The sequence below is a fragment of the Equus przewalskii genome, chromosome 17 (genome assembly GCF_037783145.1).
Source record: "Equus przewalskii isolate Varuska chromosome 17, EquPr2, whole genome shotgun sequence".
Lineage (NCBI taxonomy): Eukaryota > Metazoa > Chordata > Mammalia > Perissodactyla > Equidae > Equus > Equus przewalskii.
In genome coordinates, this window is record NC_091847.1 from 76366746 (window position 1) to 76610538 (window position 243793).

General features: G+C 37.0%; 1 protein-coding gene across 1 annotated transcript; it reads left to right on the forward strand.

The window, feature by feature from the left end:
- Positions 1-25665: 25665 nt before the first annotated feature.
- On the forward strand, positions 25666-232308 carry BMPR2 (bone morphogenetic protein receptor type 2). The gene is made up of 13 exons (XM_070580764.1): positions 25666-26824; positions 140418-140588; positions 141719-141889; positions 187623-187733; positions 188489-188580; positions 190455-190685; positions 191446-191560; positions 195556-195716; positions 196431-196578; positions 202153-202289; positions 219759-219931; positions 222151-223427; positions 224750-232308. The coding sequence occupies exons 1-13, from the start codon at positions 26749-26751 to the stop codon at positions 224998-225000; spliced, it is 3114 nt and encodes a 1037-aa protein (XP_070436865.1). The 5' UTR covers positions 25666-26748; the 3' UTR covers positions 225001-232308.
- Positions 232309-243793: the final 11485 nt, after the last annotated feature.

Consider the following 243793-nt stretch of genomic DNA (forward strand, 5'->3'; position numbering starts at 1 on the left):
AGGAAAATCTAGAAAGTTTTCGCTAGGAAGGCTGCAGGTAACTGGGATTTGAAGGATGGATAGAATTTTGCCAGTTAAACACAAAGAGAAGATTTTTCCAGGTGGAGAGAACAGCATGCACTTTAATTATAAGACACTTCTTTTGAAATAGAAATGCACCACTAGGGACGACACTAACACCTTAATGTAAGTTCGTCTGCTGGTTCATTTTACTGACTGTCTGAAGGTTTCAAGGTAGCATAAGAATTCCGGGTCCCTGGAAAAATGGGAAGGAAGATTAGAGGTGGGAGTGCCAATGAGAACTCTGCTTACTTATCTCAGGTAGATCTGGCTTCAAGCTCAGGAAATGTCTGGTACTTGTCAATACTGATAATCGTGGAACTGACATCGATACTAATCTTAAGAGCAAAAAGGGCACCATGCAATCCAGACTGATTTAATAATGCTGGTTTCAAAGTCAAAGCAGAATGATAGTATTTGACCTTTCTAGAGCATCTTAGAATGTTCCAAGCATGTTTGCATTCATTAATTTATTCCACCCTGACTGAGGTAGTGAAGAATAGGGACACAAAGGCTCGGAGCGAGGTCCAAGGATGACTCCACTACCTACACAGCTGGACTAGAATCCAGGCATCATCACTAGGTCTGGTATTCTTTTCACGGCACTTCTGGAACAAATAACATGACCCTCAGGCTGACATGATGGGAGACTCTTGAAAGAATCCCCAGGAAGGGCTCTATCCAATAATAGAAAGTTCAAGGCAAAGAGTGCTAAAGATTACAGTGTTCTGAACGCAAAGGCCCAAACTGCGTAATGTCGGATGATTGTTTTTGAATTCCCTTGATGCCCCATCAAGCTGGGTCCTGCCCAGACATTCAGGTTCACTCCTTGTTTATTTCTTGGCTTGAGTCACGAAAGTCAGTTGCTCACACGGCTACAGCTAGCAGCCCAGACACCCGAGGGCTGATTTCTTCCCACCTCCGCTTCATGATGAACACGTCTCCAGTGAGTAGGTGTTATTTGCCAAGAAGGAGCTTCACTTAAAAATGCCTCATAGGGAGCAAGGAGTCCTAGTTTCTTTTTCTCAAGAAACATTTGAGTAAATAAGTAGGGAAATTTGGTTGAATTTTTTTTTTTTAAGATTTTATTTTTCCTTTTTCTCCCCAAATCCCTCTAGTACATAGTTGTATATTTTAGTTGTGGGTCCTTCTAGTTGTGGCATGTGGGATGCTGCCTCAGCATGGCCTGATGAGCGGTGCCATGTCTGTGCCCAGGATCTGAACCAGCAAAACCCTGGGCCGCTGAAGCAGAGCGCACGAACTTAACCACTCAGCCATGGGGACGGCCCCTGAATTTTTTTTTGTTATAACTCATTTGGGTTAAATTCGGTATAATTTGATCATTGTTTTTACTTCCTTTGATTTTATCATAGCTTTTCCTATTCAAGAGTTCTTTCAATTAAATCATTTGGAGTTCAGCTAGAGTACTTCTCTGAGTAATATTGTTCTACGAAGTATACATAGATAGTATATTTTCTGGGTCTTTGAAAGAACGAAGAATGTATGAGAATACTTTCTGTGGTGCTGCATATGAACAATAGCTCAGCTGGATATAGGATTCTTGACTCATAGTAATTTTCCCTCAAATTTTGTGGATGTTTCCTCGCGGTCTTCAGGCACTTGGTGTTGAAGAGGAGAAGCATGACGATGTTTGATTCCTTTTCTCTGAGGTAGCCTTTGTAACAAAATGTCTCAATATTTGTCAGATTTCTTTTTCTATCCTTAAAATTTTTTAAAGTTCAGATTAAAAAAGTAAGATTGGAGATTACAGGAAATTTGGAAAGTACAGAAAATTTACAGAAAATTAAAAACAACCAATGAAACTACTACCTCACGATAACTATTGTTAATATTTTTTGGTGTGTTCCCTTTCACATACTTTAAAAATACACTATTTATACTATAACATACTATAAATACACTATTAAAAATACAGTAAAAATAAAGGTAATAATATCATTATAATTTTATGCACAGCAAAGAAACTTTTAAAATTATCTGAATTTGTAAACAATTCTAAGATATTTAACTGAAAGATAGTGGTTCTTAAAACTGGCAGCTGTGGAGCCTCATTGAGAATGGGATAAAATCTGAGCCCTCCAGAAAAGGCAGTATACACAAACGTCCAAAATTCTGCACACAATTTCAAAGAGTTCATGAAATCACTCTACATAGTCCAAATTAAGAAGCCTTGATAATAATGACTAACATCTATTGAGTAATCTCTATGTGCTAGGCACTCTTCTAAGGGTTGTATATGTATTAACTAATTTAAGCTTTATCATAACCCCATGAGGAAGGTAATATTATTATCCACATTTTTCATATCAGGAACTTAAGGCATTGAGAGGTTAATTTACTAAAGGTCATGCAATTAGAAAGTGGCAGAGCTGAGATTTTAATCCAGGTGATTGGACTTCAGAGCCCACACCGTTAACCATTAATCTGTTCTTAATCTGTGTTGCCTCAATTGAGTTTTTGTGAAGTCTCAGTTGAAACAATTTTTACCCTCTGTTGAGAAAGTTGAACTCCGTGCTGCCGTGTCTTGACTGACCAGGACGTGTAGGGATCCAGACTTGACAGTGACCACCAGTTTGGAGACCATTCTTCTGTACTGTGCCACCAATAAAGGGCTTAAGTAAAAGGCTTTGTGGCAGCTATGTGTATAAAGATGCCAAGTGTTGGTGATTTTAAACCAGCATTCAATTTTTTTGAAACACCTTCCATTGAGTGGTTGAGTCTAAATGTTTCTCTCCTTGAAAATGGACAAATGGATCAGAAGGCCAGAACGTGAAAATGGAAGGCAACTAACACTACTGCTTGGTTGGTAAGGCTTTCCTCTGTCCCTTTGGTCATGTGTCAGCCTTTTGTCTCACTGCCAGGTTCCTGTTGGATCTATTTCTGAAATTTGAAGATGTTCATTCATGTTGAGTTTCTGGCTGGTGAGAAGTTTATGGCTTGGGAGACAAAGTACAATGAAATATAAGATTGTATTAACTTTTATTTTTAAATTATTGATTAGAAAGTTACGTCATTAATGGTAATTGGAAAGACTTACACTAATAGAGCAAATAAACATATGTGGTAGAGCAGTTTGCAAAGAAAAGGAAATGTTTGTCACAAAAATGTACTGTCAAAAAATGTATTGTCAGCTAACCCCAACAAATGAGTATCTGAATGCTAATTTCATTAATTTTGACTAAGACCCTAAGGTTGTACTTATATAATGTGTCATACAGGGTCTAATAAAGTATGCTAAAATTAACCCTACATGCGTGGTCTGCATTTGGTATAGATGATATAGTAGAGAGTAATTCTCTGACTTATAATTTTGGCCAGGGGAGTCAGAGTTAAGTCAAATCGATCATAAATTTATTTTTGTATTGCATTGAGATGTTTTACAAAATAAAATATAGAATTTTCTTATTAACCAAAATGTCTTGCTTTCCAACTTTATGCCATACCATCAGGCATATGTGAGCAGGGTGCTAATAGGCACGAATGAAAGTCTCAGTCGTTTGGCACATGGACATAAAATGGCAGGAAAGCTTTTAAGGTGGCGATGGCAAACCAAGTGCTTACAACTGATTCACAATCTGGTTTCTGGACATGGGCACAGCACCAAGCTACATTTATGTGTGCAACTAATGATTCCCTCTAGGTAGTAATCAAATATTGTGTGGTTTGGCATCTTTTATGCCTAACTGGACAGAGAAGGCAAGTATTTAGAGGGCCGGAAAATTCTGTGTCTTTTCACATCCTGTTTCTAGATCACAAGGCTGAAATCAGTAACGTGCATTTGTGAGGGATTTGTTGAGAAAACAGGCATGGCAAAAGTCCTAAAAGAAATCATCAGTAAATATATTGATAAAATTTGAATGACAGCAATCCAAGATGCTGCTTTTATGCAGAAATTGACAAGCTGATCCTAAATTTCATATGGAAATGAAAGGGACACAGTAAAGCCAGAACAATCTTGAAAAAGAAGAACAAAGTGGCAGGATCCACACTTCTTGATTTCGAAATTTCCTGTGAAGTGATAGTGAATCAACACTGTGTGGTACTGGCATAAGCATAGACATCAAGATCAATTAGAATTGAGAGTTCTGAAATAAACCCATATGTGAAGGATCAATTGATTTTTGACAATGATGCTAGAACAATTCAATGGGAAAAGAACAGTCTTTTCAACTAACGGTGCTGGGGCAAATGGATATCCACATGCAAAAGAAAGAAGTTGGGGGGCCGGCCCTGTGGCCCAGTGGTTAAGTTTGTTTTCTCCACCTCAGTGGCCCAGGGTGTTGTCCATTTGGATCCTGGGTGCAGACCTAGCACTGCTGGTCAGGCCATGCTGAGGCAGCATCCCACATAGCACAACCAGAGGCACTCACAGCTAGAATATACAACTATGTACTGGGGGGCTTTGGGGAGAAGAAGGGAAAAAAAAAAAAGAAAGAAAGAAGATTGGCAACAGATGTTAGCTCAGGTACCAATCTTTAAAAAAAAAAGAAAAAGAAAGAAGTTGGACCTCTACCTCACATTATATACAGAAATTAACTCAAAATGGGCCAAAGACTTAAAAGTAAGAGTTAAAGGGGCCAGCCCAGTGACCTAGTGGTTAAGTTCAGCATGCTCTACTTTGGCAGCCCAGGCTCACGTGTTTGGATCCTGGGCATGGACCTACACCACTCATTGGCAGCCATGCTGTGGCAGCAACCCACGTATAAAGTGGAGGAAGATTGGCACAGATGATGTTAGCTCAGGGCTAATCTTCCTCAGCAAAAAAAAAAGTAAGAGTTAAAACTATGCAACTCTTAGGAGAAAACATGAGAATAAATATTGATGACCTTGGATTAGGCAATAGTTTCTTAGGTATGACACCAAGAACACATGCAACAAAAGAAAACATAGATAAATTGGATTTCATCAAAATTTAAAAGTTTTGTACTTCAAAGGACAGTACAAAGAAAGAGAAAAGACAACCTACATAATGAGAAAAAATATTTACAAATCATGTATATCTGATTAGGCTCTAGTATCCAGAATATATAAAGAACTCAATCCAACAACAACAACAGCAAACCCAATTAACAAAAGAGCAAAGGATCTGAATAGACATTTCTCCAAAGAAAATATACAAATGGCCAATAAGCATGTGAAAAGATAATTTGACATTATTAGCCATTAGGGAAATGTAAATCAAAACCACAATGAGATACCACTTCACACCTACTAGGATGGCTAAAATAAAAATGACAGACAATAACAAGTGTTAACAAGGATGTAGAGAAATTGGAAACTTCGTACATTACTGGTGGGATTGTAAAATGGCACAGCTGCTTAGGAAAACAGGAAGTTTCTCAAAATGTCAAACATAGAGTTACCAGATGACTCAGCAATTCCACATCTAGGTATATATCCAAAACAATGGAAAACAGGTGTTCAAACAAAAACGTGTACATGAATGTTTACAGTAGCATTATTCATAGTAGCCAAAAAGTGAAAACAATCCAAAGGTCCATCAGTTGATATATGTGTAAACAATATTCAGCCATGCAAAGGAAGTAAACACCGACACACGCCACAACATGGATGAAACTTGAAAACGTTGTGCTAAGTGCAAGAAGCCAAGCACAAAAGGCCACGTATTGCATGACTCCATTTATTTGAAATGTCCAGAATAGACTGATCTATAGAGAGAGAAGTAGGTTATCGGTTGTGAGAGGCTGGAAGGAAAGGGCCATGAGGAGTGATTGCTGATAGGCGTGAGTTTCTTTTTGCAGTAATGAAATCTTCCAAAATTAGATAGTGGTGATAGTTGCTCAACTTTGGATTATACTAAAAACCACTGAACTGTCTGCTTTAAAAGGACGAATTTCATGGTGTATGAATTATATCTCAATAAGGCTCTTGCAAAAAATATTTTGAATGAGAAAGGGTGCCCTGAACATGTAGCGTTATCCGGAAGCCATAAAGGAAAGACCCACATGTTAGACTCCACAAAAATAACAGAACTTCAAAGAATAAAACAAAACAAACCAAAAACGATGACTGAGCACCATCAGAAGACAAAATGACACGACACAATCTGGGAAAAAGTACTTCAAAATATATTTATAAAAAAGACTAGAATCCCTAATATACAAAGATCTCATAAAACTTCAGGAAAAAACTGGGAAATGTTGGGAAAGTTGTCAAACAGCAAGAAGAGGCAATTCTCAAAAGAAGTAATACAAATGGTTGATTACAAGAAAGGAATGCCCAGCATCATTTTAAGAAATGCAAATTAAAACCAAAACAAGTTACTATTTTTGTGTATCCAACCGTCTAAGCTTTTAAAAATTCATAGCATCCAGTGTTGGTCAGAGTGTTCGGGACTAGGCACTTTTGATGGGAGTGTAAATTAGCACAAATATTTTTGAGGGCAAAATGCCTTTGGTTATTAAAAAAAAAGTCAAGTGCACACGAGACTTCGACCCGGTTGTTCTCTTTCAGAAATTCAACACAGATAAATTTGAACACAAGCAGGCACAGAGGTCTATACCAAGGATGCTCACCGGGAAATTAGAAACAAATGTCCTTCATAAGGTGATTGGGTAGGGAAAACTATGCAGCCACTGAAAAGAGAGAGTTGTCTGTGGAGAGACATTCAAGATAAATTAACCGGGAAAAACAAAAAGCAAGTTGCAGCAGGGCCTGGTACGAGGCGAGGCTAGCCCTGGATTTAGGGCAGGATGCTTCAGGAAGCACTCACTGTTAGGGTGGTGGGAGCGCAGGAGCGGCCCCTGAGGGCGAGTGCCTCGTTGCATTTTACATCCTAGGCTCTCTCTTCTCTTGCTTCCTTCTAGTCTCTGCCCTGCAGTACAGTATGCATGATATAATCCTGTATCTGTAAATAATAATTATATATCAACAAACATATATAATATGGGTGAATTGGTGCAAACTTTTTGGAAGGCATATACATATGTGCATGTGTGTATATGTGTAATATATTCATATGTGTATCTATATGTTAATTATGTAATATATATGTTATTACATATGTGTGCGTGCGTGTGTGTATTACTAGTTAAAGGAAAAAGTGGAAGAATATATATCAAACTATTAGCAGTGGATTTTCTGCGGCATAGAATTATGGGGGATTTTCACTTTCTCAGTCATACAATTCTGAAATCTTGTGTTAGAAAACAATGAACAATTGCGTACTTTTGGCTACAAAGCAAGAAAGATTTTAAAAAATATCTCAAACACACAAAAGAGTTCCACATGCTGTATGTGTTTGAATACTGAACTGAACACTTTGTATATCTGTGGTTGGTATCATATAACTACTATGTAAAGAATGAAATAATGAAAAAATAAATGATTATTATATGCTTTCGAGACATGCCTTTAAAAAATTGTATGACAGCATTCCCTCTGCTAAATTACATTCTTGCCAAGTAGCAATTCAAGTTACACAAGCAAGAGCCAATTTTAGCTTCTACGTGAGCAATGTCTTCCCATACACACCTTACCCACCTCTCCTAGATAAAGACCAGGTTAGGTGTCCTTCATATGGGAATTTCAAAGCAGTTTAAAAATATTAATTAGTTCTCACAACAACTTTGAAGTAGGTACATGTATCACATCTATTTTCCATATGAGAAGACTGGTAGGCTAAATGATTTCCCAGTATTTCACACCTCCTTATGGTTAGTGAAACTAAGAATGCCATTACCCCACTGGCCTTTTGTTGTTCTTCCTGAAAAGAGAGAAAGTAATTTTGGGGTGGAGAAGCCAAACTAAAATAACTATTCATGTGTCAATTTTTTTAAAAAACACAAGTATTTTTATTTTGTATAGTTTCTAAACAATCTGGAGTATTTTTAATTTACCCTATACCTCAATAGTTGTTTGGGATAATGTTTTCTAAATTAAAATTTATATTTTAAAATATATAGTTAGAGGTAAAGCTCTGTTGTAGCTTTAAGTATTTTGTCAATTACAAAAAAAAAAGAGATACTTACAGATAAAATAATGTGGTTTAGTGACTAGGAGACCCATTTTTAAAGATCCTGACCTGGCACACTGAAGGATACAATAAATTCCTGGAAAAGGCAGGGTTAAAATACCCTTCACTTGTGCCACTGCTACACTAACCACTTTCCGTGCATTATCTCATTTAATCCACAACGTGATGAAGTACTTCCTGTCATTATACTTCTCACATTGCAGATAAAGAGAGGGCCTGAGAGTGAGACTTACTTAACGTGACATGTTGAATAAGGTAAGAAGGCAATCAGGATTCTCCAGATCGAGTCAGCAATGCCAATTTGATCCTTCCATTTCCTCCTCCTTGTTTTTCGGCCCTCTCTTCCACTTGAATTAGAGCATGATTTTAGGCTGTCATTTTTTATTTGTAAATATATCCATTTAACAATAATTATAAGCAATTTATTTATTTATTTATTTTGAAAGATTGGCTAATCTTTAAGAGATAACAACTCTTGCCAATCTTCTTTTTTTTTTTCCTCTTTTTTTCTCCCCAAATCCCCCCAGTACATAGTTGTATATTTTTAATTGTGGGTCCTTCTGGTTGTGGCATGTGAGACGCTGCCTCAGCATGGCTTGATGAGTGGTGCCATGTCCATGTCCTGGATCCAAACCAGAGAAACCCTGGGCTGCCGAAGCGGAGTGCATGAACTTAACCACTTGGCCACGGGGCCAGCCCCTCCAACTTTTTTCTATTCTCATTTTTATTTTACTGTAATGATTATGCTCAGGACCAACTTTTTCCATGCACATTTGACAATGAGATTCCCTTCAGTCCATCAGGTTTTTATCTTTATCAAACTCTGTCAATTTTAACTACTGCTATGGTGAGTTTCTTTCACAGCTGTTCTTTCCATGAAATTTCATTTTTCCCTGTGACCCAGTCAAAAGTTCATTGGGTTAAAGTGGTGGGGTCAAAACAACACTTTTTGCCTGGGATTCAAGAAGTCAATATAGGTCATTTCTGATGATAGTGACAATGAGACAATACCTGCTCCAGCCTCCTCACGGGAGGGAGGCTCAGATGCAAAACAGATGTGACAGTGATTTGTAGTGTGTAAAAGTTAGGTGAACGGCACTTTATTGATTGTTAAACAAATGATATAAATGCATCCTCCTGGAACTGCTCGAGAAGGCAAGGACCTTCCCGTTCCTGCTGTGATGGTATTTGCAAAAATGCTTGCAGACCTCAGCTGATTTTCTAAGTATCTCCAGTGTGCTAGTGACTTCACTCACTGTTCCCTTGTCATTTGTTTTCCATTCTGACCTCATTAACTGTTCCTTCTCTAGCCCTTGTACTGAAATCCTCCGTGATGGGGAGACCAGCCTTGGCACTGTAAGCGATTCGGACCGTTGTTTATCAATGTCATCATCCCGGTTGCTGTAATTGTTGCGTGGGATTAAATGATAGTATTACTGGCTGGCAGTTCTCTGAGAAAAATTAAAACAAGTCTGTCACCAAAAAGATGATATCTCAGCAGGGGTGCTGGTGCGCTGTTGTTATAAGAAATTCTCCTCTTATCACAGCTCTATCTCTCGCTTAATACACCTCTTGCTTGTGCAAGAGTTTTGAAGGAAGTGGAAAAGCCACTGGTAATCCAAGCAACGCTTGCAAATTCTAGTATTTACCTCAAGACCTAAAGTTTACAGGTTAAAAGATTTTTTTCCCTTCATATATCCTAAAACAGCTTAAGATCTCAGGCAGTGTTTTCAACAAACCAAATTATTTATAAATATGCCGATAGTATCAGGTAAAGGCCCAGGGGAAAGAAGTGATCCAGTTTCATCATCTTGATTTTGTCCTGCTCCTGAGGTTAATATGAGGACTAAGAAATTTTTCCTTTAAGAATCCACTGCATTCCTCAAATATGGTTGTGTTCTTAAAAAGTATCCTGCAAAAGAAGGGAAAGTTTGAGAATTAACAACGTAATTGTTACTGGCAAAATGCCTTTCAGTTTCCTTTTTTTTTTAAACAGCATTATTGAGATATAATTCACATAGAATACAATTTATCCATTTAAAATGCACACTTCAATAGTTTTTAGTGTATTCATAGAGCTGTGCAACCATCACCACATCAGTTTTAGAACAGTTTCATCGCCCCAAAAAGAGATCCCTTACCCAGTTCTGATCATTCCCCATCTATTCCCAGCTCTCCTCTCCTTCCCACCCTCAGCAACCACTCACCTACTTTCTGTCTCTAGATTTGCCTGTTCTGGACATTTCATATAATTTGTGGTCTTTCACTCAACATAACATTGTCAATGTTCACACATGTCATAGCATGTATCAGTAGTTCATTCCTTTTTACAGCTAAATAATATTCCATTGCATAGATATGCCACATATATTCACCCATTGATGGACATTTGAGTTGTTTCTTCTTTATGGTCATCATGAATGGTGCTGCTCTGAGCATTTGTGCAGGTGTGTTTTCATTTCTCTTGGGTATATACCCAGGATTGGAATTGCTGGGTCATATGGTAACTCCATGCTTAACTTTTTCAGAGAAAGATTTACCCTGAGCTAACATCTGCTACCAATCTTCTCCTCCCTCTTTTTTTTCCCTCCCCAAAGCCCCAGTGCGTGGTTGTATATCATAGTCATAAGTCCTTCTAGTTCTCTTATGTGAGCCACCCCCACAGCATGGCTACTGATAGACAAGTGGTATGGTTCTGTGACAAGGCTGCTGAAGTGGTGAGAGTGCCAAACTTTAACCACTAGGCCATCATGGGTGGCTCTATGCTTAATTTTTTGTGTGTGTATGAGGAAGATTGGCCCTGCACTAACATCTGTTGCCAACCTCCATCTTTTTGCTTGAGGAAGATTGTCACTAAGCTAACATCTGTGCCAGTCTTCCTCTTTTTTTTAAATTCTTAATTTTTTTTTTAATTCTTAATTTTTTTTTTAATTTTATTTTTTTTCCTTTTTTTCTCCCCAAAGCCCCCCAGTACATAGTTGTATGTTCTTAGTTGTGGGTCCTTCTAGTTGTGGCATGTGGGATGCTGCCTCAGCGTGGTCCAATGAGCAGTGCCATGTCTGTGCCCAGGATTCAAACTGACGAAACACTGGGCCGCCTGCAGCGGAGCGCGTGAACTTAACCACTCGGCCATGGGGCCGGCCCTCTTCCTCTGTTTTATGTGGGATACCACCACAGCAAGGCTTGATGAGTGGTGCTACGTCTGCACCTGGGATCTGAACCTACAAGCCCCAGGACGCCAAAGCCAGAGCACTCAAACTTAACCACAATGCCACCAGGCTGGCCCCTATGCTAACTTTTGAAGAACTGTCAAACTGCTTTCTAAAGCAGCTGCACCATTTTACATTCCCACCAGCAATGTAACAGGGTTCCAATTTCTCCACATTTTTGTCAACACTTTTATCTGTCTTTTTTATTTTAGCCACCTTAGTGGATGTGAAGTGTACCTCACTGTGGTTTTTCTTTTTTTTTTTTAAGATTGGCACCTGAGCTAACATCTGTTGCCAATCCTTATTTTTCCCTTTCTTCTTCTTCTTCTCCCCAAGGCCCCCCAGCACACAGTTGTGTATTCTACTTGTGAGTGCCTCTGGTTGTGCTATATGGGGCGCCACCTCAGCATGGCCTGATGAGCGGTACCCAGGATCCAAACCTGCAAAAACCTGAGCTGCTGAAATGGAGTGCAAGACCTTAACCACTTGTCCATGGGCTGGCCCCCTCATTGTGGTTTTGATTTGGATTTCCCTAAGGGCTAGTGATGTTGAGCATCTTTTCACATTTTTATTGGTCATTTGTATATCTTCTTTGGAGAAATGTCTATTTAGATTCTTTGCCCGTTTTTAAATTGGATTTTCACTTTTAGTTCAGGAAATTCATTTCATATCTTAAATTCATTTTAAAATCTCTCTTGATGCTTCTCTGCTCCTTAGAAGGTATGCTTTGGGCCAGCCCCCTTGGCCTAGTGGTTAAGTTCACTGTAGCCTGGGTGTGGACCTACCCTACGTCTGTTAGTGGCCTTGCTGTGGCAGCAGCCCACATAAAAAGGAAGATTGGCAACAGATGTTAGCTCAGGGTGAATCTTCCTCAGCAAAAAAAAAAAAGAGATATGCTTTATGTTCATTCATTTATTTATTCAAATAAGTACTGCATTTATTGAGGACCTAATATGAACCAGATTTATGCTAAACCCTGAGGCTAAAATCCTAGCCCTTAAAGAATTCACCATCTCCTGGTTGCCTAAGGAGGTAATTTGCAATACAATGCTGTAAATGCTATTGTAGACCTCACAGTGGGAGGTTAAAATGGCTCCACAGTAAAATCCTTGCAGGGATATAGACAAGAAGGTTTGCACTAATGTTACCAAGGAAATACAATGGAGCCCACGTTTTTGTGCAAGGTGGAAAAAATCAGTGTACTAATTTCACCTCTCATTGGTCAACGTAGCACAGGAGATGCTGATCGCGTCGGCATGGAGACAGCTGAGTGAGAGACACTGAAGCAGAGCAGAGCCCGCTGGGCAGAGCACTGGCCAAGCCTCCTCCACAATGCAACTGATAGAGTCTCCGTTTGAAGGATCCCTCAGAAATTACAGGTTTAGAAAATATCGTTGCTTTTACAAATAATCAGAAAGGCACTGATTTCAGAAGCCACCATACATCTCAGCCAGATGTGCATGGTCTAAGAACAGAACACACAGGAGAAAATCAGCGTTGGACTACACAAGAAGACAAACTAAAACAGAAAACACAACTTAGCCGTTTGCAGCTAAGGGTTTCACTGCTTCTATAATGAAGAGGAGATGCAAATAAATATCAGAACCTTGCGCATATCATTTATGGTTTGTTGCCTATAGACATGCTCGTGCTGACCGCATAGGGGAGCTGTTTTATCCTGTGGGTTTCAGCCACTTGGTTAGTGGTTTTTCTCTCTTCATGACGTCTTGCCCTAAGGAAACACTCCCGTTCCAGCTAAACATGTGGATCTGGTGGAACCCACCGGGGACATTTAAAATTCCAGCGGCCAAATGGCTTATTTACAAAGGGCTTGAGGAGGCTTACATGAATGATATAATAAAATAAAATAGAAAAACATAAAAATGAAAGACAGAATCACAAATGTAACCAGTAATAAACCAGAGTATTAAATACAGCATTAACACATCCTGAAGAGTTTAGTAAATATTAGGATATAGTGCTGATGATAAAGCACCATGTGTGAAATAATTTGTTTTTTGGTAATATGCAGAGAGTTCGCTTAATTTTTTTGCATTTCCTTACCTTGAGTATAATTTTTGCTCTGGATACCAAAGACTACTTTTTTTATCTTTGTCCTAAACCACTACTTTGAAATTATATTTATTTTTTGTAATTAAGAAATAATACATTTTAGGAAGTCAAAATATATAGAAAAGTATAAAGAAGAAAATAAAATTAAAAATCACCCACGTCCCCTCCTTTCCCAAATCAAACAGGAAGAATAAGAGTAGAAGAGGACTGCTGCACTCCTCCAGAGTGTGGCCAGAGCTTTCGGGAACGCAGAGGACACGGCAGGGAATGCTGCTCTGGAAACTGCAGAGCGCTTAACCTGGGAGGCGACAGTTGTACTGGGTTTTGAAAAAAGAGCAGGAGATTGCCTGGAGAAGGGGCAGGGAGAGGCACTGAAGGCAGAAGCAGTAATCTGTACAAAACGATAAAGGCCCCCAATACCACCCCTTCGTTTAATTAGAAAGAAGGTAAAATTTGAAAAAGTGCCTGGTACGTTCGGTGAACTGTAAGAGGTTCAGTGGGTCTGGACAACAAGGATTAAAAAAGGGATAAGGATAGAAAATCCGTGAAGACCTTTGATCCTAAAGCTAAGAAGTGAGGTTTTATCCTATAGTATTGTCCTGAGTTATGCAGAGATAGGTGAGGTAATAGATAACTAGCAATGCGATGTTGATCATTAACCTTTTAACTAGAAAATTGTTACTGAGCTTAATCACCTCACCAGATTTTCCTCTCTTTCTCCATTTTTCTATTTCTAGAGTTTTGTGGCCAAGGGAAAAAAGTCCTTATAGGGAGATGTAGGAAGGCGAGACAATGGCAAATAAGATTTCTTACAGATGTTCTACATAAAAACTTGGCAAACAGAATGCCTATGAGCAATCCTTAGCAGTGAATACCACTCTAGTAATAGTTTGTCTTTGGTGCATTTTCCTAAAGCCATTTATTTTTGGTATATGGAAAGATTATTCTGTAATACATGAAAGAGGAAAAAAGCCCCACAAGTCAGTCTGGTAGTTCCATTTTTTTATTCTGTACTTTAAGAAGACTAAATGCATAGAGTCTATTTCTGAATAGTAGCAGATATACACTGAAAAAATTGATTAATATGAGAACTATATAAAGGAAAACAGTCTCCCAAAAGCAATGAGTTAGCTAGTGGAAAGCAGTGATGGTTCTGATGCAGAAGAACATTTAAGATGCCAGAGATACTGTGAGCCTCTCACTGATAAAATAGGACGTGCCCTGAGATGAGCAGCCCATGATCAGCCTTCTTTTTGTTTTTTTCCTGCTTTTTCTCCCCGAATCCCCCCGGTACACAGTTGCATATTTTTTAGTTGTGGGTCCTTCTAGTTGTGGTATGGGAGACGCCACCTTAGCATGGCCTAATGAACGGTGTCATGTGCGTGCCCAGGAACTGAAGTGGCGAAACCTCGGGCTGCCAAGAGGAGTGCGTGAACTTAACTACTTGGCCACGGGGCCGGCCCCAGTGATCAGCCTTCTTTTAAATTATTTTTATAACTGAAAGTTGGATTTCTCTCCACAAAAAAGAGTGGATGGTCATCTAGCTTTTTGAACATCTTTGAGACCAAGTTTAGACAAAGATTTTTATCCTAAATTTCTTGTATGATTTGATTTCCTATCACAAAAGAGGTTTTAAAATTGGTCTTTTAGTTGAAGGGAAAAGGAATATATTCAAGTGGAAGAGGTGATTAGTTTGTGTATGGAAAATAAAAAACATCACATTTTAGCTCTAAATATCTAATCAATTTTAAGTAGGGAAATTCTAGATTAAGAAAGAAGAAAGTAAATTTTTGATGTGGATATTTCTGTGTTTCAGGGGCCTCTAAAAAGGGTGAATACATCCTTATCGCAACAGGGCAAAGGTCGTGAGGATGGGTATGACAGTAGTTTCAGCTGCTCTTAAAATTATTTGTGTAATTTGTGCAAGCAGATAGTCCAGTGCAGTTATTTGGAGGTCATCAGGAAAGGCCAGATAAATATTTATCAAAAGCCAGAAACAAGGCCGTCAGACAGTCTTGTTTTCTAACTTCAGCGCATTTCAAATGCTTATGCAACAGCCTCAGCAGCTAAGTGAGGACAATGTTGACGTGCTTAATAACTAGAAGAAGTATTGAAAAATATCAAACATTCACAGAATGTGCCGTAAGAAAAAGTATTCATTATGATTTTTTTTTTTTTAGGAAGATTAGCCCTGAGCTAACATCTGCCACCAATCCTCCTCTTTTTGCTGAGGAAGACTGGCCCTGAGCTAACATCTGTGCCCACCATCCTCCACTTTATATGTGGGACGCCTGCCACAGCATGGCTTGCTGAGCGGTGCCATGTCCACAGCCGGGATTCAAACCAGCGAACCCCGGGCCTCTGAAGCGGAATGTGCAAACTTAACCACTGCGCCACCAGGCCAGCCCCTCATTATGACTTTTTTCTAATCCTCAAGATACAAATAAGCCTATGCAGGATCAAATATTTTTGCCTTGTTTTGTGGCCTCACTTGGCTGGCTTTTCACTTCATGACTATTTATTGAATGTTTTCTGGGTGTGTAGCAGCATATGATTTAGTCACTGCTCTCCAATAGTATAAATCTTTCTAGCGAAATAAGATTTTCACACATTAAATAATTGTACAAGAAATAATTAGAGAGAAATATCTTATGCTTTTATCACTTCTTTGATAACATTAGATAACTGTTATTCTCACCATACTGAAATAGAGAGCTTTTAAAAATTAATACTGATATAGCACTAATACAGAAGTATACACCCAAATGGGATTCAATAAATGCTTGTTGATTGCTTAGTAACTTTCATAAGTCAGACTATTTCCGAATAAGTTGTAAGGAGTGATTCAGACCTTTCTGGGGGTCATAAAAGGCAAATGGTATATCTGATCACATATTAGGATATCAGTGGAAAAATATCTTGCTTCCATGCTCTGCCTATGAACAGTGGGAATCACGACACATTAAGAAGAAAAATGTGAGGCTGGCCCAGTGGCACAGTGGTTAAGTTCACACACTCTGCTTTGGCAGCCCGGGGTTTGCAGGCTCAGATCCCTGGCGCACACCTACACACTGCTCAACCAGCCAAGCTGTGGTGGCATCCCACACACAAAGTAGAGGAAGATTGGCACAGATGTTAGCTCAGCAACAATCTTCATCAAGCAAAAAGAGGAAGATTGGCAAGGGATGTTAGTTCAGGGCTAATCTTCCTCACCAAAAGAAAAAAAGAAAACGATGAAGAAGAAGAAATGTAAAAAACGATTTCTTCCCTATAAAACTGTATGACTCAGGACTCAAAATTATACAAATAACTCCAACTATTTCATAAAATAATTTTAAATAAAGAATTACTACCTTTCCACTAATACAAAGTAATATACTGTAAGAAGGCTTTTTCTCAAATATTTCTGTTTTCAACTTATGTCCTTTAGGGTAAAAATGAAACCTGTCATTATATATAATTTTCTTAATGTTGGCAAGTTACTGATGTAAATAAATAATAGAGTTTATTTTTTCCTTTTTCTCCCAAAGGCCCCCGGTACATAGTTGTGTATTTTTCAGTTGTGAGTCCTTCTAGTTGTGGCATGTGGGACACCGCCTCAGTGTGGCCTGATGAGTGGTGCCATGTCCGCACCCAGGATCCAAACCAGCGAAAGGCTGGGCCTGGAAATGGGGCCAGCAAACTCAACCACTCGGCCACGGGGCAGCCCCAGGTCCAAACTTGTTTTACAGATGAGGAATTGAGCCCTAGAAAAGTGAAAAGATTTGCTCAAAGTCACAGAATCAGTAGTGAAGCTGTTACTAAAACTTTTGTTTAATATTTTTTCCCCACCGTTACACGTAATTCTTTCCTATAATCACAAATGGGAGGGATTTAGATATTCTATGGATGCTGAATTTTGCTATTCTGCTTTGGCTTAAAAAAAATAAATGGTACTCCTTGAATTGATCCAGTAACTTGATAACTTGATACGATTCTCTTACTATGTAAATAACCAAATCCTAAAACTGCAAAAATACTCAAAAATTTCATATTCAAATTCTTCCATTGCCCACTTTGACTCTTTCAACCACTATAGTTTTAGATAATTTTCTTCCAGTGGTCAGTCTTTGTGACCTGCCTTGTGTCTCCTGTACCCACGGTGCCCACGACTAAGGTCAGGTGCTGCCGACCCTTATGCTGATCCTCATGGAATCCTTGCTAAATAGATGGAATTTAACTAAACAGTTAGCTATTCTCCTTTGTAATTCTCATTTGTGAATCATGGCCCCGTTTTGTAAAAACGTGCTGACGTAATAGTAGTCTTACACTGATGTTGCCTGATATTTGGGTACTTCATCTGTTGAAGGTAACATGTTACGTTACCCTACATAGGCTAGATTATGCTCAATAACTATCCTGTAATCTCTGCAGCTCAGTATAAAAGTTTATTTTTCACTCAAGATACATGTCTAGTGTAGGTTAAGGAGGGGTTCTGCTCAGTTATCAGGGGCCCAGACTAAAGGAGGCTGCACCGCCTTGTAGCTGTACTGCCTGGAGTACCTCGCCTTCCCAGTTGCTGTGGCAGGGAAAAGAGAACTGGAGCGTAATGCTGGCTCTTCTGTGTTTTGGTTCGAAGTGACACACATTACTTCTACTACCGCTTCACAAGGAGCTGGAAGTATTGGGGAGCAGATGATATGTTTGTGGAGCACCAACGTCTCTGCCACAATGTCACAGTAGCCAAACTTCTGACGGGACCGTTGCCTGTTGTCCAGACTGCATCCTTCTCCTGTCAGTCTACCTGGGTCCCAGCCGCAAGCCTAGGCCCACCTTCTCCCACGATCACAGTCAGGAAGGGGTTGTGCAATGACAGCTCTGGGGTTTAGCATTTTAATCTTCGGGTTAAAACTCACTCTGGTTTTAGGTTTCTGTCTCTTTCTGAAAGTACAGCAGCCCACCTTATGCCCTGTTTCATCCCTATTTTATCCCTTGTGCCTTAGTTCCAGTTGTAACCAATAATTTTGAGATTTGTTACCTGTGAGATTGATGCAAAGAACTAGTCTAAAGTAGAACTATAGTATCTCTGAAAGCGTTACTTGTTACTAATGAGTAGCTATGGCTATGAGGTACTGGTTCTATTATTAACTTCTAGGTACATAGTTCCCCTGGTATAAGGGATTCCTATTCTGACACAAAGGCCTTCTCTTCTGCTAAGTGAGGTGGCCTCCCAGCTGATCTCTTGATCCACTCATTCTAAACCAAACTCCATCTAGCAGTCTGGATGATTTGTGCAAAATACATATTTGGTCATGCTCCTTTTCTGCTTCACATCCTTCAACGGCTGCCCAGTGCTGGTAGGATAAAGACCGAATGCTTATCATAGTCCACCAACGATCTCTTTTGCCAGCATCCTCCCAGCCCTCAAGAACTGGTCACGTAGGCTTTATGGTTCTTCCAGAGGCCAGTTTCTTCCAATCTTTGCCCAAATTTAACTTTCTCAACAAGTCTGACCCTGACTATCATATTTTGTGCTATTACCTGATTGGCCTCCCTACCCCAAATTCAATCACTCTTAACCTATCTTCCTTTTCTTTTTCCATGGTACTCGGTACCTTCTATATACTAGATACTTTACTTATTTTTCACGTCTTTTGCTTATTGTCTGCCTCCCTTTGCTGGAATGAAGTTCCAAGAGGACAGAGATCTTTGTGTTGTATTCACTGATGGGCACACAATAGGTGCTTAATAAATATTGTGTGAATACATGAGTAGGTAACACTTTTAGTACAGAATTGAAAGTAATGGACATTGTAATTCTGACAAGAGTTGATCAATAATAAAGTTGAATAAAAAGAGATAACAGTATTGAGGATATGAACCCTGGACTGAGCTAGGAAGTCTGAGTTCAATGTTTCACTCTGATTCTCCTTTGGTATATACACTTGAGTAATTGGCATTTTGGAAATGTATGTGTTTCATTTTTCAAAATAAAATAAGGATAGTCTATAATGCCTTAGCCACAGACATGGCTAGCCCAGGCAAATTTAGGAAGTAATCAAGCTCCTCTGTGCTTCCATCCTATTTCATTTCAAGATCTATTTTCCTTTTGGACAACTCCCAAACCCAAATAATCAATACCCTCAATCTTCCTTCTCCCTCCTAACAGATGTTTTCTAGGTTAACTGTTAGAAAGTATATTATCAAGAAATTCATACCAAAGGTATAAATGACTGATTATGCATTAATATGGGGTGGGTGGAGGTACCTAAAATTTAATAAAGAAAAATGCCTCTATTGAAGAAAACAGAAAGCCTGTCTAATTTTGGAATTCAGGCACCATATAGGCATCTTACATAACTAATCTTTTAAAAACAACAAACTAGGGCTGGCCCAGTGGTGCAGGGGTTAAGTGCGCACGTTCCGCTTCAGCGGCCTGTGGTTCCACGGTTCGGATCCCGGGTGCGGACATGGCACCGCTTGGCAAGCCATGCTGTGGGAGGCGTCCCACATATAAAGTAGAGGAGGATGGGCCAGGCTTCCTCAGAAGGAATTCCAAGGTCTCAGCACCATCCCTATTCACCCCATTATAAGGGCAGTCCTAAACAATTTCAATTCAATTGATTTCAGTAGTCTTTATTGAGGGCCTATTATGTGCTAGTTACTGTTCTTACTGTTGTGGATACAATGATCAATAAGAGATCATGCTTCTTTTTAAGTTGCTCACAATTCTGTAGGGGAGAAAACGAAAGCAAGTTATCAAAAACACAGCCTGACAAGCGCAACATTAGAAGTTTATAAAAGGTATAGACGTAACCCAAAGAATGATTAATGAATTCTGTTTGGAGTTTGGGGTCAGGGGAATCTTCTTAGAGGTAGTATTGTCTGAGCTGGGTGTTGTATGGTGAACAAAATTAATGAGATAATTGGGGGGGGAGGGCATTCTTGGCAGATCTAACAGCAAGTGCAAAGGTTCAAAGACACGTGTGTTTGAGGAACTGGAAATTCTTTGCTATCATACGGCCTATTAGCCTTGTATGATGTGGCACGTGCCTACCCCTCTAACTTCATCTCCTATACTACAATAAACTGGCCTCATTTTCACTCCTCAGATGTAGCAAGATTATCCTAACTAGTTCAGGGCCTTTGCTTGTTTCCTAAGCCAGGAAGGCTCTTCTACCAGATCTCTCCCCATCAGAGATCCCTTTGCTAGGATCCTTCTCCTCAGTCAAGTCTCAAGTCAAGTGACACTTCTTCAAACAGGTCTTCCCTGTTAAGTCCTTTTAAGGGAGAACAGCTGTCCCCCTCATATTGTCTCTCCTTGCTAAAAGGTAATATGGTGAACATAACCTAAGGTGACCCTCAGTCATCCATATCCTTGTAAAATCCCTTCCGTTCCAGTGTAGGTGGAATCTGTGACTTGCTTCTAATCAACAGAATATGGCAAAGGTGATAGGCTGCCACTCCCATGATTGTGTTGTGTTATATAAGACTCCGTCTTAGCCGACTGGAGCAAGAGAGACTCTCCCAGTTGGCTTTGAATAAGTAAGCTCTATGTTTGAGAACATCTATGGAGAAAGCCACATGACAAGGAAATGCAGTGGCCTCCAGCCCCTGGCAGACAGCCAACACCTGAAAGAGCCCAAAAGGAGGTTCTTCCTCAGTCAAGCCTCCAGATAACACAGTCTGGCTGACACCTTGATTGCAACCTTGTGAGACCCTGGGCAGAGGACCCAGCTAAATCATGCCTGGACTCCTGATGTGTGGAAACCATGAGAAAATAAATGCATGTTGTTTTGAGCTGCTAAGTTTGTGGTAATTTGCTAAAAGCGATAGAAAACAAATACAGGTAAGTACTGTGAGAGGATGGGAGGAAGGAACTTGGCTCCCTTGTCCCTTGCTGTATCATTATGTCTGGAATAGTGACTGGCACAGAATTCAATAAAGATTTGTTGGTTACATAAATGAATGAGTGAAAGGATGGGTGGATGGACCAATGGATTTCATCTGGATGGTGGGAGAGGATGGAACTGGATCCTAGGGACATGGTTAGTGGCCACAGGCTGAGGAATACTACTTTCAAAGATAGGGGATCCACAGGCGGGAAATGTGTGGTTCAAGGACTTCAGGGAACAGTGATATCTGATATCCTGTTTTAAGATTTCCTTTACTATGTCGTAGTTCTTTTTTAAAAAAATTCTAAGCCTTAGTAAAATGTTTAACCATTTTCTTGCAGTAGTTTGGAGAATAAATGAAGGTTCCTATACCTACTCTTTGGAGGAAAGCAGAGCTCAGGGTCTGGCATTACCCAGGAAAAGCTCTTACTAGATGTCAGTAGAGAAGTCCAGAGCAAATCAGGTAAATTTGTGGAAAATGTAAGTCCTCTTTCGGGCTCTTTCAATGCCTGGGGAGAAACTGGATTCTCCTGCTGGCAGTCACTCTGGATGGGAGGCTCAGATAACTTTATTGTGTTTTTAAAGGGAAAGGTGACTCCAGAAGCTAGGCTAACCAAAATTAGGTAAAAAGAAAGGAAAGAGATGGGACAATAGATTCAGGTTCCAAAAGCAAAGCTTCCTTTTCTTTTGAGGAAAACTGGCCCTGAGCTAACATCTGTCCCTATCTTCCTCTACTCTTTATGTGGGACGCCTGCCACCGCATGGCTTGATGAGAAGTGTGTAGGTCCATGTTCGGGATCCCAACTGGTGAATCCTGGGCCACCGAAGTGGAGTGTGCAAACTTAACCACTATGCCACCAGGCCAGCCCCAAAGCTTTTTTTTTCTTCTTTTTTTTAAAGCTTTGCTTGTTTTAGAGAGAGATTTAAGGTTGCTCTTAGGTCCAGAGGATGTCAAGGGGGGGTCAATCTCCAATCTCATTTTTCTTGCACTTCACAACTGGGTTTACAACTATACCTTACTCTTCCAAAAAGAGATTGTGCCATGTCCCATTCCTCAGTTTAATCCTAAAGATTAAACGTTAGTTTCTAAGGAGGTTTAAATTGCCTTTTGTTACTCTAACCCTGAAGGGTGTCCCAGTGCTTACTTCTGGGCATCTGTATTATTTTTCTTCTAGAGTTAAGAGTTTTTCTTTGCTACCACCCCTTTATGATGATAAAATTTGTTCTGAGAAGTATTCAGTATCTCTGAACCCAGGTAATGCTATTTGTCCTCATTCATATAACAGGGATTCTGCCTTGGTCCTTATTCCAATCCTTGACTAACAATCTGCTTAATCTCCCTAGTCCCCTCCTGAAACCAGGGCCTTGCTTTGCTTTTGCAAGTCTTCCGCCTCAGAGAAAAGATATAATCCATGAGGGACCATAATCCATCAGTCTTGGATTGCTGTGTGGCTCCCCTCATTTCCCAGTTCCTTACCGCAGAGTTTTCCCCATAGGTTAGAAGACCCTCTTATTCTACTAACAAGTTTTTGGTGATTAGAGTGCTGGGGATTATTTTCCCCTTGGACACCATGGTAGTCATTAGGGTTGTTCACAAATTTTCACGTTCTCCTCCTTCTAGTAACATGATATAGAATTACATTTCCCTTCTCTTTTGAAGTCAGGTTTGGTCATGTGACTTCTTTGGCCAATAAAATGTGAATGGAAGTAAAGCACATTGCTTCTGGGTGGAAGCATTTTAATGGCTAGAGCAAGACACTGCAGCACTAGCAATTAAATTTTATGATCCCTGCTGTGGCAGTCTTGAAGGCATGTATCTCAGTGAAGCCTCCATCAGTCTGGGACCTCAGTGACTACAATGAGCAGAGTCCACGTAGTGGATGTTGCCCTTAGCTCCCCGGATCCATCCTGTAGGACTAAAGCACAACCTCTCCCAACTGCTGGAAATGTTGGTGGCTGACACCTCTCAGCTGAGCCCCTCTCTGGAAGTTGCTCTTGGCTAAAGAGAGCACTGTCAACCGAGGAACTTTCCCTGAGTGCAGCCCATATCCAATGCCTGGTTGATGTGAGGGTATAAAGACCTAGCTCCATACCTCAATTTAGGACAACACCCAAGGGCCATCCCAGCTCCAGAGCTCCCTGCAGAACTGGTTGAAGCCTCAGTTGCAACTGAGTTGCAGTTCAACTTCTATCTATGCAGATCTTGTGACCCTCACTCTCCAGAGATTGTTTTTGAGAACACCACCAAATAAACTCCTGCATGCAGATCTCAGAGTTTCAGGATCTGTTTCCCAGTGAACCCCACTTTCCATAGGCTTTCTGATGATTTGTATCAAACATGCCACGTGTGAGAAATAAACCCTTGTTGCAAAAAAACTGCTAAGATGTTTGTTACAACCTAGCCTATCCTAACTAGTAGAGATACCAAACCTTGTCTGCCCTGCCAATCCTTTGTTCTCACCTGAGCTTGACTTGCATTGTCTGTCTGTCACTCTGAGTGGACAGACTGATTGCCAGATTCTAGCTCTTCTCTGATGTCCTTTCTCATAGTGAGTGAACAGCCATGTCTCAAGCGAGGTATTACAAGGAGCAACAGAAAAGGGAAGAGAGTTTCCTATTTAGTTGTCTACTAATTATTCCTACCAAGTCAGTGGCCTATTTTTTTATGTGAGTTCCCTAGGACCCTTTCTTCTTTTCAATATAATTCATCACACATTTATAATATGTATAGGCTACTTATTGTTTCTTAGGAAAACTCTGATGTAAATAAAAATAGAATAATCCAGTACTTGATCCCAATTTGAGAAAGAAAAACAGCACACTACCAACTACTACACTTTCTGCACCTCTAACATACGAAAATCCTATTTCTCTGAGTGCTAGATTGGATTTTCTTGAAAGTCAGTGGTAAAACAATACCAATTTCTTATTTAGGCCTTTTGGGTAAAACAAAATATAGTAATAAAGCTAACGAATCAAAGCATATCTTCCTTCTAATTTTCTTTCCTTTTTAAGGGATTTTACTACACAGAAAAATTTCCCTCTGCCTGAAGGGTAAACAGTATAAAAATATTTCCACTAAAAAGAGTCTGAGAATCCTGGGCTGGTATTACCACAATCTCTAATTATAGAAGATATTTAGTATGATAAAAGCAACCAGTTTAAGGAATGTGGAGATTTATTTACATTAAGTTCAGATAAAGAGATAAAAAGGGACTTGAATAAACCAGCAAAGAGTTTGACTTCACAAGTGTATCCTCGGGACTGCCCTTACCCACGAGAACTACCAGCACGACCAGGGGAGGCTGGACCCCACCTCTCGGATCGCCGTCACCCAACCCCCGCGAATTTTCCACCTCGCAGGCAGCAGTCAAACCCAGACTTCCGATCATGGCGCCTCGCACGCCCCCGCCCCCTTCCCCCGGCAAAATCCCACCCACGTCGACCTGACCCCCAGGGCTGTGTGAGCGCTGCGGGGGGCGGGAGAAGTCCCTTCCCCTCTCCGGGTTGCTCGGGTTTTTGCAATTCAACGAAACCCACTAACAGTATCCTTTCCCGATCCAGGGCGGCTGCGGCGCCCACAGGACCTTCTCCCTCGCCTGGGTGCGAAGACGCGGCCCCGCCCTTCGCGCCGGGGCAGCAGCCCCCCAGCGCGAGTTCCCTGTCACCGGCCCGAAGAAGCCCCCCAGGGCCCCGGCCCCCGGGAGCGAAGGGCCACCGCGAGGTGGGGGCCGCGCCGCAGGGACAGCCGTGCACACAGCCCGGCAGTGCACGGAATTGTGAAAGAAGGAGTTTTCTTCCTGGCTTTGCATCCTTTCACATATTCCACCTTCCGGTCCCCTCAGACGGGCTACGGGAAGGCGGGCCTGAGGGAAGCAGGACATCGATAAGGGCAAAAACACCCGCTCAGGGGGGTCTCTCCCATTCCGGCTTTTGTTCGGGTAGTGCGCCGAGCCGAGGAGCCCCAGGCTCCGGTGCTGGGAAAGGCGGGTCCGTCCGGATTCTTCGGGCGGCGGAGAGGCCAGCCCGGGCCGGAGACACCGCGGGGCCGCCCTGCCCTCCGGGCTGTGCTCCAGGGCAGCGCCTCAGAAAGGGGCTAAGCCGCCGAGCTCGGAGGCGCTCCCAAAGGCCAGACAAAAGATGTGGCCGCCCTCGCTTACACTCGCACACACATGCCAAGCGTGCACGTAGGAAAGGTGTGTGCGTGTGTGTGCACAGACGCCACGGCCGCGCCCCCAGCCCGCCGGCCCCACCCTGCCCTCGGCGGCTCGGGAGCCGCGTCGCGCGGGGGCCGTGGAGCCCGCCTCGGCAGGCTGCGGGGCGAGGGGCGGGGCCGGGCGGGGCCGCGGGCGCGCAGGCGCAGTGCGGGCCTCGTCGCGCCGCGGCCGCCGCCGCCGCCGCCGCCGCCCGCGCTGCACCACAGGCCCGAGACAGACAGGCCGGGAAGAGCCGGAGACTGAGGAGGAGGCGGAGGCGGCGGCGGAGGCGGGGCGACTCCGGTGACCGGGAGCGCCGCAGACTGGCAGCTGCGGCGACTCCCCCCTTTGTGTCTGGTCTGCTCGGAGCCACTGGAAGTGCTTCCCGGAGGGGCGCGGGCTGTCTCGCCGCCTCGCCGCCCACCCCCCTCCCCAGCGCCTACATCCGCCCTCCCGCCGCCCCCCGCCCTCGGCCCGCGACGCCCGAGCTCCGCCCGGAGCCCAGAGCTGCGGGAGAACGAGGCGGCGGCGGCGGCGGCGGCTTCCTCGGGGGGGGTTGGATTCGCTCACAGGAGCCATTGACTGGAGAAGACGAGGCTTCCACGGTGGACTTTACCTCAGACGAGACCGAGCGGCGGCAATAAAAAGGAGCGAGCGAGGCGCGCACCCGGCACCACCCCGCCGCCCCCTCCGCGCCGGCCCGCGGGACCCTCGGCGCTCCGCCCGGCGTGCGGGCTGCGGGCTTGTCCATGGAGGCAGGCTCCTTTTTCGCTGCGGTCGAGGAAGAGGATTTGTTGTTCCCGAAATCGGAGTGAAGGAAGCGCCGAAGCGAAACTTAAAGGAATCCTGCCCTCCCGGAGCCCCGGGGATGCGCCTCGGGCCGCCGGGCGCCGCCGCCGCCCGCCCGGCTTCGCCCTGCCCGGCCGCCGGCACCCGGTGCTGATCGCCGCCCCGCTCCCGCCCTCCGGCCTCGGCGCCCGGCTATGCTCTCGCCCCGACCCGGCTCGCTCTCCGCTCTGGTGAAACTCCGCGGGGAATAACTGCGGGCCTTCCCCGCGCTCCCGCGCCTCCCCCCGGACATGCCCCCAGCCTGGGGGGCCGAGGCAGCCCGGCCCCGGCGCGCGACGCCCCGCCGCCGCGGCGGAGAGCACTGAGGGCTCGGCCGCTCGCCCGCGCGCCTGCCGCCTGCCCTCCCACCCCGCCTCGCGACTCGGGCCGCGGCCGTCGGACGAGGGAGGACACCGGCCCGGCCGCCCGCTCCGCCCGCGGGGCCCTCCGCGTTTCTCGGCTCGGCGCGCCCGCCCCCCGGCCGGCCCGGGATGCCGCCCCCGCCGCGGCGGCCCTGGCGGGGGCCCGCGCTGCTCTGCGGCGTCCTGCTGGTCAGCGCGGCGGCCGGTGAGTAGCGGGGCGCGGGCGGGGCGGCGAGGCCGAGGCCTGCGAGCGCGGGGCGGGCGGCGGGCGGGCGGCGGGCGGGCGGGGGCCGCGTGCTGCGCGCCGCCGGCCCCGGGGACCCCGACCCCGCGGGAGCGGGCCGTGCTGGGCGTGGTGTCTCGCCGTTTTTAGCCGTGAGGTAATGCGGGGATGAAAATAATATTTTAATCGCCGGTGACAGTGTCTGTTACGAGGTCTTTGGAAGCAGAGCGGTGAATTATTTTGCTGAATATAAAGCGGATTTGGCTTAAAGAGAGCGTCAACTGGAGAACACGCGCTGGGAGCGTGTTTTTAGATTTAAATCACTCTTGGGGAATCCATGTTACTTTCATTATTCAGAGGTGGTGCCGAAGGAGCTGAGTCAACGTGGAGGAAGCCAGCCTGGGAGTTTCTCACTGTTCATTGTGAGGGTGGTTCTGCTCCGGAGCCTTTCAGGAATTATGTTACCCTCTTCTCAGTCTGGACGCGCGTGCTTTGTATGCGTTTGGAATTACTGTTGGTTCAGGAGTGTCTTCGATAACTTTGCCTTTAGTCCTCGGGCATCCGGTGGCTCTCGTGTCATTGCGACAGCTTTGACCTCACACTTCGAGGAGATCCGAGTCCTGAAAGTTCTTTGACGTTTTGCTGAGGCTTAAAGGGAAGTGGTAGTCATTCTTTCCCTAGGATATTTTGTTTTAATTCTCAGACCCCTTAGGAAGAGCCTCGTGTTCCCTTTGCAGTTATTTCTCAAGCAGTCTTCTGGTGATAGGGTTTTAGAAATTTTGGGGAGTGAGTTGTGCATATAATTCTTAAATTTCGTTTAGAGTGGTCAGATAGATTATGCATTTGAAAATGAGTAAAGAACGACATAACAGTTTTCCAGTTACTTTTTTATTTTGATTAGTGTGTACTTTTCGCATTCAGTAAGTTTCTCAGTGCTGTGTTAGACACAGGTTGCTTGCTTATTTCCATCTTTAAAGTCTGCATTGGGAAAATACTGAAAGGAGATTTGAAGTTTCCTTTTGTGCTTTTGATATTGTTGACTGATGTCTGTTATGTTTGTGATAAATGTATATGATTGTGTTAAAATAATTGGAACTTCGAATTGCATGTATTTTGAAACTGATATTTTAGTATTCTTAATCATCACAATTCCTTTTAGGGTAAAAATAAACATTTTTTCCCTAGATTTGTTTATACTGTGTTAGCTATTTAAATTCCATAGCCATAAGCCATGTGGCTACTGGAAAATATGGAGAGAGAAAAAAGGCCTTAAGGTTAAGCAGTCATTCTAAGAGCAGAAATCTCAGAGCATAGACTTTTCAATGTTCTTTGTTATTCTTAACCCTTTTTAGAGTGTAGATTCTCATTTACAGTTGACAGGCTTATCGTTTTGTGGTCAGAACTGATAAAAGTAACAGAACATTGATTTAAAAATAAGCTTAAATTTTCTATTTGATAAGTAAAATGTTAGAATAACATCCCGTAGAAGGGGTGGATTAAAAGAAGCACTGGTTAAAAGTGCTTTTAGTCTTTTTTTGTTACTGTTACGTAGCACCAGATGCCAAAATTTGTGAAGCTGGATTTCAGAACTATAACAATAATAATAGCTGGTGTTCACTGAGTCCTTGCTGTGTGCCAGCGACTATTCTAATAGCTTTGCATGTATTTTCTCATTTGATCCTCATGACAATTCTATACTCCAGGTTTAATTAGGCTTCTTGCACAGAAAAGGCGAGTGAAGTACACAGAATTTAAATAACTTACCACACAGTCAGTCAGTTGTGGAACCAGGATTATAGCCTGCACCGTTACTTGTAATGATAACAACAACTTCTCACTCTAATTGGGAACATGAGATAGAGTAGTGCCTTCATCAGATCAGCCTTTGAAAAGAAGCAGAGACACTGGATCTTGGTACAGCGCTGGTTATGCAGATCTCAAGGTTCTAAGTGTGTAAAACTTTGCCTAATATTGGAGTGACTAGTGCAGTTTCATTAAGTGCAGAGTGACTAGAGAAGGCCTGTGTGGCTCTGGGATACACAGATGCAGTGATGTAACCAGACAGGTGCAAATAGTGCAGCTGAACAGGAAAAAAATACTGGAACACTGACTGATATCACATCCCTCTTTGGGGTCATGGATAGATCCTCATTTCTTTTGAATCCCTCTTTCCTGCTTACTCTAGCTAGTTCTTGGATTCCTTGATTCTAAGAACAGTTGATATACAAAAAAATAGAATTTATAAAAAATGTGTGTGTTTGGTTTATAAATGAATTCTTAATTTTAATCAAAGGATACAATCCAGTGCAGTACTTACTTAAGGGTCCGCTTCTGTAAAAAAGAATTTTTTTTTGAAAAAAACAGTTACCAAGCTTTATTGAGGTTGTGATGGTTACAGGTTATATTATCTGACCCTATGTAGCCCCCTCAGCAGGCTTGGCCACCCTTTTCCTCCAGTCTTACTTCTTGTCCTCCTCCTTTTTGTCCTTGCCATCCTTGGTGGCCTCGGAGGCCACGTAGCCCATGGCATTTCAGATGGCCTCATTGTTGGGATTCACGCCTGGAAGGTTCTCTGGGACACTGAAGGAACTTGGGGTCCTGTATCTCATTATAATCCGCCTCCTCTTTGGCTGGCTCAGATGTGTTCACGGCTGAACTGGCATCAATGTCAGCTGCTTCTGCCTGGTCAATGTCAGCTGCCGCTTCTTACATTTGAAATAATTCACTTGACTAGATTTCAATTTTACATACATCTCTTTAGGAGTACATACTTTGTCAAAAGCAAGATTCACCTATTTAGTTATAGTGTTTCTGAGCAGTTAATAAACATTGTTGAGGAACAGGAAATTTAGTACTGTTTATTTTAATGTTTCTCAAGATGAGGGCACTGCAACAGGATCACCTGTGGTTCTTGATAAAATGGATATTTCTGGCCCTACAGTTTAGATGTACTGAATGGATCTCTCTGGGACTTACATGTTTTTTTAGAACTTAAAACCCAAAAGATTATTACTCAGGGAAGTTTGAGAACCACTGCTTTATATAATCAATCTTGATTGTTTGGATTTTCTGTATATTGTGATTCAGCTTTTGCTGCATAATAATTGGCAACCACAAATCATAGTGGCAAACAGCAATAAGCATTTATTCTGTTCCACTTGTTACATTCTGGTGCCCAGGCTGGAGGGAAGGTAACATCGCTCTGGGGGAAGCTTGTCCCATGGCAGTGGCAGAAGTGCAAGAAGACACGCCCAATCCCGCCAGCCCCTTCAGACTCTGCTACTCTAACATCCCGTGGGACAAGCCCGAAGACAAGGGACAGCAGTACAACTTTGCCTATAATGAGGCCGTGGTAACATATGGATGTATAATACTGTTGCTGGGGGGTGAAGAATTGGCACCTTCAGTCTACCACATACCATCAGGGAGATAGTCCAGGAAAGGGCCCTTCTCTTAGCATTTGAACAGGGCCAAACTGTTAATTTGGCCTTTGCATAAAAATTACACCACTTTTATTCTCTACAAAAGCTATCCTGGCATGTGGGGTGATGTGGTGTTAGTAGTATTGGTGTTGGTGTGTGTATGAAATGTGCAGAGAGAGATTTATTTATTCCACACAAGGACAACAGCTTTCCTTCATTAAAGGCCAGCTTTCTTAACAGTGAAAGAGAAGAAATTGAATATTGATCTCTGTTGGGTAAATTCTAACTGTAAAAGGTACAGAGTGAAGTCAGTATAAATCAGTTAATTTTGTCACTGACCATACCACTTATTTTGGCACTTACTAATATATTATATTATCCTTGCTGTTGAATACCAGTTTTATGTATTTGCCTTGTCCTTCCAACTGATAATTGCTTCTAGAGGACAGGGTTCATATCTTAAATTATTTTGTAATCTACTATATTGCTATGCACATAGAAGATGTTTAAGATATACTAAATGGGGGCCGGCCCGGTGGCACAGCGGTTAAGTACACAGGTTCCGCTTCGGAAGCCTGGGGTTCTCCAGTTCGGGTGCTGGATACTGACCTAGGCACCACTTGGCAAACCATGCTGTGGCAGGCGTCCCACATATAAAGTAGAGGAAGATGGGCACGCATGTTAGGTGAGGGCCAGTCTTCCTCAGCAAAAAGAGGAGGATTGGCAACAGATGTTAGCTCAAGGCTAATCTTCCTCAAAACAAAACAAAACAACAAAAAAAGAAATACTAAATGACCGACTTACACACGTTGGAGAGACTCTCTTATTACCAAGCTGTTTCCCTCTTCTAGTTAAGTGGTCTAGTCTTTGAATCTTTTCCAGAAGCAATGATGATAACTTTGGTGGAATTTTGAGTGCAATAGACTAGATTTGTTTTTTTTGGCTTTGTTTTTTTAAACCACTTTCTTCTTTGTCTGTGAGATGGACATGACAGCTAAGACTACTGGATTACAAGAATGCATATAATTTATGTATTGTCTATGTGAGGTTAGAAATAAGCCTGTAACTAAGTGATATGAACCTTTTAGAATACATTGCCTTATCAGAACTATTAGAATACAACATTTATTGCTTGCTCTTAGTTACACTCAATACTGTAAGTGTTTGACCAGAAGTATTATAGATCCAGTTTTTATTCCGTTATGCACCCATGGGAGCAGCTAGAAGAGTAGGGGGGCATTAATAGAATAGATAACATATGGAAGGAGAACTAAAATGTCCAGTCAACAAACATTTATTAATGTTTCCTTTGTGCAATTTCTTTTTTAAGTGTTGGTGGATACAAAGAAAAACAAGAAGGGCTGCCCGTCCTCCCCCATGTCTCATACCATAGCCTGTATCACTTTCTGAAAGAGCATTAGATCTCAAGCTATTTGAAGCAAGGGTAGGCATTTTGCAAACCCTTAGCATTGTATTATTTCTTCTCTCTGCCTATCTTTCAGGATAAGAAATTCCTGTAGGTATTCTGCAACACAAGAAAAGGGACTATGTTCCCGTATGTCTTCTAAATGATCTCTACCCTCCTTTTATGTCTTTATTCTCTCCCATCCTTCTTGAAAGAGCAGTGAACGCTTCTTGACTTGTGTATCCTCAACCCTCAGCTCTTTACTTGCCCACCTCACCCCGTGATGTATGTTAGGTCAGCAGTGACTTCCTAATTGCTAAATCCAGTCACTTTTCAATCTTGTTCCAGTTGACTTTTCTACTTAGTTTGTTTTGGTCACCCCTTCCTTGAAACTCGCCTCTTCTGACTTTAGTGATTTTGCATTTTTCTGGTTCTATATCTTTTCCATCCTGTCTTCTTAAATTTTTTTTTAATCTCCCTTAGATTGTCTTAAGTGTACTTTTCTCTTGCTGCTACTGCTCTCCCAGGCTTTAATTACCCCTGAAAGTAGGTGATTTCTAAGTCAAACAGGCAAACTAGAATTGGAAGCTAGAAAGATTTGGATTCCTTCCTAGTGGTACCATTAGCCATTTACTTTGGGCATTTACTCTTTTGGTTCACTATCCTCATTTGTAAAGTAAGGAGTTTCGTCTGCATGATGCTTATAGTACTTATAGCACTTTTCTTATGGCATGAGAATAGCCAGTGGTAGACCTAGTTGCTAGTAAGTGTGTAGCACTTTGAATGATACGTTTGGTTATTACTGAGTATGTAGTATTTTGAGTTTAGCTTAGGTTGGGGGAAACTATGGGATATTCTGAAATTTTGTAAAAGCACTACTTTGAAAGAAATGTAACTTAATTTTTTGCAAGTACATTTTATATCTTGATTTTCTATGTTGAATTAGGACTACAAAAGTGTTGTAAGGAAAGGCTTTTTAGGTATATGCTTTAATGAAAGTAGAAGAAGAATCTATAACTAAATATAAAGGATGCTTTAAAAATAGCTGGAATCCTAGAATTTTAAAGTGGGAAAGGACCTTAGAGTAGACTTCAAATAGTTAGAAGTTTAGTTAAGAAGGTTAAACCTCTCTAAATCTTGTCAAACCTCTCTAAATCTTGTCTTTCATTTCAATTTAAAAATAAATAACGCGAGAGTCAGTTTCAGCTCAACCTTTGACCCAGTTATCGTACATTCTAAATCAGTGCGATCTAATTAATGCCATTTTAACTTTAGATTAGTAAATTTTTTTCCCTCAAAGATTGGCGTCTGAGCTAACATCTATTGCCAATCTTCTTTTTTTCCTTCTTCTTCTCCCCAAAGCCCCCCAGTACATAGTTGTATAATCTAGCTGTGAGTGCCTCTTCTGGTTGTGGTATGTGGGATGCTGCCTCAGCATGGCCTGATGAGTGTCTGCACCCAGGATCCGAACCAGAGAAATCCCGAGCCACTGAAGCAGAGTGCATGAACTTAACCATCAGGCCGGCCCCAATTAGTAAATTTTTAAAATCAACTTTATTTAGATATAATTCTCATACCATACAATTCATCCATTTGAAGTGTCCAAGTAACTGGTTTTTGGTATATTACATTATTAACTTTAAAAAATTATGGTAAAACATATATAAGAAAATTTGCCATTTTAACCACTTGCAAGTGTACAATTCAGTGGCATTAATTACATCACAATGTGGTGCAACCATCACCAAAACATTTTCATCACCCCAAACAGAAACTCTGTAACGATTAAGCAACAACCAATTCCCCTTTTCTCCCAGCCGCTGATAGCCTCTAATCTACTTTCTGTCTCTATCTCATCTAAGTGGAATCCTACCATATTTGTCCTTTGGTTATTGACTTATTTTGCTTAGCATAATGTTTTCAAGGTTTATCCATGTTGTAGCATGTATCAGAATTTCATTGCTTTTTAAAGCTGAGTAATATTCCATTGTACGTATATATCACACTTTATCCATTCATCTGTTGATGGACGCTTGAGTTGTTTCCAATAATTAAAAAATTATTATTTTGCTCTTATACTTAGGTCATTGATTCATTTTGAGTTAATTTTTGTATATGATGTGAGGTAGGGATTCAATGTTATTCTTCTGCATGTGGAAATCCAGTTGTGCCAGCACCATTTGTTGAAGAGACTGTTCTTTCCCCATTGAATGGAATTGGCACTCTTGGAGTTGGCCACAGATGTGTAGATTTATTTCTGGACTCTTAATCCTATTCTTTTGGTCTATATATCTATCTTATGCCAGGATCTTACTGTTTTGATTATTATAGCTTTGTAGTAAGTTTTAAAACTTCCTACAAAAACTTCAAGTGTTTAAGTAAAAAAAAACTTGTGTTACAACTTACTAACACTACAGGTTAACTTAACCTACAAGAATAACATAAAGATTTTTGTTAGTAGGCGTTTTATTTCTTCCTCAGTGAGATAAACTGAAAATAACTTGTTTTGACACACAGGAAATAAAATAATTTTTATCAATAAACCAGCCCTAAATAAACCATTGGAAATATTTTGGGGATTTCTGTTGTGCTCTTATAGATATGGTGTTTAGATAGATCTTGGCATGTAGTAATCCCTGTTTGGTAAATCATGAATTTATTTTCTATGTTTTATTTCTTGTTTCACAGTTGTACTAGTTGACCGAATTTAGCAATTGTGATTTTCCCCCCTCTAATTAAAAAAGATTTAAAACATACAAGAAATAATTCTGTTATGAATTCTTATCATAACACTGTTTTGTAGAGCATTTTTGGTTAGAGATCAGTTTCTAAAAATGAAGAGAAATTTACTGTCCTTTAAATTTTGATAATTACATTAATTTTCCTTATGTTGGAAAGGAACTTGCTTTTGTGAATTCATTTTTTAAATGCTTTTTGTTTTTAAAAAGATTGGCACCTGAGCTAACAACTGTTGCGAATCTTCTATCTCTTTTTTATTCTTCTCCCCAAAGCCCCCCAGTACATAATTGTATGTTCTAGTGCCTCTGGTTGTGCTATGTGGGATGCCACCTCAGCATGGCTTGACGAGTGGTGCCATGTCCACGCCTGGGATCCGAACCAGCGAAACCCCAGGCCACTGAGGTGGAGCATGCAAACTTAACCACTTGGCCACGGGGCTGGCCCCTGTGAATTCATTGTTTTTTTTTTCACTATCACTTTTAGAAAAAAAATTTTTTTATTAAGATTTTGATAGTTAACAACCTTGTGAAATTACAGTTGTACATCATTATTAGTCACGTTGTAGGCACACCACTTCACCCCTAGTGCCCTCCCCCACCCCCCCTTTCCCCTGGTAACCACCAATCAGTTCTCTTTGTCTATATGTTGACTACCACCTATGAGTGGAGTCATACAGAGTTTGTCTTTCTCTGTCTGGCGTATTTCACTCAACATAATACCCTCAAGGTCTATCCATGTTGTTGTGAGTGGGACGACTTTGTTCTTTTTTATGGCTGAGTAGTATTCCATTGTACACACACACACCCCCCCCCCCCCACCCCCCCACCCCCCCCCCCACCCCATATCTTCTTTATCCAATCATCAGTTGCTGGGCACTTAGGTTGGTTCCATGACTTGGCTATTGTGAATAATGCTGCGATGAACATAGGGGTGCATGGGACTTTTGGAATTGCTGATTTCAGGTTCTTAGGATAGACACTCAGTAGTGGGATGGCTGGGTCATGGTCATAAGGTATTTCTATTTTTAACTTTTTGAGAAATCTCCACACTGTTTTCCATAGCGGCTGCACCAGTTTGCATTCCCACCAACAGTGTATGAGGGTTCCGTTTTCTCCACAGCCTTTCCAACATTTGTCACTGTTGGTTTTGGATATTTTTGCCATTCTAACAGGTGTAAGGTGATATCTTAGTGTAGTTTTGATTTGCATTTCCCAGATGCTTTGTGATGATGAGCATCTTTTCATGTGTCATTTTTGAATTAGTTTACTGACATTTTGTTATGGGTGTTGCTTTTTCCTCTTGTGTTTTTAGATTTGTTTTTGGTGGTTTCATTTTTCTTTTACTTCTCTATTCTTTTAGAAGTAGTTACCATAAATACACATTCACTTTAAAACATGCAGGATGTTTTTTGAGCGATGTAGCTAATGGACCCAAAAGGAATTTCATTAACTAAAGACTTAGAGGGTGTTGCCAAGGGATTTCGCAGTCGTTATCAGTGAAGAATAATATCATCTTGAAAGATATGAGGTAAAGATGTGGTTATTCTGCATTGTTTTTGAAAGACGTGATAATTTAACATCTTTTCATATTTAGCACTATATCAGCACAGTGATTATGCTTCTGAGGGTGACAAATGTAACCTAAGTAGAAGTAGAAAAAAGTAAATTTTCTTTGTTCCAATATGTTAAAACGTGAAGCATATATAAAGGAGGTGAAGGGTCATCTATAGAGTTTTCTGAAGTAATTTTCTGTCTCGAGGCAGTTGTCAGTGTCTCTGGGGTCTTTGTGATGACCATCTAAGTTCTGTAGTGCTACTTTTTTTTAAATTGAAATATAATTAACATACAATATCCTGTTAGTTTCAGGTGTACATCATAGTGGTTCCTTATTTATATACATTGTGATCACCATGATAAGTCTAGTTACCATCTGTCACCATATAAAGTTATTATAATATTATTGACTATATTCCCTATGCTGTACATTACATCACTTTGACTTATTTATTTTATAGGTGGAAGTTTGTACCTCTTAATCCCCTTTACCTATTTAGCCTGCGCCCCTAACCCTTCCTCCCTTTATAGTTTGTTTCCTATATCTATGAATCTGTTTCGTTTGTTCTTTTATTTTGTTTTTTAGGTTCTACATAAAGTGAAATCATAAGTTGTCTTTCTCTGTTGACTTATTTCACTTTGCGTAATACCTTCTAGGTCCATTCACATTGTTGCAGATGGCAAGATTTCATTGTTTTTTATAGCTGAGTAATTTTCCATTATAGTCACACACACATGTATGCACGCATTCACCTCACATCTTCTTTGTCCATTCATCTATCGATGGACACTTAAGTTGCTTCCCTATCTTGGCTATTGTAAATAATGCTGCAGTGAACATAGGGGTGCCTATATCTCTTCCAGTTAGTGTTGTTGTAAATAAATACCCAGAAGTGGAATTACTAGATCATATGGTAGTTCTACTTTTAATTTTTTGAGGAACCTCCATACTGTTTACCATAGTGGTTACACCAATTTACATTCCCACCGGCAGTGCGTGAGGGTTTCCTTTACTTCACGTCTTTTTTTTTCTTAAAGATTGGCACCTGAGCTAACATGTATTGCCAATCTTCTTTTTTCTTCTTTCTCCCCAAAGTCCCCTGGTACACAGTTGTATATTCTAGTTGTAGGTGCTTCTAGTTGTGCTGTGTGGGATGCCGCCTCAGCATGGCCTGATGAGTGGTGCTAGGTCTGTGCCCACGGTCTGAACCAGCGAAACCCTGGGCCGCTGAAGCGGAGTGTGTGAACTTCACCACTTGCCCATGAGGGCCAGCCCAACTTCACAACTTTGCCAACACTTGTTATTTGCTGTCTTTTTGATAATAGCCATTCTGACAGGTGTGAGGTGCTATCTCATTTTTGTTTTGATTTGCATTTCCCTTACAATTAGTGATGTTGAGCATCTTTTATGTGCCCTTTGGCCATCTATATATCTTCTTTGAAAAAACGTCTGTTCAAGTCTTCTGCACATTTTTTAGTTGGGTTGTCTTTTTTTCATGTTAAGTTGTATAAGCTCTTTATATATTTTGGATATTAACTCCTTATCAGATGTATGATTTGCAGATATCTTTTCTTATTCATTAGGTTACCTTTTCATTTTGTTGATAGTTTCCTTCACCGGACAGTGAAGCTTTCTAATTTGATGTAATCCCATTTGTTTATTTTTGCTTTTGTTGTCTTTGTCTGAGGAGACTGGTCCAAAAAAATATTGCTAAGACTGATGTCCAAGAGCTGATTGCCTATGTTTTCTCCTAGGAGTATTTGTTTCAGGTCTTACATTCAAGTCTTTAATCCATTTTGAATTTATTTTGTATATGGTGTAAGATAGTGGTCCAGTTTCATTCTTTTCATGTAGCTGTCCAGTTTTCTCAACACCATTTATTGAAGAGACTTTCTTTTACCCATTGTATGTTCTTACCTCCTTTATCATAGATTAATTGACCATATATATGTTGGTTTATTTCTGGACTCTCTGTTTTATTCCGTTGATCAGTGCATCTGTTTTTCTGCTAGTACCATACAGTTTTGATTACTGTAGCTTCGTAGTATAGTTTGAAAACAGGGAGTATGATACCTCCAGCTTCATTCTTCTTTCTCAAGATTGCTTTGGCTGATTGAGGTGTTTTGTGGTTCCATACAGATTTTAGGATTATTTGTTCTAGTTCTGTGAAAAATGCCAGTGGTATTTTGACAGGGATTGCATTGAATCTGTACATTGCTTTGGGTAGTATAGACATTTTAACAATGTTAATTTTCCAGTCCATGAGCACAGTATGTCTTTCCATTTATTTGTGTTGTCTTCACTTTCTTTCATCAGTGTCTTATAGTTTTTAGAATATAGATTTTTCACCATCTTGGTTAAATTTATTCCTAGGTATTTTATTCTTTCTGATGCAATTGTTACTGGGACTGTTTTCATAATTTCTCCTTCTGGTAGCTCATTATTTGTGTATAGAAACAACTGATTTCTGTACATTAATTTTGTATCTTGCAACTTTACTGGATTCATTTATTAGCTCTAATAGTTTTTTGGTGGAGTCTTTAGGGTTTTGTATATATGGTATCATGTCATCTGCAAATAGTGACAGTTTTACTTCTTTTCTGATTTGGGTGCTTTTTCTTTCTTTTTCTTGCCTGATTACTATGGCCAGGACTTCCAATACTATGTTGCATATAAGTGGCAAGAGTGGGCGTTCTTGTCCTGTTTCTCATCTCAGAGGAGAAGCTTTCAACTTTTTTTTTTTTAAAGATTTTATTTTTTCCTTTATCTCCCCAAGGTCCCCTGATACATAGTTGTATATTCTTCATTGTGGGTCCTTGTAGTTGTGGCATGTGGGACGCCACCCCAGCGTGGCTTGATGAGCAGTGCCATGTCCGCGCCCAGGATTCGAACCAATGAAACACTGGGCCACCTGCCCCAGAGCACATGAACCTAACCACTCGGCCACGGGGCCAGCCCCAAAGCTTTCAACTTTTTACCATTGAGTATGATGTTAGCTGTGGGTTTGTCATATATGGCCTTTATCATATTGAGGTATGTTCCTTCTGTACCCACTTTGCTGAGAGTTTTTATCATAAATGGGTGTTGAATTTTATCACATGCTTTTTCTGCATCTATTGAGATGGCTGTATGATTTTTATCCTTCATTTTGTTAATGTGGTATATCACATTGATTGATTTGCAGATATTGAACCGTCCTTGCATCCTTGGAATAAATCCCACTTGATTATGGTATATGATCCTTTTAATGTATTGTTGAATTTAGTTTGTTAATATTTTGTTGAGGATTTTTGCCTCTGTACATCAGGGATATTGGCCTGTAATTTTCTTCTTTTGTGGTGTCTTTGTCTTGTTTAGTATCAGTATAGTGCTGGCCGTGTAAAATGAGTTTGAAGCTTTCCTTCCTCTTCAACTTTTTGAAATAAATTCAGAAGGATAGATATTTTCTTTGTTTTTTTGAGGAACGTTAGCCCTGAGCTAACATCCACTGCCAATCCTCCTCTCTTTTTGCTGAGGAAGATTGGCCCTGAGCTGACATCTATGCCTATCTTCCTTTCCTTTATATGTGGGACGACTGCCACAGCATGGCTTGATAAGTGGTGTGTAAGTCTGTGCCCAGGATCTGAACTGGTGAACCCCAAGCCACCAAGGCGGAGTGTGTGAACTTAACCACTGCACCGCTGGGTTGGCCCCTAACTCTTCTTTAAATATTAGTAGAATTCACCTGTGAAGCCATCTGGTCCTGGACTTTTGTTTTTTGGGAGTTTTTAAATTACTGATTCAGTTTCATTGCTTGTAATTGTTGATTCAGAGTCTCTGTTTCAACATGGTTCAGTCTTGGAAGACTGTGTTTCTAGGAATTTATCCATTTCTTCTAGGTTTTCCACTTTGTTGGTGTGTAATTGTTTGTAGTAGTCTCACGATCCTTTGTATTTCTATGATGTCAGTTGTAACTACTTCCTTGCATTTCTGACTATTTATTTGTGCCCCCTTTTTTTATTAGTCTACCTAACGGTTTATCAATTCTTTTTTTTAATCTTTTCAAAGAACCAGCTTTTAGTTTCACGATCTCTATTTTTTTTTGTCTCTATTTCATTTATTTCTGCTCTGATCTTTATTATTTCTTTTCTTCTACTAACTTTGGGCTTTGTTCTTTTTCTAGTTCTTTTAGGTATAGAATTAGGTTGTTTGAGATTTTTCTTGTTTGTTGAGGTAGGTGTATACTGCTATGAACTTCCCTCTTAGAACTGCTTTTGCTGCATCCCACAGATTTTGGAAAGTTGTGTTTCCATTTTCATTTGTCTCAAGGCATTTTTTGATTTTCTTCATTGACCCATTGGTTGTTTAGAGATATGTTGTTTAGTCTACACGTGTTTGTATTTCTTCCAGTTTTCTTCTTATAATTGATGTTTAGTTTTATGCTGTTGTTGTTGGAAAAGATGTGTGATATGATTTCAGTCTTCTTAAATTTATTGAGACTTGTTTTGTACCTTAATATGTGATCTGTCCTGGAGAATGTTGCATGTGCACTTGAAAAGAGAGTGTATTCTGCAGTTTTTGGATGGGATGTTCTATATATATTAAGTCCATCTTGTCTAATGTGTTATTTTAAGGCAAATGTTTCCATATTGATTTTTTGTCTGGATGATCTCTCCATTGGTATAAGTGGGGTATTAAAGTTCCCTGTTATTATTGTATTACCATCAACTTTTCCCATTGTGCCTCCTAATATTTGCTTTATGTATTTAAGTGCTCCTATGTGGGGTGCATAAATATTTATGAATGTCATATCTTTTGGGTTGACCATTTTATCATTATGTAATGCCCTTTTTTGTCTTTTGTGATAGTCTTTGTTTTAAACTGATATGAGTATTGCTACCCCAGTTTTTTTTCTTTTGTTTCCATTTGCATGGAATATCTTTTTCCATCCCTTCACTTTCAGTCTATGTGTGTCTTTAGATCTGAAGTGAGTCTCTTGTTTTCCTACATATAGATGTCTTGTTTTTTGTTTTTTATCCATTCAGCCAACCTATGTCCATTAATTGGAGCATTTAGTCCATTTACATTTAAAGAAATTATTGATAGTTATGTACTTGTTGCCATTTTGTTAGTTGTTTTCTGATTGTTTTTCTAGTTCTTCTCTGTTCCTTTCTTCTCTTGGTCTCTTTCCTTGTGGTTTGATGGTTTTCTTTAGTGTTATGTTTGGGTTTCTTTCTCTTTACTTTTTGTGTATCTGTTGTAGGTTTTTGGTTTGTGGTTACCATGAGGTTCTAGTATATCAACCTACATATATATATCAGTCTGTTTGCTTAAGTTTGAAGATACTCTAAAAGCATGTAGTGCTACGTTTGAATGCCTCTCTCCCTTCCCTCCTTCCTATCAAGTAATCTGTATTAGATAAGGTGAAGTACCGCAATGAGTCTTTTCTGATTTATTTTCTTGGTTTTACATGAGTAAGCATTTTCTTTAATTAGTCATGATACTGATAAGGCCTGTCTTTGACATAGTCTTCTATATTAGTTTTTTGCCATTATACATTTTAGTCGTATGTAAGTTTATTTGGAGTTTTCATTATTTGGCAGATTAGAATGGAAGTATGTATGAAAAATGAGTAGAATGTTTCTTTTCCTTTCAATCAGCTTGTGATTATATGTGAAGATAAAGCAAATAAAAGGCATAGATATGTACAGAGATGTAGTGGATATAGAAAAATATAGCAAACGAAAGATATAGTGAACTGTATGTGTAATAATATAAATATTATTGATGCCCAAGCAAGTAAAAGTCCTATCGTAGCAAACAAACATTTAAGAAATGTTTGTTACAAAGAGGTAAATGATAGCAAAAGAAGTTTTATTAATACTTATTTAAATATGTCAGCTTTCTTGTGTGAGCTATTTTAATTAGCTCTTTCATGTATGTAAAACTGTTTTAGAATATTTTCTCACATAGGAACATCAACCAAGTCACAACTCTGTTTTTACATTCTTCGTTGAGTTTTCCCTAAGTCCCTAATACTGTTCTTTCATTAAATTTTGGAGGAATTTAACGCCATACTACTCATTTAGTACTTGGTGTATCCCTGGAAGAGTTGTTTTTTTAATCTGTTTTATTTCCCCAGTCATATTTATAAACATTTGAAAGAAGGCAGTTTATATAGACCCTCTTCTTAGCAGAGGTCAAGGGAGTGTGCTATATTCCAGTGGTTCTCAAACTTTTATGATGCATCAGAATCACCTGGAGGGCTTGTTGAAACACAAATTGCTGGCCCCACCCATTGAATTTCTGAGTAGGTCTAGGGCGGAGCTTGAAAATTTGCATTTAAATTTCCAGGAGTTGCTGATAATGCTGGTTTGAATTCTACACTTTTGAGACCACAGCCATAATAAATGTCTGTTGAATGATATTGGTTGAACCAACATATTGGTCATGGAAGCTATTCTTGGAAACAGCTTTCATAACTCTGGGGATTTTATGAAAGTTTTTGAAAAGTACTGGTTTATTTGGTATTGGCCAGTAATGTGCAAAGGGTGGTCCCTGGATTAGCGGCAGTATCACCTTGGAAATTGTTAGAAATGCAAATTATTGGGCCCCACTCCAGGCCTTTGAAACAAAACCTCTGGGAGTGGGACCCAGCAACGAGTGTTTTAACAAGTCCTCTAGGTATTGTCTCTTTGTTTTTCCTGAGGGGGACCAGCCCTGAGCTAACATCCGCTGCCAGTCCTCCTCTTTTTGCTGAGGAAGACTGACCCTGAGCTAACATCTGTGCCCATCTTCCTCTGCGTTACATGTGGGATGCCTACCAAAGCATGGCTTGTCAGGAGGTGCCATGTCCACACCCGGGATCCGAACTGGCAAACCCTGGTCCGCCGAAGCGGAACATGCACACTTAACCACTGCGCCACCAGGCTGGCCCCGATAATATTATTGATATGATATGAGGGAATGACACTTCACCTCTGTGGTTTTCCTCTGCAAAACACACAACCCTAGTCTGACTAATCAGGAGAAGAACATCAGACAGTCTCAAAATGAGAAACATTCTACAAAATACCTGACCAGTATTCCTCAAAACTGTCAAGGTTATCAGAGACAAGGAAAGTCTGAGAAACTGTCATATCCCAAAGAAGCCTAAAGGGACATGGTGACTAAATATATTCTAGATGGGATCCTGGAACAGAAAAATGACATTAGGGGAAAACTAGTGAAATCTGAATAAAGCGTGGAGTTTGGTTAATAGCAATGTTCCAATGTTGGTTCCTTAGTTGTAACAAATGTACCATAGTAATGTAAGATGTTAATAATAGGGAAAACTGGTGAGGGTTATACAGGAAACCATCTGTACTAGCTTTGCAGTTTTTCTGTAAAACAAAAACTGTTTTAAAGTAAAAGTTTATGAAAAAATGCACATGCTTATTTCCTAAAAGTATAAACAAGAAGGATAATAAAAAAATCATCATGCTTATCTGATTATAGGGACCTTTTAATACCTTGATTTTCTTTTAAACACCTTTTCATGCACACTTTTTAATTTTTTTGTGAGGAAGATTGGCCCTGAGCTAGTATCTGTGCCAGTCTTCCTCTATTTTTTGTCTGTGGGATGCCGCCACAGCATGGCTTGATGAGTGATGTGTCGGTCCATGCCTGGGATCTGAATCTGCAAATCCCAGGCCACTGAAGCAGAGCCTGCAAACTTAACCACTATGCTACTGGACCGGCCCCATGCACACATTTTAAAGTGATTCTATATATATATATACACATATATGTACATATATATACATGTACATGTGTGTAACTCTGTAACCTGCTTTTTTTAATGCTGATATATTGTAACCAGAACTACATTTTAAAGTGTATATGTTTTTTGGGCTGGCCTGGTAGCACAGCAGTTAAGTGCGCACATTCTGCTTTGGTGACCCCAGGTTCTCTGGTTCGGATCCCGGGTGCAGACATGGCACTGCTTGGCAAGCCATGCTGTGGCACGCGTCCCACATATAAAGTAGAGGAAAATGGGCACAGATGTTAGCTCAGGGCCAGTCTTCCTCAGCAAAAAGAGGAGGACTGGCAGCGGATGTTAGCTCAGGGCTAATCTTCCTCAAAAGAAAAAAGGTATATATTTTTATAGGGAGGAAAAAAGGTTTGAATATGTTTTAAAACTTGAATATATTCTCATTGACTCTTCGTATATATTTTTCTCAGGATATATTCAAAGTATATTTTTATATGCATTGTATTTATGCAAAAGGAAGTCCTTCATCTCCTTCAAATTGTGGGTCTGTTATCTTGTTTCTTTGAACTATGGCATCTAATAAAGAAATTCTTTTTTTCCCTTATTGTATATAAGGAACCAGTAGATTTAAGGTACAGTTTGTCTACTATGGCTAGTGCCTTTAAGAGTCTATATTGTATGACACATTACATTGCAATAAGATGTAAGGAGAATTATTTCCAAAAGAACTAATGTAAAAGTTTATATATGTGCCTAGAGTCCCAGTTTGCAACACTATCCATTGACCTTGCCTTGAGCACATTAAGTAAAGCTAAAATTCTTTACTCAGGTTATCAAGATATAATACAAAATTTGTATAATCATTCTCACCTTCAATGTGTTCACTGTGGACTTGACAGAAGAATTATGGAACATGAGAACGTATTGTGCCAGAGGTATTGGCCATAATAGTTTTAGATGGAGTTGGGTGTTTAGGGGAGTAGAAAGATCCTGTACACACATATCTATTTTCTCAGTTCCACGTCTGTATTTGGAAGGTTAGATGCAGATGGAGGGTGAGAAATTTCTGTTTGTTAAAGCCAGAAGGTCTTCCTGTTTATCTTTCAAGAAAGTAGTTTTCCCTTATCTCAGTGTCAAAAGTGTGCGTGATAATATTCCTTCATTTGTTCTCAGCAATTTAAGTGCAAAATAGGGTGATTTAGAGCAAAATGTGACCTAATAAATGACATGAGTGTGAAGGGATATGCATATCCCCATACTAATAATATATTTCTGACCAATAATGTAAACTCTCTAGTTCTTTTCTTTCATTTAAATGAAGAAATACTTGCATTTTTTTTACATTAGAGAAAAAATATTAATAATCCCATGACTCCAACACTATAGTTTGTTTTGGTGTTATTTTGTAATTTTTAAAAAAAGGTTTATATATTTTTGTATGGATGTGATTATACAATATCTATTCTATCTCAAGTTTTTTTTTCTTTTGGTTAGGAAAATTTGCCCTGAGCTAACATCCATTGCCAGTCTTCCTCTTTTTTTTTTTTTCTTGAGGAAGATTAGCCCTCTGCTAACATCTGTGCCAGTCTTCCTCTACTTTCTATGTGGTATGCCTCTACAGCATGGCTGGTGAGTGGAGTATGTCCGTACCTGGGATCTGAACCTGTGAACCTGGGCTGCCAAAGCAGAGCAGGTGGGCACCCCACCTTTTTCTTTTTGCTGAGGAAGGTTTGCCGTGAGCTAACATCTATTGCCAATCTTATCTTCCTCTTTTATTGCTTGAGGAAGATTAGCCCTGAGCTAACATCTCTGCCAGTCTTCTGTTTTGTATATGGGTCATTGCCACAGCATGGCTGACAAGTGGTGTAGGTTTGCGCCTGGGATCTGAACCAGCAAACCTGGGCCCCTGAAGTGGAACACACCGAAGTTAACCACTATGCCATGGGGCTGGCCCCTGTTTCAAACTTTTTAACATGGAATAATATGTCCTAAGCAGTAGCTGTGTAATATTCCATTGAGTGTTGTTTGTTATTAATTTTTGTTGGGAGTTGTTTAGCTTGTTTCAGTTTTCTTCTCTTAATAAAAACAGTGCCATATTGAATACTTGTGTGCATATGTCCTTGTGTTTGGGTTTATTTCTGAGTTCTCATCTTGACTATTAGTAGCATGACCAAATTTGATCATTTTTTCCTCCTTGAAACACATTCTTCATTTATCTTCTCAGATGCCACACTCTTGGTTTTCCTCCTACCTCCTTATCTCCTTTGATAGTTCTTCGTTATGTCCCTCACCTCTAAATGGTATGCTGTCCCAGGACTCAGTTCTTGGACCTTTTCTTTTCTCTGTCTACTCTCCCTCCTTTGGTGATCTCATCCAATCTCATGGCTTTAAAAATAGCAACTAGGTGCTGACAAGTTTCAAATTTATTTCCATCCCAAACGTCTTTCCTTGAAATTCCGTTGTGTGTAGCTGTGTATTCAGCGTCTCTACTTAGATGTCTGATAGTCATCTCAAACTTAATGTGCCCAAAACTAAACTCCTGAACTTCTGTAGTCCTGCTCCTCCCATAGTCTTACCCAACACAGCAAAAATGGCAATTCTATTATTCCAGTTGTTCAGGCCAAAAATTGAAGATAGCTTTGTCTCTTTTCTTTCTTTTTTTCACACTTGCATCCAGTCTGATAGCAAAAACTCTTGGCTGTACCTTCAAAATACATGTATTTAGAGTTTGACTACTTCTTATCACCTCTGCGCTGCCACATTAATCTAAAAGCTACCATCTTCTCTCACTTGTAATTTTTCAGTAGCCTCTGTTTTCTCTAACACCTTTGCCCTATTACAGTCACTTGTCAATATAGTATCCTGCGTCACCCTTTTCACACGTAAGTCAGATAATGACATTTCTCGGCTTAAAACTCTTCTGTGCCTCTCCATCTCAATCAGAATAAAAGTCATAATCATTTAAAATATCCTACACAATCTGTCCCCTACTGCTTATGACTGCATCTGCTGATCTCTGTCTTGCTCAACTTTCATTGTGCTTTTATTTATTTATTTTTATTTATTATTATTATTATTATTATTATTATTTTTTAAATTTGGGTGAGTTTATTCTGAGCTGAATTCTGAGGACCATGGCCCGGGGCCTTTCTTCCCAAAGGAAGAAAGGGCACCGAAGAATTGGGGTGCACATAGTGGTTATATACCCCCAAACAGGGTGTTTCACATATGATTGAAAAGTCCCTCCCCCAATAGTCACAAGATTGCCCTGTCGCCACAGCACTTGATGGACACAGCAGGTAGTGGGGTCTGCTATCTTGATGGGCGTAGCAGGAGGCAAGTCTATTGTCTCGAGCTGGTCGGTCACAGGTGAGTGCAGCAATCAGTTCCTAGCCTAAGGAAAGATGCTTAATCCTTAAGGAGATGCCAACGTTGGGAGGGGCAGGGAAGTTGCCCCTTTACCTCAAGGGCCTTTGTTCTTGCCATAGGGAAAATCTAAAGCAGATATACAATGCGTGCTCAACAGCCACAGTCAGGCCCTTTTGGAAAGACAAGGTCAGGCTGAATTAGGTTTATACCAAATGGCTTCCTCATATTCTCCAATATATCCTATTGCTTGCCATTTTTATTTGTCACTATATTGCTATGAAATAACCATACTCACAAAGAGTTTCCAAATTCTGGAGGGATCAGGTAGGGAGAAAAAGATAAATGTTTCAGTTTGTTCACAAAGGTATAATTTCACCAAATTGCTAAGTCATAGTTAGCACAAGAACAAGAGAAAAAGATTTCCTTGAATCTGAGAAAAGAAAACATCAAAAATCAGCAATATTTCAAATAAAAGTCATAAAAATTATAATCATCCTCAGTTCATTCAGTCCTGTATAATCAGTTCTTGATCTTAATCTTCTGTTAGCAGTTTTATGAGGTCATCAGTTTCTCCATTAGATTTCTGTAATTTCTTACCCAGAGTTCAGTTCTACGATCTGAAAGTTTATCAGAAAACTGTATTCCAGAGTAAGCGTCAGAGTCCTTTTTATGAATCTCTCTTGAACTGGAGTCCCGATTGGGACTTTCCCGCAGTTCAGAGAGTGGTCAGGTGCCAGAGGAAGGGATCCCAATCCAGCCACTCTTGCTTCCATTGGAGCCTGCAGGCAGAGATCCAGGAGACTGACGTGGTAATAACTCTTACCTCTTGCCGGCTCTTGTCAGGGGTCCAGGATCTCTCCGCTGCAGCAGTCCAGGAGCAAGCAGTGTCCAGCCAGTGAAATTTCATCCTGCCGACTATGCCAAAACTGTAGGGGAGGAAGAGATTTCCTCTTCCCAAATGTGGGTTCGTCTGGCCGGAGAAAGAATTAAATTCACATGAGACAGAATAGCAAGAGAAAATTAAACAAAGCTTTATGAGGAACCATGGCCTGGGGCCTTTCTTCCCGAAGGAAGAAAGGGCACCGAAGAAGTGGGGTGCACATAGTGGTTATATTTATTTATTATTTTTTTAAAGATTTTATTTTTCCTTTTGCTCTCCAAAGCCCCCTAGTACATAGTTGTATATTTTTGGTTGTGGGTCCTTCTAGTTGTCACATGTCGATGCCATCTCAGCATGGCTTGATGAGAGGTGCCATGTCCGTGCCCAGGATTCGAACTGGCAAAACCCTGGGCCACTGAAGCAGAGTGTGTGAACTTCACCACTCAGCCATGGGGCTGGCGCCTTTTTTTTTTTTAAAGATTGGCACCTGAGCTAACACCTGTTGCCAATCTTCTTTTTTTTTTTTTCTGCTTTTTCTCCCTGAATCCCCCCAGTACATAGTTGTATATTTTAGTTGTGGGTCCTTCTAGTTGTGGCATGTGGCATGCTGCCTCAGCGTGGCCTGATATCCACGCCCAGGATCCGAACCAGCAAAACCCTGGGCCGCTGAAGTGGAGCACAGGAACTTAACCATTTGGCCACGGGGCCGGCCCTCATTGTGCTTTTAACTTAACAAAGGTAAAAATTCAGAAAATCACAAGTTTTAGAAGAGGTTAGATTTAAGATACTTAATATAATTTGACAATGGCTATAATTAGTAAATCTATGTATTGGGGTGATAAAGGAGGAGACACAGGAAAATTTCTTGAGCCTGGAATATATCTAAGTGCCTTACATGTTTACTGTGTTCTCTAAATATCCTCTGAACAGACTGATCAGTACTATTATTTTTCCTTATATTACAGATGTGTAAATGAGTAAGTGGGAGACCTGGGATTCAAGTTCAGGCCTCTGTAAGTCCAAAGCAAAGCATTAGTATAATATATACAATGTTAGCCTGAAGGTATAAAGTACTTGGAATATTTTAGGCATCTGAAAATCTTACTAGCATTCTAATCATTCAGGAATAATTGCCCAGACTGAACTATATCTTAGTTATAGTCTCTTACTTTGCTGTAAATGACAACAGATGTTTTAGGTTTTGGTTTTATGTATAACATTCAAATGTCAATGGATAATAAAAATTTTCATTGAAGAGTCAAAGCTTCAGTTTTGTAAATGAGCCACTGTTAGATCAGAAGAGTGATGATGATGTATTTCATTGGGGATAAGTTTTTAATGTTTTCATCTGTTGTTAGTGATTAGAACCCCTTGAGGCCAGTGTAGTGTGAAGAGTAACTTTTTATATTTAGATACTACACAAAGGGCCATATTGTGGTTATGAGGAGGGCAAGATTAAAAGTAGTCAAATGATATCAAGAGATGAATTTATCATGTTAGTTATTGAAACAAAATTTTTTGTGGGAGATAGCTTTTCTGGAATATTTAATTATGTTTTTCCTTTGGCTTAACCAGCGTGTTAGCTTGATGAAATGTTATCAAGAATGTTAATCTGTGAATGTAGTTTAGCCTTTAGCACCAACGTTTTCCATTTATCCAGCTCTTCTCTAGGAATCATTGTTTTGTTCCTTTTCTTAGATTTATGAGAAATTCGGTTTGATCCTTGCTACTAATTTGTCTTTTAAGAGCAAGACAGTAGTCTTAGATTTGTCCTAAGTCAGCTTAGATTTATTTGCTAAACAGCTAATAGGCTTTATTTTCACAACACCTTGTTAATGAAAATAGATTAAATTCATTAACTGAAAATAGGTTAAATTCTAATTGTTTTCAATTAAAAGCCAGTGTGTTAAGGCATGATTTATGGAAGTGTGTCATATATATGATTTACGGATAGGCTAGGTTATTCTAAAATAGCAGTGGTTATTTCTTGCTCATACTGTATGTCCATTGTAGACTGGCAGCGGTACTCTGCTCATCATTCAGGAATCTGGTTGATGGAGTGCCACCATATTGAAAGTTGCTGGTTGCTGTGCTAGAGGCAAAAGAAAGTATAAGAAGATATTTCATGGCAGTTATATGCTCTGCCTGGGAGAGATTCCACATCGCTTCCACTTACAACTCTCTGTTTAGTCTCATGGTTTCCCCAACCTCTAGGGAATTTGATCTTTCTAAGTATCTAGAAAAGGAATTTGGGAAACAGGACCAATGATGACTGTGGGAAGTATTAAGATAAACTTGTATTGACTTTGCTTTGTATTTAAAAAGATTTAAAGTTTTTGCTTTAGACTTTGATTTTATTTCTTTAAAAAATCTACTTTTTAGAATCCTAGGGTTGTAATACAAGATCATTGTAAAAAAGATTTTAAAATGATAATGAAGTATAGAAAATAAAAAGACCCATTCCCTCTACTTTTTCTCTAATCCCATTCCCTAGATGTAACCACTGTTAACAGTTTGGTGCATAATCTTTCATAAATAAACATCTGTGATGAGTAGAGTTTGTTTTTTAAACAGAGATGCAATCATGTCTATCATAGACAAATTTTGTGATTTTTTTCATGCACGATAGTTCTAGAAGTAAAATCATTTGATCAGAGTTTGCACATTTAAAGTTTTGATCGGAACTTCCAAATTTGCCCCCTGAAAGATTGTATCAGTTTCCGTTTTCACCAATAGTAGATCAGAATTTCCATTTTCTTATACAAATACAGTATAATCTCAACCATTTCAATTTTTGCCAAGCAAAATTGTGTTATTTTGCTTCATTTGCAGTGCTTTAATTATTAGTGATGCTGAGCTTTTTTTTGTATGTTTATTGGCCAGTTGTATTTCTCTGAATTAGCTGTTATATCAGATTAATTTTTCTAATGGTTTCTTTTTTCTTATTGATTTGAAGGTGATATTTATATAATATAAATGATCTTATGCAAGTGGAATTGCTTATCTTTTCCTGTATGACATCTGGGTTTTCTGCTATCTTAGAAAAGCCTTCACCATGTCCACAATTACCAAAAATTCTATCTCATAATAGGTATGTCTATAGTTGTTTTTTGTGTGTCAGGAAGATCAACCCTGAGCTAACATCTGTTGCCAATCCTCCTTTTTTTCTTTTCTTTTCTTTTTTTTTTTTATTGTGGTCATAATGGTTTACAAAATTGTGAAATTTCAGTTGTACATTATTCTTTGTCCATCACTCTGTAAGTGCTCCCCTTCACTTTTTGTGCACCTCCCACCCCTTCTCCCTGGTAAGCACTGAACTGTTCTCTTTGTCTGTGTGTTTATCTTCCACATATGAGTGAAATCATCTGATGGTTGTCTTTCTTTGTCTGGCTTATTTCACTTAACATAGTACCCTCAAGTTCCATCCATGTTGCGAACGGGACGATTTTGTCTTTTTTATGGCTGAATAGTATTCCATTGTATATATATACATCATCTTTATCTAGTCATCAGTTGATGGGCACTTAGGTTGCTTCCAGGTCTTGGATATTGTGAATACTGCTGCAGTGAACATAGGGGTGCATAAGTCTCCTTCAGTTGTTGATTTCAGGGTCTTTAGATAAATACCCAGTAGTGGGATAGCTGGGTCATATGGTATTTCTATTTTTGATTTTTTGAGAAATCTCCATACTGTTTTCCATACTGGCTGCACCAGTTTCCATTCCCATCAGCAGTCTATGAGGGTTCTGTTTTATTCATAGCCTCTCCAGCATTTATTATTTTTTGTCTTGGTGATTATAGCCATTTTAATGGATGTTAGGTGATATCTCAGTGTAATTTTGATTTGCATTTCCCTGATGATTAGTGATGTAGAGCAACTTTTCATGTGCCTGTTGGCCATCTGTATATCTTCTTTGGAGAAATGTCTGTTAATATTCCTCTGCCCATTTTTTGATCGGGTGGTTTTTTTGTTGTTCTGTTGTGTGAGTTCTTTATACGTTATGGAGATTAACCCCTTGTCAGATATATGATTTGGAAATATTTTCTCCTAATTAGTGGGTTGTCTTTTTGTTTTGATCCTGGTTTCCTTTGTCTTGCAGAAGCTCTTTAGTCTGATGAAGTGCCACTTGTTAATTTTTTTCTTTTCTTTCCCTTGTCCGAGTAGACATAGTATACAAAAAGATCCTTTTAAGACTGATGTCAAAGAGTGTACTACCTATATTTTCTTCCAGAAGTTTTATGGTTTCAGGGCTTAACTTCAAGTCTTTGATGATCCATTTTGAGTTTATTTTTGCGTATAGTGAAAGATACTGGTCTACTTTCATTCTTTGGCATGTAGCTGTCCGGTTTTCCCAGTACCATTTATTAAAGAGACTTTCCTTTGTCCATTGTTTGTTCTTAGCACCTTTATTGAAGATTAGCTGTCCATAGATGTGTGGTTTTATTTCTGGGCTTTCAAATTCTATTCCATTGATCTGTGTGCCTGTTTTTGTACCAGTACCATGCTATTTTGATTACTATAGCTTTGTAGCCATGCTGTTTCGATTACTATAGTGTTGTAGTATATTTTGAAGTCAGGGGTTGTGATGCTTCCAGCTTCATTTTTTTTTCTCAGGATTTCTTTAGTTATTCAGGGTCTTTGATTGCCCCGTATGAGTTTTAGAATGCTTTGTTGTATTTCTGTGAAGAATGTCATTGGGATTCTGAAGGGGATTGCATTGAATCTGTAGATTGCTTTGGGTAGTGTGGACATTTTAACTGTGTTTATTCTTCCAATCCATGTGCATGGAATATCTTTCCATTTCTTTATGTCATCGTCGATTTTTTTCAGTAATGTCTTATAGTTTTTATTGTATAGATCTTTCACCTCCTTGGTTAAATTTATTCCTAGATACTTTATTCTTTTTGTTGCAATTGTAAATGGGATTGTATTCTTGAATACTTTCTGTTAGTTTGTTATTGGAGTGTAGAAATGCAACTGATTTTTGGAAGTTGATTTTGTATCCTGCAACTTTACTGTAGTTGTTGATTATTTCTAATAGTTTTCCAATGGATTCTTTAGGGTTTTCTATATATAAAATCATGATGCCTGCAAATAACAAGAGTTTCACTTCTTCATTTCCTATTTGGATTCCTTTTATTCCCTTTTCTTGCCTAATTGCTCTGGCCAAAACCTCCAGTACTATGTTGAATAAGAGTGGTGAGAGTGGCCACCCTTGTTTTGTTCTTGTTCTCAGAGGGATGACTTCCACTTTTTCCCCATTGAGTATCATGTTGGCTGTGGGTTTGTCATATATGGTTTTTATTATGTTGAACTATTTTCCTTCTATCCCCATTTTTTTTCTTTTCTTTCTTTTTTATTTTTAGGAAGATTAGCGCTGAGCTAACATCTGCCGCGAATCCTCCTCTTTTTGCTGAGGAGGACTGGCCCTGACCTAACATCTGTGCCCATCTTCCTCTACTTTCTGTGTGGGACACCTGCCACAGCATGGCTTGCCAAGTGGTGCCATGTCTGCACCCAGGATCCAAACTGGTGAACCCCAGCCGTCGAAGTGGAATGTACAAACTTAACTGCTGCACCACCGGGCTGGCCCCATCCCCATTTTGTTACGAGTTTTTATCATAAATGGATGTTGGATCCTGTCAGATGCTTTCTCTGAGTCTGTTGAGATTATCATGTGGTTTTTATTCCTTGTTTTGTTAATGTGATGTATCACATTGATTGATTTGCTGGTGTTGAACCATTCCTGTCCCTGGTGTAAATTTGACTTGATTATGATGTATGATCTTTTTGATGTATTGCTGTATTTGGGTTGCCAGTATTTTGTTGAGGATTTTTGCATCTGTGTTCATCAGTGATATTGGCCTGTAGTTTTCCGTTTTTCTGTTGTCCTTGTCAGGCTTTGGTATGAGGGTGGTGTTGGCCTCATAGAATGTGTTAGGAAGTATACTGTCTTCTCTAATTTTTTGGAATAGTTTGAGAAGGATAGGTATTAAATCTTCTTTGAATGTTTAGTAGAATTCACCAGGGAAGCTGTCTAGCCCCGGACTTTTATTTTTTGGGAGGTTTTTGAGTACTGTTTCAATCTCGTTCCTTGTGATTGGTCTATTCAGATTATCTATTTCTTATTGATTCAACGTTGGGAGGTTGTAAGAGTCCAAGAATTTATCCTTTTCTTCTAGATTGTCCAGTTCGTTGGCATTTAGTTTTTCATGGTATTCTCTTATAATCATTTGTATTTTTGTGGTATCCATTGTAATTTCTCCTCTCTCTCATTTCTAATTCTATGTATTTCAGCTCTCTCTCTTTTTTTCCTTGTAAGTCTGGCTAAGGGTTTGTCAATTTTGTTTGTCTTCTCAAAGATTCAGCTCTGTGTTTCATTGATCCTTTCTACTGTCTTTTTTGTTTCAATTGCATTTATTTCTCTCTAATTTTTATTACTTTGCTGCTCCTGCTGACTTTGGGCTTTGTTCTTCTTTTTTCTAATTCTGTTAGGTATAGTTTGAGATTGCTTATTTGTGATTTTTCTTGTTTGTTAAGGTGAGCCTGTATTGTGATGAATTCCCTTTTACGACTGCTTTTGCTGCCTACAATATGAGTTAGTATGGTTTGTTTTCATTTTCATTTGTCTCCAGATATTTTTTGATTTCTCTCTTAATTTCTTCAGTGATCCATTGGTTGTTCAGTAGTATGTTGTTTAGTCTCCATATCGTTGTCCCTTTCTCAGCTTTTTTCTTGTGGTTAATTTCTAGTTTCATAGCATTTCGTTGGAAAAGGTGCTTGCTGTTATTTCTGTCTTCTTAAATTTATTGAGGTTTGCCTTCTTTCCCAACATATGGTCTATCCTTGAGAATGTTCCATGCGCACTTGAGAAGAATGTGTAATCTGCTGTTTTTGGATGGAGTGTTCTATATATATCTGTTAAGTCCTTCTGGTCTAGTTTTTCATTTAATTCCACTGTTTCCTTGTTGAGTTTCTGTCTGAATCATCTATCCACTGATGTGAGTAGAGTGTTGAGGGTCTCCCTACTATTGTTGTGTTGTTGGTAATATCTCCTTTGAGGTTTGTTAATAGTTGCTTTATGTTCTTTTGAGCTCCTGTGTTGATTGCAAGGATATTTAGAAGTGTTATGTCTTAGTGGAGTGTCCCTTTTATCATTATATACTGCCCTTCTTTGTCTTTATTTGCCCGTCTTATCTTGAAGTCTACTTTGATGTAAGTATGGCAACACCTGCTTTATTTTGTTTGCCGTTAGCTTGGAGTATCACCTTCCATCCCTTCACTCTGAGCCTGTGTTTGTCATTGGAGCTGAGATTTGTTTTCTGGAGGCAGCATATTGTTGGGTCTTGTTTTTTAATCCATCCCGCCCCTCTGTGTCTTTTTATTGGAGAATTCAGCATTTACATGTAGAGTGATTGTTGGTATATGAGGGCTTAATCCTGCCTTTGTATTGCTTGTTTTCCAGTTCTGCATTTCCCTTGTTTCTCGTCATGTGTATTTTGGACTTCCAATTTGGTTGAGTAGTTTTCAGTGCTGGTCTTCTGAGTTTTCTCCTTGTAGATGAGATAGTCCATTTTCTGATAACCTCTTAATTCCTTAGACTAAGCCAGTTCCATCCCTTTCCTCTTCCTATCCCAAGTTGTGTTTGTCATATCTTAACCCATGTTGTGTTGTGAGTTTGTGGTTCAGATGACAAGATTATATTTATTTTTGATGTTTTCCTTCCCTATATCTTTAATATTATACTTGAGTGTTTGCTAACCTGTTCTGATTGATAGCTACAATTTTCTGATTTTGTCTACCTGTTTGCCTACTTTCCCAGTACTTTGTGACCCCTTTCTTTCTTTCTTTTTTTCAGGTATGAGGGCCTTCTTGAGGATTTCTCATAGGGTGATATTGTGATCATGAACTCCCTTAGCTTTTGTTTGTCTGGGAGAGGTTTTATTTCTGCATCATATCTCAAGGTTATTTTTGCTTGGTAAGAATATTCTTGGCTGAAAATTTTTGTCTTTCAGAGATTTGAATCTATCGTTCCACTTTCTCCTAGCCTGTAAAGTTTCTGCTGAGAAATCTGCTAAAAGCTCGATAGGGGTTCCTTTGTAAGTTATTTTCTTCTGCTTTGCTATCCTTAGTATTCTTTCTTTGTCATTGTTTTTTGCCAGCTTCACTACTATATCCCTTGCAGTAAGTATTTTTACATTGATATCATTAGGCAATCTCTTGACTTCTTTCACCTACATTTCCAGCTCCTTCCCCAGGTTTGGGAAGTTCTCTGCTGTTATTTGTTTGAACAAGCTTTCTGCGCCATTCTCCTCCTCTTCTCCCTCTGGAATACCCATTTTCCTCATGTTGCATTTCCTAATTGAGTTGGATATTTCTTGGAGAATTTCTTCATTTCTTTTTAGTTTCAGTTCTCTCTCCTCCTCCATCTGAAGCATTTCTGTATTTCTGTCCTCAAATATTGCCGATTTGTTCCTCCATATTATGAGCTCTATTGTTCAGGGAATCTGTGTTCTTCTTTATCTCATCCATTGCGTTTTCATCTCCAGGAGTTTTGATTGGTTCTTCTTTATAGTTTCAATCTCTGTTGTCAAGTAGATCCTGAATTTATTTAGTCTATCTGCATTTCCTTGTAACTCATTGAGTTGTTTTATGAGAGCTATTTTGAACTTTCTCTCATTTGGAGTATAGATTTCTGTGCCTTCAGGGTTGATTTCTGGGTACTTGTCATTTTCCTTCTGGTCTGCAGATTTAATATATTTTTTCACACTGCTAGACAGCGTGGATTTGTTCTTCCTCGTTGTGGTGTTATTTGATTCCTACTTCTACCTGCCACCACTGCATGGGTAGTCAAGAGCTTCCTATTCTGAGCCCATGTGATCCGTGGCTCAGCTTCATGTTGCTGAACCTGGTGTGAGGGGCAGGGTAGAGGGGTGCTTTCTTTCTCCTGCACGATCTTGGGAGCTTCCCCCTCTGCCCGCTCTATCTGCTCTCCTGGGGTGTTAGCTTGATGAATACTCTCCTGTGACAGCTAGTTGCCTCTATGTGGTGCCTGTGAGGCTCCATGGAGACCGATAGTGTTCCTGCGAGGGCTGCCCCCATCCTCCTTTCCTCTTGGATCCACGCACAGTCCCTGGGTCACTGCAGTTCAGGAGGAAAACATTTCTTTTACCTCGTTCCACTTCCTCAGGGAGATGCTCCCACACCTCCACCTTCCAGTGTTTGGCTGTTTGGTTCTCTCAGATGTCTTTTGTGTTATGTGGATGTCCTCGGTTGGAATGTGAATGTCCTTATTGTTGTATCTTAGAGGGGAGAGTTTGTAGGAAGAGCTTACTCTGCCACGATGCTGATGTCACTCTGCCAGTCCTCCTCTTTTTCTTGAGGAATAATTTTGCTGAGCTAACGTCTGTGCCAATCTTCCTCTGTTTTATTTGGGATGCCTCCACAGTGTAGCTTGACAAGTGTTGCTAGGTCCACTCCTGGTATCCGAACCTGTGAACCCTGTTCCCCAAAAATGGAGCATGCGAACTTAACCACTACGCCAGTGGGCCAGCCCCATGTCTATAGTCTTTTGGATCTTTAGATAATTTAATCCACCTGGAATTATTCTTAGTGTTATCCATATGTTAACTCATAATAATAGTATGAGGGAGATCCTGTTGTTATTCACATTTATAGGTGAGGAATTTTAGGCACAGAGAAATGAAGAAACTTGCTGTAGGCAACAAAATAGTAATTGACAGAGCTAGAATATAGACACAGGCAGCCCATGCTCTTAACTGCTGCACTGTACTGCTGCAAGTTGTCTTTTAATTACAGAATTCCAAGTAGAGAAAGTGTCCTATTTGGATAGTGAAAAGCATCATTTTTGGCAGTTAATTTCAAATACATAAAATGTAGTTTTGCTCATGTATCATAATAGATTTTTTTGCTTGTCATGGTAAATAGGTAACTAATATCACTTGCTTAAAAGGCCTGAGCATTGGAACATAGACATTTTTAGCTCTCATTTAGAGCCCTACCCATTATCTTAACTTAAAAATTTCTAAGAACCTTGTTCGGGTTTCTAGCTTATAAAAGTTGAGGCAGGATCAAATAAGTAAATATATGATTAATATCAATGGCATAAAATGACTGAGCACGTACATTCATTTAATGTGTTCAGAACAAGTTTGAGTTAGAACCTATTCTCTGCGGTTGGTGTATGAAGATACATAGCATTAACTGGAGTACTTTTGTCATCATAGTTGTCCATTCTAGTGGTCATATTTCACAGTTTGTGGTACAGATGTAGCAATGAATAATAGTAGCAAAACGTAAAGGGACAGAGTTGGGGAAAGTCTGAGGGAAGAGGGAAAAAATAATTCATTTAATTTCATCTTTATTGTCTATCACTTTCCAGCCAAATGGTCCCAGCTTGTTGCCCTTGAGTTTGATCTCTGTACTGCTGGAGCCTCCAAAGAAGCATACCATTCTTTGTGTAAGCTCCTGTAGGTTTGTGAATTCAGACATTTTTAAACAGTACCTTTGACATTGGAAAGTTTTGGGGCTATTACTTAAAGCAAAGAATTATATTTGAAAAGAGAACTCTGAACAACTAAATAAATGACAATGTCACAAGGAAGTTAATACAGTCAGGAGTACTAAAATTACTGTGGGTTGCATTTATCATCCTGTCACTTAGCTGAGCTGATTCTTGAAATCTTTTCAGCCCATTTTACTTATTTAGGTCACTAATTATAGAATTTGTTGTTTAGAAAATGGCGTCTAGTTAAGGTGTTTGTAGAGAGATTCCTGTGAGATTCAACTGAGTCATGTCCTCAGTAATTATCTTGAGAATTGTGTTGAAGAAGCAGTGGATTTCTTCAGCTAATGAATATTTCATTGTTGTTTAAAGGAAGCTGTTGTATAAAAGATTGCCAAAAAACATGTGACATTAATAAAGTAACACTTGATTATAGAGAACTATATTAGATGCTACTGAGAGTAACATAGTGAAATAGCCCCTGTTTAATAACAGTAACATTCCTCTTTATGAAGGCCTACTCTGTGTCAAGCTCAATGCAGAGTGTTTTTACATACATTTTCCTCTAACCAGAATAGCTAAAAGATAGGTATTTTTCATATTTTAGAATTAGGGAAGCAGACTAATGGAGATTAAGTACTTCATCTAATGGTAGCCACTTCTTTTTTGTGTGTGTGAGGAAAATCGGCCCTGATCTAACATCAGTTGCCAGTCTTTCTGTTTTTGCTTGAGGAAGGTTGTCCCTGAGCTAACATCTGTGCCAGTCATCCTCTATGTTGTATGTGGGATGCTGCCACAGCATGGCTTGATGAGCAATATGTAGGCCTGTGCCTGGGATCCGAGCCGGTGAACCCTGGGCCACCAAAGTGAAGGATGAGATCTTAACCAGTATGCCACCATGCTGGCCCAGGTATCCACCTCTAGTAATCACTGCTTGTTGAATTGTTATTGAATACCGCCTTGCGAAGGCATTATGCTAAATTTTTTGCTTTATTTCATATGATCCTAATAGCAGTTTTGCTGAAATGGATATTATTTTTTTCATAGATGAGGAAACTGAGGTGCACAGAGGTTGACTATATCACCCAAATCCATACTCCTAGAAAGTGGCAGAACTGGAATTCAAACCAAGGTCGTCTTGATTTCTGACAGTCTCTACTCTTTTCTTTTCTTCTTTTCCCCAAAGTCACCCAGTGCATAGTTGTATATTCTAGTTGTAGGTCCTTCTGGCTCTGCTATATGGAACGCCGCCCCAGCATGGCTTGTTGAGCAGTACTAGGTCCGCATCCAGGATCCGAACTGGCGAAAGCCTGGGCTACTGAAGCCGAGTGTGTGAACTCAACCACTCGGCCATGGGGCCGGCTCCTGAAAGTCTCTACTCTTAACCATATTACCTCTCAAGACTTTTCCATGTTCTAAGGGAGAAATGATCATATTGAGGTGCCTTTCAACCTTGAAATTTTGTGAATTGTTTTCTGTAAAGTAATAGGGTAAATTAATATGTTCACACCAGTCGTGTAATAAGAGTATTTGATTCATTAGCAGAAAGACTACTACTGCATGATCAATTCTGTTTCTAAGTTAGCACTGAAGGTAAATACCCTAACTGTGTTAGAGTATGGAAGAAGTATGAATCATGGTCCCAATATTTGACAAACTTATCCTATAATGGGACGGGAGCATAAATACAATAATTTATGCTCAACTGATGGCTGGGTTAGGAAATTCAAATTTGGAATAAGATATACAGAATGCGTATAGGCATTAAGAAAAAAAGATAGTAATTAATTTTGGCAATGGATAAGTCATTGTGGCTGGACAAGCATGGAGTAGAGTTCACAGTTCCTTTGAGGTTAGGCTAAGGGAAATGGCCTGCTTATAGAGGTATTTTTTAGAAGAGAAGCCAGGTGGCCAAGGTACAGTGACCAAATGTGTGATAAACCTAGGTGTGAGCTGACCCTAAGGAGCAGGGACAGAGGCTGAGAGGGCTAGACAAGTGCGCTAGACTGTCTGTACGAAGAAAGAAGAGGTAAAACATTCAGCAACCTGAGTAATCCTCTGTCGTTCCTATGTCCCCTGAGTTTTAGGTCTGATTGACAGTCATCCTACTGAGCGCATAGATGAGCTGGGGGTGATGATGAAGGCTGAGGTTATTTTGAGTGTATATGTTGTGATTTAAGAAGGGTGGCTCAACTGCTATACTCAGCTCCAAAGACTTGAGATCTGGCTAGTGGCATATCATCCTTTGTGGAGAAAGGGTTGTGAGGGGAGTATAGATGGTTAAGGAGGTAGCAATAAAAGTAGCAGTCCAGAAAAGAGATAGGCATGTAAGAACTCACTGATAGTGTTTACAGTTGCATTCACCAGCCACATCCATCTCACTACTTTTATTCTTTTTTTTCTTTTGCAAGGAAGACTGTCCTTGAGCTAATATCTGTTGCCAATCTCCCTTTTTCTGCTTGAGGAAGATTGTTACTGAGTTAATATGTGTGCCAGTCTTCCTCTATTTGTGTATGTGGGACACCGCCTCAGCATGCCTTGATGAGCTGTGTGTAGGTCCACATCCAGGATCCGAACCCTAGGCTGCTGAAGCGGAGTGCATGAAATTAACCACCACGCCTCCGGGCCAGCCCCTGCTTTTATTCTTGATAGTTGGAGTTTTCAGGATATCTAGCCATATCTGCTTTGTTTGACTGCAAAATTTAAATCAGGAAAGAGAAAACACCTGAAAAGAAAACAATAAAAGAAGGCAAAGGATATCATAAAGAGATGTAGGAAAAGAAGCCCTATTTTAATTATTAGGTAGTGTATTATATGATATGTTATGTGTTAAATGGTTCGTCAGAGATAACGTATGCTTGAATTCTTGGAGTTTTACAGATCCAGCAACAATATATTTCCTTCATTTGAGTGTCTTATAGTTTTCTTGAGCAGGTAACTTTATTGATATCTTAAATCTTTAGTATACTAAGGTTGGGAGCAGGGTCAATAAGGAACTTTTCCCCTAAGAAAATACCATATTTCATTAAACCTAAGATCTTTTGATCTATAACTTACATTAAGCAGATCACAGTAATAAGAGAAAATGATTCTCTGATTTCAGTGTTTTATGACTACATTTCTGTAGAGAAAAGTGTAGATAATTTGAATTAAAAATACTTCTTCATATTGTTGTCTTTTTTTTTTTTTTAGTGAGGAAGGTTGGCCCTGAGCTAACACCCGTGCCAATCTTCCTTTATTTTGTATGTGGGATGCCACTGCAGCATGGCTTAATGAGTGATGTGTAGGTCTGTGCCTGGGATCCAAACCCATTAACCCCAGGCTGCCAAGGCGGAGCGCGTGAACTTAACCACTATCCCACTGGGCTGGCCCTTATATTGTTATCTTTAGAGATTTTCTTTTGCAGTGTTTTTGGGGAAATTTCTCATTCAGCTCTTTTCTAATTACATGTAAAAAAAACTGGCTATTAAAAAAAGCTGTATGTGGGGGCTGGCCCCGTGGCCGAGTGGTTGAGTTCGCGCGCTCCGCTGCAGGCGGCCCAGTGTTTCGTTGGTTCGAATCCTGGGTGCGGACATGGCACTGCTCGTCAGACCATGCTGAGGCAGCGTCCCACATGCCACAACTAGAAGAACCCACAACGAAGAATGCACAACTGTGTACCGGGGGGCTTTGGGGAGAAAAAGGAAAAAAATAAAATCTTTAAAAAAAAAAAAAAAAGCTGTATGTGGGGGCTGGCCCCATGGCCGAGTGGTTAAGTTCGCGCGCTCTGCTGCAGGTGGCCCAGTGTTTCGTTGGTTCAAATCCTGGGCATAGACATGGCACTGCTCATCAAACCACGCTGAGGCAGCGTCCCACATGCCACAACTAGAAGGACCCACAACGAAGAGTATACAACTATGCCCCGGGGGGCTTTGGGGAGAAAAAGGAAAAAGTAAAATCTTAAAAAAAAAAAAAAAGCTGTATGTGAAGCAAATTATATGCTCTAATGCATTTAATGTTGCCAAGTACACTTAACAAAGGAGGCAGGGAGACCGTTTAGCCATCCAGGGAGCCTAGTGCTGTTCTATAGGGAAGCAGTTAAAATAAGTTTGAAGAAATGATAAATTTAAGAAGACAAGTTTGTAACACTCCTGAAATGGACTAAAATACTCACTTGCTGATTTTTGAATATTTTGTGGTTTTCTTATGCTTTCTGGCATTTGAACACTGTGTTTAATAGTGTTGTAAGCAGATATTGAGCAAAATAGGTATGAGCTGTTACGTTCTATAATCTAGCTTTTACATGTTTTATTTATGAAGATTAGGTTAGATTAAAAGAATATTGTTGTAGTATTTTGTAGCCATGAACAGGCATCTGGATCTCTCCCTCCCGTGGCACTTAGATACATGTTGAGAAGACAGATCATAAGTAAGTAGTAAATACATAAATGCACACTGTAAGTAGAGATCATGATAAATGCCACAGGGCTATAGTAGAGGGTAATTGGGGAAGACCACTTTAGTTAAGGTGGTCAGTGAAGCCATTCTTATGAGGTGATGTCTGAAGGATTAAAATGAGCCAGATATGTGAATAATTGCAAAAAGAGCATTCCAGGTGGAGGAACAGAAAGTACAAAGGCTGGGTGGTGGGAAAGAGCTTGTTGGTATTTTACAGGATCAGAAAGGAGACTGGTGTGGCTAGAGTGTAGTGAGCTCAGGAGAGAGTTACCTGACAGACGGTTAGATAGGCAGGCAGGAGCCAGATCTTGTGGGGCCTTTTAGGCCATGGTAGAAAGATGAAGAGTTTGAATTTTATTCTCAGAAAATGGGAAATGCTGCTGAAAGATTTTAAGCAGGGTAATTTCATGATCTAATTTTCGTTTTTCAAAGATCAGTTTGGCTTGTAGGTGGAGAAGAATTAGAGAGGAGCTGTAAGAGACACAGGAAGACTGGCTAGACACTTGCAGTAGTCAAGATGGACAAGGGTGGTGGCAGGTTGAATTTTCCCCGCTAGTACTGTCAAGTAACATTTTGATATCTTACACTCCTGTCATATACTGTTTTTTAAGTAGCAGACTATTTCTTGGATTTAGAATGTATAGTTGAATTAATTTAAAAAACCTGTTTCCCTCAAATGTTTATTTTAGAGATCTATGTTATTTAAAATTGCCAGTAAGTACTATAAATATTTATTAGTGTTATCTGTACTTTTTTATTTATTGGAAAAATGTAAACATGGGAAGTATTTTGCCTCAAGTCATAATTCAAAGAATAGGGGTAGAGTCCATCTCCCTGGATTCCCTTTATGATGCAGAGAATACAGACTACCAGAATAATTCCTAGTCATATGGCTTTTTGTAGATGAGGACTTTCCTGTTTTTCCTGTTCTTAAAAGGCTTATTATTGCAATATTTGCAGACTTGGGTCATGTCTCATTTGTATTCTCTTTTTGAAGACTTGGGTCATGTCTCATTTATATTCTCTTTTAAAGCATGTGTAATCGTTTTTTTCCCACGTAGGCACATATTCAGTGTATCACTTTGAGATTTTTGTTGTTTTTTGTTGATAGTATTCTTTTACCCCCCATATCACAAAGAAGTGCTCATTCATATATTGCTAGTAGTTTTTCATTAGTGCAGGTTTTTCCTCATCCTTAGCTACTTTCAGGTAATATTGGAGGCTGCTAGTTTTCATACTTGCACTCTGGAAAAAAGTTGGCATGACTGCAGTCCTAATGTCTCCTCAAAAAAATTCTTCTAACTAGACCTTAAATTATGAGCGATAACAGAGTTTGACCAATGAAGTTCTCTTAAAGTAGAGAGAAAGCTCCATAAGGCAATGGAATAATTAGGGGCAGAATTAGGGTGGAACTTAAATGAAATAAAGATTTTATGGCTAACTGCCAGAAGACCCGACATAGCTTACAGAGAATCTGTCTTCCTAATCTCATACCTCAGCCGCAGAAGTTTACACGGTTTCCTGTTTTAATTTGTCGATATCTAAACATTCACAGAAGATGTCGCTTTAGTGGCTTTGCTTTTTTCTGTTATTTAAAAACTGGTAGATGTATAGAGAATATACATTTAAAGAAAGGTTTTCCATCAGTTTTCCTTTTTAGGCTCTCAGAAGCTTTTCTAGCCTATAAATCTCAATATATTAAAATTCTTTTCTTCATTGTTTTCTCTACAGGAAATTTTCATATCCTTTTAAAAATTATCCTGATTTAAGAAAATTATTTATAAATTAATACTTTTTTGGGGGAAGTGGCATTATTATTCATTTCTCAGACCTTTAATTTTGAAAAATAAAGGTTATTTTACATATTAAAGATTATAGACTCATAAAGAAAAACAGTTAAGTCCAAACAAATTGGAGATTAGCTTTTAAGAGCCAATTCTATCCGTATTTGACTTTTTAAGGTATATAGTAAATGCGTGAACTCTAAGTACACAGTGTGGTGAGTTTTCACAAAGTAGTTTTCACAGAGTAAAAACACGCCTATAACCAACATCCTGTACATTAACAGAATTCCATTACCCCCTATTGTGCCTTTTTTGTGTGTCACCACCTGACTTGCAATACCATAGATAGGTATTGAATATAGGCTGAATGTTAATTATTAAATATGATATTCATCATATGGGCTGTACTTACTGAAGTATTACTGTGTAGGTTTTCTACTAATTTAGTCTAGTAATTAAAATCCTATGTGGATTTTTCTTAATAGAGAAAAACAATTACTTAACTTTTTCCCCATACTTTTAGGGTAGTATTGACTGGATATCCAACATTTTTTTCCTTATTTTTCCATTAGTCCAGCAATTACTGTAGTTATTACTGTGCCTGCTTAAAGGTTGAACATATCATTTAGCCATCCTCCTGGGGATGAGGGACATAAATTACGATTGTGCAGAAGTTTTACTGAAAGAAAACTAAATGGGCAGAATCAACTATTTGATGTTTTTGAAGGTATGAAGCAAAACCTGAAGGTTAGTAGGTAATATCAGATAGAACCAAGTAGATAGAAGGAAAAAGCCTATTTCTTAAATTTCCCATAGCTTCACTGTTCCGAGAGATCCATGCTTGGGAGACTTCATCAGAGGGAAATGAAGGAGTAAGAGTGAAGAAGGCACCCAAGTATGCAGTTGTTACTTCCACAATAGCAGCATTTTCACATATTCCAGCAGGTATAAAATCTGTCAATTTTGCCAGTGATTGAAGCTTATATTTTCCTTCAGCTTATATTTTCTGTTTAAAATTTTTTACTTTAGTCAGACAACTTTTCCCTAATTCTCAGTTTTAAAACAACCTCAGAACTCCATGGTGCAGTAATTATTTCCAGTCTCAAAATGATATTTCATCATGGTTTATGTAGCTTATTAAGTCACTGCCTACTTATACTGCTTGCCAAACGACCTTTGGATTTCAGTCAGCAGGGTTCACTAAAGTGTAATTGCTGAAAAAGCCACACACTATTATTGACAGTCCTCTGGAGAAACATATTTGGTATATTTTATATGCAAGTTGGTTTATAATAAGTTACCAAAAGCTTGATATATTTTATAAAGGACTGAAATGCTTGTCAAGTTGAGAGGATTTGCTATAAATTACCATTTTTATCTGTCAGCAAGAGATATGGAATTATTACCATGCCTGTATCAGACCAAGACATCTGCATAATGTGCATAAAGTCTTTGAAAAGTTAATTGGTGCATCAAACTCATCTTATTTTTTCATAACCACCTTCACTCTGATGTATACTCTTTTCAACTGCTTATTCTTCTATTGGTCATTTTTTTTTTTGTAATTTTTTAAAATTTATATATCCAGTCAGACCTTTTGAAGATGAAGGAACTAGCCAGGACTTTTTTTTTATGTTTAAAGATTGGCACCTGAGCTAACAACTGTTGCCAGTCTTCTGGGTTTTTTTGCTGCTGCTGCTTCTCCTCCCCAAAGCCCCCAGTACAAAGTTGTATATTTTTAGTTGTGGGTCCTTCTGGTTGTGGTATGTGGGACGCCACCTCAGCATGGCCTGATGAGTGGTGCGATGTCCGCGCCCAGGATCCAAACTGGCGAAACCCTGGGCCGCCGAAATGGAGCACATGAACTTAACCACTCGGCCATGGAGCCAGCCCCATTGGTCATCTTGAATTAGTATATACTTCTGTCCTCCTCCCCCTGTTATCTTGCTTACCAACAGAATCACAACCAGATCTCCCTATCCTTAAAGACAAAAAAGCAAGGAAATGAAATAGACCACACATACACACACACGCACACTCTCACTAACCTTGTTGCCCCTTGTTTTATCTTCATTTTCACTGGTAGATTTCTTAACCCTTTGCATTTACCCCTATAATTTTGTTAAGACAGAATTTCTAGAAATTAAAAATTCAATAGTCTTTGCCTAGTCTCTCTCGTTTTTTTTTGCTGAGGAAGATTCGCCCTGAGTTAACGTCTGTTGCCAATCTTCCTCTTTTTGCTTGAGGAAGATTTGCCCCAAGCCCACATTTGTGCCAGTCTTCCTCTGTTTTATATGTGGGTCACTGCCACAGCGTAGCCACTGCTGAGTGGTGTAGGTCCATGCCTGGGAACCAAACCCCTGATTGCTGAAGCAGAGCACACTGAGCTTAACCACAGGGCCCTGGAGCTGGCCACTGCGCAGTCTTTTTTGAACCTTTCTCTTTTTGAACCAATTTGTATTACAATAATAGTATTTATGTTGAAAGGTGGATTTAATTTAAATCTTCCACAAAAGTGTATTCATGTACATAACCTTGGTATAAAATATTTACAACTAAGATGGAGAGGACAGTTAAAGTGATAGAAAGTAAATCTTTATCAGGGTTAATCTTGGATATTTTAAATTTATTTTTACCAGGGTAATATTAGAGGAAATAGACATCGCTTAAAACAAATACTTAAATTTAAAAGAAGATTTTTGATGAATAGTAGCTATGTATCCTTTAAAATAAAACAAACCTTGGTACTGGCGCCATGGCATAGTGGTGAAGTTCAGTGCACTCTACTTTGGTGGCCTGGGTTCGCGGGTTTGGATCCCAGGTGTGGACCTACACCATTTGTCAAACCATGCTGTGGTGGCAACCCACATATAAATTGGAGGAAGATCAGCACAGGTATCACCTCAGGGCTAACCTTCCTCAAGCAAAAAAAAAGAAAAAGAGGAAGATTGGCAACAGATGTTAGCTCAGGGCTAATCTTCCTCTGCAATAAGTAAGTAAGTAAGTAAGTAAATAATAAAAATAAAACCTCTGTATCTTTCAGTTTTAAGTTATTTTTGTAGTAGATGTGGATTTAAAATTCAGTGACCACTCTTAAACCACCTTAGCCAGATTAGCATAAGAAGTTTGAAATCTTGGGCCATGCCATCAGTTTAATTTTTGTTTTCCTTTTCTTTTTTAGACTTTTCTAGTTATTTTAATTAAAATTACCTATATGAAAGGGGAAAAGCTCTTTTTTCCTACATACATTATAAATGTTAAATGTTAGATATGAAAAATAACATACTGATTATAATTTTTTGACTAATTATGTGTGAGGCATTGTGCTAATTTTGTTACCTTCTTTAATCTTTTCAACCTCTATGAAGTACAGAATTTGTTAAGAAACTACATGCTTAGAATCTCCATGTAATTTAGCTGGTGATGGTGCTGGGATTTGAATTCAGGTAGTCTGTGATTCTTGAGTTCATCCTGTCATTGACAGTATGTAAGTTTTCTTCTTTGTGCTTATCAAGAGTCTAAGGGTCTAAGTTGGAAGGACCCAGTACTTGGCTTTGGTGGCTCAATAGTACTGTCTTATGGTCAAGAACTGGCAATAACAATTTCCTCTTTCTTCCAGTAGATTATCTTTGGCAGAAAAGATGTAAATGAGTTGGATCTGTTTTCTAGAGAACAGCAGAGTCATATAAAAAATCTTTTAAAGGGCCAGCCCATTGGCATAGTGGTTAAGTTTGCTTGCTCTGCTTCAGTGGCCTGGGGTTCACAGGTTCGGATCCCAGGTGTGGATTTAGCACCACTCATCAAGCCACGCTATGGTGGCATCCCACATAAAATAGAGGAAGATTGGCACAGATGTTAGCTCAGGGCCAATCTTCCTCACCAAAATAGAAATAAATAAAAATAAAATGACCAGCTATTTAAAAAAAAGTCTTTTAAGGGGCCGGCTCTATGGCCGAGTGGTTAAGTTCGTGTGCTCCACTGCAGCGGCTCAGGGTTCACATCCTGGGCGTGGACATGGCACCGCTCGTCAGGCCATGTTGAGGCGGCAACCCACATCCCACAACTAGAAGGACATGCAACTAAGATATACAACTGTGTAAAGGGGGGGTTTGGGGAGATAAAAGCAGAACAACAACAACAACAACAAAAGATTGGCATCAGTTGTTAGCCCAGGTGCCAATCTTTAAAAAAAAAAATGTCTTTTAAAATATATTTATGATGCCCAGGATAATTTAAAAATTAAAAGGTAGTATCCATGGGGCTGGCCGGTGGTGTAGCAATTAAATTCACACACTCGCTTTGGCGGCCTGGGGTTTGGTGGTCGCATCCCGGCCCAGACCTATGCACTGCTTATCAAGCCATGCTATGGCAGGCATCCCGCATATAAAGTAGAGGAAGATGGGCACAGATGTTAGCTCAGCAACAATGTTCCTTAGCAAAAAGAGGAGGATTGATGGTGGATGTTAGCTCAGGGCTAATCTTCCTAAAAAAAAAAGATAGTATCCAGACTGCCCAAGAATGTAGCATTAATAAAATATATCAAATAGAGGGCCAGCCCAGTGGCCCAGTGTTTAAGTTTGTGTGCTCTGCTTCGGTGGCCCAGGCAGGGTTTTGCTGGTTCAGATCCTGGGCACAGACGTGGCACCGCTGGTTAGGCCACATTGAGGTGGGATCCCACATGCCACAACTAGAAGGACCCACAACTAAAAGTATACAACTATGTCCTGGAGGGATTTGGGGAGAAAAAGCAGGAAAAAAAAATCAAGTAATTCAGTGAAACACATCTCTGCTGTAGTTTTTATGAAAGGAAATATTAATTTTTTAATGAAAAATTCACTTCACAAATGAGACTTAGAATTGGATTGTAGTAGTTTTAATTTCTTAAGCTTATTTTTGTTGTTTTTAAAATGGAGACAGTAAAGATTGTGTTTAATTTTCAGATATTAAAATTGCTTAAATGTGGACTTATAAGAAATACTTCAAGATGTTTTCTCTAAAGTGACTTCTTTTTCTGTATGTTTGCAAATTATGTAGTTAAAAATTTAGTAATTTAAAAGTCACTGAGGATGCTCTTTGGGAAATGCTTAATTCTTTTTTCTCTTAATGTTATTCTCTCTGTTGATGGAGTTTCCCAGTTGTCCTTTGGCTAAAAAGGAAATAAGTGGTTTAGAATGCTTAGGTTTTTCCACAGTATCTTTGAAGGTCTATAGTGATATTGCTAATTGTAGAAAAAAATGGAATAATTGAATAAAAAGGCATTTTTTTAGCTCGTAAAATTTTCAGATTTTCCAGGCCATAGGCCATGTTTTTGTTAGTCCAGAATATTTTAGTTGCTGAGTAAGTAGTGACATTCAAATTTTGGCTATTTGTCTTAATTATTGGCGTCTATAATAACAGAAATTAAAAGTCGTTACTGGATCCGATGTACTCATTTTAGGATTCCTTGATATTAAGTATTGATATGTTAGGAAATGTTGATATTTGAAAGAAAATCACGCACACAATTGTAATACAAAAGAAGTGTCTTTGGGATTCTGTGAGTTTTGTGGAATGTCAGATAATTTGTGTATCTAATTCATTTGTTTCCATAGTAGTGAATCTGAAACTTAAGGGCATTTTAGTTCAAGTATTATTTTATTTCTTATTTGCTACAAAGCAAATGTTGTGTAAGAGTTAACTGTTTGAATGATAATAAATAAATGGAAAGTAGAAAGGAAAAGAATGGTTTGTTTATTCTCCTTCATTTTCTTTATGTTAGTTGGTTAATTATTGCCCGCAAAATTTAGTACTATGTCGGATCTTCTTTTCTTTACAGTTAGCATTAACTTGCTTTCTTCCTTTCTTTTGATACTTTAACTTTCTAAATGAAACAGTACTCTTTTCTGGAGTTAGGCTATTAGCATTACAGTAGTTTTCAGAAAAATGTGTCAGAAAAGAGTACTTGGTTTTTCTTCAAATTTCTCGATTTGATTATTCCTGACAGGCATGCATACCTGAATAGACAATTTCTACAATTAGCATGAAGTATTGTTAGGACAGTTTGATTAAGTATAAGCTAGTTGTTCTCTGAGTTCATTTCTCCCGTTTAGATTTGAAATGGTCTCTCAAGAAAGCAGGCCACACCCCACATGCACACTCACACCCACACACTCATTTAAACTGGTGAGTTTAAAGTCAAAAATCAAAAAATTTTTTTTTGAGGAAGATTAGTCCCGAGCTAACATCCGCTGCCAATCCTCCTCTTTTTTCTGAGGAAGATTGGCCCTGAGCTCACATCTGTGCCCATCTTCCTCTACTTTATATGTGTGATACCTGCCACAGCATGACTTGACAAGCGGTGGGTAGGTCCATACCCTGTATCCAAACCGGTGAACCTCGGGCGCCAAAGTGGAACTTGCGAACTTAACCGCTGTGCCATTGAGCTGGTCCCAAAATGAAATTTAAAGTCAAGATCAAAATGAATTGTTTATTTTGTAGGGCGGAGAGAGACACAGGGGAAACTCTCTCATCTCTTGGCCTAACGTCAAAGAATGGTAGACTCACAAGCCTAGGGTTAAACAAGTCTACATGTTAAGCTCCTTCAACTGTCAAATTTCTTTTCTACGAATCCTAACAAAGATACTTTAACAACATTTAGGTTAAATTTCTTCATTTTAAAGATGAAGAGATAGGTCCAGAAAGGTTAAGTGTCTTACTCAAGCAAAGTCACACAGCTGATTAGTATCACAGATGGCATTAGAACCCGTGTTGTATGACTACAGTGCTTTGTCTGCCTGTCTTAGAAAGTCATAATAGCTATCTCTTGACTTCTTAGCATTTAACAGTAAAAGCACAAATAAGAAGCCTTGACATTTCAAGTATATCCTTAAATTATCAAATTAAGTTATCTCTCATTTATTGATTTTCAATTAAAACAACCTTCCCCCACAACCACTGCTCTCAGATGTCCATGGTGGCCACACCCAGGAGTTACCGTGGAAGGACAAGCACTGGCTGAGGTTAAAGGGGGAGAATTCAGTTACAGTAGCAACTATATTGGGACCCATTTAGTAATTGTTGCATTTCTTTTGTAATTAACTTTTTATTAAGTATCCTTTATTGAAGTATAACATAAATATGAAAAAGTGCACAAATCCTGGGGCTGGCCCTGTGGCCGAGTGGTTAAGTTCGCGCGCTCCGCTGCAGGCGGCCCAGTGTTTCATTGGTTCGAGTCCTGGGCGCGGACATGGCACTGCTCATCAAGCCACGCTGAGGCGGCGTCCCACATACCACAACTAGAAGAATCCACAGCGAATAATATACAACTATGTACCGGGGGGCTTTGGAGAGAAAAAGGAAATAATAAAATCTTTAAAAAAAAAAAAAAGTGCACAAATCCTAACTTATAGCTCAATGAATTTCCATAAAGTGGTTAATTATGGTTTTTAAATAATCCTTAGAAAGTAGTTAAGTAGTTTTTTCCCCAATTCATTCATTTATTTTTTATTGAGGTATAATTAACATATAATGTTGTTTTCCCTGTGGTAAAATACATGTAAAATTTACCAGCTTAACCATTTTTAAGTGTACAGATCAGGTCTATTAAATATATTCACAATGTTGTACAACCATCACCACCATTTATCTCCATAACTCTTTTCGTCGTATAAAGCTGAAACCAGCTGAAACTGCACTCTATACTCATTAAACAGTAAATCCCCTTCACCCCTCTCCTCAGCCCCTGGCAACCACCGTTCTACTTTCTGTCTCTATGGTTTTGACTACTCTAAGTACCTCGTATAAGTGCAATCATACAGTATTTGCCCCTTTGTGGCTGGCTTATTTCATTTAGCATAATTTCCTCAAGGTTTGTCTATGTTGTAGCATATGTGAGAATTTCCTTCTCTTCTAAGGTTTAAGTAGTTTTTTTGATCCTGAAAATAATACACAAAACTCAGAGTTCTTAGTCTTATTTGCCATGTGCCCTCCTCATATATTCCAGAAGAGTAATAGTTTATCTGTGTCTTCCTTTAGGAGGGCACAGAACCTCCATTTAGGAACTTTTGGCCTGATGACATTAAATGCTTGTCCATTTGGTTCGGTAACTACTAGTGGTGAGATGCTCCCAGACAGTTTGATAAGTTTGTGTTTTGACTTGACTTAAAGTTTGAAGATGATATCATACACCATGGTCACTGTACGCTCAGCATCTAGATGGAGAGAGCTGCAGAGTCCAGTACAAGATGCCAGACTCTTTCTGAATTCTGAACAGAAAGGCTTTCAACTATAATTGTTTGCCATATCCTTGCTGTTTGGAACTCTCTTTTGCAACTTACTATTTGTCCAGCTAAACTTCTGTGTTCAGTAAAAGCTATTGCATTTCCAGTTGCCACCAAGCCAGTCCTTTTTATTTTGCTCATAGTTCCCATAGTCCATAACCACTGCAGAATTTGAAATGTTACTTGAAAGTGTCCATAAATATCCTGCACCCTCATCAGTCATACTCTCCCATGTACTCTTCTTCTTTTTTTAAATTTTATTTATTTATTATTTTTTTATTGAGTTAATGACAGGTTACAATCTTGTGAAATTTCAGTTGAACATTATTGTCTGTCAGTCATGTTGTAGGTGCACCCCTTCACCCTTTGTGCCCACCCCCCACCCCACCTTTCCCCTGGTAGCCACTAATCTGTTCTCTTTGTCCATGTGTTTAAATTCCTTATATGAGTGGAGTCATACAGAGATTGTCCTTCTCTATCTGGCTTATTTCACGTAACATAATTCCCTCAAGGTCCATCCATGTTGCTGCAAATGGGACGATTTTGTTCTTTTTTTATGGCTGAGTAGTATTCCATTGTGTGTGTGTGTGTGTGTGTGTGTGTGTGTGTGTGTGTATACACACACACCATATCTTCTTTATCCAGTGATCAGTTGATGGGCATTTAGGTTGCTTCCACGTCTTGGCTATTGTAAATAATGCTGCAATGAACATAGAGGTGCATGGGACTTTTGCAATTGCTGATTTCAGGTTCTTTGGATAGATACCCAGTAGTAGGATAGCTGGATCATGTGGTAGTTCTGTTTTTAATTTTTTGAGGAATCTCCATAGTGGCTGCATCAGTTTGTATTCCCACCAGCAGTGTATGAGGGTTCCTTTTTCTCCACAACCTCTCCAACATTTGTTACTATTTGTTTTAGTTATTTTTGTCATTCTAATGGGTGTAAGGTGATATCTTAGTGTAGTTTTTTTATTAAGATTATGATAGTTAACAACCTTGTGAAATTACAGTTGTACATCATTATTAGTCATGTTGTAGGTACACCACTTCACCCCTAGTGCCCTCCCCCCACCCCCCCTTTCCCCTGGTAACCACCAATCAGTTCTCTTTGTCTATATGTTAACTACCACCTATGAGTGGAGTCATACAGAGTTCGTCTTTCTTTGTGTGGCTTATTTCACTCAACATAATACCCTCAAGGTCTATCCATGTTGTTGTGAATGGGACGACTTTGTCCTTTTTTATGGCTGAGTAGTATTCCATTGTATATACATATCGTATCTTCTTTATCCAATCATCAGTTGCTGGGCACTTAGGTTGGTTCCATGACTTGGCTATTGTGAATAATGCTGCGATGAACATAGGGGTGCATGGGACTTTTGGAATTGCTGATTTCAGGTTCTTAGGATAGATACCCAATAGTGGGATGGCTGGGTCATAAGGTATTTCTATTTTTAACTTTTTGAGAAATCTCCACACTGTTTTCCATAGCGGCTGCACCAGTTTGCATTCCCACCAACAGTCTATGAGGGTTCCTTTTTCTCCACAGCCTCTCCAACATTTGTCATTGTTGGTTTTGGATATTTTTGCCATTCTAACAGGTGTAAGGTGATATCTTAGTGTAGTTTTGATTTGCATTTCCCTGATGATTAGTGATGATGAACATCTTTTCATGTGTCTATTGGCCATCTGTATATCTTCTTTGGAGAAATGTCTGTTCATGTCCCCTGCCCATTTTGTGATTGGGTTGTTAGATTTTTTGTTCTTGAGCTGTGTGAGTTCTTTATACATTATGGAGATTAACCGTTTGTCAGATAAATAACTTGTGAATATTTTTTCCCAATTAATGGGCTGTTTTTTTGTTTCAATCCTGTTTTCCCTTGCCTTGAAGAAGCTGTTTAGTCTGATGAAGTCCCATTTGTTTATTCTTTCTATTGTTTCCCTCATCTGAGGGGTTATGGTGTCCGAAAAGATTCTTTTGAAACTGATGTCAAAGAGTGTACTGCCTATATTCTCTTTTAGAAGACTTATTGTTTCAGGCCTAATCTTTAGGTCTTTGGTCCATTTTGAGTTTATTTTAGTGAATGGTGAAAAAGAATGGTCGATTTTCATTCTTTTACATGTAGCTGTCCAGTTTTCCCAGCACCATTTGTTGAAGAGACTTTCTTTTCTCCATTGTAGGCCCTCTGCTCCTTTATCGAAGATTAGTTGTCCATAGATGTGTGGCTTTATTTCTGGGTTTTCAATTCTGTTCCATTGATCTGTGCACCTGTTTTTGTACCAGTACCATGCTGTTTTGATTACTGTGGCTTTGTAGTATGTTTTGAAGTCAGGGATTGTGATGCCTCCAGCTGTGTTCTTTTTTCTCAGGGTTGCTTTAGCAATTCGGGCTCTTTTGTTGCCCTGTATGAATTTTAGGATTCTTTGTTCAATTTCTGTAAAGAATGTCATTGGGATTCTGATTGGGATAGCGTTGAATCTGTAGATTGCTTTAGGTAGAATGGACATTTTAACTATGTTTATTCTTCCAATCCATGTATGTGGAATGTCTTTCCATCTCTTTATGTCGTCATCCATTTCTTTCAGAAAAGCCTTGTAATTTTCGTTGTATAAGTCTTTCACTTCCTTAGTTAAATTCACACCGAGGTATTTTATTCTTTTTGTAGCAATTGTGAATGGTATTGTGTTCTTGAATTCTTTTTCTGTTAGTTCGTTATTAGACTATAGAAGTGCTACTGATTTATGTAAATTGATTTTATACCCTGCAACTTTGCTGTAGTTGTTGATTAGTTCTAAAAGTTTTCCAATGGATTCTTTGGGATTTTCTATATATAAGATCATGTCGTCTGCAAACAGCGAGAGTTTCGTTTCTTCCCTCTCTATTTGGATTCCTTTTGTTCCTTTTTCTTGCCTATTGCTCTGGCCAAAACCTCCAGTACTATGTTAAATAAGAGTGGTGATAGAGGGCATCCTTGTCTCGTTCCTGTTTTCAGGGGGATGGTGCTCAGTTTTTGCCCATTGAGTGTGATGTTGGCTGTGGGTTTGTCACATATGGCCTTTATTATGTTGAGGTAGTTCCATGTGCTCTTCTTCTTTAGCTTACCGTGAACTAGTTCCTTGGATGCTCTCTACTCGTGGAGTCTTTCTGGACTAATGAGCCTCACTGCACTGGTAGAGGGGATGGTACTTCTAGGTCTAGCTATTAGTGATGTTGTTGCCAATACTTTTTTTATTATTATTTTGAAATTATCTCAGACTTATAAAAAGTTGTAATAACAATACAAAGAATTTCTGTACTGTATGTATGGGGAAGAATTCTTGGCTTCCCCAAATGTTAGCATTTTACTACATTGGCTTTATCATTTTCTCTGTATGTTTGTGTTGTCTTTTTCTGAAACATTTGGCAGTAAATTGAAGACATGATGTCCATTTACCCCTGAATATATCAGTGTATTTCCTAAAAAACAAAGACATTTTCCTTCTATAACCACAATGCAATTATCAAAATCAGGAAATTAACATTGATAACAATACATTTTTCTAATCAAGAGGCCTTCAAATATCTCTTACTGTTCTAATAATGTCCTTTATAGCCAAAGGGAAAAAAATTTCGGGTCCAAGAGGCCAATCCAGGATCATGTATTACATTTGGTTGTTACGTCTATTTATGCTCTTTAATCTGTGACCGTTCCTCAGTCTTTGTCTTTCATGAGACCTTGACATTTTTGAAGAGTACATATAAGTTATTTTGTAGAATGTCCTTCAGTTTGAATTTTTCTGATCTGTCCTCATGATTAGAGTCAGGTAATGTGTTTTTAGTAGAAATACCACAGAAGTAAATGTTGCGTTCTTCTCAGTGCATCATATCAGGGGGTACATGATGTCAGTTTGCCTCATTCTTGTTGATGTTAACTTTTATCTCTTGGGTAAGGTCATATCTGCCAGATAAAGTTACTGTTTTTCCCTTTGTAATTAAAAAGCAACTTACGAAGAAATTCTTGAGACCATGTGAATATCCTGTTTCTCATCAGACTGGTTTCAGCATTCATTGATTCTTGCCAAACTGTGGTTTTTCTCTAAACCTATTTCTTCTACATTTGTTAGTTGTCATTATATCATAAGGAAGAACTTTTCTTTTTCTCCTTTTACTTTAATCATTTATTTATGCCAGTGTGCACTAGTGGGTTTTTCTTTTATTCAGTGGATCTAGTTATGCATTTCTTAAGTGCAAGAGGAGACCTACTTTTTTAGGTTCTTATTAAATGTGTGTGATGTTCCCTTAACTCTGTTAAACCCCCAGTTTCTAAGGTGTTAAATAATGATTAAATGTAATTAGAGATGTGAAAATGCCAGTTGAATGTTAGTTATTATAGGTTTACCATCTCATGAAATTTAACATTGAGTATCAAAAGTGTTTTCTTAGCTTGCAACATACTCATTTGGTGGCAAAACCAATTTGAACCCTAGACAAGTTATTTACAGTTTTTATCTGTTTGTGAATATTCATACTTTTTGCTGAAGAGATATTAGTAGGTTTCATTACTGGAAACTTCCCCAGACTCTGCTGGGAATGTTGTGTAATACATGGCATATGCACATGATACTTTCCTAAAGTAAAATCAGAATTTAAAACACCTTTGGTTATAAGGGTTTCATATAAAGGCTTGAGGACCCATAGTACTATATACACGTCCTGTTTATTTATAAGTATATTTTGAAATTACCAACTATCATTAGTTGGTAAAATTGATGCTAATAGTTATGATGCTTTTAACCACGACTACCACACATTTAAGAATAGTTCCGTCAGCATTTGTATAAAGAGCAAAGAAGGAGAAACCCCAGCACTTTCTTTGCTATCAGGTACTTTCTGGTGCTATTTTAAATACAATTAGGGAGATCAGATTCCCTTGTGATTTTTCCCCCCCTGTTACTGCTGAGCCTGCTGCTCTTCGTAATGTATAGCGTCTTTCTACTCTCTGCCCACTTAGGCAGGTTGCAAGAATACTTTAATGCAGCCTTTCCTCAACTGCCCAGTGGCTTTAGCTAATGTTTAATCTAGTATTCTTTGACTGCAGAATTGGATTCAAATTGAATGATACAAAGACAGATTTTTAACTATGCCTTCACTGAGAAGTAAGTTCTTTAATTTAGAGTACTAACAGAGGAAGTGGTCTTACATTTTAGTAGAATACAATAATAGCAAATATTGTTGTCTTTTGCAGGGTTAGTGAACATAATGGTTACACTTTATCTAATGAGAGTTTTTAAATTTATGTTTTTATTCTTACATGGTGATTTTCATAACAAACGATACTTATGCTCAGGTCTCAAAATAAATTAGCTAAATAGTGCATAGTTTTAAAACCTGTAACTTTATCACTAGAAATTCTCTTAATTTTTAATTTAGCTACTAATTGTGAAACATTTTTGATTAGCTTTTTGTTTTATGTAAATCAATTGAAACTTTCTCTTATTTACATTAATTCTACTTCTACAATCTGTAATTCTATTACCGAATTTTGAACTCTCCCCTAAATTATGCTTGATTTAGATAAAATAGTTTTAAACTAGTCACTTAAAAAAACACAACTAGTTTAGGGCCTGGCCCTGTGCCCAAGCCGTTAAGTTTGTGCACTCCACTTCGGCGGCCCAGGGTTTCTCCAGTTCGGATCCTGGGTGCGGACGTGGCACCGCTTATCAAGCCATGCTGAGGTGGCGTCCCACATGCCACAACTAGAAGGACCCACAACTGAAAATATGCAACTCTGTACTGGGGGGCTTTGGGGAGGAAAAGGAAACATGACATCTTATAAAAAAAATCTTAAAATAAAATACAACTAATTTAAAATAATACATGTACATAACCAAAAAAATTCAAATGGTATGCAAGGGCATACAATGAAATGAACATTTTGTAACATTCTTATTATCTAAGTCAGGCAAAGATTGGCAGCTTTCTTTCAGTTAGATGTCACTCAGCCTATGGAGCATGCAAATATCGTTTGTTTGCTTGCCACCCAACTGAGCAGTGGTGAGTGAGGGGGAACTAACTGGTAAGCTTGCGGACACTAAGTACCTCAGATCACAGCTACCCCCTTATGTAATCATAAAGTTGGATGGCATGTCGCTGCAATATCTCAAAGGACCATGGCTCTAAAAGTTAATTGAAGTTTTTTTTAATCAGTTGTAGATGTTTTCTACTGTAGTGGGTGCAAATTTTTCTGGTAGCTGATACAGTTAGAATGTATTAAGAACTTTGCTGTAGCATTTCAAGGGAAAGGTATTTTGAAGTGAGAATAGATACAAGTCATTTAGCAAAACTAATGAATTTTGGAGACATCTTTCAGTAAGACCAAGTTTTGCATGCTACTAAAATGGCTTCATCTTCTATATAGGTTGCTAATCCTTAATATATATATTATATGTATTTAATCAGTGTTTTCTTTGGTGTAAGTCAATAAGATGATAAATCTTCAGTATGTAACATTTTAAGTTGATATAAATGAGCAGTGTTTTTAGAGTTTTATTTTTAAAGCAAAAAGGTGAGCCAAAATGTTAATCTTTAACATATATAGTGTACACAAATTTGTTAAGGGGTCACGTAGCAGCAACCAAGGAGTCTCAACATATTAACCCAACTTCTTAAAAAATGAAGTAATTTAATGTTTGTTGCTGAATGATCTCAAGATTATCTGCATTTTCCTTTTAGGATTGTTCTATAATTATGATGCAGTAAAATATTGGAAATCACAGTGGTTGCTTACAATGAACACACAGCAAAAAGGATTCAAGAGTGCTTTTTGTAAAGAGCTCTATTGGTAGCACAATTTTGCCTGAGGTTCCTCTCTTTTAGGGGAAGGCTGTAATGCCTAAAAGTTGCCAGGACTTCATTAAACTAATATTGGATTATAGCCAGACATTCAGCTGGTCTAGATCCCAGCCCTCTCTGAGACCCAAGAGGAGCACGTGCAAAAGGGAGTGAGGTGGGAATAGAGTAGACTTTTACACAGTAACTTATGTATTTATTGTGTCAAATGGATTTAGTAGACTTTTAGAATTAATTTAAGTCTTTAAAGCCCTCCAAATTTTTTCTACAGTAGCATTCCTACTATTGGCCCTTCCAGTTTTTCAGTTAATGAGAAACAGTATTGATAGCAAGACTTACATTTTTTTTCTTGTATAGTTTTGAACAAGGTAATACTTATTTTTTTAAGTTAAATTAGAAATCTGACTAGAAATGATACCTCTAGAAAGTTAATGGTTGACATTTTAAGAAGGCAAGATTATATAACAGGGTCATCTTATTTGTTCAGATTCTTTAGATTTTATATTTTTGTTTTTAAAAAACTTTTCAGCCTACTGCTCATTTAACTCGTTCTACATTTGTCTGGCTGTATACTCACTTAAGAGTGAGATATTAGGGGCCTTTACTTTCTGATTTTTACATTTTTTGGTACTTGAATTTCTTTTGCCAAATTTGTAAGTCTTATAATTATTGTGATTAGAAATACAATTTTAGGGGCTGACCCTGTGACTGAGTGGTTAAGTTTGTGCACTCTGCTTCGGTGGCCCAGGGTTTCTCCGGTTCACATCCTGGGTGCAGACGTGGCACTGCTCATCGGGCCATGCTGGGGCAGCGCCCCGCATGCCACAACTAGAAGGACCCACAACTAAAATATACAACTAGGTACTGGGGGGATTTGGGGAGAAAAAAAGCAGGAGGAAAAAAAAAAGATTGGCAACAGTTGTTAGCTCAGGTGCCAAGCCTTAAAAAAAAAAAAAAGAAATACAATTTTAAAACCTAGTAAAATGACTCATTCAAAATCATTTCAGAGCTAAAATTTTGTCTTTTACCAGATATGTGGATTTATAAGTGAGTATCCAGTAGAGATGACCATTGTTTATTTAACATATGAATAGTTAATGAATACCAGATATTGATGATATAGTGGTAAGTAAATAAATATATTCCTTTTTAGGTTTATAGTTCAGAGGATCAGGGATTTTAATTGTTTTTTAAAAAAAAATATTTGTGCATGTAAGACTGTTTCACTTAAATGCATGTGTTAGAAAACGCTTGAACTTTTTGATTTTTACATCTTCAGAAGTAGATATGAATAGTTTGAGTAAAGTTGCAAAGAAGAAGACATTCTCTCAGGTGTTTTCGTATATACTATACATTTACTTCACTAATGTTTTTTCATTAAAAAACTGTGTGTGTGTGTGTCTAAGTATGTAGATGAGTGCTTGAACAAGGGAGAGAGACTTCATATAGATAGTAGTATCTGCACTATAGTACTGAGTAATACCTCAGTTCAGTGGCTTTCAAAGTGTGTTTTGTGGGCCCCTGGGAAGTCCTAAGACCCTTTCAGAGAATCTGTGAGGTTAAACATATTTTCATAATAGTTCTAAGATGTTATTTGCTGTTTTCACTGTGTTGATATTTGCAGTGGTGGGTAAAACTGCTGCCTCCTTAGCACAAGTCAAGGTGGTGGCACCAAACTGTACTAGTTTCATTGTGATCTTCACTAAGAACTTGCAGTCAAAAATAAATAAAGCCAATTTCACTTAAGAATACCCTTAGTTGAAGCAATAAAAACTATTAATTTTGTTAAATCTGGTCCTTTGAGTAATTGTCTTTTTAATAGTTTCTGTGGCAAAATGGCAAAAAAAGGTATTTCAGCATACCAAAATATGATGGTTGTCTTGAACAAAAGTACTTGTGTGATTGAATTGAGAGCAGAACCAGCTGCTTTTTCATGGAACATCATTTTAACTTTAAAGAACAATTGAAAGACAAACTATGGTTATTCAGATTTTGGCATACATTTTCTTGAAAATGAATGAAGTGATCTTGTCGTTTCAGGCAAATCAACTGACAGAATTTATTATCAGTGATAAAATTTGTGCTTTCAAAGTGAAACATTAGAATTTTGGGAAACTTGTATCCCTCATCAGGAGGTTGATATTTAAAGACTTTCCTAATTAGACCAGTGGTGATATTAACAAGTGCGATTTTTTTTTTTAAAGATTGGCACCTGAGCTCTCTTGCCAATCTTCTTCTTCTTCTTCTTCTTCCTTTTTTTTTCCCCCTTCCTTCTTCTTCTCCCCAAAGCCCCCAAGTACGTAGTTGTGTATTTTAGTTTTAGGTCCTTCTGGTTGTGCTATGTGGGATGCCGCCTCAGCATGGCATGATGAGCGGTGCCATGTCCGCACCCGGGATCCAAACTGACGAAACCCTGGGCCGCCAAAGCGGAACATGCGAACTTAACCACCCGGCCACGGGCCAGCCCCAACACATGTGATTTTTAAAAAATTTTTTGTAATGTTTAATGACATGTCAGCTTTGGGAGAGCTGTATAAATCAGTGAACCATTACTTTCCAAATGGCCAATGAGTGATGTTATAAAATTCTGCATGAGTAAAAGGTCCTTTCAAAGGGCAAGATAGATCAATGGATTTGACAAGAGTATAAAAAGTTCATCGATATGTTTTCTGATTCCACTTTGCAACTATTAAGAAATAGCTACTGGTTGGGGCTGGCCCGGTGGCCCAGTGGTTAAGTTTGCACGTTCCCCTTCGCGGCGGCTTGGGGTTGGACAGTTCAGATCCCAGATGCGGATATGGCACCCACCGCTTGACAAACGCCATGCTGTGGTAGGCATCCCACATATAAAGTAGAGGAAGATGGGCATGGATATTACCTCCGGGCTCGTCTTCCTCAGCAAAGAGGAGGATTGGTAGTAGTTAGCTCAGGGCTCACTACTCAACTAACTTCCTCAAAAAAAAAAAAAAGAAAAGAAATAGCTACTTGTCAGGTTTTGGTGTAGTATCAAAAAAAATCATATGCTGAGGTTGCTAAGATCTGTGATAACTTTTATTACAGCATTTTGTTATAATTGTTCTATTTTATTATTATTATTATTTTTAATAATGTATAGCGAATGCACTTTTTTTTTTAGAGATTGGCACCTGGGCTAACAACTGATGCCAGTCTTTTTTTTTTTTCTGCTTTATCTCCCCAAACGCCCCCTGTACACAGTTGTATATCTTAGTTGCAGATCCTTCTAGTTGTGGGATGTGGGACGCCTCCTCAACGTGGCCTGAAGAGCGGTGCCGTGTCTGCACCCAGGATCCGAACCGTGGGCCACTGCAGCGGAGCGCGCAAACTTAACCACTCAGCCACGGAGCCGGCCCTATTTTATTATTATTTATTGTTATTAATCTCTTACTCTGCCTAATTTATAAATTAAACGTTATCATTGGTATGTATGTAAGGAAAAAAACATAACATATATATAGGACTCGGTACTATTCGTGGTTTCAGGCATCCAGTGGGGTTCTTGGAACATATCCCCTGTAGGTTAGGGGGGACTGCTGTCTTCTTGCAAGAATCTGATAAAATCTACATACGCTCTCTCAGCATGACCCACATATGTGTACTCACTCACATAGTCACATAAGCACACACTCACTCAAAGTTGTAAATAATTTAAGAGTTCATGATTGCTCTCCTAGAGTGTATTCATGGATTTCTGGTTAAAACTCTGTTATGGGTTAAATTTTGCCCCCCACAAATTTATATGTTGAATTCCTAACCCCCTTTACCTCAGAATGTGACCTTATTTGGAAATAGGGTAGATGCAGGAGTAATTAGTTAAGATGAGGTCATACTACGGTAAGGTGAGCTCCTAATCCAATATGACTGGTGTTCTTATAAAAAAAGGGGAAATTTGGACACAGACAGGCACTCAGGGAGAATACCATGTGAAGATGAAAGTTGAGACTTGTAAGTCAAGGAATGCGAAAGACTGCTAAGAAGTCACCAGAAGCTAAGACATGGAACAGATTTCCCCTCATAGTCCTCAGAAGGAACCAATCCTGCTGACACCTTGATCTCAGATTTCCAGCCTCCAGAACTGGGAGACAATAAATTTCTGTTGTTTAAGCCACTCAATTGGTGGTACTTTTTTTTAAATTTATTATTATTATTTTTTATTTTTTTATTTTTTTATTTTTTTCCTTTTTCTCCCCAAAGCCCCCCGGTACATAGTTGCGTATTCTTCGTTGTGGGTTCTTCTAGTTGTGGCATGTGGGATGCTGCCTCAGCGTGGTCTGATGAGCAGTGCCATGTCCGCGCCCAGGATTCGAACTAACAAAACACTGGGCCGCCTGCAGCGGAGCACGCGAACGTAACCACTCGGCCATGGGGCCAGCCCCTCAGTTGGTGGTACTTTTGTTTCAGCAACCCTAGCAAACTAGTACAGACCTCCTGACCTGTTTTGTAGTTTGACACTGCCTTTTGAACACTGGCCAGGGTAGTTTCCGTAGGGAACTATGCCCTAGCTCTAGGATATCTTATAGTGTACTTTCTTGATACTTTTTCAATATCAGAAAATTCAAAACAACTTTCTGCTTTTGGAAGATTAAAAGTGGAATATAAAATAGTGATTTAATTTGTTTTAACAAACCTGCAAACTGTTTTCAATTAATTCATTATGGTGTATTGGGCAAATGAGGACATTGGAGCCAAAAGGTCAGGACTTGCATTCTTACTGTGTGGACTTGGTAAAGCATTTAACTTTTTTAGACCTCAATTTTCTTCTTTTAAAATGAGAAGTTGAACTTGAAGGTCTTTTCTAACTCGAAAAGATACTGACTTCTAACTGACTTGATAAATTATTTGGCTAGTGTTTTAATTTAGGAATTGACTTGATATGTTTTAACGTTTCTGTTATTGCATGGTTAGGCATATATTTCATAGAACTGCTTGTAGGAATACATTTCATAGAACCTGACTTTTAGTCAAAATTTTTACTGTAATAGTATTAATAAAGTAGAATAAGACTATTATGATTCAAGCTGTGTCAAAGGCTGTCACCTTCCTTCCCTGGCTACCTTTATTATGTCAGACTATGTCTGGATACTTACTGAACTCCATTTAGAGCATTGTTCCCAGCTTTTTCTTGTTATACCATAAATTGGACACTAATGAAGTTTTGTGTTCCTGAAGCCTGAAGAGAAAATCAGATACAGTAGTTAGAACTGTGTAACTGTTCTGTCATTTGTAACTGTTCTGTCATTTCCTCCGCTATCATGTTTTTATTCATTCATTAGAAGTCCAGACATGGAAAGCTTGAGTGTTGACAGGATGCTACATAATTTGTGGGACCTAGGGCAAAATGAAAATGTGGGCCCCTTTGTTCAAAAAGCAGGAAAAAAGTGCTGTTAAAGTTACTAAAATGTACAGATTTTTCCTATCTTCTGCAGTCTCTCCTTTGACTTGTGATAGAGTTTTTTTATTTATCGTTTAATGTCATTCTAAGTAAAGAAAAATTAAAAATTTAAATCCTTAACATGAATTTTACCATTCATTTTTATATTGTGCCAATTTAAAATGCAAATATAGGAATCTTTAACTCATTTGTGGAATCACTGAAATTATGCAGTTATATTTTGTAGCTTGTACTTGCATGTGTAGTTTGTTTTTACCAGAACAGTAGAAACATTGTACAAAACTAAGCTGTTTTTATTTTACTTCTTGATACATGCATATTCTGCCAGCTTTCTACCTTTGGCTTACTGATGAATAAGGAAGGACTGAAAGGAAAAGGAATTATAGGTTGCCGGATCTTTACCTTTCCTTCTGTGTCATAAAATTCAGCGTAAGTTGTTGCCTAAAACTAAAAGGCAAGTAGTAGGAGTAAGAAAGGATATGATAGGATTCTTTAGTTTATGTTTCATAGAACACCATTGCTTTATGTGTTTCAAGCAGGTTGTGGCCTCTTGGGTCTACCAGCACTCTCCTCCCCAGATAAGAATTAATATAATTTTCTTTGTACTCTGTGGCTGGGGAGGAGATTGTTATTTTTCTGAGGATCCTTGCTAGTCCTTTTGTAGATTGTCGGTAGAAGGACTCCAGGTTGTAACCAATGAGTTAAGGAAATCGATTGTGTGCTATTAACCATTTGCACAGAATTAAAGTTAAGTTTAATAGGAATTTAAGAACCAGGCCAGAACACGAGTCTTACTGTTCTGTTTTCTTCTACATGAACATAGTTCATAAATGTGGAATATTTTTAGCAAACTAAAATTGCTTTCTAGGTACAGCTAACTAATCCATTATGGTTTGACCCCCATTTTAAGGGGAAACCATACAAAGTTGAGGATAAATGAATAAATAAACCTCTGTGCTAGAAATAGGCAGACTTTTTGGGTTGTGGTATCATTCCAACCTAGAGTTAGGCACATGTTAGAAGTTGTGACTTGGTAATTCAGGTGTTTCACTATATTACTCCTGTGCCTAGCTCCTATGCAGGGACAGCAAGAATGGTCTGATAAACTTAAAGTTGTGGTGATGCTATGTTGAGAATAGTAGTGGCCGAGGTCTGGGTTGGTGTACCTGAACAGTCCTGTTTAGGCATCATTCTCCATGTTTATATTTGTTCTGTCCATTTGGGGCACCTTGTTGGTTATTGTAAATATTGGTGAGATCCATCTAGTTCAGGTACTTCTCCTTAATAATACTGTATTCACATTGTATTCTGCATAAACATTATACTCAGGAGTTGCACAAATGGTTTTTTTGAAAAGGTTCTTTTTTTTCTTTGCTGAGGAAGATTTGCTCTGGGCTAACATCTCTTGCCACTCTTCCTCTTTTTGCTTGAGGAAGTTTTGCCCTGAGCTAACATCTGTGCCAGTCTTCCTCTGTTTTGTATGTGGGTTGCTGCCACAGCATGGCCACCAATGAGTGCTATAGGTCCGCGCCGGGGAACCAAACCTGGGCTGCCGAAGTGGAGCACCAAACTTAACACTAGGCCACAGGGCTGGCCCCTGAAGAGGTTCTTTTAACTCAGGATTTCATAAAGAAAAGAGAGGATTGATTGAGAAAAATTAAATCTATTTGTTGTATAAAAATAATGTACAATTCTTGACTATAGTTATATCTGGGATGATGAATAAACTGCTAAAAGATCTAAAGGCTAGGTCTTTTTTTTTTAAAAGATTTTATTTTTCCTTTTTCTCCCAAAGCCCCCCGGTACATAGTTGTATATTTAATTGTGGCATGTGGGACGCCGCCTCAGTGTGGCTTGATGAGCGGTGCCATGTCTGCCCCCAGGATCCGAACCAGCAAAACCCTGGGCCGCTGAAGCAGAGCACACGAACCTAACCACTCGGCCACGGGGCCAGCCCCTAATGGCTAGGTCTCGATACCAAAAGTTTGTGGATTATCTTATATAAAATTCCTTCTATGAAGTACGTTTTAAAAGCTTTACAGTTTTAGGTGGCAAAATAATTCCATATGCTCATTTCCTTACAGAAACCATGTATCTATTGTTTCATCTTAGCTCTATCAAATATCCACTCATCTGCATCAGTAGGTTAAATTGCTTCTCATAAAAGATTGGTCTTGACCAGTTTTTACTGTTAGCTTTTAATTATCACCAGATGTTGATTGTACGGCACAATAGTGTATAAAATCTAGGGAAGAAACAGATCAGTGTGAAGCATAGCAGAGTTAATGGATCTTCCCGAAAGCTCTCATTTAGTTAGATAAATGTATGTAAAGCACCTAGCACTGTGCCTGGCACAGAGGATGCATGCAACAAGTTGTTTTTAAAATAAATAAAAATTTAGATTCTTGTGAGCATTAGTATTAATCATATTAAGGATTTTCAGCCACTGTAATCAGACTTCTATCTTTGAGATTTGAAAGAAGCAGGAAATAGGGCGTAGGACCTACAAGGAAACAGGAAGTCTACCCATGTTTTTATTTCACATTCCACTTGTACTATCTTGGAAACACAGGGTAAAGCATCAAACAATGGTTGTATAAGTACTTTTTTGGTGGTTGTTTCTTTTTCTCTATCTCTTATCTACTTTGTGTTATATTTTTATTTTAGGATACTGGGGATGGAGTGTCCTATGTCTGGACATGTCTGGAATGTCTTGAATTGATTCATTAATGTCAGGAACATTGTGACTGTTTCTTTGTAAAGGAGATGATGAATTTTCTTTCCATTCCCATTTATTAGTCAAAGAAACAAAGTAGTCTCCTTAAATGTTCATTAAAATAGGTATGTAATTCCAAAAATAAATAAATCATTAGGATTAAACAGGATGTAGAAAGAACTCAAAAAAGGTGTATAAATAATAGCAAATGAACCTAATGTATTATAAATGAATAATATAATCACACTGAAGGGGGTAGAGAAGAAAAGAATTAGCCTATTACTTTGAAAAACCATAAAGCTAAAGACAAAAAACATTATTCACACATAGTATACTCTAGTTAGTAAGTTTCTTTCTCACAGATGCATAGGTTAGCATTTCTGAATTGCTTTTAGCAATTCTACTTTAAATGTATGCTTGTATTGAACATATAAGTAAAAATATTGTGGATAATGAGAGCTAGATTCTTAACTCTCCTCTGAGAGGACCTAGAAGTAATGACACCACAGTACCAGTGGATATAGTGCTGCCCAGATCTTGGTTTCTAAACAGCATTCTCCAATAAAAGGAACCCTGGAGAAGTTACTGATTCCAGGGCTGGGGCAGGGAAAGCAAGACGAACTTGGAACATTTAGTGGTATCAGAGGGTAAGGAGTGCTCAAAAAATGATGAGGGTATGTTGGAAGGATACAGCCACCTGGAAGGCACTTTTACTGGCCAAAGCTGGGATAAAATAAATAATGAGAGTGTTGGGTCAGAATCCATAGAATAAAATAAATATGAGCCCATGCTATCATAAACAAATGAGGGAGAAGGGACAGCACTTTTTATTTTACTTTTTAATTAATATACTTTATATTTTAGAGCAGTTTCAGGTTCACAGCAATGTTGAGGGACAGTTCTTTTTTATGTTAGAATTCCTGTTAATAAGTGAAGAATGAATGATGGAAATAAAAAGTCATCATTACGCAAACACTGTACAGGTTCTTGTTGCAGGCAAGAACCAATCAATGGATACTAAATTAGTGGGTAAAAGTATGATGAGAAACATGATATTTACATGGTCTCGAAGTATCTTCCCTAGAAGAAATTTTTTAATTACAAAGAGAAACCTTAATTACAGTAGAGAAACCTGCAGACACCTCCCTAAGTAAGTAACATATTAACATCTCATGTGCTTCCTGATATAATTCACTGAGAAGGACACAGCATCACCTCTATAGTATTCTTGCCAGAAAAGCTTAATCTGAATCTAATCATGAGAAAACAGTGACAAATCCAAATTGAGGATCATTCTAAAAATTAATGTACCATTTCTTTAAAAAAGTCTCAAGGTCATGAAAAACAAAACTGAGGAACTATCACATAATTGGAGGAGACTAAGGAAACATCACAGTTTGTGGAATTCTGTATTGAATCCTGAACCAGAAAAAAGACATTAGTGGGAAAATTGATGAAATTTGAGTAAAGTTGGTAGATTAGTTAATTGTATTGGTATCAGCGTTAATTTCCTGGTTTCCATAATTGTACTGTAGTTATATAAGATGTTAATATTAGAGGAAGCTGGATTAAGGTTATATACTTATAAACTGTACTAATTTTGTAAATTTTCTGGAAGTTTGAGGTATTTTCAAAATATGACATTGAAAAGACAGATATGTGTCCCTTATGGTTCTAAAAATATTTAAGGTGGTAGGAGGAGTTCTTGAGATAAAACGATGAAGTCACCAAAACTTATGACTAAAGTTGAATTAATCCTTTAGGCAGATTCATTCATCCTTGACAAATTTTACTTTAAAATTGTCATGAAAGGTGTCCTTTTCTCTAAGTATTTTGTTCATGTAATCATGATTTTTAACATTTCTGCCCCGTAAGAATTAGGAAATAAAATCTTTAAATCTAAAACAAAGAACTCCCTAACCTGAGAAAAACCTTAGACATAAGAAAAGAAAGATAAATCAGCTTTAGATTGAGCCTTTACATTTGAGTCAAAAACCAAAACAAAACCCTCTGTCCAAAATCATTGTGGAGTGAGGGTATTTTCATCCTAGAAAGGAAAGGTGATATATTTGAGTACAGAAAGCAGATAGTTGTGAAGAAAGAAGATCTGGATGTTTGAGCCCTGTAAATGAAAGAGATGAAATTAGTGACTAGGATCTATAGGTAGAATGGTGTGAGGTTGTGGGGAAAAATTGGGGGCATTTAACTTGGTGGTGTAGATGTTGCAGGATGATAAAAAGGAGAGTCAGTTCACTGTTAGGAAGGCTTTTTTTCCTTCTCCTCAAAGCCCCCAGTACATAGTTGTATATTCTAGTTGTAGGTCCTTCTGGTTGTGCTGTGTGGGACGCCGCTTCAGCGTGGCTTGATGAGCGGTGCTAGGTCTGCACCCAGGATCTGAACCAGCGAAACCCTGGCTGTTGAAGCGGAAGCCTGTGAACTTAACCACTCCGCTCTAGGGCTGGCCTCAGAAAGTTTTAAAATAAGGCAGGGAGTGAAGAGAGCAAGCTTGAGGGAACTTCTGTGGCATGTGTTGATCAAGATGGAAAGGTTAGCTTAGAGAAGCTGAGTATACACATCTGTATTCTCTGAATATAATACAGGCTAGTCAAGAAATTTCTAGGGGAATTGTCTGCATCAGAAGTTTTTGAAATGGAGGTTTTGATTTTTGAGCTTGAGTAGACTTTGTTCTCTGTGAATCCTAAAATCCTTTTTCAGCCCTCAAGTTTATAGACATAATAAAACTCTTCTGAGTTTTTACATGGCTTCCTTTGTACTTGAACACACTTACAGGTGTTTTTGTGCTGCCTCTGTCATTTTAGGATGACTAAAATAAAAGCTTCTAAAGAACTTTGTGGTTTGATATGGTATCTGTGCACAGCAGGAGTGATCTTCCCTGTATAGTTAGGATTTTAAAAGACTCCCTTTTGTTGCTAATTCTCACAAATCTTAGTGTCCCCAAATATTACTGATTTAACGGTTTCTAACGTTGTTTGGTACAAGAATCATTATGGATATTGAATTCTCAGTTTACTTCATTTTCTGATTTGTCATCATTTACATAGGCTTATTTCCAGTTTGACTTGAAATCTTAGATTGAGGTTCAGACTGTCACATGTTGCAAACATAGAATAATATTGTAGGGAGGGAAAAATCTTTTCCTTTTACCCTTCTAAGTTTTCAGCTGGGACTCTATAACAAAAGATAGATTAACGAGAAAAGCATAGAAATTGGTTTAATGTAAGTTTTACATGACTCAGAAGCCTTAATAAGGAAATGAAGACTCAAAGAAGCAGATAAGCCTGAGCGTTTTTATTTTTTTACTAGGCTTGATGAAGAGTGGAAAGTTGTGGGAAAATGTGATAGGACAAAAGGATATGAGCTAAAGGTAATAAACTGGGGGAAACGTAGCAAGGCCTGTTCATTTGTATTCCTCTTGCTGTCCCTCTGTCTTTGGAGATAAGGATGCACCTTTTCTCCAGGTGGAAGGAACGCATCTCTCACATGGGTCTTAAGACTTACTTTGGGAGAGACAGGGGAGGTCAGAGAATCCTTGCTGCACCTGCTATTTCTCAGATTCTTTCAGCTTAAAATATTCAGTCTGCCAAGATGCCATATTTGGAGTGGTGTGTCCTGAACCCCATCAGTATCACAGATGACAATTTCTGTTTATGGTCCAGTAACTTAGAAGTCTATTCTTCACCTTAGAGTATTGATCCAAAAGTCATTAGAGTGTAACTATTATCCCACAATTTAGTATCACTAATTTAGTATTATATGCACTAAAATTGCTGTGTTGGCACCTTACTGTCTGATACCTTTGGCTCCTGCTTTAAGAAGTTGAATTTTGTTGGAGCCTGCCTAGCTATGCAAATGATAGTTTTCTGAATATTCTCCATAGTGGGCCAACATATTTTGTTGCTAAAATGTTATTTAAGTGTCTGTGGAAATGTACTACAGCATATTTCAGGCTCCCCCATTACCCACTAACCTCACTGAAATGTCTTATTTATAATAATGCTACTGTCTTACTGACTTTGTGCCAAATGGAATGAGTTTTCTTCTATTTAGCCTAGGATTTATGTCTTGAGTTTTTACTATTTTAGTTGAAGTCATATAAAGAAAATATCTATTATATTCTAGGGAACTTTGCCACAATTAAAGATTATCACTTTGAAATTTAGTAGTATTTTATAGTATTCAAAGTGTTCTCACATGTATTTTCTCATTTGTTAGAGGTTATATCAATATTTTTCCTATGGTAGGAATAGTAGCCCAGTCTATCATCATTTATCAAGTTATGCTCTGTCATACTTTTAAGATATAACTTATATTTGGCACATATAATTATCACTAAAAATACAGGCAAGAGTTGTTTTGTAAACTTTATAATCAGGAGATAATAAATCTTGAAGGAAAACTAGAGTATATGTAATTATTAACCACGCTATTTAAAATCTTTTTGTGCATGCAAACTTATTTTCCTATGTTTTTACCTATGGTAGGTCCAGTGTTTTCAGTAATTATTATTTCATAGGTAGTTCTAAGACTATGTAATTAAAATAGGAGGAGGAAAAATTTTTGTGTGTGTGTACTATATGCCATAGTTGCATATATGTGTATATATACATACATAGAGTTGATCCTCATTATTTGTGGATTCTGTATTTGCTAACTTTCCTACTAACTAAAATTTGTTGTAACCCCAGAATTGATACCTGTGGCACTTTTGTGGTCATTTGTGGACATATGGAGAGCTGTGAAAAATTTGAGTCAATGTAATATGCATGTTCCCAGTTGAGGTCAAACAAGGCGATGCTCTGCCCTCTTGTTTCAGTTCTCATACTATAAACAAGTGTCCTTTTCGTAGTCTATTTATTGCCACGTTTTTCTCATTTTTGTGCTTTTTGTTGGTGATTTCACTATTTAAAATAGCCCACAGACGTAGTGCTTAAGTGTTGTCTCGTGTTCCTAAGTGCGAGAAGGCTTTTTCTGCTTATGGAAAAAATAACCGTGTTAGATAAGCTTCATTCATGTATGAGTTATAGTGCTGTTGGCTGTGACTTCAGTGTTAATGATTCAAGAGTGTATGTTAAATAAGGTGTCTTTAAACAGAGATACACATAGAACAATGTTATGTATTGATTGGTTGATGAAAATGTGACCAGAGGCTGTTAATTGATTTGTCCAATATAGTAGCCAAAATTCAGGGTCTGGCTCCAAAGTCTGTACTTTTTTTAGATTACACTATCTGCTTTGCCTAAGAAATATTATATAAAAGCACATGTAAATGTATTTTGACATTCAATTAAATTGCAGGAATAGTAAGTTTTTCCCTCACATCTTTCTATTTGAAAATTAAATTGTCTTCATTTTAAAGTAAAATTCAACATTATGTACTTTCTTGTTTTAACAGTTTAAATACTTTTTTCTTCAGTGAACGATTTATTTAAAATGACATATAATAGTTAGGATAACTTTTTCTAGATAGTTTTTTTTATTTCTCTTTTGGGTTTTACGTTTAAGTAGTCTTGACTGGGAAATGTGAAATGGCAGTTTCAGTTTCCTTAAGTAAGATCTTACATGTTTAGAGTGTCTGATGTCTCTAGAAGAAAACAGTGTCTGTTGATTCTTAAGCTTTTCACTCCTTTTTTTCCCAGAAAAGTACATGGAGAAATTAGAAAAAAACTTTATTTAAAAAATAAAAGAATAGAATGATACACATTTGCTTCAAAAGGAATCATGAGATTTCCTTAACAGCGCTTACTTATCCTCTCCATTTTTCTCCTAGAGGTAGAATTGCATAATTGCCTAATGCTGCTTATTGCTTATAGTAAACAGAAGAATTAGGCTGTATCTAACAAAAAATGAAAATAGGAGACTGAGAAAAAAATAAAAAAGACTAACCCTTGACAATAATCAAAAAGTCTAACGTCTATTCAAAATACGTATATCCAAAGAAATGTTGAGCAGTTGCAAAATTAAGCTTGAAGGGAATATCTTTTAAATGGGATTGCACAATTAAATAAATTAATTTATACACAGAAACTGAGTGAATTTTATTGCTTTGTCTTACATATCCAGACTCTTTTCAAACATGGCTTCCCACTAAGGCTTCTGGGTTTAAATTGGAGGATGAGGCCTGCTGGCATTTCTGAATATGCATTTGTAACTCTATATATCCTGCCTGAAGTATGAAAACATCTGTAGAAGGGTGATGAGTTTTTAAGGCAATGTTCGATAATTGTGTTTTTACATGTGAGGTCCAGTTTAGGAGAAAAAGATTATACCAAGCTTCATTTAAAAAAAGAGAAGTTGTGTTTTTCTTTCAAAACCAGGCAATGATATATTTACAGACAGTTACCTATCACTGAAGGTTTTCCCCCTAGAATCTTAAGTCTATGTATCTAGTACTCTTTTAGCATTTTCAACAGTATTTGCTAGTAAAGCTACCCCTTTATAACAAGTTTTTTGTGGTTTAAGATTGAGAGGTGCTTAGAGGAGAGGAATTTTAGGAATTTGGAGGTAGTGAGGTGAGTAGCATCAGAGTTCAGGTACAGATAAGAAACTTCTCTGTCCTTGGCCCCTCTCTCCTGGGCGGCCTACCGCCCAAAAGACAGTTCCACTAAGATCCATAGATGTTGGGAAAGCAGGAGTAGGGGTAACTGTTGATTTTTTTGCATGTGGAATAGACGAGAACTCAAGAATTTGAAAGGTAAGTGCACCATAAGACACATGTATTCTCATTTTAAAGTTCATTAAATATTTTTCTTAAGCTCACTTCAAAAAGCAGAAAACGCTTCCAAAGAAACTTGTGAGTAACAGTTGCTATTTATCTTATCCTGTAGCTAATTTGAAGTACTTATTACAGAGTTCTTCAAGTTGCCATTTCCAGTATCTGATCATCAATGAAATGTGTATATTGTTATAAAATAATAAAGATAAGGAGCTAGATATTAGCAGCAAGGTAGCAACAAAGATATGAGGACCAGATGATGACTCAGGGATTTTTAGCAAAGATGTCTCTAACTTCATGCTTTGATATGTGACCTCTGTTCCAAAAACAGCATTGACAGGTGTAATATTAAAAGATAACATACCTAAGCTCAAAAACAAGTTTAACATCTCTTTGGAATAGAAAAGCAAAGTGTATTGTGCATAACGTAACTCTAGGGCCAGAAGTTGGCAATGATGAGCACAAACTAGGTTCCTGTGGGGTTAAGAGGGTCCGAAAGTATCTCGTGAGATCAGAACCAGGCTCCCCTGCTTGAAGCCAGGGGTTCTCTTTCCTTGAAAGGAGACCACAAAAAGACCGTCTTGCTTCTTGGGGCTAAGAATTTTTTCATAAACTGTAGACCTAAGGAATATGAGAATGAAGACACCCTTATGACCAGGACTTAGCTAAGGTCATTTGCTCTATGACGAGATCTGCAACATCCCCAATATCTTTGCAGAGTTAGAGTTTCAAAATACTATCATAAAACCTAGTTCTGGACTAAGAGCGAGAGATAGATATCAAGGGGAAAATACCTGAAAATATGCTGGAGAAGAGGTGGTGAGTTTGAATTGGGGAGAGAGAGAACACACAAAAAAATCTGAGCCTGCAAACTCAAGTTTCAAAACATATGGAAAAAAAAATCTAATACTGAGGAAGGTCATTAGAAATGATCCAAAAATGGATCATTATACTTAAGACCCTTATATGTGGGGAAAAACACCTATAGGTGAAAAATTTGAAGAAAATGTATTGTCTTTGTGACCTTGGTATAGAAAAGGATTTCTTTAAAAAGGTAGAAAAACCCTGAAATAATAAAATCAGTAAACTTAATTACATTAAATTAAAAAATTCTTTTCAACAGGAGACACCTCAAAATGAAAAAAAGAGCTACAGATTGAGAAAGACATTTGTAACATATATAATCAAGTAAGGATTGTTATCCAAAATATGAAAAACACGTTTATAAAAACTTAATTCAAATAGAAAATGGGAAAGGATTTGAATAGGCAAGTCACGTAATAGGAAACCTGGATGGTTAATAACATCTGAAATGATGCATCATTAGTGGAGGAAATGCCAGAAAGAGGATAAAAAAACTCTCGAGGGTCTGACGTTAGCAATTAAATGCTGTGGCTGGAAGCAACACATCACTTATGCTCTGAGTTATCTGGATGAGCAGAGCTTGCCTGTTGACCGGTAGCACATGGAGCAAGAGAAGAAATAAACCTTTGTTGTTGGAAACCACTGAGATTTTGTGATTGTTACTGCACCTAATCTAGTTAAATTTTGACAGCAAGGAAGTAAGTGGCTTCAGGATTAGGATGAAGGGGAGAATTTTAAGTATATGTCCTGATACACCTTTAAAATAATATATGCATGTACCACTTATTTTAAAAAGTAAAATGACTCTCCTTACTGTATACAGACTGGATAGTGAGAGGATGTGGAGAAACCAGTAAGGAGGCTATCAAAGTTGTTTAGGCAAGAGAGGATGGTAGAACTGGGATGGTGCATTGGATAGAGATTAATATGTATAGTTGGAATATAGAGATATTTTGGAGGTAAAATTTACTGCATTTGGTGATTAATTGGATATTATGTATTTCTGCAATGAAATTTTTATAATGAGCATGCAATACTTTTGTAGGCCCAAAATAAAGTAAGTAAAAAATAAAGAAGTAGGACTGTAACAAGGTTTCATTATCCTCTGAGTCTTAAAACCTTTTCATTCCTATATTATCATTTCTCTGAAGTAGTTTGATTTCTTCTCTTCACTTGCGCCTTTATTTCCATTCTCATAGCACTTCTCTAGTTAAGAATTTTATTATGCTTCCACTGCATCATTATAAGAAATACCTTTTATTGTTTCACCCACCTCCTGTCTATTCCTAATACAGTTCTTCCATATTTTGAGCAGTCTAATCTTCCCCAGGTATAATTGCAGTGTCATTTTTACATGCTCTAGGAAGAATTGTAGCAGTCTCCTGTCTGCAGACCAAAGTTTATAGGACAGCGTATAACATTCTACCTTACTAATCTTACCTTTTCCTGTTACTCCTTCCCTAACACACACATATACATACATACATACATACGTATGCGAATGCTCATCCTCTGTAGTTCTTCAGAATTTATGGTTCCTGTCTGTTCCTATGGTTCTGTTCATATTGTACTTGAATGTCTTTGTACCTCTTTATATCTTAATTGGATTTTTTTGGTCCATTACAAATCTTCTATCTTTCCTCATGCCTCTAGCTACAAGCTTTTGCATGTGCCCATAGCATTTTATTTACTTCTCTCATGGCACTTTTCCTTCCAAAACTGTTCTTTTGTTTTCTGGCTAAGTTACTGACATTACTATTTACCCTGTTGCCTAGGGCACAAGTAAAGGGGTGATCTTTCGTTCTTGATTATTCTTTTTAACTTCCATGCTTTTTTCCACAAGAGCATCCAACTAGACATCAAGGTAATCCTATCATTTCTAAGGAAATTATCTAACATTATCTGGAAACAACTATAGCATATATGGGATACAGAAATTATTTTCTTTTTTTTTCTTAAAGATTGCCACTTGAGCTAACAACTGTTGCCATTCTTTTTTTTTCCCCTCCTTTCTGCTTTTTCTCCACAAATCCCCCCAGTATATAGTTGTATATTTTAGTTGTAGGTCCTTCTAGTTGTAGTATGTGGGACGCCGCCTCAATGTGGTCTGATGAGCGGTGCCACATCCGCACCCAGGATTCAAACCAGAGAAACCCTGGGCCACTGTAGTGGAGCGTGTGAACTCAACCACTCGGCCATGGGGCCGGCCCCCAGAAATTATTTTCTCAACTCTTATAATAACCTTGAGGAATTTTTCTTATTCCCATTATACAGATGAGGGAACTAAAGTTGAACGAGGCTAAGTAACTTGTACAAGGTTACATGTTAAAATTTTGTGTGACTTCAAGGCCTTTGCTAGTTCTATTTCTAATATTCCATAAATATTTCTCTAATTCATTCCCTTCTCCTTATTTCTCTCTGGATTATTGCAGTAGCTTTCTAACTGGTACAATGCCTCTCTTCTCTCCCTGCCCCAATCTCTTTTTCATACTCTGCCAGAGTACTTTTCTAAAATACAAATCTGTTCATTTTATTCCCCTGCTTAAAATTCTTCAGTGGTTCCCTGTGGCCCACAAAATGAAGTTTAAATTCCTTATCATGGCGCATCCACCATCTGGTTCCTGCTTACATTTTCAGCATCATTTCCTACTACTCTCCCTGCCCCACTCTGCATTCCAGCAACTCTGAACTATTTATGGTTACTGGAACTTAACACGTTCTCTCCAAACTTTTGCTTTTGGAATTTTCCCCTTGCTTGGAATTTCCTTCTCTCCTGGTCTGCCTTGTGATTTCTTACTTATCTATCACAATTCAGCTCAAGCTACATTTCTGTGATGTGGACATTGAAAGATATTCTTTGACATTCTATAGCGGGATGAGGCAATGTTAGGCTTGTCTAAGTCCTCTTTTTTTTTTTGCTTCCGTTAGAGCATTTACCACATTGTACTTTGTTTCTCTCATCTATTAGACAGTGAGTGGGGTCCTTGAGGGCAGAATTTTTTTCTTGAACTCAAGATGAGTATCTTTTGAACTCTAGTCTCCAGTTTAGTGTCTGGCATAGTAGGTACTTGTATTAATCTGCTTGGGCTGCCATAACAGAATATCATGGACGGAGTGGCTTAAACAACAGAAATTCATTTTCTCATAGTTCTGGGGGGTTACAAGTCTGAGACAGGGTGCCAGCATGATTGGGTTCTGGCGAAGGTTCTCTTCCTGATTTGTAGATAGCCGCCTTCTCACTGTATGCACCCATGGCCTTTCCTTGGTATGTGGATATGGAGAGAGAAAAATCTCTCTTCCTCTTCTTATAAGGCCATCAGTGCTACTGGGTTAGGACCCACCCTTAGGACCTCATTTAACATTAATTACCTCCTAAAAGCCTCGTCTCCAAGTACAGTCATATTGGGGGTTGCAGTGAATTTTGGGGAATACAGTGAATTTATGGGGAACACACCCGAGTCCATAGCAATATTCAATGGTTGTTGAAAGAATTGTTAAATTCTTTTTATTTATGATTCGCTGTTTACGTGATTGTCTTTGCCATTAGGTTATATATTTCTTGAGAGTAAGGACTGTTCCTAGTTTTGTATTCCTCAGACTGTGAATATGTGGATTTTCAATAGTTGTTGAATGAGCTAAGGTAATTTGCACTATAACATGAGATGGATGACGAGTTATTTAAGTCATCACTCCTGAGTGCCCAAGGAGGGCTTCTGGACTCCTAATTTTGACTGACTTTTTTCCACTGCAGATCTCTTATTCTTTGTCTTTGTATTTCAAGGCAAACATTCTTACCAGCATCTGATACCCTTTCAGAAGTAGTCTGCTTATATATAAGTACTATATATATTTATTATTATTATTGGGTTTTTGTCATTAAAGATAATAAATTATATAAAATATCTAGCATGATATAATACAAGATAGTAGATTTTTTTTTTTAAGATTTTATTTTTTTTTCCTGTTTCTTCCCAAAGCCCCCCAGTACATAGTTGTATATTCTTCGTTGTGGGTCCTTCTAATTGTGGCATGTGGAACGCTGCCTCAGTGTGGTTTGATGAGCACTGCCATTTCTGTGCCCAGGCTTTGAACTGATGAAACACTGGGCCCCCTGCAGCAGAGCTCGCAAACTTAACCATTCGGCCACCGGGCCAGCCCCAGGATAGTAGATTTTAAATCACAGATAGTAGTTTCCTTCCCCTTCCTTTCAGGAAGAAGTGGCTTCCTAAGGGCTCATGCAGTCAGAAAATTCCTATATAATTTGTTTTCACTTTATAGTTTAAAATATTGTTAATTTTCAGATCACAAAGGTTCCCCATATTCACCTATAAGTAGAAAAGTAATATCTAACATCATGTAATGAATTATTTCTTACCAGTTATTTGAGGTTATTGTATATCATGATGTTTCATTCCATTAGCACAGTGGTGCTAAACCAGGGGTGATTTTGCACCCCAGGACATTTGGCAATGTCTGGAGACATTTTTGTTTTAACAGCTAGAGAATGCTACTAACATTTACTAGATAGAAGCCATGGATACTCCTAAACATCCTACAATGCACAGGACAGCCCCCACATCAAAGAATTCTCTGGCCCAAAATGCCGGTAGTGCTGAGATTGAAAAACCTTGCATTAGCATAAATAATGAATTGAGCATAAATCATGGCCTCTCTCATTCTTTCTGTAATTATAGTCTATGTTGATTCTTCATTTTCTGATTTTATAATTTTAAATCTAAAGTAATCCTAGATTAGATGTTACCTAATGTGCAACAGATGTGTACATCTTTTCTGTTTCTCAGATTCTAATCTTAAGATATTTAAAGTCATTTTATCATATAGTGTTGGCACTTGCTTTGCAAGTTTTCACCTTAATTAAAAACATACCAAAGGCAGCAGCAGGTCTGTTTTTCTTAAACTAAAATGATAAAGTGATTCTTAACTGTTCAGTATACTTTGCTGCTTTGAAGTTTAACTTGACCCTATTCCATAGCCCGCTGAGGCTGAAATTATATAGCCATCTGCCAGCTGGTAAAGTAGCAGCTGTTTAGGATGTTCAAGAGTTACTTTGCCAGATTGGAGGCAAGCAAGACCTATGTCTAAATTTCATCTTTACTGGACCTCCAGGCTCTTTAGGGCTATTAGTAATAGAATTTTTCTTTGGAAATTGGCAGTTAGATGATGAAGGTGGTTCCTGGTGGAAGTGAAGTCATGAAAAGTAGGTGACATGAACATCTCTGTATTGAGTGATTAAGTTTCAAGAAGATGAGAATTTTAGGGGGAAGACAAGAGAATAGACAGAGGTAGAGTCTAGTGATATCGTATTATAATATTTGGCTTAACTTTTCATTTTAGAAACCCACACTGCTAAAACTACAGGGTAACACAACTAGTAGCTGGGAGATCAAGATTTGACTCCATCCAATCTGGCTCCAGTCTATGCTCTTAACCTTCACATTGTACTGCCTCTCAACTGCCATCCTCCCTTTCCCTTCCCACAGCCCTCCTCACCCTCCATCTACAAGAGGAGGAACAGGTTAGAAAACGGAGAGAGAGGGGAAATGATGCATTCATTTTGGGAAATTCTGAGTGTGAGATGGTTGTGAATTACCAAGTTAAAATGTCTGGAAGATTATTTGATGTACTAATCTGGAGCTCAGGAAAAAGATTTAAGTTTGAGATTTGTAAATCATTAGTCAACAGCTGATATTTAAAGCTAGTGAGTTGTTCAAGGGATGAAGTGTAGAGTGAAGAGGAAAGGGAATAGAACCCTGGAGATTACCAACATTTAGGGAGCCCATAGAGGTGGAGGGGCTTGCAAAATAGACTAAGAAGTGACCAGAGAGATAAGAAAATCAAGATTAAAAATTCAGATTAGGGGCTGGCCCCGTGGCCGAGTAGTTAAGTTTGCACTCCGCTGCAGGCAGCCCAGTGTTTCATCAGTTCAAAGCCTGGGCGCGGACATGGCACTGCTCATCAAACCACGCTGAGGCAGCGTCCCACATGGCACAACTAGAAGGACCCACAACTAAGAATATACAACTATGTACTGGGGAGCTTTGGGGAGAAAAAGGAAAAAATAAAATCTTAAAAAAAGCAAAATTCAGATTAAAAGCCAAGGAGAAATGTATGGTGATTAATGTCAAATGTCTTAGGGGCCATTAATGGAAGTTAGGGCTAAAAAAGTGTCCATTGAATTGGATTAGAAAGTCACTCTTTTAAGAAGTTTTGTTGGAATACGGTTTGTTTACATAAAGATGTATACATGAGCTTCCACTTAGAAATAGATTAGTCGCTCGTAAAATATTCATTAATTCAGGAACCTTTTAGAAAATAGGGTAATCTTTCCTGTTTCATTCTGATAACCATCTTATAAAGGAATCATTAATGAGCTAGGATTAGGGACAGTGATCTCTTCATACAGCAGTGTACAATCTTATGTGGTAATTCTGGTAGGAAAACAGGCATGTAAACATCTAACTACATATAGAAATAAACTTGTGGATGACCATTTTAGTAGATAAAGTCATTGTTGTGGGTTGAGTTGTCTTCCCCAAAAAGGCACGTTGAAGTCTTAACCTCTAATGCCTGTGAATACGACCTTATTTGGAAATAGGGTCTTTCCTGATGTCATCAAGTTAAGATGAAGTCATACTGAATTAGGATGGGCCCTAACCCAACATGACTGATGTCCTTATAAGAAGAGGTAAAGACAGAGACACACGGGGGAGTCCACTGTGACAGCGGAGATTGGAGTGATGCCATCTACAAGCCAAGGAACACCCAAAGATTACTTCACTTCCACCAGGAACCACCTTCATCATCTAACTGCCAATTTCCAAAGAAAAATTATATTACTAATAGCCCTAAAGAGCCTGGAGGTCCAGGAAACTTAGAAGAGCGTAGGCATGATTCTCCTCTATAGGTTTCAGAGGGAGCACGGCCTTGCTGACACCTTGATTTTGAACTTCTAGCCTCCAGGACTGTGAGACAATAAATTTCTGTTTTTAAGCCACTCACTTTGTAGTACTTTGTTACTTGAGCCCTAGGAAAGTAATACAGTCATCCATCATTATCTTGAATGACAGTAAAGAAATTCAATGGGATTGAAGGTAACTCTGAGTTTTTAAAAAAATTAATCGTTTGAATAAAGCCTAAAGGTGTTGCTGAAATCCATTAATGTCTCTGGGCTCACCTGAATTCCTGACAAGAGAGAGACTGGTCTTTCCAATAGCAATGGTATTGTAAGTCAGACGAGTTGCCTGTTAGCTGGTGCATCCAGTAGTGATCTGGAACATGAACAATATTTTTGTATTTTAGATTATAGGCATACCCCGTTTTATTGTGCTTCGCAGATAGTGCTTTTTTTTTTTTTTTTAACGAAGATTAGCCCTGAGCTAACATCTGCCGCCAATTCTCCTCTTTCTGCTGAGGATGACTGGCCCTGAGCCAACATCTGCGCCCATTCTCCTCTGCTTTATAATAAGCGGTGCCAGGTCTGCGCCTGGGATCCGAACTGGCGAACCCCCGGCCGGCCGAACCGGAATGCATGAACTCAACGACGTGCCACCAGTCCGGCCCACAATGGTGCATTTTTAACAAGACTCCCACCAGCAAAAATAGTACGACTTGCTGAAGGCTCAGATTGATGGTTAGCATTTTTTAGCAATAAAGCATTTTTTAATTAAGGTATGTACATTGTTTTTTAAGACATAATGCTGTTGCATACTTAATAGACTACAGATAGTGTAAATATAACTTTTATATGTATTGGGAAACCAAAAAATTTTTGTGATTCACTTTATTGCAATGGTCTAGAACTGAACCAGCAGTATGTCCAAGTTATGCCTCTAATTGTCTATAGCCTGAATTGATGCTTCTGTTTTCTTTGTTTCATAATGAATTTTGTTGATATTATATCATCTACCTAATAAATGTTCTTTGGGAAACTTGCAGTGGTTTTAATTGGATTAAAGCAATAGTTCTTTTCCTTGAAGAAGTGATGTAGTTGCGGGACAGCAGATAGCTCTGCTAGACAACGGAGGGATATTTGTTAGGTTTCCTTGCTTACAATGTCTGCTATGCCTCCAGATTTTCTCCTGTAAGATGAAAACTATGGGTATTTCCCATAAAAAATGCACATATCCACCTGTACTAAATTTCACAGCCTCTAGATTTAGAACCCCTGGAACAGAGATTAAGACTAAAGTTCAGTTCATAAGAGGCAGTGTCTATAGTGGTTGTGGTCGAGCAGAGGATAGTGAGCAACTCTTGGAGGGAAGAGCAAAGATGCTCTTTGTGGTAACATTCTCCTGACTAGGACCATGGCCTAGGTCCTAAAGTTTTCTACTCTAGGGCCTGGGCCTACCCTAAATTGATGTCTGGGCATTTTTCAATTGTTGATTTTAATTAATATTTTTTTTCCTGTTAGATCATTGAATTTTTAGCAAAGGCTGAAATTTGTTATTTTCTGAGGAAAAGTATTATAGAGATAGAGATAATGTATTACAAATAAGGAGAAAGAATATAACTTAAGGGAAATTGTTTACAAGTGAACTTGTGTTTTCCAAACTGATAACTGGTTGTATTCATTCTCAGGAACATTTGTAGATGTGGTTACATGGAGTTTATGGCTATGATCATAGACATCAGATATGTACAAATTAATCAAAAGAAGTATCAATTCTAGGAAGTGTCCACCCATCTATTCTCTGTGATGAGCATATGTGTCAGTACTGTATGTGTGTAGGGAATGGAAGATCACCCTCCACATCCTCACTTGTCCCACCAAGTTCTTTAATTTAATAATGAGCGTGGGGATGGGAGTCAACTCTAATTTGATTAAAAATACAGCCACCTGGCAAAAGAGAGTAAGTGCAAACTCAGTTGCAATTAACCTAGCCAATGGGTTATAAGCAGTAAGACTCCATGTTAACTACTGTGTTTTCATTCAAAAAGATATAATTTGTACTGAGCATTCACCCATTATGGTTTGGGAGAGTTTTGTCACCTGATCTTCTGAGTTGATCTATGGGCTGTGACTAACATTAAAAAAAAGAAGAAATATTGGTATATTAGTATATTGCACATAGTAGGAAAAAATATTGTTTCATGAAGTTTTTATTTCACTTACAGGTATATGTATGTGTGTATTAGCCTGCCCTAGTGGTCTAGTGGTTAAGATTTGGCAGTCTCACTGCTGTGGCCCAGGTTTGTTTTCCAGTCTGTCAGTTGTCATACTGTGGCGATTGTGTGTTGCTGTGATGCTCAAAAGCTATCCCACCAGCGGGATCACACATGGTGGACGCGTTTCAGCAAAGCTTCCAGACTCAGAAAGACTAGGAAGAAGGACCTGGCCACCCACTTCCGAAAAAATTGTCCATGAAAATCCTATGAATGGCAGTGGAGCATTGTGGAGTATGTCTGATATAGTGCCAGAAAGTAAGAGGATAGTGGGGGAAAAAAAGGGCAGGGTTCCTCTCTGCCATACACAGAGTCGCTTGGAGTCAGAACTGACTCTTTGGAACTAACAAATGTGTGTACTGTGTCATGACAAAAAAGCATTTCTTACACTTTTTGTAAATTAACTATAAAATGGCACATTATTGGTAGCACATCTTTGGTAATAGTGATAATAAATTGGCCTTTTTCATGAAAAATATATTTTATCTTGAAAAAGAGATCTCATTGAGTTCTTGGCCTTGTGATTTGCAACACTGCATGGTCTATCTTTTGAATTTGTGAGTTCCTGAAAACACAGATCATCTATCAGAGATGCTACATGTGAGATGAATTCCTGCTTTTTTATGGAAAATTTGACTTCTCTGGTTCTTTCCAAGTAGTATTTTGTAATTCTAACTTATTTATGGTCCTATTCCTAGAAAATGATGTATTCTTTTTGTACAGTTTCTCCAGTTATACTGAAAATAACCTCAGCTTGAATTGGTTTTGTCGAACTTGGCAGTTTTGCAAGAACCATGACTATAGAATTCTTTATTGGGTCATTGCAAAATATTTTGTCTTGCAGTAGGAATTGTGCTTCACTCAGCTTGCTTTTTCTTAATTTCCATGCTTTCCCTTATTTTCCAAAGGGAAAATTCTTCTTTTTAGTAAGTTAGCATCTCTTTTGGGGCTTCCTTCAAAAGCCTTAAATTTACCTCTTAGTAATTTCAACTGATTGTTTGTATCTTTTCCTCTTCTATTTTTAGTTGTTGCAAATTTTAACCTGTTAGGTATTGTTTTGTAAAAGTGGTTTTTATTCATGTGTGATATTCTTTTCTACAACAGCTTTATGAGAAAAAATTTACCTACCATATAATTCACCCATCTAAAATGCAGAATTCAGTGGTTTTTAGCATATCTACAGAGTTGTTCAAGTGTCACCACAGTCGATTTTAGAACGTTTTTATCACCCCCAAAAGAAATCCCATACCCATTAGCAGTAATTCTTCATTCACTCCTTCCTCCAGCCCCTGGCACCCAGTAATCTACTTTCTGTCTCTAAGAATTTGCCTATTCTGGGCATTTCATATAAATGGAATCATAGAATATGTGACCTTTTGTGTCTGGTTTCTTTCAGTTAGCATAATGTTTTCAAGGTTCATCCATGTTGTAGCATGTATCAGTAATTAATTTGTTTTTATTGCCTAATATTCCATTATGAATAGACCACATTTTGTTTATCCATTCATCAATTGATGGACGTTTAGGTTGTTTACACTTTTTAACTATTATGAGTAATGTGGTTATGAATATTCATATACAAGTTTTTGTATGAACATACGTTTTTATATCTCTTGGATATATACCTAGGATTGGAATTGCTGGATCATATTGGTTGAGCTGTAAAACTTTTTATATTCTGGATACTAGTCTTTTTTGAGCTATATAATTTGCAAATCTTTTTCTCATTCTGTGAATTGTCTTTTTTACTTTCTGCCTGTCATATTTTGAAGCATAAAAGTTTTTAATTTTCATGAAATCCAAACAATGTATTTTTCGTTTTGTTATTGTGCTTTTTTGGTGTTATATCTAAGAAATCTAAGGTCATAAAGAGATCTGCATATGTTTTCTTCTGAGAGTTTTGTATCTTTAGCTTTTACGTTTAGAGTCTATGATCCATTTTGAGTTAATTTTTTTTAAGATTTTATTTTTTTCCTTTTTCTCCCCAAAGCCCCTCAGAACACAGTTGTGTATTCTTCGTTGTGGGTCTTTCTAGTTGTGGCATGTGGGACACTGCCTCAGCGTGGTTTGATGAGCAGTGTCATGTCCGCACCCAGGATTCGAACCAATGAAACACTGGGCTGCCTGCAGCAGAGCGTGCGAACTTAACCACTCGGCCACGGGGCCAGCCGCTGAGTTAATTTTTTTATATGGTGTGAATTGGGAGATCCAACTTCATTCATTTGAATGTGGATATCCAGTTCTGCATGGATATCTAGTTCAGCCACTTGTTGGAAAGGCTGACTTTTTTCTCCTTTGAGTTGTCCTGGCACCTTTTTCAAAAATCAATTGACTATATACATGTAAGAGTTTACTTTTGAACTGTTAATTCATTTCATTGATATATATGCCTGTCTTTATGCCAGTACCACACTGGCTTGATTACTGTTGCTTTGTAGTAAGTTTTGAAATCAAGGAATGTGAGTCCTCCAATTTTGTTCTTTTTCAAGATTATTTTGGCTATTCGGAGTCCCCTGCATTTCCATGTCAATTCTGCAAGAAAGCAGCTGATATTTGATAGGGATTGCATTGAATATGTGCATCAGTTTGAGGAATATTGCCATTTTAGCAATATTAAGCCTTCCAATCCATTAACATGGATGTCTTTCTATTTATGTAGTTCTCCTTCAGTGTCTTTCAGTGATATTTTGGCCTTTTTAGTGTCTCTTTTGCTATATTCCTAACGTATTCTTTTTGATGCTGTCGTAAATGGAATTATTTTCTTAATTTCACTTTTGGATTGTTCATTCTAGTGTATAGAAATTCGGTTGATTTTTGTATATTGATCTTATATTCTGCAAGCTTGCTGAACTCATTTATTAGCTCTAACAGTTTTTTTGTGATTCCTTTGTATTTTCTATCTACAAGACCATGTCACTTGCAAATAGATACAGTTTTACTTCTTCCTTTCTAATCTGGGTGCCTTTTCTTTCTTTCTTTCCTTCTTTTCTTTTTTTGGGCTAGAATCTCCAGTACAATGTTCAGTGGAAGTAGAGGAGCCGACATCTTTGTTTTGTTCCTAACCTCGGAGGGAACTTTTTCAGTTTTTCACCGTTAAGTATGCTGTTAGTTGTGGGTTTTTCATAGATGCCCTTTATCAGGTTAAGGGAGTCCCCTTCTATTTCTAGTTTGTTGAGTGTTTTAATCGTGAAGAGATGTATATTTCTTAAGATGTTAAATAAACATTGAGGGCTGACCTGGTGGCGCAGTGGTTAAGTTCACGTACTCTACTTCAGTGGCCTGGGGTTAGCCGGTTTGGATCCCAGGCATGGACCTTGGCGCTGCTGCTCAAGCTTTGCTGTGGCAGGCATCCCACATATAAAGCAGAGCGAGATGGGCATGGATGTTAGTTCAGGACCAATCTTCCTCAGCAAAAAGAGGAGGATTGGCAGTGAATGTTAGCTCAGGGCTAATCTTCCTCAAAACAAGCAAACCAACAAACAAAAAACACATTGAGTTAGTATTTATGTATTTTCCCGCATATAAAATAATCATAATATTAGTCATTTAAACTTTTCTCTGTTTTCTTTCTTTCTTTGAAAGAAAAGCAGAGATGACAACAGGAGAGTTATTTGCAATAAGTATCTTTTTGAAATTAAAAACTATTGATTACTGTGGAATAGTCATTAATTTACTTCATTTGAAAATTACAAAATATATTGAAAGTGGGATAATGGAAATGTTTTCTTGAGAGAGTCACACACAACTTATCTGGGTCAACCTCTCGTTAAGAAAGGGGATTACTATAAGTGAACTTCAAAATTATTATTTTCTTCAAATTTCAATGATTCTGTGATTTTACAGCTCAGATGTATTATATAGCTCCCTCAACATGAAACCCTGTATCCATTAGAAGTTAATCTCTGTTCCCTTATCCCAGCCATCGGCATCTACCAGTTTACTTTCTGTCTCTATATCTTCACCCATTCTGAAGGTTTTTTTTTTTTTTTTTTAAAGATTTTATTTTTTCCTTTTTCTCTCCAAAGCCCCCCAGTACATAGTTGTGTATTCTTCGTTGTGGGTTCTTCTAGTTGTGGCATGTGGGACGCTGCCTCAGCGTGGTCTGATGAGCAGTGCCATGTCCGCGCCCAGGATTCGAACTGACGAAACACTGGGCCGCCTGCAGCGGAGCGCGCGAACTTAACCACTCGGCCACGGGGCCAGTCCCCTCTGAAGGTTTTTTATAAAGGGAACCATATTAATTTGTGGTCTTTTATGACTGACCTCATGGTTCATCCATGTTATAGCATATATCAATACTTACTTTTTTTTTATTGTGGGAAAAAACACATAGCATAAAATTCTCCCTCCCAACAATTTGCAAGTGTGCAACGACATGCACATTGTAGTGCAACAGGTCCCCAGAGCTCCCCTATCCTGCATGACTGAAACTCTAAACCCACAAAACAACACCTTCCCACCTCCCTCTAGGCCCTGGCAATCACCATTCTACTTTCCATTTCTATGAGTTTGGCTGCTTTAGACTCTTCATATAAGTCGAATCATACAATATTTGTGTTTTTGTAACTGCTTTATTACTTTTAGCATAATGTCCTCAAGGCTCATCCATGTGATAGTATATGACTGGATCTCCTTCCTGTTTTAAGACTGCATAATATTCCATTGTATGTATATACCACATTTTCTTTATCCACTCATCTATTGATGAACATTTAGATTGCCTCTACCGCTTGGCAATTATGAATAATGCTGCAAGGAACGTGAATGCTATGGACTGAATTGTGTCCCCTCAAAATGTATATGTTGGAGCCCTAACCCCCAGTGTGACTGCATTTGGAGACAGGGCTGGTGAGGAAGTCATAACGGTTAGTGTGGGACTCTACTCTGATAGGGTGGTGTCCTTAGAAAAAGAATAGATACAAGAGCTCGCTCGCTCTCTGCCATGTGTGGACACAATGAGAAGATGGCTGTCTCAAGCCAGGAAGAGAGCCCTCACTAGAGAACCGAATCTGCTGGCTCTTTGAGCTTGGACTTCCAGCCTCCAGAACTGTGAGGAATAAGTTTCTGTTGTTTGAGTCATCCAGTCACTGGTATTTTGTTACAGCAGCCCGAGCTGACTAATATACTGGGTGTGCAGATATCACTTTGAGATTCTGCTTTCAATTCTTATATACCCAGAAGTGGGATTGGTGGGTCATACAGTAGTTCTATTTTAAATTTTTTGAGGAACCTTCATACTGTTTTCCATAGCAGCTGTACCATTTTACATTCCCACCAACAGTGCCCAAGAATTCCAGTTTCTCCAAATTCTTGGCAACACATTGTTTTCTGTTTTGTTTGTTTGTTTTGTTTTTTTATAGTGGCCATCCTAATAGGTATGAGGTGATATCTTGTGGTTTTGATTTGCGTTTCCTGATGATTAGTGATACTGAGCATCTTTTCCTATGCTTTTTGGCTACTTGTGTATCTTCTTTAGAGAAATGTCTATTCAAATCTTTTTCCCATTTTTAAATTGGGTTATTTCGTTTTAGTTATTCAGTTGTAGGAGTTCTTATCATATTCTCGATATTAACCTCTTATCAGATATATGATTTGCAAATATTTTCTCCCATTTTGTAGGTTACCTTTTCATTGTTGATGATTTCCTTTGCTTGGCAGAAGTTTTGAAGTTTGATGTAGTCCCATTTGTCTATATATACTTTTGTTGCCTATTCTTTTTTGTGTTGTATCCATGAAATCATTGACAAATCCGATATCATGAAGCTATTCTCCTATGTTTTCTTCTAGGAGTTTTATAGTTTCAGGTCTTACATTTAGGTTTTCAATCCATTTTGAATTAATGTTTGTATGTGGTGTAATATAAGGAAGGGTCCCACTTCTTTCTTTTGCATTTGGATATCCAGTTTTCCCAGCACCATTTATCGAAAAGACTGTTCTTTCCCCATTGTGTAGTCTTGGCATGCTTGTTGAAGATCATTTGACCATACGTGTGAGGGTTTATATCTGGGCTTTCTATTCTGTCTTATTGGTCTATGTATTTGTCTTTATGCTGGTACCATACTGATTGGATTATTGTGGCTTTGTAATGTTTTGTAATCAGAAAGTGTGAGGCTTTGTTCTTCTTTCTCAGAAGTGTTTTGGTTGTTTGGGGTCCTTTGAGATTCCATATGAGTACTTCACTTTTTTTTTATTATCCAAAAATCCATTGTATGGCTATATCACATTTTATTTATCCATTCATCGGTTGATAAAGACTTGGGTTGTTTTCAAGTTTTTTCTCTTATGACTAATGCTGCTATGAACATTTGTGTACGAGTTTTTTGTGGATGTGTGTTTTCAATTCTCTTGGGTACAAATCTCGGAGAATAATTGCTGGGTCGCATGGTAACTCTATGTTTAACCTTTTGAAGATCTGCCAGACTGTTTCTCAAAGCGATTGCACCATTTTATATTCCCACTAGCAATATATGATGATTCCAGTTTCTCTACGTCCTTGCCAACACTTTTTATTGTCATTTTCATTATAGCCATCCTAGTGGGTGCCATTGTAATTTCCTGAATGTATCACATAAAAAGATTTTTCAAGATTGTTGCAAGAAAGAATGTGCCTTTCTGTTTACTTATATTTCCAAATAGGGGATATTTCTACTGTTGATACATCTGTGCCTACTATCTCAGAAGATATACTGCATTGTAATACCCTTAGAGCAGGGTTTTTCTACCTTGGCATTATTGACATCTTGTGCCAGATAATTTTTTTGTGTGGGGAATTGTAAAATTTTTAGCTGCATCACTAGCTTCTACTCACAGATGCCAGTGGCACCAGTACCCGCAGTTGTGACCAAATTGTCTCCAAACATTGCCAGATATCCTCTGGCGGGTAAAATTGCTCCTGGTTGAGAACTTCACTGCCTTAGAAAAAGATAGTATTTTTCTTTGTTCATATCCTTTTTATCAGTCTAGATTTTGCTGTTTTGTGATTCACAATAATATTTAACTTTGCTCAGCAAAATTTTACAAAATTTAAATTTTTCAAAAAGGACAAATGGGTTTTTGCTTTATAATCTTGCTTAAAAATTCTCAGGGCAGTTTTTCCTTAATGAGTTTGAACTTAGATTCAGAGAATAGAAATAAAGTATCTTCATTTTATATTTTTTCTTTAGAAACTTTATTTTTGAAATAAAGATTTTTGGGCATATGTGCCTGTGAAGAAATTTTTAGAATTATATAACCCTAGAAGTTGAGTTAGATAGGACCTTAAAGAAAGTTTAATGTAACATTTTTTGATTGTTTAGAATGAAACCTGGAGAAATTATGTAATTTGTTTCAGGTGATTTTGTAACCTAATTGGTGACAGAGATAGTACCACAAGACCTATGATGTGTTGTTTCTTGGGGGAGGAGTTTTGTTTCTTTCTTTCTTTTGCTGAGGAATATTTGCCCTGACCTAACATCTATGCCGATCTTCCTCTATTTTGTGTGTGGGTCACCACCACAACATGGCTGCCATTGAGTGGTATAGATCTGCACCTGGGAACCCAACTCGGGCCACCAAAGCAGAGCGTGCTGAACTTAACCACTAGGCCATGGGGCTGGCCCCTGTTTGTTTGTCTTTTAGTGATAAAATTAAGTTTATTTAATATATGGAAATGGAAAGATTACTTTACTTTTGGGTAAAAGTTGATTTATAGTCTCACTTCATATTATATATACAAATAAATGATGGATTAAAGTGATATACAGTAAAAAAATAGTAGAAAAAAACAGTTGGACAATGAGAAAAGAAAAGTCATTATTTTAGGGGAGTGAAAATACTCTGTATGATCCTATAATGCTGGATACATGTCATTATATATCTGTCCAAACCTGTAGAATGTACAACACCAAGAGTAAACCTAAGGTAACTGCAGACTTTGGGTGATTGTGATGTGTCAATGTAGGTTCATCAGTTGTAATAAATGTACCACTTTGCTGGGGGATGTTGGTCATGAGGGAGGCTGTGCATGGGTGGGCTCAGAGGGTATATGGGAAATCTCCGTACCTTCCTCTCAATTTTACTGTCAACTAAAACTGTTCTAAAAAATAAAATCTTAAAAAAAACCCAGGAGGAATTAATCAAACTTTTTTTAAAAAAATAGAGGTGCACACATCAAATCTCTGGAAGGAAAAGGCCTTTCTGTATTTAGTGTGATGGGAGAATTAAAAAGAAAATGTTGATAGATTGACAATGTAAAAGTTCAGCCTTTGCTTTTTTTTTTTGTTTTTTTGGAAGATTATTCCTGAGCTAACATCTGCTGCCAATCCTCCTCTTTTTGCTGAGGAAGACTGGCCCTGAGCTCACATCTGTGCCCATCTTCCTCCACTTTATATATGGGATGCCTACCACAGCATGGTTTGCCAAGTGGTGCCATGTCTGCACCTTGGATCCGAACCGGTGAATCCCGGGTCGCCAAAGCGGAACGTGTGCACTTAACCACTGCACTACTGGGCTGGCCTCAAGCCTTTGCTTTTTAACAAAATAAAACTTCTGTGTTCCATTACATCATTAGGAAGACTTGTTCTTTTGATTCCTAGTTCAGTGCTTTCTCCATTACACCATGTTTTATTCAAGCAATAAGCTCTTCCTACCCAATTTAATTTGTTGTGTTCTTTCAGGAACAGATCATATTGTGAAATATATAGTTGTCTATATAATTAAGTAGTTTGGTAGGAATTTATATATGAATGAACAGCTGAGTTCAATAAAAGCCTAGGGGTTGCTTGTAAGAATTTATATTCCTAGATATCTAGGAGTGTGGAGATATATATACTGTATATTGATGTGGATATACTTATTAAAATGACCTTTGAGCAAATAGCATGTATATTTTACTTAGGACTTTGGGAGATGTTTAGTGGGGTTTGTTTTAGCTGGGTAATAGATGGTAGGTTATGGCTGCGTTGTCTTTTTTTTTTCCCCATGTAGATTATTAAAGTTTAATTTACTTAAAAATAAAACTCACCCTTTTAAGTATTCAACTTGTTAAATTTTGGCAAGTGAATACCATTGTGTAACTACCACCACGATCAATAAGAACATTTTCATCATCCTCAAAATTTTCTGTCTTGCCTGTTTACCTTTGCTTCCTACTCTCATGCCTTGCTCCAGACTACCATTGACGTGTTTTCTGTCTATGATTTTATCTTTAGTATTTCGTGTATGTGAAATTAATTTATTATTATAATAAATTAACTAATGTAGAATTAACTGTTCGTTTAGAAATATATCTTATGCTTCTTCCTCTTTAAACTAAATGACTTTCATAGTGAATTAGACATTTTTGTATTTGTCTCTAGTATTTCATACAGAAATCATACAGTGTGCATTCTTTGGTGTCTGACTTATTTCATTAGCATATGTTTTTTAGATTTACCTATGTTGCATGTATTTGTAGTTCATTCATTTTTGTTGCTGAGTAGTAGTCTTTAGGCTAATGTGAGTAATGCTGCTGTGAATGAATATCATATATACTGGTCTTTGTGTGAGCATATGTTTTCATTTCCTAGAATACTTATGAGGGAAATTCCTGAGTGGCATGGTAAGCTTTTATTTACGTTTATAAAAAAACTGCCCCAAACTTTCCCAAAGTGGCCATATTGTTTTGCATTTTCACCAGCAATTTATGAGAGTTCCAAACGCCTCACATGCTTGCCTAGGTTGTTTTTTGTGTTTATGTTTATTTTTTTAATTTTTTTTTTATTTAAAGTTTTTTTTTTTTAAAGATTTTTTATTTTTATTTTTTTTCCTTTTTCTCCCCAAAGCCTCCTGGTACGTAGTTGTATGTTCTTCGTTGTGGGTCCTTCTAGTTGTGGCATGTGGGACGCTACCTCAGCGTGGTTTGACGAGCAGTGCCATGTCTGCGGCCAGGATTCGAACCAACGAAACACTGGGCCGCCTGCAGCGGAGCGCACGAACTTAACCACTCGGCCACGAGGCCAGCCCCTGTGTTTATGTTTTATATATGTAATTATATCATGATTTTTGAAGGCTTTAGAAGGCTGTATGTGAAACTCTTTTGGGTAGAAATGTTTTTATAGAGGTTGCCAGTGTTTCTTTTAGAGCACTAGAAATGTGTTCAATATAACTTTGGATCAAATAATCCACTCTTTTATTTAACCCTCTTTACCCCTAGAATTACCTGTTTACCCCTAGAGTTAACTTTCTACTTGGAATAAGAGCTTATGAGTTTTAAACTTTAGAAACCAAAACCAAATAACTTTCTTAGCGAGTTAAACGTTTTTTTTCTTTCTTTTTTTTTTTTTTGAGGAAGATTAACCCTGAGCTAACATCTGTCACCAATCCTCCTCTCTTTGCTGAGGAAGACTGGCCCTGAGCCAACATCCGTGCCCATCCTCATGTACCCTTTGTGGGACACCTGCCACAGCATGGCCTGACAAGTGGTGTGCAAGTCCGCGCCCGGGATCAAAATCAGCGAACTCTGGGCTGCTGAAGCAGAATGTGCAAACCCAACTGCTGTGCCACTGGGCTGGCCCCTGTGAATTAGACATTTTTAAAACAGTAGTAAATATATGACATCCTTGCTACATTCCATCACCAGATACTTCAAGATTGTGTCTCAATCCTTTTATTATAGGTATCCTTCAAGATACACAAACAATTTTATATAAAGAATTTTAAATTTGAGAAAAATAATACACTAGTGAGAGAATTCTATATGATTCACTATGCACAATAATTTTTAATTTCTAGAATTTTGCATTAGCTTCTGTTTTTGCTAGTCAATAGTCTAGCAAATAGATAAACCATAATGATGGGCCTATTAGGCTTTCAGTTTTGATATCATTTTATTTTAATATAATAAAGAGTGTATTAACAATACCAACTCATAATCCCACCACATTTTGGAATATATCCTTCTAGACCTTTTTTACGCAAACATGCACACACACACTTACACGTTAATTTTAAAAATGGGATTATGTCGTTCCAATGTTTAATATGGTCTTTTCCATTTAAAAATATATTGTACTTATTTTTTTTCCCATCTCAGCAAATCAAATCTAAACAGTTTTTCATGGGTGCATAGTATTTTATTTTTGAATATACGGTGATTTTGATAACCTAAATGTTTATTGGTAGAGAACTGATTATTCCCAATTTTTACTATTATAAATAATATTTCAATAAGCATGCTTATACATATTTATATATTTGTTCTTTATTTCCTTAGAAATTTGAAAGAGAATTTGGGGGCTTAAGAGCATCCACATTTAAAATTTTTATATAAAGCACCAAGTTGCTCTCCAGGAAAGCTGTGGCAAATTATGTAAAGAATATTTTTAAGATATTCTGAAATTTACTCTCTTTGTGAGAGTAGCTACTGAGAATGACCACTGAATACAATATGGGAGGAAAAACTGAGTCGTCCAAAGCCTTACTGTGAAGTTCTTATATATTCGTTTGTTTATGATTTTATGATGTCTATTTCCATCACTTAGAATATAAGCAACTTGAGAGTAGAGGCACTATTATGTAACATATATATGCTATATATTGTTCCCACCACATCTCCAGATTTAGAACAGTGCCTGGCATATAACAGGCACTTAATAAATATTTGACTAACTCTTTAATGAATGATTGTTATACAGGCCCCAGGATATATAAACCTCTTAGAGGCTTGAGCCTGGCTTAGCAGGTTTCCTACCATTTACTGTTGTTGTGAATTAGGAGAGAACAATGTATCTCATTGCTGTTTAGGGGAAGTTTGGATTACCTGACACATTTTCTCAGCTCAGAGTTGTTGTTGAGTGTGTATGTTTGTTTGTGTTTTAATTAGCTTTTGGTTGCCTTTCTCTTAAGGCATCTATGCAGAAAAAGAGTTAACATAGCAAGTTTGCTATCCTTAGATCGGCTTACAAGATTGTCCTTTGGCTGGCATGTTTGAAACTGGATTTAGGGAGTGTTCCTACCATTTCATAACTGATAAGAGTGGATTACTATTCCTAAACTGTTTGTACAAACAATATGGTTTATGTTGAGCACCTCCTTTTCTTTTGGAAGTCTGGAGTTTTGGTATATGCCATGCAGAGGATGCCGACGTGACCAGCCCTCCAATAAAAACTTTAGACACCGAGTCTCTAATGAGCTTCCTTGGTTAGACAACATTTCACATGTGTTGTCACAATTCATTGCTGGAGGAATTAAGTGCATCCTATATGACTCCATGGGGAGAAGAAATCTCTTGGAAGCTTGTACCTCGTTTCTTCTGGACATCATCTCATATCGCTTTTCCTTTCGCTGATTTTGGTTTCTACTATTTTGCTGTAATAAACTATAGCTGTGAGTATGAGGATGCACTGAGTCCTGGGAATCCTCCTAGTGAATCACCAAACCCTCGGGTGGTTTCAGGGACTCCAATGTAGCATCAAATTCAGGAACATCCTAAGGAGGCACCTTATGAAGACTATAATCTTCTTCCCTCTCTGCTCTCTCTTTGACATTAGGGGAATGCTCAGCAGAATGACTGTTTACTCTGTTGCAATCTGGATGTTGAAATAGATAAATTAAGGGATAATTATTTCATTTTTGAAAGGATTGGAAAAATAAGAAACTTCCTTGATTTATTATTTATATTTAATATTTATAATATATTGATATATTATTTATTATGATTGAATTTAGAAATTTGAGTTTACGCAAAATTTTAGAGATTTCTGTTAGCTTAAGGCAGTCTGTTCTTCATATATTTCATAATAGAATTGTAGTGATATTCTGAAATCCCAATTGTGTTTGTCCTGAGAAGTTTGTGTTCTAGGAAAGGGATACTGTTGCTTCAGTTATTCAGTTATTTGCCCCATTACTGCAAGGTTCCTGTGTTGTTTATTTTAAATAGTTCATTTTGACACTTAGATAAGCAGAAGCCAAACACACAAGCATACCCAGAATTAGTCCCTGAACTTTGTTCCAGGGTAAAGATAAGGCATTTAGACTTCTCCAGTACAGATAAATATATTACAGCTACTGAAAAATGGATGTTATGTGATTCTTGGATTTAGATAGACAGTGAAAGTCTTAAAAAAAATTCCTGCCAAAAAAACTTAGGGAAAATTTATATTCCTCCATACAACCTGCTTTTAAGAGCATTATAGATTAGGCATAAGAGTCTTTGACTCAGTAAAACATCTCTATATATCATTTGTTCACAACATGGATGAAAAATGCCTCTGAACTATGTTGTCCTGTTCTGGTACAGCTTTATATTGTGTTCCTGCCTTTTTAAAAATGGACTTAGTTGCAGTATAAACTGCATGTGTGGGGTTGGCCTGGTGGCACAGCGGTTAAGTTTGCATGTTCCGCTTCAATGGCCTGGGGTTTGCCGGTTTGGATCCCGGGTGCGAACATGGCACCACTTGGCAAGCCATGCTGTGGTAGGCCTCCCACGTATAAACTGGAGGAAGATGGGCATGGATGTTAGCTCAGGGCCAGTCTTCCTCAGCAAAAAGAGGAGGATTGGCAGCAGATGTTAACTCAGGGATAACCTTCCTCAAACAAAACCAAACAAACTGCATGTGTTTAAACCGTACAATTTGATGAATTTTTGTAATTGTATATATTCCTGAAAACCCACCATCACAATCAGCATACCAAACATTTTCATAATCCTATTAAGATTACTTGTACCCATTTGTAGTCTGTTTTTCCCTCTTCCCCTAGCACCAGGCAACCACTTATCTGCTTTAGATTACTTTTTTTCCCTACAATTTCATATATGTGGAATCATATGGTATGTTCTCATGTGTAGTATCTTTCACTCAGCACAATGGAGATGAGATTCATCCATATTGTTGCATATATCAGTAGTTTACTCATTTTATTGCTCAGTAGTAGTATATGAATAGATTACATTTTGTTGACCCATTCACCAATTTACGAACACTTGGATTGTTACCATTTTGGGGTTATTGTAAAGAAAGCTGCCTTTGTACTGGTTTTTGCATGGACATAGGGTTTCATTTTGCTGATGTGCCCTACCTTTTGTTGTTTAAAACAAATTGGTTCTAGTAATACTTCTTATCTTTGGCAAAAAATAGGGGAAGGAAACATATCATTCACTTATTCCATAAACATATATTGAATGCTGGTATAGTACCACATGCTGAAGACACAGTGATGAACAAAAACTCAGTCCCTGCTCTCATAAGCCAGGCACATTACTAGTAATAACAAGGATGGAGACTGTGAATTATAGAATGCTATGGAGTGTATGATAGGGGTTCCCCCCTCACTGGTCTATGGTGAGTAGGGAAAGATTTTTTGAAGAACAAATATTAAGATGAATATGAGTTGAATAAATGCGACCTTCTGGGTAAAGGGAATAGAATGCATGAAGGCTTTTAGGTGAGAAAGAGAAAACTACTCTATGGCTGCTACCTGGATGAAGCTGGAAAGGTTTGCAGTTGCTAGATCATGTAGGTCCTTATATACCCTCTTAAGGATTTTGGAAATGAAAGTCAAACAAGGAAGTGTCGTGGCCAAATTGTGTAAGTAAGTACTTTATAGTCTTTTCAGTTCCGGAAATTATACCTGACATCTTTAATTATGTTGATTAGTTTTACTCATAAGTTTTGCTAAGGAATGCTGTTAGGATGATGAGCAGAGTGTTAGAATAAGACTGAAACCACTACCCATTTTATTTTCCTATTTATTTCTGATTAAGTAGTATGTAAATATCAAGATACTACTGGAATACTAATGTTTTAAAGTTCTGTTTGTATAAGAAAAGGCTATTTGCAGGAAATAAATTTGGCGAGAGGCCTGGTTATATAATGCTTGGTTACAGTCTGATAATCTTTGGTAACCTAGTAACTTGTAAGGTACCAAGCACTCTTTTATAGTACTTACTCTTAGGCTAGGAAAAGGAAGTCTTTTTATGCGAGTAGGGTTGTCATAACAGTCTACAATTGTGCTTTAAAGAATAAAAGCAAAAAGTGAGTATAATCTCAAACTATTTTTGTTTATATATAGTGCTTGGTATATTTCTGTAACCTGCTGGAGCTGCACTATCTAATATGTCACTAGCCACATATGGCCTATATTAGTCACCTTGAGCTACCATAACAAAATACCATAGACCCAGTGGCTTAAACAATGTGAATTTATTTCTCACAGTTCTGGAGGCAGGAAAGTTCAAGTTCAAGGTGCCGGGTCATTCAGTTCCCCAGTAAGGGCTCTATTCCTGGTTTGTAGACAGCAAACCTTCTGGCTATGTCCTCACGTGGCAGAGGGAGGTGGAAGAGAGAGGAAGCAAGCTATCTGGTTTCTCTTTTCATAAGGGCACTGATCCCACCATGAAGGCCTCATCCTCATGACCTCAACTAAACCTAATTACCTCCCAAAGGCCACATCTCTAAATACTATCAAAGTGGAGGTTAGGGCTTCAGCATTTGAATTTTGGAGGGGGGGACACAGTTCAGTCCATGGCAGTGGCTATTTAAATTTACGTTTAAATTAATTAAACAAAATAAAAAATTGAGTTCTTCCGTTGCATTACCCATATTTAAATTGCTTAATAGCTGTATACAGTTATGCACTACTTAACGATGGGGATACAGTCTGAGAAATGTGTCATTAGGTGATTTGATCATTGTGCAAACATCATAGGGTGTACTAAAGGGAAACAAAATTTGCCGCTCCAGAATGTCTCTCTTTAACATGAGGATTGTTTTAGGCTGATTATTTTTAAGAAACAAGACTCAGTTTTTCTTGTTACCTCCTCCTTAACTGCCTAAAAGAATGCAGATGAAAAAATCTGTCTCAGGAAGCAAGCTATCCGCTTAGCATAACATGAATGAGGTGGTAGACAGGGAAGAGCTTAGAAAAGCCTATTTGTTGGGCTCCCCTCTGTGTTCTTCTGTTTCTTGTGGCCAACATTTGCTCTCCAGACATTTGCTCCTTTTCACCTACCTGTGAATTACGTTCCTTCCCTTTGAAGTCCTTGACTCTCCCCACCCCCAACATCTTTTGTCTTTAGTTGAGAATGGTATTTACGGTGAGGGCCTCATGATTTTGGCAAGTCAGTTTTCCCAGGTTTCTCCTATGCATACATGTTATGAAACTTTTGTCTGTTTGTCTCCTGTTAATTTGTCTCATGTCATGTTAATTTATCTCATTGTCTCCATGTTTGGAGGCCTTTCAGGATCATTATGGAGTATGTGAAAGAGGTTAATCCTGTTTTGGGTAAGAGGCAAGGCTGTGATTGCTTCTAACTGAGGGTCTGCTTTCCTCAGTAGAAATTCACTATAATGAACCCTTTGAAAAAGTAGAGTTTTTGTTTGTGATTAGTTTCATTTTAAAGTTTTTTTTTAAACTCTACCAATTGCTATATTATTATTATGGTGAGTTCTTTTATATAATTTTTACTTTAAAATTAAAGTAGTATTGCTTGTTTCAGATCTCATCAGAAAGTTTGTTTCTATATGTATAGCACTTTTCAAAGCCCTTTCATATCTGCAAGCCACAGTGAGCCTGGGTTTGGAGATTCCATGTAAACCGTACAGTAAACATAGCTTCACGTGTGGGTATCTCTTAGTGCATAGTAGTATGAATTCTTTCTAACAACAATAAATGTATAAGTTGACTTGTATTCTTCCCTTCCTCCCTCCCTTCCTTCTTTCTTTTTTTTTTGAAGTGCCAAATATCAATTTGTGAATTTTTAGAGAGGGATATACGTTTGTAGTACCTTATCTACTAGTGTCTGCCAAATTGCCCCTATTTTCAAAATAGATTTATCATTTGTCTTTCTCTCTATTGACACTAGTATTATTAGCATCTGATCCAAAATGATGAATCAGATTAAACTTCGTGTTGTAAGATTTTGAGTTAGAACAATAGCCTTATATACATTTGGGTTTTGTATATTGTGGTGGTCACATTCTGTTCTGGTTATTTGTTGCTTCATATGATGAAGGGTTTTGTTCATTGCTTCATCCCCAGTATCTGACACAATTTTTGTCACAAAGAAGGTGCTCTATAATGTATTGAACAAACTTTGAGCCCATAGTAATTGTCTTATAAAAACTTTAGAATCTCCTCTAGCATCTACACAATACTATTTATGTATTGGCCACTGAGTCAGTGCTTGTTTATTAATGTGTGGTTCCTCTGTGTACTGTACTGAAATATCCATTTCAGGATGTATCATAAATGGAGATCTGATTTTAGAATAATAACAGTATGTTTGAAGAAAATTAACCATTTCTTATATAAAACTGTCAACCATAATAAAATTCTATAATAAAGTCCCATGCAATAGATCCTGATGTTGGCTCTATTACAGTGAATCTGTATTAGTATAACTCATTTACATGGATATGAGATAGCAGTTTTTCATGACAATCGTATATTTCTGGTGATTTCTTCAGCAATGTATATCTATAATGATATTTTTAGAATAAAAGAGGAAATAGAAAAATAATACAAATGAAAAGATAAGTCAGTATATATATTTTTTCCAGAGGAAGCTCAATATTTTTAACAAGCTATGGTTTTATGAATTTTTAAGTACTACAGATAAGCCATTGAGATCTTTGGAAACATGCTAATTCTTTAATGTCAAACTTTCATTTTTTTTCCTAGTATCAAACAATAGAATGAGACACTTGCACTCAAAGGGCAAAAGATAGGTTACAAAGTTTCATTTTTTTTTTTTTTTAAAGTAAGTGGTTGGATACCTTCAGCTTAAATGGTATAATAATGCATGGCCAATTCTGTGTAATGATACTTTCTGCTGAAAGCATTCATTTGCCACATCTGTAAAACAGATTTTTTAAAAATTTGAATGCTTAATGCTCTTGTTTTCTGTCTTTGCTAATGCCCACTCTTGTTACAGTTTGGCTTCTGCTCTGTTGTTTCAAACTTCCTCTGTTTTCTTTCTATATCTCTGAGTATAATATATATTCAAAGTAAATGCCAACCAAATAGTAATCATTTCTTTCATCTCCACATTTTTCTTTATTTTATCTTAAAAAGTTGCCTTCATTTTTATTTGACATGAATTTTTGCATTTTTTAAACCGTTTTTCTTATTTATTTTGTTCTCCAATATGTATCTGTCTGTAAGTGAACTGTTATTTATAACTACAATTTTTATGTCTGCCAAATTCCCCAGTATATAAATTGGTTATCACTAAGTTCTAAAAAGCTTTTTAGAGTTAATTTGAAAAAGCTGTTCTCTATAATTGTGTACAATTTCTAGAGTTTTACATTTATAGACCTAGCTTGCATGCTGTATCTTGAAGATAGAAAAAGTGTAGGCTGTTCTCAAAATGTGGGACTGAGAAAGTAAGATGTCCTGCTGCCAGAAATAAAGTTTTTTTCATACTGTCTCTGCTAGAATCTTTGCTTTTCTTTTTCTTTAAGCATTCCCCTTTGATTAAGTGAACTCTCTTCCTTTGCTTTCCTAAAATTCTAGTTTTTTGGATACTTGGCTTATCAAACTTTTTGTCACCTACCATCTGGCTACTCACTGCCAGAATCCTCACACTCCATCTTTTACCCACTTTTAGTTATTTGGAAAACATGATTTACCAACAGAACTCTACTTACTTCTGTTGAATAAAAATCATAAACACTCCTTATCATGAAAAAAATAGAAAATTATTTAGAATTCTTAAAAGTTTATTCTACATCTGAAAATTATATGAAATTAAACAAACAAGAAAACCTCACAGTGTTTAAACTTTTTTGGCATTTGGCATTTGGCATTAGAAAAACTATGTTATTAAGAAGAAGAAAATCATCAGAATGCTTCTAAGTAGGGAGGAAGAACATCCTTGTATTTATATCTTGAAAGATATAACTAAAAATTCAATAAGTTTTGATGAATCTCAAAAACGTAATGTTTAAATTTTAAAAAGTTTCAGGGGCCGGCCCCGTGGCCGAGTGGTCGAGTGCACGCTCTGCTTTGGTGGCCCAGGGTTTCCCTGGTTTGGATCCTGGGCACGGACATGGCACTGCTCACCAGGGCCTGCTGAGGTGGCATCCCACATAGCACAACCAGAACTACCACTACTAGAATATACAACTGTGTACTAGGCGGCTTGGGGGGGAAGAAGAAGGGGGAAAAAAAAAGATCGGCAACAGATGTTAGCTCAGGGCCAATCTTTTAAAAAAAAACCACCACCAAGTTTCAGGATCCTGTGTCCTTCCTTTTTATGCAGATTTTAAAAACACCCTCAAACAATGCCAAATATAGTTTAGGGACATATATATATTTAGTAAAAATATAAAAAGATAGATTTAAAGGGTAAATACAAATTTTATGAGCATGATTACTTCTCAGGAAACAGGATCAGGGAAGGGTCCAGATAAGTTTCCAGAGGTAGATGTAACATTTAGAATAGATTCAAAGGTAATATGGCAAAGTATCAACATTTGTCAAATCTAGGTGGCGGGTACTATGGTTTATGTTTTGCTTTTCTGTAGTTTGAAATTTTTTATAATAAATTCATTAGGAAAAATAAAGTTAGTATTAAAGGAGTAAAGAACAGACTTGGTACTACAAAATTGAATAAGAGGACTGGGGAAGAATACCTGGAGAAGCACTCACAGAAGCAGAGGAAAAAAGAGAACAATATTTAGACACAGGCTAATAAATTTGTTGAATTAAAAAAAGAAGAAAAATCTATAAGCATTTTTAATTAGTCCACCCTTTCCATGTTGGTGCAAAGGAACTAAAATCAAGCTTTACCTCTGAAAATCTAATGCTCATTATAAGCTATGCTAACAGTTTTGGCACAGTAATGATGATTCCAGGATAAAGGGGAAGCAAGAAAATATGAGAATTTTAAATCCAGAAGCAGCAGTTCATTTGAGAATAAGAATAGACTGGATTCAATTGACCTGCCTAATGGTAAAGAAAAGAAAAAAAATCACATTCCTTTTACATCCTCTTAGTTATGTGGAAAATATATTCACATAATTTGGATTAATTCTATTAAATTTTTTCTATCTTCTTAAAGGTCAGAAATCATACCATAAATTTCTTTTTTACTGCCCTAGTATAGGGATGGGGTAGCATTTTGAAGAGTATAGTTCTTCCACCTACAAAGCTGTTTTGCATATTGAGGAATATTTAGCATCCCTGCTGCTAGATTCAAGCTGGTGAAAACCCCTCAGTCATTTTGACAACCAAAACAAAACAAAACAATACCAGTTCTGCACATTTCCAAATTGCTACCCTCCTCCACAGGCGGTCCTGCCTAAATTAGGAACTGCTCTTCATCTATTAATTTGCACTCAGTGTTAACCAACACATACCAATCAAAATACAAATTGTGGCTGTCTAAATCTTTTTAAAAATGTAATTATTACAGTAATTCCATCTTTGAATTTTTCGTGGTGATACTCCATTCCTCCCCCTGCCTATGCAATTTTTTTTTAAAGATTTTATTTTTTCCTTTTTCTCCCCAAAGCCCCCCAGTACATAGTTGTATATTCTTCGTTGTGGGTCCTTCTAGTTGTGGCATGTGGGACGCCGCCTCAGCGTGGCTTGATGAGCAGTGCCATGTCCGCGCCCAGGACTCGAACCAACGAAACACTGGGTCGCCTGCAGCGGAGCATGCGAACTTAACCACCTGGCCACGGGGCCAGCCCCTACAATTTTTTTTTAAGGAGACTTTATTTTTCAGAGTAGTTTTAGGTTTGCAGCAAAATTGATTGGAAAGTACAGAGCTCCCACATAGTCCCTGCCCAGACTCCTCCATTACCAAAATGAAGATGAGGAAAGTCCCCTCTAGTCCAAGTTGGCTGAGAGCTTTTGTCATGAATGGGTGTTGAATTTTGTCAAGTGCTTTTTCTGCATGCGTTGATATGACCATGTGATTTTTTTCTTTACACTGTGATATGATAGATTATGTTAATTGATTTTCAAAGGTTGAACCAGCTTTGCACACCTGGAATACATCCCCTCATACATTTATTTTTCAAATGCTCAACTATAGACAGGCTTTGTGATTTTTTAGTCTTAGCAATTCTGTGTTCAAAACTCTGTCAAGGGGATTCTCTTTTTATGCATTGTTCTACCATCCTCTCCAGTTTCTTGATTTGTAAAATGAAGAGGTTAAATATTAACACGAAAGTTCTTCTCAGTGCTGTAGTTCTATGAATCATGTCTCGCATACTTAAGCTGTCATGTGAAAAAGCCCAGCTTTTAAAAGTGTTTTTTAAATTTTATTGTCGTGAAGTATTTCAAATGTGCAAACACTCAGAGATGGATATGGAAGACCAAGATTTAACAGATGTTATGTTTTGTCATATTGGCCCTAGATTTGTTTAAAAGATGTGTGTACGTTTATTAAATTAAAGCCCCATTGCCTAATTTCATTCCCTTTCCTACTTTCCAAAACTAATCACTCTCCTGAAGTTAGTATGAATCCTTCTTTTTCGTATATCTGTAGCTTTAACACATGATGTGTATTTCCATAAACAACCTAGAGTATTATTTTGGATTTTTGTCTTTTTCTTTTGCTGAGGAAGATTCACCCTGAGCTAGTATCTGTGCCAATCTTCCTCTATATTTTAGTATGTGAGCTGCCAGCACAGCATGGCCACTAACAGAGCAATGTAGGCTGGTGCTGGGGAACCTAACTGGGCTGCCAAAGTAGAGCGCAGTGAAGTTAACCACTAGGCCACTGTGGTTGGCCCTATCTTGGGTTTTTTAAGTTTATGTAAATGATACAATACTGTATAATATTTTTGAAAATCATTTTTAAAAAGAATTACATGAAGAGTAATATTAATAATTATTCCCATATTTTGTTCTAATTGAATCACATAAATTTCACCTCATTTAATCCTTCCAACCATCCATCAAATTAGGAATTTTAATTTTTTCTTGTAAAAGTTAAGAAACTGGAGAAAGTGGGGAAATTGAGATTCGAATCCTGGTTCACTCAACTCTGAAACCCATGACTTCTCCATACCAGGCTGCTTCCATTTCTTTTCTTTGACAATGCCGGGATTGAATGACTGCTTACACCCTCTCAGTTATGTACAGATTTCCTCCTCTACCTGAAAGCAGAGCATTCCTTTGAAGCCTTTTGTAAGCTGAAAGAGTGTGAAGTGAAGAAGCAATTGCCATTAAATTATATGGGAAAATTTTTTGAGCATTCCTAGACTCAAAAAATAACCTATCAAATCATACCAAAAAATACATAGAACCTAAAATCATACTAACATAGTAAAAGCAGGAATTACATGATAAATACACAGCCTATATAAAGTAGGAATAATAATCTATGTGCAGTGTAGTTTTCCTTACCAGAACTGGGAAGACAGCAAGCACACTGGAAGGCTGAAAGGTGGTGATGTTAATGTATTAGGCTGAGTCATTGGAGGTTGGGGTGGTGAGAGGTACAGGAGCCAGGAGTGTGGGACAGAGAGGAAGAGGGTGATCTGTTAACATCTCATAGGCATCCTCTGGATCCATCAGGGTGGACAGGTCACTAACGTCTATACCTCCTTCTATGCCTGCCTGCCTTGATGTCAAAGGTTGAGGTTTGTGGTGTGCTGTGGCTGATGTGGAAGGCTTGAAATATGACAGTACGCTTGACTGCTTAGTCTCTATAACGGCTTTCTGCAAAACAAATGCTGAATGCCATTTTTGCTATTCACCTTTTGTTGCAAACGTGAAAATCATCTTCAGATTTCTTTTGGTTCGCGAAAATGGGTACTAATGTAGATCTTTCATAAAAGTGAAGTTGTATAAAGAGAACTTTCGAATAGTGGGGAAAACCCATATATGCCTTAATTTGGGGCATTCTTCAAAGCAATTCAAGAATAGTAGTCCCCATTTTAACCTAAGAAATTTTGTAACATCTGCCTTTCAGAATCTGTTGATTTAGAAAATATGTAATAATAAAGAAACTAAGTAACTTAGTTAAGAATAGTGGTTTCTTGGAGTGGGAGGAGGGGAACATTAGAATAGGCAAATAGGAATAGGGTATGAGTGAAAGTTTTCACTGTGAATCTTTATATTTCTGTTTTTTAAACCATGTGAAGCATTATCTAGTCAAAAAAAATTTTTAAGAGAAAAAAAAACGAATTGCTGTTTACCAATACTTTAAAGTGGCATTTATTACAATGGCATCTACTTACATTTCCAAAACAGTTGTGGCTGTATCTGTGGACAACATATTGAGTAAGTTTACAGATGGTGCTTGATGAACAGGTGCACCTGCAGACCTCTTGCAACAGTTCTGGGGTACCCACGTGGCTGAAGTCTAGCAGGTTGGGACTGCAGTAATAGGCCCTTCTGGGTCAAGCTTACTTAAAGATTCATGTCCTTCATTAAAGGTGACCTCACGTGACTTGATCAGAAGAAATTTACTGAAAAATGAATTGTTTGTGATCATAATTTTATTAAGGTAAAATAATTAAAGGGTAATTTTTCCAGTTACTGTTTTATAGTGAAACGACAAGGCTGTTTTGCAAACTTATGTGTTTCTTTGGGCATTTTACCTTTTTTATGTTTACGTACTTTGCTAGAAATGTATATTGATACTTGAAAAAATATGTATTTTTTAAAAATATTTTTTAACCAAATATCCATCAAACATTAAGTAGAATGTGATCATTAAAATTCAAGTGAAAAGTATCCTTTTAAAATTTCAGATCTTTTAAATGTTTTTGTTGTTGTTAAATTGGTTTTAAAATTCTTATTATAGAAATAATGCATGTTCTTCATTACAGAAAAATAATTCAAAAGGGCAGAGAAGGGCCAGCCTGGTGGCGCAGCGGTTAATTGTGCACATTCCGCTTTGGCAGCCCGGGGTTCCCTGTTTTGGATCCCAGGTGCGAACATGGCACCAGTTGGCAAGCCATACTGTGGTAGGCGTCCCACATATAAAGTAGAGGAAGATGGGCACAGATGTTAGCTCAGGGCCAATATTCCTCAGCAAAAAGAGGAGGATTGGCAGCAGATGTTAGCTCAGGGCTAATCTTCCTCAAAAAAAGAAATAAAAAGAATGTTCAATCCTGTTCACCCAGAGATGATTGCTTTTTATACTTTTGGCTTTTTGCTATTGTAAGCAGTTAAAAATATAAAAAATTGATTGAAAATAATTAGAAATTCAAAAGAAAAAGAATTTTTTTAAACCTATATTTTTCTGATATGTTGACCAAATGCCTAATTGGCAGGCATTCTGGAATCAGACAAACATGGGCTTGAATCTTTACCCTGATACTTAATAGCTGAGTGACTTGGGATAACTTCCTTATCCCTTTGTATGATTTAGTATCCTTCTTTGTAAAATTGAAATGATAACACCCATCTCATAGGATTATTAGGAGGATCACCAAGGTACCAACTGTAATTTCCATTTAACAGTTAACCGTATGTTTTTCTGTCTCAAGATAACAAATGTTTGCTATAATTTAAGGAAGTTAGTTTGTTTTTGAGAAGAATAAAATTTTTGACCAAAGCTACAATAAGATTTCTACTCACCAAGTTACATATTTTGAAATGCAATATAGAAGTATTCTCAACTTAGAATTGATTTTGACATTCTAGGAGTATCATTGGCTGGATATTTTTTAAACCTTGTCTCTCCACCCTTCAGGCAGGAATTGATTGAAGCTGGTAGACATATCTTCAGTGTTTTATTTTAACCATTCCTATAGATCCTGGCTCAAAGAGGCAGATGAGGGAAAATGGTAGTTCTTTTGACATTGGAAATGGAGCAGCTGTGGTACATTTTAATCGCTGATGAGTGCAGAAATGGTTTAACATAAGCTAGAGACTGATATTTATGGTCTGGTTCTTAACTTCTGACATATCTACAGAGGTTTTTAAGTTTGGGATGAATACCATACTTCCTGTATAGCCACTATCTCAGAAATATACTTGGTATCACTATCTGGAAGTATTGAATATAAGCCAACTAGATTTCATGGACTTATTTCATTTGAGTTGAAAGAAACATGCACATAAATCCTCTTTAATTTAACAGAAATAGGTAGATATAAACACACTCTAAGCAGAGTCAGGTGTTCCATACATTAGATTTACTTTGTGGATGTGATTTTAGAAAGAGTGAGCCTCATTTATGTAGGGAAAAAGAATGTTTTATAGGAGATTTTTCCATACATGCTCCAGATTTTACTTTTGTGATACCTAGGGCTTGTATACTGGATTTAAATCTTTGTATGACTGCATCTCTTTGAGGAAATTGGCATGCTGAATATTTGTGGTTATAGGAGAGAGGTTGATGTGAGGACGATAAAGGAGGTAAATGGAGTGTGACAAAGATAAAGTATATGGTTGGATGTTTGGTCTGTTATCTGTCAGTGATCATTACAAAATTAAAGGTGTTTTAAAATGTGTATAATTCTGTAGTTAGTGAATGGAACAAAGACTCGGTACTGGTGGTGTCTGTTCTTTTCTCTATTCATAAATTATAGGAAAACTAATAAAAATCATGCAAAGTATAAAGTTTGAATTTTTCTCTTATGAACTATTGATAATTAAATTCTTTGATGTGCTAAGAAATACTAAATATTCTACCATCGGTACGTTAGACTATGTGTTCACCTTTTAGATGTGATTTGAATGGTGTGGTCACAAGAACCCACACCCTCCTTTCACATCCCTGAAAATCATTCCTACCAAGTTACTTTGTACTTGAATTTCCTTCATCAGAGATTTCTGTTTGAGATAAAGCATTACATTTCTTGGAAGGTTTTTTTTTTAAATTAATAAACTTTGTTTTGTAGAGCAGTCTTAGGTTCACTCTTGGAATCGTACATTCTATGGACAAATGTATAATAACATGTATCCATTACTGTATCAGACAGAAAAGGTCCACTGCCCTAAAAATCTTCTGTGCTCTGCCCGTTCATCCGTCCCTCCCCACAGTTCCTGGCAAGCACTAATCTTTTTACTGTCTTTCTAGTTTTGCGTTTTCCAGAATGTCATATAGTTAGACTCATACAGTATGTAGCCTTTTCAGATTGGCTTCTTTCACTTAGTAATGTGCATTCAAGTTTCCTCCCTGACTCTTCATGTCTTGATAGCTCATTTCGTTTTAGTACTAATATTCCAGACAAAGACAGTTTTATGTCTTCCTTCCCGATCCATTACTTTTTGTTTCCTTTTTTGTGTCTTATTTCATTAATTAGAACTTCCAGTATGATGTTTTTCTTGTGTGAATTTTGTCTTTCAAGGAATTGGTCCACTTCATTTAGGTTATCAAATTTGTGAACATAAGAGTTTTTCATAATATTAGTTTATCTTTTTATGTTCATGGGGCCTGTACTAATATCCCCTCTTTCGTTTCTAATATTAATAATTTGTGTTTTCTCTTTGTTTCTTATTTTAGCCTGGCTACAGGCTTATCAATGTTACTGATCTTTTCAAAGAACCAGCTTTTGGTTTTATTGATTTTTCTTTTTCTATTTTTCAATTTCCTGTTTTCAATTTCATTGATTCCTGCTGTAATTTTTATTATTTCTTTTCTTCTGCTTGCTTTGGGTTTAATTTACCGTTCTTTTTCTAGTTTCCTAAGCTGGAGAAGTCCCTTTCTAAAATTCATGTGTATATAGAAGAAATTGATATATTAATCCATTAATACATATTTAATACTTGTCTGCACCTAATTAATTTCAAATTTATTTAAATAAAATTTACTCTTTTTGGTGTACCGTTCTATGAGTTTTGTCAAATGCATAGTCATGTAACAACCACCTCAATTAAGATAAAGAACAGTTCCACCCCTCAGAAATTCCCTGTGGTACCACTTTATAATCAACTTCTCCCTCACACCCCACCAAATATCTAGCAATTGCTGGTCTGTTCTCCATCTCTGTAGTTTTACCTTTCCAGAATATCATATAATGAATCATATTGTATATAGCTTTTTCAGTCTGGATTCTTTCATTTAGCATAATGTATTTGAAATTCATGGTGTTTCTTATGTCAATAGTTCTTTCCTTTCTATTGCTGAGTAGTATTTGTTTATTCATTCTTCAGTTGAGGGACATTTGGGTTATAGTTTTGGGCAACTGTGAATAAAGCCACTATAAGCGTTCACATAAAGTTTTTTGTGTGAACTTAGATTTTCATTACGTTTAGGTCAATACTTAGGAGTGGGATTACTCGGTTAAATGGTAAGTGTATGTTTAACTTATAAGAAGATACCAAACTGTTTTCCACAGTACCTGTACCATTTTGCATTTTCATCAGCAGTGGTAGTCCCATCTGTCTCAGCATCCTTGTGAGCACTTGGTATTGTCAAGGGTTTTTGTTTTGTTTTTAAACTTTAGTCATTCTACTAGGTGTGTAGAAGTATCTCATTGTAGTTTTAATTTGCATTTTTTAATATGAAATTCACATTTTTCATGTGAAAACTTATTTGCCATATGCCTGTTTATTTTTAATGTAGGGAAAAGGAAATAAGAGATAAAGATAGATGGATGAATCTTGTCCTTGGCATGCTTCTAGGAAAAGCTGGCCAGCAGAAGTTTCCACATTAAAGCTCTCCATGTCCGGGCAGCAGAAGGGAAAGAGGGTACACTTTGCCTGTTTGACCCTGTTACAAAGGACTAGTCTTTGTTTAAACAACAACAAAAACATCCCCAAACTGGAATCTCTCCTCTCATATGTTTATTTTGCCACGTTTTGCTTTGTTTATTTCTTGAAACCAAATTTCCATAGCACAAGCCAGTTTCTCCCAGTACTGGAACTAGTTGGTCAGAGAAAGTTAGGGAGTTTGAGTACTTTGTAAGCTTTTCATGGACTAATGTATATGATGGGACACAATATATTCTCTTAGTAGAGCACGTGGTCTTAATGTCAAGTTGCTTTTTCCAGACATCATACTTTCTTTCTCTAGGATAATATTCTTGTTTTATTTTAAATAAACAAAATTTCTATTAAAATTGAACATGTACACAAATGTTTATAGCAATTTTATTTCTAATAGTTTTATTTCTAATTTCTAATGGAAACTACCCAGATGACCTTAAAAGGGTGAAAAGTTGGGGCTTGTCCCTTGGCCGAGTAGTTAAGTTCGCATGCTCCGCTGCAGGCGGCCCAGTGTTTCGTTGGTTCGAATCCTGGGCGCGGACATGGCACTGCTCATTGAACCACCTTGAGGCAGCGTCCCATATGCCGCAATTAGAAGGACCCACAACGAAAAATATACAACTATGTACCAGGGGGCTGTGAGGAGAAAAAAGGAAAAAGAAAAAAGGGTGAAAAGTTAAACAGATTGTGGTAAATGCATACCATAGAATACTACTCCATAAAAAGTGATGAACTATTGATAACATGCAGTAACTTAGGTGAACCTCAAGGAAATTTTGCTGAGTGAAAAAAGGCAAATCTCAAGAGGATACATAATGATGATTTCATTATATAGCAATCATAAAATAACATAATTGTTGAGTTGGAGAACAGATTAGTGTTTGTTATTGGTTAGGAATGGGAGTGAAGGGATGGTGACCATAATGGGTTAACATGAAGGAATCTTATGATGGTGCAGTTGAGTATTTTGATTGTGATAGTGTGTGACAGTTGCATAGATTTAGACTCACATATACAGATGAGTGCATGTATAACTGCTGAAATTTGAATAAGCTCTATGGGATTGTGCTAACGTCAGTTTCTTGGTTTTGATACTGTACAGTGATTGTGTGGCATGTTCGCATTGAGGAGAGAAGCATTGGACTTCCTTCTATATTTCTTTCTGTGAATCTATAATTATTTCAAAATAAAATTTTTTAAATGTAAAAAATTAAAGTAGAAACACTTCTGTTTTTGAAATATATAAGTAATACATGAATATATTCATGAAAATTTAAATAATTTAAGAATATTTGGTAAAAAGGGAAAAGGGCAAATAGTTAATATTTTCAGAGTAGCTATTTTTTCCCTCTCTCTCCTTCTCTCATAAACGCAAGTAAGTAGTATTTTCCAGTGTGTACATAGTGATGTTTCTGATTTGCATCTATCTATAATGACAGTTAACTGATGCTTACATGATAAAACTCTCCCTTATTTTTTTTTTTTTTTGAGGAAGATGAGTCCTAAGCTAACTTCTGCTGCCAATCCTCCTCTGACTGACCCTGAGCTAACATCCGTGCCCATCTTCCTCTACTTTCTATGTGGAACGCCTGCCACAGCATGGCTTGTCAAGCGGTGCCGTGTCTGCACCTGGGATCTGAACCGGCAAACCCCGGGCCACCAAAGCAGAAGGTGCACACTTAACTGCTGCACCACCGGGCTGGCCCCTCTGCCATACCTTTACACTCTACTTTCTTGGTAGTCTTTTATTATGGTGTGGGAAATGCAAGACAGCTGACTATTCCAAACATCTGTTCCTAGGAATTAAATGTTGTATATGATTAGCAAATACTGACCCAGGAAGCATATGTAAACAGAAAATGATTATTTTATTCTCAGTAATTTGGCTATATATGTGGGGGAAAATAATGATATTGCCTCTACACCCATACTAATTTTCAGCTTCGTTTGTCATAAAGTGGTAGAAGGACTAGATGATTATTGCCTAGATTTTTTAACCTTTGAATGGGAATATGATATTGAGGACAATACATGTAGATATGAAAACTGTCTGCCCTGTTGGGGATTAGTGCTATATGAAATGAGTTAGGCGCCAGCCCTGTGGCCGAGTGGTTAAGTTCTCACGCTCTGCTTTGGCGGCCCAGGGTTTCACCGGTTTGGATCCTAGGCATGGACCTAGTACTGCTTATCAAGCCATGCTGAGGCAGCGTCCCACATAGCACAACCAGAAGGACGTACAACTAGAATATACAACTATGTACTACGGGGCTTTGGGGAGAAGAAGGAGAAAAAAAAGGATTGGCAACAGATGTTAGCTCAGGTGCCAATCTGAAAAAAAATAAAATAAAATGAGTTAAATACTGATCTTGCTCTAGGAACAAATGAAGTCAACCTCCAGATTGGTGGAGGAGATATGCATGCAAACAGGTAAAATATAATGCTATATAATGCGAAATCAGTTATGAGTTAAGAGCTTAGGGAGTGCAGAGCACATCTTTTAACAGTCTGCAGACTTCACTGGCAGAGCGGGAAAAATAGCCTTCTGGATTTGGAGAACGTTATATGTAAAGGCCAGGAGAGGCCTTGGCATATTAGTGTGGTAGGAGCTCAGAATGGAGGAGTAGGAGGTATGGCAAGAGGTAGATTGGGTCACAGGGCTGACTTACCTATTAGGCATATTAGGCACAGGGCTTAGGGCCCACAGTATTTCTGGAGGCCCATGAAAATGTTTTAATTTCTTTCAAAAATCAGAAGGAGGGCCAGCCCCGATGGCCTAGTGGTTAAGTTCAGTGCACTCCACTTCAGTGGCTTGCATTTGATTCCCAGGTATGGACCTACACCACTCTGTTAGCAGCCATGCTGTGCTGGCGGCCCACATACTAAAAGGAAGATTGGCATGGATGTTAGCTCAGGGCAAATCTTCCTCAGCCAAAAAAAAAAAAAAGAAATATCAGAAGGAAGAGAACTTTTAGATTGAATAAAATGTTTTAATATCTAATTTTAATATATTGTCTTTAAAAATATAATTTTTAATAATTTTTTAGTGGAGGAAGGGGCCCATGAAAATGAAAATTCCTGGGGCCCACAAAGGTGATCATGCAGCCTTGTTGGGTCTTGATCATGAAGGGCATTATATGTTCACTGAAGAGTTTTTATTTAATTCTAGAAACATCAGGGAGCTAACAGATTTTAAACATGATCAGCTCTATGTTTTATGAAGATGCCTCTGTCAGTAGTTTGGATGAAACTATTTCCAGTTTAATGTAGTTACGTTAATCAATATCGTTTTAGTGCTTATAACCAAATATCACCTATTTAAAATGAGGAGAGCAATTTTTTTAAGACCTATATCTAATCACTGTACCTAGTTAAGGATGTCCTCTAAAAGAACTAAGTAATTGGCCATACTTGACTGATCAAAATTTGTCTAGCTGTTGAGAAATTTAGAACACCTACATGTAAATGAGCGAGTCTGTGTATGTAATCTGTGACGATATAATGCCAGGCTATACTGTTTCTCATTGTATTCTTTATTTCATCCCTACTTTTCCTGCATTGTTTATGAAGAATTCAAAACTTCGTACAGATATTGCTGAGACCAATTTTAATAAATAACATTTAAAAAGCTATAAACAATGGATGTAAAATCTATTCTATAAATGGATCCAATTTTACAAAATGGATTTTTCTTTGTTTTGACCAGGGAATTCTTGCTAGAACACCTTTATATTATATTAGAATTTGCTGAATCATAATTTGAAAGTTACTCTTAAAATAGCAAATTACAGTTGGCCTATACTAATGCCACTGGTATAAAATGATTCCTAAAACGTAAGCTCAAGTTATTTTAAGAAAAAAATTAGTGAAAACCGAGGGATATTAAAGATACGATTCAGTCGCCTCGAGTTGTACCTTTCTTGCTTTGATACTCACTTCAGCTTAGTTGGGGGCGGGGAGAAAGGGAGAAGGAGACACGGGAGGTTGGATTTGTTCATGTGTTTTGTTTTCTTCTGTAAGGAGAATTTTAGATTTCAATCATCAGATTATTTAATGGCACTAAAAAATTTATACATGTTCAGGCCTTTAGCTACTTTTCACTTGTGAAGGAAATTCAGGAAGAGCAAAAATACTCATTTACATCTATTCTTTCATAAGGATATACCGTTTCTTTTTCTTTTTAAATTAAATAAAGCACTCATTTATTTGTGATCTATCTACTTCAAGGTACAGTTAGATTCCTATTCATCAACTCAGTATTCAATACAAAATTCTAGTCAAAATGTGTAACAGGAGAAGAGGAGGGGAAAAATTACAGTATCTTGGTTGTGGAAAATTAGAGATATTGAGTTCATAAATTCATTCTGAGCTTTCTATCAATCAAGACAGAAAGGGAAACAGAGTGAGTTATGTAACTTCAACGTCTGGTAGTAGGTAAGGAGCACTTTACCTGCATCAAGAAATAGGGTGGAGGGCTGGCCCTGGTGGCCTAGTGGTTCAATTCAGCACGCTCTGTGTTGACGACCCGGGCCTAGTTCCTGGGCATGGATCTACACCACTCATCTTGCAGTGGCCATACTCTGGTGGCGGCTCGCATACAAAAAGCAGGCACTTGGCAGAGGATGTTAGCTCAGGGCAAATCTTCCCCAGCAAAAAAGAGAAAGGAATGGGGTGGAACAGAGAAAAGAAGTTATGCCTCATTGATAGATATGCTTTTTCAAATCTCATTACAGAGTTTTTGTTTGTAGTTTGAATCTTTTAAGTATGAATCTTTGTGTTGTATGTACTTTATATGTAGAAATATATTTGATTTTAATTTTTACAATAATTTGATAAAGTTTTCAAGTTAGGGGATAATCTAAGGAAATACTGGTATTAAATGTGCAAGATAATCTAGTAATATAATTAAGCTTGTTATTGAAAGAATTTGAATATGTGACTACATGTGGTAAAAATAGGTAGAATTGGGGCTGGCGTGGTGACACAGCATTTAAGTGTGCACGTTCTGCTTCAGCAGCCTGAGGTTCACCAGTTCAGATCCCAGGTGTGGACATGGCACCACTTGGCAAGCTGTCCTGTGGTAGGTGGCCCACGTATAAAGTAGAGGAAGATGGGCATGAATGTGACCTCAGGTCACGGCCAGTCTTCCTCAGCAAAAGAGGAGGATTGGCAGCAGGTGTTAGCTCAGGGCTAATCTTCCTCAAAAACAAAAAACAAAAAACAGTAGAATTATAATTAGGCTAATGTCCTAGAATTAGTTTTTATAAATAGGCTGTACTATGTTTTCTGGTCATCTAATTGATATTAGTAAATATCTTCTAGAAGACTGCCTGAGTGGTTTTAAATTGTGGAAATCAAGTCACACTTATTTTTTAATAATTACTGTCTCTGATTACTGAATATGGAAATTATTATCTATCTCCAAACAGACTATGTAAGATGCTTGAGGAGTAGAACTCTAGATTTCCTACTTGTGAATACCCTGTTTGCCTAGCTCAGTACTTTTAAGTTGCTTTCTGTTGTAGTAAATATGGCAGGTCGTGTGTCTAAATGAGCTCAGGCACACAATTGTCTCTTTCATTTCTTCTCCAGATTTCGGTCCTTAGTTTTGTAGGTTCTGAAACATTATTTTAATAAATCAGCTCCAGTGCTAGTGAATTAAGCCATACTAAGTAAGATACACACCCAAAATAAAGAAAGAAATCAGAAACCCGTGAGGAATACATTGACCAAGTGTATTAGACTGTTGTTATTTTCACCAAACACATTAGGAAAGTCTACTTTAAGAAACCAAATAAAGATTACCTGTTGCTTTCAATAACCTTTTACTTCTTTGGTATTCTCAGCAATGTAGGTAAATGTTAGCTGATAAAGTATGTGGCAAAAGTTCTATTGAAATTAGTTAAATCAGATTATGTATATGGAGAAAGACTGACTGGCATTGAAAGTACATTGGGTTGTCCCTTTATTATATAAGGGATTATCGAGCATTTCTTCTTCTGGCTATTATATCGTTATTTTAATTTTAATAACAGAAAGTCATTTTCTTTTTTGCCCACTTAATAGTCTTAGTTTTGTGTTTGTTTTTTTTTTTTGGTGAGAAAGATTTACCTTAAGCTAACATCTGTTGCCAGGCCTCCCCTTTTTTTTTGCTTGAGGAGGATGAGCCCTGAGCTAACATCTGTGGCAACTTTCCTCTATTTTGCATGTGGGATGCCTCCACAGCATGGCTGAGAGTGGAGTAGGTCTGCACCTGGGATCCGAATCCGCTAACCTGGACCACCAAAGTGAAGCAGGCTGAGCTTGAACCACTCTGCCACGGGGCGGCCCCACCGTAGGTTTTTAAAAACAGATTTATTAAGGTATAATTTATATACCATGAAATTCATTCATTTTAAGTGAACAGTTATTTTTTTGTAAATTTACAGACTTGTGGAACCATTACCACAATCTAATTTTGGAGCATTTCCATCTCCACCAAAAGAAACCATGTACCCATTTGTAGTCCCTCTCCTAATCCTTAGTTACCATGACTAATGATGTGTGTTTAGTTTTCTACAACTGACTGCAAAATATTATAAAAGTGAGTACTGTAGAATTTCCCAAAATTATCCAGCCCCCTAGGTTTGTTAATTTGTTTGTTTTAAAGGCTTGGTAATTAGATCATGGATGTTTTTTGATGATATTTCTTTATTCGGACACCAAAATATTATTATTTTTTTGAGTTTCTAATTTTATTGCAAATAACTTGCAGAACTGAAAATGATTAAATGGTCACACATTTCTACAGTAATAAGCACTATGCTAAAGGATCAGTTACAACACAGTAGTTTACTAACATTAAAAAGAGTATCATTTTTTTTATTAAGATTATGATAGATTACAACCTTGTGAGATTTCAGTTGTACGTTATTGTTAGTCGTGTTGTGGGTATACCACTTCACCCTTTGTGCCCTCCCCGCATTCCCCCCTTTTCCCTGGTAAGCACCGATCAGTTCTCCTTGTCTATATGTTAACTTCCACTTATGAGTGGAGTCATATAGAGTTCGTCTTTCTCTGTCTGGTTTATTTCACTTAACATAATACCCTCGAGGTCCATCCATGTTGATGCGAAAGGAACAATTTTGTCCTTTTTTATGGCTGAGTAGTATTCCATTGTGTATATATACCATATGTTCTTTATCCAATCATCAGTTGCTCCGCATTTAGGTTGGTTCCACGTCTTGGCTATTGTAAATAATGCTGTGATGAACATAGGGGTGCAAGGGACTCTAGGGATTGCTGATTTCAGGTTCTTAGGATAGATACCCAGTAGTGGGATGGCTGGGTCATGAGGTATTTCTATTTTTAACTTTTTGAGAAATCTCCATACTGTTTTCCATAGTGGCTGCACCAGTTTGCATTCCCACCAACAGTATATGAGGGTTCCTTTTTCTCCACAGCCTCTCCAACATTTATCACTCTTGGTTTTGGATATTTTTGCCAATCTAACGGGTGTAAGGTGATATCTTAGTGTAGTTTTGATTTGCATTTCCCTGATGATTAGCGATGATGAAGATCTTTTCATGTGTCTATTGGCCATACTTATATCTTCTTTGGAGAAATGTCTGTTCATATCCTCTGCCCATTTTTTGAGCAGGTTGTTTGTTTTGTTGTTGTTAAGCTGTGTGAGTTCTTTGTATATTATGGAGATTAACCCTTTGTCGGATAAGTGGCTTGTAAATATTTTTTCCCAATTAATGGGCTGTTTTTTTGTTTCAATCCTGTTTTCCCTTGCCTTGAAGAAGCTGTTTAGTCTGATGAAGTCCCATTTGTTTATTCTGTCTATTGTTTCCCTCAACTGAGGAGTTATAGTGGACACCAAAATTATTTAATAGGAGAAAGAGTGGTGAGAATAATTTGTGTAAGAGGGGATTGCTTTTAGGAAATGAGTTTTCAAGTTTGCTTCTTGTTTGGAGGTTGCAACTTAATTAATGAACAAAAAGAAGTTACTGAATAAATATAAAATTACAAACTTATTCAAGCCTTCTTAGAGATTTAGTAGGGGAATTTACGATGCCATTCAAAAAGACTCTTTAAGATTTTATATAGTAATTTTTTTTTGCAAAGATTATCATAAAATTAATTTGTTTTTCTTTTATTTCCTTTATTTTAGCTTCTCAGAATCAAGAACGTCTATGTGCTTTTAAAGATCCATATCAGCAAGACCTTGGGATAGGTGAGAGTCGAATCTCTCATGAAAATGGAACCATATTATGCTCAAAAGGTAGTACCTGCTACGGCCTTTGGGAGAAATCAAAAGGGGACATAAATCTCGTAAAACAAGGCAAGTAATACTTTCTTACCTGAAATAATTTTGTATTTCGTACAATTAAAGTTTATTTAAAAAGCACATGGAGGTAGATTAAAACCCTCTCTAGGAAAGCAGTAAATTTAAAAGTATATATCCATGTATATATTCACCCACAAGCCCCAAATTTGTGAAAGGTAATTGATTTTTAGCTTATTTTAATTCTTATTATAATGTTAATAATATATCTTCATTGTATTAAGTTTAAAAAATATAGAAAATTAGAAGAAAAACAAACGTGTACAATTCCATACTCTTAAAAACTTTTTACTATATTAGTTTATTCCCTTCAGGTGTGTTTTCTACATACCTGTATGTTTATACGTGTGTATACTTCTTTTTTCAAAATTAGTATAATAGTGTATAAACAATTTCATACTCACGTTTTCCTGTCTTAAATTATATCATGACCATTTTCCCATGTCTTTAAATATTATTTGAAAACATTTTTAACCACTCAATATTTAACATTTAACAAAGAATCATTGCATACGTGTACCACAGTTTACTTATACATTACTCTGTGGTTGGGCATTATGCTGTTTTCTGGTTTTTACTGTAATACATCATGCTTCAGTGAACATCTTTGAACATAAGTCTTTGATTTTATCTGGTTATTTCCTTGGAATAGATTCCTCGAAGTAGAATTATTAGATTGTAAAACATGAATCTTTTAAAGACTCTTCATAAAAATTACCACGTGGCTTTCTAGAAATGCTATGCACATTTACTTTCCCTCCAGCAGTGTATGAGACTGTTACTGAATCCTTATTATGATGGTGTGTTATTATTTTTTAAACTTGGAACAATTTAATAGATATAAACAAAAATGAAATCTTACTGTTGCTTTAATAATAATTCTTAGATTAATGATGAAGTTAAACATTTTGTTGGTGGCTTTTTCCCCTGTGAAATGCCTATTTATACTTTGCCATTTTTCTCTTATTTAAAAATGTGTGTTTCCTATTGATTTGCAAGAGTGTTTTATAACTTATGTGTACTGACTCTGTCACATTGATTGCAGTTATTTCTTAGTTTGTTATTTTCCTTTTAGTTTTGTCTATTGTATTGACTCCTAACTTGCTTACATTAATATTGATTTGTAGGATGTTGGTCTCACATTGGAGACCCCCAGGAGTGTCACTATGAAGAATGTGTAGTAACTACCACTCCTCCCTCAATTCAGAATGGAACATACCGTTTCTGCTGCTGTAGCACAGACTTGTGTAATGTTAATTTTACTGAGAATTTTCCACCTCCAGACACAACACCACTCAGTAAGTAGTTAAAGTAACTTACTTTTCCTTTTAATTCCCTTCATCAAAGATTTGCAAAATTTAAAAATATATAAAAACATTCAGGTTTGGCAGGAGTGAAAGAGCATTCCAACATCATGAGACTGCATATAGCTAATATCTGAAATCTAAAAGAGATGCACCAGGATTTCTAAGGTATTGGTATATTACCAAATGAGTTTGGATCAAAATATAGTACTTTCCAACCCCTAGGGAGGGGAATTTGGCAATATTAAGAAAACTACATGTGTGCTTACTCTTTAAGACCCAGCATTCCCATTTGTAAGGATTTATCTTGAAGATATACCTCCAACAATACAAAAATATATATGTATAGAATTGGGGGCCGGTCCAGTGATGTAGGAGTTAAATTCATGTGCTCTGCTTTGGTGGCCTGGGATTCATGGGTTCAGATCCCAGGCACGGGCCTATACACCATTCATCAAGCGATGCTGTGGTGGCATCCCACATACAAAGTGGTGGAAGATTGGCATAGATGTTAGGTCAGGGACAGTCTTCCTCAAAACAAAAAGTGGGGGGCCCGCCCCATGACTGAGTGGTCAAGTTTGCGCACTCCACTTCGGCAGCCCAGGGTTTCACCAGCTCGGCTCCTTGGCACGGACCTAGCACTGTTCATCAAGTCATGATGAGGCGGCATCCTACATAGCAGAGCCAGAAGGACTTACAACTAGAATATACAGCTATTTACTGGGGACCTTTGAGGAGAAGGGAAAAAAAATGATTGGCAAAAGATATTAGCTCAGGTGCCAGTCTTACAAAAGAAAGAAAAAAAAAATGAGGAAGATTGATAACGGATGTTAGCTCAGGGCCAATCTTCCTCACCAAAAAAATAAAATAAAAATAAGTAAGAAATTAAAATTAAAAAATACATCTACATAGAGTTATCTGTTATAGTGTTAATTGTAACTGCATAATATTGGAAAGTACCTGAATGTCCAAGAATAGAAGATTAATTGAAATACACTATGGTACATACATGTAATGGAGTACTAACTATACAGCTACAAGGAAAAAATGAGTAAGATCTCTATGAACTGACATGGAGTGATTTCTAGAGATGACGTTAGGAAAATAAAAAGCATTTATAATATGCTATCTTTTGTGTTAAGACAGAAAGTTTATCTTTACAAAAAGAAACAAAGATAGGATAAACCAGAAAATAATGGAAGTCAGTTGCTTACTAGGGATGGAGGCAATGGAGTAGAAAGAATACAGGAAGGAGGAATAGTTGTCTGAGTACAGCTTTTTGTATGATAGTTTTGACTTCTGGAATCATGTTACTATTCTACATATGCAAAAAGTGAAATTAAATCAGGAAGGATGGGAAGGGGAAAAACCCCAAATTGAAAGCCAACTGAAACAAATGACCCCAATTGTATTTCACTTAAATATCATAATCACACTTAAGGGAAAATGAAAGAACTGATATAAGGATTTTGCAAAACACACTATTTGAGCGTATGTACTCTATGGGTGAGATGGGACGTAAGAGATGGGAGAACTGCAAACACTGAACTCTTTTTAGAAGAGTTGTTTTTTAGTAGTGTGGACAAAGCAATTCTGAAACATTTTGTAGATATATTATAGGATTAAGAAAATAAAAAATGCATTGATGTTCTTGGGAGCCAGTGTTCTTACTGAAGGAATAGGGACACAAGGTTCTAGATGGGGGATGACAAGAGAATCCTATACGAATAGAATTGTAATTCAAGGTATCAGTATGGACTTAGGACTTTAAAAATATACATATGTATGCGTTGCATGTGTACGTGACCATGAATACATGTTTGTGTATATATTTATATGTGTATGTGTATATAAATAAGTACATATATGCCTACATATATTTCTTAGCTCTCACTGATGAAGCACAAGCACCACAATAGCAGTCAGTACACTAGTGTCCAGATTTAGTCTCTAATACCGTTCCCCACTCAAAGGAACTTAGGCTTCTTGGAAAAACAACTTATTCTAGGACTAGAGCAGGATACGGACAAGATAAGCCTGAAACATCTCTTAACACTAGAAAGTTAGGAAAGAAGCGCCCAAAAATAGGATGGAGACTTGTCACAAGGACACAGGAGCCAGCTTGAAAGAACTCCCACTGGCTAAATTTGGGACGATTTGAGGGCTAAAAAAGTACAGTAATAAATTGTAAACCATTGGAAAGAAGATGAATACATGAGTCTATGCCAGTAGCAGAGAAGGGAAAAGAGAGGGCACTTGTTTATACTAGAATGCCAAGTGCCAACTGATAAATGTAGGAGTGCTGGAGTTGGAAAATTATCATTCCTCAGCCATCATGGTACGGATTGGATCAGGCAAGAATCATCAAAAGATCCTAAATCTAGGGGCAGTTTCAATAAGGAGCCAGGATATTTGCATTGTTTTAAAGTGTCTCCCCCATATTACAAGGGAAAAATTAGTAATTATAAAGTGAGGAAGGTGAACAACACCTTGACCAGGTGATTAATTGACATCATTAATGAAGGGCACATGGAAATCCATGATACCCTGAGATGGACATAGTGTCTGGCCAAGAATGCATAAACTGAATCTAATCATGAGTGAACATCAGACAAACCATCAGTTAGGAAGTTTTATTACAAAAAGGAGATTTGTATTCTTCAAAAATGTCAATGTCATATAAGAAAAAGACTGCAGGGAAGATTTAGATTAAAGGAGGCTAAAAAAACTTGACAACTAAGCAGTACCTAACTCTCCTATACTGGATATGAAAAATGTGATAAAGGACATTGTTAGGCCAATTAACAAAATGGATGATTAGAAAATTGTTTCAATGTTAAATTTCCTGAAGCTGATAACAGTACTGTGGTTATATAAAAGAATATCCATATTCTTAGGAAGTAGTCTAAGAAGTGTTTAGAAGGGCCATGATCTATGTATATAACCTCCCCTGAAATGGTTCAAAAGAAGATTATGTACATGAGTGTATGCGTGCCTGTGTGTGTGTGTGTGTGCACGTATGTGCATGTGTGTGTGTGAAGGCTGAGAGAGAATGATAAAGTAAATGGGGTAAAATGGTAATAATACTTGAATCTGGGTAAAGATATATGGATATTCTTTGTACTGTTCCTATTTTTGCAACTATTCTGTAAATTTATGATTATTTCCAACTAAAAAGTTTAAAAAATTAAAAATATATTTTTTGTTGAATTGGAACACTTCTCAAGAATTCTCTCTCTGTCAACAGATTTTATCAGTCCATACTCTGAGATCTTCAGTTCTGAGTTATTTCTTTTGATTTGTTCATGAAACACTAAACTGAAAGCAATAGGAAGTTTTTTCATGTAGATCCTATCTGCTCAAGCCTGTTAACTTCTATTAGGAAATCATACCGAGTTGGCTACATTTATTTTCCACAAACAAACAAACAAAACAAGGTCTCTGAATTTCGCCTGTACATCTAGCTACGTGAAAGAGAAGTGAATTTGTTCATAAGTTCTCCTCAAAGATCTTTACAGCTATATTTCAGATTACCTAGATCTTGGTCTGCTGTAATCTTTGGAACTAAATGCAGGAGTATTCCCAACTAGAAATCAGTAATATTATCCCAATAAAAAGGGAAGTGTTTTAAGTAAGGTGCTCTAATTTAGGAACATTAACCCAATTTATTAATTTTGTTCTTCAAACAAAACAATGAGGTAAATTCAAAGTTAGCAAACAAGATGAATATTGGCTTTTGCATTAATCTCGACAGAATAGCCACTATTACATAGAATGTCAGACATTTAGTCTGTAAATGCTATGTGCTTGACCAAAATAAAAGTAACTTTATGTCTTGAAGTTGAAAGAAATTACTTCCAAGTAGAACTTTTTGTTTATGGTCATATAATAATACATCAATAGAAAGTTTGGTAATAGTGATTTTTTTTCTCCTTTAAAATTTTTCATTATAAAGATACCATTTATTGAATATTTAACGTAAATATTTGTCAAATAAAAACTTTTACTTATGTTTAAAAGTTACGAGAAACATGATGCAAACATCAAAGATAGAGAAGGCGAATAGTGTGGGGTGACTGTTGATGCGGAAGGTTACATATTCTTCTTATGCTTTTGTATTGTTTGAATCTTTCACATGCGAAAATATTTGTGTATTACTTGTATAAGAAAACATTATAGGTATACCTGCTTGTTAATTTAGAAAAACTAGATAAGTGGAAAGGAGAAAAATAATCTTTAATAATCTCTTCACCCATATACAACCATTGTTAGTATTTTGAATATTTCTTTCCAGTCTTTTCTCTTTATTTTTGTATAGTTGTATTAGCGATACAAATGCATTTTAGATCCTGCTTTTTTGTTTAACATAATAGAGTAAGTATTTTCCAGGTTATTGCATATGTTTTATAGTCATCAGGTTTAATAGTTGTATAATATTTCATCAACCATATATTTTCTTTATCCATTCCACTGGTTTTGGACATTTAGGCTGTTTCTAGATTTTTATTAAATGAACATCTTTGTATATATAGCATTATATTAAATTATAATTCTTAGAATTGTAGTTTCTATATCCCATAGTAACAGTATTAAAAGTTCCTCATACATTGTCAAATTGCTTCTCCAGTTTGAAACAGTTCACATCCCATCAATGATATACTACAGTGCATATTTCTTCATATGTTTATCAGCGCTAGTATTATTAAAATAAAACTTCGCTGAGATCATTTTGAAAAATGGTTTTACATTGTTTTTGTTACTGAGCTTCACATGTTTTTTGTTCTCTCTTTTGATTTTTCTTATATTCATTGTCCATCTGTAATATTATTTCTCAATAATGAAGCTAACTAGTTTTGAGAAAAAAGATTTAAAATAGTCTGAAATCTAGCCATTTCATCCCTTCCTTGTCAGTTTCTGTTGATACTGTAGGGATGACAGGAGCTACATTTTAAATAGTAATTTAATATGTGTTGTAAGATTTTTTTTTAAATCTTTGAACTTTGGCTCTTCCTAAGGGAACATCCTTAATATCTTTCAATAAAAGTTCATGCTCATTTTATAGTGTATAAATTATACCTTAATAAAGATGTTGAAATAAAATGTTCATTACTCATTCAGTGTTCACTGAAACTCACATGTTTTTCTGATGGCTGTTAAAACCTTGTATTTGCATAGTATTTTATACCTTTAAAAAAGTGCTATCACATCTATAAACTCTTTGAAGATATCACCTTAATATTTAGGTGTTTCAGTCGAAAATAAACCGTTCTGGTCTAATGAGCAGCCATGCCAATCAGGAGGAATGGTCATCGAAGCAGCTGTCTTCTCTAGCAGATTTGACTTACAGCTTATGGGTAGACAGTAAATGTTGTGTTAATATTTTGGGCCCCCAACAAAAAATTTTTTTAAACTTTAAATTTGAAATTAGTTCTGACTTATAAAAACTCCCATATACCCCTGACCCAGATTCACCAATTGTTGACATTTTGCTATGTTTGCCTTATTATTCTCCTTTCCTCTATATTCATGTACAGATCTCTGTTTTTTCCTGAACCTATTGCAAATAAGTTGCAGGCTAAATTTTCACGTTTGTAATTATCTCTATGTCTTTCCTACTAGACTTTGAAGTCTTAGTAATAGGGACTTTTTTAATGCCTCTTTGTCTCCACAGTGAATAGTGCATATTAGGCACATAGTGGGAGTGCAGTAAATGTTTGCTGAATGAATAATTTAATAAACAAAAGAGTATGTGCTAATATGTAAATTCTTAAATATTGCCAAATACTTGAAAGCAGTAGGATTAAAAAAATTTTTTTTTAAAGAAGTGAATTTAATGGTTTGCTCACTAGTTGACAGGTGTTTATTGAAAGCTGGTTGATACTTTCAGTGAAAGGGACAAATTCAGCAAAATAGTTCATGGGATAGCAAGTGCGGACAAAAACAAAAAAATTAGCTCCCTTATTTTAGATTCATCATGGCAAAAATATAAAAAAGCCCTAATTGTTTCCCTTTTCCTTTCTCTTCCCCACAAATGAAGCATCATATTTTAATTTTTAAAGTAATGCAGGAATAAAGAAAACTTTTCCTAAATAGATGCTGTTACATGATCCATTTTCAAAGATGCTTACTCGAAAAGTACAATTGTAGCATATTTTAATACTGGTAAAGAAAATCATGCACAAGTTGGTTATGGCTTTTTTAAAGGCCACACAGTAAGGTTATGCTCTAGGGAACAAAGAGGATACTTAATGTTCTCTATCCTGCTCACTTCTCTCTGGATTGTTTTCAGCTGAGCAGTTTACTTCCTGACATGAAACCACTCATTGCTGTTGCTGGAATTATATCTTTCTCATCAAGTATGCATTTACACAATATCCACAGCCACATTTACTTGCTTTCTTACCACTTTCTTACCGCTATACCTATACCTTAGTAGGGTTAGATCCAGCAGCAGTGAAGGAATATATGGATGACTGAGAATAACAAGGTATAGCTCTCTTTCCTCAGAAAAAGCTTGGTTTTTTCCCCCAACCTCAGTTGAAGCTAAAGACCATGAGGTACTTAGTGAAAGAAACTAAAGCATATGATAACATTGGATCTTTAAGAATAATGTCGGGGAGTTTTCAGGGAAAATCTGACAGACTAACCACATGACCGTCAGTGAGTGTCTGTGATTTTGCTGAGCCACAGAGTCTCACACTATAGTCATTCAAGGATCCCTTTGATTAGAGGCACTGGATTGGAGGAAGATTGCTCCATAGAGTCTCACACTATAGTCATTCAAGGATCCCTTTGATTAGAGGCACAGGATTGGAGGAAGATTGCTCCGCTTACCTCTAGTACTTAAATTTTTTTTAAATTACAGGTTTTGTGTAGTCTTATAAAACTGCCTTAGATAGTTTTTTGGAGGCAACAAACTAGGGACACAAATAAATGAAATCCCTGCAGACTATTCATTCTAGCTGTTTCCTAAAAAATTTAGCAGGATGGGAAGTCCACTGATGCTTTTTTGAGACATAAATGCAATGTCTGTTTTAAAATTATTAAATACCAGCAATTAATTATTAATGTTGGAAAAAGGTATGTGAGCATTGTTATGTACTATAAAAATTAAGGTTTTATTTGGACTATGGATCACCACTGATTTCTGGCCAGTGAGAACACTAGCTCTCTGTTCTCAGAAAAAACTTCTTTCCTCCAAACCTAGCATCTGAAATAAGTTTACATCTTGTTTTCCTTCATTAAGATTTATTACCTTTTTTTTTTTCCGAGGAAGATTATCCCTGAGGTAACTACTGCCAATCCTCTTTTTGCTGAGGAAGACTGGCCCTGAGCTAACATCTGTGCCCATCTTCCTCTATTTTATATGTGGGTCGCCTACCACAGCATAGGTTTTGGCACGTGGTGCCATGTCCGCACCCAGCATCCGAACCAGCGAACCCTGGGCCACCGAGAATTGGAACATGCGAACTTAACTGCTGTACCACCAGGCTGGCCCCTACCTTTTTTTAAAAAAAAAGGAAAGAAAGGAAAAAAGAACTTCTGATATTTAGAAATCCATGTCAATTCCTTTGCTGTAACCCCTGATCTGAGGTTCAGATCTGAGGTTGCCATCAGAGGCCTATAACATGTGTTCAACCAGAAACACATTATCAGATACTCATCCAAGACAAAACTGGCTAGAGATGAGGAGATTTATGGATTGGTAACTCATATTCTGGGTTTTTGTACCTCAATTATTATTTTTTTAAAGATTTTCTCTTCTACTGGTATGTCTGTGTTTCAGTTATTTCTCTCTTTTTAAGGGGATACGTACCATATTTGACTGTTTCCATATGCAAGAACCTTAAAAAAATACTAGCCAGTAGTTCTGTACCTGTTCAGTACATAATTATAAGAAGGCCTGGATCTAGACACAATTATGGAATTAAAGAAGATTGGGTACTTTTCTTCTCTTGAGATCTTATTTTCTGAGGCCCTTTATTTTTTCTTAGAAAACTCTCCCTCTGTTGTACCCACATGATATGTTAACTTTGTCAGGCGCTGCCCTTACATATCAACATATGCTTAGTTCTCTTTCCTTCTGGCCTTAAGACATTAATGTCTTGCTTCATAAAATATTTACAGTAAACTTAAGATTCTTAGAGAATGTTATTTCAGATGGGATAAATCTAGTAGTGAAATTTTAATTCCCTTTATCAAGATTATAGTTATTAGACTGAGCAGTCTCTTTTTAGTAAACATGTAAAGGAATTCAGGCATTTAATAAATAGTGAAACAGAAATTAGCTATATAACATTTTTGAGTTCTCACTATGTGCCAGACACTAAGTGCTCTATGTGCATTAAGCCTTTACATTTAACCCTTACAGAAACATGAAATGATTACTGTTATATTCTTATTTTAAGTTGAGAACACTGAGGCACAGTTATATAATTTTACCGTGTCACACAGCTAGTCGATGGTAGAGCCAAGATTCAAACCTGGGTGTTTCGGTTCCAGAGTGTGTATTATTAACCGTTAGTTTCTATTGGTTTTAACTATTATTCTCTATACTCAGTTGTTATTAACTATTACTGTACAATCAAACAAGGGACGTATTTGTATTTGGTTGTTTGTTCCTTCATTTGGGAAGGGGAGATAAAAGATTTTTTGAGAATACTTGATCATATTTCCTAAAATTCGAGGACCCCTTTATGATTTTTTTTTACCATATTCTGTATACCACTAAGTATTACAAAATCTATATTTACATGACACATTATTTAATATTTTTCTTCAGATTATCTCATTAAAAAATTTATATGCATTTTAAAGGAAAACTTCCCATCACTACTGTAATGGAAAGCCAGTATCATAAGTAGAGGGTAACTTCATAAATTATTTAAAAATAAATAAGATGAGGGGTCGGCCCGGTGGCGCAGCGGTTAAGTTCGCATGTTCCGCTTCTCGGCGGCCCGGGGTTCGCTGGTTCGGATCCCGGGTGCGGACATGGCACTGCTTGGCAGCCATGCTGTGGTAGGCGTCCCACGTATAAACTAGAGGAAGATGGGCACGGATGTTAGCTCAGAGCCAGGCTTCCTCAGCAAAAAGAGGAGGACTGGCAGTAGTTAGCTGAGGGCTAATCTTCCTCCAAAACAAAACAAAACAAAACAAAACAAAAAAATAAATAAGATGAAAACAAAACTGTATTATTATCTAGCTAGATTTTGTTGCTTGCCAGATTGTTTGAAACTTGAATCTTGCTTTCTCTGTGTTTAAAAGAGGAGAATAACAAATGTTTGAGAGTTGATAGAGATACATTGTCACCAAGTTGAGATTTTCTTCTTCAGTGATCAGACAAAAGAATGAAAACTAACTTTCACTAATACTGGTCCACGTTCTCCCTCAAACCAGAAGTCTGGCACTTTAGGAAAGTGAATTATATTCTTCTGAGTCTCTTCCAACCACAAGACTTTGCAGTACCTACTCTGTTTAAAAAGATAGTCAGTCTTTAAGTAAATGAATTTATATCTACAGTATTCTTTTACTTTCTTATACCCTTAATTCATCCTGATGTGTTTAAATTCCCAGAGCTTGAAAGAAGTATATAACTATTGCAAGGTTTGGACACTTATTTTAGAACAATTTCTTGATAAGATTTCTGGATTGCTATAATTAACCTCCCTAACTATAAAGTAAACAAGATAATTAAATTAGTAGAAAAACAGGCAAAAATTTGTCCTTTTCTAAAAAAATTAAATGTAATTCAGTGTATTTATGTTGGAGGTTCTTGCATGAAAATTAGTATAAAAGTGAAGAATACTTTTATTTTCTTTTATTTACTTTATTCATTAGGTTGATGATTGCATCAAGCTGATGAGAAACAAAGATTGAATTGCATCTAAAGCTAGGATTAAGAAATCGCGTTCTAATTTATGCTGTGCTGTTAAGATTAGAAATTCAAATTTCAGTGTCTGGCAGCAAATGTCTTTATCTCACACCAACCTAGAAAAGAAAGCTTACATTCAAAGAAGCTGATACTGGCATAGGGCCACAGGTAGGTTCTTAGCTGTTGTGAATTTGTAGTGATTTTTCCGTTTTTATTGCTTCTGTGACAACATTAAAGTGATTGAATAGACAGAAAATGGAAAGTAGGGATGGCTAAATGTCTCTGCTTAGTACTTCATGAAGCTTTTTTAGCAAGAGGCAAAACAAAATATGTTGTTCCTTTTTACACTTATTAAAAATATTACTGGTGAAGGAGCAGCACAAGACAAATAGAGCAAAGTATGTATCCTTTACAGAATATTAATTCTTTAGTGGAGGAGTAACAAGATTCTGTTTACACATGTTAAGTGTTTTCCATAGTGGCTGCACCAGTTTGCATTCCCACCAACAGTGTATGAGGGTTCCTTTTTCTCCACAGCCTCTCCAACATTTATCACTCTTGGTTTTGGATATTTTTGCCATTCTAACAGGTGTAAGGTGATATCTTAGTGTAGTTTTGATTTGCATTTCCCTGATGATTAGTGATGATGAGCATCTTTTCATGTATCTATTGGCCATCCATATATCTTCTTTGGAGAAATGTCTGTTCATGTCCCACTTTTTTTTTTTTTACATTCTATGTATAAATGAGATCATATGGTATCTTTCTCTGACTTATTTCACTTAGCATAATGCCCCCAGGGTCCATCCATTTGTGGCAAATGGCAAGATTTTCTCTTTTTTACGGCTGAATAATATTCCATTTTGTGTGTAGATAGATAGATACCACATTTTCTTGATCCATTCATCCATTGATGGACACTCAGGTTATTTCCATATCTTAGCTATTGCCAATAATGCTGCAGTAAACATGGGGGTGCATGTGTCTTTTCAAGTTAGGGTTTTCGTTTTCTTTGGATAAATACCCAGAAGTGGAATTTGGGATCATATGGTAGTTCTATTTTTAATTTTTTGAGGAACCTCTATGCTGTTTTCCATAGTGGCTGCACTAATTGGCATTCTCACTACAGTGCAACAGTGCACAAGGGTTCCCCTTACTCCATATCCTAGCCAACACTTATTATTTCTTTTTGATAAATGATGTTTAATAGTAGTTGAATAGACACAACTTTGGCTGGGAATGCAGTGACAGCTTCAAAATACTATTATAAGCGCTTCTCAAAGTGTTTCTTTTTAAAAAAAGTACGTTTTATTCTAACCATAATATGAAATTAACCTATTGATCATCTGAGGGAGGGATGTCCAGGGTTTCAAAAATATTCATTTAATTCTTTGGGAGGTTATATAGCATAATGATCAAGTGCATTTGCTCTCAATCTCAGTGCCTGGGTTAAAAACCTTGCTGTTCTACTTGCTAAACATAAACTTGAGCAGATTACTTAGCGTCTCTGTGTATCACTGGCCTCATATGCAAAGTAAGAGTATCTAATTTATATAGTTTTGTATAGATTGAACAAGATAATGCATGTAAAATACCTAGCATGTAGTAAACATTCAATAAATGATTGTTAAGATTAGGAGAGAACAATCCTTAAGTCTTTTTAGAAACCAACTATTACAAACATCCTCCCTCATTTAATTCTCCTTTTACCTTGAAAGAGGTTTTCTTTCTAAATTTTATTTTTCATATAAGAACCTATATTCAGTGATCTTTTTTTATTTGAAGGAAGAATTGTTATTGTTATTCTCATGAAGTGTATTCAGGTTCCTATGTCTGTTTAGTTGAGAAACAGAGCAAAGATAATATTTCCTCTATCTTTCATACCTCCCTCCCCCGAAAAGAGCTATAAAAACTATTCCTGAAACAATGTATATTCTGCTTTATTTTTCCCAAGTGTATACTTCTCAAGGTTTAGCAATGAATAAAACACAGTTGATCTTCATTATTCCCAGATTCCATATTTGTGACTTCTTGTACTTGCTGAAATTTATTTGTAACCTCAAAATCGATACTTGCGGTACTTTCTCTGTCATTCACAGACATGCACAGAATAACGAAAAATCTGAGTTGCCCAGCATGCTTGTTCCCAGCTAAAGTTGATCAGGGCTGTGCTCTGCCTTCTTATTTCAGCTGTCATACTGTAAAGAAGTGTCCTTTTCACAGTCTACTTAGTGCCACATTCTTTGCATTTTTGGGGTGATTTTTCAGTTTAAAATTGCCCCCAAGTGTAGTGCTGAAGTGCTGTGTAGTGTTCTTAAGTGCAAGAAGGCTGTGATGTGCCTTAGAGAGAAAATATGTGTGTTAGGTAATCTTCTTTCAGGTGGGAGTTATAGTGCTATCATCCATGAGTTCAGTGGTAATGAATCAACAGTATACAGTATACACGTTAAATAAGATATCTTTAAACAGGAACACATATAAAAGAAGATTATGTATTGATGGGTTGCTGAAAATATTTTGACTAGAGGCTCGCGGGAACCTAACTCGGTTTTTCCCATAGGAGAGTGAGCATCCTTGTCTTGTTCCTGATCTTAGAAGAAAAGCTTTCAGCTTTTCACCATTGAGTATGATGTTAGCAGTGGGCTTCTCATGTATGGCCTTTATTATGTTGAGGTATGTTCCTTCTATATATCATAAATGGATATTGAATGTTGTCAGATGCTTTTTCTGCATCTAATGAGTTGATCATGTGATTTTTATCCTTCATTTTGTTAATATGGTGTATTGTATTGATTGATTTGCAGATTTGACCCCTCCTTGCATTCCTGGAATAAAATGCCTCCATGTTTTTTTTAATTATATAGCCCTAAGATGTATTTAATGATCTTAAGTAACTGGTTTTCATCTGAAAGTTTTTTCTATGATAATATTCTAGGGAAGTGTATCCTATTTAGGATGATTTCATCTGAAGATCCTTAACTAGATCTGTGAAGACCGTTTTTCCAAATAAGGTCACGCTCACAGATTCTGGGGAATAGAAAGTGGAAATACCTTTGGCTGGGGCAGAGGGGCATAATTCAACCCACTACAGGAAGTTAATAAGAAATTGTAATAATAAAAATTTGTGATATAAATAATCCAAGTATTCTCAGGAGATATCTGATAGATGTTTATCTGAAATTATAGTAGATATAATAAATTCTAACACAAAATGCTGTGATTCTGTTTCTTCTACTTCCATTATACTTAAATATAAATCTAGAACTTAGATTTAGACAGCTCAGCATTCACCAACTGCCCCTCTTTGCTATTCCTGACTTTATTATTTCCCATGACTGCTGTTTTTCATATCTACATCTAATCATTATAGTAGACAAACACAGAAAAACATTGTTCTTTGCATAAATTTATTTCTCATACTCTTTGCATGACCACGTTTTCTTCTATTAGTATGGGGTAATTACATAGTAATATTCAATAAATGTTACTCAGTTCAAGTTAGTAAAGTTCAAGTTCTACTATGTCTAGGACATTGTTTATCCATAGAAGAGCTTAGAAATGCACATAATCAGGGAAAATGAATAGATTTCCTTTGTTTATTAAGAAAAATAAACATCCATGAGGAAGCCCATTATTTGGAATCCAGATAAGGCTCTTTGTGTTTTAGTTGTTTGATTTATTTAATAATTAATAACTTAGGTGCAAGGTGATTATATACCTTCAAATATATTTTCTAACTCCCCTGATAATGTCTTGTTTGAAGAGGAAATTTCCGTAGGTAGATATAGCTAGTTGAACAAAACGTTCAATTTCATTACATTCTAAAAATACCCTAGGAGCCAGCAGTATGGCGGAGTGGTTAAGTTCGCGTGCTCCGCTTCGGCGGCCCAGGGTTTCGCCGGTTGGGATCCTGGGCGTGGACATTCTTTTCTTTAGGTCTTATATGCTTGAAAGAGTTTTTTTTTTTTTTCTTTTTAAAGCACATGGTAACTGCTCTATTTTTTAACACTTGTGTGAAAATATTTCCTTCCATATTAAATATGGCTTTTTTTGAAGTTCAATAAAATAGCATACTCTGAATAACTTGCATGACATTTTTGGGGGGTGCATTGCAATGTATGTTGCAGCATTTTTCTTATTTTTTTATGATTCTGGCTATTGGTCAAGGCCAGACTCCCTCCAAAACTTCAGGAAGCTCCAAGCCTCTTGTATGGACTTGGGGCTGTGTTCCGACTCCAAAAGGGTTCATTGTTTCTGCTCAAGATGTAAGTTGTTTCTGTTCTAAAGATGGACCCAAATTTCTGCAGAGATTTTTAATACACCAGATGTAAAAAGTGCCCTATGGTAATGAGGAGTTCTGTAGTATACCCTCTTCTCCCAGATTTATTTTTCTATGTGAGGGCTTTGGTGCTTAGGGCAAAGGCAAGAACAGTTCTCAGTTGGGCTGCCATTGACATTTGGGGTAATACTTTAGTTGTCCAAGACTATCTCAGATGCTGAACGATTTTAAAAGCCCTGGTCTACACTCAATACAATCTTTAAAAATGCTGCTATGCATTTTCAAAGGCCTCTCCCAGTAGGAGAAATGGTCCTTGTCTTGAGAAAGAAAGGATATTATAGTACATATATTCCCTTAATTCTCCATGCTAATGGAAAATGTATTGTCATACAAAAGAAGTAGAAAACCGACAGAGAACTTGTATCTCTCTTTTGAAATTATGTTATTTACCAATATGAGTTCTGAAATATCTGGATTATTTTGAAATACTAAATAATGAAACATACATGGAAAGCTTACTGCCCACATTCTCCATGTATTCTGTTTTCTACTCATCTTGGAAATGGAGTGTTCTACTTAGAATCAAGAAGTTTTAAAAGTATCATTAGGGGGCCAGGCCCTGTGGCTGAGTGGTTAAGTCTGAGTGCTCCGCTTCGGTGGCCCAGGGTTTTGCCGGTTCAGATCCTGGGCGTGGACATGGCACTGCTCATCAGGCCATGCTGAGCTGGCGTCCCACATGCCACAACTAGAAGGACTCACAACTAAAAATATACAACTATGTACTGGGGGTCTTTGGTGAGAAAAAGAAGAATTAAATAAATAAATACCTAAAAGTTAGCTATCATTAAAATTATTTTTTTTAAAGTAGTATTATTGACTGCCATGGTTCTTAGATTTTGGAAGAGTCTGTGCACTCTACAAATTATACTTATTGTAATTGATTTCCTTATTTTTACTAATAAGAAATGTACCTATCTAATTAGAGCTTTTTATCAGCTTGAGGTCAGACTTTTTCTTTTAATGAGGAAGCTTGGCCCTGACCTAACATCTGTTGCCAGTCTTCCTCTTTTTGCTTGAGGAAGGTTGTTGCTGAGCTAGCATCTGTGCCAATCTTCCTCCATTTTATGTGGGATGCTGCCAGTGTGGCTTGATGAGCAGTGCTAGGTCTGCACCCGGGATCTGAACCTGTGAACCCTGGGCTGCCAAAGCAGAGTGTGTGGACATAACCACTAGGCCACTGGGCTGGCCCAGAGATCAGACTGTTTTTAATTATGTTCTGTAAGTAAAATTTTATTCAAACAAAGAAATCCTGACATTGTAAGTCTATAAAGCCTTATTAAGCATAAATATGATGTTCAAGAGTTTTTTCCTCTTCGTTGGAAATAACTTAACCCTATTTAATAATAGTTTTCTAGGAACGTAACAGTTAAAGAAGACCCTGGGTCAGGAGCTTCTAGTGAATTTGTAGACTGAAAACTGAGAATTCTCTGTAATCTCAGGTTCATATTTCAGAGTTAATACCAACAAGAATTTGAGCGTAATAATTTGCCTGTGATAGTCAGTACTTAATTTTTGTATCAATAATAAATAATGTTAGGTTTCCCTGACACGTGAATTATAGTTCAGAAATAAATGAAGTAAGATAAATGTAAAGGGTGATATCTGCAGCTGCCCCTCCATCAGAAATCGGTACAAAGGACACAATATAAAGTCATGTGCCCTGTTTCTGAAGAGTTGACTTATTGGCCTACATTTGCCTATCATCAAGTTATACTTCCTGTACTTTCCTGAACTGGTAAAGTTCAGTTGCCTAAAAGAATCCAGCCTAGCTAGTTTATGTAGGAAAGAACAACAAAGTGTATTAAATTGCTTTTGGAAATGTTGCTAGGCTTGAGCAATGGTTGTCAAACGTTAGCAAAAATCAGAATCACTTGGAGGGCTCTTAAAACACATTGCTGTCCCCACCCTCAGAGTTTTTGACTTAGTAGGTCTGTGGTAGGACTAAATAATTTACATGTCTAACAAGTTCCCAGGTGATGGCTGTTGATTTCAGGGACCACACTTCGAGGACCACTAGGCAGAGAATCTTGAGCTTGAGCTTTCGTGAATGACTTCCAAAACCACACCATAGAACCAGGCCAAGGGAGTTAGTGTCTCTTCTCAGAAAGCTGACTGCTCTAGAACCCTATTGCCACTCTCATGATCAAGAAGCCATCATATTCTGGAAACCACCAGTACTGCTGCTGTCTCCAGAATGTTACAACATCTGCTACACCTTGCACCAGCAGAATATTCCATGAGTTCTTTTCTCTACCCATGAATTGGGTGACTGGACACATGTCTCTGCTGATACAGCATATGGCTGATATATGGCTCCCCAAAGATAGCAGCTTCTAATCCATGAAACTTATAAATGTTACCCCATTTGGAAAAAAGATCTTTGCAGTTGTGAATGATTAAGTATCTTGTGATGAGGAGATTATCCTGGATTATCTGGGTGGTCCCTAAATGCCATCAGAAGTATCCTTAGAAAGACAGAGGGAAATTTGCCACACACAGAATAGGAGAAGGCAGTGTGACCTTGGAGACAGAGATTGGAGTGATGCAACCACAAGCCAAGGAATGTCAGCAGCCACCAGAAGCGGGAAGAGGCTGAGGGAGCACAACCTTGCCTACACCTTGATTCAGCCCAGTAAAACTGATTTCAGACTTCTGGCTTCCAGAACCATGAGAATAAGTTTTTGTTGTTTTACGTCACCAAAGTTGTGCTAAATTCCTTATGGCAGTCACAGTGAACTAATATACAACTGCAGAAAAAGTAAGTTTCCATCAGCTATGTTTGCTTTTAGAAACAGCAGAAGAATGGATCTATCTCACTTCTGCCTTCCAAGTCTTTTATAAGTGCATTCAGTTGGCTGAAGCTACATCAAATCTGAAATCTTAGCTGCGGAAGTCAAGGAAATGTAGGCTTTTTGCTTTCTAGCCTCTACATTTCAGGAAGGCACACTAGAATGAAGTCAGAATGGGTGTTAAGGGGCAGTCTTATCTATCTGCCACATTATTATAATTATTACATATCACAGTAGATATCACGATATCTATCACATTATTTTTTCTTAGCTACACAGTGTAACTTTCTGGGGAGAATGGGGTTCATAGACAGGCATTAAGTGGACCAGGGAAAGAAATGGATGGTAGAGGGTATTTCTACTCTATTCTGAAGTCTTTTGTGTCTCTTTATTTGTTTTCCCAAGAACCAGCTTGCACAGCCCTTGAGCTCCCTGATCTTTCTTTGCCACCTGCTACCTGGTGCCTTCTTTCAGTAATATTTTAATGCCTCTAGTCCCTGGACTATAGTGATATACTTTCTTAAGCACATATACAAACATCCTCAGGATATTGTCATGGACTTCTCTTTTTCCCACTACTTCACTTGCCCATCCCTATGCCTGTGTCTCAGTGTTGAGCATCTACTCCTAGGGGCAGCAGCATGAGATCTTTAAAAAAAATTCTTTGGCAGCTTCACAATCTCTGAGTAACATTTCTTAAGAACTTTTGTTTATAGAACGTCTTCTGGGAAATAAACCAACTCTCTTAGTCTGCTCTACATGGCATATAATATGATATGATGACGTGAGTTAACCTCAGTTACCCAAGTATTTGAGAGTCTAAGCACCCAAGGTATTCAAATGGTTGTGTTGTTCTAAATAATTTTTTAAGTGATTATCCTTTTTTAAAATTATGCCATGATAATAAATAAGAAATTATTTGCTAAGACATAGTGTATGGTGACGATGTGGTTTCCAGAGTGTTCAGATTATTTGGTAATGCCACTAAATCACAATCCATGTGATTGCACACTGAGTGGAAAAGAGATATTAAGATAATCACAGAGATCTCCCAGGACTGTGGTTGACAATGCACATGTGATCATTCTTGTTCATTTATGTGTTTTGTGAGTAACAACTCTTTTAAAGTGTTGAAATGGATTGCATGTTATACTTTCCATTCCTTAATCCATTTAATGGAAAGAAAAACCCAGAGAATACATTCAGAATATGTTGGAACTGTATCAAACTTTTAAGTTGTTAATCATTATTCTCTTTTGGAGTTAAGATATCTAAATTCCAAACCTAGTAGTTCCACTTGTGAGAATTTATCTGACAGATGTATACATATATTTTTGAAATGATTGTAATCAAAGTCATTCATTGCAGGCTTGTTTGTTATAGCAAAATAGTAAAAATAAATGTACATCAATGAGGACAGCTTGAAAGATTTTGATGCAACAATATAATGGAATAGTATGAAGCTCTTAAGAAAAGAATTAAAAGCATTTTCTGGACCACTTTAGAAAGATCTCCACAGTATATTGTTAAAGTATTGCAAACTGTGAAGGGAGGGGTGGATGTGGTCATATATTCAAATTTGCCTCTACACACATAGATTCTGAAAAGAAACACTGGAAAGTACAAATAGTAGTTACTTGTATATGAATGTGTGTGTATGGGGGAGTGTGTATGTTGATGGTGGCTAGGAGTGTGAAGAACACTTTTCAATGAATATCTTGAGATAGATATGTCAATGTATTACCTGTTCAAAAAATTAAAAGATAAGAACAATATTTAAACTTCAGAAATAACATGAGTGCAGAACAGATCAAAACCCAACTTTCTAGGTAGTATTCTACACCAGACAGTGACATTTATACTAGGAAGTTTCAGTTGCACATAGTAGAGCTAAGAATTTGAAAGATATTTTCTTGTGCTTGAAAGAAAAGTGTGATCCCATATTTCTTTTAACTACTGTGACCTCTTGATTAGTTTCATCATCTTTATTTATGACTTGATATCCAGCATTTTTCCAGAATTCAAAATGGTACACAAAGGCTCAAGTTATTTTGTTTTTCTTGAATGATTTATTTCTTTGCAAATTTGATTGGTAATGGGGAATGTTGGTGGGAAGAGAAAATTGGGGGCTTTGGAGTTAATATATGCACTTAAGAATTGGGGTTAAAAAGTGGAGGAGAGAAGTATTTTCCAGATATTCTTTGCCAGCTTTTCAATTCTACTCCCAATTCCATCCATATTCTCAAATCTATGGCATTTATTAAAGTAGCAAGGAGAAGTTGCATTATCAGGGATGCAGTCACCCTAGTATGTATATCATTGGACTGTGTTTTGGCTATCAACTTCACTTTCCACTTATTCTATCCGTCATTTACTAAGTACTATAGAGTCTTAAGTAATTTTTTAAATTATTTAAATTTTCTCCTACTTTTGCCGATTATTTTGATTACCTTTCAATCCTAGGATACATCCACAGGTCCTCAAACTATTTCATTACTATCCTTATGTTTTCTACTCATTTATTTGCATTGCAAGATATTGAATAATTTGTTAATTAATGAATTAATGATTGATTGATAGAAAGGCTGACATAGCTAGGTCGGGCTTGGTGAAAGTGGCTTTTCCAACAAGATCTGTCGCTTTAGTGTTATGAGAAAGCATTATTTGAATGGTTATATTGTAAGAAGAGAAACTTATGTTGAACTATTTTAAGACAGAGAATAGAAGTGACATTCTTGGGCTTTTCCAGTGGTGTAGTGGTTAAGTTTGTGCTCTCTGCTTCTGCGACTGGGAGCTCACGGGTTCTGATCCTGGGTGCAGACCTACACACTGCTCATCAAGCCATGCTCTGGTGGCCTCCCACATACAAGGTGGAGGAAGATTGGCACAGACGTTACTTCAGGGACAATCTTCCTCAAGCAAAAAGAGGAAGATTGGCAACAGATGATGGCTCATGGCCAATCTTCTTCATCTCCCCCCAACAAAAGAAATGATATTCTTTAATTTCACTTTTTATTAATATTGGCACAGAGATTAAAAGTCTGATGTTTAATTCAGAGTTCAGGCTTTCTGTTTCAGAGTTTATGGAGTATTTTTTTTCCTGTCTGTGATTTTTCTGCTACCATGACGTAGAATTTTCGCTACTTGTTTTTATATGAGATGTTAAAAGAGGTTTTTTATAGATTTTTTTCAATAGAAATTTGCACATTTGTTTAAAACAGTAGTTTTTAAGTATTTCACTGCCAAGGACTTCTTTTTGGTACCTGTCCTGTGTCCCTCCATTCCATGTTTTGGAAGATTTTGTCTACCATAGTGTATGTTATTTAGTAAAAGACGACTTCTTTTCCCTTTTAAAAAAATTAATCAGACACATCTCATTGCTAAACCACTGAGCAAGTCACGTGGTATTTCCAGCTGCCAAAGCTGCCGACCAGAGGTCAGTGTTTTGAAGTGAAGGAAAAGGAAATTGACATTTATATTTCCTTTATCATAGATTAAAAATACACTGAAATAAGTGCTAACAGTATCTATAAAGGATTTTATAAATACTAGAAATTATGTTACCAAGTTCTGGTCTTTATGTACATAGTGTATATCCTTGATATTTTAAATATAAAAAGTCATCCCCATGAAAAAGGTGAGAACCATTCTCTTAGACTTTATTTTTTAAATTATGGTAAGATATACATAAAATTTACCATCTTAACCATTTTTAAGTGTACAGTTCTGTACTGTTAAGTACATTCACGTTGTTGTACAACCAGTCCTCAGAAGTCTTTTCATCTTGCAAAACTGAAGCTCACAAAAAGTAAATAAATGTTGATCTTTGTGGAGTATTACATGTCTTATCCCACAAAACAACTGAAGTGCTATATCTTAAATAAACAAATATAATTAATTTTTTTAATGTTAAAAATTTATTCTATAGCTTATAGTGGGGTTATAGGCGTTACTTGTAGACCCTTTTGTTTGGATGTTAATATGTTGCAATTGTAGGAAAAACATAGGCAGTACTAGAAAAATAGTTTATTCTAAACTATTCCTAAATGTCTCATTTTTAGATAACGGAAAGTTGTATATATCTGTACACATTTCTGTAAGATGTTACATGGGCAGTAGTAGGTGTACTCACATGTTTGTCAGCTACTGCTGGTAGTTCTTCATCAATAAGTCACCTCTGAGCTCAGTGGCTTTACAAACAAGCATGTATTATCACGATCACAGGTCTGTAAATCAGCTGCAGTTTGCCAGGTGCAGACTGGACTCAACTCTAAGCTCCACAGTCAGTTCAGGTCCTCTGTGTCTGGGCCTCAGGATCAAGAGGCAGCATCTACTCAGAAATAAATTCTTCTCATAGTAGATTACTTGATCACAAGGAGTATAAACACAACTACCCAAGCGTATTTTAGATCTCTGTTAGTTTTATATTTGCCAGCTTCCCACTGGCCTGAGCAAGTCACATGGCCCAAGTTAAAGTCAAGGGATAGGAAGGTACATTCCATCTACCATGAGGCCATGGCAAGAATGTGGATATATTTCTATCATAGGAAAATGAGAATTTTAGGAAGCAAAAAGAGTTACTTTCTGAACTTCAAAGGCAGGTTTCATTTAGCCTCTATATGTTTAATACCAATTCTTTTTTGGTATGTTATAAATGCCTCACTACTTTCGAAATAAAAACAGTTGCATATAAGAATGGACATCCAAAATGTACCCATAAATGGTATAAATCAAAATTATTTCTCACTGTACTAGCTTTTAATACAAATGTTTTAGTTATGTGATTTTCTACATTGTTTTATATAGTCTGTCAGTTATTGTAAGGATCAATAATTTTTCTTTTTTGTTAGGTATGTTTTTGATGATTTTTTGAAGTGTTGGATCTAAAGGATTGGGATAATCACTCATTTAAAAAGATTAATTTGGGGGCCAGCCTGGTGGGGCAGAGGTTGGGTTTGCATACACTGCTTATCAAGCCATGCTGTGGCAGGTGTCCCACATATAAAATAGAGGAAGGTGGGCACAGATATTAGCTCAGGGCCAATCTTCCTCAGCAAAAAGAGGAGGATTGGCAGCAGATGTTAGCTCAGGGCTAATCTTCCTCAAAAACAAACAAAAAAAAGATTAATGTGGCTTGTTCTGCAATTTGATACAATAGTAAGATTTCTTAAAAACTTAAATTGCTTTTATCTCACTGAGATCATAAGATTAACTAAGAGGTTTTTTTGTTTGTCTGTTTATTGTTTCTGTTTGAAAACCAAGAGTTGGACTAAAAATAGAACTTCCTGCATTGCCCAGAATGTCACTAGTGCTTCTAAGCAGGACTTGTGGGTGCCTCTAAGACAGTTTTGCAGACAGGAATATGTACAGGGAGAAAGAAAGGGGCATAAAACGGAAGGAAAGGTAAAAAGAGAGGGATTGGGAAAAAAGAACTGAGGAGATGAAAAAGAGGTGTCTGTGTTGGAGAATGCTCTAGTACAGTAGCGGTTACTCAGAACTCCCCTTGGCCTCGTCAGTGCCCTGGGTATGCTGTCACTTTACCTCCCTACTCACTGTCTAAGGAGTGGGGTCTGTAGGAACTGAACAAACATTGGTGGGCAATTTGGGTGAGAATCATCAATGGTGATTTGATGTAGAGACTGTTCCTTTTAATATCCTTTCATGGAAGACCAAATGTGCATGTTTAGAATGTGTCTTTTTTTTTTTGTTTAAAGATTTTATTTTTCCTTTTTCTCCCCAAAGCCCCCCAGTGCATAGTTGTGTATTTTTAGTTGTGGGTCCTTCTAGTTGTGGCATGTGGGATGCCACCTCAGGCATGGCTTGACGAGCAGTGCCATGTCCACACCCAGGATCCGAACTGGTGAAACCCTTGGCCACCGAAGCGGAGCACGCGAACTTAACCACTCAGCCATGGGGCCGGCCCCCCAGAAGGTGCCTTTTAATTGTCAAATATGGTACAGTAGGCGCTTTGAGGGTATGGAATAAAAGAACAATCTGGGAACTTGGAAAAGATGCATTAAAGATTTCAGTGGCTTTATATATGTATTAAGGATGGTTTTCTAAATAGTTGTAATTTCAGAAAGGCCTTCCAGTAATGCGTCTTTCTCTCTATCCTGTCTCTCAATCTCCAAGCTTTTTTTCTTTTATCTACTCCTACCCTAGTGCATCTTTTATTAAAACTCTAGCCTTCTTGGTTGCTAGCTACAGCCTCTGCTGTCAAAACACTAGCAACAGCAAGAGGATGTGCAGCGTTTTCATTTGTCTGCTTTGTTTAATATTTTTCTCTTGCCAACAAATTTAGATACTTTAAAAGTACTAAATATAACTGAAAATCCAAATGTATACATTTGCGAAATGTTTCTATGATGCTTAATAGGGATTACCTATAGTGATCTTTTAATTATCATTATACGTCCCAGACTCATTACAAGGAAAAATAACTGCATTTGTTATATAGAAAAGCAACCCCCAATGAATTTCATCTGCACACAACAGCATGGTTAAATGTTCAAAACATATCATTGAACAAAAGAAGCAAGGCACAAAAATTCCATTTATATAAAATTAGGAAATAGGCAAAACTAAGTATACAGAGAATGTAATGGTGTAAGAAAAAGAAAAGCAAGGAAATGATTACCGCAAAAGTCAGAAATAGTGGCTCTTACTGGGGAGGAGAAAGGCTGTTAGGACCAAGAAGGAGCAGGTAGGAGGTTCTGGGATCCTGGATGTTCTGTTTCTTTGCACAGGTGGTAGCTACATGAATGTTTACTTTGTGATGATTCACTTAACTGTATGTTTGTGTTATAAACACAAAACACTTTGTGTATGTGGGTTATATTTTGTAATAAAAATGGTTTAAAAGAAAACAATTATGGGAAAAACTGGAAAACATATGAGTAGAAATTTAATATAAAAAAGCTAATTCTTTTTCTCTACACATCTTTCTTGCCTTGTAAGAGTGAGCGCAAGTTACTGTCATAAAAGAACATCAAATCAGGGGGAGTTATCTGTACAATGCAATTCGTATTTTGTTGTTTAGTCAGCAAATGACTGAAATATATAACTTCTTTTATAGTCAGACTATTTCCTGGTCATTTTCTGAGAACAAGGGACTATAGTATGAATTCTGGATTTAGAAGTGTCATTTGTAGACCGTTTAGGAAAATTAATGAGAGATCTCTGAGTGATTTGACTCTTTGTTTGAATTCTGTATTGTGAGAATTTTTATTTGTTTTTGTTTTAAGTAACATATTGCAGTGATTACATATCCATTTTTCTAGTGTTAATTTAGGCATAGATTGACTTTCTTACTCAATTAGGTTATTGATGCTTTCTAAGAAGTATTAAATAATTATTTTCAAAAGCAGTTGCATGGAATAACAGTTTTTGTTTTATCATATCTATATATCAAGCAAAAATAAAATCTGAAGAGAATAGAGACAATTAAGGCCTTGTAGAATTATACTAAAAATGTTTTGAAGGTATATTTAATGTTTTCTTTATACTTTAGTGGGTTTTTTTGAAAATGTAGCACAGTTTTCAGATTAGTTTTTATCTTCTATTTGATTATATTCACCAAAAATTCTTTATCTATTTAAATGCTATTTTTATATTTCTTATTTAATGGCTTTATTCCAATGAAATATAATTAACTTTGTTAGTTTTAATTTATTCTTTAATAAAATAAACAAAATGCTGAAATTCTGTCTCTTCTAACCAGAAAACAGCTACTTTAAAGGTTAAAATTATAAATAATTACAATGCTAGAAGTTAAGAAATATAGGCGTTGAAGGTCTTTCCTGTGTTTTCTTTTCAAGCCTTTTTTTTTTTTTTGGTTTAACTCAGATTGTTTCTCTTTTTCTCTCTTAGTTTTCCACTATTCCTTTTATAATTCAGCCACAAAATGCCTGGACTCAGCAGAGTATGAACTATGTTTGTTTATTGTTGTTATTTGTTGTGTTTGTTTCTTACAAGCTAGATCTATTCACAGTGATTAATAAGGCAAGTCAAGTTTAAAATACCAACTTCAAATGAAAACAAACAAGAAATCTGCCTTCTCTCAGTTTGCTTTTAGGACATCAAACAAAAACATTAATCTGATTATGATTACTGTATAGTTGCCATTCCAAACATATTAATTAAAATAAATCAGCATTGTTTATTGTAAAAATATTTGTTCAAAACATTGAGCTGTACAATATATCATTATTACAGAAACGATATTAGGAATCTGAATTATTTTGCTAAGGAATTCATTTAACTCTGATCACATTAATTATTTTAAATGTATTTCTCAGCTTTTATGAAAGTACATTGCTTTAAAAAAAATTTTTAAAACCTAGTCCCTGGTTTGCCTTTCCACACAGAGTTGTAAAAGATTAAGCAGCCAATGTAACCACTGGTGTGTTATATTTAAGATTTCCTTTGTTGCTTGCTGCACATGCAACAATGTTGTTCTTTCTTTGACACAGACCCAGACAAAGGCTGAGTGTAGCAAGGAAGCAGACAGCACGCCTCCAGTAGTGGCCCCTGCCTGGCTCCAGGATTTGTAAACAGAAACATCCCAGGCTCCAATGAGGCAGACAGCGGTTCCCTGTCTGTTCTGCATTCAGGAAGTGCTTGCTTGTACAAGCCCAGCCATTGCACAGAGGCATACATAACAGTGTTTACACTTGGCTGAGTATTTAACTGAGAAAGCTAATAAGGAGGAAGAAGGGATTTATTAGAGCTAGGGGAACAGGACAGTTTCAAGTATAGCATTATATAGCATATATGTTTTAAAAAATCCTTTTTTTTCCCTAAAGAAAAAAAGAACAGAAGTTACGAGTTTTCTAGTTAAAGGCCTCTTTTATTGCACACATATGTGAAAACACATATTGAAATATTTTTCCTGGCAGTTTTTCAGGATCTCATATTTTTAGACCATATGACATATCCTGGAAAGTTTTTCATTTGAGCTATGTAACTATTAACATGGTTTTTAACATGTTTAAAAATCTATTTTAATACTTTTTTCATCCTCCCTATTATATGAATTAATAATTTATATTTCAGATTTTGGGTTAAGGAATTTTTTATGTAAAAGTTATGTTGCATTTTTATTGTGAATTTGAGAATAAAAGCAAAGAAAATGCTGATTCTTCAAAAAACATTAGAAGATTCATTTGGGAATTAGAATTTTGGAATTAGAAAGACTTTATAAAAGTCACTTCATATAACCACTTTTTAAAAGATAGTTTAATGTATTTTAATAGCAAACTTGTAAGAACAGCACAGAAGACAGACATTAAAAAGATGTACTTGCATGTAGGACATCTCAGAAAAGTATAGTGAATGGATGGAATCTACTATGTGATAAAAATACTACAAACACCACTTAGTTGCTGTAGGTAAGAAATTTACTTGTTTTTAAAAATCCAAGTGCTGGCATTGTCCAGAAACATTTAATAGGTTTATTTATAATTGTGGTAAAGTTGAACTGCTAAAACTTGTTCACGGAAACATTTTAACTTACATTAATGCTTTCTGTTCCCTCGTTTATATTAAAAATTCACTTACAAATGAAAATGGAAAACCTGCCAATACCCGATTTCTATCCCCTAATTTTCCATTCACCGTTATATACTTAGGTAGCTACCTTTTGACCCTATGGGGAAAAAATGTCTATCATTCAGAACTACCAATAACAGGAAGAAGAGGAAAAAAATGGTTTTTTTGAGAATAGAATGTTTCCTGTCATAGTGGATTTTTATGCACAGTCTCCACATGTGCAGCTTGCTAGTTAAATGTCTTTTGGCATGAGTGTTACAAATTTGGCACGGATAGCACACAGGTTGATGTCTTCAAAAAAGGTCAGGCAGACAGGCCTTACTTTGCTTCTTGCAAAGCACCAATAGTTGTGCTCTGGCAGTGCAGATCTGTTTTGACATCTTGAGCAATTTCTCATACCAAAGGCTGGAATGGAAGTTTGGGTGTCAGAATTTCAGTGGACTCCTGATAATGTCTGATTTTATGGATTGCCACAGTCCCAGGCCTGTAATGATGAAGTTTATTCACTATAAGCAGCCACGATTGATACTACAAAATTTTTGTACTAAAACTCTTAGGATTTTTAAAAAATCCCTTAATCTTTTTAGTCTGTTTTCTTACACTTTACATTCATTTATAATGTCAGGCCATCTCTTTTTAATGCCAAAACTAGATTAATAAAAACATTAAGGCAACCACAGTGACAATATCAAAAATAGATAGCAAAGAATGAGATGGGAAAATTGGAAATTAGATGCAATAATTTAGAAAAACTCAATGGTTTGAGAATCCCTAGTAAGGCCCCAATCGCTGTGGACTAACTGATACTCAAAATTATGACCCTAGTCATGGAAAAAAGAAATTTGCTCCCATGTATTTAGTGTAAGAAGGCCGGCCCTGTGGCTCAGTGGTTAAGTTCTCACACTCTGCTTTGGTGGCCCAGGGTTTTGCCAGTTTGGATCCTGGGTGCAGACATGGCAATGCTCATCCAGCCATGCTGAGGCGGCATCCACATGCCACAACTAGAAGGACCCACAACTAAAAATATACAGCTATGTACCGGGGGGCTTTGGGGAGAAAAAGGAAAAATAAAATCTTTGAAGAGAAAAAAAAAAGAAGGCAGGAAAAATGTAGATTATATTTTTAAGAGCATTTTAATACAAAATTGTTCATGTTAAAAAACCTGTTTAGTTGTAGATACTCATTGGCGTCTTTTTCAACATTTTTGGCTCTCCTGTACTAATCATTTTTCAGTGGTGCCAATAGGCAAGGGAAATCACACTTTTTTTAGAATGGGTAGAGATAAGGAGCTTCGTTTTGAGTATGGTTTAGATATCTCCAAAATATTCAATGAGAAATATAAAGTATGTTTGTTAAAGAAACTCTATATGTACATGAATTGATTAATGCAGTTATTTAACCCACGTGTTTCAAAAATCAGTCCAGCTGCTGTATCTCTAAATCAAAGAGATTTTCCTGGTACACATGTTTCTTCCTACACCGCTGAACAGTTGAGTCAGGTTGAGGGGAGAGACTTCTTTCCCTATGTTCTGTTTTAAAGATTATTGAAAGCTTTTAAGTTCCAGCTCCTCACCATTGGTTTAGATAATCAATATATGACTCTGCCATCAGTTTCCTAATTAAGAATGTCTTCAGTTAGGCCAAATGTACAATGTGGTACCTCACATTTCTATCCCAATAGTTTTTCTCGTAGTTTGTCTATATCTGACATGCACAGGAGAAGATATCGCTCAAGGCTATCTTGCCTTTTATTACAGGTAAAACTAGCACTTATGTTCTTATGAAGCATGCTTAAATCACACCCTCTACACCTTTTGTTTATGGCTCAACTACCATTTTTAAGATTGGATATAGCTCTACTCACTTTCTCAGCTATTTCAAGTTTCTTCTTGGTGGTAGAAGAGCATATGATAACTGCAAAATCTATTGAATTCCACTGTAGAATAAGATGGCTGTTTATTTAGATTTCTGACCTCTTTTTTTTTTTTTTATGGTTTCCATCCATAAGGAGTTTGATTCCATTATTTGTCTTAAAAATAGTGCCATATTTGTTAATTTTGCTGAATAAAATATGGATCTTTTTCAGAAGAAGACGTACCTGATTGTATATTTCTGATGCTGGTCATTGCTTTGTAATCTGGAGATGTCATTAACAAAGCCATCCATGTATGGTTAATGCTATATAGGCTGCTGCTGTTTGAATAGACATACACATGTGAGGAACATTCTTTGACTTACAGCTGCTTTTATTCCTTACAGAATCTGCTGTTTGCAGTGTCTTGTTAGCTTCATGATCAGCCCTAAACTTCTGCTCATAAACAGTATCCCAGACCTCTTAGTGTCATGTCAGGCTGATCTGTCTGCTTCAGTGGTTTTGCAACAGCCCACAACTATGCAGAACAGTTTAACTGTACTTAAGAACATCTTTTAAATGGTTTTGTCTTCCTTGCCTTATTTACTTCTGTAGTTTGTTCTAAAGAAGTCATTTTATTATCCTGTGTTGATGTTTCTTTTAAGATGTAGATAGCTCAGTGTATTTGATTTTTTATGTGCCTATATTAATAATCTTATCTTTTAATATCTAGGAATAACGAGAGAGCAGAAGATGATAGCTTATCATTTGGGTAAAGCTCTTGGCCATTTAATATAAACTAGGATTCAAAAGTGACAAAATGAAATTGATAAGATGGCTGTGGTGTGTTTATATTTTATAAAGAAAGGAAAATAGGTTGAAAACTATCATTTTATTATTAAGTTTGTTTGGCATAGAGTTTAACAAGAATTTTTATTCTTATAGTAAATCTTATGTATCAGATACTAGCATTTCTAAACTCAGAGTAGCTGGGACAACAAAAGTAAGGTGATGAGGACAATTTCTCATTGATAGCAAAGCAGGAGCATTCTGTACCCAGACAATAAAGAGAAACTGGTACTATGCTGTGAACGCCTAGAGAGCAAGAAGTGAGTTCTTTTAAAATGATGGTTGTTGGGTTTTCTTCTGCTTAAAATAAAACTAATGCATATTTATTGTATAAAATTTAGAAAATATATATATATAAATTGCTTATAATCTGTTAATCAAAGGAATTAACATTTCAGTACATTTCCTTCTACTCTTTTTTCTATGCATAAATATTTTATAGTAAAACATACTATATAGAACATAGATAGTTCAATATAAAGTATCATCAAACCCAAGTCAAGAAAGAGAACATCCCAGGTGACTCCTGTGTTGTCTCTCTTCCTATCACAAGTCATATTTCCCTCTTATGGATAGATGTTATTCTGACCCTTGTGATAATCATTTCCTTGCTTTTCTTTATGTCTGTCTTCTGATATATGCCCAAGAGTTCAGTATAGTTTAATTTTTCCAGTTTTTGAACTGTAGATTAATGAAATCATAGCATCTTCTTTTGTATCTTCCTTCTTTCACACAACATGATGCTTTTAAGATTTGTTTGTGTTGTTGAGTGAAGCTGTAGTTCTTCTGGCATTTTTTTTTTTTTTAAATATAAGGAATGTAAGTCACTTCCGTTGCTATGTACTATTCCATTGTATGGGTATACCACAATTTACTTGTCCATTCTCCTGTTGATAGACATTTGGGTTGTTTCTAATTTTTGTATGCTATGAATAATTCAGCAATGAACATTCTTGAATGTATGTTCAGGTACACACGTGCATGAGTTTCTCCAAAGTATATGCCTAGGAGTAGAATTGCTTAGTCATAGGGTACATATATCTTCAAGGTTAGTAGATAAAGCTAAACTGTTTCCAAAGAAATTGTACCAATTTGAACTACAAGCAGAAGTATATGAAAGTTCTCTTTGCCTGCATTTTTGCTCATAATAATTGTTGATGGGTTCAAGGCAAATGAAAACAGGATTGAAACAAAAAAACAACCCACTAACGGGGAAAAAATATTTGCAAGTCATATATCTGACAAAGGCTTAATATCCGTAATATATAAAGAACTCTCACAACTCAACAACAAAAAATCAAACAACCCAATCAAAAAATGAGCTGGAGACATGAACAGACGTTTCTCCAAAGAAGATATACGGATGGCCAATAGGCACATGAAAAGATGCTCATCATCGCTGATCATCAGGGAAATGCAAATCAAAACTACACTAAGATATCACCTTACACCCATTAGAATGACAAAAATATCTAAATCTAATAGTAACAAATGTTGGAGAGGTTGTGGAGGAAAAGGACCCCTCATACATTGCTGGTGGGAATGCAAACTGGTGCAGCCACTATGGAAAACAGTATGGAGGTTCCTCAAAAAATTAAAAATAGAACTACCATACGATCCAGCCATTCCACTACTGGGTATCTATCCAAAGAGCTTGAAGTCAGCAATCCCAAAAGTGCTATGTACCCCAATGTTCATTGCCGCATTATTTACAATAGCCAAGACATGGAAGCAACCTAAGTGCCCATCAACAGACTAATGGATAAAGAAGATGTGGTACATATATACAATGGAAAACTACTCAGCTGCAAAACAGAACAAAATCATTCCATTTGCAATAACATGGATGGACCTTGAGGGTATTATGTTAAGTGAAATAAGCCAGCGAGAGAAGCATAATCTGTGTATGACTCCACTCATATGAGGAATTTAAAATTATGGACTAAGAACAGTTTAGTGGATACCAGGGGAAAGGTGGCGTGGGGGGTGGACACAAATGGTAAAGTGGTGCACCTACCACATGAATGACAAACATTAATGTACAACTGAAATTTCACAAGATTGTAACCTATCATTAACTCAATAAAAAAAATAAATAAATGTCAAAAAAAATTGTTGATGAGGTTCTAAAAAAGGGATTAAAATGTAAGACATCAGTTACAAATAATTGAGAGGTGGTAAGTAATGATGTTAAAGTATTCTAAGGTCTTTCTACTGCCCAGAAAACAGGTGAGCAAGGGTAAATAGTTTAAAATAGGATTGTAGATATAAACACATAGATGTCACTAATATCTTAAATGTAGATAGATTAAACATTCCATTTAAAAGACAAAGATCATTTGGATTGAATTAAAAACACCAGCATTCACATGCAGGAGAATGAAGTTGACTCCCTACCTCACACTGTATACCAAAATTAGCTCAAAGTTGATCATCAACCTAAACATAAAAGCTAAAACCATAGAACTTTTAGAAGAAAACATGGGAATACATCTTTATGACCTTTGATTTAGCAAGAAATTCGTATATGTGACACCAAAAGCACAAGCAACAAAAGAAAAAAATAGATAAGTTGGATTTCATCGAAATTAAAAACTTTTGTGCTTCAAAGGACATATCAAGAAAATGAAAATATAAGCTATATGCTACAGCATGGATGAACCTTGAAAACATTATGCTAAATGAGATAAGCCAGACATAAAAGAATAAATATTACATGATTCCACTTATATGAAATATCAAGAGTAGGCAGATTCATAGAGACAGAAAGTAGATTGGAGGTTACCAGTGGCCGGTAGAAGAGGAGAATAGGGAAAAATGCATAATGGTTACAGACTTTGTCTTTGGGGTGATAAAGTTTTAAAAATAGTGATAATGGTTGCACAACATTGTGAATGTAATTAATGCCACTTAATTGTACAATTATGAATGGTTAAAAAGGCAAACTTTGTTATATATATTCCACCAAAATTTTTAAAAACTAATATTGTAATATATCAAAAACCATTGATTTATACACTTTAAATGGGTAAATTGTATGGTATATGAATTATATCTCAATAGAAAGACTAATAATCCTATTACAGTTTAGGTCATTTACAAGAGAATCATCTAAAATATAAGGATACAGAAAGATAAACAATAAATTGATGGCAAAATACACAAATACTAGCTAAATAATATCAAATCAAATGGACTTTAAGGCATCAAACATTACCACAGACAATGAAGGTGACTTCATAATGACAAGAATTCAATTTAACAGGAAGATAAAACAATTTAAAATTTGTATAGAGCGAGTAATACAGCCTTAAAATATATGAACCAAAAATAGACACAACTAAAAGCATAGACAAATTCTTAATTATAAAAGAAGATTTTAACACAACTTTCTGGTAATTGATCAGCAGTCAGAAATTTAATAAACAGGTAGAAGATTTGAACTACTCATTGAATAGGCAGAAAGATGCTCACAAGCTTCTTTTAAAGTCAATGAAGAGTATAAACAACCTAAATTGGGGTTTTAAAGGGTTCTTAATGATATAGAATAGCACTCATTGAAAAGAAGCAGACTACAAAGTTGGATATAGTAATTCCAATTTCATTTAAAGTGCTATATAGGATTGGAAAAATGTTTTATCTTTGGTTTTCCACAGTTTGACTTAGATGTACATCAGTAAGAATTTCTTTTGTAGTTATCTGGGTCTTCTTAAATCTATGGGTTGATGTCTTTCATCAGTTTTGGGAAATTGCATTATCTCTTTCAGTATTTCTTCTGCACCATTTCCCCTGTCTCTCTCATTCTACTGTGATGTATATTAGGCCATTTGATATTGTCTCATAGATATTGGATTCTCTGTTCTTTTTTCCCTCTCTTTTTCTCTTTGTGGAGTAGTTTGGATAATTTCTGTTGATATGTATTCAACCTTACTGATTCTTTTGTCAGTGTGTCCTTTCTGCTGATAATCACATCAGAAGAGTTCTTTAGGTCCACTACTATAACATTTAATTTCCAGCATTTCCATTTGGCTCTTTTCTAATAATTTCTGTATCTCATCTGACATTTTCCATCTGTTCACTCATGTGTCTACATTTTCCACTATATTCTTTAACTTTATCATAGTTATTTTAAAGTCTCTGTGTGGTATTTTCATCATCTGCAGTGTTTCTGTTGACTACTTCCTGTTTTGACATTGAACCATATTTTCTTTCTTTACATATCTTGATTTTTGGTTGAATAATGAACATTGCAGGTAAAAGAGTCTAAAGTAAATAATATTTATGTTCAGAAAAGGATAGACTCTGTTTTATCAAGCCACTAGAATGAAGGGTTAAGTAAATGTTTTTAGCTGAGCTGTATCTGGGCTTTGCTGTTGTCTTAGTTTGATTCATTTCAATATGGGTTTCAGATGATTTTTGAGGGCAGGATGAAGCTTCATTTTATTTTTTTTTTAAGATTTTTCTTTTCCTTTTTCTCCCCAAACCTCTCCCCCCATGCATAGTTGCATATTCTTTGTTGTGGGTCCTTCTAGTTGTGGCATGTGGGACGCTGCCTCAGCGTGGTTTGATGAGCAGTGCCATGTCCGTGCCCAGGATTCGAACCAGCGAAGCACTGGGCCGCCTGCAACGGAACGCGTGAACTTAACCACTCAGCCACGGGGCCAGCCCCAGAACCTTCATTTTTGTAGGGTTTTTAGGATCTCAGTGCTTGTAGGATTTCTCTTAGTTCTCCTTTGCCTTAGACCTTTGGTACGCACTGTACTCCAGCACTTCAGGAGTGCTGAGCTCTCTCTCTTTAGGAGTGTTGAGCTCTGTCCACTTTTCTGCCCCTTGCCCAGTCACAGGTGGACACTGTCTTGTAAGCAGTAAGGGCCTGGAGTGCCCAGAAGGCTTCTCTCAGCTCTCTTGTCCTATCCTCAGATTTTAGCAGACCATGTGTACCTAAGCCTCAGAAGATTCTCTCAGTTCTCTTGTCCTGCCTGTATTCATACTTGTGAGTACTTGGTGAAGGCCTGAAGAAGAGTTGAGAGGTGATTGCAGACTTTGTGTCTGTGACCCCCGGGTATTCTCAGCTGTCACGCTATTTGGTACTCGGCCTTTAAGAATTTATTAGGGCCCACCCCTTGACGTAGTGGTTAAGATCGTGCTCTTTGCTTCTGTGGCCTGTGGTTTGCCAGTTTGGATCCTGGGTGCAGACCTGCACACTGCTTGGTGGGCTGTGCTGTGGCAGTGTCCCACACGCAAGGTGGAGGAGGATTGGCCCAGATGTTGGCACAGGGCCAATCTTCCTCACCCCAAAAGAAGGAATATGTTAAATGTTCAGCTGTTTCTTCATACTCACACCTATGGTGGTGTTCTTCCTCTGTTCATTGCCTCACCAATGATAAAGGCAGTCTTAGGTTTCTTCTCTTAGAAAAAGTTTGTCACATTCTAGTGTTTAATCCATTGGGTCTCTGTGTCCTAGCTCTTAATAAGCTTTAAAGAAAAGGCTGTGATTTTGTAGGCTTTCTGGCTTGTTGCTAGTATATCTTGGCTTGTTATTAGGTTGGAAGCAAAATTCTCTTGCATCTTTTTACACCCTAAGCAGAATTGGAAGTCATTTTCTTCACATTTTAACATATCTGATGTGATGTATCATTTTATCTTATCTAAAAAGCCTCAACTGAAAGACCATTATTTTTCTACTGCTAAGAAAAAAATACTATCAAATAATTGTGAAGTGCCGTCAATTGTAGGATGCATCCCACTTTAAGAGATTTTTAATTGTGATTAATATGCGTATTAAAATTGATTAAATATAGTGCCTGTCTCCTGCACACGTTTTACTCTGGTAGAATGTCCACTCAACAACAACCCCTCAGTGTTTCTGTCAACAAACCTTTGGAGGAAGTCATATGTGTTCTCTTGTTTGAAACTCTCCATTGGATGGCAAAATGTTGATGGTTGCTAAAGTGTAGTGTTGGGTATTTGGAGGTTTTGTGAACACTCTACTTTTGTGTATAGTAGGAAGTTTTTATAATAAAAGGATTAAAAATAAAGCAACCAAACAGTCTTTCATTGGCACTTTCTGGTATGATCAAGAAAGCACCTGCATTAAAATCATCAGAAGGGTGTCAGTGGTTGGGAAGAAAATTCCAGAGATGTAGGTGAAGAGCACTCTTTTAAGAAATGCTGTGTTACTCTTCTTAACAATGTTTTAGTGGCACATATAAAAGAAATGTATGACAAATCATTACATTGTAAACCTGAAACTAATGTTATATGTCAGTTATATCTAAAGTAAAAAAAAAAAGAAATGTATGGAAAAACGGAACATAGATGTCCGATTCAAAAAGATATTCAGAAAAATCAGTCTCTCATGTGAGAGTTTTAGGGATAGAAACTTAGGCCAATTTATTTTTCTTCTGTTTTTAAAATTCATGTAAAGTGATTTTGAAAATCTATGTCTAAATAAGTCTAAATGAATGTTTTCAGTAGGTAAAAAATAAACATTCTAGGTGATAAGTCATAGTTAGAGTCATAGTTTAAGCAGCATAGTTTTTAGTATTTCTTCTTTCATCTGAATAAAAAAAATGTAAGTATGATATAGATCACATTTGTAGTGTTTTCAAGACATTAATTCTTCATAGACTGTAAAAAGTTTTGCCGTGTATCAGTAACAAAAACAATTCTTCAAATGGGAAACCTTACTATTTATATTATTATCACATAATTTTCTCCCTTTTTCAGAAATTTGGGTAATGCTAAAATTACTATCAGGTAAAAAAATAGACAAGTAGGATTATCCTTCCTATTTTGTAATAAAAGTTTGATAAAATTAAAATATACATCACTTAAGCTATATACCTTGTTTTCATAATGTAGTAAAAACAAGAATATCTGAGCTAGAAAGCTAAGTCTTTTTTTTTAAGATTTTTAAAAATGTATATATTTTTCCTTCTTCTCCCCAAAGCCCCCCAGTACATAATTGTATATTTTAGTTGTGGTGGCTCGTGGGTTGCTGCCTCAGCATGGCTTGATGAGTGGTGGTAGGTCTGCACCCAGGATTTGAACCAGTGAAACCCTGGGCTGCCAAAGCAGAGCACGCAAAGTTAAAACACTTGGCCACAGGGCTGACCCCTAGTTAGCTAAATCTTAATGTGAAATCTTTAATAATTTTCATTTGTGTTAAATATTCTATACTTTTTTATATATATAGTGGCTATTCAGGATAGAGATTGTGCCTTTTGTTACATTTTAAGTTTCGATTTGTTTTGTCATTTAAACTAAAGAATATTAATTTAAATTTTATATTATTAAAATTTACTGAAAAACCAATGGATCATTGAAGAAATTAAAGGAGAAATAAAAGAATATCTAGGGACAAATGAGAATGAAAATATACCATACCAACTCATATGTGATGCAGCAAGAGTGGTCCTAAGAGGGAAATTCATAGCAATACAGGCTCACCTTAACAAACAAGAAAAATCTCAAATAAGCAATCTTAAATTACACCTAACAGAAAAGAAGAACAAACAAAACCCTGCAACTCAGCAGAAGAAGGGAAATAGTAAAAATTAGAGCAGAAATAAATGAAATTGAAAGAAAAAAAAGTTGAAAGGATCAATGAAACAAAGAGCTAGTTCAAAGTTGACAAACCCTTAGCCAGACTCACTAAGAAAAAAAGAGAGAAGCCTCAAATAAATAAAATTAGAAATGAAACAGGAAAAATTACAATGGATACCACAGAGATACAAAGGATTATGAAAGAATACTATGAAAAACTATATGCCAACAAATTGGACAATGTAGGAGAAATGGATAAATTCTTAGACTCATTCAGCCTCCCAAAACTGAACCAAGAAGGAATAGAGTCTGAATAGAGCAATCGCGAGGTTGAAACAGTAATCAAAAACCTCCCAAAAGATAAAAGTCCAGGGGCCGGCCCCGTGGCCGAGTGGTTAACTTTGCGCGCTCCGCTGCAGGCAGCCCAGTGTTTCGTAGGTTCGAATCCTGGGCGTCGACATGGCACCACTCATTGAGCCAGGCTGAGGCGGCATCCCACATGCCACAACTAGAAGGACCCACAACTAGGAATATACAACTATGTACCCGTGGTGGGGGGGGGGGGGGCGGTTTGGGGAGAAAAAGGAAAAAAATAAAATCTTAAAAGAAAAAAAACTTATCCAAAAAAAAAAAGATAAAAGTCCACAACCAGATGTCTTCTCTGGAGAATTCTACCAAACATTCAAAGAAGATTTAACACCTATCATTCTCAGACTATTCCAAAAAATTGAGAAAGGTGGAACACTTGCTAACACATTCTGTAAGGCCAACATCACCCTGATACCAAAGCCTGATGAGGACAACACAAATGAAGAATATTACAGGCCAATATTCCTGATGAACATATGGAAAAATCTTCAACAAAATATTGGCAACTGAATACAGCAAAACATTAAAAAGATCATACACCATGATCAAGTCGGATTTCTACCAAGAACACAGGGATGGTTCAACATCTGCAAATCAATCAGTGTGATACACCACATTAACAAAATGAGGAATAAGAATCATGTGATCATCTCAATAGATGCAGAGAAAGCATTTGACAGGATCCAACAGCCATTTATGATAAAAATCTCAATAGAATGGGTGCAGAGCAAAGGTATCTCATTGTAATAACGGCCATATATCACAAACTCACAGTCAACATCATTGTCAATGGGAAAAACTGAAAGCCATCCCTCTGGGAACAGGAACAAGACAAGTGTGCCCACTCTCACCACTCTTATTCAACATTGTACTGGAGGTTTTGGCTAGAGCAGTTAGGCAAGAAAAAGAAATAAAAGGAATCCAAATAGGCAATGAAGAAGTGAAACTATTGCTGTTTACAGATGACATGATTTTATATAGAGAAAACCCTAAAGAATCTGTCAGAAAACTATTAGGAATAATCAGTAACTACAGCAAAATTGCATGGTACAAAATCAACTTACCACAAGAGTTGCATTTTTCTACTCTAGTAATAAACTAACAGAAAGAGAACTCAGGAATACAATTCCATTTACAATCACAGCAAAAAGAATAAAATGTCTCAGAATAAATTTAATGAAGTAGGTGAAAGACCTATACAATGAAAACTATAAGACATTGAAAGAAATTGATCATGACATAAAGAAATGGAAAGATATTCCATACACATGGATTGGAAGAGTAAATATAGTTAAAATGTCCATACTACCTAAAGCAATGTACAGATTCAGTGCAATCCCAATCAGAATCCCAATGACTTTCTTCACGGAAATAAACAAAGAATCCTAAAATTCGTATGGGGCAACAAAAGATCCCAAACAGCTAAAGCAATCCTGAGAAAAAAGAACAAAGATGGAGGCATCACAAGCCCTGACTTCAAATATCGTAAAGCTATAGTAAGCGAAACAGCATGGTACTGTTACAAAAACACACACATATCAATGGAACAGAATTGAAAGCCCATAAATAAAACCACACATCTACGGACAGCTAATCTTCGATAAAGGTGCTAAGAACATACAATGGAAAAAGGAAAGTCTCTTCAGTAAATGGTGCTGGGAAAACTGGACAGCCACATGCTAAAGAATGAAAGTAGACTATTAGCTTTCACCACACACAAAAATTAACTCAAAATGGATCAAAGACTTGAAGGTAAGACCTGAAACCATAACTCCTAGAAGAAAATATAGGCAGTACACTCTTTGACATCAGTCTTAGAAGGGTCTTTTTGTATACTATGTGTACTCGGACAAGGGAAACCAAAGAAAAAATAAACAAGTAGGATTTCATCAGACTAAAGAGCTTCTGCCAGGCAAAAGAAAACCAGGATCAAAACAAAAACACCATCCACCAACTGGGAGAAAGTATTTGCAAATCATATTTCCGACAATGGATTAATTTCCAAAATATTTAAAGAACTTACACAGCTCAACAACAAAAATACAAACAGCCCACTCAAAAAATAGACAGAGGATATGAGCAGACATTTTTCCAAAGAAGATATACAGATGACCAATAGGCACATCAAAAGATGCTTAACATCACTAATCATCATGGAAATGCAAATCAAAAGTACCCAGAAATATCACCTTACACCTGTGAGAACGGCTATAATCACCAAGACAAAAAATAAATGTTGGAGAGGATGTGGAGAAACAGCAACCCTCATACACTACTGCTGGGAATGCAAACTGATGGCAGCCACTATGGAAAACAGTATGGAGATTTCTCAAAAAATTAAAAATAGAAATAGCATATGACGCCGCTTTCCCACTACTGGGTATTTATCCAAAGAACTTGAAATCAACAATTGAATGAGACTTATGCACCCCTATTTTCATTTCAGCATTATTCCCTATAGCCAAGAAGTGGAACCAACCCGGGTCCCCTCGACTGATGATTGGATAAAGAAGATTATGTTAAGTTAAATAAGCCAGACAGAGAAAGATAAAGACCGTATGATTTCACTCATAAGTGGAAGATAAAGTAACACACAGATGAAGAGAACAGTTTAGTGGTTATCTGAAGGGAAGGAGTTTGGGGAGTGGGCACAAGGGGTGAAGGGGCACATTTATATGGTCACTGACAAAAAATAATGTACAACTGCAATTTCACAATGTTATAAACTATTATGACCTCAATAAAATAGAATAATAATGTCCACATAGTTCAGAATTTAAAAATACATGTTTTTCAGTAAAACTAGTTTTCTTATGACTTACAATTCCTTGCTGAATTTAAAACACACTTTTGGAATAAGTAGTGTGGTTTTATTTCTTTTGGGAATTACAACATTGGTTGTCTTTACTCATTTGCAGAGAGAGTTTTTTCCATAATGTCACATTGGTATTACAATTTTCAATGTTTAATTTTTATTTTCTTTACAGTTGACTTAAAAAATCTTTTTTATTAACTCATGTATGTGTTTTATTTACCCAAAAAAATAAAAACCCATTTAAATAGGCAGCTTTCTAGTTTGGAAATAGCAAATCTTTGTTTTATATTAGATTTGTGAATTTTTATTGATCCGGTTAACAAGTAGTCTTGTTATATGAAAAATCTTAATCTATTTTGTCTGTCGCATTGGTGGTAAAATTTGGGTAGATTTTTTTAAATGTTAACTAAATGAGATTGAATTTAATTGTTTATCCCTTTTTTTATGTATATCATAAATCCTAGTGATTTACTAAGATTCCACCTTAGGAAACTAGAAAAAGAGGAGCAAGTTAAGTCCAGAATAAGCAGAAGAAAAGAAATAATAAACGTTACATCAGAAATCAACTAAATTGAAAATGAGAAATTAATAGAGAAAAATCTGCAAAACCAAAAGCTGCTTCTTTAGAAAGATCAGTTAAATTGATAAATCCCTTGCCAGCCTACCAAGACAAAAAGAGAAAAGAAATAAATTACTAATTATCAGAAATGAAAGAAAGATCATCACTCCTGATTCCAGAGACATTAAAAGCATAATAAAGGAGTATTATGAACAACTCTGTGCCCACATATTTGATAACTTATGTATAATGGGCCAATCACTTGAAAGACACAATCTGCTAAAACTACACAGGGAGAAATACATAATCCGAATAGGTGTATATCTATTAGAGAAATTTAATCAATGATTAATAACCTTCAGAAATAGAAAGCACCAGTCTCAGATCCTTTCACTGTTGAATTCTAGCAAACATTTAAAGAAGAAATGATACCAATTCACTACCATCTTTTCAAGAAAATAGAAGCAGAATGAACCCTTCCTGACTTCTTCTATGAGGCCAGCATTACGCTCATACCAAGACAATGAAAAAACAAGCCACACTTGGAAAAATATGTACAAAACATATAACTAATAAAGGATTTATGTCCAAAATATGCAAATAACTATTCAAACTTAAGAAAAGAAGTAGCTCAATTAAAATGTGGGCAAAAGATCTGGTATTGGTTTATCAGTTATAACAAATGTACCACAATGTAGTCTTCTCAGGCAGCTGTAAGGGAAGAAATAGTAATTTCCCCTCTACCCTTCTGGATTCTTGGCTGAGACCTACCCTGTAATAAAAGAATAACAGGAGAAAAACAGAGAGGTTTAATAAGTGTATACCTCCTGTGTACATAGGAGATACCCAAGAAAACTGAGTAACTCTGAAATGACCCAAGCTGCCACCTTAAATACCATCTCCAGCTAAAGACAAAAGAAGATGGGGGTGGGGGTTATACTAGGGAAAGCATAATAAACAGGGTTAAGGTTGTTATGCAGATTTAAATCCTTGCCTTCTTCATTGATAAGAGTTTCTAGAGTTCTAGTCATCTTCCTCGTCCTGGTACAGAAAGGGAGACACCCTTACAAATGGAGATTTCCCTTATAAATGTAAATGTCTCTTACAAAAGGGTAACTTCTACTTGGTTTTCAGAGCTTCTCCTATGTCTGCTATTTCTTAAAAATAACCAGGTCAACAGGAATGCAATCTGGTGGAGCCGCTATGGAAGACAGTATGGAGATTTCTCAAAAAATTAAAAATAGAAATCCCGTATGATCCAGCTATTCCACTACTGGGTATTTATCCAAAGAACATGAAATCAATAATTCAAAAAGATTTATGCACCCCTATGTTCATTGCAGTAGTATTCACAGTAGCCAAGGCGTGGATGCAATCCAAGTGCCCGTCAACAGATGAATGGATAAAGATGATATAGTATATATAAACAATGGAACATAGACCTTGAGGATATTATGCTAATCGAAATAAGTCAGAGAAAGACAGAAGCCATATGATTTCACTCATATGTGGAAGATAAACACACAGTTAAGGAGAACAGATTAGTGGTTACCAGAGGGGAAGGGAGTAGGGAGAGGATGAAAGGGGTAAAGGGACATATACGTATGATGATGAATAAAAACTAGACTATTGGTGGTGAACACAATGCAGTCTATACAGAAACAGAAATATAATGTATACCTGAAATTTGCACAATGTTATAAACCAACGTGACCTTAATAAAATAATTTAAAAAAAACAAACTATAACCAGCTCAAGATCATCCTTATGCAAGAGAGGCATATTTTGGGATGTCACATTCTGGTCACTTTCACAGTCATAACAAAATACTGTAGACTGACTGGGTTAAACAACAGAAATTTATTTTCTCACAGTCCTGTAGCCTGGAAGTCTAAGATTAGGGTGCCAGCATGGTTGTATTCTCTCGAAGACTAACTTCCTGGCTTGCAGATGGCCACCTTCTCGCTGTTTCTTCACGGGGTAGAGAGAGAGAAAGTAAGCCATCTCTTGTCTTTTCTTACAAGGACACTAATTCCTTCATGAGGGCCCCACTCTCATGGCCTCATCTAAACCTAATTATCTCCCAAAAGACCCATCTCCAAAAAACCATTACATCTGGGGTTAAGGCTTCAATGTAAGAGTTTTAAGGAAACACTGTTCAGTCCATAGCGCACACTGAGGGAAGATATTAATAATAGGAGAAACTGTGTGTTGAGGGGGAAGAGGTATATGAGAACTCTCAGAACTTTCTGTGTAGTTTTTCTGTAAACCTAAAACAACTCTAAAGAATAAAGTCTATTAAAAATAATAAAAGCAAGACTAAAGATTGTGAATTTAAATTTCAGAGAGATTTAAAAGTAGATGAAATTTTCTTTGATATTCACCGCCCAATAGAATGCTAAATGTGACAGGAACAAGCCATGTCAATTCAGCATTCACCAGGGAGCCCCTTTGGGTCTTTCTTTTCCTTTCTTCTGCCTTCTTTGAACCTCTCTACTTTACTTTAAATGTCACTGTTTTCCACTATCTCCTTGTTTGTTCTTTTGTCCTCTTCTTTTCTTCTCCCACCTTTTCTCTTTTGACCTTAACGCACCATAAAATAAAATGTGAGCATTATTTGCTGATTTTTTTAAAACAAAATACTGTGCTGCTTTGAGAATTACCAAGTTAAACATTTATTTTTTCCTTAAAAAATAAAAAAAAAGACTTTCTTCACTTATGTGTGTAAACAAACAACGAAAAGCAATGCTCTTGTAATTTACCATTCTGTTGTGGAACTTTTGATAATATCACATTTCATTCAATCTAGTTGAACGACAGCTTCCATAATAATGAATCTGGAATGGTACTGATTGTCCTAGTTGAAAGCTGCAGTTACCTAGAAAAAAACAAAGTATCTGACAGTAGTGATCTCATACTCAGTAAGGGAATAAGTCAATAAGCACACCAAACGTTTGTGTATATCTTATTATAGTAAAGATTAATTATAGTGTGTGTGTGTATCTATGATTTTGTGTGTTGAAAATAGAATTTCTCTTTTGGGTGGGCCAAATTCTAAAATCAAGTATTTTTTTTGTTTAACTGAGGAAAAATTCACATAACATACAATCAAACATGTCAAAGCTTGCCATTCAATATATTCACAGTGTTGTGCAACCATTACCTCTATCTAGTTCCAAAACGTTTTCATCAACTCAAAAGGAAACTCTGTAGCTGGTACACAGTCACTGTAGATTTCTCCCGCACCCTAGACCCTGGAAACTGCTAATCTGCTTTCTGTCTCTGTGGATTTGCCTATTCTGGATATTTCATATAAATGGAATCATAGAATATGTGTGTTACCTTTTTTGTGTCCATTGTAAGGATAAACCACATTTTTAAAAATGCATTTTTCATTTTATGAACATTTGTGTTGTTTCCACTTTTGGCTGTTGTGGTTAGTGATGCCATGAACATTCCTGTAGAAGTTTTTGTTTGAACACTTGTTTTCAGTTCTTTTGCATGTATGCCTAGGAGTGGAATTACTGAGTCTTATTCTATGTTTAACTTTTTGAGAAATTTCCCAAATGTTTTTAGTGCAGCTGCACCATTTTCATTTCCACCAGCAATGTATAAGAGTTCTAATTTTCTATGTCCTTGCCAACACTTTTTATTTTCTGGATATTTTTTTAATTATAGCCATCCTAGTGTGTATGAAGTGATATCTCATGGTAAAATGAGTTTTTATATGTGGCTGTCTTCCTATAACTTATTCTTTACGTTGAAAGTAGGTATAATTATTAATGTGTTAAAGTCTATTAATTCCAATAAATGTCTTGTAGATTAAAAGAGTATTACAGTGCTTCAATAGATCCTTCTATAGAAACATTGTTTTGCCATTTCAATATTCAGTTGTGCTTAAGTTGACTGAGACAAATGCATTCATCTAGAACTGGAGTGCCTGTCAGAGGAACTCTTTGCCATAGAGGTTCTAGTTTGATACAATACATACTTATAATGTCCAAAATGAGAAAGATTTAAAATACAGTATGCTTGGTTTTGATTGAATGTAAAGAATGGTTAAATAAGGATATTAGCAGTCATCAAGCCCAGCCTCTGCTCATTATTACCAAACACTGCATAAATACCTCCAGTTAAAAGAATATGACCAGTTATTCCATAGGGTAACTGATTCCATTTTAGACAGCTCTATTTATAAGCCCTAAATGCTTCTGTATACTGAGCTAGAAACCGCTGTCTTTGAACGTGCACTAACTGAATCTTATTTTCTGTAGCTACAAGTCCATTTTTCCACGTAAAGACAGCTATCTTATACTTTGAAGTTTCTTTTTGCCCACATCAGACACTTCCAGTTCTTTTTACCCATCACATTTCAGAGTTCTCAAACCTTCACTATTCCACTTGCTCTCTTCTGGACGTGCTCCAGTTTTTGGACATCCATCCTAAAGACTGCTTCTCTAGATATTATCCACAGAATGGAACTAATACATAAAATGGTTAACACACTCATAATAGATCTGTGATTTAGATATGTGTGTTCCCTTTTTGCAAGTGAAGAAACTTAGACTCAGACAGGTGAAGAAATTTTCCCAAAGTCATACAATAAGCGGAAAAACTAAGTTTCAAGTCCAATTCAGATTTAACTGCCTGCAAGGCCATGCTGTTTTCATTAATAATCATAATATTAATATTGGTAAACATAATAACTATCATTTATTGCATAGATGATATATACTCAACACTGTACTTAGACTTATATTTAAGCCTCACAGAGAGAACTATGTTTACAAATGAATGTACTGAAGATCAGAAAAAAATAATTTGCTAAAGGCCACTGAGAGAGTGGTGTAGTCAAGATTTAAAACCAGATGTGATTCCGAAGACTGTTGTCTTAAATATTTTACTATTCTATCTATGCTGTTCCATGATGTAGTTGATATTTCAATAATTAGGAGTACAACTAACAGGTGTTTCAGTGTTCTAAATCTATATAAGATAATCTATATGATTAAAAAAGTATATAATTTGCAATTATCACAAATTTTATTGATAAATATTTTATTTTTCTTTCATTTTCTTTGATGCAAAAACTGCTGATTTGACTATATATTGATACAGCTTTTCTGTCAATATTTATCAAATACTGAGAAAAAAGATGACTGTATTTTTATATTTGTTTTCTTTTAGGTCCACCTCATTCATTTAACCGAGATGAGACAATAATCATTGCTTTGGCATCAGTCTCTGTATTAGCTGTTTTGGTAGTTGCCTTATGCTTCGGATACAGGATGCTGACAGGTAAAAATAATACTTTTTATTCTATTGTTTATTAAACATACCATTTAATGAGAATTTATTTTCTCCTTTTTAAAATCTCCATAGTAAAAAACATCTCCGAGCTCACATCCTTCTCTCTTAACAAACTTTTTTTTCCAAGCTTTTATGAAAAATTTCAAACATCCACAAAATGCCTATTTCCTAGCTTCAACAATTGTCACATCTACATATCTTCTGTAGCCCCACTCCCTACATCCTTCCATGCCACTGGATTATTTTGAAGTGAATCATAGATATCATTTATCTGTAAATACTTTAGTACTATCTCTGAAATGTAAGGACTGAAAATATATATAATTACAGTAACACTTTCACGTTAAAAAAAATCAGAAATTCCTCAGTATTGTCCACTATCTAATCAGTTCTAGTAAACTTTAGGTTTGATTAGGTTTTTGGGAAATCAGCACCTAGTCATTCATTTGAATGACTTTAATAAAACTTTCTTTAATGTTTCTGCAAACTTTTTAGGATTTTAAACTAGGTCTGTTGTTCGAACCATCTCCCAGAATTCAGCTTTCATGTTATTCATCATCCATCTTCGTTTATAGATAATCCCAAGTTTAGTAAATAATTTTACTCCCATTAACATTAGCTGTAAGTCTTGCTGCCTACCCTCTGTATCTCTTCTTTTTAACTGTTATATAGTCAAAAGGGTAATAAAGATCTTCATTATAAGAAAACTACACGTTAGTAACTTCTTTTTCCTATTTCTATAGGAGACCGTAAACAAGGTCTTCACAGTATGAACATGATGGAGGCAGCAGCATCAGAGCCTTCTCTTGACCTAGATAATCTGAAACTATTGGAGGTGAGATTGCTCTTACATTATGGACTGTTCTTTCTGCTTTCATAGTATATCTGAGCCAATGACTTCATTCACTTACTAAATCATTCATTCATTTATTCATTGAGCTTCTATTGAGCATCAGTTTTGTGCCAACGCCTATTCTAGTCGCTGAGAATATAGGTAAAGAATACAGATATCCCTCTTGAGGCCTGTATTCTAGTGGAAGAGAGTCTACAAACAGGTAAAAAAATTAATGTATATTATTTCAAGTAGTAGTAAATGCTCTGGAAAAACATAAAGCAGATAAGGAGATAAGTTATGTAAAAGAGGTTTTTAAAGAAAGTTTATTTAGGGCCAGCCTTGATTTTATTATATAAAACATTTTAAGAACCTTCCATTTGGGAGAAAAATATAATAAAGTTAAAAGCCAAATTCAGAAAAAGTATTTTGACCCATAACAAAGAATTGATAAAGATCTGGTATAAATTAGTATGAAAGAATCAATCCAGGGGCCAGCCCCTTGGCTGAGTGGTTAAGTTTGCGTGCTCTGCTTCAGTGGCTTGGGGTTTGCCAGTTCAGATCCTGGGCGTGGGCCTGTGCACCGTTCATCAAGCCATGCTGTGGTGGCATTCCACATAGAAGAATTATAATGACTTACAACTAAGATATACAACTTTGTACTGAGTCTTTGGGGAGAGAGAGAAAAAAAGAGGAAGATTGGCAACAGACATTGTCTCAGGGCCAATCTTCCTCACCAAAAAGCATAAAAAAAGGGAAAGAAGCAATCCATAAAAAAATGGACTAAAGAGATGAACTGCCAATTCACAAAAGAAGTAAGTGTGACTAATAAATGTATAATGTGTCCAATTAACTAAATTCCAAAAAATACTAATTAAAACCATTGGATTTTATCTTGGACTCCGAAACCTTGTTGATTTAACTATATAGTGATAAGAGCCTTTCTAAAGGACAGCCTATCTGTTTGTTAAATTTTAACCTAGAAATAGTGAATGAAATCTAACAAATATCCTTAATAAATAATGGTAAATCCCTAACCTGTTGCAGTAAAAAGTGAGAGAAATGTCCAGAAGCCAAAAATGAAGGGAATGGGTTGCATTTTGTTGGTTCTTTGTGTATTGAGTATATTATGAAGACCTTGTCTTCTGTTAGGTTCTTCTAAAGTGTGTTCATTTTCTTTGTTTGTTTTAGTAGGCAATTAACTTGGCTGGACATACTGCAAACTCATCTCTTGGACGGAAGCTCAAATCTCAGTTCAGTTATTTTATCTTTAGCTGGAGTCTGTCCCAGGCATTTGTTGGGTTTCCCCCTCTCTGATTCTTCTTTCTGGGATTCTTCCCTAACTTTCCAACAGCTGTGCTTGCCCCAAATTCTCTCTTCTGGTTCCTAAGGCCAGAAAGATTATGGATTTTCTATCGCAGTTTTAGCTCCTCTGTGCAATGCTGATTTCTGCCTGCTCTCAGGCTAAAAGCTATGAAAATGGGTATCTCACCCTATGTCTTTCCTTTCTTTTAAGTGTTGACTCTCCTCAGAATCTACCTCCGTTTGTTCATTCTCTAGCACTTTCAGATTTCTTTTTCAAATTTTGTTCAGAATTTATAATTGTTACTTGTGGGAGGGCTGGGTGAGGTAGGAGCTTCCTGAGCTGTCTAAGATGTGGATTTTGTTAGTTTCTTGAGAAATAGCTGGTTTAAATCAATATGAAAGAAGCAATCCGGGGGGCCAGCCCCATGGCTTTCTTGATAAAGGAATAATTTAAACTATAAGCAATAGAGACCTGTGGCATACATATGGATTTATATTTTATTATTTAGTAAATTTGATTGTTAAGTTGTGATATGAATTAATATTTTGCTTTCTTCAACACAAATTTACAGCTGATTGGCCGGGGTCGATATGGAGCAGTATATAAAGGTTCCTTAGATGAGCGTCCAGTTGCTGTAAAAGTATTTTCCTTTGCAAACCGTCAGAATTTTATCAATGAGAAGAATATTTACAGAGTGCCTTTGATGGAACATGATAACATTGCTCACTTTGTAGTTGGAGATGAGAGAGTCACTGCAGATGGACGCATGGAGTATTTGCTTGTGATGGAGTATTATCCCAATGTAAGTTCTTCATAAAAAGATAAACTGACATTTATATTAGCTATCAATCAGATTTTCAGGAGGACCACTGCTATGTAGAGCATTGCTGGTTTGCGCACTGATTATTAATAGTCTGCAATGAGATAAGGATCTCACACCAGAATGTGAATCAACTAAGTCACTAGTTAACTGTTTAGTTCATCTCTCTCTCTCTCTCTCTCCTCTGTCTCTCTCACTTTAACAAGAATTTCTTGATGAAGCAAGCTGTGCTTTGACTGGCATTTAATTCATTCTGGTACATTCTCCTTATCCCAGACTGGTAATAAATAGTTTGTGGATGAGCACCTTAAATAGCACTGACACATATGTATTTACAAAAGCCTTCTGTTTTCTTCTTGTAAAATATAACAGTATAATTTGTGTTTGTACTCATAAGAGATACAATGTAAAGAGTGCCTGAAAGTCTTTTTTTTTGTATCTTAATTTGATAAATCAAAGAAGCGTTTAAAATGAAATAACCATCCATAATTTTTAATATTGGAGAAGTAAAAATTGATATTGTTTAAATTCTCCTGTCCATCCCCTCCTCCTCTCTCTATCCACAGAAATGTCTTACTAGCTCTTTTGAGATTCTGAAATATCATCATTCATTAGATCTATCGCTATGGAATCCTAACCTATGCAAATCCTTTATAAGACTGTGAACTTACCTCCTCATGTTCAAGTAACTTAATTCCACTCTTTTTTGTTTTTTTCTTTTTGTATTTTTTCCTCTATATAGGGATCTCTATGCAAGTATTTGAGTCTCCATACAAGTGACTGGGTAAGCTCTTGCCGTTTGGCTCATTCTGTGACTAGAGGACTGGCTTATCTTCATACAGAATTGCCACGAGGAGGTAAGACAATGAATAGAAGATGAATGACACTCATTTAGGGTCAAAATTCACAAAGGGAAATTGTATTCTCATCTTCAAAGTAAACGTATGTTTTATATTATAGCAGATTTATTGTTAGCTAGTTGTTTAAATGATCTGACATGAGGAAATTGATTTGAAATGTAACAGGAAGAATGAGAAAAAGAACATCAAGACTCTAGAGGGGTCATGGATCCCATTGAGAATTTGATTAAAGCTCTGAACACTCTCCCTGCAAAGATACACATATGGGCATACTTTAAAAGAAGGTTCTTTTGATTCTAGGGGTTCTCAGACCCTTTGAAGTCCGCCTATGGACCTGGCTTAAGAACCTCTTAGCTAGGCTATTATATTTTCCTTGTATTTATTTTGCTTATTTAAATAAACTGCAAGCCATTATCACTCTTTTAGTTTTAACATCACGTGAATCTTTATTCCATAGGTTGGTTGGTCTTTAGTGGGAAACCTAAATATATCTTTTTATAAGCTAGAGTTAGGTTTGTCAGATCTGTGCGGGGGGTGGCGGGGGGGAGCGGAATAACAAGCTTCAATAACAACAAATTTTTTTTCCCATGTAAGAATCTAGAGAGACAGTCTGAAATTGGTTTGGCAACACCATGGTATTATTAGGGCCCCAGGCTCCTATTTTTCTCCTCCATTATGCTTTGTATATGGCTTACATTTCCAAAGTTACCTCATTGTTCATCATGCTATATTCTAATCAGCAGGGTAAAGGGAGGAAAGGTAGAAGGAGTTGCCCCCTTCTGCCTCCAGAAGTCCCACTCTTATGCTTATGTTTTGTTTCCCAGAACTTAGTCTTTGCTTAGCTACCACACTTAGCTGCAAGGGATGCTGAGAATATAGTTGGGTTTTTTTTTACCTGGTGCATTGCTGCCTCAGATAATATTGGGTTCTGTTACTAAGTCGGAAGAGGAGAATGCATGGTGGGCATTCAGTCTTTGCCAGTGTTTCAGAACTGTGTGGTTGTGTTCCTTGCCATAACTACAGTTTCCTTTGACTTTTATGCACGTTTTTGCCGGTTGTTCAAAGCATCTCTTCAGTACATTTGCTTTCTCAATTTATTTCAAAATACACTCCACATCACAGGCACCTCTAAATTAGCTTTGCTGTATAAAATCTGTTTTTGTGCTTTCCCAGGCGTTCATTCTTACAGCATTTTCTTGTTGTACTATAGCCCAGAACACGGTTTTTTCAGTTTCTCTGACCTCTGTAGTGAAGAGAATCTTTGTGTCGATTTCTTAGATCTTTTTTCCTTTGTATAATAGAATGGATCATCTTTTCTAGCTGCTGCTTCATGTATAAATAATTTCTTCTGAATAATTTATCAGTTCATTTATCTTGACATCTTGCTTTTCCTGAATACAGAATTGACCCATGTTATTGCCTATGTTAGCATCTTGATACACTTACTTTAGTCTTTAGCACATTAACCATTTGGACTGTGTGTTTCCTGACTCTTAAATATTATTATAACTCCTTTGAAAAGCTGACTTAGCACAGAACTTAACATACCATCCTAATCTCCCTTTTCAAGGCCTGTGTGATTCAGCAAGTTTTCAAGTCAAACCTTGGCTGAAAAGAATGATTGCCCTCAAATATGACTTTTATTTAAATGTTACTCTCAAACATTACCTAATATTATCACTAAACAGGCAACCTTTTTAAAAACTGAGTATATATATGCCGTTTCAAAAAACATATGTATAGTAGCTATTTGAATTTATGGTTTTACCTAATTATTAAAAAAAATATTCCACGTATACTATACTATTTCAAAACATTTAAAGTATCATTTCACTTTCTTTCAGAGAACTGTTCTTCCCAGTATCTTCAGATGTAACTTTGCTGTTTAACATAGAAATTTTGTAGGAAGGAATACTACTACTATTATTTATTCAGCTGTTTTTTTGCTTCAGAATAAGGAAGTGTTGAACCTGTTTATTTATTTGTAATTGGTTCTCCCTGTGAATTTTTTTCCTAGTGATAATATCAATGTAATTTATTACCACACACACAGAAATCTAAGAAAGAACATATATACGTCATTCAAACATAGCCAGAAAATTACTAACTAGTTTATGTACATCCTTCCAGATCCTTTGCTTTGTGTATGTGTGTATGTGTTTATGTAAATATCCACAGAGACTATGTTTTTGCTCAGGTTTTATTTATTAACATAATTAAAATAATATTGTGTCCCATTTTCCTTTGAGATATTTGCCTAGTACAGTGCTACTGTCCAGGGCAAAGTAATTGTATGTTCTACTTCTTTCTCCTCATCGCCCCCCGCCCCCAAATAAAAAAGGATTAAAATGAATACTGAGGGGAACTTAAAGGGGAAAAGAAGTCTCAAAAGGGCAGTCTGTGGTTCTACCCTTTGTATTGGTGAGGAATCCTATCTTTTCTCTTTTCCCTTTTTCCACCCTTGCTCCCCTCCTCCTTTGCTCCCTATCTCTCCTCTTTTCTTTAGTAGTAGCGGGAAAGTATTACCCTGTTTTCCCCTCTGGCTGTCTCATTGACTCACTGCACGTTGTCCCCACTGTTAGCCTGCTTTCTCTAAAGTGTGAGATAATCTTTTAGTTTAAGTGTTGATTTGGTATTAGCATACAAACATTTTCCAATGTCTCTGTAATTTTCTTATATAAATGTCAGTTCGACATTATACCACGTATACTTATGTTATGGTTTTATCCAGAGTAAGAAAAGCAGCTCTTTTAGGGGTTGAGTGAGCCATGCTAGTACAAGCTGTGGAAGGCTGGGCCAGAAAGTCAGAAGGGGAGGAAGTGAGAAACAAATCAACTCCTAGATAAAGAAACTCTGTAATTATTATTTTTTCTTCGAGTTGTGCTGTTATTTTTTTTATATCACAGGAATCATTATCCTCTTTAGTTTCATTGTTGGCGAAATTGCAGTCTAATACTCATTAACGAGAGTAATAAATGTAAATAGTGAGTCTTCCTGTGCTTAAATATAGAAACACTCAATAAACTTATCATTGACTTTGTCCCGATTGCTCTATTTCTTTGTATACCTAGGAAGTTCTTTTAAATTTCAGAAATTGTGCCATAGTATTTTTTTTTTTCATTTCAAGAGTTGTGATTTTGTTTAATATAAGATTTATATAAGGTTTCCTTATAGAGAGGAAAAAATTATGTTTTTGATGAGGTGCTTAGGTTAGGTAAATTCTTTCAGTGAGGATTCTTTCAGTGAAGGCATGCCAAGCCTTTCAAATTCAGGTTAAACATGTTCTCTTTATACCTTTGTAGAACATCTAGTCTAGTGATAAACAAGTAATAGAATGCGTGTAACAGTGCTTTGCTCCTCTGTAAAATCAGAAAACAGCTTTTCATATCTTGCTGAGAGATGCCAGCTCCTCCACTTGTTCTCCCAGTCCATTGTAAAACTATTTCTATTTTCATGTGAAGAACTGAGTGGGTTGAGAGACATAACTGTACCTCAGGGTAGAACTGAGATGTTCTGTTACAGGTTTGATCTGAAAAGCTGTAGGAGAATAGCATAACATACATAACGAATTTTGGAGTCATGTCAGTTTTTCATTGACATTTGTTTTAGATAAGTTGACTTTTTTGTTGTTGTTTATACCAAATATTCCTTTCTCCATTACCTCCTTTTGCTATACCTAGAAATGAAGAGGGAAAAAAAGTATCTTAAAATTAGAAGCAACAGCATGTTGGCTGTTAGGTGCAGCTGAATGTTTAAAGCTTAATTAATTACATATGCAATAGGAGTTATGTTGTAAAATATAAAATAGTGAGAATAGTGATGATTGTGAGTTGAAATTTTGATTTCTTATGTTCTTTTTTCTTATTAAAAAATTAATGAGCAGAAACATAACACTATCTTTTTTATTTATGTAGTCCCTATTACCAGCATGCTCATTTCATGTCCAATAGTGATATTTAAGCATTAATAAATATTTGAAATTATCCAAACAGATCATTATAAACCTGCAATTTCTCATCGAGATTTAAACAGCAGAAATGTCTTGGTGAAAAATGATGGAACCTGCGTTATTAGTGACTTTGGGTTGTCCATGAGGCTGACTGGAAATAGACTGGTGCGCCCAGGGGAAGAGGACAATGCAGCCATAAGTGAGGTGAGTGAACACAAAAAGTATCACACTCACGTACTTCGAAAACATAATGAGTTAGATTAAAAAACCCACTACTCAGGACAGTTATCCTTAAATGCTATCAATTATAGCATATTAGGAATTACAATATTAAGAAATACAGAAAACATTGCATAGAGTTAATCAATTCGTTATGGAAATCACTGCCCTTCCAACCCATTTTTGGCAAGCATTAGGAGGACGTTTGTAGGAGCTGATTTTTGAAGTAAGTGTAAAATTACCAAGTTTGAGATAGGACATTCACCTTCTGACAGGACTATTACGCTGTGGACCATATCCTTTCTGACCTTTTTGTCTTCATTCACATACACATCTAAACATACATATATATATTTTTGTGAATTTTTAAAAATATTAAATAATGTACATATTGTTTTGCAGTTTTCTCACTATGTCTTCCAGATTTTTTTAAATTTCTATACATAGGAAGGTCTGGCTCATTCTTTTTCATTAACGAATATTATTCAATAGGATAGATTTACCACAGTTTAATTATTCAGGAAGGGCATTTTATAGATAAAAAATCAGGTATAAAGAGGTTCGGCGACATGCTTAGGCTCAAATAACATACCATTGACATATCGTTGACGTGAAATTTATGTATAACTTCTGGTCTAATGTATGCCCTTCAGAATATGCTACATTTTGTTTTGGAAAAATATCACTCTAATTTATCAGGTTGGCACAATCAGATATATGGCACCAGAAGTTCTAGAAGGAGCTGTGAACCTGAGGGACTGTGAATCAGCTTTGAAACAAGTAGACATGTATGCACTTGGACTAATCTATTGGGAGATATTTATGAGATGTACAGACCTCTTCCCAGGTAAGAGAACTGCTATCAAAATTGATATATGCTTTGAACTGAAGCAGTTATGTCGTCTTTTTCTTCCAATATTAAATAAGTTAGCTTTTATGTATGTTTTTACTTTCACTTAAACTTTTAGTTCATTGCCATCTAGTGTTCAGAAATCTTATTACCAGAAGGGTGTGAATCAGGAAATCTTTTTAAAAAGGATTCCAAGTTTGTGTCTGAGTGCAATTTAATTAATTGCTAATAGCTTGCCTATCTATGATTGGTTTGGTCTCTACGTTAGCAGATACTGTTTTCCTTATGCACCCTCTGAGCATTTGATAAGCTACACTAACAGTGTTTCCTGAATTGACCCAATACGGAATTAGAAGCAATGAATTATCCATTGGAACACTTTTCTTTCTTTTTTTCATTTTCCCTTTCTTCCTTTCTTTTCTTTATTCTCCCTTCTTGCTTTCCTGCCTTCCTGTCTCCTGTCTTCATCCCTTCCTTCCTTTCAGTGAGAGAACATTCATTTAATGTGAATGCTTGTTTGAGCCTTACTTGAAATAGCCAAATGAGTTTATAGTTTTTCTCCTTTTGTTAGGGTTACATCACTGTCATTATTGTCATATAAAAATTTTAACAGTATGTGTGTTGCATTCTTCTGGATGGTGTACAAAATTATTTGACATACATGGTCTCATTGTATAGGAATAAAAGCCTAGAAAAAGGAAAAATGGTCAAAGAAACTAGCGTTGGACAAATTTATGAAATGAAACTATTTTAAAAAATAGGGATTGAATTTTTTTGCTTTAAAAGCAGTAATCAGGGGGCCGGCCTGGTCGTGCAGCAGTTAAGTTCCCATGTTCCACTTCTTAGTGGCCCAGGGTTCACTGCTTTGGATCCCGGGTGCAGACATGGCACCACTTGGCAAAAGCCATGCTGTGGTAGGCGTCCCACGTGTGAAATAGAGGAAGATGGGCATGGATGTAAGCTCAGGGCCAGTCTTCCTCAGCAAAAAGAGGAAGATTGGCAGTAGTTAGCTCAGGGCTAATCTTCCTCAAAATAAATAAATAAATAAATAAATAAATAAATAAATAAATAAAAGCAGTAATCATTTAACAGCAGTTTATAATTCTAAAATGTAATAAATCAATAATCATTTAGATTAGCTATAGGTCAATCAGTTATTACTTTACAAGTATATTTTACAGTTAATTGGAAGTACAGGGTACTCAGTTGAGGTGTTTTTCTGGAAATAGCAGCAATTGCCGTAGTATCACACTATTATTGGAACTTTGGACCTTTGGAACTTTTTATTTTGGTTATTGGACCTTTGGCTACAGATTTTTTGAAATATCCTAATCCAAAATTTTTGTTTTTTAGAAGCATGTCTGACTAAAATGATTCTTACATCAGCATTGGTACACTGCCGTCAGCAACATTCTTTGAACAACTGCTGCATCCAAAGATTAACTGTTGCTTTCAGCCTGATAAGTAATAAAGAGCCGTATCAGATGTTTGTGAAAAGGGAAAGGCAATTAAATCTTATTTGCAGATTATTTTAGCAGATAAATTGGATGAATTGAAATAGAAAGAACTAAAAGGAGTTTGAAAAAAGAAATAGGGTGTTGTTATTTAATGGATAAAGAGTTTCAGTTTGGGAAGATAGAAAAAGTTTTGGAGTTGGGTGGTGATGGTTACACAACATTGTGAATGCGCTTAGTACCACACCAAGTGTACACTTAAAAATGGTTAAAATGGTAAATTTTATGTTGTGTATGTTTAACCACAGTGAAAAATCTTAAAAAGAAAGTAGAGAATTGCATTAAGATACCTATAATCTTGAATATGAAAATAGGGGAAAAGAGGCACATGTGAGAGAAAATGTAGAAAAGGAATCTGTGCTTCTGGTTAGCTATTGGAAGAAAGTTTATGGAATTGAGAAATATGCAGAGATCTGAGAAACAGTGAAGGTGGCAGCCAGGAAGCTAGGAAAAAATATTGGTTTATGTTGGAAAGATGAGATAATTATGGAGACTTTTGGATGGAATATTGATAGACAATTGAAGAGATTTTTTAAAACATAAAGAGATGTTCAGAGAACTAAGATTAAAATGATTATTTAGGAATTGTCTACATAGAGATGGTAATTGAGAACTTGAGAGTGGATGTACTCCCCTAAGAGAACAAATGAAGAGAGAGAATAGTTGGTGAATAAAGATTGACTATTGGGGCACCTCCCCCCTAAGTAGTTAGTTAAGAAAACAAATGAGAAAAAGAGTGAGAAAACTGAGAAATCACAGTATCTTGGAAGTCAGTGTTAGAAAGTGTTAAGAACCAAGATTGATAGCAATAGATGTAATTGAAATGTCAAAAGGAAATAGAACTGAGGAATGATCTTTGAATTTGAATAGGAGGAGGTCATTGGTATTCTTAGAGGAGTTTCTGTGGAATAAAGAAGACAAATAGTAGAGTGTAGGAGGGCAAAATATTAAGAAAGCACAGGCAGAGGATACAACAGGGCACTCTTAAAATTTTTAAGAATGAAATAGGATAGAAGTTGAAAAAAAAGGGTGCCATAAACATATTCATAAGCCTAGAGAATAGCATATAATAATGATAAAACTTACAAAACTTTTTTTAAAACCTCTATGGTATACCTCCAGATGGAATACATGCTTTATTATTAAATGGAAACATTATGTAATGAAGGCTCCCTCTCTCTGTAAGACGTTAGAAAAATTAATTAATTAGGTGTCTGTATTACAAAGGAAAAGTGAAATGCTGCAAAGGTTATATAAAGGAGGAAGAAGGAAGGAAGGAAGGAAGGAAGGAAGAAAAAAGTCAAGAGAAAGAAAAAGGAAGAAAGAGAACAAGTTTCGGACGGCCTGGTGGCGCAGCAAAGTGTGCATGTTCTGCTTTGGTGGCCCAGGGTTCACCGGTTCCAAACCCGGGCACGGACATGGTACTGCTTGGCAAGCCATGCTGTGGTAGGCGTCCCACATAAAAAGTAGAGGAAGATGGGCATGGATGTTAGCTCAGGGCCAGTCTTCCTCAGCAAAAAGAGGAGGATTGGCAGCATATGTTAGCTCAGGGCTAATCTTCCTAAAAAAAAAAAGGAAAGAAAGAAAGAGAACAAGTGTAACGTAAGAAGGCGACTAAAAAAGTTCCTAACAGTTTAGAGACATAATTAACAAGTAGCACATGAGGTGAGAAGCAAGGAATGGTGTCTGATATTCTTAGATATTTGATCTATTTTGGACAGTTTGAAAAAAAATGAGATCATAAAATTTCCCTTGAGCAATCTAATGATTGTGAAGTTTTAAGAAAATCCGGTAAGATGGATATCTTCCTTGATGATGATGTCATTAATGTTCATCTTTGTATCCCCAGTGCCTAATACTAAGTTATCTCTGAAGAAGAATCTATTGAACAATTAGACTTAGAACCATGGAAGTTTAGTAGAAATTTGATAATTCTTAATGTCATTCCATTCACAAAACCAGATTGTGCATTGATTTCAGTTAGCAAATTTTCTAATTATAATTTAGACCTAAATAAAACAAATAAGTAAAAGTGTGAATTTTTAATTATTCTACTGAACCAGCATTTGAAGAAAAAATAACTAATAACACTTGGAATGTATGTATGTGTATTGTATATATGTCTCAGAGAGACAGCTAAGATATACTAGTAAATATCTTAGAATTTACAGATGGTATGGGTTGAGGTTTTATCATAAGGTTTCATGAAAGAAAGTGATATATTAACTGGCAGGATTAAATCCTTTAGTTTTGTCTTTCAAGTTCAATGTTGATAGTAATTGATCAAAAATAAGTATCTGCTTAAATGTTTAGAGTATGTGAAAATATCACTTGTATTTTTAGATAGTGCAATATTCTAAAACATTTGGGTTATGCTGCATAGATTATAGAACTAATCTTTGTAAATCTTTTTTAATGATGGAGGGCAAGTGTTTATAGGTTGTTCTGAATATTCAAATTGAAATATAAAACTTAAATTGCATGTTTTGTAATGTACTTTCTATCTGGGTCTTTATAACTTTTTTATTGTCTCCATGTGAGTGAGATAAGGAAGGCAGACATTGCCATTGTGCTGACAGGAAAACTGAAACACAAAATAGTTAAATGACTTCCAAGGTAGAGATGAAGCCAAGATTAGAGGCTAAGTGCCTTATCCTCCATCCTGGTGTTCTTCCTTCTAATTTATCCGGCCCTCTTAATGGGTAGAGAGAGGGGCAAGGAGACAGGAAGAGTTTCTATTTCTCCTATGTTCTTTGCCAAGATTTTGATTAGACCATTGGTTTTCTAAGTGTTGGTCCCAGAGGTCTTCTGGGTGCTCAATATGTTTATTAAGTTTAATTTGATCACATTTTGAAAAAATCATAAGCCTCTCATCACAGGCAACTGATTGTGCTTATTGGCGATGAATAAGGTTATTAAACAGTGGTAAAATAGTTAACGGTACTTTAAAATCTTTGATCTTAGATACTGCTTTTTAAGAGGAATTTTTTGAAAAATTGATATATTGGTTCTTATGTCAAATAGCCATTATCATAAAAATTTTTGTGACATGTGATACAATCTGACTGGACTCTAATAGAACCAATGACATAATGAGACATGATGACTGTACAACCCACCCACGTATATTTGGTTTTACAGACATGTTTGTTGTACTAGATCCTGGACTTTCTCCTCCTTACCACTCTTGATCCCTGTGTGGAATAAGAATTCAGACATATTTTCAAGTATTAAGTACACCTTATGTATGTAATAACCCCCCCCCCCGCCCAAATTTAATAATACTAGAAACCATTTAAAAATAGCTGTCCATCGGGGCTGGCCCCGTGGCCGAGTGGTTAAGTTCGCGCGCTCCGCTGCAGGCGGCCCAGTGTTTCGTTAGTTCGAATCCTGGGCGCGGACATGGCACTGCTCATCAGATCACGCTGAGGCAGCGTCCCACATGCCACAACTAGAAGAACCCACAATGAAGAATATACAACTATGTATCGGGGGGGCTTTGGGGAGAAAAAGGAAAAAATAAAATCTTTAAAAAAAAAAAACAAAAAACTATCCATCATTGAAACTACCACTTAGGGGCCGGCCCCGTGGCCGAGAGGGTAAGTTTGCATGCTTCGTTCGCTTCGGCAACCCGGGGTTTTGCCGGTTAGGATCCTGGGCGTGGACGTGGCACCGCTTGTCAAGCCATGCTGAGGCAGCATCCCACATGCCACAACTGGAAGGACCCACAACTAAAAATACACAACTGTGTACCGGGGGGCTTTGGGGAGAAAAAGGAAAAATAAAATCTTAAAAAAATTAGCTTTAAAAAAAAAAAGAAAAGAAACTACCACTTAATTTATCAAGCTGAGACTATTCTAAGTAAAGCATGTATTAATAATGCGTTAAACCCACAACAGGGTCTCTTTAGGATTTCCAAATATACCTGAAAGGGTTAAAAATAAAGAAAGATTGTGACAGTTTCTTTGCTTACTTAGTAGCAGAAATATTCCTGTTATTCTATCATTTTATGATAATTGGAAATTTTGCTCTTTCCTTCTTTTGAAAAAATACATAGGTGAGTCTGTACCAGAATACCAGATGGCTTTTCAGACAGAAGTTGGAAACCATCCCACTTTTGAAGATATGCAGGTTCTGGTGTCTAGGGAAAAACAGAGACCCAAGTTCCCAGAAGCTTGGAAAGAAAATAGCCTGGTAAGAAAAAAACAAATTATTAAAAAGAGGACTTATAACTGAATATGTTTTAATGTTGTTTGAAGTAAAAACAGACTGTTAATAATGTTAATAGTTTTTAGAGTTGTCTAATGCCAGAAATCCAGTTTACTTGATTTTTATGATGTTATACATTTTCAAATTTTTCAGTATAATAAAAGTCCCCTTTGTTGGTTCAGTTTCAGTTTTTTCCAAGTCTAAAATACTAGTTAGAGAGACTGTTGTGTCTGAGTTTTGCCAAATTGGGTAACAGCTGGAACAATTAATACATTAAACATTATTGAAATTCCATCTTATTCTCTTGAGAGTGGTACCAAAAATGTTCATTAGTGCAGAATTACATATTTAATGATTAATAGAAATTTAAGCTACACTAAAAAGAAACAAAGGTACAGCCTAAAAGTTCTGCTTATTAAAAATGCAGTTCACAACACTGAAATATTTTCAAAGGTTCCTGCTGTTTCAGTAAACTATTGCTACAGCACTAAAAACGTCATACAAGCATTTATATACACACACACATACCCACTCTCTCTCTCTCATATAATTTTTTTTTTACATAAGTAGGATCATCTCATTGTCCACTATTTCCACTATCATTTCTGAAGCCTTTTTTTTCTTTTTAACTTATGGACAGTTTTTCATGTAAAGTAAATACCTATAGATATATCTCTTTGTCTTCATTTGGTCCATCTTCTATTGTATGATGTATGCATCATAATTATTGAATTACCCCTTATTGATTACAGTATTTTGTAGTTCTTATTTTTAAAATAATTTTTTAAAAGAATTAAAGTTATGCCTATACATGATAAACAAAGTCAAATTAAATAGAAAAGCATAAAACAAGTAAATGGAAAAGGAAAAGACTGCCTGCCCCTACCACCTCTCTTCAAAAGTAGCTCCTGTTACAATGTTCTGAGATTTCTGTTTCTAGTTTTCTCTTCTCGAGGTTACCCATTATAACTTTAAGTACTATATCTATTCTTAGTTTTTGTTATTTCTCATTCATTCTTTCCTAGTTTTGTAATATTGTATCTATTATTAAATAATTTGTTTTCTCTACAGATCTAAAAATTTAAATAAATTAAAACATCAGAATTTTGCAGAATTATGATTTTGTAAACATCCTCTGCACAACACAGAATTGACTTGGACTCATAGAGAAAGAAGTAAAGGGGGCTGGCCCCGTGGCCTAGTGGTTAAGTTCACGTGCTCTGCTGCAGGTGGCCCAGTGTTTCGTTGGTTTGAATCCTGGGTGCAGACGTGGCACTGCTCATTGGGCCACGCTGAGGCGGCGTCCCACATGCCACAACTAGAAGGACCCACAATGAAGAATATACAACTATGTACCCGGGAGTTTTGGGAGAAAAAGGAAAAAAAATAAAATCTTTAAAAAAAAGAGAGAAGGAAGTAAAAATCCTGGGTTAGTTACTCTAAGCCCCTGCTGCTTAAGGAAGAATGTTTCAAAAGTTACCATCCACTCTATTCTTTCCGATTTTTTTGTCATCTTTCTTTTTTCATTCTTTCTTCTTTTTAGTTTCTACTGTGAAGCAACATTTTTTTTTTTAATTCTCATTCTCTTTCTTTTTTTTTTTCTTAAAGATCGGCACCTGAGCTCTCAACTGTTGCCAACTTCACCCCCCTACCTTATCCCTAAAGCCCCCCAGTACATAATTGTATATTCTGGTTGTGCTGTGTGGGATGCCACCTCAGCAGAGCCTGATGAGCAGTACCATGTCCATGCCCAGGATCTGACCCAGCAAACCCCCGGGCCACCGAAGTGGAGCATGCAAACTTAACCAGTTGGCCATGGGGCTGGCCCCTTATTCTCTTTCTTGTCAATCATTTTTTCTTTGATGAAGTTCCTCTTTAAGTAATGTGTATTAGTAGGTGCATGGGTGGTAAATATTATGAATCCTTGCACATTGAAAAATGTTTCTACAGCCAGCCCTGATGGCCTAGTGGTTAAAGTTCAACACGTGCCACTCCGCAGCCCAGATAGCGTTCCTAGGTGTGAAACCACACCACTCGTCTATCAGTAGCCATGCTGTGGCAGCAGCTCACATAAAAGGACTAGAAGGACTTACAACTAGAATATACAACTATATATTGGGTCTCTGGGGAGGGGAAAAAAAAGAGAGTAAGATTGGCAACAGATGTTCAGCTCAGAGCAAATCTTTCCCAGCAAAAAAAAGAAGGGTTTCTATCTTGAGCCAGCCCTAATGACCTAGTGGTTAAAGTACGACAATCACTGCTTCGGCGGCCTGGGTTCACTTTCTGGTAGTGGAACCACACTACCAGTCTGTCAGTTACCATGCTGTGGCGGTGGCTCACACACAAGAACTGGAACAACTTATAGCTAGGATGTATAACCATGTACTGCGGCTTTGGGGAGGGAAAAAAAAAGAGGAAAATTGTCAACAGATGTTAGCTCAGGGCGAGTTTTTTTTCTTGGGGGAAAAAAAAAGTTTTCTGTCTTACCCTCACACCTGAGTAATAATTTGGCTGGGTAATGGTTTCAAGATCAAAATCATTTTCCTCACAACTTTGAAACCAGTGCTCCATTGTCCTCTAGCATCCCTATGTGCTAATGAGAATTCCATTGCCAGCCAGTCTCATTCCATTGTTTTCTGGTCTTTTTGTTTTATCCTCATGTTTTATTTCACTCTAAGTTTTTAAACCTTTTACTTTATCATTGGAATTATGAAATTTCACCTGGATGTATGTAGGCATGGATCTTTTCACACATTTCGCTTTGTACTGGACAGATTTTCAGTTTGAAAATTCAGAACTTTCTTCAATTCAGAAGAATTCTCTTATATTATTTAAAAATTAGGGGCTGGCCCCGTGGTGCAGTGGTTAAGTGCACATGTTCCTCTTCAGTGGCCCAGGGTTTGCTGGTTCAGATCCCAGGTGCAGACATGGCACTGCGTGGCATGCCATGCTGTGGTAGGCGTCTGACATATAGAGGAAGATGGGCACAGATGTTAGCTCAGGGCCAGTCTTCCTCAGAAAAAAAAAAGAGAAGGAGTGGCAGATGTTAGCTCAGGGCTAATTTTCCTTGGAAAAAAATAAAATAAATTAAAAAAATAAAAATTTATCTTCTTTCTTGCATTTCTTCCTTCTGGAATTCCCATTAGACAAATATTGAACCACCTGACATTCCAGGTCTCAATTTTTTTTTCTTGTATTTTCCATCTTTTGTTGTTGTATATTGTTCCAGATTTACTCAGCTTTACCTTTCAAATCACTCATTTATTTTTCACCTTTACCACTCTATTAGTTTTCTCTTCATTAAAATTTTACTTTCCACAGTCATATTTATACTTTCTAGAAATTCTTGGTGTTTGCTTTTCCCATAGCAATCTGTTCTTGTTTTAGGAATGTAATAGGAACTTGATTATCTCTGAAGCTGTAAATTAGAATTTTTGAGACTTTATGCAAACAATTTTCTTGATTATCGTTAAAGAACAAAAAGGAAAAATTTCATTAAGGCATTTAAATCTTTTAATACATATTTTCACATTTTAATTTTAGGTTGTTTTGGTAGGATTAGAATATTTTCATTCTGGATCCTGACATATATTGAGTGGTGGCATGTCAGAGAGTGACTAGAGAGTTAGACTGAATGTTTTCTCCGTTGATCGTCTCTGTCAGTAGATTACCTTCCAGGAATGCTTCTGCTTCAAATGAGATTGAGTTCTTCTTCAAATATGAGGCAGTTGAAGACCTATGGCTAAGCACATACGCCCAAGATTGCCTCATACTGCAGTCCCTGCTCTGGGAACTGGGATAGATCTTTAAGAGGTCCCTGATAGCAGGTGAGAGGCTGAATCCTTTACCAGGATTCATTAGGTGTGCCAGCCCACAGTAGAGCATCTCTCGAAGGAAAATCTCTGTGTGAAATTTTATCTAGTAAGATACAACTTCATCTTCCTTAAATTGTTTTATTTCACCAGAGAAACTGGACTCATTATTTTCAAGTATCTCTTGGCAACACTACTATTACAGGATATGCATCATATACATATTTACTTGAAAACTTTTTACTCTAGGTTGCTAAGTAAGGGATAAGTAATACTTGGTTTGCTTCCAACGAATCCATTTAAATCTAATGTGCTACAATAAAAAGAACTGCTTCTCTGCAATAATAATCTAATGCTGGAGTTAGATGGCAAATAGTTTATAAAAAGAGAGAAATATTCCTATGGCTAAAACAAGGCATTTTTTGCTTCATAGTTGCATTGAAATTAAAAACATTTTTTTAGTAACAAAACTCAAAATCTTCCAAATGTTAATGAATGTAAAAACTAGTTTTAAAAACTGCCAGGGACCCAAACATAGATCATAGACCCATACAATTTCTAGAAGAAAACACAGGAGATAATCTTTGTAAAAATGTGTTAGGCAAAGATTTCTTAAATGTGATACTAAAAATATGATCCATGAAAGAAAAATTGATAAGTTGAACTTTAACAAAATTAAAACCCTCTGCCCTTGTAAAGACACTGATAAGAGAATGACACAAACATAGTCTGGAAAGAAATATTTTTATTTTTCTATCTTCAAGTTCACTAACTCTTTCTTTTCTGCTCAAATCTGCTATTGAAGTAATCTAGTATATTTTCATTTCAGGTTTTGTACTCTTGAGCTCCAAATTGTCTTTATGGTCCATTTTTATAATTTCTATCTCTTTATTACTGTTCTCTGTTGAGATGTTGTTTTCCTTTAATTCTATGTCCATGGTGGCCTTAATTCTTTGAGCATATTTAAAGTCTTTGTCTAATAACTCCAGTGACTGTATTTCATCAGGGGTAGTTTCTCTTAATTTCTTTTTTCCTGTGAATAGGGCATACTTTCTTATTTCTTCTTATGCTTTGTAATTTTTTTGTTTAAAATTGGACGTTTTGAATATCATGATGGGCAAAAAGGAAAGAAACAAAAAAAAAAGAGAGAAGACGATAGTCTCCAGGTCTTTGCAGATTGGCTCTGTTTGGGGGCCCTCCTTTAACACTTATCCAGGCCTTTTGTAATTCTGCCTTGCCTTCACCTCCTGCTAGCGCTGAGCCTAAAGACCAGCCAGCTATGAAAACTTATGGTCTTCTGTGGGCATGCGACCTGCCCTGGACCTGTGTAGGGCTTTCTAGGTTCCCAGTGTATGCAGGAGCTTTTCAAAGCCCTTATTCCCCAAAGTTGCTCATGCCCCAGCTTTTCCTCCCTGACTTTTGGCTCTTCTGTTGTGTGCCTCAGCTGTTGTATTTTGTCCCAGGCTGTAGCACTTGTTCATTTGACTTTCCATGTTTTTGAGAAATGTTCTCCACTTAGTCATAGCCTCTTCTTTGTCCTGAGTTAGACAAAACAAAAACAGGCCCCATGCATTGGTCCTTCAGGGAACTCGTAGTCATGTCAAAACAGACAATATAATTCCTTAGGAATGCGATCACTCTGCTCCCTCTGGGACCAGGTACCCACACTGGGAACACAGGCTGCCATCTTCATATCTGCCACTACTCCAAGGTGAGAGTGGGGCAAGGCTAAATTAAAACACCACAAAGTTCTTCTACCCTGTTTCAGTGGGCTTTCTTCTCCTGGATATGTGTTTACTTGGTTGCTGTAGACATTTGACTAACTTCCAGGGTTTCAGTAAGATTCAGTAAGAGTGATTCAGTAAGATTCAGTAAGATTCAGTAAGAGTAAGAGGTCCTTCCTCTGCCATTTTCACTGATGTCCTCATAAAATGAGTTGGAAAATCTTCCCCCCTCTTAGATTTTCTGGAAGACTTGTATAGAATTGGCATTGTTTCTTTCTTAAATGTTTGGTAGAATTCATTGCTGAAGCCATCCAGGGGGGTTTTATTTGTGGGAAAATTTTAAACTAAAAATTTAATTTCCTTAATAGATATAGGAACTATTCAAGTCACCTATTTCTTCTTGAGTGAGCTTTGGCAATTTGTATGTTTAAAGAAATTTGTCCGTTTCATCTAAATTGTAAATTCCTTCTCAGTAATTGTTTGAAGACCTTTAATTCCCCATTGATGACTTAATCTTCCTGTTTTAGTACTGTTTTATTTCCTTAATCTTCTCTTACCTACTTTTTTCTTTATTTTAGGGTATTCAGCTTTGCATTATCTATTTCTGGAACAACTTTCTCTGACCAAATCATTGTTCCTAGGACCTTCAGAGTCCTATTTATAGTCATCCCCTTTGAATTCTCAAATATTATTCTAATTTTTCCTTTTCCCAATTTCATTTTAATAATTTACTTCTAAATCTGTACTTGTCTAAATGACTCACCAACCATTATTTTAACACTGTTTGGAACTTATAATAGATTTTCCTCAAAAAACGATCAACTTGCAACTTTTAGAACAGAATCCATTTGTCTGCTAGAACTGCCTGTGTTCTGTCAGCATAGTTTAGAGGCAGTTGGCAAAGGATAATCTACACGCTGTGAAGCTGTGCTGTCTGGGCCTTGATCTTAGCTTTGCCACTAGTTGGCCATGTATCCTAACTTCTCATCTAGGCCTCTTTTCCTGCATAGGAAAAATGGGGATGATGATAGTGCTTACTTTGTATAAGAATTAAATGAGTTAGAACAGAGTCTAGTACGTAGTAAGAACTCAGCAATTGTTAACTATTATTATTATTCATCAACAATGATTTTGTCTGAAAAATGGAAACTTCTTAGAGGTAGGGACCAGAGTTTCTGTTCATTAGGTTTTATTCATCATCCAGTACAATGCCTTGATGAATGTCTTATTTTTTTTTTCTGTCTCATTTTTGATAAAGAATTTTAACTAATTATTTCCCAACTATATAATGAAAAGTAACAAATTTATCCTCATTCAATATCTCTATTTCTTCAAGATATACAAAACAGCCTATATTCAATTTTTAGCTACTTAGATTTTGGTGCTTCTGGGCTCTTCTGGGCCAGCAGTTGGTGAATGGGACTCTGTACAATAGATAATGCTTTGTTTTTGAAAGGGAAAAAGTCCCTTTCAGTTTTGTTTGGAAAAGTGTCCAAATCTTTGCTTTAGAAAGATTTCAATGTGTGCACTTTACTGTGTTGCATTTCATGTTTAGTAATTAAGAACATGAATCAAACTATAAATGTGTGTGTGGTATGTGGTGTGTATGTGTTTGAATTAAAAAGTAGTAGAGTTTCTCTGGAAGAACACTCAAGAAACTGGTAACATTGGTTGCCTGTAGAGGGAAAATGAGTGCTTGGTGGATAGGGATGGGGGAGAGATTGTATTCTCTTTTTGGCCTTTTGAATTTAGTGACATACACATATATTACCTACTCAAAAAAGCCATTTAATTAAATTAAATGTTTTTCATGCATGTGGTAAAAATTCAAACAAATAGTTATATTTAGCAATACAAAAAATATGCAGTGAAAACTCTTCCACTTACCTCGGACATCCAAAAGCTTCTCTGAAGAAACACCCACTGTTAAGTTCCTTCAGTAAACTTCCAGAAATTTCTATGCATTACAAGACTATACGTTTTTATATCCTTTTTTAACATACAAATGGGAATTACTATACCCACTTAACCTTACTATTTTTACTTAGCAGTTGGGAACATATACATCTTCCTAATTCTTTTAATGCAGCATAGTATCCATTATACCATAAGTTTTTAGCCAGATCTCTAGTAGAGGACATGTAGATAGTTTCCAGCTTTTGCTGTTATAAATGACACTGTGGTGAACATCTTATACCTGCATTTTCTGCAAATGTATAAGTGTAGTTGAGGAATAAATTCCTGGAAGTAGTATTGCTGGATCAAAGAGTAAATACATTTAAAATTTGTTATTGCCAGATTACCCTCCAAATCAATGGCACTCCCAACAACAATATAGAAGTGCCTGTTTTCCTATCACCAACACTCTGTGTTAAAAAATTTTATTTATCTTTCGCTCATCATCGCTGATCATCAGGGAAATGCAAATCAAAACTACACTAAGATATCACCTTACACCCATTAGAATGACAAAAATATCTAAATCTAATAGTAACAAATGTTGGAGAGGTTGTGGAGACAGTGGAACCCTCATACACTGCTGGTGGGAATGCAAACTGGTGCAGCCACTATGGAAAACAGTATGGAGGTTCCTCAAAAAATTAAAAATAGAACTACCATACGATCCAGCCATTCCACTACTGGGTATCTATCCAAAGAGCTTGAAGTCAGCAATTCCAAAAGTCCTGTGCACCCCAATGTTGACTGCAGCATTATTTACAATAGCCAAGACATGGAAGCAACCTAAGTGTCCATCAACAGACGAATGGATAAAGAAGATGCGGTATATATATATACAATGGAATACTACTCAGCTGCAAAACAGAACAAAATCATTCCATTTGCAATAACATGGATGGACCTTGAGGGAATTATGTTAAGTGAAATAAGCCAGTTAGAGAAGGATAATCTCTGTATGACTCCACTCATATGAGGAATTTAAAAATGTGGACAAAGAGAATAGATTAGTGGCTACCAGGGGAAAGGTGGGGTGGGGGGTGGGCACAAAGTGTGAAGTGGTGCACCTACAACATGAATGACAAACATTAATGTACAACTGAAATTACACAAGATTGTAACCTATCATTAACTCAATAAAAAAAAAACCTAAAAAAAAATTTTATTTATCTTTGTTAGTGTGATAGGTAAAATGGATCTTGTCTGAATTTGCAGCTAGTAAATAGTAGAGCCTAGATTTGAAGCCATGCTCTTAACTGACCTGGTGCTCTTGCTACAAAGCCGGAACTAATATTTTTAACTACTACACTGTGCTGCCTCAACATAGTAAATAAGATCTTTGCATATTTTATAAGGTATTTGCATTTCTTGTTTATGTGCCCTTTTCCCATATTTCTATTATGGATTTACTGTCATTTTTTAAATGTCTTGTTACTAGCAAGCATCATAGAAATAATTCAGCCAAGAAACATCAAGAGATGCTAAAAGTAGTGGGTGAAAAGGTGAATGCAGAACAGGATATTTACAGAGGTTTTAAGTACTTACCCCCAAGAACACTGATTGAAATAGAAAAAAACACTGATTGAATATAGAGGGGAAAAATGGAACTTTACAGTGGAGAAACCCAGCTGACACCAACTCAGTCATGTGATCAAGCTTAACTTCACTAGTAATGGGACAAATCAAAATTGTGTACCATGTAATAAGATACAATGAGAAGAACACAAGCTCTGTTCTGTGATTTTTCTGCCAAAGATGCAAACTCTGAATCTAGTCATGAGGAAACATTAGAAAAATTGAGGAACATTCTAAAAGATATCTGGCCAATAATCTTCAAAAATGTCAAGGTCATGAAAGACAAGAAAAGTGAGTGTAAAATTATTTCAAAATAAAAAGAAAAAATATGTTTTATAACCTGGGTCCAATTTATTTTTTCAAACCACTATCAAAATCTGCTAAGGTAAATGTGTAACTAGTTTTTGGAGGTAAAGGTATCACAAAATGTTAGTTATAATTGATTCCTGAATTTATTATCTTCAAATCCAAGTCAGTTTTAAATCCATTATATACAGGCGTACTTCGTTTTATTGTGCTTTACTTTACTGCACTTCACAGATATTGCATTTTGCAGATATGTTTTTTTATGAGATTCTCCACCAGCAAAAAGATTACAACTTGCTGAAGGCTCAGATGATTAGCATTTTTTAGCAATACTGTATTTTCAAATTAAGGTATGTAGATTGTTTTTTCGGATGTAATGCTATTGCACGCTTAATAGACTACAGTGTAGTATAAACGTGTATGCACTAGGAAACCAAAAATTCGTGTGACTTACTGTATTGTGATATTAGCTTTATTTAGGTGGTCTGGAACCAAACCCACAATGTCTTCAAGGTATGCCTGTACGATCTTCTCATTATTCATATATTTCATATTTGGAATTCAACTACTTGCTAAAAAACTTACTTGTAATCCCAAAATCAATACTGTCATGTGTCACTTGATGATGGTACATTCTGAGAAATGCGTTGTTAGGCAATTTCATCATTGCACGAGCATCGTAAGAGTGTACTTACGCAAATCTACACTCCTAGGCTATATGATACTAATCTTATGGGACCACCATCATATATGCGGTTCATTGTTGACCAAAATGTTGTTATGTGGCACATGACTGTACTCAAAACACTATTATGGTCACTCGTGGATATACGCAGAGCAGTGAAAAACTTGAGTCACCAGATGTACGTGTTTCTAACTGAGATTTAGATGCTCTGCCTTCTTGTTTCATCTCTTATACTGTAAACAAGTGTCCTTTTTGCAATTTACTTAGTACCTCATTTTTCACATTTCGTGCTTTTTTTTGGTGATTTCACAATTTAAAATGGCCCCCACATGTAGTGGTGAAGCACTGTGTTGTGTTCCTAAGCACATGAAGGCTGCGATGTGCCTTAGAAGAAAAATAGGTGCTGGATTAGCTTCATCGGGGCATGAGGTCTAGTGGTATTGGCCATGAGTGCAGTGTTATTGGTAATGTATATTTTAAAAGTTGTCTTTAAACAGAAACACAAGTAAAACAAAATTATGTGTTGATCAGTTGACAAAAATGTTGTGGCCAGAGGCTCACAGGAAACTAACCCTATATTTCCCCTAGGAGCAGTGGTTCAGTGTTCCCTAATTCAGAGTTCACAGCAACTTTATAGAACATGACTAGCATAAGTAACAAACTCAACGATACTTCTAACATAAACACCAACTTCCACCTCAGGGAGGTACACACTTGCCCTCAAATTCCAGACGCTCAGTATCTGTTCTTCAGGATCTTCCAAATTTTTAGAAATAGGTAGATCATTATTATTTAATGAATTTATTAATTGACTGATGCTTATCTATTATTTGAATTTTGATTTTTACCAGTCAGAGCCTGGAACGTATATTAAAATAGATTTCAAAATTCAGTGTAAAGTTCAGCCTTGAAAGATAAACTCTGATCTGTGCTCTGGCCAGAACTGGGGAACCAGCAATGCTGCACTGAGGCAGGCAGCTCGGAAGAGCCAAGGGAGCAAGGAAGATGGTGTCAGGGTTGGGCCATGGTGCACATATGCAGTGAGCTTATGGCCGGAAAGAGTATTATCAAATTTTCTGCAGGTCCAAGGTTCAGATTTGTTTGTTACAGAACACAAATTATTAGGAAATGTTAAAAATGTTGCCAAGATTCCTTATAAGAATTTTAGCTTAAAATAGGCTTGCCATGGGGCCAGCCCAGTGGCATAGTGGTTAAATTCATGTGTTTTAATTTGCATTTCTCTGATGACTAGTGATGTTGAGCACCTTTTGATGTGCCTATTGGCCTTCTGTATATCTTCTTTGGAGAAATGTCTTTTCATATCCTCTGCCCATTTTTTGATCAGGTTGTTTGTTTTTTTGTTGTGTGAGTTCTTTATATATAATGGAGATTAACCCTTTGTCGAATATATGATTTGCAAAGATTTTCTCCCAGTTGGTGGGTTGTCTTGTTTGGATCCTTGTTTCCTTTGCCTTGCAGAAGCTTAGTCTGATGAAATCCCACCTGTTTATTTTTTCTTTTATTTCCCTTGTTGGGGAAGACAGGATATTCAGTAAGATCCTTTTCAGATCAATGTCAAAGAATGTAGTACCTGTATTTTCTTCCAGAAGTTTTATGATTTCAAGTCTTACCTTCAAGTCTTTGATCCATTTTGAGTTAATTTTTGTGCATGGTGTAAGATAATGGCCTACTTTCATTCTTTGCATGTGGGCGCTCAGTTTTCCCAGCGCCATTTATTGAAGAGACTGTCTTTTCTCCATTGTATGTTCTTAGCCCCTTTGTCGAAGATTAGTTGTCTGTAGATGTTTGGTTTTATTTTGGGGCTTTCAATTCTGTTCCATTGATCTGTGTGCCTGTTTCTGTACTGGTACTGTGCTGTTTTGATTACTATAGCTTTGTAGTACATTTTAAAGTCAGGGATTGTGATGCCTCCAGCTTTGTTCTTTTTTCTCAAGATTGCTTTAGCTATTCAGGCTCTTTTGTTGCCCCATATGAATTTTAGGATTCTTTGTTCTATTTCCGTGAAGAAAGTCATTGGTATTCTGATTGGGATTGCATTGAATCTATAGATTGCTTTGAGTAGTATGGACATTTTAACTATGTTTATTCTTCTGATCCATGTACATGGAATATCTTTCCATTTCCTCATGTCATCATCGATTTCTTTCAATGTCTTATAGTTGTCATTGTATAGGTCTTTCACCTACTTCATTAAACTTATTCCTAGATATTTTATTCTTTTTGTTGCAGCTATAAATGGAATTGTATTCTTGAGTTCTCTTTCTATTAGTTTGTTATTGGAGTATAGGAATGCAGCTGATTTTTGTAAGATGATTTTGTACCCTGCAACTTTACTGTAGTTGTTGATTATTTCTAATAGATTTCCAATGAATTCTTTAGGGTTCTCTCTATATAAGATCATGTCATCTTCAAACAGCGAGAGTTTCATTTCTTCATTTCCTATTTGGATTCCTTTTTGTTCCTTTTTCTTGCCTATTGCTCTGGCCAAAACCTCCAGTACAATGTTGGATAAGAGTGGTGAGAGTGGGCAAACTTGTCTTGTTCCTGTTCTCAAAGGGATGGCTTTCAGTTTTTCCCCATTGAGTATGATGTTGACTGTGGGTTTGTCATATATGACCTTTATTGTGTCGAGGTGCTTTCCTTCTGTCACCATTTTGTTAAAAGAGTTTTTATCATAAATGGATGTTGGATCTTGTCAAATGCTTTCTCTGTGTCTATTGAGATGATCAGATCATGTGGTTTTTATTCCTTATTTTGTTAATGTGATGTATCACATTGATTGATTTGTGGATGTTGAACCATCCCTGTGTCCCTGGTAGAAATGCAGCTTGATCATGGTGTATGATCTTTTTGATGTATTGCTGTATTCGGGTTGCCAGTATTTTGTTGAGTATTTTTCATCTATGTTCATCGGTAATATTAGCCTGTAGTTTTCCTTTTTTGTGTTGTCCTTGTCAGGCTTTGGTATCAGGGTGATATTGACCTTGTAGAATGTGTTAGAGATGTTCCATCTTCTCTAATTTTTTGGAGGAGTTTGAGAAGGATAGATATTAAGTCCTCTTTGAAGTTTGGTAGAATTCACCAGGGAAGCCATTTGGTCCTAGGCTTTTGTTTTCTGGGATGCTTTTGATTACTGTTTCAATGTCTTGTGATTGGTCTATTCAGATTCTCTATTTCTTCTTGATTCAGCTTTGGGAGGTTGTAAGAGTCTAAGAATTTATCCATTTCTTCTAGATTGTCCAATTTGTTGGCATATATCTTTTCATAGTATTCTCTTACAATCATTTGTATTTCTGTGGTATCCATTGTAATTTCTCCTCTTTCATTTATGATTTTATTTATCTGAGCTTTCTGTCTCTTTTTCTTTGTAAGTCTGGCTAGGAGTTTGTCAATTTTGTTTATCTTCTCAAAGAATCAGCTCTTTGTTTCATTAATCCTTTCTGTCTTTTCTGTTTCCGTTGCATTTATTTCTGCTCTGATTTTTATTATTCCCCTTCTTCTGCTGACTTTAGGCTTTATTTGTTCTTCTTTTTCTAATTCAGTTAGGTGTAGTTTGTGATTGCCTATTTGAGATTTTTGTTCTTTGTTACACTGGGCCTGTATTGTGATGAATTTCCCTCTTAGGACCACTTTTGCTGCATCCTATATGAGTTGGTATGGTGTGTTTTCATTTTCACTTGTCTCCAGATACTTTTTGATCTCTCCTTTCATTTCTTCACTAATCCATTGGTTGTTCAGTAGCATGTTGCTTAGTCTCCACATCTTTATCCCTTTCTCAGCTTTTTTCTTGTAATTTCTAGTTTCATAGCATTGTGCTTGGAAAAGATGCTTGTTATTATTTCAGTCTTCTTAAATTTATTGAGGCTTGCCTTCTTTCCCAACACATAGTCTATTCTTGAGAATGTTCCATGTGCACTTGAGAAGAATGTGTATTCTGCTGTTTTTGGATGGAGTGTTCTATATGTATCTGCTAAGTGCATCTGGTCTAGCTTTTCATTTAGTTCCACTGTTTCCTTGTTGCCTTTTTTTTTTCTTTTAAGATTTTATTTTTTTCCTTTTTCTCCCCAAAGCCCCCTGGTACATAGTTGTATATATTCTTCGTTGTGGGTCCTTCTAGTTGTGGCATGTGGGACGCTGCCTCAGCGTGGTTTGGTGAGCAGTGCCATGTCCACACCCAGGATTCGAACCAACGAAACACTGGGCCGCCTGCAGCAGAGCGCGCGAACTTAACCACTCGGCCACGGGGCCAGCCCCGTCCTTGTTGACTTTTTATCTGGGTGATCCCCTTGATGTGAGTGGAATGTTCAGGTCACCTATTATTATTATGTTGTTAATATCCCCTTTTATGTTTGTTAATAGTTGCTTTATGTACTTTGGTGCTCCTGTGTTGGGTGCATAGATATTTATGTGTTATGCCTTCTTGGTGGAGTGTCCCTTTGATCATTATATACTGCCCCTCTTTGTCTTTCTTTACCTGTCTCACCTTGAAGTCTACTTTGTCTGATAGAAGTATTGCAACACCTGCTTTCTTTTTTACGCCATTCACTTGGAGTATAGTCTTCCATCCTTTCAGTCTGAGGCTATGTTTACCATTGAAGGTGAGGTGTGTTTCCTGGAGGCAACATATTGTTGGATCTTGTTCATTAATCCATCTTGCCACTCTGTGTCTTTTTATTGGAGAGTTCAATCCATTTATATTTAGAGTGATTATTGACATATGAGGGCTTAATGCTGCCATTTTATCATTTGTTTTCTGGCTTTTCTGCATTTCCTTTGTTTCTTTCTTTTTTTTTTTTTTAAAGATTGGCACCTGAGCTAACAACTGTTGCCAATCTTCTTTTTTTTTTCTGCTTTATCTCTCCAAATCCCCTCTTGTACATAGTTATATATCTTAGTTGTGGGTCCTGCTAGTTGTGGCATGTGGGACACTGCCTCAACGTGGCCTGACAAGCGGTGCCATGTCCCCACCCAGGATCCGAACTGGTGAAACCCTGGGCCGCCACAGCAGAGCGCGCGAACTTAACCACTCAGCCATGGGGCCAGCCCCTCCTTTGTTTCTTGTCCCATGTATTTCGGACTACCAATTTGGCTAGGTAGTTTTTTATGCTTGATTTCTTCGTTTTCTCCTTATTCATGATTTGTGACTCTGATCTACTTTTTTGTTTAGTGGTTACCCTGAGGTTTATATGCAAAATCTCATAGATGAGATAGTCCATTTTCTGATGATGTCTTATTTCCTTAGACTAAGCTGATTCAGTCCCTTTCTGCTTCCCCTCCTGAGTTGTCTTTGTCACATCTTATTCCATCTTATGTCATGAGTTTGTGGTTAAAATGACAAGATTATCTTAGTTTTTAGTGTTTTCCTTCCTTTTTGTCTCTAATGTTTTCCATGAGTATTTGGTAACCTGTTTACCTGGTTAGCTCCAATCTTCTGATTTTGTCTTCCTATTTATCTCCTTATTCAGGGGGCTTTTTAACCCCTTTCTTCTATTTTTCAGGTATGAGGGCCTTCTTGAGGATTTCTTGTAGGGTGGGTCTTGTAGTGATGAACTCCCTTAGCTTTTGTTTATCTGGGAAAGTTTTCATTTCTCCATCATATCTGAAGGATATTTTTGCTGGATAGAGCATTCTTGGCTGAAAGTTTTTATCTTTCAAAGATTTGAATATATCATTTCACTGTCTCCTAGCTTGTGAGGTTTCTGCTGAGAAATCCACTGAAAACCTAATAGGGGTTCCTTTGTCAGTTATTTTCTTCTGCCTTGCTACCCTTAGTATTTTTTCTTTGTCATTGACTTTTGCCAGCTTCACTACTCTATGTCTTGCAGTAGGTCTTTGTGCATGGACAAAGCTAGGGGATCTGGTGGTCTCCTTCATGTACGTTTCCATCTCCTTTCCCAGGATTGGGAAAGTTCTCTGCTATTATTCCTTTGAACAAGCTTTCTGCAGAAAGCTTCATTCTCCTCCTTTTTTCCCTCTGGAATACCTATAATCCTATATTGCCTTTCCTAATTAAGCCAGATAGTTCTCGGAGACTTTCTTCATTTCTTTTTAGTCTTGGTTCTTTCTTCTGCTCCATCTGAAGCATTTCTAAATTTCCAGCCTTGATCACGCTTATTGTTCCTTGATGATATCTGCTCTACTGTTCTGGCAGTCAGTATTCTGCTTTATCTCATCCATTGTGTTTTTCATCTCCAATATTTCTACTTGGTTCTTCTTTATAGTTTCAATCTCTTTTGTGAAGTAGCTCCTGAACTTGTTGAATTGTTTATCTGTATTCTGTTTTAACTCGAGTTTTTTAATGATAGATATTTTGAATTCTTTGTCATTTTGGTTATAGACTTCTCTTTCTTCAGGATTGATTTCTGGGTACTTGTCATTTTCCTTCTGGTCTGGAGATTTAATATAATTTTTCATACTGCTAGATGGCTTAGATTTATGCTTCCATGTTGTGGTGGTATTTGATTGCCTCTTCCACCTTTTGCCACTAGGCTGGCATTAAGAACTTCATATTCAGAGCCTGCTGCAAACCAAGGGGACAGCTCCAAGTTGCTGGGCTGTGGCACCAGGGCGGCAGGTGGAGAGGAGGGGCATTTTCCTCTCCTGTATGATCTCAGGGGCCTCTTGCTCTTCCCTTGTTATCTGCTTTCCTGGGGTATTGGCTTAATGCAGACACCCCCACAATAGCTAGTCCCCTCCACAAGGGGCTTTTCCCTGGGCTGTGAGGGACTTCAGGGATCTATAGTGTTCCCTCAGAAGGCCACTGTTCCCTCCCTGTGACCGCATGTTATCCCTGGATTGCTGTCCTTCTGTATGGAAGAGAAGAGTTCTATTACCTTGATCCACTTCCTTGCAGGGTGGGAGGGCTCCAGCTCCTCCACCTTCCGACATGTGGCTGCATGGGTCTCTTATACGTCTTTTGTTTTGTATGGGTGTCCTCTGTTGGAATATGAATGTCCTTTTTGTTGTGTCTTTGTGGGGAGAGTTTGAGGAGAGCTCACTCTGCCATGATGCTGATGTCACTCCTTGATGAAAATTCAAAACTTATTTTTGAAGTGGAATTAGTGGCTATCGATTGAAATAACAATGCTGTGAATCAACAACATAAACCTGTGGCTTTGAAGAAACATGTGTGACTTATTACAATTGTTCACTCATATGGATAATTCTTCAAGGAGTTAAGTTAAAGCTTGCTTGCTTACTTGCTCCTCACCTTTTGAGAAATATGACCCTTTACAAATCTCTGAAGTCTAAAATATTTTATTATAGCTATGTAAAATATTGGTTTAAAAACCTGATTTTTTTTTTTACCTCATAGCACTAAAAACCTCAATTCTTTTTTTGAAAGATTTGTTGTTTGACATGTACTTTATTACAGGCAGTGAGGTCACTCAAGGAGACAATCGAGGACTGTTGGGACCAGGATGCAGAGGCTCGGCTTACTGCGCAGTGTGCTGAGGAGAGGATGGCTGAACTAATGATGATATGGGAAAGAAACAAATCTGTGAGCCCAACAGTCAATCCAATGTCTACTGCTATGCAGAATGAGCGGTAAGGGTTTGGCATCTATCAGTTAGTGTTGAATATTGAGACCAAACAAAGAATAGGAAATAAATACTACTAAACCAGTCTAATAGTGCAATGATTAATTCGTACAATCTAATGTAATTTTTCCTTCAATATTCCCATTCTTTTACTGAATATTTTTGTTTCTTATAAGTACAAGATGGAATCTGTGTTTTTTTATATCTAAAGATACAGTAAAAGATTTAGTCTTTCTCTTTTAATGTTCTAGCTTCCCTACATTAATAAAGGTAAACTAAAAAAGCATTCTCATAGTTCCAAAAGTTTATAAGCATTCCTACATATATTGTCTCATTTATCTTCCTGTTGTTATTATTCCTCCTCCCTCTGCTTTTTTTTGTTTGTTTGTTTTTATAGGAAATGGAACTCTGAACTTGCCTATGTATCTAACCACTGTTTCGCTGGACACTAAGGTTTCCAGGCTTCCTACTCAGTGCTCTTCCTTGTAGACCATACTACTACTACTTTTACATGAAAGCAATTCATAAGGTCTTTCCATCCCATCATGAACATTGCTTTATGAAACATTTCTTTGTTAGAATTGTGATTTCTGGTTCTAAATAAAAGAGCTTTTAAAAAATGTTCCTAAAACTTGGAACTTTCAGACTGTCATCTGTGTTTCTATGTTCAGTATTTGAGGGGAAAAGTCTTCCCACAAATTTGTCATTTTATCTAATACATGTTAAAAATTTTCAGAGAAGCATCCAGGAAAGAGTTACAAGAGAAAATTGAGATAAAAACACATTTGATTCTTGAATCATTTTCTTTGCTATTTTCTATTGTTCTAGTCTCTTAGAGCAATTTGTATTATGAACTATAGGCCCAAGATTGGGTTTACACTACTTATGTTTAGGTTGAATTAGCTTCAGCTTTATAAACCCTTATCCCTTATACATGAAAAAGTCAAGGAAGTTAGAGACTAGCAATTCTAAATATAAATTTTCTCGCTTTATACATACCTGAGGATAGTCTTCTGCTTCTGTCTCCCCTTATTTCATATTTTCTATGTGCTCTATTATGCTATTTGTCCCTCTCTCAAGAGTTAGCTACTTTTACATTAAGTGCTTTTGAACTGTTCTTGAATGGTAAGAAGAACCCTTGATGCCCCTTGCTTTGCCATTTTTTGCCTCCTGTGTCATTCAGCTCTACCTCTTACGTGCTTCATCTCATGTCCAGTCCCTTTTAAATAGGTTCCCCTAAATCATAGTTCATCCCATAGTCATTCCACTCTAGTTTTCATTGTATTGAGTCTTACCCTCCATACCTCCTTAACTTCCTTTTCTTGTACAGTGCAACAGCCTTTTTATTTTTTCCCTTTCCTGTCATTCCCCTCATAACTTCATCAGTCTTTCTTCAAAGCACTTCTCCTTTAGCTGCTGCTTTTCTCCTATACCACTTGTATCTACTAATGTTTCCAATGTTTATACCGTGATTGATTTAGTTAAAGCTACCTCTGGATTTTATTTTAAATAACATGAATATATTACAGTGTAATGCTCAGGAGCTGTCATTCTCTAGCTGTGACAGTGACTGTGAAGAACCCTTGATGACTGGAGAGCAGTTCTGCATCTTTGATCCTTTATCTTGAGTGTCACATTCTGCCTTATACTCTAGGCTCTAGAACTTTCATTGATATGGCTCAGTCTATCCCAGGAAGATATGTTCCATTGCTAGACCACGCCTTTTAATGGAAGCATTTTGGGACAAGCTAAAAGCTCATGTTCTTTTTACCATTTGGCCATTGCAACTTAATTGGTGACATATTTAAGTAGCCACTATGTGTCTAGAATTATGAGAGAAACATATACCATGGTTCCTCCTCTCACGAAACTCATGTCTGGTTGTACAAGTATACAATTCATAAAGATGTATTTGGTAATGTTACAAAACTGTAGGAGAGATTTTTAAATTAACTCATGTAGATCAAAATAATGAACATCTATAGAAATCATATCTATATCCACATAGGTTTTTCAGTAGGCTTAAATTATATAAAACCATCATTTAGCAAGTTGTTGATTGACACTTGATTATTTGATTATAATTTTTAAATAACCTCTCAAATAATGTGGGTTAGGAATAAAATAAAAGATAGTTCATTCTTTAAAATCAGAGGTGTTAAATTTGGAGAATCAGTTTGTCATAAATGTACATTCTCAATGTGGCACTTTTTTTCTTTCTTTAAGCAACCTCTCACACAATAGGCGTGTGCCAAAGATTGGCCCTTATCCAGATTATTCTTCTTCCTCATACATTGAAGACTCTATCCATCACACTGACAGCATTGTGAAGAATATTTCCTCTGAGCATTCGATGTCCAGCACACCTTTGACAATAGGCGAAAAGAACCGAAACTCAATTAACTATGAACGGCAGCAAGCACAAGCTCGAATCCCCAGCCCCGAAACAAGTGTCACCAGCCTGTCCACCAATACAACAGCCACAAACACCACTGGCCTCACTCCAAGCACTGGCATGACCACTATATCTGAGGTGCCATACCCAGATGAAACAAATCTGCATGCCACAAATGTTTCACAGCCAATTGGGCCAACCCCTGTCTGCTTACAACTGACAGAAGAAGACTTGGAGACCAACAAGCTAGACCCAAAAGAAGTTGATAAGAACCTCAAGGAAAGTTCTGATGAGAATCTCATGGAGCATTCTCTTAAACAGTTCAGTGGGCCAGACCCACTGAGCAGTACCAGTTCTAGCTTGCTTTACCCACTCATAAAGCTTGCAGTAGAAGTGACTGGACAGCAAGACTTCACACAGGCTACAAATGGCCAAGCATGTTTAATTCCTGATGTCCCACCTGCTCAGATATATCCTCTCCCTAAGCAACAGAACCTTCCTAAGAGACCTACTAGTTTGCCTTTAAACACCAAAAATTCAACAAAGGAGCCCCGGCTGAAATTTGGCAGCAAGCACAAATCAAACTTGAAACAAGTAGAAACTGGAGTTGCCAAGATGAATACAATCAATGCTGCAGAACCTCATGTGGTGACAGTCACCATGAATGGTGTGGCAGGTAGAAATCACAGCGTTAATTCCCATGCTGCCACTACCCAGTATGCCAACGGGGCAGTACCTGGCCAGACAGCCAACACAGTGGCACATAGGGCCCAAGAACTGCTGCAGAATCAATTCATTGGTGAGGACACTCGACTGAATATTAATTCCAGTCCTGATGAGCATGAACCTTTACTGAGACGAGAGCAACAGGCTGGCCACGATGAAGGTGTTTTGGATCGTCTTGTGGACAGGAGGGAACGGCCACTGGAAGGTGGCCGAACTAATTCGAATAACAACAACAGTAATCCATGTTCAGACCAAGATGCTCTTACACAGTGTGTTCCAAGCACAGTATCAGATCCTGGACCATCAAAACCCAGAAGAGCACAGAGGCCTAATTCTCTGGATCTTTCAGCCACAAATGTCCTTGATGGCAGCAGTTTGCAGTGTAAGTGGAGGGATCATGTAATCGCTCCTGCTTGTCTTTTGGGGCCATTTGTAAAATCAGATTTTGTTTCAACTAGCAATTATTTACTTTTACCACTTTTGGAAATAAAGTGAACTATTTGGTTGGACCTGAAAAGTAATTAGACTATTGTAAAGAAAAAAAGAAATTTTTTTGTTTTTGTTGTTGATAATTAAAAAGTCAGTGTCACAATAGTCAGAGTAATTACCAATTTAATATGTGCTTTATGTACCTGTTGGTTTATAATGCAACTCACATCCTTGCTGTGAATGGTTGAGATTAAGTAAATACTCACCAGTTTAAAAGCTCCAAGTAAAATGATGCTAGTATAACTTTTGAAATAGTTTTTTGAGCATATTAATATCTATTATATACACATTTAGATTTTATCAGACTAATTTTAATAAAGCTTAAAAATCCAGAGAAAATTTTAGAGAAGTCACTATAATGAAACTATAAAGTTTTTCCTGTTTTTTTAGTGTCATCTTTTTCAAGAGTTACACGTTGAGTCTCCCACATTCCTGTGCTATGGGACCCCTCTAACTTAAACAAATAACTTGGCACTTGGTTTCTGGCCCTAAAGGGGTTATATAACACAAGACAGGATAGCTCACCAAAATCTTTAGCAGTCATTATTATGCAAAATGACTTCTCCTCCTCAAGCAAAAAGAGGAAGATTGGCAACAGGTGTTAGCTCAGGGCCAGTCATCCTCACCAAAAGTCAATCAGTCAATCACTCAGTCAATCAATCAGTAGAATCTAGCCCCTTGCTTGAGTGGCTTGTATTGTAGAGTGGTTGACAAACCCTTTGGCAGGGCTCCATATCAGTAAGATGTCTTGTCAGATATGGGAAGGGGAATGACCAGAAAATTTGTGCCTCTAGTGTTTCTGTCATTCTGGAAAATATTATATGCTGAATGCTTTTAAAGTTTGATCCACTTGGAGCTTTAAGTAGAATGATTAAATGCATGTTGCCAAGTTAGGATCACTACCAATAACCAAAGGATTTGAGAAGACCGCTGAGAACTTTGAATTTTCTCCTGGTTTTGCTTTTTTGTTTTTTCTGGATTCTCTTCCTTGCCCTATAGAATAATTCAACCAGTTATAAAAACATTGGGCTTAAAGAGTCTCAAAAATAGGTTCACTAAGTTTTACCTAGAGAAATATTGCCTGGCATCATGAATTTTAAGAAATGTCCATTAGTACCTCCTGCAGATATTAGTTTGATCTGTTCTGAAGTTACAACTCTAACTTTTTAGTAGTTTGTCTATATATAGTTCATTTTACTGTACTTTTATTTTCAGTAGGTGAGTCAACACAAGATGGCAAATCAGGATCTGGTGAAAAGATCAAGAAACGTGTGAAAACTCCCTATTCTCTTAAGCGGTGGCGCCCCTCCACCTGGGTCATCTCCACTGAACCGCTGGACTGTGAGGTCAACAACAATGGCAGTGAGAGGGCAGTTCACTCCAAATCCAGCACAGCTGTTTACCTTGCGGAAGGAGGCACTGCCACAACCATGGTGTCTAAAGATGTAGGAATGAACTGTCTGTGAGATGTTTTCAAGCCTATGGAGTGAAATTATTTTTTGCATCATTTAAACATGCAGAAGACATTTAAAAAAAAAACAACTGCTTTATCCTCCTGTCAGTACTGCCTCCTACCCCTGCAGCAAGGACTTGCTTTAAATAGATTTCAGCTATGCAGAAAAATTTAGCTTATGCTTCCATATTTTTTAATTTTGTTTTTTTAAGTTTTGCACTTTTGTTTAGTCTCGCTAAAGTTATGTTTTTGTCTGTTATGACCACAGAATTATATGTGTGTGTATCAAAAGTGGTCTCAAAATATTTTTTTAAGAAAAAAAGCAAAAACCATGTATTGCTGATAATCAGTTTGGACCAGTTTCTAAAGGTCATTAAAACAGAAGCAAATTAAGACAGGTTTGACTGCAGTGGTGTCTGGTATCCATGTTTTATTTCTGGGCACAAGCTAGTTTGTGTGTTGATATGTTCCTGAACATATTATCTTTTGGACATTCTTTTCTCTTGTATTTTGTTTGAATGTGCAATAGTCTATAGGCCACAAATAAGCTTTCTTGTAAGCTCTCTTCCTAACAGAGCACACATTCTTCCATAATATGAACATTTTTCTCCCACATTTCCCATACTTTTGGCAGGTCAGTTCTGTGACAGTGAATTTTTGCACAGGAGAAAGCAGCTACCTGGTTTCTTACTTTCTTTCTCCTTATGGAGAATGCAGAAGCATTGTCTCAAAGGGCTGTAAAGAAGGAACTACCAAAACCTTATTTGAAATGCCATTTCTTTTAACCTTCCAAATCCTAAATGTCTGCTTCCAGACATTTTAATAAACATATTTGCTTCTGGTTTTGGAAGTTCATAAGAGAGCATAGAACAAAGTAGAAGAAGTCAAATATTAGCCTTTTTCCATTTTGTTTTATTTTTATATGTATGTTCATGTTCCGTATTCATTTATTTAAGAAGCACATTTTTATCAGAAAACTTATAGAGCTATACTTATATGGAATCTTTAAGTAGGTAGATGGTTAAGACAATATAGTGTTATAGCCTTCATTCTCTGAATAGGCCATCTTTGACTCAAGTAAAATTACATTTCCTGTTTAAAATAACTTCAAAAGTAATTCATAGTTTTCACCCTGTAGTATCTTTTATTCTCTTCCCAAGCAAAGCCTGTTGACTTTATCTGAAAATGATTAATCTTCCCATGACCTAAAACACTGTGTGGAAAAATCATTTGTCTGGCATGCCAGATCCCTGTGGAAGGAAGGATTGCTGCCAAACCTATCGCTTTTGAGCAGACTGAGACTTACCTCTCTCTCTTTTCAAAACTTTGTGTTTCTTCGCTAATCCTATTTGCATAATTTCTTCTTTTGCCAGTTTTTCACATGATCGTTGATATGTGAGTAACGCTTATTATTTACATTATATTAGAATATACCTTCTAGTGATAACATGTTATGTATCCTTCAATGATATATTTTTTTTAAAGCTTCCTTTGCTTTTTTCATTACTGATAATCGTCTCTTAAACAACCTCTGCAAGTTTTTTTAAATAAAGCACTTTATGTCAAATAAGGGACTTTTTTTTATAAGCACAAATTATTTTCTATCAATTTGCAAACAGTGATGATCTCACTTAGTTTTTTCAGATTCTCAGAGTACTTAATAGACGTTAGCTAATTAAGTTCTGAGATTTCTCTGGGAGATAAAAAGCCCCGAGGGAAACACAGATTCCCAATTTAGGCTTTATCTCCTGAACAAGATTTTCTCACTCATATTCTTCTATCTTCACTATTTAGCTAAAAATAGCCCAGATTTTCTAGTTTGCTGTCCAAAATCCTTATGACTTACTTGTGTAGAAGCCTTCTCTTGGTTGTAGTCTGCTATGGTCTTATGAATTAGATGTTACAACACTTACTATTTGAATAAATGGTAAGCTGGATAGCTGGAATGCTGAATACAGTTTTGAATTCTTAGAATTAACATTACTTTACTAGTGCTCAGGATTTCCACCTTTTATGTTTTATTGGTCCTTCTGTTGATTCAGACTCCTAACATATTTTTCAGTCTCCTGGCATAAATTTTTTTTCATTTAGTTATTTTTTCATCTATGTAACAAATTATTTATATCTTTCCTGGTAAATTTTCACTTAGTTCTCTTGCCTTTGAAAGTCTTTGAACTACATTTCACAATATTATTTTCAAATATTTGTAGGAGATCTTTGAATCAAAATAAATTGTCTTCCTTCTCCAGTCGGAAGCATTGAGGATAAATGACCATTTGAGGCCTAACTCATATTTTCTTGACAGAAGAGTTACCTTACCTCCTACTATACTTTGTGTTTGGGCCAGTTGATTGTAAGCTTTTGAACCTTTTTTTTGATCTTTAATGATAAAATGCTTTCAAAAATTAATATACCAAATTAAAAGAACTCTTTTATAGTTTCCCATTTCATGTAAGCATATTTAAAACAAGTAATTTCTTTTCCCCAGTTTTTTTAGTAGACTCTTTAAAAAGTAGGAGAAATAGGAAGTGTAGATCATTTTAATAAATTTTAAATTAAATTGTATATCATACTGATTTACTTTTCAAATCTAATATACAAGCAAGCAAAATTACGTAAAATACTTATTTGCTAACTTTATTCATCTAATAATAATGTTTTTTAAAGCTAATATTTAACTGCTAGCACAAAATTTTGCGTGTAGAAAAGCATTTGAGTCCTTTTGAATAAAAGGCCATTTAATGAAAAAATATTAAAATTCATTTTTCTAAGTAGTATTACAACCTTAAAAGCATCATAATAGGTAGTCAAAGTCTAATATTAATTCCCTTAACTATCCTTATTTTATACTAGAAATTAGTCATTGAAAGAACTTGATTTGAATTGTGTTTAGACAAAAATGATTTAATTATAATTCCTAAAAATGTTCCCTTTTTTTAAATGCGTAATTGGGAAAAAAAAAAAAAACTGGTAGTCAGTGTAAAGAGTTATGGGAAGGCACAAGAGTGAAATAATGCTAACTGACCATTTGTTACCTACTGAACGCTGGGATGCACACTCGCTGTCTTCTTAATCCTCACAGCAACTGCAGATGAGGGAACTAAAGCTAAGGGAAGCTAAGTAATTTGCCCAAAGTCCACATCTTGGAGTAGACAAAGTCTTTTAACCTAGGTTTGCCTGTCTCCACATCTCTTTTATCCATACCACACTGCCTGCACACTGTATGACAGGATGAGTAATACACTGACATTTTGTAAGAAATTCAGTCATTATACTCCAGCACAACTGTGGCTTGTATATAAGCCAAACCAGATACCTTAATGACTTTAGAAGTTAAGCAAACATAAGAAGACATGTAGACATATCTATCGTTAGTGTTGCTTGAGAAATAATTACTAATTCAAGACAAAGTTCAATCCCACATCTGCCATCATGAATCTTAAAATCATTTCACTTCTCTTCACTCCTAACATTCTTATATTGCGAAACTAAAGGTAAAGTAAATTTTAAAGGAAAAGTGAAGGTGGTTTGTGGGAACAGAGACTTTTTCCTAAATTGATTCCATACTTGATTTGGAGGAATTAATTTAACATGGACTTTGTCTCATCAATCCTTTAACTCCATCTTGAAAATTTCTGCTTTTAATGACTTTAGAAAATTACTAATCCAGAGAACTAAATGAGGAGGATGTAGGAAGGACACAAGAATAATGTCCTTTTCATAAAGCAGTTTGTGTAGCTTCCTTACATGTATCCACTTGTTCCGGAAAATGTATGTTGGTTCTGAATGTGAAATAGTTAAAGAAAGGTAGGACCACTCAAGTAAGTATGTGTTTCAGTGGGAATTATCGCAAAATTTGGCAAGTATTTTTATTTAAAATATTTTCAAACTTGGCTTGTAAAGCCAAATAGAATACCTGTTAGGCTGCAGCTGTTTGGTGAACTTTCCATTCTCTGTAAACCTCTCTCCTCAAAGTCACTTAAAATAGAAAACATTTTTCAGTAACCTTTTTTTTTATATTTATGGAAATGAATATTTCATTGGAGGTAGTTAGCTCCTAGAACTTGAGATTATATTTCTATACAAGCTTTTATAAGTTTATGTTGAACTTACTACCAGTTATATGCAGGTTGTTACATAACTATTCACAGATTGCTTTATATATTACTTTATCTTCCAATCTAACTCCTTAAAGTTAAAATTTGTACACACTTAGTTGATTATCTAGACCAGTTATTCTAGAAATTGTGAAACACTCCCTCATATGCCCTAGGAATCTTTTTCGGATGGAATGTTTCTAAATATTCGTACCTTTTACCATCAGTTTGCTTTTCAGCAGATAAAATTTCATTTTAACTTTATATTCTGAACTATGCAAACTTTAGCCAAGACTATGTTACATGATCTGCTTCTAAATATACTCTTTGAGTAAATCTGGCAAATCACTATTTGAGCTAGTTATACAAATGATATTATCAAAAGGACGTTTTTCTACAGGTTCCCGGATTAAACTGATATATAAGAAAAGAGGAGATCCCAGGGTGCTCTGGTGCACCAACCCGTTGCTTTCCTTCAATCGCCTCTTAGTTTGTGGCTGGCCTACTCTATCCCTTGGTTAACTGACTATAATCTTTTGTGTCAGGAAAGTTTTCTTCATATTTATTCTGCTTCCCTCCTGTTTCACTTTATACCCATTTCTCTTATCCACTAGTGAAAAAAGAGAGCCATTGGTCATCCTCTTCAACATTGTTATTCTTCAGTGTGCTTCAGGCTTCTCAATTAACACCTAAGTCTCAGTTCTTCAGACTAAACTGCTTGGTTCCTTTAGCATTTTTTCCTCAATCTGATTTTAATAACTATTTGTAGTATTTAAGAACACCTAAAATTAAATTTTATGTTATATTCAAATTTATTGCTCCGGTTAAGTACCAGTTCGATGGGACAGAATTGAGAATTAGGATGTTACCTCTTGACAATGGATCCAACCATCAGATTGTCAGCAAATCAGCACTGAAGTTAAGTTTTGTATTAGCTAACATTTTCTATTAAATCGTGGAGTTTTACAATTTTATATTCTCACTAGTTATAACTAAAAAGCCGTGCATTCAGAATTGCATATTATTTTGCCAGTAAAATTTTTTAACCTATATTGCAGCAAGCTTAGCATTATGATTGAGCCACAGCGTTTTACATATTTCTTTGTATCAAATATTAAAATGCAAGATTAACTTTCCAAAGCAAACCCTACAATAATCAGGTATTATCTATGAATATTTTTGCAGACCACTTTTGAAATACTTATTGTTTTGCAACATAGACTGGACTACAACAACTTTCATTTAACTTTTAAGTGACTGGTTAAAGTTTAGTGTTTGTGCATATAAAAAATAATGTAGGATTTTATCTCATGGATAATACATTTGAAAGTAAATACTTCAGAAGAATTTATGCTGTATATTAAAATGATGCCCAAAATAAATCTATCATATCTTGAAAATTCCAATTCCATTATTACTGTGATGTTTGTAGTGTTACTGTTAAATGTTGTGACATTCATTTTTTAAACTTAATTTAAACCCAGATTTTAAAATCTGGCTAAGAGAGAAGGAATCTTTAGAAATAAATCACATCATTAGGGTGTCCAGTTTATGATTCCATTTTTAAGCAAACAACTGTATTTTAAGCTACAACTTGGTGGGGGTTTTTTAAGTGTTTTAAGAGGCAACATGTGGGTTTTTTCCATTTTATTTTTACTTTTAGATTCCAGAAAGATCTTCATGTTTTAGACTCACTCTATAGACATAATATTACTTAAAAACTCAGGGCCCCTTTCGTCCCTTTGCACATTGAAAAACTTCAATTAGTAGCAAACAAGCAATTAGATCCAGTGGAATATTTAAAGTGTTTGCACACACAGTTCATTTAATGTTTCATCTTATAATTTGATTTAACTTACATAGACAATATCAGACTTCATTAATCATAAAAACTTGCCCAGTTCTATAATTACTGAGTAGAGGGAAATACTCAACTAATTGGCTACATGCTGCAGCATATTTAGGCCTTAGAGTTGAAGCACCGTCTTCAAACTATTTCTCTCCTTTGGTTAAATGGTTATACATAATGGGACAAATCGTTTCTTTTTTCTTTTTCTTTTTTAATAGAGAACTTAGTAGAGTAGTTCCTCAAGGATAAAATTTTCTCAAGAGGTAATTTGACATTATAAAACTGTCTTCTGAAAGTGAACTAATGTTGATAGCTTTAGTAATAGCTTGGATGGTTTTGAGACGGTAACCCGGGTAACCTATTTATCACCTTGTCAGATCCAAATAGAATTTTTCTTTCAAGCAGACAAGTTCAAGCTTCACATTGGTATGCTGTATACTTAAAGTCCTAGCAGGGAAGTTATTTGTAACCAGTCTCTTGTCTCAGGCTCTCCACCTTATTACCAATCCTCTCAAGTATGATTGGGAAGCTTATTTTTAAAGAAGCTTAACAGTAAAAAAACTAAATTACTAAAAGATGCAATTCAAAGATTGGTCCTGGTTTAACATTGAGTTGCTTGGCTTCTGTGGCTTTTCTTTTTCTGGTCCATTTATTTATTTAAACAGTTTTTGTATGCCTTGTCATCATGTTTCCATGGAGATTATATTGTGTAAGTATTTGTATAAGCTGGAATCATCCTTAATTTTCTGTTGATAATTTTTCAAATGAAGATAAGTGGACAATTGTAAAATACACTAACTCTTAGAGTTTTGTAGTAGCTAAAACATGGAGATGTGTAGCTGCCGTGCTTTTTCTAAATGGACAGGAGAAACATAAGCTACAGAGTGTATTCTATTCTGAGGATGCGTTTCTGGAATAAGAAAGGCTGAAAAATTGTGGCAATTCCTCAGAACCCTCTTTCGTGTTAACGGGTATCTTTTGTTGGTGTGTTTTGCTCTTACATTACAGATAGAATATCATATATGAATTTATGAATAATTGCTTTCAGTTATTTTGCTTTTGTATAAGCCGTCTGAGACCTTGCTATGCTGTATAAGTTGTGTTTGATGAGTCAGTGTGAGTATGAAATAAAGCAAATCACTTTTCTTTTGTATTATCTATGGATGCCACTATGAAAGCTGACATTAAGCCACTAAAGAGTTTTCTATGAATAATTGTAAGTAAATGCTTTGATATATATATAAACCTAAATAAAAAGATTGTATTGATACAGAGACCTTGGAGAAGGAGATTTTAAGACAGTTCTATAGGTTTAAAAAAGGCTTGCTGTAAAATGGTGCATTATTCCCTTTATTAAAGATCATATTAATGACAACAGTAATTGTATCTTTTGATTTTATGAGGTCACCAGAAATTATCATTGTTAGTGTGATATTTTAGATATTTTGCACCAGAATAATAAATGTTCTATCTAATATGACTTTCTTTACTCAGCATTATACATAAAAGAAAAAATTAACTAGGAGGCCAGCCCTGTGGCCAGGTGGTTAAGTTCACGTGCTCTGCTTCAGCTGCCTGGGGTTCGCTGGTTCCAATCCTGGGCGTGGACCTACACACTGCTCATCAAGCCATACTGTGGTGGCATCCACATAGAAGGACTAGAATGACTTACAACTAGGATATACAACTATGTCCTGGGGCTTTGGCGAGGGGAAAAAAGGAAGATGGGCAACAGATGTTAGCTGAGGGCCAATCTTCCTCACAAAAAAATTTAACGTTGGAGGAATAGTTGCACACCTACTATGTGCCAGGTACTGTATTAGTTATTTTACATATGTTGATAATTCTCACAGCAGTCCTACAAAATGCATATTATTGTCCCCATTTTGTAAATTAAAAAACTGCGGCTCAGAGAAGTTAAATATCTTGTCCAAAGCCACAGAACTGGTAAAGATGAGATTCTAATGTATTTTCCATTTTGCTTTGAACTACAGTTTTCATACTCTAGTTATAGTGAGAGAAACTCAAAATGAAAATGGCCCAGTGGTTAAATAGAGTAGCCAGGAACATACATGAAGCAATTTGAGGTTACTGAAAAGCTCCTAGGTACCAAAACAATAGACATTGGCCTAACATTGTGTTTGCGGTTCACATCATCAAATACTCTTTTCAGTTAGAGCTTTGTATTTTTAGAAGGCCTTGTTAAAATGGAAGATGAATTTGTGAAGGCGACCCATTGTTTTTGGCTCTAGATTAAGTCAATGTATTAGCTAAGCATCCTGGAGCAGGATCCCGTGTCAATCCACGGGACAGCTATGTTTTAAAAGAGTACTGGACCACTCTTACCTAGATGCCAAGGGAATTTTTGCTTGAGGAAAAGCATAGCCTACTCCCATAGACTCTGTTGTCACCTTAAATATTATTTTAGGGTTAATAGATGTGGGGTCCCCTTTTCCTTTTGACTCAAGTTCCCAAGCTTAAAATGTAATATGATGTTACAGGGTACCATTGCAATTCTCTACAGAATCCACCATGAAATATTCAAGATAATAACTACCCTTAGAGAAAATATGATGACCTGAAAAAATTGTGTAATAATGACTTGATTAGCCTTTTAATAAAAACTTACCACAAGTAAAATTTTTCTCATTTACACCTACACCTATCTGATCCATATTTCCAGTTTACATCCCTCTCTGCAAAGGACTAGCTTAAGCTGGTGATTATCTTCCTCTTTATTCTCTAGTGTTTTTCAGATTATAGACCCAATTCTATATTTGGGCAGCTTTCATTTTATTGGTATAACGCATTATTACTCACTTTTTTGAAATTGAGTCATTATTGCTGTACTGAGAGACACCAAAAAGTATGATATGATTCCTGTCCCCCAGGAACTTAAACTGTCTTGTGGAGGAGAGAAGGCCTACCCAGGAAATGGTTACATCCAAACAAGATGACGTGTAAGTGCCCAGATAAGTGGTAAACTATGTGCTCCATGTGTGTTTGAAGAGCTAAGGAAGACTTCAGTGAGGAAGTGATGATTGAGCAGGGTCTTGAAAGTACAGGTGGGATTTCAATAGGAAAAGTAAAGGCAGAATATTTGAAGTGACTGGAGATAAGGGAGAATAGGGACTGGAAATAAAGCAGAACAAGTAGATCCAAACAGAATAGTAAGACTTGAAAGCCAGATGTAGGTGTCTGAACTTGCTGTCATAGACAGTAAGGAGACCAAAGTTTCTTAGAGAGGAAGGGCCTTGATAGAAGTAATGTGAAGAAATTTGGACTGACGAGTGTGCAGGATAGATTAGAAAGGAGAGTGTTTGGACTGGGGGCATGAGAGAAACTGCAAATAAAATGCAATTTTCGTTGCAACCAGTAAGTTCCTTTTTCAGAGGGCATCCAAAAACTTTTTTGAGCACCTAATGTGTAGCAAGCTCTGCAGTAGAAGATAAAAGACACAGCCCCACCCTCAAGTTGTTCACAGTAGATTTAGAGAAAATTATAGTACAGATTATAAGTATTGTGACAGAATGAAAGCCCAGGGTGTTATGAAAGTACATGGCAAGGATACCTAATCCACTCTTAATGAGTCAGATGCAATTTCTCTCTTTGAGATAACTTTCCTAACTGTCTTAAAGTATGAGTAGGAGTTAAGAGATGAGCGATGGCCCTCTAAGCAGAAGCTGCAGCACCCATACTCAGAGGCCTGAGAGGTTGGGGATTTTTCAGGGGAATGGGAGGATGTTAGATAGAAGTAGCGTTTGGGATGCTCAGTTAAAGTATAAAGAGACAAGACCCAGAGGAACCCAGAGGGCCCTGAGGGGCCTATATCACAGAAGGGCTGGCATGCTGTGCTAAGAGTTCCGACTTATCTTAGAAGTCAGTGGAAGAATTTAAGCAAGGGCATTTCAAATTAGGTGACCCAGCTGGTGGTGGTAAGAATGGTTTGAGAGGAAGGAAGTTGAATATAGAAACATGGAGACTAGTATGGCACTGGCGAGAGATAATGAGAGCCTGAACCAAAGTTGAGTCACTGATGGTGTGATGGTGGGGAAGGGGAAGCCGACGGGGTCAGGGTGAAAGAAAACGAGTGGGACTAGTGAGCCACTAAGATGAGCGTTAGACAGATGAAGACCATAACTTCCAGGTTCTAATTTGGCTAAGGCTGATCAACCCTCAGAGAAATTAAAAATCTCAGGGAATGTGCAGCTAACTGAGGGGACTGCCTTTATAGGTTTTTGATATAGAGCAGTTTTGACGTTATGTGTTCAAAGTTTTGGTTCCAAAAATATATGCACATACCTTTCACTTGTTATCTGTAGAAAAGCTTCTAGAACAGAGCCTTCCCCAGGTAAGTCACACAGAAGATCAATTTGATCTTTTTTAATGAGTGCCTTATTAGGCCAAGTTGTTGCACATAGTATTGTACTAGGACGTTTTGGGGTGGCCCTGTCCCTGCCCTGTAAAAATGAGTATCAAGAGCAGCCTTAAAAGGAACAGCAGCAACAAAAAGATATCCTAAAATGATATGTGGAGGAAGGACAGCGAGGAGGTTGTGTTGACTGTAGATAGTGATCCTCTGAAAAGAGCTGCCTTCTCTTGCCCAGTTCTTCCCTCAACCAGCTTAACTTCTCCACCCTGGAGCTCTTCCTTCTCTCTCTACTTAATTAGAAAGCAAGGTAGAAAAGTCCAGAAACTATTTCCTATTCAAGGAAACAAGCATCTCAAACGTGCGTTTGATTTTTTTGTAATTGTGATAAGTGGAATAGATTAAAGGTTCCTTTGCTTAGCAAACTTTCCGTAGATTGTACTTATCAACACTTGATGTAAGATGTCATGGAAAATATGCTGAAATTACTAAGGAAAACAGACTTAAGAAAATGAATTATTCTCTTTAGATGTCATGCAGAACTTCAGAACTACCTGGGTTTTTTAAAGTAAAAAATGTATTGTTTTTAAAGTAAGTAAATAAGTTTGTTAGACTCACTTATCCATGACGCTGGTGATGCCCTCCAGGAGTCACATCTCCTCACATTTAGAAAAGTAAAAAGAAATTCCAGTACAATTTTAAAGTAAATACTCTTACATCTATCTCCTTCTCTTAACTGCGTTTCAAAACCCCACTGTGAGCTGTGGCGATAGGCATTTAGTCTTCCTTTTTCGTTTCTCCCTCCTCCAAGCAATCTTATACTCTATTGCCAGTCACCTTGTCAGTACTCTTACCAGGTTACTGATGGTTCAAGCTCCTCAACCTGAAATTCCAAGTTGTCTACTATGCAGCTGCCACTTATCTTTCCAGCCTTATCTTCCACCCCCTACTCTATAGTTTATAGAGCTTGTTTACTTTATCTCCTTTCTATTTTTTTATTTACTTTTTTTTGCCAAGGACCATTAGCCCTGAGCTAACATCCGTTGCCAATCTTTTTTGGCTTGAGGAAGATTAGCTCTGAGCTAATATCTGCCTCCAATCCTCCTCTTTTTGCTGGGGAAGACTGGCCCTGAGCTAACATCGGTGCCCATCTTCCTCTATATGTGGGACGCCTACCACAGCATGGCTTGGTAAGCGGTGCCATGTCCGCAGCTGGGATCCGAACCTGTGAACCCTGGGCTGCCATAGCGGAAGGTGTGCATTTAACCGCTTTGCCACTGGGCCGGCCCCTTCCTCCACTTTACCTGTGGGTCACCACCACATTGTCAGTCTTCTGCATCACGGATGGAGTCTTACTAGTTTTCTCTGTCCCTGAAGTGCCAATTTTATTTGGTTGACATACTGATACCAAAATAGTCTTTTTAAAGTTTTTAAAGTAGATTCTCACTTAACTTCTATTCATCAGGCTTCTTAGTTCACCCGAGTTCTCTAAGTGCTTGAAAGTAATTTAACTGTAGGTCATCTGGTAAGTTAATCTGTGAGATTTGTGGCATATTTTTAGGATTAAAACTGACCAAAATGGTAAGCACTGAGAGAATGTGTGGCTGTGCTATGTATATCTATAAATACAAAGAATTTTAAATAAATGAGTACCAGCATCACCCATAAACTACATGCAGCAGGCGTGGCTTTAGAAAAAGTGAGTTAGGGTAAGTAGACTTGGAAAATAGGTCCTTTGGTTAAATGCTTTTATCTTTTTGTTTTTTACTGTAGTGTTTTTACTCCTTTCTTTTTCAGTCATGTTAATAAAACACTAAAATCACTGTTCCTCAGGTGCCCGGCAGCAAGGCTGTGCACCACTTTCACCACCAGGCGGCTCTCGTATTTCATGTTCTAAGAACTGGAGGCCTCTCCACGCTTTTCAATGTCTAGATGTCTCTTGTCAAATTTGGTTCATAATGTTCTCTTATTGATTATGAATAATAAACAGGACAGGCTCTGTGAACACATTTACATCGAAGAACCCAGTGTTGCACAGGCTGAGAAGGTGTGGGCTACTGGGCAGAAAGTGTACAGATGGCTCCTTCTCTCCAGAACAACACCAATGCCAAAGCCAGGACTTTATCAACACGACCCTGTTATGACTTCACTTTAGTCCGGCAATGAAACATAATTTACAACTCCTGAGACGTTGGAAGACGTGTCAAATCCAGAGTTGTTCGCACAATTTCCTGGAACACCACCGTTTGCCAGGATTCTACCAAAATTTAGCAGAGTTCTGTAAAGGCATTTCATAAGCAAAGTCAGGTTTTAGATTTTTTTAAACCGTTATTGACTTTGGCTTTCTTGATATCTAATTTTTTGAGGAAACAATTTCTGATTATTTTCTCTCTTCTGATTATTTCCTACCTTAAAATTGCATTCATATCAATATTTAGAATTGTTGAACAGCCTTCAGTATTACTCTGTATATTGTCATAAGAAGGAAACAAATATGCCACTTTTTCTATTACTACAAAGCTTTTGTGTCTTTCGATTTCCGTTAAAATACTTTGAGATGTATAAACTGACAGAAAACTCCTCAATTAAAAGAACTTATTTGGAAATTTCAGGTGGTAAATGCAGCTACTGATATCTCCTTTCTAAGGATAAAAATGAAATAGTAAGGGAAGAAAGAGACATCACTACATCTGTGCCGAAAACCCAAAATACCCCAGACGACCAGGGGAGTGTTGAGCCGTCAAAGAGCACATCTGACTCAAATGTGACTTCGGGTTACCTATTTCAGGAATGTTGGATAATTTTCAATATTATTTTGTTTATTACCTAAATCTGAGCCACTATTTTCTCATATTCTCCAAAGAGAAATTATTTTTCTGCATTTTCCAAACAGCAATCCTTTTGGATTTGAAGGCTGTTTCTACTGTCACACACTAATTCAAGACTTCCACGTGTTTTCAAACGGGACCTCTTTCAACATGAAAATTCTCAGTAACATCAGGAATGATATTCTCACACAGACTGTGTAGGCAAGAGCCAAAAAGGGCAGTAATTGACTTTTGACCTATGGCGGAAAAAAGCTCTGTCCTTTCAAAGAGATTTACATAAGAGTATTTTATATTTCCCAGCCCAAAGCTGATTTGAAGAACCGAAGTAAGAAATCAGAACCAGGATTGCTTTAATTCACGGTTTGACTAAAATTCTGGAAATAGCCTCTCCTAAGGTATGTAGAGTCTCGGTAAATCGTGCTCTATCTACATCTTCCTCTTAATTGGTTTTGGTTTTCTGTGTCATTTACCTATCTGAGATGCAAGAGCAGAATACTTTAATCCCTATTCCTTAGGAAAGGAGTAAGCATGATGAGCCTAGAGCTCAACTCACCCAACCAGCTGTATTTTGTTTGGCCTGCATAATATTTAAGATTTGCTTTTATTAGAGTGCCTTTTAGGTGGGACCTGCACTCTCCAGAAACCCAGCAATTCCTAGTTGTCTCCTACCTGACAAGAGGTACCCATTTATATTACCTTCCTGAACTTTGTAAGCTTTTGGTTTGTGCCCCCTGGTCCAGGAATTTCTATCCCAGGCATCACATGGACATGAGGGCCTAGAGGAAATGCCTGGCATGTTGGAATGAACTTGAGAGGCAGCCCTGATCACAACTGTGAAGTAAGGCAGCGTGTCTGCTCGCTCTGCTGGTGAGCACTTTTCTTCTCCCACAGGAAGTCCACTGTTGCCTTGTGTCTCCATTCTTCCCCCGTCCATCTCCCATTGACACGTGCATGTGAATAACTCATTCAAGGGATAAATGACTACTTAGCAAAAATCTGTTTAGGCTGTGTTAATCTTGTGTGTCCCAATATGACTTCCTGTACACCAAAAACAAACTTTCATTTTATAAGCATCACCAAGCAAAATGGGGTAATCAGAAATCGCCCCACGCTTGAACCCTGCTTGGTTGTTTTTATAGAGGCTTCTCTTTCTTAATACTTTTTAAAAAAAACTTGGTAGGAGAGATGGTCAGGAAAAGTAGAAAAGGAAGGCCACCCTTGAGAAAAAAAAGGTAAGACAGAAGGACTTTCAGTTCAGCCTTTGCAGGAACAGAGAGAAGAGGCACCCAGAAGTCATTTGCTCTGGGTCGAGCGCCCTGCTTCCTGCACAGCGAGGCAGAGCAGTGTGGAGTGGGCTGCTGCTGACGCTCAGACACCTGCCTCAGCGTCCCTTGCCTTCCCAGTCAAGGCTTATCTGCACTGTTTCTCACCTAGAATTTTTCTGGTTGTAACTCTGGCATAGTTATCCTTTTAGTTGCTCATGTCAAAGAAAACAGTTGGTGATATGCTTTTTAAATAGATAAATTTCAAACTTAACATAAAATCTCCCCCGTAGTTTTTTTTCCTCCAAACTATAAAATCTGCTTCGACCTTCCTGTTAGTCTGTTTCTCGTCTGTCTCATTTTGAAATGCTCTCCTCTTTTATTCCTAACCTGTGTGTGATTTGGTTTCACCTAAATTGCGGGAGCCCAAATCAGACCTTTAGTGCCTTCAATTTTAATATGCAATGGATAACTGACTTCTTCATTTTGGGGAAGATTATTGATGCTACTAATCCTGCTAAACTGGCTTTTTTAGACCAAAACTTGAGTGAAATTCAGGCTAGAATTCAAAAGGTGTATGTATGTTTTATTGTATGCTATACAGGTGTGCCTCTCTTTAAGCAAATTCACTACCTGAAAACCTGGCTTTATAGAACAGAAAGTGGTTCTTCCGTTAAAAGGATTCACCAGTACTTTTTTTTTTTTTTAAACAAAACAGGCTCTCCTCTGGTACGAATAGCGTTTTCAGTAACACATTTGTCATGCAAATTACCATGCACCTGTAATAACTGGAGAGGTTGGATGTAACCTATGTGCAAATTGAAGCCATAGAAGAGCGGCCAATTTTATAGAAAGTAACCATATGTCTTTGCATCATGTCTACACCCTTCTTACTAAGTCTCCACCCAAAAGCAAAACTTAAATGGCTTCGTTTCTACTATCCTCTAGCCTAAGTAAATAAACCCCTCCCCAAACAGACAGTGGGTAAGTAGAAAGGAAATTAACTCTTCAATTAAAAAAAAGTAAACATATTAATCTCTCTCCTTTTTTAAGCTTCAAAATAACTAAATTGAGTTGGACTCTGACTCTTTATTTTTCAAGATTACATTTTAACTGAAACAGACAAAGCAAGAACTTCACTTATAATTCAAACAGTTCCTTGAATGCTTCAGATACGCTCCACCCTCGGCAGCACTGACATCTCAAAGGTGTGAGCCAATACCCAAAGCCCCTTTGTAGGTGGGATTAGGGAAGAATGTTTCCTTGCTTGTGTGTGTGGGAGACAGAGACACAGACAGAGACAGACAGACAGTCAGACAAATTAAAACTGAGAAAACAGAAATTGTGACTGGCATTTATAAAGCTCAAAGCCCAGAACGCCTTTGATCCCCAGAGCAGTGGAGAGTCCATATTACTTACATTGTTACTCAGAAGTTGGAAGTGGCAAAACACGGGGAACTTACTGTCCTAGAAACACGGCAGTGCACAGTCACAGGGTGAAGGAAGTGGTGGCTTGAGTAGACTGGAAAAAAACCCTCTTCCCACCTTTTCCCAGGGAACTACCTGCAGGAGATTCAGTGCTGCTCTCTGTTCTCACCAATTCTGCCTTTGTCTGGTACACTCAGGAGTCTGCGTTTCCAAAACGGGTGGCTTATTTCACAGAACATGTGGGTCATTTTATAATTGTTGCTTTGTGACTGGTTGAGGTCAAACCTTGACTTTATTGTCAGATTCTGGGTAAGTACGTTTTGCCTCTTCAAAAAAATTGATTTGTCTGGTCTTGTGTCTTCTGTAAGTAAATAGATTTGACCAGGGGTAAATAAAATTGTCAGTGTCTTTAGTTAGTAAGTAGGCTAGTGTAAGTGTTTTGGGAAAGAGATTAAATCCTTACATATTAGTGACCTTTTAAATTGACTAATTCATACATTCAACAAATATTTTTTGATCACCTACCATCATTGTCATATCTAACATATTTGAAACCTGGAGCAGATCATTTTTTAGCTCCCCTCCTCTATACAACCAATTTATTTTTAATAAGAATCGTCAAATGAAATTCACAATAATAATGGCCAGAAAAGAATATGAGGGTGAAAATTTTGTTTTATTGAACTTTGTATGTATGTAACCATGAAATTAACAAGTAATAAAATAAATATCACAAAAAAGGAAAGCAGTAATTGATATTTTTAATTTACATTAATGTATTTTTTTGAAAAAAGCAAGCCTATATATTGGTCTGTTGATGAATAATGATACGTTGGCTTATTAAATAAGAACAAAAGTTTTAAAATAAATTTCAATTTTAAAGATAATATTCAAATTCAGTGAAATATTTCACATATGAACTAAAATATGCACTAACCAGATAAAAATGTTACATCTTGTAGTGTTCATTCTGTTTTACTGTTTTAAATTTTAAACACAAAGGAAACTTTAAATGATCACATAGAATGAGAGAATAGAAATCATCCTGTATCTTAATCTCTACAATCACACGCTATCATTTATTTTGAATCTATTGTTTAAATTCAAGAACATGGGACGGGCCTGTGGCGTAGCGGTTGAGTTTGGCACGCTCTGCTTTGGTGGCTTGGGTTCACTGGTTAGGATCCTGGGCGTGGACCTACACCACCAGTCAGCCGTGCTGTGGTGGCAACCCATGTATAAAGTAGAGGAAGATTGGCACAGATGTTAGCTTAGGACTAATCTTCCTCAGGAAAAACAAAAAATTCAAGAATATGTAGTGCTGCAGGGGTCTGAGATATGATCTGCTCCCAGAATGAGCTAGAATGATTCTAAACTTCAGTGAACTTACTCTTGAAATGGCTGTGTGTCCTGAGTCTGCATGTCTTGAGATCCTGCTATGTAATTGAGAATTCTCTGAATTAACTTTTATGTAAAATAAAATGTTTACTGAAGCATAAGTAATACAAATGTGCTCATTGAAGCTTTCATTAGTGACACTCTAATAGCAACAATTGTTACAGAATTTATATCAACAAAAGAATTTGTATGGGGGGGAGTATCCTATCACTGACATTGTTTAGAATTAAAGATTCATGGTGATAAAAAAAGCAAACCAACTCCAAGTTGGTTTTTATTATTGTTTTTGAATGCATCCCTATCACCTGAACTGGAGGGGAGGGAGCCGGTACTGCCCCTGCTGCCCCACCTGGGTGCACTGCTGCCTACTGTGCGCCGAGCATAGTGTCAGGTGTTGGCATGCCAGGTTAGGCAGAACAAATGAACTTCTGTTCTCGTGGAGCTTCTGGGTTAGTGGGGGAGATCAGCAGAGAATAAGTAAACAAATAAGAATTTACAAAATTCAAAGGGCTATGAGGAAAATAAACCAGATCCAGAGATAGTAACAAGAAGTCTACTAGGCAATGTGCTGAAGGGAGGCTCTTGTCCCTGGTGCTTGGTGGGCAAGGGGAGAGTGGTGTGAGTTGAGGTTGGAAGATAGACAGACACCTGACCAGCTTTGAAGAGTCTGGCTTTTATTCAAAGTGCAGGGAAAAATCCATGTTTTTTTTTTTTTTTTTTTGAGGAAGATTAGCCCTGAGCTAACATCTGCTACCAATCCTCCTCTTTTTGCTGAGGAAGACTGGCACTGAGCTAACATCCGTGCCCATCTCCCTCCACTTTATATGTGGGACGCCTACCACAGCATGGCTTGCCAAGTGGTGCCATGTCCACACCCAAACCTGTGAACCCCGGGCCACCAAAGTGGAATGTGCACACTTAACTGCTATGCCACCCGGCCAGCTCCTCTTTTCAAGTTTTAAGCAGTGGAATGACATAAATTTATGCTTCCAGAAGATTACTCTGGTTGCTGTGTGGAGAACAGATTGAAATCTGGCAGGAATAGCAGCTAGAAGATCTGTTAGACTATTTCTAGTCTTGAAGAAATAATCGTGGCTTGGCCTCAACAGTGACAACAGTGATGGAAAGAATGTTAAGCTATGTTTTCAGTAGGAGTGAATGGAAGAAGTGGGGAGTGAAGAAAGGGAAGTCATCAAGAATGACGCCCCAGTGTCTGGCCTGTATAACTAGGAGAATGGTGTTTTTAGGAATCACTTAAATGGGAAGTTTGGTTGGGGACAGGTTCCCAATAATGACTTGATCCAACATGCATTTCTCCATGAGCTTTTAGTTGTTTGCTTTTTAATAGACTTGAATTTTTATAGCAGTTTTAGGCTCACAGCAAAATTGAGTGGAAAATACAAATTATTTCCCTATACCTTCTGCTCCCCTGATGTAACATGCACACAGCCTCTCCCACTATCAACGTCCAGCAACAGAGTGGTACATCTGTTAAAATTGATGAATCTACATTCATACGTCATCGCCCCAAATCCATAGTTTCCATTAGGGTTCACTCTTTTTGTGGTACATTCT

Excerpts from the sequence above, each read along its gene's own strand:
- BMPR2 (XM_070580764.1), top strand. The coding sequence starts at position 26,749 with ATGCCGCCCCCGCCGCGGCGGCCCTGGCGGGGGCCCGCGCTGCTCTGC. Across the intron at positions 188,581-190,454 it reads ATAATCTGAAACTATTGGAG|CTGATTGGCCGGGGTCGATA; the intron begins GTGAGATTGCTC and ends ACAAATTTACAG. Across the intron at positions 196,579-202,152 it reads ATGTACAGACCTCTTCCCAG|GTGAGTCTGTACCAGAATAC; the intron begins GTAAGAGAACTG and ends AAAAATACATAG.